A 288,358-nucleotide genomic window follows, 5' to 3' on the forward strand; every position below is an offset into this window, starting at 1 on the left:
ACTATTCAATGTTAGTGTGTTACGTTTTGAACGGATAGTTGTTGGCACTGGCGAAAGGTTTACCTTACATCGTTAATATGCTTGGGAGCTAAGATGTAATGTCCCTTGCGGCTGTAGTTATACTAACTCACTCCCCCTTCAAACCGGACACAGTAAGTACTGCTGCTTGAATATCATATATAATAAATGATGAGTGGGTGTCATCTACCCAGACGGGTACACACATCATATTGGTGACGTATTAGCATTATATTAATACAAAGGTGACCATTCTAATTTTAATTTTTCTGTTTAATAGTGTCATTATTTTTAAATGTATTACCTGACGTATAATTTTTCTTCCAGAACCTAAATTAGCCGTGTTCATATCACCCATGAACTCCAGTCCCACGATACTGTCGACTGTTTCATTTTTGCAGACAGCCATAGCGCTACTCGTGTAGGAGCTAGCTTGGAGTAGACATTGGTTTTGCTAAAGAGAATAACGTATTATCTTTTAGTAACATATGCACATGGGTATCACCAGGTGAAGATGATTACCACCAGTTCGATTTTGGGAGCCTAGCCATCTACTCAGAACGTATTATAGTTATATATGTGCATAAACACAATTTCACTCTCTATTTCGTCACTCTCATAATCCCATGGAACGGTAAATCTGAGGCAACCGGAATTGGGAGGACCATCGGCTTTCCGTGCTCTCCGAGGCACAGGACTGTACAAGCTTCCAACTTCTAGAGTCTGTACTGCTATTAACCATTTTAGGGCCTGACACGAAGTGTCAAGCTCGGCAAGTATTTGTCATGTCGGGATGTTGTTAATCTAAACTATGCAAAAAGTTCTGCTCACCTCATCACTAACGCAAGTGCTATTTCTCAGATTCCATTCTCTATCTCTCTCCGTTTGGGTTAAATGTTTCGATTCCATTTCTACCGTTTTAGTAGATTTATCGTCTAAGGCAACATCACTGGACCAAGTTGCTTCTTCCGATAAATCCCACAATTGAATTGACCTGCGTTCGAAAGTTTTAACATTAAACTTTCAATAGGTAACGTAAGTTACCTATTGAAAGTTCGTTCGTGGACGTTCGCTGCGACCTTAGTCCAAGGGATTACATCGAGGCTATTATAAAAACAGCTTCACGGAAACTCGGAGTTCTGAACAAGGTGCGGCGTTTTTTCACGCCACAACAACTGTGCCTGTTATACAAAACACAGGTACGGTCTTGCGTGGAATATTGCTCGCACCTTTGGGATGGCTCCGCTAAGTACCTACTGGAGGCCTTGGACCGATTGCAGCGACGTGCAGTACGCATTATTGGCGACGTAAAGGTCACAAACACCCTTGAACCTTTACAATTGCGTCGCGAGATAGCAGCACTGAGCGCTTTCTATCGACTGTATCACGACGAGTGCTCTGAGGAATTATTCTCTCTAATTCCTGCTTCCACCTTCCTTCTTAAGTCCACGCGAGCTGGTTCTCGATGTCACCGCCTATCTGTGACATCAATTCCATCGCGCACAAAGAAATTTGGCAACTCCTTTCTTTGTCGCACTACCAAAAAATGGAATTCCTTACCAGCTCACGTGTTCCCCTCCTCTTACAACCCGGGTTTCTTCAAACGAGGCGTGAAGAGGCATCTTGCGGGCCGGCAAGGCGAGGACGGCTAGTACAGAACATTCTTCCCGACTGTACTGGCCGTCGTCGCGTTTGGACTCTACTACCACTTACCATCAGGTGGAGTAGAGTCATTTGCCATCCCGGGGCATATAAAAAAAAAAATGTCAAGGGATTTATGGGAGCAGAGGAGATTAAGAGGGAAGACCGCGGTTCGGAAAACGGAGCATAAGGCGCTCTCCAGCCAACTAGGATGACAATGAACAAGATGACAGGTCCCGATGGGATGCGAATTTCGGAGAACCAGGACCTTTGGTACACTTTGTGAGGCCTATTTCTAGTAGTGGATTACGATGGACTGATAATGATAATGGGTTTTCTAATTAATGTAGGTGCATTCTAAGTGTACAGCTAGAATCATCTGTCGGGTGATATGTCATTGGTTATATAATAATTAGAAAAGTAAGTTGTTATATTCGTTTAGAATGTTATGTATAAAAAAATATGCCTATGTACTTCCTTGGGATTCAAGCGTGCTTCATGCCAAATTTTATCAAACTCGATTCAGTGGTTCAGCCGTATGTAACAGATACCCGAGATTTTTAAGATCTCTAAAGCTACATACAAATTAAATGAAATAAAAACGAATAATTCTCTGTTCAATTAGGATTATAGGAGCTCTTTTGAACCAATTCTACTATCAAATTGTCACTTTAGCGCAGTCGAATCGAAGCGTTATCGTTGCCGTTTATCCGTTTTTCTATTCTTTGATTTCATTATCGACTGTTGGTATAAATGTTAACAATTAAGTTTGGTTTTGACACAACGGTATATGTGAACATCATATCAGTTAGGTTCCGGCCTCAATAAATATAGAATAGTCAAAGTTGGATTGGAATTGAATCGGAAACGTATTGTTATTATTATACATTAGTAAAATTGGGCCGCTGAATGTAAATTCTACTACGAAGTACTGTAATTTGCAGTCAATATAATACAATTTTTGGCATATCCTGCTTGGAAATCAACAAAAATACAAACACCACGTTTTCTTATCATTTATATAATCTTGTGTTGAGTAATATCCCTTATTTATAAATGTCTTTTTGACATAAAATTTACATTTATTAATAGACAAAGTTTAAAAAAAACTTTGAAATCTTATTATTTATAGAAATGAACAATGTGTTGCAAGAATGATTTGTTGACTGCAAAGTCGGAAACTTGTTGTTATACTACACCTCGTGTTTAAACAATGATTGTCACTATTTCTATCTCAATTATCTATTTTATTGTGAACATACATAATTTAGTTGTAAACATACTGTGACGTCACTGTAAATAAACCCAAATAAATAGAAAAAAACTAACCCGTCTTCGAGTGCTCCCACGAAGATTCCATCAGTACTACCTCTAAACCGTCCAATCTTAACATTATCAGTCGAAATGAGTATTTTCAAAGGCTTTCGTATGGCAACACTTACGTCCCACAGACACATAACACATTTCCTTACAACAAATCCACTTGTAAATTTATTATGAATTGTTATAATAAAATTATTTTTCGTTTCGGACATAACTGTTGCGATAATTTGTGATTTGCTTAAGAACGTTTTGTCCAAATCCGTTTTTGATATCGACAAATAACCTGCACTGAACGGAAATTTTGACGTTTTGATCAAGTTTGATACATCAGTGTTGCCAGTGTTAATACTTAAAATATTAGTGACACGACATTCGAATTTCTTTAAAAACTTCCTCAATCTGTTTACATCGTATGAATTATTTTTTAATTTCTTTTTATATTTTTCGATTGGCATTATTGCGTCGGGACCGGCGCCATCTTTCTGTTCCAAATATATTCTTAAAGGATCACTTTTGTGATTATCATCAATATCACTTTCATTCTCATCTTCATTTAAGAATTTAAACTCATCTAAATCTTCATTTTTTAATGTATTATTTTTCTTATCATTCAAATATATATCTGTATTAGAGAACTCAACAGGACATTGCGTCCATTTAATTTGATGTTCAATTCTCTCAGTCTGTATTTCCTCTGTGACGCCATCGTCAAAGGTCTGAACAGCTGTTTGGGTGTAATTAAATCTACCAAACGTTGCCATATACAAGTCGTATCGTATCGGCGCCATTTCGAATAAATTATATGACATTTCGTGTAGTGTTACCATGCTGAGGATATCTTTTGCGCGTTGTTGCAACTTTTCGAATATGCGACGCTTTCGTTTGTTCTCTTTTGATCTCGTGAAATCAATGAATAAGGGTCTGAGAAGAAAAACATTGTATTATTTACTTCTATGTATTATCCAACAACTTCCTTAACTTACTTGGTGGTAGGGCTTTTGTACAAGTCCGCCTGGGTAATACCACCCACTCATAACACACTGGACAGCCAAATGGTAATATTTAGTACTGTTGTGTTCCAGCTTATAGGCCAGTACAGGCACATGGGACGTAACGTCTTAGTTCCCAAGGTTGTTGGCACTTAACAATATAACGGATGTATAATATTTCTTACATTTTCGATGTATATAAGCGATGATAAATACATTCCAACAGGTGGTCCAAAAGCCAGCCTGCCTATCTATTTAAATATTTATTAAAAATTCCTACCTGTCCAAAACGTCGACATGAATAGTCTTAATGCTAGACATTTCCTGGAAGCCCTCATCTGTGAGGGATACTTTCACACTATCCTCCGAATTTTGCTTCAGAATTTTTACCTCCCCATCTTCTGAGACTTCAGATATAAAATCCATGGGTTTGGATCTATTCGCTGAACGAGGATCACGAAGTTCGTAGTTACCTAAAATGATACAACAAAAATAATTACATAAAATGACAGCGGCGCTTACTGTTATACTCATTACCAGTTATATTATATCCTGTCCTAGTAGGAAGTCGGTTTGATTTGAACGCAATAAGCGTAGCATGTATCTTCGTACAGACAAACAGACAAACATTGAAACAATAACGCAATACCTAAACGTTACATAAAAGCAGCAGGTCCGTTACACTGGCTCACTCACCCTTCAAACTGGAATTACCTAGGCTTAAATATATTATTAAGCTTAATAATATTTGTTGTTTGTAAATTTTATTCTTAATTAGTAAATAATATTATAATACATAGTAAAATAATATTGAGTTATCTTCGCTCCATGTAACGTCAACTGTCATCAACGCCGTAAAGTCTGTAGTCCCTTCGTGAGTAAGTCCCTCAGTGTCGTTATATAGAGTTTACACTGTATTTCCTAACACGAGTACAACAACAAACGGAGTATAGACAAACAAACAACTTTGTCCTTGAATCGACGCGATATCATTGGTCGAGATCTTGAATAATCTATATTCACTATGGACTCGTTGGAAAATTGCGTTTTCAATGTCCGCGAAGTTGCAATCGGAACTTTGTACGTAAACGTGGTTATAAGTAGTTAAGTGGAATAGTGTCGTATTATAAATAAAGGTAAATTAATCAAGAACTGTTCGTAGTGCATAATATAGCAGAATTATTAGCAAATCGCATGTAATATGTAAATCTATGGTTTTTTAATGTTTACTCCTTCTTCGACTGGAAAATGAAAATGATATAGAAAATCTTTTATGTACGCCAGCCCTTTTAGACTTCGATACTGTTTGACCGATCACAATGAAAGTTGGCGAATACCTTTTCTTTTTTTTTTACGCTGGAAAAACGCTCGTGGTGGGGCTCGCCGGTGTCCAAGTCGCCGAGTGCGCCCCGAACATCGGAATACTCACTAATAAACCAGCGGTACCCTTTCCGTCTTAACGAAGAGCGCCACGAGATCGCCTGCGCATGCATACCGTGACGCTCTGACGGCCAAGTTGATAACATATCTTGGTAACATAAGTTGGTATATGCGTATTTTCGTGGGGAAGGTTTTTATATTATCAACTTATTGTGATTCACCAGGAGATGGTGCTGCAGCACTTCAACTATTATTGACTCCCAATGTAAAAAGAGGGGTGTTATATGTTTAAAGTTTGTATGTATGTAACTGTGCGTTTATCTGTGGCATCGTAGTCAAACAAATAGACCGATTTTGATGCGATTTTTTCTGTTCGTAACCTGATTTGATCGATTCATCTCGATCACAACAAGAACCATTCCTTAGGTATACATTATGAAGATCTGTTCAGGTCTTACCAGCTGTAAGAGATCCGATTGACTTAAAATTGCGGCCTCTCTATGCGACGACGCTTGTATCAAAATATAACTAGGTACTTAATTTATTATAAAGTCAAATGGCTATAAAGCACATTAGGTTTATGACTTTTAAGAGCTTTTATTTTTTTTGGGGTTATTTAAATTTTTAATTTAAGTTATCAACCGATCACTATGACTATTCTTAAAGAGTATATAGACAGCCCTGGATTTATATCTATGAATACAATACTATACATAGAGGGGCCCAAAAAAAGATAAAAGTTACATAATTTTATTTTAACCGCTTCGAAATCGGGGGGACTAAATATCAAAGTACCTGGGGGCCTTTTTTTTTCTTTTTTTTTTATAGAATAGGAAGGTGGACGAGCATATGGGCCACCTGATGGTAAGTGGTCACCAAACGCCCTTAGACATTGGCATTGTAAGAAATGTCAACCATCGCTTATAGCCAATGCGCCACCAACCTTGGGAACTAAGATTTTAAGTCCCTTGTGCCTGTAATTACACTGGCTCACTCACCCTTCAAACCGGAACTATAATATTTAATAATTGCTGTTTTGCGGTAGAATATCTGATGAGTGGGTGGTACCTACCCAGACGAGCTTGCACAAAGCCGTACCACCAGTATAAATAAATAAGCCTTGGATCGTATCGATCGATCGTATTGGATCGTAATATATACACAGTGTCTGCTAAATAGGATTAATATCCTTACCGGAGTCCAGCATCCTTTCTTCCTTTGAATTGACATCTTCATCCTCCAATTGAACATTAACATCACTTCCATTGTCATATTGCTCTTCATCATTAGCATCATTATTATCACCATCACCGTCAGTGCTCGTACCGTGCTCTTCACTGTGATAGGAATCGAAGTCTGACTCATAACTCTCGAAGTCGTCTTCGTAACTAACGTCCTCGTCACTAGAATTTTCCTTTTTTTTCTGAAAAAAAAAGATATATATATACATATATTTAATTTTTTTTCAGAAGAGATCGCTCTTTTAGCGATAAGACCGCCTTTTGGATAAAATAGTTTTCGTTTTTTTTGTGTTTGTGTTTAAAATGGTTCTGTAACTCTTTTGGTGTAAAATAAAGCATATTCTATTCTATTCTATATACACATACATTATACATACATATCAATCGCAGTCGATAGTTATATTTAAACACTAGCGATCTCCGCTTCTAATTCAAGCGGAACAATTGTCTTTTTTAACGTCACTTTTATAGGAGGAATATTGTTACCTCGGGTTACATTATAGCAAATTTCGTATGGATCTCTATTTTTTTTTAAATAAATTGCAATCTATGTTACTCGCTGATAATGTAGCTTGCTTAAGGTGAAAGAAATTTTAAAATCGGTTAAATAGATTTCGAGTTTATCCATTACAAACAAACATACAAACAAAAAAAATCTTCGCCCTTTATAATATTAGTATAGAAGTATGTATAATGTTAAAAATTACTAATTATTGATTGTATATATTTATATATGTATGTCATTTAATTATATTTATTTCTTTTATTTTATATTATAACTATGATATATTTTATATTGTTGTTATCATTTTACACCCAACATACATGTAGTGGCTTTATTATTATTGTTTTTAATTCCACTACCTTGAAGGTAAGCCTCATGTATCAGTCAAATGGATATCTATAATGACGTGCATTTGTTTTGTTTTCCTTTACTTTATAGAACAACATTAGCAATTCCTGCTTTAAGGAAATTACTTATTTTGGTAATAAGCTAACCTAACCTAACCACCTTTTTTTTTTTCTTTTTATAGAATAGGAAGGCGGACGAACATATGGGCCACCTGATGGTAAGTGGTCACCAAACGCCCTTAGACATTGGCATTGTAAGAAATGTTAACCATCGCTTACATCACCAATGCGTAACCAACCTTGGGAACTAAGATGTTATGTCCCTGGCTCACTCACCCTTCAAACCGGAACACAACAATACCAATTACTGCTGTTTTGCGGTAGAATATCTGATGAGTGGGTGGTACCTACCCAGACGAGCTTGATATAATATATATATATACCTATAATTAACGGTACAAATTTTGGAAGTGACTACAATACTACAAGGAATCATGACCATGCGTCTCTTACATCGCTAGGCTCGTAAACCAATGCTCTAGAGATGCTTTTTTTGGATCTAGCGGTTAGTGCATAAGTTAGGCTCAAGATCAACGAGGCAGTATATAGTGCTATCAAAACAATAGATAGTGTGTTCTCATTCTATCACGTCACAACCACCATCAGATATTCTACCGCTCAATAGCTATACTTAATATTGTTGCGTTCCAGTTTGAGCGCAATAACTACAGACGCAAGGGACGTAACATCTTCGTTCCAAAGGTTGGCGGCGCATTGGCGATGTAAGTAATGGTAAATACTTCTCACATCGCCAATGTCTATGTCAATGGTGGTGACCACTTAACGTAAAAAAGGCTGATTGCAGTTTGGGGAATTTGAAATTTGAAATTTATTTAAACTATCTTTTTATGAGACAGATCAAAATATTAATTCAGAAAATCTACAAATTTGAGCGATTCAATTTTAAAATTATATCTTAATACTTTTACATTGTTACCTTATTCTTTTCTTCATTCAAATCAACATAAAAGGCTTTGGGCTTAGCGCTTAATTTCCTCGTCAAATTAAGCAGTTCCGCGTTATTGTCCACTACATCTGGAGTTAACACTTTTATTTCCTCATCACCCAACGTCCTTGTTTTAGTACGTTGTCGCTCTGGCAATAAAGCCTTTTTCGATAAATTTGAATTAAGCGCTACCTCTTTCGTCGCGACCTCCTTTAATTTATCGTGACCTAAATCCAGTTTCCTTTTCACGATTGGTGAATTAACAACAATATTTGTTGATAATTTCTTATTAGTTTTAGTTGGAACTTTTTTGTTATGATCTTTAGCTGAATTCGGTGTTAATTTTCTTGCGTCCTCTTTATTTAATCTGTAGCTCTTGGAGCTGTTTTGACTTATGGAAGAAGGCGATGATTTTAAAAGATTTTTCATAGGAGATACGTTAGAGATTTTGCTGTTTGCCTTTTTTGGTGCGTTAACGTGTGAAGTGGTTTTAGCGTAAATGTCAGCTGTTGATTTTGATACGTAATTGCGTGGAGTCGAAAGTCTATGATCACTTTTTTTATTTTTTTCATCTTCATTCTTGAGAATTGTATTGTCTTTAGATATATCGAGTTTGTTCTTTTTGTCTACGGTTTTTCTTAAACTCTGCATTTTAACTTTATGTATCTGTAAATTTAATTAATATATTAATAATATTCTTGTATATTTTGTTAACAGACACTAATATTTAGGTTATAGATTTGTTTTTTTTTTGTTTCGTCAATTGAAAAATGTGTTTAGCCTGTAATTGGTATATACTTTGTAACACTATTTTTATATACGCATTAAGAAAATGTATTTCTTAGTAAATAACGTTATCTTCCTGATAAATAAATAAATCAATAATATAACACGAATTATGTTTACATGAAAGCCGAGATAGTCCAGTGGGGAGAAAACGTGAATCCTAATTTATGATTATGAGTTCAAACCCCGACAAGTACAACCGGATTATCATCTGCTCAATTTGTGTTTATAATATAAACCATCACTCGCTTAGCGGTGAAGGAGAACATCGTGAATCGAAAAAAACTGTCACATGTGTTTCCACCAAACTGCGTTTGATTAACTTGCTGGAAAAAGCTCTAAGCCTTTCCATCTCAAAAGGGAAATTTAGCAGCAGCATTATTACCTTAATGGGCTGTTTCTCTCAGTTAGGATGAACCCGCACTTACTATTAAGTAATAATTTAAAGGTATGTGGGAATTTCATAACAATTGATACAGTAATATTTGAGAGAATCAACAATAAGCAAATATACAACCTTGATATTAATAAAATAGATAAATGTATGTTAATTCATAATCATATTTTTCATATTTTTTTTATAAATATATTAATTATATTTTTTATAATAATGTAAATAAGGCCAAAAATGAAAGATATATATATATGATTTACATTACAATATTTTTTCCATAAATATATCGTGACATCATATTTCAATTTAAGTGTATTTATTTTATAAAATATAACAAATAAGAAATGAATAAAATGCTTTGTGAATTTAATATAATTTTTATCGAAATGATTATAAATCTTAATTTCTTACGTACATATTAGTTTATATACTTACAAAAATATTGATTCGAAACCTATTAATCCGTATAGAAAATTATTAATTCAGCTTACCTTGCATTGATTTTAGGTCATTTTTTCATTTCACTTAAATATAAATTTCATAACACTATACTAGAAAAAAAATGCAAAACGTACTAATTTCGTACTAAGTATTAACATAACTGAGCTTTAATATTGAAAATTCCTCAATTCCTCATTAGAAATCAACCATATATTTAATACAGCACGTCCTTATAATTGTGTACATTTTCGTTGCTATAGCAACCGGCGGAGCGTCCATCTTGCGATTTCTGACATCTGCCAAAATGATTAATAATTATGCAGTCTTAACAATCTTCGACCGAATGTATCAATTCCTTGTGCCGGAATATATTTAAAAAAAAAAAAAGTGCTTCATCGCCCGTCATAGAAGAAAAATATCACTTATGGCGCGAAGTTTGGGTGCTTCGAATATACAATTACTTGAATTGTCATTTTTAGTTGGTTTTGTTGACATTTAAAGTAGTTAATGATTGTTTTGTTTTTTTGTTAGTATAAAGTCAAATATTTATTTATGTATTAATTTTAAAACGTAATTTTCACTTCTGGTTTGTAAGAGCAGTTTATAAATCGGCTTATAATATCGGCAACTTGCTTTTAAAAAATATGTTATTAGTTACATTTAAATAAACTTCATTTATTTATAATTATTATATATTTATTTTTAAATTTTAATCGTTAAAGGAAACAATTGTATTGAGATATATTTAATCTGTTTTTTTTAGTTACTAAGGCGGTAAAATAGATTAAAAATAACAAGTTCTAGTGGCTAGTTAGTTAGGCAAATGATAGTACCAAGTTCTTGGATTATTAAATTATATAGGCTATTTATGTATGGAATATCTCAGTAGCAGTCCGGTGTTATAGTCCCTTATATTTTATATTATATTCGGAGGTTATAGCATATTACATACGATACGATATATAATTTTATTAATATTTGTAACCTATCATAACTCATTACAATTTTTTTTTTAGTTAAAAGTTAATAGTTAAATTAAAGTGTATGTCTGTGATTTCAAAATAACTTCCTCTTTAAATAATATGGCTATTTACGTGTAGACGTAACCGAAACATTATTTTTGGTCTGTCTATTTATCCGGGGTAATCTTAAAACTGCTAAAAATTAAAAACAGATAATAATTGAATTAATATAAGGGGTATTCCAAGGTACTGTTTAGTCTTTATTTCATGAAAATAGGTAAAGTCTATCAAAAGTTACTTTTGTTGTTATAATATATGTTGCGGCCACTAGCCCATAGATGGCGGTGTGCTGTATACGCCAATTTCTGAATCGCGATGTCAAGATTTTTCTAAGTTGGCTTCGACAACATAATACTTAGCATTCGCGTTCCATTCTAAGGTAACACACATTAGAATGTATGTGTTTATTTAATAGTTTTATAAAGCTATACCACAGCTAAAATAAGCTATAATTAACATATTTGGGCTCTTTTACCCCGTTAAACTGGATCGATAATGACGCGGGCAAAGCAGAAATAGTCTAACTACACAAACAAATAAAATTGAACACCTCTGCCTGTAATATCTGAATACACCTCTGCCTTTTTTTAAATAATATGCTAAAACAACGGGGTTTTTTATTTCAGAGTACCAAGTATCGCTGCTAACTAATAATTTAAATATTATATATCATTCAAATGTACATTAAAATGGCAAATTTAGAACGATTCATTGTTAATGAACGATTACCTGGTGGTGGCTTTGTACCACCCACTCGGTGGTACCCATCCAGACGGGCATCAGATAATCTGCCGCTAAGTAGCAATACTCAGTATCGTTGCGTTCCGTTGAAAGGTGAGTAAGCCAATGTACCTAACTAGCGATGTAAGAAACGGTTATTATTTCTTACATCGCCAGTCTATGGGCGGTGGTGACCACTTACCATCAGGTGTCCTATTTGTCCGTCCGTCTATAACGTAAAAAAAAGATTTTCGTCACAAACTGAATTTCACACGTTATAAATAATAATTTTTAGTGGAATAAATTTAGACCAGTACATGTATCGAGTGTTCATAAATAAATAATTAGCATCAGAATCCACGTATATTTTATATATTAATAGAATATTAAACGACATAAAGGAAGTATTTATATATAAAATTATCATTACTAACGGTTTAATTGATATCGATACATACAATATGACCGATAATCTCAAAAATTACTAAAATGTTAAGTCTCTTGTGAACGAGTGAACGCAGTAGAAATCGACTTATACTTACGAGAATGTAACTTCGTACGCGCGATTTAATTGCATGCTAACGCCATCTATTATTCGTTATCATGACTATTGTGGAATTATTAGTTAGAATATTTTTTTATCTTATTTAAAAAAAATAACTAAAAACAAATTAAGAGAGATTTTAAATTTCGATGTTTTTTATGAAACAGCAAAATTACATTCAATAAAAAAATATTAATTGCTATTTTGAAGTGTTCTACCGCCATCTATTGTGAATATGTTACAAATATATGTTTACATTGCTATCAACTAGATGGCGTAGGGTAGGTTTATTGCACGCAGTGCAAATTCAACTATTACATCATAACATTTTATCGGATTTTTTAATCTTTTTATAGTTATATGTTGTAAATATAGATGTATGAACTGTTGGTAGCTTTTACATTTATTTCATTTGAATAAATATTAGTTTCTATGTGCAAGCAGATACTTATTTGTAAGTAATCAATTCCTAACAGCACCCTTTCTTATTATTATTTTTTTTACCTAGTCGTGATTTTTAAAATTGAAATGCTTGTTCTTCTGGACTAAAATAATTTTAAACTAATATGACGAATAAAAAAAAATGGAACTTGAATGATAATAAAAGTATTATTTAAATGATAATAAGCGTAAATTTAGTATAAAAACTGTCTGAACGCGATAAATTCAAAAAATACCACCAATAGACGGAATGATTTATGAAGGCTTAGGTTAGGTTAGTGGGATTAGTTTACTCATTAATATTTTGTGTACAGTAACAGCCTGTAAATGTCCCACTGCTGGGCTAAGGCCTCCATTCAATTAAGTGAAATTAGACACGTGCAGGTTTCCTCACGATGTTTTCCTTCACCGTCAAGCACGAGATTAATTATAATCACAAACCAAGCACATGAAAATTGAGTGGTGCTTAACCAGGTTTGAACCCACGATCATCGGTTAAGATTCACGCGCTCTTACCACTGGGCCATCTAAATTGGCTGAAATATGACGATAATTGTAAATATATCCTGAAAAATCATGCCGTCTTAGAACTTTACAGATGTGTACCGCGTAAACCATTAGAGTTATATGTATTACTACATAATCATTCTATGTATATTCTATCCGTCCGAAGCTACTCCTTCTCTACCTTCCTTCTCTACTACTCCTTCTCCTGATACAATATGGCCTAAATAAAGCAATTCTTTTTGAAGAAAATTACATTTCACCGGATTTAATTTCAAGTTAACTTTACGTAATCTTTCAAATATGTCTATTAAATTTTTATTTTATTTTTTATTTTTTTTATAGAATAGGAAGGTGGACGAGCGTATGGGCCACCTGATGGTAAGTGGTCACCAAACGCCCTTAGACATTGGCATTGTAAGAAATGTCAACCATCGCTTATAGCCAATGCGCCACCAACCTTGGGAACTAAGATTTTATGTCCCTTGTGCCTGTAATTACTGGCTCACTCAAACCGGAACACAAGAATATCAAGTATTGCTGTTTTACGGTAGAATATCTGATGAGTGGGTGGTACCTACCCAGACGAGCTTGCACAAAGCCCTACCACCAGTAATATTATGCTCTGCCAGGTTTCGGCCTAAAACTATCAGATCACCTTGGTAACATAAACGTTTTTCGTAATAAAGACCAGCCATAGCCATAGTCATCATCCGCGAAAATGAACTAGGGCTTGTCTTAAGCCCCATCGGCACTGTTTTGGTTTATAAAGCTTTCCTCGTTGTTCACCTTAGATTGGCACATGATGATGATTGTCTTTGAATATAATAATATTCGTAACTTCACGACTTTTACACAGATTAACACAGGACTAAACGTAAACATGATTAACTTGATCTCCGCTCAAGTGGCAGGGTCACCGTATAAGGATGGGACTTATTAGTTATATTAGGTTATTTAGTCCATTACACGTTATTATAAGCGTGCACCCAAGCATAAATATCTACTACATCACAGTGCAAGCCTATCTGAGCATCACCCATTTATCACTTACAGTAACAGCCTGTTAATGTCCCACTGCTGGGCTAAGGCCTCCTCTCCCTTTTTGAGGAGAAGATTTTAGAGCTTATTCCACCACGCTGCTCCAATGCGGGTTGGTAGAATACACATGTGACATAATTTCAATGAAATTAGACACATGCAGGTTTCCTCACGATGTTTTCCTTCACCGTCAAGCACGAGATGAATTTTAATCACAAATTAAGCACATGAAAATTCAGTGGTGCTTACCCGGGTTTGAACCCACGATCATCGGTTAAGATTCACGCGTTCTAACCACTAGGCCATCTGGGCTTCTTTATTTATCACTTATTCACTAGCAAACCACATACTTAGCATTGTTGTTCCGGTTTCAATAGTGAGAAAGCCAAAATTATGTACAGACAAGGGATATAACATCTTCAATCATAAGGTTGGTTGCGCATTTATTTTGCAAAAGGTTTCTTTTTCTTATATTTCTTACAGTGCCTAATGTCTATGGGTAATGGTTACTTAGTATAAGGTGGTTTATTTACCATTCCATGATTGTATACATCACATACATATATATATATTATAATTTATAACAAATAAGCCTCCCAAATATTCTCGTGATTGCTTTGTAAGCTGTAATAGTTTAGGAACTATAAGTAAATATGTTCGGAAACAAAACTATTGAAACGACTGTATTTATTATATAAATGCTATGTTTTTGCTGAACTGTATCTTTATCGTATGAGATAAATTCATAAGTTAAAATACTATAATAGTAAGAATTTTTCTTTTACACTACTTTCTGTTTGGCAAATGTATTTCATCATACAGCCTAATAATTTGAAATTGAATTAAAATTATGGAATAAATGTGAAAATTGCACAACAGATTATTTTTAAAGGTTAATAAAACAACGAAACAATCGTAAGATATGTTTGAAAATTATTATTTATTACTTATAAATCGATAAATAATACAATACGAACAGATGGACGTATCAAATAAATACAAAGAAACACCAGACGTGACAAGCATTGATTGCATCGATGCTACTAAGAGTATATTGTACATAAAATCCTTCCCCAAGTCGGCCAACGATTCCGAAAGCAGTGTTGCCAGGCTTAAATTAATTGTATCTAAGGTTACAATTTTTAATTTGTCCGACTTAAGGGCACATTTGTTCTTTACAAACCAGCAATAATGGCGGCCGGGTCTTCTACTCCTTCCTTGATCTTCCTCAGGAACATTACGGCTTCACGTCCATCGATTAATCTGTGGTCGTATGTCAGCGCTATGTACATCATTGGCCTGATCACCACTTGGCCGTTCAACGCGATCGGCCTCTCGAATATACCGTGCATACCCAGGATACCAGATTGAGGGGGATTTACAATGGGGGTACCCATTAACGAGCCGAAAACACCTCCGTTACTTATCGTGAAGGTACCGCCGTCCATCTCCTCGATGGTCAGCTTTCCTTTCTTCGCTTTATCAGCTAATTCCGCGATCGTGAGTTCGATGTCTGCGTACGTCATGTTCTGCACGTTCCTCACGACCGGCACGACCAGACCCTTCGGTGTCGCGACTGCTACTGAAATGTCTACGTAATCGCGATACACTATTTCATTTCCATCGATGACGGCGTTGACGACGGGCTGGTCCATGAGAGCGTTGGCGGCAGCCTTCACGAATGGCGACATCAGGCCCAGTTTGACACCGAATTTCTTGGTGAACGCGTCCAGGTACTTCTTTCTGAACGCCATGATGTTAGACATGTCGATTTCGTTGAACGTTGTCAGCAGAGCGTTCGTGTTTTGAGCATCTTTTAGACGCTCAGCGATACGTTGCCGCATGCGGTTCATTTTGACGCGCTGTTCGCTGCGGGTGCCGACGATTTCTTTGCTGTAGTCCGCTGGTGGTACTTTCACGGAGGCGGTTTCGATTGCTTGCGCGTGGCGGATAGCTGCGACGGGGATTGAAGAGATTGGCGCAGCTGGTGGGGGTGTTGTCGGTTTTGGAGGTGCTTGTGGCGGTGGGGGTGGAGCGGCTGCTGGTGGAGGTGGTGGCGGAGGCGCCGCAGCTGCCGGTGGTGGTGGCGGGGGAGGAGCTTCTGCTTTAGGTGGCTCAGGAGCTGGCGCAGCGGCCGCTTTCTTAGGAGCTGCCCCAGTGATTTCCAGCCTGAACAATTTCTGACCAGCCTTGACGGTCTCGCCGTCTTTTACGTAGAACTCCTTGATGATACCGTTGTCTGGTGCCATGACGGGTATCGCCGTTTTGTCGGTCTCAATTTCGAGGACCACTTCATCAGCGGCCACGGCGTCGCCTACTTTCTTATCGAGTTTGACGTCACCTTCGGAGACGGAGTCAGGAAAACTCGGGGTAAGGACATCTTGTTCAGCGAAGAGTGGGTTCGTGAAGTGAATGGAGGCGACCTGATTGTGAGCGGCCAGGATCCTGGGTTTGAGAATGCGGGTCCCCTGCACTGTACCGCATATCTTGGGCACCTCTGACGACCGGAAACGGACCCCCTGGCCCTGTCTCCGGTATATAGTCTGCAGATGCTTCGAGCAGCGTCGCAACATTTTTAATTGATCACTTTTTTACCCTGGAAATGAGAAATTTAATATTTTAATTATAAATATTCCTTAATACACAACAAAATTAGTCTCTATAATTTTTGACGGTAGGACTTTTTTCAGAACGAATTAACACTAACATAAATTATTTTTAAGATGTAAGCGAGTTGATGATATTCATTAATAAAAAATATACATATAATATTTGTAGTATTAAAACCATAATAAATTTAAAAATATATAATTATTTATCTGCTGACGGTACACTACTACAAATGCAAAAACGTCACCTAGCTGATCAACCTGTACATGCATTGGTGCTGTTCCTAGAAGTAATATTTAATATACTTATATATTACATAATTATTATGTACACTTTAAAAATGATAATAATTTAACTTTGTTATCTAAACACAAATCGTCAAGATTGTTTATGACGTCAGAACTACGGTTTGATTTCGTGATCATGAACTCAGGCTATATTTTCAAATATTATCCTAATCATATTAATATATGTAATATCTTAAGTAGATTATCAGATATATTTATAACTAACGGAACCGGTGTTATGAAAATTAACTTTTTGTTAATAAGTAGCAAGAGTAGCCTGTGAATGTCCCACAGCTGAGCTAAGGTCTCCTCTCCTTTTTTGAGAAGATATGGAGCTTATTCCGCCACGCTGCTCCAATACGGGTTGGTGGAATACACATGTGGTATTCAGTGAAATTAGACACGCTGTCAAGCATGAGATGAATTATAAACGCAAATTCAGCACATGAAAATTCAGTGTTTGCCCGGGTTTGAACCCACGGTCATGGGCTATCTCGTTTTAGTTGACTTAAAAAGCTGAGATGACGCGTGAATCTTATCTGATGACCTCGTAATTGGCATCAGCCCATAAACTCCATACCTTCCCAATCGGAACACAATAAAGCGATTTGGGAGTAGAATATTTGATAAGAGGGTGCTGCCTACCCAGGTCTTTTACATAGCCTATAAACACAGAAGTAGAGTAGGATCTAAACAGTTCTTAAGCATATAAGTTTCTAAATTATTAAAAAAATAAATTTGACTTGAATGGTGGTAAGCTACTTATTATTGTACCCCATCGAAATATTTACGTTTAAACGATTTAAGTAAATAGTTAATTCATCTATATAACCCATAGATAGAATGGATTCGTGCGAAGTAAATATTCCTGTCTCAGACCAGACTATACTGAGCAATAAACGAAATGCATGGAGCAAATAAGTGCAGCCAAAAAAACTTTAGTTTTCCTAACTGTAGTTTTAAACTAAAGTTTTTTTGTTGTTGTGTTACAAATTTAAATGTTTTATTTTTTATTGGCTGTCAAATGGTGATCTACCAGTTTTGTTCAGTCATTCTACTTTTGACTAACAAGACTAACTTTTGCGAATACACATGTGTGCGCAAGAACAATTGCATTTCCATTCTCACATTTTCCACCGCCGAGCAAGAGATGAATAATAAATACGAATTAAGCATATAAAAATTCAGGATCGCCTAAGTTTGAACCCGCAATCTTCAGTTAAGATTCAAGCTAACCACTGCACCAACACAGCTCCTAGATCACACATTTAACAAATTTAAATCATACACAGTTTTACTCACATTGATTTCCTCTACCAATAGAACAACATGAATCAAAAGAAAATTAAAAAACGATTGCCTGGGTTCTAACTCAATACTCTACACTTAGGTCTAACCACTGAGCCGCAGAGGCACATCATTAACAATGTTCACGTTGGTTATCCAAAACTGTAATTTCATTGGACCGTAATACTTATCTGTGATACGATGATGTTGCCAAAATGTTTGATTTAATATATCATTTATCTTATAATTTTTTTTTTTTCATATTAAAATTGAAATTGAAAGTCACTCCGTATCCACATACACACTACAAGTCCATTAGTATGCAAAATTAAACTTAACTTGTATGATTTTATCATGAGTTGTTTGCAAAAGATTGTGTTATCAACGAATTATACATGACAAGCTAATTTTATAATCATAAATATTGATCAGCGTATGTGATCTGGCGCTACCACACTGCCCATATAACATGTTATAAAACATTATTATTTTTTTTTTACTCATTACACTATAAATCTATCAGTAAAGTACAGTAACAGCCTCCGAATGTCCCTTTTCCTCCTCTACTTTTTTTTTAGGAGAAGATTTTTATCTTATTCCACCTCACAGCTCCAATGCGGGTTGGTGGAATACCCATGTGGCAGAATTGCAGTGAAATTTGACACATGCAGGTTTCCTCACTATGTTTTCCTTCACCGTCAAGCATGAGATGAATTATAAACACAGATTAATCACATGAAAATTCAGTAGTGCTTGCCCGGGTTTGAACCCATGATCATTGGTTAGGATACACGCGTTCTAACCACTGGGCCATCTTGACTTTTTATAATATGTCTATGTGGTACCTTAATTATAGGAAACCACAGCATTCATTATATAACTAACTATTATTATAATTAATAAATTTATTAACCATTAACTGACACAATAACATTACATTACATTAACTTATGTTAGATTTTGTTAAGATTTGTATGATGTTCCAAGATTCCGATTAATAATAATGACTTTATAAGTTTTATTTGTCATATGTTTATTCAAATGGCTTTTTTATCTTATACATGACTTTTATATATTGAAATGACGATTTAATGAAAAAAAACTATAAAATATTTTGTTATGTTTGTTTCTATACATATATCACATAGATTAGTATATTATCTTTGTAATTATCAATATAATGAAGTAAACCACACATTAATTGGGGTAATTAACTAATGCAATTATTAATAATAATACAATTATTTATGTGTCAGTGTTATCAAATAGTTTTCTAACACTTAAAAATGTAAATATTCTAAATAATTCATGAAACTGCATATAAAATGTATACATAAATATAAAACAAGTTTTTTTTTTTATTTAAAGTGACAATTGCCTTTCGATATTCCGAGAACAATATTTTTTTTTTGCAGTGGGGGTTTGCTGAGGCATAATCGAAATTTTATTAATTTGGTTATTATAAATTTTGTAACAAATAACTTGCTAGTGGCCCAAACTGGTGAGACCACTAATGATAGCCAGGATGGGTTTTAAATTGCAAGACAAACTAATAAGCAAGATTAAATAAGTTTGTGGTAAATCAAAATTAGACTCGACTGTAATAAAATACTGATAACATAATCTTTTCTCTTAATTGGCATTTGCATAATTTAATTTTTCAGTCTGTTGTTAGTAAGTGTTCACTTATTTGCAATTTATTTTAAAAAGAGTTACGATTGAGATTTATTGCCAGATTTTCTCAGTATACTATTTTTCTATACAGCATTTCTCAGTAGACATACATTCTGAACCAGTGAAAAAATATATAACTTGTATAACTAAATATATAACTTAATTTCAATCGAAAAGAAAATGTCATTATTAAATCAAAATCTAATCTATTGGTTGGATTAATTACATTGAGATTTGTGGATTACTAATTGTGTACACAAGTTTTATTTCTTTTCATCTTTCTGTCTTCCCTGCTTCTTTTATTATGACATAAATAAAAGAAGTAATGGATAAAGATTAAAAAATATATGTATTATGTCAAATTATTAATTTTGTGAGTTAATAATTTTGTGTTACAGAGTAGTTTCTACTCTGTAACACAAAATACATATTATATAAGTAATATTCAGATATTATTATTATTCAAATAAATCTTTCAAGTACAGATGATAATAAATGGAACAAACTTTCAAGTGATAATTAAATAGTAATTGAGTGAAAACTGTTGATTCTAATTAAAATAGTTTTAGATTGTTGTGAAAAAAACTATAAACTATATTTAGGAAACTTTAATGTCTATCTAGTATGAAACTGGAATCGTTTTTTTTTTATTATCATTTTATTGCTGGCTGAATATTTTTTTTTAAATAGAACATGGCATAGCTTTGACATTCTTGACAAAAACTTTAGACACGAATTTTAATGTTTAAATATTAATGAAACGAAAAAAGTAATCAACACAGATTAACAAAAAATAAACATTATATATGATTAGTTAAGATGAAATGGGGGTCCGTGAAACATATGTGGGTGAAGTTTCAAGGTTAGTTGATGGAAGTTTAGTGTTAATGAAAGATGTAGTAAAGTCTTACCTTACTTCAGGTAAATAATCTCTTAGCACTGACCGATAAGTTATTTTCAGACAAAATGTTATGTAAGCTCAGGGTCTCATGACACGGGCACTATTTAATCGATTTTATGGTTATCGAAAGCATAGCCATTTAGGCTCGCACGTGTATAAAAGATATATACTTCACTTTGTTCGAGATGCAGCTTTCTCGTTAATAATGTCGGGGACCCGAGGTCTACATTAATTTCGATATGGCTTTTCGTCGCCTTCAAATCGAGTTGGTAGCGGCTGTCATGTGGCCAAATTTTTGCGTTTCGTTTTAGGTAGAAAAATGAATTTTGTTAATTTAGTTTTATAATGTTTTAATTAATTCTATTAAAACGATAATGTATTTACAATGCAATAAATAGTTATTTTAAAATGAATTGTCTTATTCCCACTTGTATATATAGTGCTAATATAATCTGTTATTAAGTTTTGACAAAGCACAGATAAAATAAAATAATTTTTTTATCGAGCAATTCATTATTTTGCTATATATTCAGTACAATTCATACAAATTGTTTAAAGATAAAACAGATAATAGCGCTTTTACAATAGTTATTTATTTTAAAGCTTGTACAATATTGCTACTAACCAATAGATGGCGCTACTAATCATTACATGACCTTTTTATTTAGTTATTAAAAGCTAAATAGACGAACAAATGTGCCACCTGCACTAAGCGGCCCCATCGACATTAGCGTTCCAAAATTACTAATATTCAACCATATAACCTAAAATGCCTGCCTGAATACATCTGCGCCGAATGTCTAGTGCCACGAGCCGAGATTGCCCGGCGGTTAGCACACCTGATTTTTTTTTAAAGAATGATAACAATGCTCGCTTTTATGGAACTACTAATATTCTTATTTACACCTTCAATTAAGTGTACAACTCGTGTAGCGAGTGAGATCGACAATAGCACAAGAGGTCAGAATCGAACCTGCTTTTAAATCGCCAGGAGGTCCGGAAACCATTACGCTATTGCCGCTATAAGATCTTTTAACCGAAAATTTTATTAGTTCATAATGTAAACCTTGGCTAGTAAAGTTCAATTTTCATGTGGATGTGTTAATTTGTTCCTTTGCGTAATTATATTATAATGAAAATTAAATATGTTCACTTAACAACGCACACCTTTACAAGATCATAAATAAATATATTCGAATTATATTCGAATAATGAATTCTTCTGCTTTTAAATAGTAAATTGTCTAATTATCTTTAAATCAAAAACGACTTAAAAATTCACCCTGAGTATGACTCCTTTGAGAACGCATCTCGGCTCAGGACTAAGGCCTCCTCTCTGTTGAAGAGCAGATATAATGCAAGTTGGGTTGATAAATAATATGTGACAGGCTTTCATACATACTTGCAGGTTTTCTCAGGATATTTTCCACCACCGAGCATGAGATGGATAATTATAAACACAAATACATACAAATAGATGAAGTTAATATTATGTGAAAATACAAAATAGTTTTTTTTTTAAGTTCTTATATTCGCAACCGTCCAAAAAAACTAGAAGCCAAACAAATTTACTGGTGATAGAGCTGTGTGCAAGCTCGTCTGGGTAGGTACTACCCACTCATCAGATATTCTACCGCAAAACAGCAATACTTGGTATTGTTGTGTTCCGGTTTGAAGGATGAGTGAGCCAGTGTAATTACAGGCACAAGGGACATAACATCTTAGTTCCCAAGGTTGGTGGTGCATTGGCGATGCAAGCGATGGTTAACATTTCTTACAATGCCAATGTATATTGGCGTTGGTGAACACTTATCATCAGGTGGCCCATATGCTCGTCCACCTTCCTATTCTATAAAAAAAAAACATAAAAAAAAAACTTTTTAAATTCTAGCTCAACTAACATTAAATTTGTAAATAGAATGTTTTATTATCGTTTATTCTATCTCTCATAGATTCACACCTCTTAGCCGGTAAACCTGTCAAGCGCACGGAGATGCACAAATGATGACGTCACGGGGAAGACGTCAGGGCTGTAACATGAAAAATATTTTTTTTTTTGTTGATACTATTGTTTAGGATATTAATAAAACAAAAAAGTGACATACAATGAGATGACACTATAGCATATACAATAAATACATTAGTAACTTTCCACTATTATTGTATATAATAAGCAAGCCTACGGTTTGAAACTTAGCCTACCACATAGCTATCCTGGTTTGGTGTATATAGAATCAAATGTTTTTCTTAACCAAGATCTAGACCGTAGATAAAATTGCCATTACCATAAATAAATTAAAATGAATTAATATTAAAAAAATTATAAGTTTTTAACCAACATCTAGAAGCTATTAAAAATATTAATAAAAAAAAACATTCAGTATTTTTGAAAAAATATTGAAAACTTATTGATTAAAATAATAATTACAATAATAATATCGAAATAATCGATTATTATTTTAATGTAGCAACCCTAGTAAGTGGTGATTTTTTTTTCGGTGATTTGGCAGACTGTCTGCACTCGTGGTGTGCTGTAAGTCATGAGAGATTCAATTTTTAAAAAAACCAAATTTTATCTTAATATTATATACAATTATTCTGTACTTGTAATATGTCCCTGAATTCCTAAACGGCTCGACCGACTTTGTTGATTTTTTGTGCGTGTTCGAGTCGGTCCGTGGATGGTTTAGATTGGACCCGGTAGTTGGCATTGCGATCGGTTTAGATAACTATCTAATTTCAATTTACAAAAAAAAAAAAAATTTACCGGCACAAACTTGGGACGGGCTCAAAAGAAGAAATTGGGATGAAGCTTAAACCTTAAGGATCCCTTCTTCTAAGACGCGTGCGAATATTTGATAATATCGTGAGATGGACTGAAAAGAGGAGTACTGCGATAAAAGAGAATTGAACGCCCGGAGAAGTTTCACATCAGTAATGTAATGACAGTTTTAAAATATCTCCCGCCAGCCGCTCATTGCTTGCGGCGCACGTATCGCTTGCAGTGACGTATAATATAGATTCCCGCCATAAGTGGCTAACGTATCATAAATTCTCAGGCCTATTGACGTTTATGCCGCCATTTTATATTTTTGACGGAACTTTTCTTCGATATTTGGAATCTTTTCTCATACATAGCTTAATCAATTTTTTAGTGGATGATTTAATAAATAATAAAACAGAAATAATATTTTCGGTATGGTTTTTGGCTTTCGGAATCGATTCGGAATTCAAAATCTTGTTAGTCTAAAAATTTAAATTTTTTTGAAGTATGGAAAAACTACGCTTATAATTTTACATAAGTACGTTTGAAGTGTTCGCACCATTAACAGTACATGAAACGAAACGCTTGCTTAGCGTGGTACCACCGGAAATACATTTCTGATATAGTTCAGCAAACAACCCAAATATTGTACCAAGTGTGTATTATTTTTATTTATATTTTACTGTAAATGAACTATTTTTTATTTCTTGATAATTAAATTCAGTCTCTTATTTTTTATAAAATTATTAAAACACCGTGTTAACAATATCAGTCATAAATTATAAGTTTTTTTTAATATTGGCTGTTTGGTGGATTTATAATTAGGGCAAAGATTTGAAACAAAAGGTTTAAAATGTATTTCAATAACATAAAATAAATAACTTACAAGTCTAAATATTTAAACAAAATAATTATTTAGCAATAGAAAAGTTCACTTATTATTTAACGTATTCTACATATAACTTATGAATTATTGTGTACTTATAAATAGTCTAATACATGTACTCATATACCGTTACTAAAATTGAATTGGAAAATTAAATTAAATAAAAAAAGGTTTTTAAATACGAAGCTGATTTGATTAGCTTGGAGAAGATTTTGCGTTTGTAGTAGTGCATCGACATATATATATATATATATATATATATATATATATATACACTTCTCCGTTTCTCCACAGGTATGGCATTTAATTATTCCTTAGCTATTGTAATTAAAGGTTTCATATTAATTGTAATTTTTTGTGACGTAATCTTTCACACGGCCGATGGAGCCGACACGTTTTAGAGCGGAGACCACGCTTAGGCAAACGTAGTGTAGGACCCCTTGTGGCAAGGTGAACCGACGATTTAAAAAAGGTGGCTGGTACTGGATGGATGCGTGCTGCCCTAGGGATGCTTGACGTCCTATAGGGGAGTCTTTCGTCCAGCAGTGGACGGTAAAAGACTAAAAAAATTCTTTCACACTATTATATAATGAACTGATTAGTAAGAAAAAAGTAATAAACAAAATGACACTCCTAAAACTACTTATGCGAGTAACACGTGGTATCTAGCGGACACTGGTTAATACCGGTTTTAGTCAGTGTGTATTACGTGGTATTTACACTAATACATGCGCAAAAACGTCTCCAAACTTATTTATCTGTACACTATAAATACTCTATGAACTGAACTGTCAGTTCTAGACTTGAAGTTCTATTCGAAATTTAAATTATCAAAGAGTTCAGTTCGTATTTCTATGTAACGTCAGTCCGTTGTAAACAATCAGTTATTTATAGTTAAAACAAACATTTATTTACTAAATGTTAACTTACATTGTAAAACGCAGTTCTTAATCGACATTGGCAACCAAATAAACTGTAAACAAAGGACTTACTATGCATTTGCTAAAAATGAACACGTAGATACTTAGACAAACGAAAAACAACCGTATTTCGTTATGTGTAAAGTTAATTTTCTTTTAATTGACTTGACAGCTGTTCACAAACTTTGATTTTATGCGAATTCCTTTAAGACAGTGTTCCACTATTACGCTATATATAGACAATATAAAGATTTTAATTCGAGATATTTTTTTAAATAATGATAGATTTATTATAATAATAATAATATCCTGGGACATTTTTCACACACGGCCATCTGATCCCAAATTAAGCTTGTATAAAGCTTGTGCTATGGAAACCAGACAACTGATATACTACATATACTACTTTTCTTTTGTAAATACATACTTATATAGAAAATTACACCCAGACTCAGGACAAACAGGCATGTTCATACACACAAATGTCTGTCCTGGGTGGAAATCGAACCCACAATCTTCGGCGTGAAAAGGCAAGTATCTACCAACCACGCCAACCGGCTCGTCAAACATTAGTCATGAATAACTCACTCCGTTTTAAAGAACCAGTTTCAGAGTATCTACTGAGTTTCTTGACGGTTCTTCTCGGTTTATTCCGAACAGTGGTAGTTATTTCATTTGAATTTCAAAGTCATGTCCACTCAATCACTTCGGCGGAAAGGAAGTCTCGACACATATGTATTCACCAACCAGCTTTGATGCGGCGTGGCGGAATAAACCTCATCCAGAGGCCTTCGCTGAGCAGCCGTGCTATTGTATGTTGTACTCGCTTTATTACTTACCGTGTAATGTTAACACCCGGCTTATGTTGATATACTATTTTGACGCGTGTATTCTTGTAATGTTAAGACTATTATGGTCAATATCGCATGTCACTTTCTGACATTTTGCAACCGTGTTCTCCGGTCTCGAGTTTGTGTTTATTGACTAGGCATACGGGAAAATATTCCACCTGACATTGGAGATGTAAGAAATATTAACCATTCCTCACATCGCCAATGCGCCACCAACCTTGGGAGCGAAGATGTCCCTTGTGTCTGAAGCTACACTGTCTCACCCATTAAACCGGAACACAACAATAATAAGTATTGCTTGGCGTCAGAATCAACAACAGGCAAACGGGCTTGCATATAGCCCTCCCATAATTTATATAATTTAATTTGGCAACTCCTTTCTTTGGCGCACTTCCTGGAACTTCTCTAGAATTCCTTACCAGCTCACATATTCCCCTCCGCTTACAACTCGGGTTGCTTCAAACGAGGCGTGAAGAGGCATCTTGCGGGGCGGCTAGTGCAGTAGAATCATTTGCCCGCCCGGAAATATATAAAAAAATGACATTTATTTATTTATTTGTAATAGCACACTTACAACATACATATAAAGCATTGAAAAAAATAATTTATAAAACAATAATAGTCTAATGTGCATGTCAATTACAAGTGTACACAGCACTTTCAGATTCAATCTAATCAAATTCAAATTAAAACTAACAAAAATGTATCAGTAATTTTTTTAAATGTCAAAATTTTGACATTAAGAGTGTTTGTTACCAGTGATACTATCGCTAAGCATAGCTTAAGTTACAGCTGCCTTTGCCGCAAATATCCATAATTCAAAAGGATCGCTGAAGTTTATTTTTCGTTTGTTTAAAATTTATGAGACGGAATAAAGAATCAAAATAAATCACAAATGTCAATAAAATTGATGATTTTTTTTATTTTTTAATATATGTTTAAAATAAATAACGATTACTGACCGTAAGCGAAACGAATCGTTTTTTTTTAATATGTTGAGGCATGAATTAAACTTAAATTAAAAAAAATATGAAGAATAACTAAATATTTATATTTATGCAGTTGGGTATCCTGTTGCTGCAGCACTAGACCAGGTTTACCATGTAATCCTAATATCAATGAATTCGTAGATCAGACCAGTAGAAGATCTTCATAGAAGACCTGATGACTTTCAAACAGCTCACATTTTCTTTAATTATATCTTTAGAAACTAAATCAAAAACGATTATTTTATAATATAGGACGAGCATACCTGGCTACCTTTTTGTACGTGGTCATAGACGTGGTCACCAACGCCCATAAACACTGGCATTGTAAGAAATGTTAACCATCGCTTACATCTCCAATGCGCCACCAACCTTGGGAACTAAAATGTTATGTCCCTTGTGCCTGTTATTACACTGGCTCACTTACCCTTCAAACCGGAACACAACAATACCAAGTACTGCAGTTTTGCGGTAGAATATCTGATGAGTGGGTGGTACCTACCCAGACGAGCTTGCACAAAGCCCTACCACCAGTAAGCTCTACCACCAGTAATCATTTAGGACCTATGATGCGATTTACTTGGTGGTAGGACTTTGTGAAAGCCCGTCTTTGTACCCACTGACATCTGTGTTTCCAAAGTTCGTACAGTAGCGATGTAAGTTATTGCTAATATTTCTAACAGTGCCAAAATCAATGGGTGATAGTAACTTAACATCAGGTCACAATTGCCAGTTAGCCTATTTATTTTATATAAAAACAAGCCACAGGAAATATTTTTCACATGCTGAGATTCCGTCATCTTTGTTTCGTTTTTTTTTATATTTACCAGGACGGCAAATGAATCCACTCCACGTGATGGTAAGTGGTAGTAGAGACCAAACACGACGACGAAAAGTACAGTCGCGAAGAATGAACTGTAGTAGCCCAACCCGCCTTAACGGCCCGCAAGATGCATCTTCACGCCTCGTCTCGTTTGAAGAAACACAAGTTATACGAGGTGGGAAATCCTGCAGAGCGGATGCTCGGAGCGGAAGACATCGGAGTACCTTATTGGCATGAAACAAAATATTGATGGTGAGTTTTCATCATATATGGATGGTGACCACTTAACATAAGCGTGCCCAGAGCGAGTTTTTTTATATTCAATAGCGTTGACATTAAAGCGATTTGTATGGAATGAAAATAGCACCATCTAGTGACAGTAATCGCAGTACAAAACGCGGGTAACTACTATCGAAAAAGTAAAAAAAAATCGCACTACGAACACGGTGGTCAATATTCAAGTCAGCTTACCTATATAAAATAAAAACGTCCGTACGTCTATTTAGTTAAACAATTACAAATGTAGGTTAGACAAGTTATTTTAAGTTCCACTGACAGATTGACAGACTGAGGGTATGAGTTATTTTTAAAATGATGAACGACGACGAAAAAAGAAATGGGTTTTGAAAATAATCTTATATATTGTATATATTTATTGTATACTAGTTTACGCCAGCAGCCTTTTCCGTGCGTTAGTTGGGTGTTTAGGTAACTAATATCCTTTTCTACGATGTGTGCCCCATTGGTCTAGTGCACCTGTATGCGACTTGCGTCCCGCCGGGCCTTTGTGGTTGGCCCGACTGGTGCTACTGCTTTTACTGTACTTTTTATAAACACCTACAAAGAATTAAACAAATGCTTGTGACCACTAATCTGCAGAGATTGAAACGTTAGAAATAGAATATATATATACGTGATAAATCCGTTCATAGTTCATTCAGTTTGTAACAATCCCGAAACCTGGGATGGCTGGTCTAGGTCGTGCCAATACCGTCACGGTAGCATGCGCAAGCGATCCCGTGGCGCTCGTCGTTAAGACGGAAAGGGTACCGCTGGTTTTTTAGTGGGTATTCCGGTGTTCGGAGCGCACTGGGCGTCTTGGACACCGGCGAGCCCTACATACCCTCCCACTGTTTCCGAGGAGGAAACGCGTGACGCGTTTTTCCAGCGATAGAAAAAAATAAAAAAAGGCCAATAAAAAGTTAGGTTTTTCAGTCGAAAATTCACAGTAGCAGCCCGGAGTCTGGCTGTTGTAAGTGTACACTGTGTGTGAGCCTGAACTATTTGGTACGCACACACTTGTGCATTTTATCTCCTGCGCAGTTCACTAATCTCTCCTGAGATTGGCGCGATCGCCAATCTCAGGAGAGTTACTGTTACTGTTATTTCTTTTTCACCTTTAAAATGAATAGTTAACTTCTTGATTTCACACTATGTCGCTAACTCGGTACATAATATTATTACAGCTTAATTTAAGTAAATATTAGTTAAACACATATATTATTTGTTTATACTGTTAGTATTTACATAAATTTCAATCGTTATTATCCTCGTTAATTTCCACAATACTTAAATTATTTGTACTTTCAACGATTTCATTATATAAACATTAGCATGTCGGTGACGCGAAGCCACAAGTCTATCCCCTTCGATAGACCAGCGCAACGCGCCCAAAGAAGTTTTCCCTTCTATAAATATAAAACCGTACCGTAACAGCCTGTGAATGTCCCACTGCTGGGCTAAAGGCCTCCTCTCCTCTTTTTTTGAGGAGAAGGTTTGGAGCTTATTCCACCACGCTGCTCCAATGCGGGTTGGTAGAATTCACATGTGGCAGAACTTCAGTGAAATTAGACACATGCAGGTTTCCTCACGATGTTTTCCTTCACCGTAAAGCACGAGATGAATTATAATCACAAATTAAGCACATGAAAATTCAGTGGTGCTTGCCCGGGTTTGAACCCACGATCATCGGTTAAGATTCACGCGTTCTTACCACAGGGCCATCTCGGCTTTTTATAAATATAAAAGGAAATGGGTAATTAACAAATATTTAATGTACATAACATTTTCAATATGGCTGATATAAATACGTCCATAAATTCTGGTTGACCTTACGTTGTATTTATTTGAGAGAACAAAACGGGCTTGTCTGTGAACGGTGTAATGAGGTCTAAAGACCATAATTTTGTTCACGACAGACCCACATACATTGTTTCTTCTAAACCTAGTGCTAGAAACGGTTAAGGGCAACCACACTATTGCGACTTGTAAACATTTATCGTTTTTTTTTTCAAATGGGTATACATTTGAGTCGATCCGAGCAACCAGTAAAAAATGTTGAGTTCGGTGAAGAAACAGTGCTAGAATACCTGAATGTGTCGGTTAAAAGTAATGAATCCTCAAACATTGGAGCAGCGTGCTGGAATTAGTTCCAAACCTTCTTCTCGGAAGAGGAGGCTCCAGTTGTGGGGGATTACTACAGTACAATTCTACAATGCTACTAATGTATAACGATTACGATACGTTCCCGATTCAATTCCAGTTAAACTTTGACTATTATATATTTATTCGGATCGGAACTGAACCGATATGATGTTAACATATACCGTTGTATCAAAACCAAACTTAATTGTTAACTTTTATACCAACAGTCGATAATTAAATTAAAGAATAGGAAAATTGATAAACGGCAACGATCACGCTTCGATTCGATCGCAATAAAGTGATAATTTGTTAGTAGAATTGTTCCTTGTTGAATCCTGTGTTAGCCCGCTGTGCACGGTTACTAAGAGTTTGAGCGTCAGATGACGTCAGTTTATTTGTCATTGTATGTACGTTTGTGGGCGTTATACGTTAATGTTTGCGTGAGATCGGTACATAAGCACGCATGCTTACATATAAATTCGCGTGGTCTTGGCACTTACATTTTTAATTATTTACCAGATTAGAATATGATTCTCTTTTGTATCGCTTGTATGGGCTTCCTTATATTAAATGTATTGATTCACTAAGATCAAAGGGTTTTGCGATGAATATTAAGTACGCCATTGTTGATCCGTAATAGACAATACCGAAATATAAATACCAAAGTATACATTTGTGCCATTTACAAATAAAATAGATCTTGGAGTAAGAAATTTACTGGTGGTAGAGCTTTGAGCAAGCTCGACTGGGTAGGTACTACTCATCAGATATTCTACCGCAAAAAAGCAGTACTTGGTATTGTTGTGTTCCGGTTTGAAGGGTGAGTGAGCCAGTGTAATTACAGGCACAAGGGACATAACATCTTAGTTCCCAAGATTAGTGGCGCATTAACGATGTAAGCGATGGTTAACATTTCTTACAATGCCAATGTCTATGGGCGTTGGTGACTACTTACCATTAGGTGGTCCATATGCTCGTCCGCCTACCTATACTATATAAAAAAAAGAAAAAGTAAAATAAATGTGCTTTTTTTGATAAAGTCAGTAAAAAATCTTTAACAATTATAGAAGCGTTACACTTGCTTATTGATTCTCATAAATCTACCACCGGTTCGGAAATACGCACCTCAGATCTGAGAGAAACCGACGAAAGAAACTCAGTGGATTTATTTATTTATTTTTCAATTATAGGTTAATGGTATGACTATTACGGTCAATGTCGCATATCACTGTCTGATATTACACGACTGTTTTCTGCGGTGGGTTTCGAGTTTTGACGTAATATCCCACAGAAGTCTATTTTGTAAGACATAAGAGCTCACATATTTACCCATCAATTCTCGTGACCTAGACACACACTTATTTATTTGTGTATATATTTTTTATTTAATTTTTGGTAAACAAACAGTACAGCTACACAGAAATAATAAATAACAATAAAATAACACCTGCCATGACATACGGTGCCGAAACGTGGACACTAACTGCGGGACTAGTCCACAAATTCAAAGTCGCTCAGCGTGCTATAGAGCGAGCTATGCTCGGAGTATCTTTGAAGGGTAAGGTCAGAAATGAGATTATCCGGAAAAGAACCGGAGTCACCGACATAGCTTGCAAAATTAGCAGGCTGAAGTGGCAGTGGGCTGGTCACGTATGTCGTAGGACCGATGACCGTTGGAGCAGACGAGTCCTAGAGTGCAGACCGCGGATCGGCAAACGCAGCGGAGGGCGCCTTCCTGCCAAGTGGACCGATGACCTTAAAAAGGTGGCAGGCACCAACTGGATGCGGAAGGCGGAGGGCAGGGAGCTTTGGCGCACCTTGGAAGAGGCCTATGGCCAGCAGAGGACAATGATCGGCTGTTGAAGAATAAAATAACACATAAACCAATCAAGTTTCCACTGATAATTAATACAAATAAGAAGCAGAGAGTAAATAGGGAAAGAAAAATGATTAAAATTATAACTTTAAACAATTATATACAAAATCAACCAAAAAAAAAAAGATTACGCAAGACAAATTGACATTCATTGATTCAACAATACAATAAGTTATTTGACATGAATATATACACTACAAATTGTTCTCCGGTGTTCGAGAATGTTCTAGAATAGCTCCATTGGTCTAAGTGTATTCCAACACCTACACCGTTACAGTCCTGGTTCACATCCAGACATACTTAAACCCACGCTGAACTGTATTGAAATTATATTCGAAACGAGTTATTTGTTTTGGAAGTAAATCTTCTGTAGATGGCGATATTTGAACGGCAAATGGTCCGCCTGCTGGAATGGTCACTACTATCTATCAAGCACTGTCAGTGATGATATTGATCATCCCTTGCATCAACAACAAACTTTGGGAACTAAGATGTTATGTTTTATCCTATTGCTACATTGGCTCGTTCGCTTTCAAACCGGAATACAACAATTAAGTTTTGCTGTTTGGTTTTAGACTATGTGGTCAGGGGTACCCATTTGGACTTGCACAAAGCCTTACAACCGTATAATGGTCTGTACAGGAGTTAAATTAGGTTTGCTTTCATTTAAGTTACATACATAACATATTGTATTAATTCTAATGCTTGTTTGTTCGTTTGCTCTTTGGTCGAAGTTTCTTAGAATGTTGGTACCACCATTAAGGTGTAGCTGGTTCGAATGGTGAGTGTAATAAAGATAAATAAACAACTTTAAATTTAAATCACATCCTTGAGACATAATTACTAGAAGATGTCCTTTCTTATTCATTACTAGCTACCCGCCCTTGTCTCGTCTCGGGTCTCGTCTTCGCAGACAGCAGGGTATATAAGGATCTATATACAATGTCATCGTAATACATATAACTCTATTGCCTTACGCGGTGGACGTCGGTAAAGCTCAGTCGACATGTTTTCTTCCGACACCTTCAACAATCATCGTCATATTTAACCGAATTAACAAAAAAACATTAATGTATTATACACTTAAACCTTTCTCATTAATCACTACGTCCATTAGTGAAAACCGCATGAAAATCGTTCGATCGTAATTGAGTTTATCGCGTTCGTACAGACAAACGCTTGTTTGTTTGTACGAAAGAAACTTTGTTTTATAATATGCAGTAATTCGTGAAAAGCAGCTTGTTAATAAGAAACGGACTAGCTTCAGCTCGCGTGTTTAGGAGGGGGAGGGGGGGGGGAGAATAAATACCGTATGTCTTTTACCGTACTGACAACTTGTATGCAAGAATTCATGATGATGATTCAGTAATTAAGACCTCAAAGCAACAAACAAACTCATGTGCGCATTTGTAATATCAGATGAGGTTTCTGATAACAAACCTATATACATACACTAATAAGATTAAACATTCGCAGGTCAAAGTCGCAATACTATTTAAGTATGAAGGATTCTTTGTTTCGGAGATAAGATGTAACAAATGATTCGTTTCATACACAATGACGGATTGTACGTTTTTTATTTCATTGAAATTAACATTTTGGACAAGTTCTTTTCATTTATAAATAATTATTTTATAAATAACTGATTTGAAATAATTATAGTATATAATTTATATAACGTTCCTTGTTCTTTAAATATTATATTATAAACAAAACAAAATGAATTTTATTACATTTATTGGAAGATTATTTATTTATTATATATCGTTGATTTTTAATTATTAACCATTATTTTTTAGTGCAACGAATTCCGTACTATTTATCAGACGGATGTTATTATTATTTTTACCCGTTTTGAAGATTACCAAGGACAAACAGACAGAGAAACAGAAAAAAATATTTAGGCGTTGGTACCTCTAAATTAGCAATATTCATTTAAAAAGAGGCAGTTATATTGATAGAATGTCACTTAAATTTTATTTATTTGTATAGATAATCTAAAAAGAGTCTTGTTTTTTTTTTGGGCTCGCTTTCTCTGGCCGCTGTGTCCAATTATATTATACTTGAGGCAAAATATTTTCTTCTAATTGTGCCGCTGATTAATAATATGAACGCTTTCAAAGATATGAATTCTCCACCTCAAATATATTAATAGTATGTAATTATAACATTAAGAAATAAGGCGCTGTTTGTAGACGGTGGTTCGATCTGTAATGCGACAACACTTCTGATTCATTGATTGCACTGGTGGTAGGGTTTTGTGCAAGCTCGTCTGGGTAGGTACCATCCACTCATCAGATATTCTACCGCAAAAAGTACTTGGTATTGTTGTGTTCCGGTTTGAAGGGTCAGTGAGCCAGTGTAATTACAGCCATAAGGGACATAACATCTTAGTTCCCAAGGTTGGTGGCGCATTGACGATGTTAGCGATGGTTAACATTTCTTACAATGCCAATGTCTATGGGCATTGGTGGCCACTTACCATTAGGTGGCCCATACGCTCGTCCGCCTACCTATACAATATAAAAAAAAATTATACAGAACACATTATATCATCGTCATTTTGTTTAACTACAAATCATTTACACAAAGATTGTCTGAAACAGACCGTATTTTGTATTACATAGTTTTATAGCATTTATTTTATCTCTGAGTGTAATTTTTGGTGTATTTTATTTTAATATAGGCGCACTGTGAAATTGATGTGATTGTAAGTGGTCACCACCGCTGTAGACATTGGCGCTGTAGACATAGCTCAACCTTCAAACCGGAACACAACAATGCTATGTATTGCATAAGTATTCATGTTTTAAGTTTTTACTGGCAGCACACCCCGAGGTCTTGGGTTTCAAACCCCAATCGGTGGGTCGGATCGGTCGGGTCAATAAAAAGTTATTGAGTTTTATGTCGAAGATTCTCAGTAGGAGCCCGAAGTCTGGAAGTTGGAAGTATATACACTCCCGCGCCTCAGAAAGCATGTAAGGCCGTTGGCTCTGCGTCTGAACTCTTTCCGGTCGTGTCGGATTGCCATCCCATCGGATTATGAGAGTTAGGGAATAGAGAGTGCACCTGTGTTTGCGCACACACTTGTGCACTATAATATCTCCTGCGTAGTTGGCTAATCTGTATTGAGATTGTCCGCCGTGAACGAAATCATCACGAATCTTCAAATCTAAGGCTTAAGAACAATTCTCATGACTTAGTTAAAATGAGTTCATCGAATTTTCAGAAAAAAAAACAAACACGCGGCATATATGACGTTCAATGAGAGGCGAATCGTAACACAAAGGTGACTGAATAAATAGTCATCCAAAATAAGTGATTCACAAGCTATGATGTCACAAACAGACCACACGATTTTCATTATACTTCCTTTTACGATTCCAAAAAAAAAACAATTGATTTCAAATAATTTAAGGTTCGTTACAAACATAGCGAGAGAAAACACACGATCTTTAATTTAAAAAAAAAAGGTAATCATGCCACGATTAACACGTTTGCCCCTTAACTACTAATAATAAAAAAAATAAAGATACTTCTTCAAGAACTTCATATTTTTAACACTTATATATTACGAAATACATTTCGCATGGAAAAAACTAAGAATTTAACACATATTTACGTAAATATAGATATATAAACGAATATTGTATACAATGACTTCCGTATGTGTAGGTACAATTTTATGATATATATATTCGGTGAATGTCGCGTTATTTCATCTCTCGAATAAATCTCTCGTGCATAGTTTTCTTGTGTCTGACACAGTATTGGCAGAGCGCTTAGGAAGCGCCCGGACCGACTATTTCCCTTCAGACGTTGACATAAGCTATATTTAAAACTAATATTATGAATGCGAAAGTAACTGTGTCTACTTGGCTGTTTGTTAAGCTTGCTAGACCACTGAACCGATTTTGATGAAATTTGATACAAGCTTGAACTCTAAGGAGCGATGTTTTACCTAAAACCTCCTTATAGGCAATGCCGCAAACGAACACTAGCTTAACGTATAGCCTGTTCCAACCACAAGAAGATTAAACCCAAATAAACAACTTTGACACGGATTTTTTTTTTTAATATATAGGCTAGCGCTCGACTGTTATCACACCTGATGGAAAGTGATGATACAGTCTAAGGTGGAGCGCGCTTGCCTAGAAGATGCCTATTTACTCTTGACTTGAAGGTACTCATATTGTAGGTGGTGGGGAAAATGGAATCGATGCGATAACATTGGTCGAGATTTTAAATAATATATGTTCCCCATGGATTCCCGAATAAAATTGCGTTTTCAATGTCCGCGAAGTTGTGATCGGAACTTTGGAGGTTAAATTAAAGTTATAACTAGTTAAGTGAAATAGTGTTGTATTATAAATAAAAGTAAATTTATCAAGAACTGTTTATAGTGTAATACAGCAGAGTTATTGGAAAATCGCATGCAATTTGTAAAACTACGTGTTTACCTTCACTCCTACTCCGATTGAAATAGGGTGTATATATAAAGACATGTGTATGAATATGATATTTAACATTTTTTTCGTGTTATAATTGAAGGTGTCATATTGTCATACGAATTTCATGAAAATTTTTGACTATTTTAACGCGTACATTAATTTTCTATATGTGAATTTACTGATCAAATGAAACGAATGAATGAAAGTGTTATTTTTTTTTAAACTTTTGTTAATAAATCTATTTATGTAAGCTTTCATAGATAATTGTTGCGTTCCGATTTGAAAGGTGAGTGAGCCAGTGTAACTACAGGCACAAGGGACATAACATCTCAGTTCCCAAGGTTGATAATACATTGATGTAAGGAACGGCTAATATTTCTTACAGCGCCAATAGACAGCATGGTGAAATCATAACCCTTTCGGCTTCGTCGTTGTCGGGTAAGAAACGTGCCGTGTGTAGCGGACTTAAGCGTCATATGCAATCTAAAACGTTTTTAAATTAAAATTGATTGTCAATTTGTCTGTCTGGTGATGTTGTCAAAGGAATCATTAACAGTGACATCGCGGGCGAGTGTTATGTTATATACCTATGTATATAATTGCTATATATAAGCATTTATTTACATAAGAATGATTTATGTCTTAAACAGATACAAATAAAAATAGCTATTGTACAAAATATGACCGCGTGTTATGGTGACATGTTATGGTGACTAGCTCCATGCTTTGAATCGCAATTCCGATCCTCTGGGCGAAATGAACCAGCCCTCCTGTAACCAGTGGAGATAATAAGAAGAAATTATAAAATAATAATATCCTGGGACATAATTCATATGTCGAGATGGCCTAGTGGTTAGAACGCGTGAATCTTAACCGATGATCGTGGGTTCAAACCCGGGCAAGCACCACTGAATTTTCATGTGCTTAATTTGTGTTTATAATTCATCTCGTGCTTGACGGTGAAGGAAAACATCGTGAAGAAACCTGCATGTGTCTAATTTCATTGAAATTCTGTCACATGTGTATTCTACCAACCCGCAATGGAGCAGCGTGGTAGAATAAGCTCCAAACCTTCTCCTCAAAAGGGATAGGAGGCCTTAGCCCAGCGGTGGGACATTAAAAGGCTGTTACTGTACTGTACTGTACTGTAATTCACACACGGCCATCTGATCCCAAACTAAGCAGAGCTCGTACTATGGAAACCAGACAACTGATATACTACATATACTACTTTTCTTTTCTAAATACATACTTATATAGATAATTACATCCAGACTCAGGACAAACAGACTTGTTCATGCACACAAATGTCTGTCCTGGGTGGGAATCGAACCCATAACCTTCGGCGTGAAAGGCAAGTACAAACCACGCCAACCGGCTCGTCTAAAAAAATTATTTTTAATGTAAGTTTTTGCACTATCACACCAAGGTACAAACGTTTCAACTGCAAACGTAACAAAGACATTTTGGAAAAGAAACGTTGTTATTGTTTGTACTAACTCAAACTTTATTTATTTTAATTTTGTTATTATTAATAATTAATATGGCCTAACGTACCCTCTCTTACGCCGTCTGTGCACACATTGTTAAATATTACAATTTAGTTCTTTTTTTTTAATAATAATACATTGCTATTATTGATTGAAGTTAGTTATGTGTGCCAAATAAATAAACATTCAGCTCAGTGGTTAGAACGCTTGAATCTTAACCGATAATCGCGGGTTCGAGCCCAGGTAAGCACTTTTTTTTTAAATACAGGCCGTTGTATATTTAAAAAGCGCTTAAATTAAGTGTGACTTAACTTATAATTAGCGAACGATAAAGCGCTTCTAACACCTCACTTATAATATTGACAGTTTAAAAGATATGGAAGCACAGATAAACATTTTTATGTACTTGATGGTAGGGTTAGGTGCCACTCATCATATATTTTAATGCTAAACAGCAATATATAGTATTATTGTAATCCGGTTTGTGGGGTGAGTGCGAGTCTAACAGTCACAAGGGAAATAACATCTTCGTTCCCAAGGTTGGTGGCGCATTGTCTAAGGTGGAGCGCGCTTGCCTAGAAGATGCCTATTCATTCTAGACTTTAAGGTACCCATATTGTAGGTGGTGGGGAAAACGGAGGGCATTCCAGATCTTAGCGGTGCGTATCAGAAACGAGGAAGCAAATCGTATGTAAACGATCACAATGGTATGTTCGTTTCTCAACGATCTCAATAACAAAAAAAAAACTGTCAATAGCTAATGGGTGGAGAATGCAGTGACAATACTTATACTATTTGGTTAGGGCAGTGCGCAGGAGTGCAGCGACAAACAGGCAGGCAGGCTACCTGGGCGGCCTGTATATACAGATGGTGTTTCATTATTTAAATATTATTAAAATGTTACATATATATCTAAAGATTTTAGCTTCCCTAATGCATACAGATAATAAAAATACACGTAAATACAAAAAGATTAAAATATATATATATATATATATAATTTATAATATGCAATCTTTTCTATTTCAATGTGTTTTTGTGAGCACGCTGTATAAACCACTAATCATTCCGGCCAGTCATTTCGCCACCCCACACAAAGGGCCAAGAAAGGTGTCAATTCTATAATAATGTGTGCCCTTTATGAGAGCGGATAAAAAATATACACGGCGAGTGCATTTTGAAGGGTTTGGTGTTCTGTATGCTTAACAAATTTAATAAATATATAGTTACGAGTTTAGGAGATTATTTGATCAGTACAAAAAAAACGCGCGCTTATTTCAATCCGCCATTTTGTTAGTGAACAGAAAGGTAAAGTAATTAATTAATTATTGGCGCGACGTGTGATCACATGTGTTATTTGGATTTTTAGAAGTAATTGAGCGATTAAGTCGTTACATAACATACATTAATTTGTATGATTTGGTGTTCTATTTTTAAAGAGACCAGTTCGAGGTTTTTATACAATGAGTTTTACTTCCGGATGCTTAATATATATACATGTCATCCTAATATTATAAATGCGTAAATAATTATGTCTGTGTGTCACGCTTTAATGGCTAAACCAATGAACTAATGTTGATAAAATTTGGTATGAAGCAAGCTTGAACTTCTAGGAAGGGCGTAGGCTACGATTTTACACCAAACAGTACCCATTGAATCAATTTATCAAAAACCGAGTGTGACGGCAAATAAAGAGCAACAAAAAACAATTTTTTTTAAATATATTGTAATAAAACTGACTTCATACGGACGATATGGGGACCAAATAGTAATTTTAAAAAATAGTATTAACCTCAACGATATATTGTGAGGGAGGTATTAGGTACCTTATGACCTTTTCTGTACATAACGTTTCATGATGATCGGTAGAGAAGTTAAGGCAAGCAAACGCACTTTCGCATTTATAATATCAAGGATTATGTCAATTCAATGTTAAATTGTCTGTCTTTAATGGTTTAAAAGTAATATATACAAATACATATTATCTGTGATATATTAAAAAAAAATCATGTCAAATATACTGATCAATATTGACGATAAAATAATATTAAATAAATTGAACATAATCTTTATAATTTTAATAATAAATAATATAATATTTATAAAAACGGACCCCTATTTCATAGACAGCCATTTTGAAGACGGCGGCGTGTTTAAAAGGAAAACAAAATGGAGGAAGCAGTCATGTGGAATGCCATTGATTCGATTTGAAAGAGATCTGAGATCTTTTGCCCGAGTGAATCGTTACTTATTGTTTATTCATTACAATTTTATTATTAACACTTAACGTGTAAGGTATCGGTTTTAACCGACTTCGAAATAGAACGGTTCTTTGTTTTACCAGAATGTATACGTGTGATATTTTGAAAACTTAAACGAGAGATTTTATTTGGATTTTTTCTTTAAACATCAGGATGGCAAATAGGCCGGCCACCTGGGGGCTACTAACCAATTGTCACCTTATCGCCATCAAATCCAACCGTTTTCTTATTGTACAAAAGACCCGGTTGCGGTTCGGTTGATGGATCGGAATAGAATCGGGAAGTATAGTAACTTTATAATTTAATATATATGCCCTTAGATGGTCAGTGATCAACACCGCCCATAGACATTTATACGTAGATTTTTATAAAGATCGATAAATACGCATACGTCATTTTACAGTTAGTTTTTCTGCCATTCTGAATATCTCGATATACTAAGCTACGAACAATCTTAAGATAATGTCGTCCTAAACGAATTTCGGTATCTAATCTGAAAGGCCAGCCCAGGAAAATAAATCACAGGTAATATTGTAATGCACAAGTGTGTGCATTCCCAATTCAAGTCAAGACAAGCTCACAGTTCGATCACCTGACACGACAAGAGAGATCATGCGAGCAAAGTATTTTCTTAAGACAGGCAAGTTCCTAACTCTCCGAGTTAGCAGAGCTGGTAGCTTTGACACATGTCTAAACTGAAAACATACAAAAAAGTTACAACGTATTCATACAATATTATAAATTCATATTGAAAAGGGATTGTGAGATGAAATTAAAAAAAAAATTATAAACGTCAAAGTATAAGATCATAAATACAGATAAAAAAGACATCAAATAAGATAAAACTATTCAGTTACCTCCTTGTCACTAATCACAAAGTAAGGCCAAACATCTGCGCTTTCTATAAGAAGAAATACAAAAATCACTTCAGAAAGCCATCGCTAAATGTCTGAAAGTGATATTCGAAAATGATAATAATTATAACATTTAATAGACACACGCATCAAAATAGCGTTTCACTGTAAAGTACACTCTACACACTCGTCCAAGACTCGCGATCTTTAGCCGCGATTTGTACGTGGTTAAACTTGTATTAATTTGTCGCTATGTTTTGCTGATTTAACTGTACACTATACACGTGTTTATTGATATTGTATGATATATATATGTCTGGACTTTTTTTATAGAATAAGAAGGCGGACGAGCATATGGGCCACCTGATGGTATGTGGTCACCAACGCCCATAGAAATTGGCATTGTAAGTAATGTTAACCATCGCTTATATCACCAATGCGCCACCAACCTTGGTAACTAAGATGCTATGCCCCTTGTGCCTGTTAATTACAGTAGCTCACTCATCTTTCAAACACAAAAATACCAAATACTGCTGTTTTGCGGTCGAATATCTGATGAGTAGGTGGTACCAACCCAGACGAGCTTGCAGAAAGCCTTACCATCAGTGAACTGCCACTGGACTGTCAATACTGAGATATTAAGATAACACCATAGACAAATTTGTAATTTTTAATTATTTCATATATTCATAACAAAACAGCTTAACCTAGCGATCGGGGAACTCCGCGAACACGTGTAACTACACTTGCGTTAACGGTTTTCGCGGGCGTTCGCGCCGAATGAAAACCGGACGTGTGTTTCCAACTTTTCACGAGTGGGCTACGAAGTGAACTACAGGATAGTACGTACTTTATCAATCGACAAAACATTTCAAATTGCTATTATTCGCACTGACAGATTGACTTTGAAATATTTCACTTAAAACGTTGCCCTGAATTATTCGTGTTTACAAATTCTTATTTGAACAGACCAACATAGGGTTGTCAACATTATTTCTAATGATTATAGGACCTGTTCAGAATAACAAAACACTTGGTGCAGGGTACGTGTAAGCCCGTCTGGGTAAGTTTACAGTACTTAGTATTGTTGTGTTCTTGTTTGAAGAGTGAATGAGCTAATGTAACTACAGCCACAATGGACTATCATCTTAGGTCCAAAGGTTGGTCCCGCATTGGATACCGCTTTCCATCAGGTGGATCGCTTGCCTGTTGACCTGCCTATTATACAAAAAGAATATAAGCTAAGTATATAATATGTATATAAATTAAAAGAACATGAAACTCTAAAAAGCGGGTGAAACTAAAATACTTATATAATAATATTTTATACTAATACCTCTGAAACGCGCTGCATTCTGGTATAAGTTTTATGTATATAAGCTTAGAAGTTTTTTCAGTTGGCCGTTAGATGAAGAGACTACTTCTTTATTAGCAAAGACATGACGCTGCAAATAAAATAGTATATTATGTGAAAACTCAAATAAGACAAATATTATCTTGGCAAGTTATTGATTTTTAGACGCCTTACTGGTGGTAGGGCGTTGCTCGCCTTAGTAGGTACCACCCATTCATCAGATATTCTACCGCAAAACAGCTACTTGGTATTATTGTGTTTCGGTTTGAAGGGTGAGAGAGCCAGTGTAATTACAGACACAAGGGACATAACATCTTAGTTCCCAAGGTTGGTGGCGCATTGGTGATGTAAGCGATCACGTCTTAACTACTGTATAATTTCGTGTCATTTAGTTCCTAAATCGATCAGTAGGTGGCGTTAATAAATTTGTTCGATTTTCTGAATCGCGCTGAATTTTTACAAAATAAATACTATTCGGTTTGTAAATGTCTTTGTTTGTGGAAGCGGTGTTTTTATTCAATCACCCAACTGATGAATGATCATCATGAAATTTTGCAGACATGCTGCCAGGAGTTCTATATGCTTACCCTTAACACGCAGAGGAAGCCGCCGAAACGATCGCATTTATAATATTATGTTGGGATGCTAAACTCGATACTGCACTTGTTGTTTTGCCCTTTTAAACTATTTCGCTTTTGCAATCAGTACTTAAGAGTTAAACTTTACAACTGAGTGTAAGTACTATGACTTCCCTCTGAGCGATTGGGTTCAAAAATTCGCACACATAGTAAGCCAATATTGTAATTATAACTGACTATAAATGTATAAAAGTCTATTTATGTTCAAATAGGCTACCACCACCGCTACCACCGGTACCGAATGTGGATTCTACCGGGTAGATCCGGCAAGAAACTCGGAGTTCAATGTTCAATTCTTATGTCTTCAACTTCATCTCCGCCGCTCTCCCTTGTGTATACATATGTATTCTATATATTTAGTTGCAATATACTTTTATAATAATAAGAAATACATATTTCTTTAATTAACGAAACTCCACTTTGTATTTTGTCAATATATTATTGTACACATCAAAGATTTTACAATTTATATAAAATAAGATTACAGCTTTTTCAAGGAAAATTCAAGGTGTTTGTTTGGGTTTCACAGTTAAGATTTACGCGTTCTAGCCACTTTTTTTTCTCGCAATGGAGACCATTTAAATAGCTACCTAGCTCCCATGGTGGCGAACGGGGTTATGTCGGATCCTTCCCACTAAAACCACTGCGATGGCCGTCCTCGGCACGGATAGGAGAGGCTGCAGGATCGTGTTGATATAACGTATCCGCTGCCCCTCCCGTGCTGTGCTGCGCTCGGCGGGGCTCTTCATAAGAGGCAAAGTTAATCTCGCCCCCCACACCTCGCTAATGCGTACGTCAGCACGAGGCCTCGGCTGCCGTCCGCCTCAGAGCAAGGGGTTCTAGCCACTGGGCCATCTTGGCTCTAATTTCTTCTAATAAGAATATATTATTAACTTTTATTACTAGATTATCTTAATCAAACAACTTACTCATCAATTAAAATTTTATCGCTACACATAATTACTTTCGATGTTGTGTTCCGGTTCATTAGGTGAGTGAGCCAGTCTAACTATAGCCTATTCGAAGAGTTAAGGTAAATAAACAACTTGGATTAAAATGGACATTGGTCGAAATCATTCATTCTGCATTTGAAAAAATGACGGTTTCAATATCAGCCAGTTCAAAGAGCCGAGATGACCCAGTGGTTAGAACGCGTGAATCTTAACCGGTGATCGTGGGTTCAAACCCGGGCAAGTACCACTGAATTTTCATGTTTTAAATTTGTTTTTATAATTAATTTCATGCTATACGGTGAAGGAAAACATCGTGAGGAAACCTGCATGTGTCAAATTTCAATGAAATTCTGCCACAGTGTATTCCACCAAACCGCATTGGAGCAGCGTGGTGGAATAAGCTCCAAACCTTCCTCGCACAAAAAGGAGAGGAGGTCTTAGGCCAGCAGTGGGACATTCGCAGGCTGTTACTGTAAGTTCAAAGTTGTTATCGGAAGCTTGGTAGTAAAATTGTGTGCAAAAGTAAAAGTGTGTGTGAGTAGTTAGAGGGAATAGTGTTGTATTATAAATAAAGGTATATTAATCAAGAACAGTTTGTAGTGTTAATATAGCAGAGATATTAGCAAATCGCATGGAATATGTAAATATGAGGGGTTTATTTTTAACTTTATTTGATTGGAATAGACTGTAGTACAAGCTAATCGTTCCGGCTTCGCTAAGAAAAGCTAATAAGAAAAGCAGAAGAAACGCTTAATAAGAAAAGTGTATTTTGGATAGGATTTGCGTAAAATCCGTTCTTAGTGAGCGTGATAAGTCAATCGGGCGGATGGTTTAGCAGATCTCGTGATGAGTTGTATTTTGTTTATATAGACTATACATATCTTATAAACTACTGTCTATGGTGGACCATAGTTACAAGTTGTCTTAAAAATCTATTTCAAAATGGCCGCCAAATGTCATTTATCTTTCTTAGATATCTTCTTCCAAGTGATTTTGAAAAAGGATGCGTTTAAGTTACGAGTCGTTAACTTGAGTTATTTTACACAATAAAATTATTTGCTTAATTATGAGCGATTTGTTAAATTAGTTTTTTAAAAGGCGTTGAAGTCATGTCCCTGATTAATCATTGTATATATATACTTACGCTTTATTTTTGATAATCTCAATAATTAATAAATCAAAGAAAAAACCAATAAAAAGGTATTAGATAGTCTATCTCCTTCTACAACAGGTATGCAAAATTTCATCATTATCAGTTGAACAGTTAAGTTTTGAAAGCGTAACAAACAAACACATCGCCTTTATAATATTAGCTAGAATTATGGAAGCAAGTTTTCAACATATGTCAAATATTTCCGCGTCAGCAGACACATGCAGATCTTCGAACATCTGTGATAATAATGAAATAAGATATTAATAACAAGAGGAAAGATGTCGAATAAAACAGTCATGAACTACAATAATATTTAAACTTTTTTTTTCTGCTTAAAAGGCCAGCATTTGACCGTTCAACATCAGGCCGTTAACCATAGACACGGTCTAGGATGTAGCTTGCCTAGAAGAAACCTATACTAACAATAATAGACTAATTCGTTATTTATTTTTTAATTAAAAATAGGTAGGTGACAAATGGCCGGTAAGCGATTATTGTAGTGAAAACATCAATGCGCCACCAACCTTGGGAACTAAGATGTTATGTCCCTTGTGCCTGTAGTTACTTACTCATATTTCAAAACGGAACAATACTAAGTTTGTCTGTTTGGCGGTAACAACATAGGAATTAAGACGTTTTTTTCTATAATTACTCTTAATTTACTGTTATATTGTTAATATTAGTATTTTATTGTATGTACCCAGCAATTCCATATATTTAACTGGATTTTGGAGTTAAGTTAATCAGATCAGTAATAAAATAACAAAACTTTAATGTTTTTTATGCTGGTAATCTTATTAATGAGGAAGGAGGTACATATAACTTTTTTTTAGTGCACATGTTAACAACAAATATGTTCAGCCACAAAAAACGATTACATATCGTATTTAATAATTAATAATTATTATAGCATTTTCCTTTCACAATAATTATCTCTTAGGTTGTTAAATTAATTGCTATCACAATTTCTCTTTGTAAACATTGCTATGAATTATCATATGAAAGATTGAACCACTTTTTTTAATCGCATTCTTAAAGCCGTGAACAGGTAACAAAAAAAAAAAGTATTGAACGTATTACGATATACATATTTTGAATTGGACAATTCTAGAACTTAAATTAAATATATATTTTTTTAATATTTAAATCAAATTTAATTACATTTTTACAAAATCAAAAAAAATTATAACATACGTAAATATTATTGGTTCCCATGTGTATAGCAATATATAATTTGTAAACCTTGCTTTAAACAGGTAAGAAAATACGCGGGCGAAAGTTACACTGTTTTTTTTTAATCTCGATCATACGAAACGTTGACCACGCTGGCATAAGCCATTCAGGTTAGGTAAGTTAGGTTAGTATCGGCCGAGCGCCTGTCGAGTGAGGGTGTGTGAATTTTCGCGCCGAAACATCGCGCCAAAATTACGACATTGTGTTCAAAACTTTTACGAATATAACATCTCATGTGTACTAACGTTTTAATTGTTTAATTCATTGAATCGTTTAAAGTGAAGTGTTTTTTTTTAATATATTTAAATGGGAAGTGATTAAATGTGATTTTCGTGTAAAATGCAAGTTGCATAAGTGAACTTTGAAAGCTGAATTCTTGAAAGGTGAGTTGTATTTTTTTTTTAATGTTGCGTTTAAGGACAGGTACTTAAATATCTTAACCTGCATTCGAAATTCGAATTAACGCCTCTTATGGTATAATTGTAATAGCTTTGAAAATGATCAAGCTAATTATTAAATTTTAATATTTATTTTATGTAAATAATATAACAGAAGTGTAGCCCTTTTTACTATTTAAGTACTAATTATGAGTAATTAATATTAATTACTTTGTGTGGATACTTAAATGCACATTTAAATTGTAATGAATGCACTTATTGAGTTAAAAAAAAAAACTGAAATCGGATTATAATTAGAAAATTTCATAAATTATTATTTAAAATATTGAAAATTCCGTTCTTGACCGGATAACGAAATTTCGTACTAAAGTTAGAAAACTTACATAATAACATACAATTGAATAAACCAGGAAAATCTATGATCGTAAGTATTACTGAATACTTTTCAAAACAATTATTATCTTAGAGCAAGTTTTTAAATTGATTAATTAATTTAAAAACAAATAAATTAAACGTAACATACTTAATGACATATAATTTATTAGTGCTTGTGAAATGAAACGAGGAAGGTAAAATTATTATAAATAATAATCTGTTTTTATTTCACACATTTGTATGTTTATCTGTGGTTATCTATATCGTTACAAAAATACAGGAAAGTATTTATTTTTTGTTTCAATTAAAAAACCGTTTATACAACGCTTAAGTTTTTTACGTTTAAATACGTATTTTGTCAAATTCACTTTTTATTACACATTAAATATTTATTTATATTCTGTATTGTTTTTGATTTGAATTTTGTAATTAGATAGATGAGAAGTAGTAGTTGACTTGTAGAACTTGTACTTTTTAAGCTTAGTATATATGTATGTCTTTCCAGAATAAAGCCGAAATTTCACATAAAAAATACAACAAATTGGAACCGTCGCGTTGTTTTTAAAAACAAAAAAAAAATGATTTCGTTGTTATTTAAATTAATTAAATTGTGATATAAGCATAACATCTTAGTTCCCAAGGTTGGTGGCGCATTGACGATGTTAGCGATGGTTAACATTTCTTACAATGCCAATGTCTATGGGCGACCACTTACAGGTGGCCCATATGCTCGTCCGCCTACCCATAATAAAAAAGCTGTTTTTTTTTCGCCGGTTCTTTTCAGTTCTCAGGTGTACATTTCCGAATCTACCATCAGGGTAGATCTATGACAATATTGATAATCAATAAGCAAATCAATTCAATTTTATGTTACACACAATATATTATATATCAACTATCATTTTCCCGTTGAATTGCAATTGCGATTCTCTTGGGGAAAAACCTAGTAGTTTTTTTTTTTTTAATTTAAGAATATTTCCCACACGAAGACCGAATTTCTTGATATATACATCATACAGCCAAATTATATGGTGTTTTTTTTGTGTATTATTGCTCCAAATTTTAAGTATCCGGACATTATTATTATACTTAGTACATAAGCTGTCTTACTGTCAGCCATTCGTTAGTCTGTATTTTGGTGTAAATTCTAATTAAAAATGGTTTAAGCGGCTGATTAATTAAACAATGCTGTCGCCTTCTTTCGAATATCAATACAATGATGCCAGAAAGAGAAAAATGTACTTAACACTCGCTTATACGTAGAGTTTTTTGTTGAGTTTTTCTATGTATGAACTACATTCTAAAAAAAACCCTATATATGAAGGAGTAAGAGAGGTATATAAACAAAATTTAGGTCATATTCTACTAAGTATATTTTTTTATTATCAACAGCCTGAGCATGTCCTACTGCTGGGCTAATGCCTCTATTTTTTTTGAAGAGACGGTTTGGACTTGCCCTATTTCTGTCTTTATATATCTATATATAAGCGAAATATCACTCATCACGAGATCTCCTAAACAATTACTTACTCCTTCCCCGATGTAGACGCTCACTGAGAACGGATTTTACACAAATCCTATCCGAAATAGTATACTTATAATCTTCAATTGTTTGTCCAATCACTATGAAACTTTAAAAATATTTTTACAAATATATTTACAAAGAAGCTTATCAACCACTTTATTGCAATTCGTTGCGGGATATTGCTGCAGATGAACTTATACACCGTTCATCATATACATGACAATTGGTATACACAGGAAAATATATAGGAAAATATATATGATAGGTCGTATATCATCTGTCGGGTTTTGCTTGTATAGTACAAGACAAGTATGGTTTTGCCGCCCTACTCGGCCAATAGGGAAATCCCCTGAATTTTGCAAGTTAAATAAAAGCCATCAATATAAACATACAATTTCAAAATCACCTTATTTGAAGTCGGTTAAAATGCGTAAAACCTGCAACTTCAATGTAATACTTATAAATAGTCAATATTAATCCTTATTACAATAAATAATCATATTAACTTTAACGGCCTTACTTAAACTTCGTGCATAGTGACTGTCAAACATTGATTTATATCTTTCTGCCATTATTGATTTGACATTTGAAAGAAGGAGACAGCAATAATTAACTAACCACTCGTTAAACGTGTACAAGTAACACTTATGTTTTCTGCATATAAAATTGCCGCTTAAATTTGCGTAAAAATACATTGGGCCTGCAGCTACTTGGTGGCAGGATAATGTCCAAACCCACATGGATAATACCCACTTATCGCATATTGATGTTCCGGTTTGAAGGGTGAGTAAGCCAGTGTAACTAGATTCACAAGGAACATATCATCTTAGATCCCAAAGTTGGTGGGGTATTAGCGATATTTTTTATTATAGAATAGGAAGGCGGACGAGCTGATGGTAAATGGTCACCAACGTCCATAGACATTAACATTCTAAGAAATGTTAACCATCGCTTACATCACCAATGCGCCACCAACCTTGGGAACTAAGATGTTTTAATATGTTTCTTACGTCTGTAATTACACTGGCTCATTCACCCTTCAAACCGGAACACAACAATACCAAGTACTGCTGTTTTGCGGTAGAATATCTGATGAGGGGATGGTACCTACCCAGACGAGCTTCCACAAAGCTCTACCACCAGTAAATGATGCGATGTGAGAAATGGTTAATATATCTTACAAATATAGCAAATGTCTATGGAGGTGACTTAATACCATTGGTGGCCCATTTGGCAGTCCGCCTACAAAAAAAAAAACGGAATCAACGTGTAAAATTTCAACCATAGGATGAGAGGAAGTTGTTCTATTTCAGTTTACAAGACCGAAACAAACAAACACACAAACATTGCCAGTTCAATAAAACCTTGAAAAGTATGCAGAGCCAATGATAAATATTCAAGTGATAACTTTGTATATACGTATATTTACAAAAGTAATTATAAAGAAATGGCATTTAAATTGTTTTTACAAAAAATACACAATTTGATATAAAATATCGAGATCATATTCATTGAAATTATACACTACCGTAATAGCCCGTGAATGTCCCACTGCTGGGCTAAAGGTCTCTTCTGCCTTTTTTGGAGGAGAAAGTTTGGAGCTTATTCCATTATACACTATTACTTTATAATTATTTATTTTTAAAAGCCAGTGCAGGCTGCAGTGAGGTTGCTCAAATACTCAAGCGCCGCAAATATTCACTTTTATCTAACGAATATGATTTTGCGGGGCTGAGTTTTGAAACATAAGGTCGTCTGTTACTAAAAAAATTTAATAGATCTTTCTAAGAAACTGGTCCACACTTCTGGTGACCCAAGAGCTGGCGCCTATTTAGACGCTTATTTTTCTTGGACCAGAGTCTTGGGTACAATGCCATAGGACAATCTTTTAGACGGCGTGTTTTTGCTATAAATTTGTAATGTGTATTTTGTTATGTGTATATTATAAAAATTGTAATGTGTATATTATAAAAATGACTGTACATAGTTTCCATAGTTACATATATAATTAAATAGTCACATCTTAAAATTCATTTTCATATCTGGCAATCACAATACTGGCTGGATTCATTGAAAAAAAAAACAAATGTCAAAATTAATTAGCGCGCGAAAGCGACGATTATTTTATTATCTATGCACTTGACCGCGTGTCCGTGTCACGCCTCTTCATGAGAGAGGTGTGTGAGGCGAGAGGTCACAGAACATGAAACAGATAGCATTGAGTTACATAATAAATATTTACTTCATTTTAGATTATTAATTCATATTAATGTATATTAAATAAAAAATTTAGATTTTTAAGTAACATATAAAATTCGATTCATTACTCAGTAAGCAGTAACAGCCTGTAATGTCCCACGGCTGCGCTAAGGCCTCCTCTTTTTTAGAGAAGGTTTGGAGCTTATTCCACCACGCTGCTTCAATGCATATTGATGGAACACACATGGCAGAATTTCAGAAAACTAGACACATACAGGTTTCGTCACGATGTTTTCCTTCACCGTCAAGTACGAGATAAATTATAAACACAAATCAAATACGTGAAAATTAAGTGGTGCTTCCCGGTTTTGAAACCACGATCATCGGTTAAGATGCTCGCGTTCAAACCACTAGGCTATCTCGTCTTTATTATTATTATATATTATTGATGCGTAATTTGCTGTAAAAATATATTAAATAAAAAATTTAGTTACGTCACAGAGTAATAACCAAAACATATATATGGATATATGTAATAAATACATCGCAAGTTCAATTACGGTAATTGTCATCGGTTTGTTGTGAGATATTCACTAGGAAAATGTATAAATACTTCTTGTTATCATATATTAGAGACGAGATATCAAGCGGATAGTATGCAGACCTTATAGTTAGGAAAACGTTGATAGGAATGTCGATAGCTTGGGCTTTGTGCAAGCCCGTCTGGGTAGGTAGCACAGTATAAACAAAGACTTAATATGTAAAAAATAAGTCGCGACTTCAATTGGACCGCATTGTGCAAATGTTCGTGACGTTAGCTCTGACGTCATCGTTTCGATATTTTGGAAGATAAAAAAAACAGTTGGTATTATCATTAGTACCGATGCATTTCTCAATTTGAAATATCTTAAACGTGTCGAGCAATGCCTAATGCTAATCAATCGACTATCAGCGATCCGCTCCGCTGTTTATTCCATCCGCTGAGCGCGTTTAATGTAATTTACTACTTTAGACTTGCAAGGTCATACGATTCGCTTTACACGAGAAATGGGTGACGAAGCACAATCGGATGAAGGCAAAACGAAATCGTAGTAACTTTTCTGTTCAGACAACAAGAAACAAACTCGGTCACAGCAACACATCGGTCACACGTCGGATAGTGATACAATTTTGACCAAAATAAATATAATATTTAAAGGATAACGCATCAAAATAGCGTACCACCATTTCATGTCTTAAAACATTTCAGGATTGGGTGAGTGATTCCTTCAACACGTCGATGTCAGGCATTCAACAGCGATCTTTTGGTGATTTCCAATATGCACAGGACCAACTGTAGCCGCGGTTAAGAAAAGAGCCATTCGGCAAAAGGCAACGCACCTGCAATTCCTCTGGGGGTTCAATTCTACTAACAAATTGTCATTATGTTATCGCAATCGGATAGAAGCGTTATCGTTGCCGTGTATCCGTTTTCATATTTTTTAATTTAATTATCGACTATTGGTATAAAAGTAAACAATTAAGTTTTAACATAACTGTATATGTCAACATCATATCGGTTCAGTTCCGATCCGAATAAATATAGAATAGTCAGAGTTGGATTGGAATTGATGAGCCGGTTGGCGCGGTTGGTAGATACTTGCCTTTCATGCCGAAGGTTGTCGTTTCGATTCCTACACAGGACAGAAATATGTGTGCATGAACATGTCTATTTGTCCGGAGTCTGGGTGTAATTATGTATATAAGTATGTATTTACAAAAGAAAAGTAGTATATGTAGTATATCAGTTGTTTGGTTTCCACAGTACGAGCTCTGCTTAATTTGGGATCAGATGGCCGTGTGTGAATAATGTCACAGGATATTATTATTATATTAATTGAATCAGGTAAGTTTCGTAACAGTTAAAGTAGAATTGGTCTGAAGATATTGTAGTTTTTCTTGGGCGGTGGTAGTCACTTTCCACTCCAGCTTGTTTGCACGTTAAAAGAAATCGCTTCTTACATAAATATAATCTTGTCCTTCTACTTTTTCAAGAAGATGAAACGCCAGTTTCAATTGTCATTCATTATATATTCTGAATTTATTTATATAATGCAAAATGTCGCACCCCTGATCGATATCCCAATTGGAAAAAGCTAAGATGTTTACCGTGAAATGCGATTGAGCAAAATTGGGTCGTTTGTTTTGAAATAGATAGGGACTATCTGTTATAAAGTACTGTGTATATATATATATTTATATTTATTTAAAAAATAAAAATTGAGATGATTCACACACCTCCTTACCGCTTTATTTATTTATTTATTTCATGTCCTTCACCCAAAGGTTGTCTGGAAGAGATCGCTCTTTTAGCGATAAGACCGCCTTTTGTACAAAATAGTTTTCGTTTCTTTTGTGTTTGTGTTTAAAATGGTTCTGTAACTCTTTTGGTGTACAATAAAGCATATTCTATTCTATTCTATTCTAGTTTTTGTAGTACTTCAGGCATAGGCTCTACGTGCTTTCATTTTACTAGCTAATACTGACAAAATGTCTACACAAAGAAAAAAATCCACCAGCTTCCGTTCGCAGCTACTGCGCGTGAGGAAAGGATGGGAAGATAGTCAGGCTATGTGTTAAGTCACCCTGACTTCATAACACTGTCTTTTCGTAAGATATAAAGTAGTTTTTGCGTACGTAACAAGGTTTCTTCCATGCTCACAACGAACGCTTATAATCCTGATAGTGTTATATCGACTGAAAACATGCAGGATCATTAAAAATAAATTAATAGAAAACATTGACACTGCAACACATCTGTTATAAAGAAAGAAATAATTTAATATATTTTTATAAATTTGCTCAATTTTTAATCTTAGGCTTGTACCGTTTAGTGTAGACGAGGCATTTCCAATCACATCCATGTTCTTTGATACGTGTAATTTGATTAAAAGTCATATTTCGTAATGGCGTCCGTATAAATAAATATTAACCGTACATTGCTTCATGTATTGTTTGGAATTAGGTAAAGGATAATTAAGTATTCTGTTTTTAAATACAAGCCACGTGATATTATTTTTATATTTTTTTTTTATTACGGTTTATTGGACGAAGGTATTAGGAATTTGGATACAGATAAGTAGCGTAACTTTCGTGCGATGATAAAATATAATTTCAAGGTTAACAGATTTCAACGTTTCTGTATATATATAATAATAATATTTTTAATTTACTTCAAAAAAGAAAGGTAATGTTTTTATATTTCATGTACCTATGTATGTAAGACGTTTTTTTTTAATTGGGTTGGTGGGTTATGATCCCCTAATGGTAAATAGTACAATGGTATACACATCAACGCTATAAGAAATATTTACCGTTCCTCACATTACCAATGAATTATTTCCAGTTTTATAAAGGAATAGAAAGTGCACTTGTGTTTGCGCACACACTTGTGCAGTACTCGGCTAATATATCCTGGGAAGGCAATCAATATATTACAGTATTTGAATGTCTATATACTGTCATTTATAATTTGGCTTCTATAGCGACTTCCGTTCAACCTGATAATAACCCAGTAGATATCAGAGGCAGTTGACAAACACACACACTTACACATCAACGCGTGCTCACGCACACTTCTAAAAGGAATTTAATTCATAGTAAAACCGCAAAAGAAAATCTCACTTGCATTTACGTCAATTGTAATCGAGTATTGAAATAGATTCATGAGGAATCGAGGAAAATTCGTCATTGGTGTTGTAAAACTCATTCCTGGTATTCGGTAATAGTAAACATTTTACCGGGAAATCAAGAAACTGTACGGCTATTCTGTAAGAACTAACTCGAAAAAACTCACCGCAAACGGTCGTGATGACAGAAAGGCATATGTGACATTGAACATAATGATTATAACAGTGGTTGGAACGCGTGAATGTGACGATCGTGGGTTCAAACTCGGGTAAGCACTGCTGAATTTTCATGTGTTTAATTTGCATCTCGTGTTTAGTGAAGGAAAACATCGTGAGTAAACCTACATGTGTCTAATGTTATTGAATTTCTGCCGCATATGTATTCCACCAATCCGCATTGGAGCAGCGTGGTGGAATAAGCTCCATACCTTCTCCTCGAAAAAGGAGGCCTTAGCCCAGTGGGACATTCACAGGCGGTTACTGTTACGCGTCAAAATAGTATATCACCATAAATCGTTTGTCAACATTTCACGGGCGAGTGATGAAGTACAGAACAGCACTGTGGTCTATTTCGTTTTGTTTGTGGAAATTATTTGAAGGTCGACTTAAACCGGACATTAACTTAGCCTATTCCAATGCCAGGAAAATACTAGCGTGTGTAAACATTTGTCCATTAACTGAGAAAGTGTGCAAAATGCAATGTCTAATGCTCTTGACACGAAAATATAGAGACAACGTGAAAACGCCTCGTTGGTCTAGTGGCTTGATATAAGGCAGCAGAACCGGAGGTCCTGGGTTCAATTCCCGGGTCTGGAGGACATTATTATTATAGTGAAAACGAACGGACAAACATTAAGATCCTTAAATGCTTGAACGTCTGACTGAAATATACTTTTTCGACGTTTCACCAGACACAGCATCAGACGCATTTCGACAGCGAACGTCATCACAACCATTGTTGATTACCACACGAGTTGTTTTTTTTTTTTAATTTTAAAATTTGACCAAGGCATCGATATTATTTATATTCTGGTTGTCTTTCAATAATAAACACTAGTTTTCGTCAGTGGCTTTTCCCGCAAGTTAGGAGCAAGTTAGGTACCCTATATACATTATGGAACTAAGAAATGTTTACAAAATTTCATAGTGATCAATTGAGTACTTTTTTTTGTAAAGGTAGGTGTGGACGAGCATATGTGCCACTTCATGGTAAGTGGTCACCAACACCCAAAGACATTGGCGTTGTAAGAAATGTTAACCATCGCTTACATAGCTAATGCGCCACCTTGGTAACTAAGATGCTATGTTAAGACGTGACACTTTCATTTGAATGGAATTTATTTATCTATTCATATACATTGCACTTGCATAGGAGCCGCGTGGTGGAATAAGCTCCAAACCTTCTCCTCAAAATAAGGAGAGGAGGCCTTTAGCCCAGCAGTGGGACATTCACAGGCTGTTTCGGTTTCGGATACATTGCACTGGTATTAAGACTTTAACAGGTTTTGTCAAGAATAGAAAAAGAAATAATAAATAAAAAAAAAAGTTATCGCAGGACAAATACAACCCTTTATAAATACTTCAATATCATCAGATTAGAATAATCCTTCCACTTTTATTATATCAGATATGTTATAATTAATATTATATAAGCGAAATTGATAACTTATATATGTATATGTACTAGCCAACGATTAGCTTCGCACGAATTGATAAGAAGGAAAATGTATTTCGGATAGGATTTCCGTAAAAACCGTTCTTTAAGCGTCTACGTTGGGGAAGGAGTAACTGTGACAAATTTCAAGTCAATCGGGCGGATAGCTTAGATCTCGTGATGAGTGATATTTCGCTTATATATATATTTTATAGAACAGGAAGGCGTACGAGCATATGGGCCACCTGATGCTAAGTGATCACCAACGCCCATAGACATTGGCATTGTAAGAAATGTTAACCATCGCTTACATCGCCAATGCGCCACCAACCTTGGGAACTAAGATGTTATGCCCCTTGTCCCTGTAACTGGCTCAATCACCCTTCAAACCGGAACACAACAATACTGTACTGCTGTTTTGCGGTAGAATATCTGATGAGTGGGTGGTACCTACCCAGACTAGCTTGCACAAAGCCCTACCACCAGAGTATATATATAGACAGGTTTATTTAAAAATTGGTCGATTACGTCATCACAAATACATATTAATTCAAGTTCAAATATAGCATTCCAACGCAGACGTGGGGCTCAGTGGTTATGGTAGCTTAAGCAATCGTGGATTCAAACGCAGGGATAGTTGAATTTAACATGTTGATGGAAGGTATCCTCAACGGGGTACTCCCCGTTGAGGATACCTTCCGACGGGAACGTCGATAGTATTTTAAGAAGAATTTTCGTCTTCATTGTATATAACTCATTTTTATATGTTTGTATTATATTTACATTAACAAAACATCCAAAAATATATAATATATATAAAATTTAATTATTTATATATATGTCGGTTAGGAAAAGTCGAAGTGGCCCAGTAGTTAGAACGCGTGAATCTTAACCGATGATCGTGGTTTCAAACCCGGGCAAGCACCACTGAATTTTTATGTCCTTAATTTGTGATTATAATTCATCTCGTCCTTGACGGTGAAGGAAAACATCGTGAGGAAACCTGCATGTGCCTAATAATACCAAAATTCTGCCTCAAGTGTATTCCAACTACTCGCATTGGAGCAGCGTGGTGGAATAAGCTCCAAAACCTCTACAAAAAGGGAGAGGCGGCCTTAGCCCAGCAGTGGGACATTCACAGGCGGTACAGTTATAAATATTGTAACTAAACATGTGTATTGTTTCAAGAAAATTAATTGATTTACTAACGGTGGTAGGAATTTTTGCAAACCCGTCTGGGTAGGTACCACCCACTCATCAGATATTCTACCGCAAAACAGCAGTACTGAGTATTGTTGTGTTCCCGTTAGAATGATGAGTGAGTCAATACAGCAGGCAGGAGATAGCATCTTAGTTCAAGGTTGATGGTAAGTAAATTGGTGATGTACGGAATATTTCTTACATCGCCAATGTCTATGGGCGCTGGTGACAACTAACCATCAGGCTCATGTACCCGTCCACCTACCTGTATTACAACACAACTGACCAAATTAAACTTAAGTTGTAACTTGAAAACGTCAAGCGGAGCCGGAACGAACTATATAATTAATAGATTCAGTATAACGCGTTAACTTACACGTCACGAGTCTTCGGATAACGGAACGTTAATAAAACCGGTTTACCATCGATTGTAAATGGTATGCAGCGCTATGAAACATATATCTTAGACTTATTGTACTAGTTTCCTACTTCGCCCGCGTGTGGGAAGAAGAGGTGTTACAACCGTAAGGTCCTTTAAGCCTATCACTGTATATTATAAAACAAACTTCTCTACCGCGTTTGTCTGTCTGTTTGACCGCGATAAACTCAAAAACTACTGAACTGATTTTCATACGGTTTTCGCCAATAGACGAAGTGATTCATAAGGAGTGTTTAAGTGTAAAATTCATTAATATTTTGTATAAACTGTCTGAAATATGGCGATGATTGTTGGAGATGGAAAAAATGATGCCGACTGTTTTACTGGCGCGTACACCAATAGATTTTTATGTTTTTAACTACCTTGTTGGTCTAGTGGCTTGATGTAAAGCCGCAGAACTGGATGTCCTGGGTTCAATTCCCAGGTCGGGGTCAATAAAAAGTTATTTGGTTTTTCTATCAGAAAATTCTCAGTAGCAGCCCGGAATCTGGAAGTTGGGAGTGTGTACACTCCCGCGTCTCGGAAAGCACTTAAAGCCGTTGGTCCTGCGCCTGAACTCTTTCCGGTCGTGTCGGATTGCCGTCCCATCGGATTTTGAGAGTTAAGGAATAAAGTACACCTGTTTGTTAGTTGGCACACACTTGTGCACTATAATATCTCCTGCGTAGTTGGCTAATCTCTCTTGAAATTGGCCGCCGTATTAAGATAAAAACATTCTATATAGACCGTTTTTCTTTCCGTGCGAAACCGGGGCGGCTAATAAGTCGGTTAACATTTCACGTGCGAGATACGACATTAGTTAGCTCGTATTATTTATCACAATATCTGGGGTAAAGTTTTGACACACTTATCTAATCGAGTGATTTATAAAATATTTGATATTTGATAAAACTTGCATTATATTATTTAAATATTTCTCGTATATATAACAGTAAGAGCCGAGATGGCCTAGTGGTTAGAACGCGTGAATCTTAACCGACGATCGTAGGTTCAAACCCGGGCAAGCACCACTGAATTTTCATGTGCTTAACTTGTGATTATAATTCATCTGGTGCTTAACTGTAAAGGAAAACTTCGTGAGGAAACCTGCATGTGTCTAATTTCATTGAAATTATGCCACATGTGTATTATACCAACCCGCATTGGAGCAGCGTGGTGAAATAAGCTCCCAACCTTCTCCTCAAAAAGGGAGAGGAGGCCTTTGCCCAGCAGTGGGACATTAACAGGCTGTTACTGTTATATAACAGTAAGGCGCACCAATGATAGTACGGCAAAAGAGCTACCTGATAGTAAGTGGTCACCATCACCCATAGACATTGGCATTGTAAGAAATATTAAACATTCCGTACATCGACAGTGCGCCATCAGTTGGGAACAAAAGTCAGTCAAACTCAGTAACAAAACAACACATCGCAGCTAGGTCGAAATAAGTCGTTGTCATGGAAGGCGGACGAGCATATGGGCCACCTGATGGTAAGTGGGCACCAACGCCCATACACATTGGCATTATAAGAAATGTTATCATCCTACATCGCCAATGCGCCACCAACCTTGGGAACTAAGATGTTATGTCCCTTGTGCCTGTAATTACTATATGTGTGCGTTAACAAGCATATATATACGAACAGGTATTTCTTATTTAAAATGATTAATTACAATTTTATCACCATTAATGGTTCACTTTTTTTTAATACAGAGCATTAAATGCTTATATACTAACGTTGTAAATACTTTTAAAGTAAAAGTCCATAAGGTTTTAATATATTATTGACACCGGGAACTATAAATAATATATATATAGGTTTTTTATTACTGCAATAAAGTCTAAAATCGATTCAGAGTCAAAAAAAAATTGCCAATTAAAAATATTTAACAACATTGATAAGAACACAATTATAATTACTTAAGTCTTTATGAAATTCCAAATTAAAATAAAAAGAACAAAATACACATTACTAATTTAAAGCAAAAACACGCCTAAAAGATTGTCCTGTGGCATTGTACCCAAGACGCTGGCACTATTGCCTCTCTACAACGCTAGACTCAGCTTTTGGGCTAAATAATTGCCAGCTCTTGGATTACCAGAAATGTGGCTTCTTAGAAAGATCTTTTATGATTTTTTTAGTATCACACAACCGTGGAACTAATTTTTCAAATCCAGCCCCACAAATTCATATTCATTGGATAAAAGTGAATATTTTCAATTATAATTAAGTACAATTTGTTAAATAATAATAATAATGATTGCTTATATTACGTGACGTTCTTTAAATATTAAACACACGTCGACAGAATCACTGTATTGTTATAATAATTTGCATTTAAATAGTTAATAACATATTAAAAAAAAACATGACGATGACGTCAGAAATCAAGAAAAACCAGTCATTTGTGGATATATAATAGTGTAAACATAAGTGCGTTATATATTCTCTCTCTCATAATCCAATGGGATGGCAATCCGACACGGAATGAACTCAGGCGCAGGAACAACGATTTCGGAACGAGGAATGTAAACAGTCAACTTCCACCTCCGAGTTTGTGCGAATTCCTCAACAGAAAAAATCACACCTGTAAATGTCCCACGGCTGGCTTAAGGTGAAACAATCTTTTCAATTAATATGTTACCTGTCAAGGTGTCCAGAACTGTCAATCTTATAAAATCCAGTAAAGTTATTGGGCTGACCCAGGATTTGAACCCAGGTTCTGAGAGTCCGCGACATTTTTAGCTACTAACTAGATCAACGAAAGTCACAAACGAGAACGTACAACCCACGCTGTTCTCAAAAACTCGTCGGCCTCGTGTGAGTAACTACTAACAAAGTATCGCAATCGAATCGAAACGTAATCGTTGCCGTGTAACGTTTGACGAGCCGGTTGGTAGCCGGTAGGTTGGCCGGCGTGGTTGGTAGACACTTGCCTTTCACGCCGAAGGTTTTTTTTTTGCTTGAACATGCCTGTTTATCCTGTGTCTGGGTGTAATTATCTACATAAGTATGTATTTACAAAAGAAAAGTAGTATATGTAGTATATCAGTTGTCTGGTTTCCATAGTACGAGCTCTGCTTAGTTTGGGATCAGATGGTCGTGTGTGAATAATGTCCCAGGATATTATTTATTTATTTATTAACAACGATACGATTGCGATTCGGTCGACGTATCGGAATAGAATCGGAAACGTATCGTAACTTTTTAAATAAGTAGTATATCTATATTCCCCCAGACTGGTCTACATAAATTGCACGTATTATATTAAACGTAGTCTCTTAATGTTATGATAAATATGGCAGATATATAATAATTTCTTTTTTCAGATCAGCAATGGAGTTGAAGTCTCCGAAAGCGAAAAAAAAGTCACCAATAGCGTGGAAGAAAATGCTCCGGTCGCCAGCTCTACTCCTCCTCCTGCTAGGTTCGATAAACTGTGACATTGACAGCGATTTGAATTTAGAACATTCGAACTCTAGCCAAAGTGATTTGAAATTTAGGCATAGACACGAAGTGAGTAACGACAGTTTCATAGACAAGAAAGTTTTGAGTGAAATAAAGTATTTGAGGCGGCATTTAAATAAGGAGATAATTAATTTCGTAATGACAGATGTTTTGATTGATGGTGAGATTGAAAATCGAGTGCATTTTAATGGTGTGACAGCTAAGGAGACCTTCGTTGGTGTTAATGGGTGAGTACTTGCCGCTATAGCTATTAAGTATTATACACCGATAGATGGCGCTGTACAATCAATTTGCGTTTCTGAATCGCGCTGACAAGATTTTGGGTTTGTTTTTTTTTTTTTTTTATAGAATAGGAAGGCGGACGAGCATATGGGCCACCTGATGGTAAGTGGTCACCAACGCTCTTAGACATTAACATTGTAAGAAATGTCAACCATCGCTTACATATCCAATGCGCCACCAACCTTGGGAACTAAGATTTTATGTCCCTTGTGCCTGTAATTACACTGGCTCACTCACCCTTCAAACCGGAACACAACAATATCAAGTATTGCTGTTTTGCGGTAGAATATCTGATGAGTGGGTGGTACCTACCCAGACGAGCTTGCACAAAGCCCCACCACCAGTATAAAGATCATAACAATAGGTCGTGTTGAGGTCAATAGGGGACAATTTTCGGTGTTGTTAATATTTACTAATCAGCGCACTTTTTCATTCTATGTAAATATTATTAGAACATCTAGAGCTAAAATTATTACCTACATAGAACGACAGCTCTTCAAGTTATTTCTCTGTTTCAAGTTAATAAGAAAATATACAAACGGTATCTAATGGACAGTAAGTATATAAAGACGTTTTGAATAAACCGACTTTCCTCTCTTTTCTTGTTGGTGATATGGAGCTTTGTTTAAACACTTAAATATAATGTATATAATAATAATAATAAGAATTAACCTAAAACATTGATAAATATATATTTAGTAGACCTTTACATAAGTTGTCAAGTAATTGAGTTTGTTTGTTACGCTTTTAGCTGTTAATTGCTGAATTGATCATCATGAAACTTTGATTGGGGAGGTATAGGGAATCTTATGTCATTTCCTGGACCCATGACTACGAGAATGCAATTTCTGCCGATAAGCCATTATCAAAAATAGTTTACTAGATATTTATATATGGCTATGTAGTATTTACATAAAGATTATATAAATCCGTAAAGATTACGGAGATAAAAATTGACTTGAGGCATTCGTGATGTAATAATGTATTTGAAACAATTTATTAACGTAATAAACGTGTGTGCCCGCATGGGCTCAATAACACCATAAATGTATATATCGGTAACAAAGAGTATAATAGCCCTATGAGGGAATAGAGATAGGTATTAAATATGAAAAAGTATGTATGTCTTTCCTTGGGGTTTGAACTCGCTTTATACCATATTCATCAAAATCGGTTCAGTGGTTTAGCCGTGAAAGCGTGACACACAGACAGAGTTAGTTTCATAATGATATTATTAGTATAGAAAATCATCATCATCATATCAGCAGAAAAACATCCACTGCTGGACAAAGACCTCCCCCGAGGATTTCCATGTTGGCGGCCCTTACGCTAGTAACTTTGGCTGTTCATATCGTCAAACACTGTCTCTTCTTCTTGGTGATAGGGCTTTTGTACAAGCACGTCTGAATAGATACCACCCAGTCATCAGATATTCTGTCGCCAAACAGCAGTACTTATTATTGTTATGCTGCGGTTTGAAGGGTGAGTGAGCCAGTATAACTACAGTCACGAGGGACATAAATTCTTAGTTCCCGATGTTGGCGCATACATATGTAAGGGATGGTTAATATTTCTTACAGTGCCAATGTCTATGGGCTTTGGTGACTACTCACCATCAGGTGGCCCATATGCCCATCCTCTGCCTATTGTATAAATGAAATCGTCGGTCACACATGGAGTGATCAATACTAAGAACTGGTACATATGTACATAACATATTACACATCGTAACCCTATAAATTTTAATTTTTATAAAAATATTGTATTTATTTTACCCTTTTTTTTAACGCTGGAAAAACGCCTTACGCTTTTCCCCCACGGGAACAGTGGGGTATGTCCGCCCCGAACATCGGAATACCCACTAAAAAACCAGCGGTACCCTTTCCGTCTTAACGAGAAGCGCCACAAAATCGCTTTCGCATGCTACCGTGGCGCTATATTTATTTTTCCTAATCTAACCCGTTTACAATAAATTACGGTTATCGAATCGACATTCATTGTTTCGACATTTATTATCTGTTTGGTTTGAGAGATGGCAGCACTACGTTGCTCGGTCGTCCTTTCGATCGTTCAGCAGACGCCGGTCGCTTACTGACGCCTGTCAGTTTTAAACGATTAAATATATTTATTTATTTATTTATTTATTAGGGAAACATACAGCATATCGTATATTACAACTTAATATAATAATCATATTTTAACACTTATGCCAGTTAAGTTTCCACTACTGTTTTAACAGGGAAGTGGACTAATTTTGATGTTACATAAAATATAACTATTTATGACAAAGTAAAATTTTAACGTAAATATGGTTATGGTTAATTACTAATAAGTATTTTTCACGAGATTATAAAATTTACTTAAACTATTTTTATTCCTGTTTATTATATATAAAATTATACTAACGGAGGGTTACCTACGTCATCTACTTTATAAAACTTATTTGAGAGGTTAGGGTTACCAAACCTCGTATCAAAACGGTGCACCTCGTGACCAATTTGAGAATATTATATACTATGTATATGTTATACATAGTATATAATATTGTCTAATTTAAATAACAAATTAATTAATGGCACGTAACAATTAATATTGTGAAATATTTATATATTCATATTTTAATTTAAATAAATTTCTGTTTGTCATTTCGTTGAATTTTTTTTTTATTGTATTTAAATGTTTACGTAAATAAGTTGTTATAACATTTAATAAGACTGTACCGATTTTGATGTAATGCCACCCGAATAGTACTTTTTTTTGTAGATTTTACGAATCAAACAGACATATAAATAATTGTAATTGAAATGGTCCAGTGGTTAGAACGCGTGAATCTTAATCAGTAACAGCCTGTGAATGTCCCACTACTGGACTAAGGCCTCCACTCCCTTTTTGAGGAGAAGGTATGGAGCTTATTCCACCACGCCACCCCAATACTGGTTGTTGGAATACACATGTGGCAGAATTTCGGTGTCTGGGTCGAGATGGCCCAGTGGTAAGAACGCGTGAATCTTAACCAATGAACGAGTGTTAAAACCCGGGCAAGCTCCTCTGAATTTTCATGTGCTCAATTTCTCTTTATAATTCATCTTGTGCTTTACTGTGAAGGAAAACATCGCGAGGAAACCTGCATGTGTCTAATTTCACCGAATCTTAACCGATGATCGTCAAACCCAAGCATTTACCCAATTAAGCACATGAAATGAATGGTGACATTTCATGTGCTTAATTCGTGTTTAAAATTCATCATCATTCTTATACGTAATTAATTAATCGTATAAGTTAAAATTACAGATTTTAAAGGAGTTTCGTCATAAACTGAATACCACGCGTTTGGCTAGTAAACAATAAATCTTAATTAAAAAAAAACTTATTTTAAAGACGTATTTATCGATAAGTATGATAAGGTAGCAAATGGTCACCATCGCCCATAGACATTGGATCTGTAAGAAATATTAATCACCGTTTGCATCAATGCGCCACCAACCTCTGTCTGGAATATTATGTTATGTCCATTCTACACTGGCTCATTAACCGTCATGCCGAGCCGGTTGGTAGATACTTGCCTGTCACGCCGAAGGTTCGGCCTGGTGGGCCCAGGACGGACATTTGTGTGCACGAACATGTCTATTTGTCCTGAGTCTGGGTGTAATTATCTATACGTAGTATATCAGTTGTCTGGTTTCCATAGTACGAGCTCTGCATAATTTGGGATCAGATGGCCGTGTGTGAATAACGTCACAGGATAATAATATAACTAAGTATTGCTTTTTAGCGGTAGACTATCTAAAGAGTGGGCGGTACCTACCCAGACGCTCACAAAGCCCTACCACCAAATAAAGGTCAGTAGAATTGGCTTTATAGATCAATCAACAGCCAATCGTTGTCCACTGCTGAACATAGGCCTCTCCCAAGGTGCGCCAAAGCTCCCTGTCCTCCGCCTTCCGCATCCAGCAGCCCGCCACCTTCTTAAGGTCGTCGGTCCACCTGGCTGTATAAATATCTACTTGTATTCATTATAATATTTTCATTTTGAACACTAAGATTTGATATTCGTAAGATTTGTGGGTTAGGTTGAAAAAACAGCTGCTCCCGATTCATTTGTATAAATGTTGAGTGTCTATCATCACATCTCATTCTCATAAACACGGACTTGTGTTATTTAACGCATTTAGATGGTGGGACTTAAAACTATGTGTATTTTTAAACGACTTCAAAAATTAGTTTCCCGTGCGACCAGTATGTGTGTTTGTATGTCCGCGATTTTCTCAAAAACTACTTATCCGATTTGGATGCGGTTTTCGTTATAAATTAAGTTTTTTCTTTTAATTTGTTACTCATACAAATCTTTTAAAGATAAAAAATCAATTTACAATTTAAAATTGTTCGTAAACGTTTGTTTATTTCGTTAAAATAATTACAATCCTTAACATGATTACGTTTGTGTGTTACGCTTACTACATAACTAGTATATATTTTTATCGAATACCTCATCTTTTTTAATAATTTAATATATATATATATATAAAGTGTGTAATTTGATAATTATATATTAATAGGTTTTACCGTAAATGAGGGGGTTGATGTTAGGTATCCTATGTTAGGTCCTTCAATATGCGCCTGGCATCATGTATGCAAAATTTCATGATGATCAGTTGAGTATATAAGACGAAAGAGTAACAAACAGACCAACACATCTGCCTCTCACACTCACACGCGGCAGCAACTGCGGGTCGGCACTAGCTTTGAATAAATATTTTTAATTTGACTCTTGTGGTTTTGCGTCTATTAATAATTATATTAATTGAAATTTATAACATCTTAATTCCCAAGCTTTCTATGAGTGTTTTGTCGGGATTTAAAATATATAAATCAATTAAAATAATATAGAAAACAATTAAAAAAAAAACAAATTACAATAGTCTGTATTTTTAATGTCATTTGTTTTCTTTTAATTGAAACCTGACAGAACACAAGGCTTTGATATACAGTTTAAAAACAAATGTATGTATTTTTTTTTAATTCTCTATTATATGCAAGGATGTACCGGCTTCGGGTTGAATAATTGTGTCATAAAAAGTTTATATATAACTCTATTGGTTTACGCAACGATCGTCAGTAAAACCCCCAGTCGGCATGATCTTTTCCACCTTCACAAATCATCGTAATATTTCAGCCAATTTACCCAAAACCTTGAATGTATTATAACTAAACCTTCCTTATGAAGGAACACTCCAGATGGAGTGACCATCTGTTTGTGAAAAACGTACGAAAATCTGTTCCGTAGTTTTTGAGTTTATCGCGGTCAAACAGACAGACGCGGTGAGGAACTTTGTTTTTTAATAGTTAGTGATTATATTAACCGATGGCCGTTGGAGCAGACGAGTCCTAGAGTGGAGACCGCGAATCGGCAAGCGCAGCGTAGGGCGCCCTCCAGCCAGGTGGACCGACGACCTTTAGAAGGTGGCGGGCACCAACTGGATGCGGAAGGCGGAGGACAGGGAGCTTTGGCGCACCTTGGGAGAGGCTTATGTTCAGCAGTGGACAACGATTGGCTGTTGATTGATTGATTGATTGATATTAATATATTAACTAAATTATACTTTAATAATAATTATAGTTTGTTCAGATGAATTGATCTTAATGTTTTTATATATAGATTTTGGCATCAAACTCTGTTGACAATAAATCTTATAGGTTTTGCGAGATAAATAAACTGTTATTTATATACTTACATGTAAATAATATTTTATCAATGGTTATTTCCTGAACTTAAATTGATCAGCAGCAGCCAAATCGTTTATAACCTATTAAAACTATTTTTTAAATATATTTTTCATATATTATCTGTGTACCGTTCGCATGTCAACGCTCAAATAATAAATTATAATTGGTTATATTTTCATAATTAACATCATAAAATTGTATCGAAGCAAATCAATGTACGTCATTCGGAAACGGAAATATGCTTCCGTTATCAGTGAAAGTAACATCAGAATCCGTTCAGCATGCCTTGATTTACTAAATAACAAATACGATTTTAAAATAAAAAAGTTTCTAAATTTAAAAAAAATGTAGACCTGACAATTTTTCAAATAAGAAGTATAAATATTTTAGTCATTCTCAACGCTTTGTAAAAATTATAACGAGGTTCTAAATTTAAAATTTAAAAATAAAATCAAAAGTGACAATATTTCAGTAAGCATAAGTTTATAGTTTAAGGATTAAATTCTCGCCAAAATTTATAATAACATTACAAAAGGTGCAATTTTAAAAACTTAAAATTTATTTCAAAAAATTGATAAATATAAATTATGCAATCGCAACCAGAATGTTAATGAGAAAACTTGAAATTTATTGTAATTTAAAACTTATGTCTTAACTTATAGAGTCCTCAAATTAAATCAACATTAGCGAATGAAAAAAAGCTTGTCACATCACGCCACTACGTCTCGAGTTGGCAACATGCATAGCAGAATATTTTTAAACAATAACAATTTCCAATATATATTAAATTAAACGAAAATCAACCTTACTCCAATAGACAAAACGTCCAAACAACACGCAACATTAATTATGCATATCAAATTCTAATATTACCAAATTCAAATTTTTAAGTACAAACAAATATAGACCTTATATCATACATTTAAGGTTATATAATCTGTATTCTTAATTTTGTGTATTGAACGCTAATAGATGTGATAGGCGACTAGAGAAGTTTCAGCGAAAGTTAAAGAGAACAAACGTTACTCGGAAGTTGTATTTAATCTGTGGCATAATTTTGACAGCGAACGTTCCAAATTTGAATTTTTATTTATAGCTGTTTTTTTTAATATTGTTCTTGATTACGCTTTGAACTAAATTTAGGTGTGATTACATTTTTAATGATAGTTTATGGAGACATCGCGGCTATTAAAAGTCAATGTGGGATTTACTAGATGCGGCATATTATTTTTATTCAATTATAATTACATACATTCTATTAATTAATTAATTTAGTGTAGACGCGAATTTTTTTTTTTGTAAAATATAACATGTTCTATAAATATTTTTATTCTATAATTACTTGGCTAATTATATAATAATATATGTATGCATAATGTTAATAGATAAAAACTTCTGATATGGAATTGTAATTTGCATTACATTGATTAAAAAAAAAAATTTTAATCTTTTTTTGTTAACATTAAATAAAATGACTTTATATAGAACAAAAAAAGTTAGGAGTTAACGACTGCCGTATGTTTTATAGTCGCGAATAAAAAAATCACGTGAACAGTTGGCGCTGCTTCCGTTCGTGGGTAGCGGAGTTCACACTTCCAGGATTAAATGTGGACCTGTTGGAAACTGGGCCACTTGTGTGGATGCACTTTTATACAATAAAAAATAGTGTATTTTTTAAAAAGCTGCTCCATTTTTTAACTTTTAATGATTCTACTTTTGAAATGGGCTAAAGATTGTTTTAGAAAGATGAAAATAGAGCATGTTAAAGCAAGACTCATATATACTGTTTTTTAATTCGAACACCTGTTCCATTTTTAAAAATATTTTTTTATAGAATATAAAATCAAATTTCTGCGCTTTGCGTTCGTAAATCGGGACTCGATTTATAAACGTCGATTAATATATTTGGAATCTTTCCGCCATTTTATTTGATTTATATTTTCCTATTTTGTAAAATGATTTTGAATTAATATAAAAGTAATAGAAGTGCTATTATTATTTTTTTCATTTTTCTTCTCATAATTAATATGCATATTATTTTAGATAGAATATATCTTTATTGTGAATTTGAACTTTTTTCCATCTTAAATAAATATTAAATTAACTTATAGCGCGAATGGACATCAAACCCGCGACAGCTGAAAGTTCATTGACCAGAGCGCATTTGCGCAACACTTCCAGTACAAAGTGTATTTCACATAAATTGCTTACGTGAAATGTAAATAATGAATACCTGGCCTAAATTTAAAAAAATAAAATAAAATAAAAATGGAATTACTTTTTAAAAAGAGAACATTTTCAAATTATGACCCGATAATAATAGCTCAAGCAAGATTTGCTCCAATTAAATTATTACGTACAATGAATTTCAATATCTAATATTATGTGAATTAGAGTCTAATTTCGTATAAATTTTCATTTCATTACACCTGTATTTGATGATGATGCATTGGTATTCTAAGAAATTTAAATATAAGCGAAATTGAATCTTATTTAGTAGAACTTAAGGTATAGAATTAATATTAATAGATTTACAACGTTCAAGAATTTCTTAGACCGTTAAAACACGTGATGATTTTATAATTGATGAAAGTATTGGTTATGTAGTTTTAAATTAAAAAAATGATTCGAATCGATCTCTTGACAAAAAATCGTCATAATTGTGGCAATGACGTTCTTAACTTAAATTTTATTTTTTTAAAGTGAAAGAACATATTTTGGGGCGAAAGTAATAACGTGGTCCATTTAGGGTTTGGGTAATGTAATTTAAATTTTTGTTATTTTTTAGTGAAACGTTTCTGATACGAACAATATTCATTTCTATCAAATTATAATTAAAGATGCCCAGTGGTAAGAGCGCGTGAATCTTAACCGATGATCGTGGGTTCAAACCCGGGCAAGCACCACTGAATTTTTATGTGCTTAATTTTTGATTATAATTCATCTCGTGTTTTACGGTGAAGGAAAACATCGTGAGGAAACCTGCATGTGTCTAATTTCACTGAAATTCAGCCACATGTGTATTCCAAGTACCAATTTGTCAGTCTGCCTGCCTGTTTTAAATAAACAAAAAAACAACATTGTAATTAATCCACACATAAATCCTCACAATAAATAAAATATTATAATCTTATCAATACATAACAAACAAATTAAATTTAACGATTATTACTTACTTCCTTATGTATGTATGTACCTATTTTATTATACATAGATATATCTCAAGTAGATTCCGCCCGGGGGATGTCAATAGATACTGTGTGTCCTTTTCTAAACGCCTGACAACGTGTATGAAACAAATAAACAAACTCACTTATGTATTTATAATATTAACTAGTATTCGCCGTGTTATGGCGAGAGGGGCGGATCTTAGGTAAAAAGATGTAGCCTACGTCCGTTCTTAGGGCTTAAACTAGCTACATACCAAATTTCATCAAAATCGGTTCAGTGGTTTAGCCGTGAAAGCGTGACACACAGACAGAGTTACTTTCCTATTATAATATTAAGTATAGATTAGGATCTTTTATATAATGTACGACCAATATCGTATAACCACTCGATTGTACTGCGATATTAACTAAAATATACCGTTTATACGTAACAGCTAACCAAGATAGAAAGAAACAGAACTTTTAAGAGACTTATTTGTCTATGGAATGTCCACAAATGTGTTTATCTACAACTGATATTTAAAAATAAAATGTCCTATGTAGTATATATATTTTTCTTTTTGTAAAATAGGAAGGCGGACGAGCATATGGGCCTCCTGATGGTAAGTGGTCACCAATGTTAGACATTGGCATTGTAAGAAATGTTAACTATCGCTTACATCACCAATGCGCCACCAATGGGAACTAGATGTATGTCCCTTTTGCCTGTAATTACACTGGCTCACTCACCCTTCAAACCGGAACACAACAATACCAAGTACTGCTGTTTTGCGGTAGAATATCTGATGAGGGGATGGTACCTACCCAGACGAGCTTGCACAAAGCCCTACCACCAGTAGTAATACGGAGCACATATTCCAGAGGCATAATATAATTTTTATAGTTCTTACGAAATGTCAAATCTAGGTGTCCTATTGTTTAGCGCAGGTCTGCGCTAAAATGAAACTAAAAAACTACGCAAGAAGTGGATGCATCTCAGTGTAACCCTTATAAAGGGGTGGGGTAAGGGGTGAGATTTATATGGATAAGTCAATAGGGTGAGAAATATTAATACTGTCGTATCTGTGTTGAAGTTTTGGTATTTTTTGGGAGTGCAACGTTTGTTTGTAACGTTTGCGTGAAACGTTTTGTCGCAAAAAAATTGATACGTTTTTTATTTATTCTTTCTGTTTCAAACTACTTATTATAATTAATATAAATTTTTGGATTATATATATAACCATCGGACTATTTTACAATTATTTTTTATTGTCTAATTTTATCTGTAATTACAAAACATAATTTCATTAATTACTGATTGGTTACAATATAGTCTGTGTACAAATTAAAAAGCATCCATTGTATGAATATAAATATTAATGTGTGTATGTTTGTCCTCTATGCGTTCCTGAACCATAGATCTGATTATGATGAAACTTTGGTCAATTGGTCTGCATTTATCTGCGAAGGTCTTGGCTAGAAAAAAATATTTGTATATATTAAAAAAAAAAAATTGTACAAATCGTAACCGTGTAATGGTGACAAGAACGCTAGCAGCATACTTTGAATCGCAATTCCGATCCTCTGGGCGAAATAAACTTGCCCACCACCAATAGAGGCAATAAGACTCGTAAATAGGTATTAAATAGATATATTAATAGTATTTTTTTTTATTTAAGGCGCGTCCACACATGTCTTGTAATACAAAGAGCTTAGCGCCCTGAAAATGTCGAAGTCAACAAACAGAACACTGAGTAACGAATAATCTTTAACTTTATATATATATATATATATATATAGACTATTACGTAGGACTTGTAGCTTTAAATAATTTTACTTTAGACTAGTTAACAGTGTTTATATATTACATTTTTTTTAAACAGTAATTACAATATGCCTTATATCAACCGACCATCGCTTTACAAAGTAAGAAAAAAAAATCATATAGATAGGCAGGTAGTATAATAAACAAAAGTCTATAATAGAAGTATTATTATAAATACAAATCTAACTCTGTTACGCTTTCACGGTTAGACTGAACCGATTTTGATGAAATTTTGTATGAAGCAAACCTGAACGAAGGAAGGGTATAGGCATTTTTTTATAACATCCCCCCCAAAACGCCAACATCCCTTACCTACCAGGCAAAGCCGTGGGTGAATACTGTATAAATATAACTCAATAGCCGAGATAATTTTATACAACCTTTAAAATATTCTTTATGATTATTTATAAATTGTTTAATTAAATAATTTAATGGGCTTAAAGGCTTTTATAATTATAAGTAATCTTAAATTATCAATTAACTTTATTTTATTTTCATCACAATAAAAAAAAAAATTAAATAACGTCAACATTTATTATCATAATATATAATTTTATTTCCTTGTAATTAATTTAATTTAAAAAAAAAAAAACGAATTTCGTTAAAGAAATACGTTCCAAATTTGAATTTTCCTGACAAGCGCCATCTGATTTCGTCTCACCTGCCAGTGCTCTTAATCTCGCATTGTATTTGCTCGTCGGCGCGTTCCAAGTTCGAACAAAACGTTTGACAGCCGAGTGAGCGTTTAGACGCGCATTTATTATCTGTAAAGGTGACAGTTGGCGGGAAAACGGAAATAGCTGTTTAGAATATTGTTTTTTTTTTCTTTGTACAGGTTATAAAAATAATTGTAACATAAACCATCATCTTATAATCGAAATGAGATATAATTTAATTGCTATTTTTCACCTTAAATATAATTGTTTGTGGTAAAAAAAAACAATGGAAAAATAAAAAAATACATATAACATATTGCAATTTTATTATTATTTATACATACAATATATTATTTATACAATAAATTATTATTAACTAGCAATCAGACTGTTTGGTAAATTTTTTTTAAACTCTTTCTTTCATGCTGTCGTCATCGATTTGTCATTCGAAAGAAGAAGACGGCACTTAAAACGTTTAGTGGGTGATTAGTTGAGGATTGTTGTCTTTTTCTTTCGAATGTCAAATCAATAATGACAGAAAGAGAGAAATGAGTTTTAACTAAAGTTTATAAATAAGACCGTAAATATTTAAAGCTATTTAATTATCCAAATAACGAGGTACGAATATATCTTTTGACATGCCCGTTGGTGCAGCTGGCAATAACCCCGCCTTCCGCTCCGGGTTGCGTTTTCAACTGCCGCCCCCTAGCAGTCTTGTCTACATAAGTATGTATTATATATATGTAATATATATAAGTCGACTGTCACCTATAAAACAATCAGCTGCCATTAGTAACAGACAACCGATTGTGTAAATAATAATAATAATGGCCGCCGTGACCGATTTCGGCCACGGCGACCAATCTCAAGAGAGATTAGCCAACTGCGCAGGAGATATTAAAGTGCACAAGTGTGTGCGCAAATACATGTGCACTCTCTATTCCCTAACCCTCCTAATCCGATGGGACGGCAATCCGATACGACCGGAAAAAGTTCAGGCACAGGCACAGACACAGGAGTGTACACACTTCGAACTTTCAGACTCCGGGCTGCTACTGAGAATTTTCAGACAGAAAAACCCAATAACTTTTTATTGGCCCGACCTGGGAATTGAACCCAGGACCTCCGGGTCTGCGGCCGTACATCAATCCACTAGAACGAGGCAGTCAAAAAAATATTGTATCCATCTATAATAATATTTTAAATACGAAAGGAACTCAGTCTGTCTCTCAAGTTAAGCCGACTACTAAACCACTAAACCGATTTTGATGAAATTTCATATGAAGAAAGTTTGAACCCTAAGAGCAAACATTTTTTTACCCAATACCCTCTCAAATCGCGAGCGAACACTAGACTTTTTAATGTTTACTTATAATATCCACTTAAATTTAAGAAGCAATGTTTTTTAACAGACTCCATTAAAGTTTATACCACGCCATTTATCATGATAAGGATTATTTTAACGTGACCATTAATTCAAACATTTAAACCGAACATTGATTAACGCTTTAAAAATTCAGTAAAATATTCCGTAAGAACAAACTCGGTCATCGCAGATTGCTATTCTGTACTTCACTTCATCACACGCCCGTGTAATGGTTGACATCCTAAATATGTTGATATACTATTTTGACGCGTGTGTTCTTGAAATGTTATGACTATTATGGTTAATGTCGCATGTCACTGTCCGATATTACACGACTGTTTTCTGCGGTGGGTTTCGAGTTTGTTCTTACAGGATAGTACTGAACACGATTTTCAAATGTCATAAAGTGATATTCATTGATTATACCTGACCCACCCCTTTATTTAGAACGCAATACAAAGTATTGTTGTTTTGGCGCTCGAATATCTACTAAGACGGGCTTTAGCTTTGCAGAAAGTCAACCAAGTGTATTTATCTAAATCCAGAAAACAAATCTAAACTACTATAAAAACTGCATCAAAATCAAACGAGTAATAACGAATACGACCTAACCGAGCCGGTTGGCGTGGTTGGTAGATACTTGCCTTTCACGCCGACGGTTGTGGATTCGATTCCCACCCAGGACAGACATTTGTGGGCATGAACATGTCAGTGTGCCCTGAGTCTGGGTGTCATTATCTACATAAGTATGTATTTACAAAAGAAAAGTAGTATATGTAGTATATCAATTGTCTGGATTCCATAGTATAAGCTCTGTTTAAGCTTAATTTGGGATCAGATGGCCGTGTGTGAATAATGTCCCAGTATTCATAATATATATCATTTTACAATTATATTAATTAAAAACTTCTTAAACTTGCTCCCATCGTGTGGGACGGCCTTAAAACAAGTACAACTTTTTAATTTCACCGCTGGCTGATATTGAATAAAAATAAAAGGCACGTATTAATTAAAAAAAAAACTTTGGTCTTATTCCCATTAGCTGGGTGTCAATTTATATGATCTAATGAAATTGTAAAGATGGACCGGCTTTTTGAACACGTAGGGTTGAACAGACAGATTTTTCATATAAATATTATTTTTTGTATCAAGATGGCTTATTTATTTATTTAAATATTTTTTGACCACCATACATTGTGTAGTAGTACAAAGATGGACTTAATGCCTAAAGGCATCCTCTACCGGTCAACCTTTAGGCTAAGCAGAAGTTGAAGGCGATAATTGATAATAAAAATATACATACAAATATAACAACAACAAAGGAAATAAAAAACAGAGGTATAATGTATGTACATATGAATAATAATCCATTATAGATGTCAGAGATGAAGAGTACTAGGAACTTTGTGACAAGGTTACTGGTCAGGCTTACTGGTTAGATTTTAGAATTATATACAAATAAATGAGATGGCCCAGTGGTAAGAACGCGTGAATCTTAACCGATGATCGTGGGTTCAAACCAGGGCAAGCACCACTGAATTTTCATGTGCTTAATTTGTGATTATAATTCATCTCGTGCTTTACGGTGAAGGAAAACATCGTGAGGAAACCTGCATGTGTCTAATTTCACTGAAATTCTGCCACATGTGAATTCTACCAACCCGCATTGGAGCAGCGTGGTGGAATAAGCACCAAACCTTCTCCTCAAAAAGAGGAGAAGAGGCCTTTAGCCCAGCAGTGGGACATTCACAGGCTGTTACGGTTCGACTGACGAGAAATTATAGTTCGTGTTTTTTTTTTCATCTCCCGATTGATAGTAAACAAAATATTGCCGGCTTATATATCGGGCTTAAAAAAGTTAAATAATAATAATTTTTTAATTAATTGTTCATTTAAACATTGAGAATATCATTGCCAGTGCAAAATAAAACAATAAAAAAACAATATTTTTAATATATTTTTTTTAACATGTAACCCTGACGATGAAACGAAATCATCGCTTTGTTTCAACAAAACCACCGACGAAAGTCGTGACGCAGCATTATTCCATAAAAATCTGCAATTGAGAAAATTTGTTACATTAAATCTTAAAACAATATAAAATATATCGTTTTTTATGTTATCGGTACAAGTAAACTTTGCTCATGCATCACACCATTCAGCCCATTGCTGAAAAATCGAATTATAATTTACAATTTTAAACACGCTTTGCAGACCATGTCAATTGTTACATATAGTTCTCGGCTAATCATTTATAATTGACCACAGACAATTTAACCAAAGGCACGAACTGGTAACACCGGATATGTCACTTCTGTTGCAACATTTTATCATAAGATTGACAGCCCTGGGGGCCTCGACAAGTAACGTGATAATTGACGAATTTGTTTCATCGTCTAGAGATCTTAGCCCAGCCATGGGACAGTTAGAGGGTGTTACTAAATTGCCAGCTTACACTTCCGAAGATCGGAAATCACGTAAAGCCGTTGGTCCTGCGTCTGAACTCTTTCCGGTCGTGTCGGATTGCCTTCCCATCGGATTACGAGAGTTAGGGAATAGTGTGCACCTGTGTTTGTGCACACACTCGTGCAATAAAATATGTCCTTCGTTTGGCCTGTTTGCTTTGAGAATGGTCACCGTGATTGTAATAACCGAATAATCATATTTGCAAAATACATGTAAAAATTCCAACGCGGGGCGTGTAATACCCGCTTCATATCCACGAAACAGCCCGCGAAAGTCGTAACACACAAGTGAAGATGGTTCCACATCTTTGCTGTCCCTGATCGGATAGGTAAACAAAAATATGTCCTCAGATAAAACGCGAATTACAAAAAAAAAAATAACCAAAATTAAGACATAAGATCAGACGCTTGCCCGGATGTGAACCAGCAATCTTTAATTGAGATACACGTTAGCTCTTTAAATATATATGTATACTATAATATATATGTTCGCCTGGATATTAGAGGGGGCGTTTGCCAGCTGTTAAAAGTACCCTATATCTTTCCTTGGAGTTCAATCTTACTTTATACTAAAATACATCACCATCGGTTCAACAGCTTAGCCTTGACAGACAGACAAATTTATTTTAGCACATATAATACTAGACTATAAAATAACCCATACAGTGTACAGTTATCCTAACCAGCTTCAAATTAAGGCGATCGTACAGAAATAAGAGACGGTAGAAGAAACAAAGACCTTACAAATTTCAAGATATCGGATATCTATTTACGTGGACTTTGTACGTAATAATATACGCATTAATATGATTAGTATGCGTTTAAATGAAAACCGGCTTACGTACACACATTCCGCAAAAAGCGTACAGAGATGCGCCATAATATAATCCTTGAAGCAATATTTATTATTGTCATGGCACAAGGGACATAACATCTTCGTTATCAATGGTTAATATTTCTTACAAATGTCTCAGGACAGTGGTGATCATTTAACATCAGGTGTCCCATTTGCCCGTCGTATAACAAAAATAATAATAAATTTTATTTACACTCAAAAACATGTACACAATTTCCCAAGGTTGGTGGCGCGATTTACGGGCGATGGTGACCACTTACAATACCTATGTATTCTTACTTATATTGTAATTGTGAAAGAGTGTTTTTTTTATTGTTGCAATTTTTGATCATTTTTTTACTGGTTTTTTAGACAACCTTTCAATAGCTACCAAACTAACCGTTTTTTTTTTCTTCATCATGATCCGGTTCTCGTCCACAGCTGGACATAAGATCATCTCCAGCTCTCAATTTCTAATAATTCAATCAATTTTTATATATATAGACTAGCCAGTCTCCGCGGATTCGCATGATTAGAACTTATTACGGATATATCCCATACATAGAAAGTTTACATTAAAGGATAAAAATACAAAAAATAATATTGTTTTCTTTCAATCTTTGCGGATTATTGTAGAACTCATTAAAATGTTATTACGACCGTATTATATATATTTATATTTATATCAAATCAAAGTTTGACTGCCTCGTTGGTCTAGTGGCTTGATGTAAGGCCGCTGACCCGTTTGTCCTGGGTTCAATTGCCAGGTCGGGCCCGTAAAAAGTAATTGGATTTTCTCTCAGAAAATTCTCAGTAGCAGCCCGGAGTCTGGAAGTTGGAAGTGTGTACACTCCCGTGCCTCGGAAAACACGTAAAAGCGTTAATCCTGCGCCTGAACTCTTTCCGGTCACGTCGGATTGTCGTCCCATCGGATTATGAGAGTTAGGGAATAGAGAGTGCACCTGTGTTTGCGCACACACTTGTGCACTATAATATTTCCTGCGTAGTTGGCTAATCTCTCTCGAGATGGGCTGTTGGGACCCAAAATCGGTCTGGAGGACATTATCTTACCATATTTATATATATAACGCTTTCTCCAAATTTTCTTCTAAATCAAAAAACGCAATCATTTCAAACGTTCTAGAAAGATCCACCATACGAGAAATTGAAGAGTTGCCATCAGAATCACGCGAGAACATTAATTAATCTAAATTTAACACAACACATCTTATTCCATTGCAATACGGTCTATTTTCAAGAAACGAACAATTTTTCTTGGTCAATATGGTTCTTATAGAAATTGTCTATAGTTAAGTACTATGTCTTTATGGCACTGGTCCTCAAACTTACAGTCGTATTCCCACTAATGGGTATGATATACATAAAATATATTTAATATTTAAATTACATACACAGTAGACTGAGTGGTAATATGTTTAAACTATTCTTAATACATAATTAGGACATTTTTTTTAAGTTATCACTTTGGTATTTCGTTTTTGTTTCGTTTTTATTTCATTTATAGTTTGTTAGGAGTTTTTGTTAATAGTATATGTTGTAATTATTTGCATATGCATATATTTTAATAAATAACAGGTAGATGAATGGGCGACCTTATGGTAATAAATCACCACCGCCCATAGGTATAGGTTGATATATACTACCTTGGGTACTAAAATGTTACGTCCCTGGTGCCTGCTCTTACGCTGCCCCCTAATCTTTCAAAGCCTGATCACTAAGTAATTATAACAGAGGAACGCACATACATAGTTTTTTTCCTAATGTTCGTTGTTGTAAGCGTGAAGTAAAAGAACAAGTACTCCGATATATATGAACTATATTTAATAGCGATCTTAATTGGGATTACACGTCCGTTATACGCGAAGTTCGGATAGTGACTCTTGAGTGCGTTAGCGTGCAAGGAACATTATACAAACAAATCAAAAATGTTAACGTGCAATAACAAATGAATGTATAGGTAGGCTCAGTTTAAATCATACCCATAGTGGTAATAAGTTTGAGAAGCATTGCTCTCTAACATTGAGATGTCTGCGCGTCATTAATAGCATCAATCAAAAGTCCCGCGATGTGTTTATAAACGCTGTGTCAATATTGCCACGACGTGTGTCGGGGAAATTTTTGTCCCGTTTCAACAGCATCTTTATGTTATATAAAAACAATTGGTCTTTTTAAAAATAGAACACTGAATTACACAAATTTATGTAAATTAATGAAGCCGAGATGGCCCAGTAAGAACGCGTGAATCTTAACCGATGATCGTGGATTCGAACCCGGGTAAGCACCACTGAATTTTCATGTGCTTAATTTGTGATTATAATTCATCTCGTGCTTGACGGTGAAGGAAAACATCGTGAGGAAACCTGCATGTGTCTAATTTCACTGAAATTCTGCCACATGTGTATTCCACCAACCCGCTTTGGAGCAGCGTGGTGGAATAAGCTCCATCCTTCTCCTCAAAAAGCGAGAGGAGGCCTTAGCCCAGCAGTGGGACATTCACAGGCTGTTACTGTAAATTAAAATGACTCGCTCAATTACTCTTAAAAATCCAAATAATACATTTGAACACATTCAACAGATCACAAGTCGCGCCAATAATTAATTAATTACTTTAACTTTCTGTTCACTAAAAAAATGGCGGCTTTAAAAAAGCGCGCGTTTTTTTTACAACGCTTCTGTATGGATCAAGTAATCTCCTATATAAATATCATGGAGACTGGAATTGAAAATTACTTTTAAAAAATGAATACACAAATAACAATTAAAAATATAATTACTTTAAATGAATAATAAGAATAATAACTAATAACAAGAATCAAATATAACCACAAATTTATGACACCGTAACTGCATGGCCGAAACAACAAAACTTCGCGCCAAAAAGTAATATACGACTTGATTGAGCGTTCGCGCGCTTTTCATTGTTTTAAAAAGAAATCACATAAATCGCCAAGGTATTGATACATTCGGTCACAGTATGATAATATATATATAATTTTACTTTTTATAAATTCTTCAAATTATATAAAATCAAAGGCGGATTTCCCTAGGGCGGCTATATTTGGGGGGAGACCTTTTTCTTTTTAATATTTGCGTTCCCTGTGAAACCACACGTTTAAAAACCAAAATATGTGTCCATAGCATGTCGCATATTAATAAAATTCAATTAGTAAAATCAACACCAGTTTGCAATGCTTATATTTTTCATTTAGTGATATTCTGTAAATCGCTTCACTCAACCGTGAAATGTTGACAACCGACTTATACTGATATACTATTTTGATTCGTTTAATCTTGAAATATTATAATTATTACAGTCAATGTCGCATATCACTTTCCGATATTTCACGACCGATATCAGCGGTGAGTTTCGAGTCTGTTGTTACAATAGCCCTTTTGACCTTTATTTTTTAATTTCATTAGTTTAGACTGCTAGGATTCTAATTTCTGAACTAAAACAACTCGACAACAAGATTAGCGCGCGCTTCCATTTGCGGCCGCCATTTTGGTTCGAAACGTCAAACTTATAAAATGGATTCCCATTGGATTTTAGAATTGCCCTGTCAACGGATACCACAACTTTAATTTTGAATTACTATTTCGACTAGTAAATATATTTATTTATTGGTATATAAAAATATTATAAAATTAATTAAAATATTTCTCTTTGTGGTAGGGCTTTGTGCAATCTTGTCTAGGTAGCTACCTCCCACTTATCAAATATCCTACCGCTAAACAACTGTGCTTAGTATTCTTGTGTTCCTACTACAGGCACGGACAAAACATCTTACTTAATACCAATATCTACGACGTTGACGAGCCGGTTGGCGTGGTTGGGGGATGCTTGCCTTTCACGCAGAAGGTTGTGGGTTCGATTCCCACCCAGGACAGACATTTGTGGGCATGATCATGTCTGTTTGTCCTGAGTCTGGGTGTAATTATCTATATATTTATGTATTTACAAAAGAAAAAATAGTATATGTCAATCAGTTGTCTGGTTTCCATAGTACGAGCTCTGTAGAAGCTTAATTTGGGATCAGATGGCCGTGTGTGAAAAATGTCCCTGCTTATTATTATTATTATGGGTGGTTGTGACCACTTAACATCAGGTGGTCTAATTGCCTGTCCGCCTAGCTATACTATAATACATAATCATTTGCTTAAATAGAACACGTGAATCTTAAGCGATAATCGCGGATTCAAACCCGGGCAAGCACCACTTTATTTCCACGTGCTAAATTTGTGTTTCTAATTCATCTCGTGCTTGACGGCGAAGAAGATCATCGTGAAGGAACTTCACAACCAACACATGCAGGCTTACTCACGATATTTGATTAAAAGTCAGATATTCCGTCCATCGTTCTCCATGACATTGCTAATTTTTTTTAAATATATAATACTTGTGTTCGCCCACATGTTAGATAAGAAAGAGAGATATTAGGGAGGTTTTGTTTAGTTTGCTTAATACAAAATTTCATCAAAATCGGTTCAGTAGTTTAGCCGTTAAAGCGAAACAAACAGACAGAGTTAGTTTCGCATTTATGACAATAGTGTATAATAATTGCCAGCGTTGATTAATAGTGTTTACGTCAAGATCTATTGAAACCGATTATAATCTGTGGTCATTTGGATGCCGCCACACATTCGTGCAAATCTTCATTAAGATCACATCGACCTTCGCTTCCATTTTAATGTCCGTAGCATATAATCAAGAATATTTTTAAATACATATTCAAGAAGCATCTGTAGAAAAATTACTCAGTGAGTTCCGCAGTTGTATGTTTAATTATTAATCGTGACGTATCTGTGTGTTTAGTGTACTTAATGGATATATTTTTCTTTTTTCTGTCCTTTTTTTTTATACATATAATAGGTAGGCGGACGAGCATATGGCCACCACAGTAAGTGGTCACCAAACTCTCATAGACATTGGCATTGTAAGAAATGTCAACCATCGCTTACATAGCCAATGCGCCACCAACCTTGGGAACTAAGATGTTATGTCCCTTGTCCCTGTAATTACACTGGCTCACTCACCCTTCAAACCGGAACACAACAATATCAAGTGGGCCTAATCTATTAAAAAATCGTTGGAATTCGGCCCTTGGAGCGCTTCCCTTGCATCTGATCTCTCGATCAACAGCTTCTTTATCTGATACAAATATGATCGCATTATATATCCAGAGAAGCTTTATTTACGTTCTCGGTATAGAGAGGTAAGTCGTATTTTGCTGTGGAGATCTTGTAAAGTCGTTCGTCCTCATGGCTGTTCATGGTATCTGTAACTTTATCTTCAGCTGACTTGATTATCCCCGACTTTTGACTTTCGTTTCAAAAGTGTTTGTAAGAAATAAAGAAAACTACATAACAATACCAGTTTTCGCTCGCGGCTTCACCCGCGTGTGGGTCCTGGGTATTAGGTATAAAAAGTAGATTTACATCCTATATGAATAATGTGTATTATGATTTTGAATATCAGATACTTTTTTTATTTTTTATAAATTTTATTTTACCTGCGCAATTCGTGGGCTTTCGATTGATGAGCTATTTCGTAACAATGAAGACATGCCGATTGTTTTCTTACGGTATACGGAATGACTCGGACAGACGATGAAAAAAAGCGTCGGGCGCGTAAAATGGCGCTTACACTATTTACATTGACAGGTGTCAAAGTGACAGCTAAATGAAAAACGTCAATATTAACAATCTTCAAAATAAATCTAATATTAACATTTTTAATTGTTAATTGTAAAGCCAACATTATTTAATTTTGTAAACTTTATTATTTGCGCTAGTACAATGCAAAAAAGGCAAATTTCATAAAACAAATTATTTATCTGTATAAAACAATACCATACAGTATATAATACGCTTTATTCAACACTAAGTAATATATTAGACATTGGTAGTTGCATTCATGATATTAAAAAAAAAAAGAATTAAGCAACATTTTAGTAGCGAGCATCAGGCGATGATTTTTTGCTCAACTTTTTTCTAAACAGTCAAACGATCTACAGTTACAAACAACTTAAGATGAATTTTAAATATTACGAAACGTCAGTAATCGAAACCCATTATTTCTCAACTTTTTTTTTAAATTTTATTTTTGACAAAGACCATATCTTGTTCAGTTTAGTTTTGCATTAAGATAATAGATGGCGTTGCATGTTATTATATATATATATATATATAAATGAATTTGTTGCATTATACTCATTGATTAAACACGATCACCGGTTCGGAAAAGAAAATACCCTGACCTGATATCCGGTAAAAAAAATTATTTTGGTTATTATTTTTGACATTATAAAGCAACAGCCAGGAGACGATCGTTTATATAAAGAATTGCTTATTAAATATTATAAGGAATAAAAAACTATATTTTTGGAATGTAGATTTTGCCGAGAGGAACCGGCACGAAACTCCAGTCCTGCAGTCACTCATTTTCATTAAAAAAAAATATACACGCAATGATCTTATGGCCAATATTCAAGCGGTGGTGACCACTTACCATTAGACCAAAAGCTATTTAAATTAAAAAAAACATTATCACATCGAGTTCAAAAAAGAAAACTCCATTTTTTAAATATTAGTACAGATAAAAAATAAATATAATTACAGGAACAAATAACAATGATCATAATGTAAAACCAAAGAATATTTAAATATGTATATACACATCCAAAAAAGGTAAAACCATTACCTTACTTGGTTGCGTACTCGAGTACCACACATAGTAATTAAATAATCGCGTATGGTCTTTGCAAATTACATGTTAAAACGAGCCTACTTACTCATTACCGTGTTGCGTGCGCACCACATTCCTTCGTTATACATATAAGGAGATACATACATACATACATACGTGTATTATATAGCACACATACAAGACTCAACAAGATAGTAACTGAGACTTCTTTCTGAGAGAGAGTAAGCGTAAGATTTCGAGCGTCAGTGCGTTAATGTGTGCGTGAGATCGGTACATGAGCTCATATCATCATGAACGCTTTTATTTAATTATATAGGCAGTCTGGCAAGTAGCTATTCTGATGATAAGTGGTCACAACTCCCATAAACATTAGCAATTTAAGAAATATTAACACATACAAATCCAATCCGCTACCAACGTTGGGAACTATGATATGTCCCTTGTGCCTGCAGTTATACTATCGCAATCACACTTCAAAATAAAAATAAAAAAGTTATACCATCAACTTGTCTCTAACCGCTTAAAATTAACAACTAACACAGATAATCTTACGAAGTGATACGTCTTTAATGTGTAAACAACATTAATTTGAATTTGAAAATGGAACAATAATATTAAGAATTGCTGTTTTGCGGTAGAATGTCTAATGAGTGGGAGGTGCCAACCCAGGCAATATATGAACTCTAATAGTCTCAAATAGAATTAAATACGAGCCTTAAAGAAAGCATTTCACATATCTTCCATACACCTATTACACAACAATTTTTTTTTTTCACAATTAGTTATTTTATAGTGTAATGATTTATGATCTGTTATTATTGGGTTCTTTATCGGGCCGCCGTACAGCTCATTACATATAAAATCAATTTGAAATAGGAACATCAGCGTTGCCATAAAGGAGGTTATCATTCAAAATAAAATAAAGATTCGAAATTTGAAATAAAAAGAAATGATACATCGATGGCTGATACAAATTGTTTTTTACGCTTATTGATATTTATATTGTACCTTATTGTCTTCGTGACAGAGTTAAAATTTGATTGTTTATTTATAAATTACATGTTAACTTATATTTGTCGTCGATTCTAAATGAATTTAGTAATAAATCTTATATTGTAATAAATGTACGTACAGACGAAATTGACGGAAGACAGATTTTTTTAATTGCATAACTTACAAGACGTGTGATGTTATAAGTTTTTATTTATTATAAGCTAATATGTCTTTGTGTGTGGCAGTTTTAAATACCATTAAAAAAAAAAACAAATTGACTTGAAATATTTTTGAATCGTCAATTGTTACCACCAAAAGTGAAGAACCAGCCAGAAACTAGTTTAGTAACACAAATTATCTATCCTAAGAAGCCGAGGCGGCTAGAACATGAGGATCTTAAAGGGAACTGAGTTGTTATGTCCCTTGTGCCAGAGTTACGCTGGCTCACTCACCCTAAAGGGTACAAGCCGGAACGCAACAATACTAAGAATTGCTGCTTAGCGGCAGAATATCTTATGAGTGGGTGGTACCCACCCAGACGGGCCTGCACAAAGCCCTGCCACCAGGTTTTAGTTACCTATGTACTTTTCTGTATGACAACGTATATGCAAAAATTCAACGATCGGTTGAGTTAAGACGTAACAAGCAAACTCACATTCCGTAACCGTAACAGCCTGTGAATGTCCCACTGCTGGGCTATAGGCCTCCTCTCCTCTTTTTGAGGAGAAGGTTTGGAGCTTATTCCACCACGCTGCTCCAATGCGGGTTGGTAGAATTCACATGTGGCAGAATTTCAGTGAAATTAGACACATGCAGGTTTCCTCACGATGTTTTCCTTCACCGTTAAGCACGAGATAAATTATAATCACAAATTAAGCACATGAAAATTCAGTGGTGCTTGCCCGGGTTTGGACCCACGATCATCGGTTAAGATTCACGCGTTCTTACCACAGGGCCATCTCGGCTTTATAACTCACATTCGCATTTATAATATTTGTAAAGATAAATAAGCGAACAGTTCAGCTCAAATATGGTAGTGGAGTTAAGTCTGTTAAACACAATCTCTAAACTACTCCAGCAGCTAACAGACACGTAAGAAAGAGATAAATGTACACAATTGTAATAGACTGGAAAGAGACCGCTCGCAGGACTTTATGTGTTGATTTTAAAACAGAACGAAAACGTTTTAAATTTAAAATGAAAGACAATTTTAAAAACACATTTGAAGTAATTCACGCATTACACACATACATACGTATAATACGTTATAAAAAACGCGCCAAATTTTCGTCTACTTATCTCCTTACCGTGAATTTGAAATTAGAACGTGTTCGACCACAATCTGTCTGCGAGCGTTCGCTGCGGTGAAGCGAGAGTGTGGAGTAGCAATAAAGATTAGCCGGACTGTGGTTTGAGTAGTCTACTTTGTATATGACATTACTTCTGTTAAACAAACTGTTTGCATTTAAACGGAAACTCACTCTCAACTGATTCTGTATTCCAATTAATTAATTCATTTCATTTTAATCTTCATTTTCAATAAGTTTTTTAAATTGAAATTGAACATGGACAAAATTACTGAGCCACAAAAATTAAAAAACAGAGTAATCCACCAGCATTGGAGCAGCGTGACCTTTGAACCTTAGAAGGCCTTAAGCTCAACAGTTACATTCTTTGTAAATGTCCCAAATCCCACTACTACACTATACTTCTATGAGCTAGCTGATATATACTCAATGTAAAATCCATATAATCTCTATTAGGCACTCATAATTTGTGATAGTTATCGTTTAGCTAAATTGAATAGATTTAAAATAAAAAGAAATAAACAAAATATTCAACATTTAAATAAATTTATGTAGAATTTTTTTTTTTTTTTATAGAATAGGAAGGTGGACTAGCATATGGGCCACCTGATGGTAAGTGGTCACCAAACGCCCTTAGACATTGGCATTGTAAGAAATGTCAACCATCGCTTATAGCCAATGCGCCACCAACCTTGGGAACTCAGATTTTATGTCCCCTGTGCCTGTAATTACACTGGCTCACTCACCCTTCAAACCGGAACACAACAATATCAAGTATTGCTGTTTTGCGGTAGAATATCTGATGAGTGGGTGGTACCTACCCAGACGAGCTTGCACAAAGCCCTACCACCAGTTTTACACTTATTTATTAATACTCCAAGTCATATGGCATCGTATTAAATAATAATTTAAAAAAAAGATAATTAGTTTACTATGTTCGTGCTATTCTATTAAAAAAAAAAACTAATTTATTTGCTTTGATAAAATTTTACGCGTATTAATCCATACTTATGTGATATATGTCTTTTTATATCTTTTTATATTTCAGCAAAAAGTATTAATTATTATATGTTTTTTTTTTCGGCTTTTTATCTATCGTTTATAAAAATACATGCTTTAACATATAATAGATAACAAATTATTTTGACATTTAAAATTCAGGTACGACTTTTTTTTGACCTAAATATGCAGACATTGTTTTGTTAATAATAAAAAAGTAAAAATATTTTTACTATATTAGATTGAAATTATTTTAAAACAGAAAAAAATACGAAATAATTAAAAATAATAAAATTTAAAACCAAAATCAAAATAAAACATATAAAAAATTTTAGACTGTATACTGAATACCTTTACATTTGCCATGAATAAAAATAGTACAAAAAAATATATAAAACTGACAAAAGTATAGTATTACAGTAAGTAAAAATTAGTGTTAGTTACGACTCAGAGAACTAGATGGCGCTGAACGTAGTTAGATCGCGCTAACGTTTACACCGGCGCATTATACTAATAGTATCGCGTCGCTGTACTGCATCAAATCGGTTCAGTAGTTTTTGAGAATTTTTGCTGCTGTATTTAGAGCTTTCATGCTCTAGAAATAGCATTGGTTACTGAGTATCATATAACATATGTGATACTATCATTAGTATGATATACCGTAATAACAACATAGGGTTTTATGTGTAAACCGTAGTATAATCTCGACTCTAAGATTATAGCATTTAGACTTACTTTTAATAGATAATCGATGCATTTCGATTTATCTGAATTTCACAATGTTCGAACGCGAAATGGCTTATTCTTTTTTGAATTTAATTGAATTATTTGAAATACATTAAAAAATACCCGCTTTAAGTTTGGCCTTGTGCCTTCAGCTCATTATATGAAATATAAAAAAAAAATTTAAAACATTTTACCCGCCATAATATTAGCCTTGTCTCTGTCACATGCTTTAATATGTTCGAAAATTGGAACGAACAACTCATATCAAGTAGTATCCAAAATAAGAATGTTTTTACTTTATAATAATATTTACGGATACTGCATATAATATCGATAAGGAATCATTTTTTACGATTTAATTGAGATATTGCTGATGCTCATTTATGTTTACAAGTTTTTATTTGACTTTGATGCAAATTATATAACAATAATTTATTGTTTGATGAGAAAAACCTTGCACTTAGTGTTCTTTAATCTTAATGCAGAATATACTTGAAATAATATTTGATTTTAAAACTTTATTTTTAGATGATGTTTTTTGTATTCTTTTTTTGTATTATTTAATTTTATTTTTTCTGTTTTATTTCAGTAGTATTATTTTATTGGTCTAATGTCGATGATATTAAAGAAGAAAACTTGTAATAATTAGAAATAATGTGAGAAGGGAATAATAATAATTTTGTTCGTGATTCAAACAAATAAATATTTAGATCAAAATTGGACAATTAGCGCGAACAAAATACAATGATACGTAGGACGAACGGCGTTACGTGTTTTCCGAGGCACGTGTGGTCCGCCAACTGATACTGTGATGACAAATAAAAACTTAAGAAATGATTGGCTTAGTTCGTGGTTTGAACACGGCTCCCCTTGAACCGCCCCGATATCTATATCCGTATGATATTAAAAGCCGAGATGGCCCTGTGGTAAGAACGCGTGAATCTTAACCGATGATCGTTGGTTCAAACCCGGGCAAGCACCACTGAATTTTCATGTGCTTAATTTGTGATTATAATTCATCTCGTGCTTTACGGTGAAGGAAAACATCGTGAGGAAACCTGCATGTGTCTAATTTCACTGAAGTTCTGCCACATGTGAATTCTACCAACCCGCATTGGAGCAGCGTGGTGGAATAAGCTCCAAACCTTCTCCTCAAAAAGAGGAGAGGAGGCCTTTAGCCCAGCAGTGGGACATTCACAGGCTGTTACGGTTTACGGTACGGTATGATATTTGCGCATAGTGATGTACGAATCGCTATGCCATTGAAAAAAAAAACTTTATCGCCCTCAGAGCCCTGTGTTGGTTAATACTATTAAATTACGATACCCTTCGAATGTCATCTAGTTACATTCCCCCAAATACACGCTTCATTAAACCATTACTTGTATGAAGTCATATTTTGATGTATAATTTTACTATCGACGAGTACAATCGCAAATAGTTCAATTGTAATTTTTATACTTTATAAAAAAATAAAAAAAAAATTTTTTAGACGCCTTCGCTAAGCGTCATTGTGTTTTCAAAGCTTTTTTTGGAAATTCCAACTTTGGAAGAGAAATGGGAGGGGTAACTTGATGAAATTTACTGTAACTTTGACACAGTAAGAAATATTAACCATCCCTTACATCGAGAATACGCCCCCAACCAATGACCAAACGGTACACAACAACACTGCTGTTTGACGGTCGAATATATATATTTATAAATTGGTGGTACCCAGATTTATACGCCCTACCACCAAGACTATATACAGCTTATTCAATGGATATTCGAACGCAACTGTCCCATGGCTCCATGGCTATTCTCCAGGGACGTGTTCACTTAATGCAGATATATTGGCGCGCTAATTTCTTTGATAGCGCCGACAGTTGATACGCTGTTAGGGACACATTTCGTTTTATTTAGGAGCTATTTGTGATATCTTTCGAGATCAAAGCACCGAGGACGGAAACTGCGAATACGTTTTTTTTTTAACATGGTTAAACTTTATCATTTGCAAAATTTATAGTATTAATTTCTATAACGAGGACAGGGGTTTAAGTACAATATGTCCATTTTTGTATATATGTATATTTGTGTATTTTGAGTTTATATATATATATAGGCATTTTCATGTGCTTAATTTGTGATTATAATTCATCTCGTGCTTGACGGTGAAGGAAAACATCGTGAGGGAACCTGCATGTGTCTGATTTCATTGAAATTATGCCACATGTGTATTCCACCAACCCGCATTGGAGCAGCGTGGTGGAATAAGCTCCAAACCTTCTCCTCAAAAGGGAGAGGAGGCCTTAGCCCAGCAGTGGCACATTCACAGGCTGTTACTGTATAGGCATTTTATGTTATAGATGTTAAGTGGTCACCACCGCCCATAGACATTGGCGATGTAGGAAATAATAACCAATCCTTACATCGCCAATGCGACACCAACCTTGGGAACTGAGATGTTATGTCCCTTGTGCCTGTAGCACTGGCTCTCACCCTTCAAACCAGAACGCAACAATAATAAAATCATAAGTACTGCTGTTTTTCGGCAGAATATCTGACAAGTGGGTGGTACCCAGCCAGACGGGCTGCACAAAGCCCGGATCACCAGATAAAATAACAAGCCACAAATATTGTTCTTTCTATAAATGTAATAAAAAAAATGTTCTGTGAAGTACTTAAGACGTATACGAACAAACAAACGAACTCACTTTCGCAATTTATAATAATAGGAATTCAATAACATAGGAAGAAATAAACAAAATACATATTCATTATTTTTTAGATAATAATAATAATATCCTGGGATATTCACACACGGCCATCTGATCCCAAACTAAGCAGAGCTCGTACTAAGGAAACCAGACAACTGATATACTACATATACTACTTTTCTTTTGTAAATACATACTTATGTAGATAATTACACCCAGACTCAGGACAAATGTTCATGCACACAAATGTCCTGTGTGGGAATTTGAATTCGGATCGGAACCGAACCGATATGATGTTCACATATACCGTTGTATCAAAACCAAACTTAATTTTATACCAACAGTCGATAATGAAATTAAAGAATAGAAAAACGGATAAACCGCAACGATAACGCTTCGATTCGACTGCGATAAAGTGACAATTTGTTAGTAGAATTGGTATTGGAATACCAAGTGAGTTTTTATACCATGTGGGGTCAGTGGTCACATCGGGGGTGAGACATGGGTAGTATATTGAGTGTACTGTAATAAATTACCGCCCTAAGTGTGTGGATTCATTGATTTTTATGGATATATCTAGTAACAAAATATAATCATATTATTGATTATTTGATTACAAAATGTAATCAGATTAATGGTTAACGATTATGTTTTTTTTTTATATTCGCCGGGATGGCGCACACTGATTCGGTATGAAGCAAGCTTGAACTTCTAGGAAGGGTATAGGCTACGATTTTACACCTAACAGTGCCCCCTTTCCCAAATTTTTTTAATGTTAATCTGTCTACATGTACACGCTGATCTCTGAAACAACTGAATAGGTTTCTTAATAAATATGTTTATATATGACGAGACGTTTGCATACCGCTGATGGCGGCAGCTTGGCCTGTGGCACTTTGGTAGATACAAGGCCGTGATCCGAAGAACCAAGTGGAGCTTGAACCACAACCTGATATTCCACCGGGTGAGAAGTCAGCAGAAGATCCAGTAGAGAAGGCGCTTGCCCATCAATGTCTGGGATCCTGGTGGGCTGATCAACCAGTTGGGTCAAGTCGTGTGTGAGAGCAAAAGCATGAGCAGTTCTTCTATTACTGTCTGATTACTGTACTGATGTACATTCATTACAGTTTGGGTGTTTCTTGCTCTAACCCCTTTATTGTGGAGGGGCTGCCCGATCCCGTAGATCCGGTATTGACTACAACTTTAATTTTCGCCTCTGTGCCGAGATGCCTCAGAGGGTAGAAAGCGTAAATCTTTATCTGATCTCGGGTTCAAACCCCTTTTTTTAACGCTGGAAAAATGCATTACACGTTGTGGGGCTCGTCGGTATCCAAGGTACCGAGTGCACCCCGAACATCGGAATACCCACTAAAAAACTAGCGGTACCCTTTCCGTCTTAACGAGGAGCGCCACGGGATCGCTTGCGCACGCTACCGTGATGCTCTGACTCGCGGGTTCAAACCCAGGTTAGTACTACTGAATTCATCTCGTGCTCGCTGATCTAAGCATTGTGAGGAAACCTGCATGTGTCTAATTTCATTGAAATTCTGCTACATGTGTATCCATCAACAAGCATTTTAGCAGCGTGGTGGAATAATCTCAGAGTCAGAATCGAAGTCTAATTTATCAAAATGATATAAGAGATACCTGTTTCCATTTTTATATATAAGACTATATATATAGCATCCATAAGTGAAGCTGATTTTAGAAAAACCTCGAATTAGTATTTTAAAAAATAGAACACCAAATCATACAAATAGATGTAAATGACTTACCCAATTACTCTTAATAATTAAAAAATTTGATTGTGGAGTCCGAATGCGTAATTAATGCTTAGCAAATACAAGTTCGATAGTCTAATAAAACACCAAAATAGAAGTCAATAGTCGATTCGGACACACATTTAACACTACACAACATTTAGAAGGAGTTAAAATAACACTAAAATACATACAAAGTCAATCACAGAAATCAGAACATCGCGGAAGAAATACTTGGAATCACATTAATATACAATTGCATGGAAGAGAAAAGTAATTATTTAATATCACAAGTTGAGGGTAGTTGTAAGTTTGGTATCAAGTAAATGGTCGCTGCGCGCTGCGACGATCGTGGATCGCGTACAGGCCATCGGTACTCCTTAATGGCCAGATGGCCGTGTGTGAATAATATCCTGTGACATTATTCACACACGGCCATCTGATCACAAATTAAGCAGAGCTTGTGCTATGGAAACCAGACAACTGATATACTACATATACTACTTTTGTTTTGTAAATACATACTTATATAGATAATCACACCCAGACTCAGGACAAACAGACATGTTTATACACACATGTTCACTCGGGTTTGTTCGGCGTTGTAATTAATATTATTATTTTTTCTTTTATTTTTTTAAATTATTTATTTAATATGTTGTTTAATTATTAGAAAGTATATTGTGTTCGTAATTAATATTAATATTGTGTGTGTATACAAATAACACATTTGAACACATTCAACAGATCACAAGTCGCGCCAATAATTAATTAATTTACCTTTCTGTCCTCTAACAAAATGGCGGTTTTATATCAGCGCGAGTGTTTTTTTTTTAAAACGCTTTTGTTTAGACTAAGGCGTCTCCTAACTATAAATATACCAAAGAAGCTTTCTTGTCGGTTCTCGTAGAATCAACATTACAGTAATATCATCGAATTAATTAATTATTTTTTAAACTTTTTAATTAACATCTTATATCGGTTATAATTACGATTCAATATAAACACGATAAGGGCGTTCTTAAATGAAACAAATTATTTCAATATGTCACTAGAGAATCGCTGAGATGATGGGAATACTCGAGGATTGTGGGACTCGGAGACCGCTGATTTTACATGTGCTTGTTGTTAAGGTAAAACACATGTAAGCTGTCCAGTGTTGCAGGTTTCCAGGTGGTAGTCGCTTTCCATCTGGAGCCTCCTGTTCGTTAGCGCCCCTCTAACATAAAAAAGTAAATTATTTTGTCTGAATGTAGGAAAACATATTAGACACCGTAGGGTAAATATATAACACGTGTATACAATAGAATATGTATATAAGCTTTGGAGCGGCTTGGTGATGTAGGCTCCAAACTGTTATCTCAAAAGGCGAAGAAGACTTATCCTTAGTCCAGCTATGGGACAGGGTGTGATGTCATCCTGACCGATTTCCACGGCAACTAATATTACGAGTGATTAGTGAACTGCGTAGGAGATATTCTAGTGCACAAGTGTGTGCGCAAACACAGGTGCACTCTCTATTCCCTGACTCTCATAATCCGATGGGACGGCAATCCGACACGATCGGAAAGAGTTTAGGCGCAAGATCAACGGCTTTACCTGCTTTCCGAGGCACATACTACGACTACCAGAATCCTAGAGTTTGAACACAGGACCTCGGGATCTGCGGCCTTACATCTAATCGTGACGAACGAAGGCGTCATATAATAATATGTAAAAAAACTATACAAATAAATAAAATTGAAATTGTCTGTGATTTATTAAATTTCTTACGAGTGTATACTGATAGAAATCAAAACAAATCAATAAAAAAATTATGGAAATTTTTACTTGGTGGTAAGTGGTAGGGCTTTGTGCGAGCTCGTCTGGGTAGGTACCACCCACTCATCAGATATTCTACCGCAAAACAGCAATACTTGATATTGTTGTGTTCCGGTTTGAAGGGTGAGTGAGCCAGTGTAATTACATGCACAAGGGACATAAAATCTTAGTTCCCAAGGTTGGTGGCGCATTGGATATGTAAGCGATGGTTGACATTTCTTACAATGCCAATGTCTAAGAGCGTTGGTGACAACTTACCATCAGGTGGCCCATATGCTCGTCCGCCTTCCTATTCTATAAAAAAAAAAAAAAATATATATATATATATATATATTATATATTACTAAAACATGCGAGCAACGCTACGACTACCGTCTTTATAAGAACTTTCATTACACGAACATGATCAAGGCGTTACTTAATATGAAAGTAATCATTGTTAAATAATATTTATTTAAATAATTAAAAAAAACAACAGTCATTGATAAATGAACGGTTTTTTATATGGATTTCCAATTTGATTAATGTTGCCAGACATGTTATTTTTTTATCGAATTATATCAGTTACGATGGCAATGAATTTTGTCAATCGTTTATTATTTTGTATCTTTTAATATAATTGAGAATCAAAGTATTTATGAACTCGAAGGTCAAAATTGTATTAAGAAATATATATAAAGAATGACGGAATGATAGACATATCAACCCACCGCCGATATAAAAAAAATTGTGTTCCTCAGAAAAATAATTTTCAAAGTGACAAACCTGTAGGCTATTCTGTAAGAACTAACTTCATTACACACCCGTTTAATGTTGACAACCGATTTATGTTAATATACTATTTTGACGCGTGTATTCTTGTAATGTTATAATCATAACGGTCAATGTTGCATATTACTTTCTGACATTTCACGACCGTTTTCTCCGGTGCAGTTTCAAGTTTCAAGTTAGCTCTATAAGAACCAAGCATAGCCCATCTGATTATAAAAAATATAGATTAATATAACGCTTGGAAAGGTGCTTTCCTATTCTACTAGTTAAGTATAAACAAATGTATTGATGTTGACGTGCAGCGCCATCTAGCGACGAGTTATAGCGAAATAGTAACAAAACCTTCTCCGTGAAATATATTTGCCTCTCATAGTTATCGTTTCAAATATTTTATTATTTAAGTAAAATTAATTAAAAAATTATTTAAGAAAAATTACTTTGTTAGCTATATGCAAGTCCTACGTGAAGTCCTACCTACCCAGTAGGTAGCATACTTATCATATATTCTATCGCAAAATAGCAATAAATAGTATTGTTGTGTTCCGGTTTAAAGGGTTAGTGGGCTAGCGTAATAACAGGCACAAGGGACAACATCTTAGTTCCCAAGGTGGCGCATGGACGATATAAGGGATGGTTAATATTCTTTACAACAATGCAATGTCAATGGGTAATGGTGACCATCTACAGTAGAAAAATATCGAAATGAGTTAATCTCATTTATTGCATATAAGGTTTTTATTCGAATTATCATTTAATCTAATTATAATTTCCTTTTTCATAGAAGCGGGTTGAAGCTCCGACAACTCACCGATGGCCGCCATCTTATACAAATTATATACACACCAAACGGCGCAATACAAGACTGCGAATACATAAGAGAACCGAAATCAGCTAGAAATTTTCTAAAAACATTAAGAAAAGAATTAAAACTGGCGTTAGATGAAGAAACTTACAGGATAACAGATAAACGATTGAACACATTCGAAAATGAAAAATTTTACCGCCATTTCGGCAACGTCACGTTTAGAATCCTAAAAGATGGCGAGAAGTTGCCGCCAGATGTCGCTGATTGGTTAAATTACGACAGATTAAAAAATGAATGTTTCGAAAGACACGAAGAATTGACATATATGATGGAGAATAGGAATAAATTAAGCGACGCTACTCTTTCGAGGTAAATTAAATTACTTTAATGGCTGTATATATTCACACTTATGCACATTATGCTTTAAAAAAATATGTCTATGATATAAGATTTTATCATCTATGTACGACAATGCAATGACCTCTTTCGCACTGCACGATATTCGAATTACCTTCACAATATATATCGTGACCTTACTCACTATAAATATACAAACGATTTCTACTTGTTTACTTTTTAAATTGACTTTTTTTTTACTAAAAGTCTTTGATCGAAATATATTCAGCCAACGTACGTTGATACGGAAGAAAAGAATCATTCAAATTCATCTATAACTTTTGAAGTCACAAAGCAGATTTAATTATTATTATTGAAATCAAACATTTTATTTTAATAAACACAAATATTGTACATGTCAGCCTGAAAACATTTTGAAATGATCACCTTAACAATCTTGGTTTTCATTCATTCATTTTTTATATACAGCGTTTTTATCGCTCATTCGCTTCATTCTCACGTTCATTCTCTATCAATACAAGCTTGGGGACGATACATACTTTAATTTATCTCATCTCATATGCCTTGAAAATATAATTTGCTTGTTTAATTTTATTTTTTCAGCAACTGCTTCCAAAGATCGATTTATAATTTCTTAATATATATAATTCTTAATTCATTTTGAATTATTAGTTTTTTTTATAATACATTTTTAAGCAGTTGCTTTGCTGGGGAAGAGTTAAAACTTGACACCTGTCAAATCTCGCGCCATTTTTTAATCATAGACACGGATGACAGGTCTCGGAGGTCGATCAGGGAGAATTTTATAATGCCCGGTACGAAATGGTGCGGAGCCGGACAATTAGCGGAGAGTTACAACGAGCTGGGGAGCGATAGAGATGAAGACAGATGCTGTAGGTCTCACGACAATTGCCGAATGAATATCGGGGCGTTTAAACGGAGGTTCGGCTTGTTCAACTTTAGGCCGTACACGATCTCTCACTGTAAATGCGATCGAAGGTTAGTTTTTTAAGAAATTTTTGTTTTATTGTTTTGTTACGCGGGTTTGGTTGTGCTTGGGATATATCTAGGGTTGGATTTGGTTAGGGATCATGGGCTCGTCGCGTTGGGACTGCTTCCGGGTAACAAATGTGGGCGGAACTCTACATTGTCTCTGCTTTTGTGACTAAACTCTTATATATTATTTAATGTAATTTGTAAATAACATTTCGACATACTCGTATATCGTTTAAGCAGCGTGATTATGTACATATTGTAAATATAAATATTACTGTAAATACTGAAAAAAAAATATTTATATTATATTTCCGCGTAAAAATTAAATTCAATATTTATCACTAAAGTAAAAAATAATAAATATCATCTAAAACACATAGGAGCTATAAAAAATAAAATGTTGATCTATGTATGCGTTGGCAATAGACTTTATGGCTCAATATATATGACGGATTCAGGTTACGATTATTACATAAAACGTACAATAAAAACTCGTCGGTGGTCCGAAAGAGGTCGTTCCGTTGCCTTAAGAAGGAACGAAATTAAAAAAAAACCCGTTGACAGAAAAAAACGCGACGCTATGGAATTGCTCCGCGTACCCGGAACTAAATGGTGCGGGAAAGGTTACTCAGCGACACGGTATTCCCAGCTCGGTGGTCACACGAGGACAGATAGATGCTGCAGAGTTCACGATCTAAGATGCCCCTTCTGGATAGGCGGCATGGAGAAGAAATTCGGGCTTTATAATTGGCGCGTAAACACGCTTATGCACTGCAGGTGTGATGAGAGGTTCGTATTATTTGAATATGGAATGTCATTTAGCGTCTTTCGTCCAGTTTGAAAATCTGTGTTGCGTAATATTTTTTTTCCAAAGATGTTTGTTGTCTATGATAATATTATATAGTATTTTTACGTGAAAATGTCTTTAAAACTATTGGGGAAATCTGAATAACATAATTTTCAAAGAAAACAGTGTTAATGTGAAATTAAAGGCTGAAGGTGATCGGCTTCAATATTAAACAATGCTCAATATATAGTAATATATAATCATCTGTGTGTGAGTGGCATTATACAGAAGAGTATAAAAGCATGATGTTTTGTCTTTGTCTTCGTTATTATAGTAACCATTAAAACTTAATTTTTACTAACGATGTTTTTACATCGACAATATCGATATTAAAAAGGATTTTTTTATTTTGATTTGTCCATAGATACCATAGACTGAAACCGAAACAAACTAGTTTAATCCAGAATAAACTAGAATTAAAGACGTTTCCCCGCAAAATTATAATTCAATGTCTATCGCATTTTTATAACACTAATCTCAAAATATTATATCAATCGTAAAACTTTTTTTTATTTTTACGCCTTCGATTATATAATTTAATATCAAATTAATTGATCGTGTTATTATTTTTTAAATAATACATTATTGTAGCTGCATCTTGCATGTTATCCGGTTGTTGTAAATGTATTTTGCTGTTTTTTATGTGTTGTGTTGATGTCTTAAAATGTTATTAATTTGTTATAAGTTTATGTCATTGTCGTATTAGCTGTGAAAAAATATTTAAAAAAAAAATACGTTTTTATCCATTTGTGAATTGACCGTTACTTCGTCGCCGGAGATTTATCTTTTTTTTTTAAATCTTTTCTATAGAAATGATTCATAAATCAGAGAATTCTATTAATTTTACACATTTGATTTTCAAAAATACTTTCCTCTAAATAATTGTAACAGTAAGCCGATTATTTATTATAGTTTACCAATTGATGTCCTTGCATTCAAATGTTCAAATTTAAAAAAAAAAACAACCAAGTCCCCTGATTATATTAATAGAGTCGTTATCGGTGTAACGCGTCCGTAAAATAAAAAAAAAACTGTTCAAATGTTCCTCACATTCGATTCGAAAAATGTCATAAATGCTGGTGGTAGGGCTTTGTGCAAGCTCGTCTGGGTAGGTACCACCCACTCATCAGATATTCTACGACATGTATATGATATGTAAGCGATGGTTGACATTACTTACAATGCCAATGTCTAAGAGCGTTGGTGACCACTTACCATCAGGTGGTCCATAAGCTCGTGCGCCTTCCTATACTATAAAAAAATTAAAAAAAAGAATTTTCGAACACATTCGATTTTCAAAAATAAAATTTCTCTAAATAATTGTAACAATCTGCACTTCATCGAATATACCCTGTATTCAAATGTTCCATATTTAAAAAAAGACATCCATGTCTCTTGATTACATTAATAGAGTCGTTATCGGAGAACGCGTCTGTAAAAAAAAATAAAAAAAAAAGTTTTATACGTGAAATAAAATAAGTAGAAATAATAAAAAGTATCACCACCGTGTCGCCGAACACGTATGGAACAGGAATACATGGAGTGGACAGCGCGGTTGTCCGCGTTGAATTGTATTATTTATGTATATTTTGTTTTAATTTTTGAGTATAATAATGAATATATAAATCCGTCGAGTTTCTTTCGTCGGCTGTAATAACTTTTTTTTACTCACTTACAAGTAAGAACATCTATTTTCAGAGTTAATCTAGTTCTAGACAAAAAACGTAAAATTAAAAATGAAATGTTTGAAAATATTAAATCTATATTTAAATTATTACTTAAGTTCAAAACATAAGTGTTTGTGTGCAATAATTATATTTATACAAGCATATGTATCTATTTTTAAATACTGGTCTTCTTTTAATTTATTAATTTTAATTTCATCGAAATTCTGCCACATGTGTATTCTATCAACCCGCATTGGAGCAGCGTGGTGGAATAAGCTCCAAACCTTCTCCTCAAGAAGGGAGAGGTGGCCTTAGCCCAGCAGTGGGACATTTACAGGCTGTTACTTACTTACTTACTTACTTATAATATTTTTTATATTTTTTATAATTTATACTGTAATCTGGTTCACAGCTCATCAAAACATATGTCCGTCTTGTTTTATAATTTGTTTATATTAATTGATTCACCAAAAAATTTAGCTTTCCAATCCACGTTCGATATTCAAAAATATAGTATAATTATAAATAATTTAATAAATAAAATGGAACGTTCACGTTCGATTTTTAAAAATTATTCGAGATAATTGTAGCAGTTGCTTTCTAGAAAATTCCACGCATTCTATTTTCAAAAATAGCTTAATGTCACACAACTCCTCGCCGTTTCTCTTCCATACCGTCACGAAGACTTCGATACCATCACCAACCATCTAATTGTTGGCCATAAATTAACCCCGAAAACGTCCGTGTGTTTGTTGTGCCCACTGATTGGGAGTTATGAAGGGTAATTAATATAAACTTAGATCAAAATTATATGTTTTTAAAACAATCATAAACAATTTATACTTAAATAGGCTCACTTATATATTTATTTAAATGTAAGCTATACAAATATTATATATATAAATGATAATACTAACTACCCAAACTTCGCACGGATATAATAAGGTTTTACATAAAACGTTTTTATCGTAAGACATACTCTATTGGTTTACGTGGCGCCATTACCTCTCAGTCGCCATGACATCTTCAAGAATCAGCGTAATATTTTAGCCAATGAACACAAAACCATTAATTATATACCTAAACTTTTCTTATGAATCGCTCTGTCCATTGGTGAAAACCGTATCAAATTCCGTTCAGTAACTTTCGAGTTAATCGTGGTCACACAGACAGACGCGGCGGGGAAATTTGTTTTATAATATTTAGTGATATTAATAAATATGCCTTTTCTATTAATGATAAACTTTAAATCGGATTGGTGGCAAATTGGATATTATGTATATTTTTTATTAAAAAACTTTGGCATCTAAATTTGTAGTTTTTACTAAACAAAGTGCGTAGTATTGTTTTTATTCGGTTGGGTAAAAACGACCCCATACGCAAATAAGGGTTAATCGTATCGTTAGTTATATATATATTTAGTTAATTACAGTTAACAATTTTAAAGTTAAATTCAAATTGAGCGGTCATCTTCTCAACCGAGAAATTACCCGTTCTCAAGCAGCTGTTGTGACATTCTTCATTTTCATTGGTGCATCTTTAGAGTTAATCGCATGCCACTTAATTAGCTTTGATAGCCTCGCTGGTCTTGTGGCTAGCTTACAAGGCTGTGGCTCCTGATGTTATAGGTTCAATTCTTATCTTGGGTCAATGAAAAAGTATCGTTATTTGCGTTCGAAAATTCACTGTAGCAGCGTTTGCAGTCCTGTCGTATCAGCAGCCCTGGAGTTATGCTTAGACCTACAAAGCACCTAAGGGCTCACTCAAAAATAAGTAAGGCAATAAGTCATATATAGTACACATACGCTTAAGCACACACATGCAACATGTATTTTATTTTGCGAAGCAGATTATTGTCGCGGTTTATTCGGTTATTACTTCCGGTTTGAAGGGTTAGTCAGTGTAACTACAGGCATAAAAGTCATAAGTTCCCACGGTTGGTGGCGCTTTGGCGATATAAGGAATATTTAATGTCTCAGTTCCGATATCTATAGGCAGTGGTGATCACTTACCATCAGGCGACCATTGGCCGTTCTGTCTATCTTTTGTAACAAACAAATTTTAATTTCATCATCATATAATTGATCAATCCGTTAATTCGAACCAGTCCTAAGTGTCATAAAAAACACAGATTAAAAACCACAGATAAAACTAAAAATTTCTTCACGGTTACTTTTTTTTTATGAAGATAAAAAAAACATACAACAGGACGATACGACTGCGTTCGTCTTTATTGCTCGAAAATATCCTTCTTATAACGGCTCGAACGTCCACAGACAAATTGTAATTCGAATGCAACTTTGACATTTGAAGCGCGGGAATAGAATCGATTTTGACGTGTTCCATTTTCAAATTTACCTCCACAGATTAAATCGTAGATCGGTTTTAATGATATACTAATAAATAGAAGTTTTTATAAGCGACTTGTTAAAAGCCGGCGCTTGTATTTTTTAAATGATATAATTTAGGAAAAAAGGAATTTTATTTTGTGGTATTTTGAAAATAGGGCTTTTTAGGGATATTAAATACAATCTAATTGCTATAATAAATACATAAAATCCATATATATGTATATATAAAGAAATCATTGTATTTGATTTCATTAATGTTTGATAAGTTTGCCTTAATACTAGCATTTAAGTTTTGTTAATAATTTACATATAATAATTTTTTTTAAGCCGAGATGGCCTAGTGGTTAGAACGCGTGAATCTTAACTGACGATCGTGGGTTCAAACCCGGGCAAGCACCACTGAATTTTCATGTGCTTAATTTGTGATTATAATTCATCTCGTGCTTGACGGTGAAGGAAAACATCGTGAGGAAACCTGCATGTGTCTAATTTCATTGAAATTATGCCACATGTGTATTCTACCAACCCGCATTGGAGCAGCGTGGTGAAATAAGCTCCAAACCTTCTCCTCAAAAGGGAGAGGAGGCCTTAGCCCAGCAGTGGGACATTAACAGGCTGTTACTTACTTACTTAATATTTTTTTTTTAGAAATGACATTTAACAAAAGATTTGATGTTTTAAAAGAATAATTATTTAGTAAGAAATGTAATAAGGAATTGAGAGGAAAAACGGTATAATAAAATTTAAATGCCGTTTCTTTGGATACAAAGCAACCTTAATATATTTATTTCTTATCCTTAAAATAATAAAGTAATATTAAAAATAATAATAAAATTTTTGCTTATATATATAAGCAAAATATCACACATCACGAGATCTCCTAAAATATGCGCCCGATTGGCTCGAAACTGGTGTCTACTCCTACCCGACTTAACGCTCACTAAGAAGGGTTTTTACGCAAATCCTGTCCGAAATACATTTTTCTTATTATCTACGTGCGAAACGGTACGATTGTCTAATTAATTATATTCACGTTTATCACGTCCATAGTCAAAAATGGATAACACTACAAAGCACATACTTCTTATATATAATTATTATATACTAAAACCTTCTCCAAAACGCACTTCAAGTATAAGTATTATGTATATATGTATATAAGAGCCGGTTGGCATGGTTGGTGGATGCTTGCTTTTCACGCCGAAGGTTGTGGGTTCGATTCCCATCCAGGACAGATATTTGTGTGCATGAACATGACTGTTTGTAATTATCTATATAAGTATGTATTTACAAAAGAAAAGTAGTATATGTAGTATATAAGTTGTCTGGTTTCCACAGTACGAATTCTGCTTAGTTTGGGATCAGATGGCCGTGTGTGAATAATGTCACAGGATATTATTATTATTATATATCGATCATGTACTTTTTCAATTAGTTACAAATACGTTTATTATTATATATTTAGCATCTAAAAGTGAAACCTATTTTACAAAAACCTCGAATTGGTCTTTTTAAAAATAGAACACCAAATCATACAAATTGATTTAAATGACTTTACATTTCTTTCCACCAACAAAATGGCGGTTTTAAAAAAGCGCGCGTCTTTTTTTTTAACAACGCCTTTTAGAGATCAAGAAATCTTATATAGATTATAATTTATATTTGTTTACATTAAATGATAGTTATATAATTATATAATAATAAACATAACCCTTACTGAACTATGTAAATATGTTTTTGGTGTATATAAAACAAATATTAATAATGAATTGAGTACGTATTAGTGTATTTATTGACTTGTTTATTATATAACATACATAAAGATATACAATACAGACAATAAATATTTTTTTATACTTATTTATAATTTATTAATATATAAAAAGACAAAAAAAAACTATTTAATTTCTTGCCGGTTCTTGTAGAATCCACATTCGGAACCGATGGTATCGCTTGACGATTCGAACATACTTATAAATTCTAATTGAATGGAAATTACAGACAGACGCATCAATTATTTATATATATGTGTGTTCGTCTGATCCATACGTCTCGTCGGTATCGCAATGTCCTCAGCAGGCGGTGTGTGGTTAAAAAAACTGCATTTGATCTTCGGAGAAACGCGTCGTTGTTACTAAGGTTACCGGGAACATATAATAATAATAATAATATCCTGGGACATTATTCACACACGGCCATTTGATCCCAAATTAAGCAGAGCTCGTTCTGTGGAAACCAGACAACTGATGTACTACGTATACTACTTTTCTTTTGTAAATACATACTTATATAGATAATTACAAACAGTCATGTTCATGCACACAAATGTCTGTCCTGGGTGGGAATCGAATCCACAAACTTCGGCGTGAAAGGCAAGTATCTACCAACCACGCCAACCGACTCGTCTTCTATATAAAGCTTTATATACTTGCAATATCAGACGTTGTTCTATCTGATATTGCCAAGTAGTTTTAACCACGATAGGTGGGAGGTGTTGGGTATAAAAGACGATTTCCTTGGTAGTAAGTATGGTACGGTTTTATCATCATTATATAAAATGTAGTAGTAACAGCCTGTGAATGTCTTACTGCTGGGCTAAGATCACGTTGTTTTCTAATCTTAACTTAACCGATGATCGTGGGTTCAAACGCGTTTTTGAACCTATTGTGAATTTGTTTGCTACGCTATCACGTCTAACCTACTACCGACACCCACACACGTGTGAGTAATGTACAATAAACAACTGCTATCCACATGGCAATTAAGAGTCCCTGTCCCCAACGGTCAAATTTTAATATTGACAACGTAAACGCCATTAATCTTATCGTTACAAATTTTCCCCGACAAAAGAAAACTTTCCGCGCGAATAAACCCGGATATAGTTACAGATAATACGACAAAGAATCCCACCCTTATTTGACGTTCATAATTTATGTATTGTCAGCCGTGTATTTAACCTCGGAGAGCATTATTCACACATTATAAATCCCTTGAAGCGTGGCGATAACGGAACGCGACCATAAGCTAAGATGGCGCCTATTGACAGTCGAGATATTTTGGCGGGAAATGTCATTTTGTTTTTTTTTTTTTTTGATGGCTTTAGTTTATTAAAAATATACGTCTTTTCTATTTAGATTCAGTAATCTTACATTTGAAAATATCAGTTTATTAAATTAAATGATTATATAAATTAAATATATAATATTATATAAACATATGACGTAGTAATAATTGTACTACATTATTATTGTTTATAAATAAATAAGATAAAATTTAATTACGAACGTAATAGTAACCTATAATTATTTTATCAAATCATAACATTCAGAGGTCACTTTCTATTTGTAAATATTATTTATCTATTAAAAGACTTTTCCGCAGATGAAATGAATCGAAAACAAAAAAAAAAAAATACAACACCTGTTTAGTCTATGGTTTCTGCGCCATTAGCTAACCATTGAAGCGCGCGCGATTTTCGAATTTCGAACGTCTCGACACAAAAGATTTTCGTGTCAACTTGTCTTTAAAACGGCCGGTCTTGTCTATGAAGGCTTGAAGAAAACATTAAGGGAATGAACAAGGACGTAAAGACGTCGAGTACGAAATTGTGTGAAAAGTTTCTATTAAACTTGAAGTGTCTGTTTTCATTATATATTAATATATGTAAATTAAAAAATAAAAATTATTCAATATATAAGCCGAGATGGCCTAGTGGTAGGAACGCGTGAATCTTAACCGATGATCGTGGGTTCAAACCCGGGCAAGCACCACTGAATTTTCATGTGCTTAATTTGTGTTTATTATTCATCTCGTGCTTAACGGTGAAGGAAAACATCGTGAGGAAACCTGCATGTGTCTAATTTCATTGAAATTCTGCCACATGTGTATTCTACCAACCCGCATTGGAGCAGCGTGGTGGAATATGCTCCAAACCGTCTCCTCAAAAGGGAGAGGAGGCCTTAGCCCAGCAGTGGGACATTAACAGGCTGTTACTGTACTGTAATACATAAGCGCTACTTAAGAAGTAAGACTTATAATAATAGCATTTATTATATTTATTTATTACTAAAAAGACAGAGTTACAAAGAACATTATCAAATTAAAAAAAAAAAAACAATCACGTCTTCACAGATAAGTAATTACAGGCACAAGGGACATATCATCTTAGTTCCTAAGGTTGGCTTATTGGCTATGTAAGCGATATCAAATTAAAAAAAAAAACAATCAAATCTTCACAGATAAGTAATTACAGGCACAAGGGACATATCATCTTAGTTCCTAAGGTTGGCTTATTGGCTATGTAAGCGATATCAAATTAAAAAAAAAAACAATCACGTCTTCACAGATAAGTAATTACAGGCACAAGGGACATATCATCTTAGTTCCTAAGGTTGGCTTATTGGCTATGTAAGCGATGGTTAACATTTCTTACAATACCAATATTTATGGGCTGTATATGGGCGCCATATGCTCGTCCGCCTTCCTATTCTATATAAAAAAAAATTAATTGCAAGGCAGATTGTTGCGATAACGACTAAAACAATATTATTAATAACAAATAACAATTTAGAATCATTATTATATAAAATTAAAGCCTTAAATATTTAAAAGGTTAATAAATAGCTACCCTACAAATCGTGACCGTGTAATGGTAACAAGAATGCTAGCAGTATACTTTGAATCGCAATTCCGATCCTCTGGGCGGAATGAACCAGCCCTCCTGTCACCAATGAAGGCAATAATAATATAACACCAATAATTAATACTTTATATTATCATTAGATCAAATTAGAAACTACCACCGGTTCGGAAAACATCCTGATTTCAGAAAAACCGGATTGAACCGGACTAAACCGCACTGAAAATTCATTAGCTTAATTTCTTCATCATCGTTATCGTGACGAAACCTGCATGTGGCGGATGGAAATCTGTCACGTGTATCCACCGACCGCATGAGCGAGGTGAAATAGGCTCCTAAATCCCCTCGAAAGAGTGGGGATAGCCCTTAGCCCACCGGTTAGACATTTATAAGCTGTTAGTATCCTTTAAAAGTCGAGATGGCCTAGTGGTTAGAACGCGTGAATCTTAACCGATGATCGTGGGTTCAAACCCGGGCAAGCACCACTGAATTTTCATCGGCTTAATTTGTGTTTATAATTCATCTCGTGATCGACGATGAAGGAAAACATCGTGAGGAAACCTGCATGTGTCTGATTTCATTGAAATTCTGCCACATGTGTATTCTACCAACCCGCATTGGAGCAGCGTGGTGGAATAAGCTCCAAAACCTTCTCCTCAAAAGGGAGAGGAGGCCTTAGCCCAGCAGTGGGACATTCACAGGCTGTTACTGTATCCTTTAAGTGTTGCAATGATTACTGTCAACAATGTACCCGCCCCGACTTCGCACGGGTTTACATATAGATTGTAATGTTGCATTGCTTGCACAAAGCTATGTAACCAGTAAAAAAAACTATAGGAACTACAAATTGGTTGATTATACCAATGGTTATTAAGATTATGTTTTGTAATTACATAATACAAAACAAAGCATTTTTTTATATAATTAAAAAAAACTTTCAAAAAAAAAAAACAATGTATTGAAAAACTTTTTGAGATATTTAATATGATTTCGTTTTGCCTTCATTTATTTGTGCTTTGTTACCCATTTCTCGTGTAAAGCGAATCGTATGAGCTTGGAAGTTCTAAAGTAGTAAATGACATTAAACGCGCTCAGCGGATGCAATAAACAGCGGAGCGGATCGCTGATAGTCGATTGATTAGCATTAGGCATTGCTCGACACGTTTAAGATATTTCAAATTGAGAAATGCATGGGTACTAATGATAATACCAACAGGTGGTAGGGCCTTATATTGCTGGTAGGGCTTTGTGCAAGCTCGTCTGGGTAGGCACCACCCACTCATCAGATATTCTACCGCAAAACAGCGGTACTTGGTATTGTTGGGTACCGGTTTGATTAAGCCAGTGCAACAGGCATAAAGGACGTAACATCTTAGTTCCTCAAATTGGTAGCGCATTGATGTAAGGAATGTTTAATACTTCATACAGCACCAATGTCACCAGTATTGTTACAGCAATATCTGATGAGTGGACGGTACTTACACGTCCTATCACCAAGTAAATCAATATACGAATGGAACACAGGAAATTTTCGCGCTGACTACTTCGCCATCGCACCGTTGAACGCCGTAATTAATTTTCTTGAGCGAGAATTTTACTTTTAAGATATTTTGATTTAGATATTCCCTTGAACGCGATAAACTCGAAAAGTACTGAACAGATTTTCATACGGTTTTCAATTGTAATAAATGCACCAGTAGAAGAAAAAATAATAAAAAGAAAATCTATTAAGTGAAGTATATAAATAAGTATTTCTAGCAAATGGCGGAGTGATTCATAAATGTTCGATGAATTTAAATATAGAATTAAAAAAAAAAATCATTAAATGAAAAAACGTTATAAAGTGTTAAACAATAAATAAGCCACTTGTAAATTAAACAATAATAAAAAAAAATCAAGAAACGAAATTCCTAGACATGCGGGACGTATACAACCTTTTTGCTGGCCTTTGCTAACGAGTGAAAAAAAAAAAAGAAACGAAGCGGGCATTTCGCTAATTCTTTTTCGGGCGGATTGGACGTAAGCCTCCTTTTGTTCTTAAACTTGTAACCCGCATTGATTCGCTGTTTGGCAGCTCTTATACCGTAACTAAGCCACTTATCGTGAAGGGTGGGGCTGTATCGATAACTAGCGGCGTTCCGGCGGTTTCGCCCGCACTTATAATATTATATATTACATATATTTTAATTTTCCTTGCTACATGTAAGGTAGATTTCGTCCAGGCCTCATAACCCAGGATGTCCCATATATATGTTGGGTTTTTGTTGTTTTTTTTTTTATTACTAAAGGCACAAGGGACATAATCTTAGTACCCAAGGTTGGTGACGCAATGATGTCAGGGATGGTCAATATTTCTTACAGCGCCAATGTCTGTGGGTGGTGATCACTTACCACACATTTGCCAGACTCCCTACATATTTAAAAAATAAAAACAATTTGTTACATTATCAATACTCTCCTGTTAAAGTCTCATTTCAACTGGACGCATTGTATTAATTTTCTTATACTTTTTAAAACTTTTAAGATTCTTATTTGTAAATCAGTTTGGCTTCTGTACGATACGTTATCTTTTTAAATACATATAAACATTAAATAAGGTTTATAAAATAAGCAAGTAAAGAGTTTTAAGTGATGCGAAATTCATCGATATATTAACAAGTACAACACTACAACTTGACCAGTACTCGACCAAATGTTGGAAGTGAAAACGACAAGGTCGCCGCGGTATTAATACAGAGTAGAGAGCGTACAGAGCAGTATTTAAAATATAATTTAATAGAAAATTCTTTCTTTTTTATTAATAATTAATTCTTGCGATAATATACAGTGGAAAAAAAACCTCCAGAAAACTAAATTTTTCAAGATTAGAATGTAATTAAAGTTTTATTAATACGACAATTGGAAGAATTTATATAAACTCGTATTCTATCGTCTTTTTTTATAGAATAGGAAGGTGGACGAGCATATGGGCCACCTGATGGTAAGTGGTCACCAAACGCCCTTAGACATTGGCATTGTAAGAAATGTCAATCATCGCTTGTAGTCAATGCGCCACCAACCTTGGGAACTCAGATTTTATGTCCCTTGTGCCTGTAATTACACTGGCTCACTCACCCTTCAAACCGGAACACAACAATATCAAGTACTGCTGTTTTGCGGTAGAATATCTGATGAGTGGCTGGTACCTACCCAGACGAGCTTGCACAAAGCCCTACCACCAGTAAAATATCTATACCTGTTTATATACTCGTTTAGTTATATAAACATATCTAATACAAAACGTGTAACAAATCTGACAATTCAACTTTGATTATAAACATATAAATAAATAAAATAAACGTAAATACACAATAAAGGTATGTGGAATGCTTAAAAAATGTTTTCTCTGTACACTACTCTGTGTACAAGTGCATACAAAGCCAAGACTAAGGGCTCGTTAAGCGCAAAAAGCAACGCTTTGTCAGCCGCCATTAATCCGCACTCTCCCACGCCTGACCGGAGAGTATTAAATGTTTTTGTAAGCCGAATTCTTACTGCACTGCGAACTGTTAAGATTACGCCTGACTCACTCACTCCACAATTGAAAAGTAGTGGAAAAAGTACTTACGTTCACTTTTTAATTCTAATACTAGAAATAAATCCTGATGCGGTTTCGCCCGTGTACCCCTTAACAGTAACAGTAACAGCCTGTTAATGTCCCACTGCTGGGCTAAGGCCTCCTCTCCCTTTTTGAGGAGAAGGTTTGGAGCTTATTCTACCACGCTGCTCCATTGCGGGTTGGTAGAATACACATGTGACAGAATTTCAATGAAATTAGACACATGCAGGTTTCCTCACGATGTTTTCCTTCACCGTAAAGCACAAGATGAATTATAAACACAAATTAAGCACATGAAAATTCAGTGGTGCTTGCCCGGGTGAAAAAAAAGTACCCCTTAAGTGTATGTCAAATTTCATGATTACCCAATTCTTCTAAGAAATTGTCACTTTATCGCAATCGAATCGAAGCGTTATCGTTGCGGCTTATCCGTTTTCCTATTCTTTGATTTAATTATCGACGGGCCGGTTGGCGTGATTGGTAGGTACTTGCCTTTCACGCCAAAGGTTGTGGGTTCGATTTCCACCCAGACCCAGGACAGACATTTGTGTGCATGAACATGTCTGTTTGTCCTGAATCTGGGTGTAATTATCTTTATAAGTATGTATTTAGAAAAGAAAAGTAGTATATGTAGTATATCAGTTGTCTGGTTTCCACAGTACAAGCTCTGCTTAGTTTGGGATCAGATGGTCGTGTGTGAATAATGTCCCAGGATATTATTATTATTATTCGCATAAAGTCAATAATTAAGTTCGGTTTTGACATTACATATATGTTAATATAACATCGGTTCGGTTCCGATCCGAATAAGTATATAATAGTCAAAGTTGGATTGGAATTGAATCGGGAACTTTTCGTAATCGTTATATACTAGAAGAATTGGACTCCAGTTGAATATATAAGTTAAATCGTAACAGACAAATAAAAACATACTTTCGCTTTTAAAATATTATGAAAATAGCAAAATTATTGTATAAAAACACGTATTGGTTAATGGACGTAGACAGTAGGGCTCTGTAAGAACGAACTCGAAACTCATCGCAAACAGTCGTATTGTCAGACAGTGACGTGCGATATTGACCATAATATTAATAACATTACACGAATACACGGATCAAAATAGTATATCAAGTTAAGTTGGTTGTCAACATTAAACGGGTGAGCGATGAAATAACAATTATAGATTATATAAATAAAATATATATTATTTCCCAAAGCTGGTGGCGCATTGACGATGTAAGGGATGGTTAACATTTCTTACAATACCAATGTATATAGATGTTGGTGACCACATACCATCCGGTGGCCCACATGCTGCCTACCTATAATATAAAAAAAATTTAATAACTAAAAAGCTGGCTTCGACAGTTTGTGATGAATATACTTCTTAAGCTGCCATTTTAACTTACATAATGCCTATTTGAATTATACATAATGTAACAGAGGTAATTTAAAACATAAACGTAACTGTTTTGGTTTGGTAGTTTTTTTAAAATCACAGACATACATTTAATTTTATTCATTTCTATATGCCTACAATAGTGAACAATGAAACGTACGTGAAATCTAAGTTGCTATAACTCTTGATATACTTAACTGATTTTGATGAAATAAAAACTAAATGATACCTCGGAATACTGCTCACATAAATAAATTTATTTGCATTCGTAATTTCTATCCGTTACGAAGATCATCCCGGACAAACAGACTGACTGACCAAAATTATTCCTTTGATTTTAGTAACAATCAAATAGCCATATTAATTTACAAAGGGGCAGTTATTTATATCATATGTTAACACTAATTTGGATGAATAATATATAAAGCAAAGAAGTATATATACGTGCCACACATACAAGGGAGTACAGAGCGGCAGCGGTGTAAAATAATTCAAATATTTTTGGTACAGATCATACCACTCACCATCTGCTGTTAAGACTTCGACTGTTACGCAAAAAGCCGCCTCGTACTCGGATGAGCCTAAAAAAACACATCAGCTTATTCAACTGGACGACCGTTGAGAAATTCGTAAAAACGATTTTTTAAGCCCTTTTAGTCGGCGTGACATTAGTTTGGTTTTAGACTGCCTCGCTGGTCTTGTAGCTTGTGTCCTTGGGTTCGAACCACAGGTCGGGCTGATAAAGATATTGGGTGTTTCTGTCGAAAATTTGTCATTAGCAACCCGTTTGGAAGGTAGATGTGTGTATACTCCGTGGATCGGAAAGCACGTAATACCGTTGGTCACACAAGAGAACGAACAAATTAACACACTACAAGTAACCTATTTATTCTATATTCACTTTTTTTTAATCTATTAATTTTAAGGTATATACAGTTATTCTTATAATATATAAAATTAAAATTAAAATAAAAAACAAAATACGCATTACATATTTATAGAAATAAACTGAAAAAACTGCAAGTTCAATTAAGCTTAAAAAAAATTAAGTAATATTATAAGTGAGTTAGTGATTTTGTTTGTTACGTTATCACTTCTTAATTTAGCAACCGATGATCATGAAATTGCACACACGTTATCAGGAGTACAGAAACGGACGTAGGGTACCTAACACCCCCCCCCCCCTCTGTAAGAGCTATGATGGATGTTAAGCCTGAAGCTATAATTGATTGAAAAAAAAAACCATTCTAAATTCAAATTCAAGTCACTTTAATATTACATCTTGGTGTTTAAGCTATCAAAGAATAATATAATTTTAAAAACTCGCATTTACAGTAAGAACGCTACTCTGGTAACGTTTTATTAAAATTAATATCGATTTTAACTAGATTCCAAGTACATTTTCACAAGTGACCATAAATACAAGACATACGAAAACCATAACACTTGTCCAAAGACAAGACATTTTTTTTTATTCCTCGAACAAGGCAAAACGCCAAAACCCGGTCGGAGGCGATATATCCGATGCAACGTTAAGCGCCCTCCAGCCGCTGCACTTGACGCGTGATATTGACGTAATGGCATATTTCCCGCCATTTACTGCACTTATATATAGTCTGTTTTCGAATGGATGTCATTTTTTAAAATTGGAATCACAGATCAATATATAAAACCTTTATGGTTAGTAATTGTACTTATGTAACAGCCTGTGAATGTCCCACTGCTGGGCTAAGGCCTCTCCTTTTTGAGGAGTAGTTTTGGAGCTTATTCCACCACGTGATCCAATGCGGGTTGGTGGAGTCCATGTTTCAGTGAAATTAGACACATGCAGGTTTCCTCACGATGTTTTCCTTCACCGTATAGCACGAGATGAATTATAATCACATGAAAATTCAGTGGTGCTTGTCCGGGTTTGAACCCACGACCATCGGTTAAGATTCACGCGTTCTAACCACTGGGCCATCTCGTCTCATAGATGGACTGCCATCTATACATAGTATATAGTAAATTTCTACTGCTTTTAAAGGGGGGTCTAGCCTAGCAGTAGTATATAAACGGGCTATTACTTGCTATTATTTTACAATTTAGTTAATTTATTAAGTATTATCAGTAAAAATAACAATTAATGGATTAATTAAAAATCTTAATTTGTGATGTAAGCATCTTAGCGCTCGGTACACGGTAACTAACTGAGACTTGGGCCTCAGACGAGTAAGCGTAAGATTTCGAGCGTCAGATGACGTCAGCGTATTGTTATTTACACATCAATTGCCACTGACATTATTATTTTATGTTTTAAAACTATTGTTTTTTTTAATGAAATAAATTAATCTATAAAATCTCAGATTATATTTCCTTAAATTTAATACATAAAGAAAGATGCACTCCTTAATGTCGTCGCTCGGGCACTTTCCCGCCAATTTATGACAAGTGCTATAAATTTGGCGCGAAACGATGACAGGCGGCGCCGGTAGTAAAATAGCGGTCATTTTGAATGTACAGATAATAAAAACTCGCGCATTTGAATTTTATTTAAAAAACGATCGCGGAGCGTGGATTATTTTCTATGACAAAGGACATTTAAATTTTTTTAAATATAGATTCAAGGAGATACAATCACAATATTTTTTTTTAAACTCCCTGACCTTAGAAGAACCGGTGAAAGAAACTCGGCGGGATTTTTTTTGTATATCGTGTTATTGATTACAAAATTTCCAATATAACAAAGAAATATACGTCGTCTCATTCCAAAGGTGTGCTATCCATGAACTTGTTAGTTGTGCACGAGCGTTACTTTGTTTTTTAATTTAGCAACAGAACCGTTTTGACCGTTTTGTGGGATCCTGTTGTAAAACCATATAGATTGCCCCAGAAAAGAGTTACCGACTCTATGCAGCCGATACCAGAATACTCAAATGCCGACTAGGGGCCCAATTCTACTAATCTATAACGATTACGATACGTTTCCGATTCAATTCCAATCCAACTTTGACTATTATATATTTATTCGGATCAGAACCGAACCGATGTTATATTAACATGTATGTAATGTCAAAACGAAACTTAATTGTTGAGTTTTTTTTTTTTTAATAGAATAGGAAAGCGGACGAGCATATGGACCACCTGATAGTAAGTTGTCACCAACGCCCTTAGACATTGGCATTGTAAGAAATGTCAACCATCGCTTACATCACCAATGCGCCACCAACCTTGGGAACTAAGATTTTATGTCCCTTGTGCCTGTAATTACACTGGCTCACTCACCCTTCAAACCGGAACACAACGATACCAAGTACTGCTGTTTTGCGGTAGAATATCTGATGAGTGGGTGGTACCTACCCAGACGAGCTTGCAGCCCTACCACCAGTATACCAATAGTAGATAATTAAATTAAAGAATAGGCAAACGGATAAGCAGCAACGATCACGCATCGATTCGTTTGCGATAAAGTGACAATTTGTTAGTAGAATTAGTCCCTGATCGAAAACGTCTACGGTTTTATAGTAAACTTTTATGGTGGTGTTATGGTGGTAATAGAAATGTTACTGTGATTTTTATTACAGATTTTATCGCACCTTTTTGTCAGCGTTTCATTTTAATTTCCTCTTATTTCGTTGTAGACACTTTTTATTAATCCACTCGAGTAGGTTTTGTTCAAGTTTACCGTTTATAGTGAATCTAAATTATAAATTTCAAATAATTGTACCAGCAATTTAATATATTTTTTTATGGAATAGGAAGGCGGACGAGCATATGGGCCACCTGATGATAAGTGGTCAACGCCCAAAGACATTGGCATTGTAAGAAATGTTAACCATCGCTTACATCACCAATGCGGCACCAACCTTGGGAACTAAGATGTTATGTCCCTTGTTATATATAATTACACTGGCTGGCTCACCCTTCAAACCGGAACACAACAATACCAAGTACTGCTGTTTTGCGGTAGAATATCTGATGAGTGGGTGGTACCTACCCAGACGAGCTTGCACAAAGGTCTATCACCAGTAAATAGTTAATCGTTTGCTCATTAAGTGGCTCATCTAATAAAAAAACTTATGTCTATCCTTATTACATACTCTAATTTGTTTTTTTTTAAGTTTGACAATCTTCAAGATATAATCGATCGAAAAACTAAGCATAACCAAAATCGATTAAAGCTGTCAAGAAATTACACGATAAGAAATAAAACTGAACTAAAAACCTTATTTTTAAAGTCGGTTTAAAAGAGCTGTACAGTTTGCTAATACACAAGTAAAGCGTTATATTTAATTAATGCTAATAATTCGTTGATTTAATAATTTCGATTCTAATTACAATTTTTAAATAAACATATTAAAAAAATATATTGCTGTACTTTAATTTTTCACAATTTAAATGATCACATTATATCAACTTCACTAAAGTATTAAAAAACTAATAAGGCATGAAAACTTTTAACCTTTGCCAATATGTATATTAAAAAAAAACGTTGCTTTTTTCAGATTTCGCGCGTGTCTTAAACTGGCGGATACGTCAGTGTCAAACATGGTTGGTAAGCTGTTCTTCAACATCGTCCAGACAAAATGTTTCATACTGAAACCGGTCAAGATGTGCACGCAGCGATCATGGTGGGGCAAATGTCTGCGGAGGGGTTACATGAAGCAAGCGTTCTTAAGAGATAATCTCCCTTATTAAAAAAAATAAAACATTTAAGTAACAAATAAACTGTCAAAGCAATATTGTTGAAACATAACTTGCAAAATTAATAAGAACATATTTATTTTACTCTGTCAACATTGCTGTCATAAATATTCAAACTGGCATCATTATTTTTCATTTAAATAGCATAACATTATTACAATCGATCCTAAGTGATAATTGGAATTAATTTGCAAAATAATTAGTTATAAAAAAGTTATAATAATTTTTAGTATTCTTTTATTAAATTTAAAAAGACCTTTTACAAAATGAAAAAGGTAGTCATTTATAAAAATATAATTATTTCATTTTTATTATTTATTATATAGGCATAGAATACTCGTTTCGTTCCTATTTGAACATAATTTATTCATAATAGTTAATAACGCCTCTGCAAAATAACAGATTAAAAATAAAATTGGAGTGGCTTTTTAGCTGATATATACAGCCTATAAGATTTAAAAATATTTTCTCGAAAATGATGAATCTAAATTCTCAATTTGAAATATCTGACAACCGTTTGAAGATATTTATAATTCACGCATAATATGTTAACGAATAGTTAAACTATATCGTTCGGATTATTTTATTACGAAAATAATAATCTTTGCCATTTTTTACAAAAAAAAAGTTGCCTAAACTCGGTCCTGTGTCCTGAGCGTTTAGTGGTTTTCTGACCATCTATTTAAACCAAGTCAATCCCATAATCATTTGGAACATTTTGAAATTAAAACGATTAGTTTCGATTAAACTTTAACACTGTAGATATTATTTTCTGACATAACTTTATCTGGTTCATTTCAACTTTATTTGGTCATTGATACGCATATTGCAATGCAGTGTTCTTCCAAACTTAATCTTTAATACATTTATTTTCTATGTATTTTCAATATGCAAATTTGCTCTAAAATCTGGCAACACTGCTTATGTATTTATAAACAAGGGAAAAACTACAATAAATAATTAATATCAATGGCTACTTTTGAGATTAAAAGTAAAAAAGTCACTTTAAAATTCAGAATATTTTTTTTAATAATTTAAATAATATTCATATTTCTAAACCCCACTGCCATTGAGTTCTAGATAAAAAATATATTCTAAATTATTATACATAGCACTGTACATAATGTAAGTAACAGATTATATAGAATGGATGATTTATTTATTATCTACAATTGTATTCGATTAAATTATACTAATCTAATTAAGTTTGTAAATTATCTTCAGTAAATAAATCAACGTTTGTTTTAAACGGCTGTTTTTAATTGATATAAAAATGGCGCTGAGTAATGAAATTAATAATTTTAACAACTTTTAAGAATATGTCGAATATTTAATATGATAGTCAATTTGATATTTAAATAGCAGTAGAAATGGATGTTGCTAACCTTTTAAAATTTCTCGTAAAAAATTCAGTAGTTTTGTATTAGTAATTCTGCTCTATACTAGATGGCGTTAGTAGTACTTAGATTTGCCAGTTTTTAATTAAGTTTAGTGGGTTACTGTAGAGCTTAGAATAAAATAAAACGTTTGGCAAATGTTTTTTAAAAATTTAAAGCATGAGTAATTTTTTTTTTCAAGTTGTCACATATTTGTATTAAATAGAATAAGTAGTATATTCCAGTTGAGTTCAATAGCGATCATGAACTTAAAACAAAAATGTCGTCCGATTTAATAAAAAATAATTAGTATAAGGTTAGTTGTTACTGCGCGAAGTTCCTGTATTTGACAATATTTGTGTAGTATATATGTGATTGTGTATTTTAAGAATAATTAAATATTTATTAATAAGTACATAATTATTTTATTTTTTTAATATATTTGAAATATCATTTATAATCTGTCGTTATTTTTTATTTGTATCTTCACGGTGGTTTAAAATAAGGTTGAGGTTTTATTTCGTAATGGAATCTGTGCTTAGTACTCTTTGTAGGTATTCGATTTTCCTCTAAAATTTCAACAATCTAAAGAAAGCAGAAATAAAATATTTAGAAATTGAGTTGATTGGTTTTTTTATTTACCTTATAATATTTTTCAGTGTTTTTACTATGAATATTATTTACATTTAATGTAATTACATACCTTAACTTTTTATGGATATAAATATATTTTTTTTGGTATAAAATAATTTTGTGATTTCCTTAGTGTACACATAAGAATTACATTATAAATAAAACAACAATATGTATCAGTATGTATATAATATATTAATATGTGTGTTCTACGTGTCAGTCTTGCACTTGTCGTGCTTGGCGCGCACGTGTCTGCGCAGGCCGCGCGGGTGCGAGTACGCGGCGCCGCACAGCTCGCACGCGTGCGTCTGCGCCGGCGCATGCGTCGACATATGCTCGTGCAGACTCACCTTGTAGCCGAACTTCTTGTTGCAAATATTACACTTGAAACAACATTTTTTTATTTATATTATTATTATATGATACTGTTGTTTAACAATTTAATGGTTACTAAAATTCTAAATTAAAATAAAAAGAACAAAATACACATTACAAATTTAAAGCAAAAACACGCCGTCTAAAAGATTGTCCTGCGGCATTGTACCCAAGACGCTGGCACTATTGCCTCTCTGAACCGATAGACTCAGCCTTTAGGCTACATAAGCGCCAGCTCTTCGGTCACCAGAAGTGTGGACCAGTTTCTTAGAAATATCTTTTATGATGATTCACTGATATCATAAATACGAAACGTCGTATGTATTGTGAACATAAGTTATTTCTTCAAGCTATCTAAAGTTATGCCATATAACATTTGCTCTTTTTATTCCGTTGAACTGGATTCTCGATTATGACGCGGGAAAAGCCGCGGTCCAAGCGCTAGTTTAAATATAAACATACTTTTTAATTTTCTCTTAAATCAGCTATTTAATAAAATGAACACTTAAAGTAAAATTATTATACAATTAAACATTACAACATTCCAATCCTATCCTATCAACGAGTTAATATTCTTTTTTAGAAAACAAATGTTTGTAATTTCATTGTGATTTCTTTAAATTGTGGTCAAACTATTTGGATTCTTTTAATAGAGCTTGTATGAACAGAAATCCTCGCAATAAACTATGTTGCTAGGTGGTATCGACCCTCAACGAGGAGGAGGATCAGAAATATATTAGACGGATAAATTTTGCTATTTAGCCTCCGGTGCCAGCCTTCGAAGGCATTTGTTGTTCTGTGTGTGTGGCGCGTAAAACTTATGAGAAAAGGTAAAGTTTGACAACAACTGCAGGAGCTTTTCCTAGAAGATAGCGAGCCGCGCGTTTCTTATCCAATATGGTGGAAGAAATGCTAGTAGGTTACACATACGTGAAAAAATACTTCCGCTTCGATTTAAGCGCAACTCTTTACTTTTCTTCCAGATGTTGAAAGCATCAAGTATTAGCTTTTGGGTAAACCTTTCTAACGGCATTTATAATTGCAGTCAGGGCCGTCGCCTATTGGAGACCCCGGGCACATTAGGATAATGGGGCCCTTATGACCGTTACATTGAAATTTTTTTTTCGGTAATATCGGCTATCGTTTGGTGTTCTGGCAGGGACTTGGGAGCCCCTATCGATGACGGGGCCTTGGGCACCTGCTCAGAGTGCCCAGTCAGGAGGGCATGATTGTAGTTTCATAGTCATATATATAGCAATGTATTTTTTATTTCATTAATTGAAAAAAACGCCCAAATATAAAAGGATAAATGTTTGTTATTTTAATTGTTGAATTTAATTCTAAATGGAGTGAAAATGGTTGAAAAAATGCTTTCACATTTAAACGTACCATCAGCAAAATAAAATATACTTTTCTTTAATATGATAAATTCTCTGGCAATCGTAGACGAGATCAGTATTTTTCTTCTGTACGACTTCAACGACTAAAAATTCTTTAGCAAATGATTTACTTCCTCTAGTTTTTTAAAATATAATTTGTCCACATCCAGAAATTCTTATCTGATCTGTACAATCTGCTTCTTTTTGACAGAAACGATGGTATGTCGATCATATACTTTTTTTCTTTCTTTCAAATCTAGAAAGCAATCCTCAAATATATATTGTATCGGAGTTAAATTGTGGCACACTGCTTGCTTACAGATCTGCATAGCTATATATATATATATTTTGTTTTTTATAATATCCGAACGGCGTCTGTGAATGTTTTCTCGTTTTACAGATTTTCTTTCTTGGTCCAAGGTAAGTGTAGCGAAGCATCGGTCTCTATTAACGCATCGCCTCAACGAAATACCGTTATTTAATTACCCTGAACGGAAATGGACAACACTAGCCTTTTGATTTTGAACATGTCAGCCTTATATAGATGTAATTTAAAAACCCAAATTTGAAGTTATGATAAAAAATTAAAGAAATTGAGTGTGAAAGAGAGAAAGATAAAGAAGTTTTATTAAATTTAGAAAATCAAGCAGAAAGTTGAGTGAGCCAGTGTAACTACAGACACAAGGGACATAACATCTTTGTTCCCAAGGTTGGTGGCGCATTGGTGATGTAAGGAATGGTTAATATTTCTTACATAACCAATGTCTGTGTGTGGTAATCAATTTGCCAGGTTCCATCACATGAAGAGTCACCAACAATAATAGAAGACTAAGTTTGTTTTTGCTGCCATACCTCGTGAACCTTAAGCCCCAAATGTCTCTTCTGGTGGGCTCTCAAGTTGGAGCTGGAGACACATCGCTGCGGACACACGTTGCATCTATAAGGACGCTCGCCGGTGTGTTTTCTGGAAGTTATTTAAAAAAAAATTATGTGAGTGCCAGGGACACATGGTATTGATGTTTATGCATGTGGGCTATCAGTCTTAGTTAGCCCCTACCCGCTACCGCGTACCGAGCGTTAAGATTGTTACACATCAAAATAACTTTTATTTATATGTTACTCTACATATATATAAACATGTATATATTTTTTATAGATTTATGATATTAGATATATACATACATATCCTGTGAGTAATTCCTTACGCCGTTGGTTGCCTGGAAGAAATCACTATGTAGCGATAAGGCCGCCAAAGTTGTATGCTACTCATAATAACTTTACGCACAAACAGTTTTATTCTCCCTCACAAATGACTTTGAGATTGAGTACCTTTGGAAGAAACAGTGCTGTGAAGTGTATTATACTCACCGAATATGCACCGTAAGAGAAGACCGCTGCCTAGCGCGGAACCCACAGTGTGGGCAAACATGAAGCTTCTCCCCCGTGTGGGTCAGTTTATGCTTGTTCAAATAGTCTTTCCTGTTGAAAACACGCCCACAGCTCTGAAATAATTCAAACATCATTGTGTTTGTTATTCATCTCGAGCTGATGATAATTGTATGTGTCGTAATAAAACCTGCTACCATCAATTACTAATGGAGCAACAGGAATATGCTTCTGAACGAAAAGAGGTGTTGCCGTAACATTGTTTTATTTTTTGGTTGATTTTGGCAAACATGAGTTTGGAAATACTGAATAATACTTAAAATTCAGCTTATGTGGTACTTGACGACCCCGTAATTGAACAAAACTTTTAAAGTTATGTTTAATTTAATTTCAAGCAAGCTACTGTTATATCTTATGTTGAACTATTTAAGGTGTACATTGTTGGCTCATAGCAATTGATATCTGTTTTAAAATTTGTCTTTATTTTGTTATTATATAGTTACTAGTAGTATTGGAATTAATACCACTTATATTTTATTTTATACTTCCAAACTGTGTTAAAAAAAAAACTTTAATTATTATTTTAGATGCTTAATGTCATTTTTCATGTTGTGGTTACCAATAAGTATGGCAACATTTACCTCTACACCTATTAATTTGTAATTACTGTGTCATGTTGTCTAAATAAATAAATAAATAAACATCACTACACTGGCTCACTGACGAATGAGACTTCAAAACAGGACACAACTTTACAATAAGTTTTGTAACAAATGACATAAAAAATACTTTTGCATTTAAAAGAAACATTAAAATAATTTTACATAAATGTTTGAAACATTGAGTATATTATTTTTAATTTAATTTTTTACTTTAAAAGTTATTAGAAAATTATGTTTAATTTTGTTAGGTAAATAATGGTATTAGGAGTTTGTTGTGTGAATCTTATTTAATGAATAAGAGTGAATTATGTCGACAAACTACTTTAATAAATTACCAGATTGATTTATTGTTTTGTTTAACAAGATATAACAAACTAGTTTTCGTCTGTTCTATTTGTTTCCCTTCCTTTGGGTTCAAGCTCGCTTTACCATCAAATTTCATCAATTCAATCAATCGGTTCAGTTTTTTAGCCGAGAAAGTGTAACTGATAGAGATATTTGCACATTTATAATATTATATGTATAATTTGATGGTAGATGTTGAAAAGGTACCACAAATTAATTCAAAATGTAGTTATAAGCAGGCTCTTACTAACACTTTTGAATTATAAGTTAATTATACAATATTATATTTAATTGTAAAAATTGTTTTATTACATTACAGCTTTGAAGCTGTGATCTTAAGTTAGGCTTTGCTTGTTGTAGCTACCGCTCCATCTCAGCATATAATACAATGTGTAGACTTCTACTCATAATACAAATTATATAAATATATATGTTTAATTTTTTATTAAACAAAATAATTTGTTTAATGTAGTCGTTGAATATTTCATTAATTTGTAAAACACAATGATTTTAAAATAAGAAATTTGTTAAGTCAAGATTCGAACATTCTACGAATTACATATTTAATTTTTATCAGCAGAAGCCTACAATATAAATGACATTCTAATCAAGTAGTATCAATATGATTTAAGCCTTTACTTACTTCACAGACATACTTTTTTTTATCTGTATCATGTTCAAGTTCAATGTGACCCTTTAAGTTCTCCATTGTCTTGAATAATTTATCGCATTTTTGACAGTAGAAAATTTCCTCCGGCAGCTGTATCGGGACATTCTCTCTGTGGTCTCTCAAATGAGCCTCAAACATGCCACGTTTTGGCAAATATCTATCACAAGCATTACATTTGTAGCCATGCTTAAGTCCCTTACAGAAGTGCATTTCGTGAGACGATCGCGACTTTCTATTTTTGAATTTCTTTTCGCAACCGAAACATTTGTAAGAACCATCAATGTCTATACCGTGGTATTGGAAATTATGACTTTTGAAATCGTCTGCGTTTTCACAGTCAATCATGCACATGTTACAGTATGTCGGGGTCCGCTTCGGTTTATATTTCCACACTTTAATTTTAGCTTTTTTCGGACGTTTAATTTCACAATCGTCCGTATTAAGATCATCAAATAAATCTTGTATTGAAGTATTTTCATCTTCTCCGTTCTCCTTTTCAAGTTTGATATCGCAGATATCGGATTTGTTGTTGTTTAAAATTTCACGTAACTTTCTATCAGTTTCCTGACAGAACTTTTTGAAATAATGAAATTTATTTATTTGTTTACAACATTCGTCGCAAGCTTTATTTGGATGGATGTAATGAGATAAATCTATGTTTAAACAGTCTAAAATCTTTTCGACTAAGTCTGTTTTTATCGTGTTGAAGTTATTTTCTGATGATATTTCTATAATTTCTGTGAAAGCATTACGACTGAAACAAAGTCTACACACGTCGTCTTGTTGAAAGTAATCATAACTATATATACCCGAATTGAGTAGCTCTATATCATAAGACATCGCAGAAAGAAGACTTTGCAATAATAACTAAATTTGAAAATAATTTAACACTTAAATACGTCACACCGAAAACAATTTTTGTTGATAGCAGAGCTCTTGAACTTGAAGCTCACGAACGTCAAATTGACTGTTGTCATAACTGGAATGTCAAAAAACTAAATTTAATTAATGGTATTATTAAAATAAATAAAAGACAACGTAAATTTACACATTTTCACATACACTTTCTATTATTTATATGCTTAAGAATCCAGTTTAAAAAGTTTTATAATTCCAGGTTGTAAGTCACCGGACTTACAACGCCATCTCTTATGGAGTAATAGAAGACTATATTTATTTTTATTTTTTTAATATGAACAGTATCTCTTTCACAATTTAATTTTGGATTATTATTGGCGTCAAATTTTAACTTGTAAGAGATAAGAACATCTCATACTGGTCTTCAATTGAAGTGTCTAATGTGTGTGATGGAGGGACGAGGGTTCTTCCTGACTGGCCCAAAATGCCAGTCTGGGTACGAGTCTCGGGGTTGCCCACTTTACCTGAGCAATTCCTCCCCGGCAAGTTATCTTGCCGTGTCATATAATTACGCCCGGCGGCCAGGACTACACTGACCCATCCTGGCTGGCTGTCTCCGTGTCTAGTAGTCTTGTTTGGTTTGTCTCTGTCATCGATGCCTGCAACGGGGCAGATGTCAGGCGATAGTAGTAGTTCCCGTGGTAGAGGACACCCTTCAGGTGGTCGACCGTCAAGCGTGCAACGGTGCTATACCGTGGGGGTGTATGCACACACTATTATCCGCTCTGACGAACATCGTGCGCGCGAGGTGGCGGACGTACCCCTTCACGCTGGGTTTCCTAGTGTATGACGTCGTATCTGGCGTACCTCGAGGCTCCTACTATCATTCGCAGGCATCGATTTTTCTGGATCTGCAATCGCCGCTTCTGGTACACTTAACAGCGTGCGTACCAAGCGAGGGTCGCATACGTCAGGCGGGAGCAGACATAGATCCTCAGTTTGGTCTTCAGTGCTAGACGGGATGGGAATGGCGCTACTGCAGCTAGGAATTACTAACTGAACCATTTAACCTTTATTATTGAAATTTATAAATGTGATAACAGAATAATTTAAAAAACAGCGCCTTTTACTTTACAGAGTATAAGAGCGTTCGGTGCATACTCTATACATTTCTATAATTGTAACAGCCATTTTGAAATGTGAACGAATGATAATTTAAAAACGTTTAGCGTAACTCATTCCTCATAATCAAAAAAAAAATGACGAGCCAGTTGGCGTGGTTGGTAGATACTTGCCTTTTTCGTCGAAGGTTGTAGGGTTGATTCCCACGCAGGACATACATTTGTGTGGATGAACATTTATGTTTGTCCTGAGTCTGGATGTAATTATCTACATAAGTATGTATTTACAAAAGAAAACTAGCATATGTAGTATATCAGTTGCCTGGTTTCCATAGTACAAGCTCTGCTTAGTTTGGAATCAGATGACCGTGTGTGAATTATGTCACAGGATATTATTATTATTAAAAAAAAGACAAATTTAACTTTACATTTTAATGTTGATATACAACATAGAATCAATAATAAAACCTAAACTATAGTTAAATTTAAATAAAATTTGTACAAAGAATAAACCAATCAAAATATTGATGCTATTAACAGCTAGCATAGAACACTAGCTTAGCACTAAAAATCGTTTCCAAAACTTGTCAATTTCAATTACGCAATAAAAAAAAAATTACTCAAAATATTTGACATTTGTTACAATCTTTGTACAAAATCTATTCAAACTAACTTTTTATAGCATAGTCTAACGCTTTTATTCTTAAAACTCTAAAAACTTTCGTACATCTTCACTGGTAATAGGATATTTTTCTGAATGTTCAATAATTAATATAACCTAAAAAAAATAATGCTTTATTCAATTTTTAATCAAGCAAATTTAGTAAAACAAATAGAAGATTGACATTTCTATGAATGTTATTCATAGTTTCAATATGGACTACTAAATGCAACCAAATATAACCCGTAACACATTTAAAAGTTTATTTTTATTAAAAATAAAGTTTTTATTTCATTGCTTAAACCTATATTTTACTTACAATTATTATTTTAATGAAACTATCGAGTTTTGTTGAATAATACAAAAATGTTATTACGATTTTGACAAAATCAAATTTAACTGATTCTAAATTGTTACTATTCATGTAATATTTATGTTAACATAGAACATTTTATATAACATGTTTTATAGTCTGGCAATTTTTTTCTAGGAGTTTTTGACCAAGATTAGAACTTATGCAGCCTTAAAATTATTTGCATGAATCTTATTTGTTTTACGACAAAATATTTTCCTTCTATTTAAAATATACAGCTGCAAATGTTAATTTATTCCTCTTCTCTCTCTTGATCTTTGTCCTTCTTCTTCTTTTTCTTTTTCTCTTTTCTTACTGATTCATCCGCTGCTTCTGTTGTTTGTTCAGGTTCAATTGTTGTGTCTGCTTCTGTTGCATCCATTGCTTCAGTATCACGCTTTTTCTTCTTCTTCTTTTTCTCTGACGTTATTTCAGTTGAATTATTAGGGTCTTCAGCATTTGACGCGCTTGCAGTTCTTTTCCTATTACCATCAGCATCTGCATCCCCATTTTCTGTGTCTTTCTTTGCTTTGTAATCTACGTAACTGTTTAACCATTCTGAGGGAGTGTTTTCATTTGGTTTGCCGTATTTGTCGAGTTTGCCTTGCTGTATTAGTATTTTCTTTTGCGATGCTTTAGGTCCTAAGCCCCATTTTCTGGGATATGTGTCTCGTTCCATGATGACTCTTTTTAACTTTGCTGCAACACCATGATCACATGACGCCATCGTTGATGTTGTCATGAGTGCTATGGCCAACGCAACAGCTTCACCTTTTGTAGTTACAATAACTATTTCCTGGTCAACTTCTATGCCGTCTTCATATCTCAAAATTCCAGGTAGAAGGACTTTAGCACCGTAACATACAGCGTTAACTGCACTGTCCTTAATGAAGATCCTTTTATGAGCAACTAATAGACCTTCCAGTGGTTTAATGACCCTTCTTAAGTATGTCTCGTCTTTATGGTTCTCATATGCCCATTGTGCATCTAATATATCATGCATGCTCACCATACCCTCCTTCTCACCCTGGATACCAGACCTTACTCTTCTGAGCTCAATCATTTGACCACCAACACCGAGCATGAGGCCCAAATGGACACACATTGTACGAATATATGAACCAGCCTCACAGCTGACCCAGAACACACCAATGTTACGTTCTTGGTCATAGTCAAGTAATTTACTATCGTACACTGTACGTACACGGAGTTGACGTTTCACAGCTGAAATTAAAGGAGGACGCTGGAACAATGCTCCTCTGAGCTTCTCCAGCCCTTGAGTGACTTTCTTCAAACTTTCTACAGCTGAATGTAAATTGAACACGGCTACATACTCCTTACCAGCGTTCTGCTGGGATTTCACTAATCTCGTGGCTCTATCTATACACACGATAAGACAACCTGTTACTTTGGGGTCGAGAGTACCCGAATGACCGGTTTTTTCCACTTTCAATATTCTTTTTATCCATGACACGACTTCGTGGGAACTTGGGTTGCTTGGTTTGTCAACATTTATGAAACCCGACTTCACATATTCAGATATCGAGCGCTTTAAAGGCGAACTACCGAAAGACAGCGGTGTGTAGTGGTTAGTTCGGACGTTGAGGCGATCGAAGTTCTTCAATAACAAAGGCCAGTACGCGGTATCAAGCTTAGTTACACTTTCAGATGGTTCGATTTTAAAGTCTCCTAGCTTTTGAAATGCACCCAGAGTCACTGCTTCCTTTCCTTCCTTATTTTTCTTCTTTTTCTTCTCCGAAAATACCTCGGTACCTGATTGCAATACATCAGTCATCTTTGATGATAAAAGATTTTAGACAACGAACTAATGAGATTAACTCATGAAAAGTGAACAAATTTTGTTGACCAGTCCCGCTTTGTGGATAGACTATATATTATTAATCAACACGTGCAGCGCATGAGGTTAGCTTCATGGGGCGCCGTGTGACAAGTGACAGATGCATTATGTTTATATTACAGAGTAAAAACATAATAAAGTTTATAAATTTCGTCTTAAAACCTTTAATTTTATTTTCGTGATTTGAATCATCAATTCACATCATCAATCAATACTTTAAGTAAAAGAATAATCAATTACGAAAGAGATCATTCTGATTTTTAAAAACTTATTTAAGATAAAGATAAGATAAGATAAAGATAATTTATTTAAGATACGTGAGAAATATCTATGTTGTTTAATATTCATCAAAACATTATTAAGTACTGAAAATGTAGACAAATGGAACGAAAGAGAACTATTTAAAAGTTTCAATAATTAATATTTCGCATGAGTGCCTACACAAAAACTATTGTTGTCAACTGTCACAACACTCACAAGTCAAAACTGTCAAGTGAGAACCGACGCTACAAGCGGCGTGCTTATTTTTTTAAAATACTTGCTTATTTTTAATTTTAATGTTATAACCCTTAAACATAATGGCGGGAGTTTTATTCGAAGATATATTTAACGTTAAAGACATGGACCCTGAAGGCAAAAAGTTCGATCGTGTTAGTCGATTACATTGTGAATCAGAGTCATTTAAAATGGACCTCATATTAGATATAAATTCTTGGATTTATCCCATGGAGTTAGGTGATAAGTTCAGGCTGGTGCTGGCGACGACGCTAAGGGAGAATGGTTATCCTGATGGAGGTGAATGGAATCCTCTAGAAACAGAGGGTAACAGAGCGGACAGTTTCGAATATGTTATGTATGGAAAGGTTTATAGGTTAGTTGCATTATTACAAATACCACATCGCTTATTCTTTACAGATTTAATACTACTATGTCAAATCAGAAGTATGTCTGCTATTTACTTTCATACAAAATTATCTAGTGTGCTTATATATATTGATACTTAAATCACTTATTAACTTTTTTTTTTCTATAGGATAGGAAGGCGGACGGCATATGGGCCACCTAATGGTAAGTGGCCACGAACGCCCATAGACATAGGCATTGTAAGAAATGTTAACCATCGCTTACATCACCAATGCGCCACCAACCTTGGGAACTAAGATGTTATGTCCCTTGTGCCTGTAATGACACTGGGTCACTCACCCTTTAAACTGGAACACAACAATACCAAGCACTGCTGTTTTGCAGTAGAATATCTGATGAGTGGGTGGTACCTCCCCAAATGAGCTTGCACAAAGCTCTACCACCAGTAAATTGATAAAATGTCACCAAAAGCTTAAAATAGTAATTGTATTATAAATTTTTTACTGTACATTACAATCTCAATTTCAGGATAGATGGTGATGAGGTAGCAATGGAGCCAGCATCACGCTTATCAGCGTATGTTTCCTTCGGCGGACTCCTGATGAGGTTGCAGGGGGACGCGAACAATTTGCACGGTTTCGAAGTGGATCAACACATGTATTTGTTAATGAAGAAACTTGCTTTTTAGTTTCTTTGCCTAATTAATAAGCATTTGTTATTCTTTTTGTTACATATGAATAGTTCTCAAATTCTGTATATAATTGAAGACTGCCTTGTTGGTCTCTACATAAGGCCATAAATCCTGTACATGGATTCAGACTCCAAATCGGGCTTGGGCTTTTCTGTCGAAGATTCTCAGTTTGGAGTCAGAAAGCGTGTAAAGCCATGGTCCTTCTAAACTCTTTCTGATCATGTCAGATACTTCAGGAAACACATTACCACCATAGAAGTGTCAGCATTCATTTTAAAATACCAACAATTTTATAATGCATCAATCTCTAAAGCAGAGATGACTTAGCGGTACATCTGTATCTAATTTAAATATCATAAATTTTATTTATTTATTTAATCAGCAAACTACAGTAACAGAAGGTTTTTAGCTTATTCCACCACGCTGCTCCAATGCGGGTTGGTAGAATACACATGTGGCATAATTTCAATGAAATTAGACACATGCAGGTTGCCTCACGATGTTTTCCTTCACCGTCAAGCACGAGATGAATTATAAACACAAATTAAGCACATGAAAATTCAGTGGTGCTTGCCCGGGTTTGAACCCACAATCATCGCTTAAGATACACGCGTTCTAACCACTAGGCCATCTCGGCAAACTAACAATATACATATTAAATGGTGGCATACATAACATCCATAGAAAAAAAACAACTTCTGAGGTGTATATCGATTACAAGTGTACACATTATTCAATTCCTTCAACATTTTAAATCAGCTTCAAAGAATTTTCATGTTTATTATAAATATAGAATATTCTGCATCCCCGACCTGCACTGTAGCTATGCCTGTGAAATAAGCAAACCTTGAGGGGGCCCAATAGGATGTAATAGTTATGTATAAAATAACTTTTAGACCAGTATAATATGTTGACAAAAAGCGGTACAAACCAAAAATAGCAAACAAATTCCAAAAGCATTACATTTTATGATCTATAAGAAGGATCATATATAGATTCTTCTTTAACTTTTAAAATATATTAACTAAACTTTTTCAATTAAATAAAATTGTGACTGTTCCATAAATTATCAATATACTACAGACAATCTGAATGAGAAAAAACGTATATAGTTGAAAGTATGACAAATGTTATTTTACTTTAGAATTAAGTTATCTTAAGAATAAAAATTAAATTTATCATTATTGTGTTTTGTTTCATTTCTGTCCATACTAAAATTACACATTTTCTTTCATCTGTAGTGCTATTCTGCAAGAACTCATTTTGTATGTCATTTTCGGATTGTTGATAACCAACATGATATACTATTGTTTTGCATGCATCCTCAGAATGCTATATTAATTACAGTCATCGGTACTTTCTGTCGTTTCACATTCGTTTTTTGCAACGAGTTTCAAGATTGTTGTACCGAATGGTAAATGGTCACCATCGTCCATAGATATTGGCGCTGCAAAAAATGGTCAATGCGCCCCTAACCTTGGTAAAACTAAGATGTAAAGTCCCTTTTATTTGTTACACTCACTCACCCTTCGAACTATACTAAGCTGCGATAATTTGTTTAAGTAACACACAAAATAATTAAATGTAAGTAGAAAAAAGCGTGTTAGTGACGTTTTTTAGAGTACTTGAAAAAATTGAAATGGAAATGTTATTTAGCTTTAAGTTTTTGTTCTTCGAGTTATTTTTTATTTAAGTATATCGATGCTTACCATCAGGCACGACAACGGTCAAACGCTGGCCCATTTAATGGTAAAAAAGGTCAAATAGTATTTTATTTAAGCAGTACTAACTTTTAAGAGATTATTCTTAATAAAACTCATTTATACATAATTATAATTGTCTTAACTAACACGTTAATAAATAAATCAAAGTATTAGACAATATGAAACGATACCGCCATCTAGCAATAACAATATGTACTAACAAAAAGCGTCATCTATTGATGAGTAGCTGTTTGTACTTAACATAACGTGCTCTCGCATTGTGGTAATAATTTTGTACTGAGATTCAAACCACATATTTCTTAGTTTTTATTAAGTACCGTATAATTCTTCTAAAATGCTTAACTAGTCATTTCGCTACTATTTTGCATCATAAAAATATATTAAAAAAAATTGCGTTTAATTACATTTTTTGAGAGTTAAAAAATGTTATTTATAAAGTTTATTTCTTTCCAGCACTATTATAAGAATATTTAAAAAAATATATAATTATAAAATTTAAGTCGAAGGACCGATGGGCAATGTCAACAAATCAGAGTGCAGAGTGCAGAGAGTGAACGGCAATTGCATGGAGTGCTCTTCATAAGCGAACGGTGACGAGATTCGATTGGATGCGGAAGGCGGAGAGCTGAGGCCTTTGGCGCAATTTAGGAGAGGCCTATGTCCAAGAATGGATAACAATTCGCAAGATGATGATGATGGCTATTAAATCTTCTATTAATATATTTTAAATTGACACGTAACATTATTATACATAATAAAAGCTGGTGTACGTGACTTTGTTTTGACTTAAAGTTCGTTTTATTACGATATGTTACAAAAAAAACCCTTTTCGTATTCTGTTGATCTTTTATTGCTCACACAAGGTATCTACTGCTTTATATGCGTATAGATTATAATGGATTATGTTAAGGATTAACATGTTTCTTATTGTGTGTCACAAGATGGCGTTGATTAATTGTTTGAAATTCCTAAATCGTGCTAAGTTTTTTGTAAATAGTACGAACATATTATGCATAGTTTCAACGTTACATGGTTTGATCAAACTGCTTAAATTTTGTGTACAGTGAAATATATTCTTATTTCGGGGAACTAAATGGGATCACCATTTGGTTCTCCGAAATAAGAATTATTACTTCGGGCGTAAGTTTGAAGTAAATACTAAATATTGGTTAATTATTATCAAACTGTAGACTATTGGTATACAATTAGGTAATATGTATATTATATAAATGTATATATAATTATATATTCTCTTCTTGAATTTGTCTTTGTCCCGTTTATGTATGTATATTCACAATAATATCGATATTTTTGAAAGAAACACAGACAACCATTGTGTAAACATAAGGAGTAAAGGATATACAGGACAATTAATAATAATTTGATGTTATAACTAAAAAGAAATATAACAATTGTCATATGAAAAACATATTTCAAGGCGTTATTCTCATTATAAAAACGTATGATCACACAACAGCGTCTCATCGCGGGGTTCATTTATAATTGGTGGCACGTGTTCGTGTAATGATCATCGACTCCCAGACGCTCCGCTGTGCTGCAACCGTTCAAACGTATGCCTGATTTAGGAATTTTTAATACCCTACTCCATCGTCTGAATATGTTCCAATGTTGGGCAATGGCCTCTTTATCCTTAAGTTCATCCGGAATTTGATAAGTAAATATGAATACGTTCATATGAATATTTGTCCTTTTAACCGATTTCGGCCTTGGGGGCCAATATCAAGAGAGATAAGCCAAAGTTTAGACGCAGGAACGTCTTTATGTGCTTTTCGAGGCACGGGAGTGAACACACTTCCAACTAACCGACTCTGGACAGCCACTGAGAATCTTCGACACGACGAAAAAATCCACGTACGTTTTCGACATTTCATTGGTTTTACTTTTTTAATTGCTATAAATTTTGTGGCAATAATTCAAAAAATTATGCATAGAAGAAAATTAAACAATTAAATATAGAATGTTAAAAGTCCTTTTTATTTGCAAAGAATTAAGGTCGATTTTCGAATACTGTGGGACCTCTAGTTAAAACTAATTCACCGTAAAATTTGTCGACTTTTTTTTTTATACACCAATCATTATACGTCTATTAAAAGAATGAAATCAAGCGGCCATTAAAGGCACGTGCGGGAAGTCAGATGAAAATTATTAAACGATTTAAAAAACAACGTTCCCTGTTTACCTCGTGTTCCTCATGGTTTGCTTGCCTGTGATTATATCATAAGCTACGAAATTGTTTTATATCTTATTATTATTAGGAGTAAAATATGTTTCTTATTGTATGTCACTAGATGGCGTTGATTAATTATTTAAAGTTTTTAAATCGCGCTGTCTATAAGTTTTTTTGTAAATAGTATTTACGTATACGGATTGTCAATGGTTTTCCTCCGCCTGGTGAACAGCAACAAGTAATTTCGAAAAAAAAACTTAACTTAATTTGATCAAATTATTTCGTGAAAAGCGACTTATATTTATATACGATTTGATTCAAATTTTGTATGATTTACACTAGGCAGGGATAATATAGTCTTCTAGCCGTATTGAATCGTATCTATATTTTGAATACCAGATATAAAAAATATCAGTCATATTGATTGAAGATACTCTGAAACCGAATAAAGGGGTACTAGATGGTATCAGGTTTTAATGTTTTTAAGCTTCAGTTTTATTCAATATAATTTTTTTTTTAATTTTTTATTGATTTATAAACATGGTTAAATGTTACCGATACAACTTTTATAATAAATTATACATTAGTTTCATAAATACGACTCGGGTTTAGGACTGATATTTTTAAAAATACCGGATTTTCTATGTATAGATTTTTTAAATACATCAATACAGGAGTTTTATATGACGAAAAACTATATTGATATTTCGGACATCGACCTAATGTCACAGTAGGATAGGACATTAGAAATTCGAATATAATAAGCCGCCATGTTGTATTTACTACTTCATAGAAAAAATATTTTCTTTTCGTTATCGTGCATAATTTTTGGCGCCAAAAAACAGAGCTCATTAGTAACGCCTTGTTCTCTAATGACTCGGTCTTTTGATGTTTTTAGAATTGTTTAAAACTTATTGTAGTAAGTGTTTCATGTTTACAAAGAATATTTAAAGAAATCATGATTAGTAAAAGAGAGAGAATGTCAGTTATAGAATAAAAGGATCGATGTTAAAAAGAGATAAATATATACATACTATAATTCAATGTAATATATTTAGCGTCCGTAAGTAAAACTGATTTTATAAAAACCTCGAATAGATTTTTACAACAAACATCAAATGATAGAAAATAATGTAAATTACTCACTCAATTACTTTTAAAAATCCAAATAACACAATTGGATACATTCAACAAATATTTTTTTTATAACGCTGTTCTAGGGATAAAGGAATCTTCAAACTATTCCTTCGACTAATCGTAAAATGTTATATTATTTGTGCCATCCACTAAAGGTTGCACTTTTATATTAAAACATGGTAAAGAAAAAAATATATATGTACAAATTTTAGTATCAATTGATAACATAATTTATTTATGTGTATTTTATATTTATATTGACATTTATTTATTTGTTTTTATTATTTATTTATTTTATTTTATTTATTATTACAGAACCACCAACCTGTGAGTTATTACACCGTTGGTTGCCTGGAAGAGATCGCTATGTAGCGATAAGGTCGCCAAAATTGTATGCTACTCATATTTAGATGTATTTGTTGTTTTTCGTTAAATATATAAATATAACTGTAAAATTCATTATAATTATCATATGCTCTTATCAGAAGCATTTTTTATCAGAAAATGACATACACTGACACTGTACGTGTGTTTGTCACCTTACTCCTCCTAAATGGCCGGATCTATTTGGATGAAATTTTGTGTGTATATATGTAGGTGGCGCTACTGTTTGTATGTCAAAAGATGAAGTAAATGTCTGTATGGCAGGACGACATCTGCCGGGTCCGCTTGTACAGTGATGTAATATATCCATTCTATACGTTACAAAGCAAAACCCGGTAAAGGGTGGACGGTGTCGAAGCATAATAATTTTAAGTAGACATACCTACATACATTTTTTATATTTATATAAAGATCAATAAGACAAATATACATAAATATAATAAAAATATGAATAGCAACCTTTTAAAAGTTGTTTTTAGAGTTCATTTTTATTTGTCTCTTTTGCGCCATCGTTGACGTCACTGTCCGTGACGTCAACGATACTGTCGTATTTCAATCGAAGGCATTCACTTGATAGATGGCTTTGTGCAAGTCCGTCAGGCCTACGAGGTAGGTTATCAACTCATCAGATATTCTACCGCCAATTAGTAATGTTGTGTTTTGGTTTCGTTTGAATAAACATGTGGTAAAATTTCAGTGGTGCTTGTCTGGGCCCAAACCCGCAGTTACTTTTTAAGATGCTCGCGTTCTAACCACTGAGTCATCTCGACTCAAGTGAACAAATAAAAAAAAACACGACTGCCATCCGTAAAATTGATTTTTTCTTTAAAAAAAACAATATCCAGTGTCACTTGGAATTGCGAATTCTAACTTCCGTACATTAAAATCTGTTCCGACAGTTAAAATGTATTGTGCAATAAAGAAACTCACATTTTAATTTGGCTTGCACAAAGCCCGTGTGGGTAGGAACCCACTTATCGTATTTCCACTCATGGTATTCTACCACCAAGCAGCTGCTTTGTATTGTTGTGTTCCGGTTTAAAAGTAAGACAGTGTAACTATAGGGACAAAACATAACATCTTAGTTCCCAAGGTTGGTGGCGATGTAAGGCATAGTTAATATTTCTTGCAGTGCCAATGTCTATTAGCGATGGTGCTTACTTGCCAGTCCACCTACCTAATACAAATTACAAAAGCATACTTCTTTTGATCGCATTATTCATTCCTGAAGGTATATCATTGGACGGAGGACTTTCAAGGAAGACCTCCGTCCAATGATATGTGAACTGTTTCCACTTTGTCCAGTTCGTAGCTTCATTTAGTAGCAGCAGTTACATACAGTAACAGCCTGTTAATATCCAACAGCTGAGCTAAGGCCTCCTCTCCCTATTGAGGAGAAGCTTTGGAGCTTATTCCACCACGCTACTCCAATGCGGGTTGATTAAATACACACGTGGCAGAATTTCAATAAAATTAGACATATGCTCACCACAGGTTTCCTCACGATGTTTTCCTTCACAGCCAAGCACGATATGAATTATAAACACAAATTAAGCACATGAAAATTCAGTGGTGCTTGCCCGGGCTTGAACCCATGATCATCGGTTAAGATTCCCGCGTTCTAAACACTAGACAGACTCGGACTCATACAATTATTAACACTGAAAATGTAACACTCTTTTTGGGCACTCACGTAAAAAAATAATAAGAATGTAACTATAAGAAGAGAAATTATATTTAAATAATGTCTTATTCCAGTCGTTTCGTTGTCGCATCGTATAAAAAGTTTTTTATAGGCGTGAAAGTTTATAGGGTTGCCAGTCGCAGACATTAATATAATTAATAAATGTAACAATTTTAATATATTTATACTAATATTATACAGTAACAGCCTGTTAATGTCCCACAGCTGGGCTAAGGCCTCCTCTCCCTTTTGGTTGGAAGGCTTGGAACTTATTCCACCACGCTGCTCCAATGCGGGTTGGTAGAATACACATGTGGCATAATTTCAATGAAATTAGACACATGCAGGTTTCCTCACGATGTTTTCCTTCACCGTCAAGCACGAGATGAATTATAATCACAAATTAAGCACATGAAAATTCAGTGGTGCTTGCCTGGGTTTGAACCCACGATCATCGGTTAAGATTCACGCGTTCTTACCACAGGGCCATCTCGGCTTCATAACATGCAATATTTATATTAATAGATAATAATTATGTAAACGACTCTTAAATAATGTAACCCAAGGTATATTTCTTTCTATAAAAGTAATTATTTGTGCCTATCTCTGTCTATCTGTTATAATTAAAAAAAATAAACTTCACCGAGATGCCTATCTCATAATGTGGAAAGGATGTACGATGAGCTCGACGGTGACACACATAAGTCGTTGACAAAACTAACTAAGAAACCTGAGCTCAGACAAAAAAAAAATGGGATTATGTCGGTGCCCTATGTTGAACTGTTCCTGTAATGAGTTGTATATTATCTCCTAAGATAATTGTTCAACCTGGACGAAGTTGGGCGTGCAGCTAGTATATAATGAAGAAGCTCATGCCTTGTAGATGTTGGCAAAAATACAGGGCTATTTTCGCGTAGACGAAGTCGCGGGCTTTGTGCAAGCTCGTCTGGGTAGGTACCACCCACTCATCAGATATTCTACCGCAAAACAGCAATACTTGATATTGTTGTGTTCCGGTTTGAAGGGTGAGTGAGCCAGTGTAATTACAGGCACAAGGGACATAAAATCTTAGTTCCCAAGGTTGGTGGCGCATTGGATATGTAAGCGATGGTTGACATTTCTTACAATGCTAATGTCTAAGAGCGTTGGTGACCACTTACCATCAGGTGGCCCATATGCTCGTCCGCCTTCCTATTCTATAAAAAAAAAAATGTATATATATATATATATATATTCTTATATAATTATTTGGAAAGCGTTGTAACTACATAATAGGTGTCGTATCTGAATACAGTAATGTACACAATATTAATAAATAGATGTACTTAAAGACAATTTATTTCGTAAAAATTGTCTGTATTTTTTTTTAAATATATTTTTCTACTGTCTAACTATATTTGAAATATTAATTATCTGTTGCTCGTTCATACTTGAGACATTTTACTAAATAATAGGTACACAGAAAGGCATTTTACGCTTATGTTATTATGTAGACAATTAAAAAAAACCTCCACATACCACACAAATTAATTTTACTCAAACGTTACATATAGAAACTAAAATAAGTTGCATTACAACATTGGAAGTAATCTTTTTAAACAAAAATAATTCAAATGGTATTTATAATTTAATAAAAGTCTAGCAACCCTAATAAGACAGCGCGCCAAATTGGTTCAATTTGTAACAAAATGGCGCGCGCCCTAACGAGGCGAGGTGCCAGTAATTATAATGTTGTCTTTTCGATTCTATTAACACTAGCTGCGTAACACGGTTTCACTTGGATTAATATCTTAATATCACTTGTCAAGTTTTCGATAGATAGCAAAAAATGGTGGTACAGCTTTGTGCAAGCTCATCTGGGTAGGTGTTGTGTTCCGGTTTGAAGGGTGATTGAGCCAGTGTAATTACAGGCACAAGGAAAATAACATCTTAGTTCTCAAGGTTGGTGGCGCATTTGTGATGTAAGCGATGGTTAACATTTCTTGTAATGCCAATATCTATGCCATATGCTCGACCGCCTTAATATTTTATAAAAACAAAATGGATAACTATTTCAAGCGACCACAGCGAAGCATAGATTTATGATTTTTGTCTATGATATGTAGACTAAATTATATTTATAATACAACAATATTAAACTCAACTATTTATATCTTATATATTTTTTTCAAAGTTATGTTAAAAACTTCGCCAAAATTCAAAACGCCATTAACACAAATACGATAAATTATTTTAGATCCAATTATGTTAATTAAATGTCAAAGCTGTTTATTTTTTTTAAATCTTTAATAATAATAATAATAATAATATCCTGGGACATTTTTCACACACGGCCATGTGATCCCAAATTAAGCTTGTATAAAGCTTGTGCTATGGAAACCAGTCAACTGATATACTACATTTACTACTTTTCTTTTGTAAATACATACTTATATAGATAATTACACCCAGACTCAGGACAAACAGACATGTTCATGTACACAAATGTCTGTCCTGGGTGGGAATCGAAACCACAACCTTCGGCGTTATTGAATCGTCAGTCGATTACTTTCCTTACTCCACTGGCATCCCTGTCTAGATCTCGAAACGCCTGTCAAATGCTAACGCCTGGGGTAGCCCAAGGTGGGACACACTTTTATGCAGATCATATCTAACACCTTCCATGACGCCGGCGAATTAATATGAAATATACACTTGGCAGACCTTAATTTTTCGATTAATATCATTGCGAAAAACATCTAAAAAACGGTCTGCCCAATGACGATATGCTGCCCCGCCCCTGCTTTGTCAATTGACAGCGTTATAACAATACCAAAAGAGATTGATTTACGAACCCGAACATTGGATACTTTTTTAAAACCAGGTAAAAAATACATTAAACAAAGTAGGTAAATAAAGATTTTCATACGTAATCTTGATGAAAGCGTTACAGTTCATGTAATATCATAGTAACGGCGCAGATCATATAATACTATACTTTTACTATACTGTAGTAGCAATAATAATTGGGATGTTTAATAATGACATTATTTCATAATTATACCAGATATTAATATATCCTAAATTAGTTAAGTATCTCATATTCAGGTCCTTTATGCGCTTCTGTCGTCTCGTAGAGAGATTTTATTATTTTTTATAATAACGAAGAAAATCAACGAGGTAGCCCTTACTGGTAGGGCTTTGTGCAAGCTCGTCTGGGTAGGTACCACCCACTCGTCAGATATTCTACCGCAAAACAGCAGTACTTGGTATTGTGTTCCGGTTTGAAGGGTGAGTGAGCCAGTGTACCATCCACTTACCATCATGTGGCCCATATTCTCGTCCGCCTACCTATTCAATAAAAAAAGCGTTTAAAATTATTCAATTGCTAAATTTAAAAAAAAATTGTAAAGGAACGCTTGTGCGCGTTGTTATACAATTAATCAATTTTTGGATAGCACACCTTGGGATGAAATGATCGCCTCCTGGTTATATATTTTTTTTTAATTTTTTTTTTCTCTTTTAAGCTGAAATTTTGAAAACGAACCATCAATTAAACGCTGTTTCTTTCGCCGGTTCTTCTCAGTGCTTGCTGTTTCTTTTTCGAACCGGTGGTAGTTTCTAGTTTGACAATGAATAGGTAAGTGTTATGCTTCTATGTAGAATAAAGTATTTTGATTTTGAATATTCACTGTTCAGTGGCAAAAATTAGGTATCTTTGAAGATGTCAATGACACGAAAAAAAACAAAGAATGTCTGTAAATATTATTTATTACAGTTACTATTTTTGGAAAGAAACTCATGGTTACAATTTTTATTTCGAATCCATAACCCCCAAACCTCATTGTCAACTATACATTTTTAAGTTTCCAACGTTGACGTGTGACATTTGAAAAAGGAATACTAAAAAAAACTTACTAAGTTTTCTAGCTTCAAGCTCTAGGCCAAGGCTTAAATGGCCTATAGGGAAATCTCCCTTGTAAATGATTAAGGGTTCAAGCCCAGGCAAAAATCTGATTATTCATTTCTATTTATAAAGAGAAAACTTATTAGGTGACGTGTAAAAAGCTTCAGATTTACTTCTCAAATAAATAATTTGCCCCGCAGAGGCACACTTACCTACAGCCTCTTATTTACTTTATTTTATAAATTATAATAAAACTGTTAGAAAATACATGGAATAGGTACAGTAACAGCCTGTGAATGTCCCACTGCTGGGCTAAGGCCTTCTCTCCCTTTTTGAGGAGAAGTTATGGAGCTTATTCCACCACGCTGCTCCAATGCGGGTTGGTGGAATACACATGTGGCTGAATTTCATTGAAATTAGACACATGCGGGTTTCCTCACGATGTTTTTCTTCACCGAAAACACGAGATGAATTATAATCACAAATTATAGTGTAGGAATAGGTATATCAAATTAAAATTTCTCATTAAACTAGAATGAACTATAAATATTAATTCATAGTAGAACAAAAATATTTCAATATATTTAAAATTTTACAAGTAAATTGTTGTATAATAAATAATCTAAATATTTACAAACCATTCCGAACATAATGTGAGCCCTTCGAATATTTTAAAAACATTATTATGAAGGTAACATTATTTCAAAACGAAAATACAATTTAAAAAAACTATATAAATTCATACCTTCAAATCTATTGGCTTACAAGCGGCCAATAAGCGCGCGGCGCGCGTGGAGGCGGGAAGAGGCAAACGTCAGATGCAAATGACGTTTTTATTTTTTTTAAACCGGTTCTTTGTTAGTCACTTTAGTCGATTCCGAAACGAATATATTATTCAAGAAAGGTTCTTTATGATGTCTGTTCAAAAAATACGACCTGGTTCTTAATATTGTATTGATGTTATTATAACATTTAACTTTTTTAATTAGATATTAACTAGACATAAGTAGTAATTAGTAAGTGCTTATCTACTTATGAATAGTTATAATCTGTCTTGTAATCATTTTTAATTACTATATTTTTTGCATATCGTGGTATAAAGAAAATTAGTCATTTATTTTGATATATGATTTGTTTGTCTTTGTATTTTCTTTATTGTAACAATATATTCTAACGGTTAATTGATAGATTGTTTGCAATTTTAATGCCATAGTATAACGTTACAGAGCGAAGAACATTTAAGTAAAAGTTCTTAAATACGTCACTATTATTATATTCTATTATTTTTATATTTTTTTGTTTTTTTTTTTTATATATTTCATAAGTGCAAAGGTGAAATATTTTAAGGCTATTACAAATCCGTTCCTAGATGAACAAATAACTACATTCAACTTACATATCTACAAACATTGTACATGTTTATTGATTACATCAAGCGTTTTAGTCAAATAAAGATTGATTAATAGATATGGCTCCATATGTCATGTACTAAAACGTTTAAATATCTAAATAACGTTAAAAATCACTACTTGCAAACACCTCGGGATTATCCCCCCTCCCGTTCCCTCCCTTATCCCTCTGGACGTGGGTTGAAGAGGGACGGGAAGCTTGCCGTGTCAGTCAACTAGCGACTTTTGTGAGGGCGCGACGTAAAGGTCAATAATTGACCTTTATTTTTTTTAATTGTAAATCTAGTGAAGTGATTTTAAATTGACTAATAGGTGTTTTATAGTGTAATTAAAATGAAATAATTTAAATTTTAAAATATCATTACATATTAAACAACCTTAATTAATTTTAGTGTTTTTTTTTTAATTATATCGTAACTTGTGATGGAATTATTGGTAAATTATGTTAAAAATAAATGAAATAATGAGTACGTTTATTAGGAATGAGTGTTTGTGATTTGAACTAAATAAACATGGAAGATATTTTAAACGTTAAAATGTTTCGTGTATATTGTTTTCGTGTAAATCTTACTGGAATCTTATAAGGTATATCTTTTTTATTTATTTTATAAAATAATTAATGTTAACATTATTGCATTGTCATGCGAAAGAATATTTTTTAATTTCTTTCAAATATTTACATGAAAATAAAATTAATAATGAATACTTTAAAATATAACAAAATGTCTTGAATTATATATTAAAACCTAAGTTGTAAGCTTATAAAGTTATTAACAAGATATTGAACATATTCTTTTTGTGTATTATAAAAAAATAGGTACTTACAAATTAAGCCATTGCTTTAAATTTGATTTAAAATAACACAATAAAAAAGAACATTCGCACACAATAAAACTGTCAAGTTACCGTCGGTTTTGCTAATGCATACTACATCTTTCATACTTAATATGATAATTAAGAATATATATACATATTTATATATGAAAAAACACCAAAAATCTTATTATTATTTTATTAATATTATATAAATGCTAAAACTCGTGTTGGTTTTTTTTTGACTCAATGTTGCTTGAACGACGATTATATCTGATAAAATTTGTCACAAATTATAAATATAAAAAAAAAATTTTCTTTTTTTTTTAAATAAAAAATCTTTAAACCTTTTATCTTATACATTAAATTACATCAATTGTAAAAATAATAATATTTTTTATTCACGTTTTTTGGTTGTTGGTAAATCTAGTTGTCACATACCTAAAAAAAAAAAACTTTTTTAAAAAGCGATTATTAAATATTATTGATTTTATAATTCAAAAAATTCCTATAGATATTTGATGGTAAAGATCTCGTCTGGGTACGAACCACCCACTCATCTCATTCAATGCTTAGCACCTTTTAAATTATATTATAAATTTAATTCCTCATTTTTTATTATATGTATATCATTATTGAACTGCCTCGTTGGCCTAGTGGCTTGATGTAAGGCCGCAGACCCGGAGGTCCTGGGTTCAATTCCCAGGTTGGGCTTATAAAAAATTATTAAGTTTTCCTGTTAGAAAATTCACAGTAGCAGCCCGGAGTCTGGAAGTGTGTTCACTCCCGTGCCTCGGAAAGCACGTAAAGCTGTTGATCCTGCGCCTGCTCTTTCCGGTTGTGTCGGATTGCCGTCCCATCGGATTGTGAAAGTTAGGGAATAGAGAGTACACCTGATATAATTCACACTTGTGTATTATAATATATCCTGCGCAGTTGGCTAATCTCTCTTGAGATTGGCCGCCGTGGCCGAAATCGGTCTGGAGGACATTATTGTTATTATAATTATTCAATGTCAATGTAAGCACTCGTAACATTTAGATACATTGGGAATGCAACGAACGCTTTATAAATACAAAAATAAAAAAAAATACAATATCGACAAAATTCACTCGGTGATAGGGCTTTGTGCAAGCCCGTCTGGCTATTGACGATAGTAATGACGAGCTTGTTATCAATAAGACGGCTTAATTGGTGGTACCACCCACTCATCATATATTCTACCGCCAAACAATAGTACTTAGTAATGTTCCCGTTCTAGTCGTGTTCCGGTTTGAAGGGCGAGTATGGCAGTGTAACTGGCTTGAGATACATAACATCTCAGTTGCGAAAGCTAGTGGCGCATTTGCTTACTCATAGTTAATATTTCTTACAGCGCCAATGGGTATTCGCGGAAGTGACCACTTACAATTACGTATTTACCTACATACCAGTTTCATAAATAAAACACTTTTAGTACAGGAAAAATGTCGCAATATATAAAAAAAACTGTACGTAAAGTCTCTTTAAAAATTGCGTATAGCAACGTCTGGTGTTCATGTATAAATAAACTAAACCCGTTTTATGATAATTATACTTTATATTAAAACTTTTTTTATAGTATAGGAAGGCGGACAAATATATGGGCCACCTGATGGTAAGTGGTCACCAACGCCCATACACATTGGCATTGTAAGAAATGTTAACCATCGCCTACATCGTCAATGCGCCACCAACCTTGGGAACTAAGATTTTATGTCTTTTGTGCCTGTAATTACACTGGCTCACTCACCCTTCAAACCGGAACACAACAATACCAAGTACTGCTGTTTTTCGGTACAATATCTGATGAGTGGGTGGTACCTAACCAGACGAGCTTGCACACAGCCCTACCACCAGTAAACACTCCGCCAGCGGCCGTTAAGGAAGGGGGGCAGGTATTAGGTAGCTTATGAGCTAATTCAGGAAAAGCTGTCTCTACTACAAATTTCATCCAAATCGGGTCAATAGTTTTTGCGTGAATGAGAAAAAACGATTGATCCATCCCCACAAACGTTCGCGCTTTAATATTATTAATGTTGTAAGAAATATTACCTCTATTGGTGTACGCTGCACTTCACTTTAACCCAGTCGACATGCTTTTTCCTGACAACCATCATCATACTTAAGAGTTTTACACCTAAACCTTCCTCATGAACCACTTCGGCCATTGGTGAAAACCGTATGAAAATACGTTCGGTAATTTTGAGTTTCCCGTTTTCAGACATACAGTTAGGCAGACGCGGCAGGGCCTTTGTTTTATAATATATAGTGATTGAATTAAAAAAAAAGTTATCAAAAGAATGTTTAGTCCGACTCTAGACTAGTAAAGGTATTTAAAAAACAGATATTCGATTATCGGATGTCTATCTATAAAAAAAATACAATTTTATTTACTTAAATCGGTACTTACATTTTTGTAAATATCTTTTGTATTAATTTCAGTATGTTTTTTATTACTAGCAACACATTTCCGTCGTGACTGAATAATACAACAAATTAGTGCGTTTTCACTGACATAAATGAGTTTTTTTACATAATAATTATTTACATTGAAGCCTTTAATATATACAAATAAAGAAATCTTCTGGACAAGTCGTGACCGCGTGGAATGATAATAAGAACGCTAGCAGCTTACTTTAAATTGCAAATCCGATCCCTCTGGGCGAAATGAACCAGCCCTCTTGTCACCAGTGGAGGTAATAATACGAGGTATTATATTTTTAATGAAAGTTTTTGTACTATTACTCCAACATCCAAAAGTTGCAACTGCAAACGGAACAAAGACAAAATTTCGAATATTTTTTTCATTATTACAATGTATTTTTTTAAATTTAAAAATCGAATTTTTTGTTTCGAAATTCAGTACATTTTTATACCTACGACCCACCCATGCACTAATTATATTGTTGAATAAAAATATAAGTGAGCCAAGGTAGTTGTCTGACAGTGTATTGACGACATAGATAAAAGTCAATATTTTTTACAGTATCAAGGGTTACGTTTACCTTCTTATAAAGTATTGCAAGTAATTATAAAAAATAATACATATATAAATATTTAAGAAAAGAATAATATCGTTCTGAAATCCCGTATATCGAAACGGGAGTCAAAATAATCGCCATAGTCTAAATAGTATCGTATTTCGAAATTTAAACAGAGCTTTGTTGGTTCGCCCTTCGTATTGACGTATCGCTTTTGTTCTTTGTTTAAAAATGTGACCGTTAATTTAATGTTGAGTTTTATCGCTCGTTTGACTGCCAGTATTGTTTTTTAAATAATAAATTTAGGATTTCAGTTATTTATGTCGATATTCCATTTTTGAAATCGATTTAATTAACACATGGTTCCTTTGAGTTCGTTTATTTTTTTTATTTTAAATGGTTCTGGGGTTTTATTCTACTAACAAATTGTCATTTTATAGCAATCTATTCGAAATGTAATCATTGGCGTGAAACAGTTTTCCTATTTTAGTAACACAACGATCCAGTTACCCTTCAGTAGAAATTTATTTATTTTTTGATATGAGAAACAGCCATATTCACAAAATTAACAACAAAAAAAAATTACTATAATAAGCTAGTACAGTTTGACATTACAGGCATTTACAACACTTTACGGTTAGCGTGGTTGGTAGATTCTTGCCTTTACGCCAAAGGATGTGGGTTCGATTCCCACCCAGGAGAGACATTTGTGTGCATGAACATGTCTGTTTGTCCTGAGTCTGGGTGTAATTATCTATATAAATATGTATATATTTACAAAAGAAAAGTAGTATATGTAGTATATCAGTTGTCTGGTTAATTTGGGATCAGATGGCCGTGTGTGAATAATGTCCCAGGAAAGTTTTTCTTTTATTTATTTATTGAGATAGTAACACCATCAACCTATCACGAATCACTTAAAATTAACGAAAATAGACACTCCTGCGAAGTGATACGTCTTTAAAGCCAAAAGCCTTAAAACAAAATTCACTATTATAACAAAAATAATATAAACCAAACGAATCTATATAAAAATGTAATAATCTTAACTAATAATGCAACAGAATTAATCAAATAAAAATAAAAATTATTATAATAATCTAGATCTAGAATAACACCTTATGAAAAGACGAGATGGCCCAGTGGTTAGAACGCGTGAATCTTAACCGATGATCGTGGGTTCAAACCCGGGCAAGCACCACTGAATTTTCATGTGCTTAATTTGTGTTTATAATTCATCTCGTGCTTGACGGTGAAGGAAAACATCGTGAGGAAACCTGCATGTGTCTAATTTCATTGAAATTGTCACATGTGTATTCTACCAACCCGCATTGGAGCAGCGTGGTGGAATAAGCTCTAAACCTTCTCCTCAAAAAGGGAGATGAGGCCTTAGCCCAGCAGTGGGCCATTAATAGACTGTTACTGTCACCTTATAATAAGCCATTATAATGGACAGTAAGGTATTGTCAAAATAAAAAGCGACGCGAGTGTCATTTAACCAATTTTAATATAAAGCCAACCACCGCTTCGGATTATAGATTCTACGGAAAAGAATCCGCAAGAAATATATCTTTTAAAATTAATACACTTAATAATCATGTAATAATTGTATATGATAATTACGTGAATTTTACATATCCTGTATGAACATCAACGAAACAACTCCAAGCTTCTGTCAATATATTCACCAGCGAAATACCAAATTTGCCAGAGTTACTCCTTCGTCGACGTAGATGCTCACTAAGAACGGATTTTACAGAAATCCTATCCGAAATTATTTTTTCTTATTATCTACCCAAGGTGCGACCCGGGACGATTAGCTGGTCATTTATATAAGCGTTTTTTTTATAAAAAAAGTCGACAAATTTTAAATTTAGAATGTAGTATAATAGTTTTATTTGGCCTACTTTTAAATAATATTATTTGTTTATTAAGAAAACTATGTAGTCATTTTTATAATATATAAAATTAAAAAATTAAAACAAAATACACTATGGGCACTGCACCGCTAGACTCAGCCTTTGGGCTAAATAAGCGCCAACTCTTCGGTCACCAGAAGTGTGGACCAGTTTCTTACAAAGATCTTTTATGATATATTTTTGTATCAGAAAATATTGTTAGTAAATATAATACAATAATAACCATCCCTTAAAATTTCTTAACGAACTTTATAACAAAGATTGTCCTTTACGCTCACCCTTCAAACCGGAACACGAAAATGTTAAGTATTGCTTTTTTGCAATAGAATTTGTGATGAATGGGTGGTATACAGTACCACCTCTTCGAAATTTAGATATTGCTCTAGGCTTCAAGTTAAAACGAAGGAAATTTGGATTTATTTTGATGGTAGACGTGAAAAATAAAATAAAATCTCATAAAAAACAGTAAAAGCAATCAATATTTTAATCCAGAAGTATCGATATTGATTCCGCTTGGATGTGTTTCCAGATGAAACATAGAATTTAATGTTTATTTTAAATAATATGGAGGAAAATAAAATTGAAATCGTTAATAATAAATAGCTACGAAGTAAATAGAATATGCGCCACATAACAAGGGGGCAGAGAGCGGTGATGGCGGATGTAACTCTGTTACGTTTTCACGTCTAAAATGCTGAACCGAATGTGGTGAAATTTAGTAATTTAGGATGTACTGCTTCAAACCTGCATAGTGAACTACAGTCTTTCACCGTGCGGTCCAGCAGTCGCCAGCCATACCCAAACTGCTCGAGGTGGCGACTGCTCTTGCGCAGTTACCTTTCAGTTTTCATTCCAAGTCAAGCGCCTGATTTGAATAAAATATAAATTGTGACTTGTTGAGCAGTTGATACTGCAGTTGGTATCAGCTGCTCCAGCAGTTATCAATGACAACTTCAAGCTGTTGACTATGACTGCAAGAGCGGTCGTGTGTGTTGATCACTGGCTAACTGCTCGAGCAGTCTATATCCGGCCATAGGTCAATTTCTTCTAACACTTGAACCCCCTTAAACCCCGCGGGCGAAGACGTAATTTAATAAATGAGCCGATGAAAGTTCTCTCCTTACTTGTAATTATAAAATAATATTAATAATAAAGCTTTTTAGTACCCTAAATGCAAAGTAGGGACGCCTATACACGTGTTATTAGGGAACCGAGTGGAGCTTTATAGGGATACTTATGCTGAAGCATCGGGCCCTAAGGGCCTACCAATTTTGTAGTTTTTTTTTTGGAGGTGTAATTGCATTTTTTTTAGTAACAACAATGAAATTATACGTCTGAAGGATTGGTTGCCTCACTGTACCGGATATCCTTTACTTTTTAGCGGATCGTTTGTATTGTAAAATTTCATGACGTATAAAGTAATGTAGTAACTGCCTGTGAATGTAGTAAGTCCCACTGCAGGACTAAGTGCTCTCTCTTTAAGGAGGTTTGGAGCTTATTCCACCACGCTACTCAATGCGGGTTGGACACACGTGCCAGAATATCAGTGAAATTAGATACATGTTTTCCTTCACAGTACATGACATGAATAACACAATTAAGTAAATTAATATTCTGTGGTGCTTATCTGGGTTTGAACTCACTATAGGTTGAGGTTCATGCGTTCTAACCACTGGGCTGTAGCAACAGTGAATAAGCTTACTATAATGGGCTTCACATCCTTGGATTAGAAACCCTTTGTCCCCACTATGAGCCACAATATGCTCCGTAAATGTCATATTGAAACTCCGTCTCTGTCAGTTTGTCTGTGCGCGATAAACTCAATTACTATTGCTTTGTGCAAGCTCGTCTGGGTAGGTACCACCCACTCATCAGATATTCTACCGCAAAACAGCAGTACTTGTTATTGTTGTGTTCCGGTTTGAAGGGTGAGTGAGCCAGAGTAATTACAGGCACAAGGGACATAAAATCTTAGTTCCCAAGATTGGTGGCGCATTGGCTATGTAAGCGATAGTTGACATTTCTTACAATGCCAATGTCTAAGGGCGTTTGGTGACCACTTACCATCAGGCCCATATGCTCGTCCGCCTTCCTATTCTATAAAATAATAATAATAATAATCATGCTGATTGGGAGTATAATCACGTGTACCGTAAAACCATTACAGTTATATATATTACTATATATATTGACCCTTATTCTACTCATGCAAAGCCATGACGGGTAACTTATATTATATATATAGCTCGCTTTCTCTGTCTCTTTCTTCCTACGTCATATCTTCCTTCTCATTTAACAAAATATGACTCGTCGTAAAAATTTTACTCACAATTCTAGTCCCGTTATCGATTTTATCGAGTCGCCGCCCAAGAAGTTTAACTTCAAAAACGTATAAAAATCATAAATTGGAGTCAATTCTACTAGTCTATAACAATTACGAAATGTTCCCGATTCAATTCCAATCCAACTTTGACTATTTTATACAATTGTATACCTAGAATAGTTGATACGATGTTAAAACACACCGTTATGTCAAAATCAAACTTAATTGTTAACTTTTATACCAATAGTCGATAAATTAAGGAATAGGAAAACGGATAAACCAGCGGTACCCTTTCCGTCTTAACGAGGAGCGCCACGGGATTGCTTGCGCATGCTACCGTGACGCTCTAACGGAATTGGCTTTCTGATTCAACCTTTAACTACAGTTACACTGGTGGTAGAGCTTTGTGCAAGCTCGTCTGGGTAGGTACCACCCACTCATCAGATATCCAAAAATTTTCATGTTGATGCTGTATGGAAATGTGAACATGCACACAATTTTTTTTTTTTTTTATAAAATAGGAAGGTGGACGAGCATATGGGCCACCTGATGGTAAGTGGTCACCAAACGCTCTTAGACATTGGCATTGTAAGAAATGTCAACCATCGCTTATAGCCAATGCGCCACCAACCTTGGGAACTAAGATTTTATGTCCCTTGTGCCTGTAATTACACTGGCTCACTCACCCTTCAAACCGGAACACAACAATATCAAGTATTGCTGTTTTGCGGTAGAATATCTGATGAGTGGGTGGTACCTACCCAGACGAGCTTGCACAAAGCCCTACCACCAGTAATCTGCCGCCGAGTGTAGAGCGTCGTGGACTGTGATGATGGTGTCTATGGTTCGCCTTTCTAAGGAATCCGGAATCACCTTTGTAGTTGACATGTGTCCTATTCAACACTTTCCTTGCCATCGTCACTGACTCGGTGTAGTATATGAAGTTCATCATCAACCATCTGTTGGACCACCAATATAAACCACCTACACAATTACAGTTAAGTTCAAACGACCTTTTAATGACATTGACGCCAAAACCTTGAAAATACGGTGCTTGTATTTGTTTGAAAGTAACAGCCTGTGAATGTCCCACTGCTGGGCTAAAGCTCTCCCTTTTTGATATATTGGTTTAGATGATATTTTGGCTGAATGCTAAATACATCATACCTTTGCATGATTTTTAATCCAGTTTATACCGGTTTGCGTTCATGCATGCATTAATTTGCATGGTGCAATTGTAGCTTCTTCGTCGCATATTATATGAAAATTGCCTCGTAATTTAGTCAAGAGTTATATTATGTATTTCGATATAAACTATTTATTTACACTCTTACTTAATCCGTGCGAAGCCGGGTATTTATAAATAAATAAATGAATTTATTTTACTGCCCATATTTATTAAAATGCCATGGCCCAATGGTTAGAACGCTTGAATCTTAACCGATGATCGTGAGTTCAAAGCCGGGCTCTACTGAATTTTTATGTGCCTAATGTGCTTATAATTCATCTGGTGTTCGGCGAAGGAAAACATCGTGAGGAAACCTGCTAGTGTTCAATTTCACTGAAATTCTGCTACACGTATTTTCCACCAACCCGCATTGGAACAGCGTGGTGGATAAGCCAAAAATCTTCTCTTAAAAAAAAGAAGAAGCCTTAGCCCAAAAGTGGGACATTCACATGCTCTTACATACTATTTTATTGCTACACATTACAGAACAATTGGTTGGCGTTCTATGGCGGAGGCTTTCGTCCAGCATTGGATGGCAAAAGGCTGATATTATTATTATTATATTACTACAGAACTAAACAATATGACAATTAATATGTCAAGTACCAGCTCAGTAGTCTTTTATATATGTATAGACCTTTATTTATATTTATGTTAATTACTATGCTATATAAATAATATATATAAATGTTGTGTAGCGTAATAATTAGCTATTGAAACTTTAAAACAATAGCCTGATTTGATAATAATAGGGCCATTGTAAGCTATTTAATGGTGACTAAAGACAGAATCGTTTGAAGCATTAAGGGCCCTTCAGACCGGGCGTATCGACGCACCCTTAAGGTTTAAAAAACGAACATCAATTAAATCGACAAACAACTAAAATGCAACGCAAACACAACCTTAGAGCCCTTAAATCCGTGGGGTGCGAAGTGTAGATAGGACACGTTCGCGGGACGCGCCCTGATTGGCTGATGACAATCGCCGCCACCCCACGTCGGACCAATCAGGTGCGAGCTTCGTTACACCCTACGTTTGTTTCGATTTTTAAAAAATATTTGTCATTTTAAAAGGTGTTTCGAAATGAACATCAATCTTTATTTGAATTTCGAACCTTTGTGACAATGTCGGTAATATCAAAGGGGCAAAGTCATTGAAGCTATTATAAGAATGAAAGAGACAGCATTTACTTCTATGGATACAGGATGACAGGACATAACATACATTCCTAGTAAGGGGTTAAATTGGAGAACATTTTCTGAATTTCTGAGTTATTGAATATTAAGGGATTAATGAAAAAAACAAATTTCATATTAAAATACTTTCTACAGGATGTTATATGACGAAATTGTCAGCAAATGATCTTTAAACCATTTCAAGGAATGTATGTTTTCCTGTCACAAGTTGTCCATATACTAACTCGTGCTAACATACATAGTTATTATTTATATTGTCAAATGTCAGTTTGTAATAAGGTTTTTTTTTTATTTTTTATTAAAAATACGAAGGCTGGAAAATGGGCTTCCCTGATGGTAGTCACCACCTATATACATTGGCAGTGCATGATATATTAAACTTGGGAACTAAGATGTTATGTCCCTTGTACCTGTTACACTGTCTCACTCACCCTTCAAATCGGAGCTTAGCGGTAGTTTATTTGATGAGTGGGTGGTGGTACCATCGATTAAAACATCTCATTGACAACACTCAAGCTCATCAATAGATACCAAACGGACTTCAAATAAAATTCGAGCCAAAAAAAAATCGTTCAATTTTTTTCATCATATGAAAACGGATAAACGGCAACGATCACGCATCGATTCGATTGCGATAAAATAACAATTTGTTAGGAGAATTATGCTCCTGTTGCGTTCTGGTTTAAAGGGTGAGTGAGCCAGTAACGATAGGGACTTCAGGTCACAAGGGACATGATATCTAAGTACCCAAGGTTGGCGGCGCATTTGCGATGTAAGTTTAAAATTTGCCCGTCAGCCTATTTATTACAGAAAAAAAACTGAAGTATATAGATAAAAAAGTAAAAACCACACACGAATAACAAATTGAAATTAAAAATACATTTGTGATTATTCAAATGAGAAAAAAAAACAATTCGAACCGCGTCCAGTAATCCATTAAGCGAGTTTGTATTTATTTAAAAATTATCACAAATCTCGGCACTCGAGTGAACGCGTGCGCAACACAAACAGCTATTATTGGCGTAAGTAACGCGGTTCGCTAATCCTACGGCCCTGACGATTAGCGTGCTCAACGGAGGTTTTATTGTTGAAATATTTAAACTGTTTAAGGTTGAAATTCTTCGAATTCCAAATGATTTTATTCATTTATAAAATTAACTTTATTTATTTATTTTGATACATAGCACTTCTAGATTCATAATTTAAAATAAAGAAAAAAATATATTAATACATTTTTGAAAATGTTAAAATGAGGTTATAAATTATTGTCATTGCTATAATAAAAATTACAACTGTGTTTTTTACAAATGTATTTTATAATAATTAAATAACTTATTTCTAAAGATTGAGGGAGAGTCATAAAAAATGTGAATGCCAGGAGTTGTTTTAACAATATTATTATATTTATTACACAATTGTACTAAGGGTGCCGTTACCGTTTACCGATATGAGACTTTACGCATGAAAAAAAAAATTAATTGAAAAAGTGGTTTTGAAAATTAAAAAATATAATACAATACAAAAAGAAATTGGACAAAACTTAGTTCCTTAAGTTGTAAAAATGGCGTCTACCTCGACTTTGATTTTACCTAAAACAAATAAAGAAGTAAACATTTATATGTAGTGCTTTGTACAGGCCAGTCTGGGTAGGTAACACTCATCAGATATTCTACCGCTAAACAGCAATATTTAGTATTGTTGTGTACCAGTTTGAAGGGTGAGTGAGCCAGTATAACTACAGGCACTAGGAATATCTTCGTTCCCAAGGTTGGTGGCGCATTGGTGATGTAAGGAATAATTAATATTTCTTGCATCGCCAACGTCTATGGGCCGATTATTTAAAATTCCTGCTTTTTGACTGCCTCGTTGGTCTTGTGGCTAGATGTAAGGCCGAAGTCCCGGAGGTCCTGGATTCAAATCCCACGTCGGGTGAATAAAAAGTTATTGGGTTTTTCTGTCGAAAATTCTCAGTAGCAGCCCGGAGTCTGGAAGTTGATACTGTGTACACTCCCGTGCCTCAAAAAACACGTAAAGTCGTTGATCCTGCGCCTGAACTCTCTCTGTTCGTGTCGGTTTGCCGTCCCATCGGATTATGTGAGTTAGGGAATAGAGAGTGCACCTATGTTACTTGAGTCACATTAGTGCCCTATAATATCTCCTATGCAGTTGGCTAATCTCTCTTGAGAATGGCCGCCGTGGCCGAAATCCGTCCTCCACTCCATTTCATTCCATTTTTTCAATTATTATAGCCATCAATATGATACCATATAGCCAAGATGGCTAGTGGTTAGAATGCAAGAATCTTAATCGATGATCGTAGGTTCAAACCCGGGCAAGCACCACTAAATTTTCGAGTGCTTAATTTGTGTTTATAATTCATCTCGTTCTTGACGGTCAAGGAAAACTTCATGAGGAAACCTGTATCTGTCTAATTTCACTGAAATTCTGCCACATGTGTATTCCACCAACCCACATGGGAGCAGCGTGGTGGAATAAACTTCAAACCTTTTCCTTAAAAAGGAGAGGACGCTTTAGCCCAGCTGTGGGACATTCAAAGGCTGTTACTTTATTTTCTTTCTATAGAAACTTAAATTATCAACATGTAACATAGTTTATATAATTTATTTTCTGACGAAGTTGGGGCGGGTCGATAGTTACTGATAAAACTTTAATTATAATAATGAATAAATTATTATATTAATGAATATCACAGGTAGGTAGCAATTAGTATCAAATTAATAAATATTCGGGCTCGGAAATACACAATCGCAATTTATTTTCCGTTGCGTATTTAGAAATCCGCCATTGCATGTAGAAATACCAACCGACGAACAATTATTGTATGTCAAAATCAATAACACATAGGTATGACATAACGGCATAAAAACCTACCGTTTAGTTACCGACGGCGATTTCTTCCTTTAAATGTGTTATATTAAAAAAAAAAAAAAAAATAGGCAAAGACAAAATAGCTTAAGGCCTTCTTTCAATCGTTTTTTTTTTGACTACATTTGACGTGCGTTAGCGTGTTAATAAAAAAAAATGGAAATAAGGGTGGAAATTAAAAATTAAACAGTCTTATTATGTATTGCACAATTTTTTCCTAAATTATGTTGGTCGAATTTCCACTATTTAGGCAAACACTACAAAGCTATTTGTCGTTTATATACTGTAAGTATATAGATTTAATTGTACATTACAATAAAAAAAGACAATGATATTTATACCTTTAATTTATTTTTAATTCGAATTTTAAATAATTATTTGCAAATAATAATATAATGTATGTTTATGAGAAGGGTAATAAATCTATTAAGAGAAAAATAACTAAAAAAAAAAACGATTAAAAGTAAATGTTGGTGTCTTCAAATCCAGAGTAAACAGGTTTCTTATAGGGAAGCGTGCTACATCTTAGACCGTGTCGAAGCTTAACATCAGGCAAGTCAACGGTCAAACGCTGGCCTATTAATTGTAAAAAAAAAGTAGGAGATGATTAATTCATAATTCACGAATAACATAATTCCATTTATAAAATTATTCCCTTCAAAATAATACATTTAAATTTCGAACGACGACTTTCGAATTATGAATGTATTCACTAGACTAGCTGTAACACACCGCAGGTGTGGCGGGGCGGAGACACCACGCCCCACTCACACAGCCACAACCTCGGTCACTTGCCAGCCAGTCTGCACGTTCAACTTGATTCCATTTTTAAAATTTGGCATCAACTATTTATTTTGAATTTACGATTGCCATAATGCAGATATTCAATGCCAACATTAAGTGTGGTCTTGACTTATTTTATCTGCAGCTATTCGTGTTTTTTTTTTTAAATTTAATTTATTTTTTGTTATATGAGCTGACATTATTAAAGCTTTTCATTAATGCATATTTTAAAATAGAAATAGTATCGTAACCGTTATAAATTAGTCAAAATTTCCCCCTAAAAATGTACCTATAATTCCAATTGTCCAGGGAGGCTGTAAGAGATGGTTCAGCGGTTATCCACAAAGCGGCTCCAACTCCAGCGGCTCCTTTATTGTCGAGCAAATAACATTATCTTAAATAGATGTGTAGGTTAATAAAAGCAGATTTATATATTTAAAAAACACGTAATTAATTACACACAAGTTTTTAAATAAACTGTCAATTTCGAGTCCATAGTTTTACAGCACAAGAAAATGTCATGTAATAAAATGTAAAAAAAAAAAATACAATTTAATTGCGTGATTACATAAATAGTCGATTTTCGTTTTTTCCTAACTTCAGGATGGTTATATTAAAGTGCGCGTTGTGTATTATAATTTCCAAGCAATAGGTATTCAGTTAAAAAATGGTATTTTTCTATGAATTACAAATAAATAAGTTTGGAGACGTTTTTGCGTATGTATTAGTGTAAATACCACGTAATACACACTGACTAAAACCGGTATTAACCAGTGTCCGCTAGATACCACGTGTTACTCGCATAAGTAGTTTTAGAAGTGTCATTTTATTTATTATTCTTATCTTACCAATCAGTTCATTATAATATGGCGGAAAGATTACGTCACAATTAATATGAATGCTATTTTAACATTCGCTAAGGGAAAATTAAATACCATAACTGTACGGTATAGAGGAAAGGAGAAATGTTTGTCTACATGCTAATGAGGAGTTACGGTAATTTCAAAGTGGAGACAACGCCAAACTTGTAATAGTATTATAAAAACAATGAAATATTTTTAAAACTATCATGCTAACAAACTTCGTTATCCATTGAGGTTTTTTTTATATATATCTAATCTAAACATATAATCTAAACACGATAAAAAAATGAATGACTCATACACAATCATCAAATTTTCGCATAACCAGACAGCGTGTCGGCTGAGGTGTCGGCCATATTGTTTGAACATTTGTATTTTGTATTCATTTGTTCTTACCTCCAAATACAACTATACAACATTCAAAATTTCACACTATAATTTTACAAAATTAAGAATACACTTATTTTTAATTATACATACTAATTTATAACGTATTCCAATGTGATAGAGTCGAATGTATTACAAACAGAATTAAACAAATAGCATTTTGAATTTCGCGCTGGTTATTTTACAAAATTAAAAATATTTTTTCTTTGAGTCTGTTATACAAATTTGATATTTAATACTTTGAAATTAGGTTTAAGGTTTCAAAATTGAAATGTATTTTGAGTTTGTCGATGCGTACGTGTCATCACAATGACAGCTCGGCAGTGGGTCTTTTACAGTGTCGCGATCTCTTCCCACGCAGTAGTAGGCAGTTTTTGGTGTTTTAATGAATGAGTTTTGTAAACTAATTGTTGTTTTCGTAGCGGGTGGGATGGGCGTATGCAAAAATGTGTGAGAAAATGTTTATTCCTCGATTTGTCTTGGGAATTACTTGTCTATAGTTTTTTTTAATCTATATTTATGAATTGAATGTATGACAATTTTTTTAATACTGTGTATAGGTTTATAAACATATGAATTGGTTCCTTCGGTTCTTACAAGGTTCTTTTAAATAAAAAAAAAAATTATAAGCAAAGAATGAAAATTTTATCTATTCAAATTTACGAAAATAATAAGATAACGATTTTAAGGTTTAAATATTCAACTTATATACAAAAAAATTACTTTCCATGATTTATTAATAAAAATAATAAAACATCTTTGCAAAAGCTCAAGCCAGACTTATCTTTAAAAATAAAAAATAAACTATTATAAAGACCTTATTATCTATATAAGAATGTAGTTTTTTTTTGTCAAAGTTCAAAAACAATTCACCCGTATAGACTCCGACTTCCCGCCAAAACAAATGCCCCATAGACAATACGTCTATCGTCATCGAACGTAATTCGGTTAGCGCTTTCCTCGTCACGTCTGACATTACAAACGACCTTTTTTATGCAATCCCATTTATTATTTGTAACATTTTAATACAACGTATGTGTAATTTATTATACTTAATCGTTTTGTATGAAACGGATTAGTAATGGCACCCACACACATATTTTTTTCTAGATTATCTTTAGGTACAGATAAAAGAAACTACTAAAAGATATTTTATATTGTTTTTGCTTAAATTACCTTTTATATACGACTTCCCGTGTAATTAGTATTTTTATTTTACCCTCTTAGAGTTCGAGCCCTTACTTCCCTATGTGACGTCATAATAAAAGAGAATGTCATACGAACAATAAGTTTTTGTCGCAGGTATCGTTTGTGACGTAACACGATTCAATTTTATTTTGAATTGTTTCATAATTTGATTCCACATAATAGATTTTTTTTAATATAAATTTATTTATATAACCCACGTTCGTTTACATACTGCCAAATTTAAAATTCCTCCCTCTCCTTATGAAAATTCACAAGTATCGTAGTCTACAACTAGACCAATCCGATTACGTTCAATTTCGATCATGATGTAACAAACACACAAACTACATTGTAATAAATATATGTCACAAACAATTTTGTTTTATCTTTTCCTTTACAAAATTTCATAATTCGAATTATAAATTACATTATGTTTTGCAAGTTTAAATTTACGCAAACTGATTACTTAAGTATAATTAATATTTAATATTGTATAGATGTTAATTTTTTAGTTGTACGCAATCTGTTAAGTGCGTATGTTGCTATCTAGTACTAATAGATGGCGCTGATTAGTTAATTAGCTTTCCTGAATCGCGCTGGCAAGATGTTCAGTGGTTTAGTACTGGGTACGCTCTTAATTTTACTAGGGCTAACATTAGGTTAAACCGAAAGAAGTATCGAAGTAATCACATACATGTAGATTGAGCCGAGGTGGACCAGTGGTCAGAACTCGTGTATCTCAACCGAGGATTGGGGGTTCAAATTCCAACACATTAAATTTCAGTGAAGTTTCGTTCCAACTTTCAAGTTTCTATGTCTATTTATATATTTAAATAAAAAATAAATTTATTAGGTCTTTAAATAATGATCACTGCAACTACAATTTGACGTTAAATTGTAAATTAATTAAATTGATTAATAATATTAAAAAATATACTAAAATATGATAAAGTAATATTGCCAATACATTCATAAATTGAAATAGTTCTAAGAGCTGATAACGAGTGTTGAAACCTATTGCTTATAATTTCTAAACAGTAATTTTATTATCACAATAAAATGGTTTACAAAAACAATAGACGATAGACAAAAGAATAAACATACGCCCCATAGAGAACGTGAGGTTGAATAATGAGTTTCCTTTGTCTATATTCTAAAGAAAGTTGTTATGTCAATTTTGACATTAATTTGAAATTAAGATGAAATTAATTAGATTAAACTTTTTATCGGCACTAGCAGTACTCGCTTTGCTGTCGCACACAGGAAAAATTAAAAATATATGAAGGGTCGAATGAGCCAGTGTGACTGTAGGTACAAGGGACATAAAATTTTAGTTCCTAAGATTGTTGAAATATTGGCATTGTAGAAGTGGTAAATATTTCTTAAAGCGCCAATGTCTAAGATAGGTGGTGACCTCATTATATCAGGTCCATTTGCGAGAACACCCACCTATTTCATAAAAAAAAAAATTATTTTATTTTTTTATTGTAAAACTACCTCATGTCCGCGACTTCGTCCGTGTGAAAGGTTTTTATTACTTTTAATGACAGTCATAGTGTACCTTTATTATGGCGCTGCCACACTGCTGCCATGAAATATTTTAAAACATTATTGAACATTAACACTATTTATAAACATTTTATAACTGCAGTGTGGCAGGACCGTTAATAAAATCACATGCTTAACCGATGAACAGTGTTGCTAGCTCTGCTTATTTAATCGGCACGAATTATTAAAACTAGGTCAGTCTTACTTTTGCCTTACAAATGTAATTAATTTATTATGCCTATAAATATATTTTATATAATGCCCTGTAGATGAATTATTCATAAAAAAATATAGGTACTTTATTAAAGCAAGCTCATGCAACTTTGTAAATTCTTTATCACCGGTTCGGAAAATATATTTTAACGTTTAGTAACGTCCAGAAACTCCAATCAAAGTCAGGCACTTTATTTTAATGTATTCTGAATGTAAATCGTAGAATATTAATTTCACGATAATGTCGAAACGATTTCAACTGAAGCTGTTTTTCTCACAAGTTAGAGAAACAAGAAATTGGATACAGGCAATAAATTTATGAGTTAAAAATATTTGTATGAATACATCATGAAAATTTAATTATTTATAAACACATCATCGCATTGTGTGTCTTGAGTTTTTTAGTGTATAAGATGACTTTATTTTTATAGAATAGGTAGGCGGACGAGCATATGGGCCACCTGATGTTAAGTGGTCACTAACGCCCATTGACATTTTAGACATTGGCATTGTAAGAAATGTTAACCATCGCTTACATCGCCAATGCGCCACCAACCTTGCGAACTAAGATGTTATGTCCCTTGTGCCCGTAATTACACTGGCTCACTCGCCCTTCATACCGGAACACAACAATACCAAGTACTGCTGTTTTGCGGTAGAATATCTGAAACATGCACACAATTCGAATTAAAACAGAAAAGGAGTTTAAATGTCATGTTTGAATAGAACGTTTCCAAAGCTTCAATTTTTTTTAAATTAACCCAAAAAAAAGTCTTTTATAATGCCTTATTTTTAATCTACATTGTTATTGTAAGGTGCGTATTGCCGCCACTGGCAAGTAATAAACAGTTTTTATTATATTGACATAAATTTAGAATGTGTCAGTTTTTTGGTAATAAATGATAATTGCGATGTGTATTATTTCTCTAAATACAAGAGTTGTCACACACACAAAAATTTACTGGTGTATTTAGCATTCAGCCAAAATATCATCTAAACCAATATATCAAAAAGGGAGAGGAGGCTTTAGCCCAGCAGTAGGACATTCACAGGCTGTTACTTTCAAACAAATACAAGCACCGTATTTTCAAGGTTTTGGCGTCAATGTCATTAAAAGGTCGTTTGAACTTAACTGTAATTGTGTATGTTGTTTATACTGGTGGTCCAGCAGATGGTTGATGATGAACTTCATATACTACACCGAGTCAGTGACGATGGCAAGGAAAGTGTTGAATAGAACACATGTCAACTACAAAGGTGATTCCGGATTCCTTAGAAAGGCGAACCATAGACACCATCATCACAGTCCACGACGCTCTACACTCGGCGGCAGATTACTGGTGGTAGGGCTTTGTGCAAGCTCGTCTGGGTAGGTACCACCCACTCATCAGATATTCTACCGCAAAACATCAATACTTGATATTGTTGTGTTCCGGTTTGAAGGGTGAGTGAGCCAGTGTAATTACAGGCACAAGGGACATAAAATCTTAGTTCCCAAGGTTGGTGGCGCATTGGCTATAAGCGATGGTTGACATTTCTTAGAATGCCAATGTCTTAGGGCGTTTGGTGACCACTTACCATCAGGTGGCCCATATGCTCGTCCATCTTCCTATTCTATAAAAAAAAAAAATAAAAAAAGAAAATAATAAAAAATAAATAAATAAAGAACGCATCGTTAGTATAAGTTTTAAATTGAATAAGGTACCGTGTCGACCTATTTAAGAACCTTCTACAAATAAAACAAAGGATTACAAAATTGTTAGGAATATTTTACCTAATAAACACTATCAGTAACGAGGGCATACAAAGTTCCTTAAGCCTTAGAACAAAAACGTGTCGTAAAGAAACGGAAGTGTTATCAACCATCTTGATTTAGATTTTAGTTATGTATATTTTGCTGGCACTGACATTTGAGGTTTCATTCCGAAGCGGTTGGATGGGGTTTTTTTGTGTGACCCTTAGGTCGGTGCCTTGTAGGCCCAGGCATAAATTCTGGGTTGAATATAACACAGAACTGTAACTGACTATGAATGTAAGGTAGGGTTGCTAACTATTATAAAGATCTATTTGTACCGCAGGTATTGTTGTATTTGTTTAGTTTTCAATAAAAATAATTAATATTGAAAACTAAAGTAGTAGTAAAAAAATATTAATTAAACATTAATAATACGAGTTTATTTTCATGCAGCCAGATGAATCTTATAATGCGTCAACAAACAACAAGACATACCGACAGATAAAATAATTCACAAAAATAAAAAATATAAAAAAAAAAAAACAATTTTTTATATATATTATGACTCGTGTCATCATCAAATAAAAAAAAAATTGCAGTGAGACTTCCATTACATTTTGTTCTGTGACCTTCAGTTCAGCTCTTGTTAGTTACACAATACAGAATGCCTGACTCCGCGAAACTTTGACATTGGCTTTAATAAAACACGGAAGACGAACAAATCTATATCGTGAACTCATTATTTTAATACCTAATTAAACATCAGTTGACGTTGACAGGTCGCTTGGCGCGCTTTTCCGCGCGCCATCTTAGTTATAAGTTTTTTTTTAAAACTTGGCTTAGGAAAATGTGGTAGTGTGTCAAAATATTTTGAGTGACAGTTTTAATTTTAATTGAATGTTAGTTAGTGTTTGTGTCACAATGAAGATTACCGGGAAAGTTGGTAGGTATTTAACACCTGCTTTTTTTTAAGAATTCTTTATTTTTTTTAACATCCACAGAAGCGTTTTTTTTTTGTACAAATAGGGATCTTTTAAAAAAAAAATTAAAACAGATTTTTTAAAATAAAAGCATTTTTAATTTTTAACATTACTTATCTGTCAAAAAATTAATTTTGCTAAAACTATTTTAGGGGGAAATTAATAATTAAAATTAAACAATAAAACATTATTTTTTGTACTCTTGAAATAAAATGAAGTCACCCCTAGAGAAATAAACTCTGCATGGTTTGTTTCATTTTCCTTAAATCTTCAATTAATTCAAATAAAAAAAAAAAAACAAAATGCAACTAAGTTTAAGCATTGTCATACGCTTACCATACAAATATACATATACAAATAGGAATGTTTTGTGTTGTCCGTTCATAAAATTTATATTTATAACGGAGTTTTAATAATTATTAAAAAAAGAAAACTTACACCTGCTTACTTACAATTAGTATTTTATATACAACAATTACATTTATATATTTTGCTTGTTTTTCAAACTATGAAACCCTTGATTTATATACCCAATACGAATTTTACATATTTATTGGATATATAAGAAGTCGGTATCCAGTTTGAACTAGTTTTACGATAACTAACCCCTTACGGGTCCTGCGTCCGATTTCGGTCGTTTTGCGTTCGCTTGGATTATGAGAGTGAGGGTTTTTTTTTTAAATATAGGTAGGCGTAGACGGACAAATGTGCGTTCTTATGGTAAGGTTACTATATAAATTGGCGCCGTAAAAATATTTCTTATCCCTAACTACACAACTATGAGTACTGCTATTTAGCGGTCGTATATATGATAAGTCGGTGGTTATATAATATTTTTATTAATTTAAATAAAATAGGCCTTAAACGAGTAGAAGAATATCAAAACCAATATTTTTCAACAAAGCTGTTTTTTGTATGCCTAGATTTACGCACTGTAAGAAATATTAACAGTTCCTTCCCCAATGCGCCACCAACGTTGGGAACTGAGATGTTATGTCCCTTGTGCCTGTAATTACACTGGCTCACTCACCGTTGAAATCAGAATACAACAATATTAAGTATTGCTGTTTGGCGGTAAAAAATGTGATGAGTGGGGTGGATAACGTCCCGTCTGGGTTTGCACACAGCCCTACCATCAAGTAAACAGAAAATAATATTAATATTAAAGCGAAAAAAGTCATAAAATTTTCTACAATGTTTCGTAAACTTTAGTTATCTGTAAATTACTTACAAATAATTGTTAGTTGATTATATAAAAGTTGAAATATATCTATGGTAATATTATGGCAACATTTCTCATATTAGTTTTACATAATAATCGATTAAATTAATAAATGCCTTTTATCGGTTTCTTGTATCAATATATTTGTAATAGTATAACATTAATTATAAATTTAAGTATTTATTTCTCTGTAAAAATAATTCCCTGCTAAGGTGAATGAAACCTGCAAGAGTAAGGAGAAATTCCAAACATACCAACCCACATATAAACAGCAAGTCAGCTTAAATTCCGAATCCATCTCCGTCTTAAACATATTTTCTTCGACTGTGTCAATCTTTACATTTGCCCAGAAACGAGTTTAAAAAAAAAGAGGTTATATTGACATATCAAATAGAAACGCGGACGGTAGCCATATTGTCCTTAAACAAACTGATAAAATGGCCGACTTGTCACTACGGTGAAATATTCTTTTTTATAAATAGGTATAATTTAGATTTCCTACAATTAATCTATATTAAAGTATATTATATATATGCGTTATACTGTATTGTTATCTATATATTTCACATGTTCTTATATTTTACATGAGTAATTCGAAAGCTTAGATCAATGGGGAATGACATTAAGATCACATATACATATATAAACACGCACACAACATGGTGTTTCGTTGTCATTTTAACGGAATAATAAGCCCGTGCAGTAAACTGTTTTAGTTAGGACGATTAGAGACTTCGACCCTGTCCCTTTTTCTAATATAAGTATATACTTACTTAACTGATGTTATAATCGTTGTACATGTCACAGTCTCACTCACCCTTCAAGTCAGAACACACCAAGAATTGCTATTTGGCGGTAGAATATCTGATGAGTGGATGGTACCTTTTTATACCAACATATAAATCTGACAGTTGCAAATACGACTTTGCTTAATAACTATAATGAAAGTTTAATTTAAAACTTGATAACTTTGTCGCATAGGTTTCAATCGGTGGTAAGTTCGGCCATCTTTGCACCCATTAATTATTTTATTTTAAAGCCAAATTTAATTTGTGTTGCTGTGTAGCATAAATAGCGCAATGGCGAACTGACGGCCTAGCAATGTAAAAATCGTAGGTTCTATCCCTTAGGCTATTGTCGTCCCCACTTTTAACACTAGTTGTTCGCTTAATTGGGGAGCATTGCTTATTTTTTTAAAGTTCTAGTACCAGTATAATAATTACAGGCACAAGGGACGTCGGCGCTTTGAAGATGTGGCTTATACATCTTAGAGCACCAGTGATTATGGACGAACTTATCAACAGGTGGCCAATTTGCTCGTCTGCGTTCTTAAAAAAAAAAGTCATTTTTTTCTTTACAGCTTTGGATACTACGGTTTTAGCACTCATTGTAAATATTGGTGAAAATATAATAACCCTATTAAAGTGTGTGGGCTGGTGCTAGGTATAAAAATGGATAGGATATACATATCATATCCTTAGAATTCAAGCTTGTTTCATACAAAATTTATATAATAGTTAGATAACGTTTGTCTGATCAAAATCCTTATAAATTTTGTATTACAAAGAAGGAATTGAACGTAAATGGGAAGAGAGATCTCCTAAGTAATGCCAGGTTTGTCATTCACTCACATCCAATCAAAATATTTTTATTCAAATAGACTTTTACAAGTACACAAAGCGTCATACGCTACCACACTACAATTTACCTTTGTTATAACATATGTAAAAAAAATCAATGTACAGATGCATAATGACAGGTTCAAATTTAAAATCAATTCGAATGAATTTGAAAAAACAACGAAATTCAAATTTGGAAAATGGCAAATGATTAATAATGATGTTTTTTTTATTTATTTCTTAATATAGAAAATAAATTTTGTAATTTATTATAATGCACGGTTAAAATTCATATTATAATTTACAACGTAAAATAAATTTAATAATTGATATAAATAACCATTTTATGCTGTGAAATAATTATTGATGGATAAAATCCTATTACACAAACCGAAAATTACAAAAAAAAAATTGCAAACTTTAAAATTCGAACCGTTTGTAAGAATTGGAACGGGACGATTTTTTTTAACAAAATTATATAGAATTCTTTCCCTCCCTACGTGATGATATAATGTGTATCCTGTGTAATTAAAAATTGTGGAATACGGTGTAAAATTCGGCACAATATATATTGTCATCTAATGGCCGATCCGTGACTGCCCGAAAGCTAGCGCTGCAATAAAAACAAATATGCATCTAAACGAAACAAATAAAACGGAAAAAATTTGAAAAAGCACCGCCATGTTGTTGCGCGCGCACGTCGCACCAAATCTTTATAGATCGTTTTCGTGCGTGACATTTCAGACATTTTTTCGTGTGCGGGTTTAAAATTTTACGAACGAATTACGATTATTGATCTCTTTATGGATTTTTTTTTAAATTTATTTTACGCATATGCTACGATGCACTTTATGATGCCATGAAAAAAAATACAAAAATGTTGTCTAATAATCAAAAATCCTTATGATTTAAAAATAGTTTCATTTTCCTAGTTTATTTACAAGATTAAAAAAATCTAGCTTTAATGAAAAGAGCAAAAAAAACGTAGTATGTTGTTGAATGGAGACTTTTACCCTGTAAGATCCTTAATTAAAAAAAAAATCCTAAGTGTTGCTATATACAAAAAAAAAACCTTCATTTTCAAATTCGTTCTATCAAACGTTGCTCTGATATTAGACGGTAGTGAAGTATCAGAAAGTGACTTTCAAATGAAAGAAGTCACTTTCTTACTCGCCTGTTAAATGTTGACAACCGACTTATATTGATATATTATTTTGATATATTTGATATTATATGATATATATTTAACAAGAATGTTATATTATAATTATAAGGGTCAATGTCGCATATCACTTTCTGATACTTTACGACCGTCTTCAGCGGGGAGCTTCGAGTTTGTTCTTTCAGAATAGACCTATTGGAAGCAATAGCGAGACCGCCTTTTTTATATATATAATAGGAAGGCGGACGAGCATATGGGCCACCTGATGGTAAGTGGTCACCAAACGCCCTTAGACATTGGCATTGTAAGAAATGTTAACCATCGCTTACATCACCAATGCGCCACCAACCTTGGGAACTAAGATGTCCCTTGTGCCTGTAATTACACTGGCTCACTCACCCTTCAAACCGGAACACAACAACACCAAGAACTGCTATTTTGCGGTAGAATATCTCATAAGTGGGTGGTACCTACCCAGATGAGCTTGCACAAAGCTCTACCACCAGTAAATTCTAAAATGCCTTCGCATCGCTGTAGCATATCTTTATTTTAAGCTAAAACATGTAATGTTAGTCTTAGTATATTTGGGTCCTACCTTGGCGTTCAAGCTTGCTTCATACCTATTTTATAAATAGAGATACAAACAGAGGTTATTTTTCATTTCTAGATGGATTAGTAGTTAAAACATATTATTAAAGGTTGCGCGTTCAACTCAAAGAAACACCACTGAACTTTCACGTGCTTAATTTGTTTTTATAATTCATATCATACTCGATAAACATCGTAAGGAAACCTGCATATGTGTATCCGCTAACTAGCATTGGAGCGGATTGGTGATATAAGCTCCTAGCCATCCTTAAAAGGGGGTAAGCCTTAAGGTCCTGGGAGGGGGTTTATTGAATAGATAGGTGAACAATTGCGCCACCTGATGATAAATGATCACCGCTTATAGACATTGGCGCTGTGAGAAGTATTAATCATTCCTTATTATTATTTATATACGTCAATCTTGGGAACTAAGATGTTTATCCCTTGTTTTGTTACACTGTCTCACTCACACTCCAAACCGGAACACGACAATACGAATTATTACTGTTTGGCGGTAAAGTATCTTAGTGGGTGATGCCTACCCAGACGGATTTGGGCAAAGTCCTACCAAGCTTGCCTCTGTTATATACTTATTATTAAACTTATTACCGAACCGGTTACAATTGCCAACGGAATAGTTAAATGAGCTATTAAGAAACATACATTTCTAACGTAGACGGGTTACACTACAAGTTACAATGAATTAATGGTAAACGCGTAAAGTTGCGGCAATACCGCTGTGTAAATATTAAATAATGTTAGGTTATTAGAACTTAGGGCTAGTTTATACTGTGAATGGAAATTTAATATGATTCAGAATATAAAAGCCGTGGTAACTCAGTGGTTAGAAGACTTTTTTTATATTATAGGTAGGCGGACAAAGTGGTGACCAACGCCCGTAGACAGGGGCGATGTAAGAAATGTTAACCATCGCTTACAACGCCAATGCGACACCATCCTTGGGAACTAAGATGTCCCTTGTGCCTGTAATTACATTGTCTCACTATAGATCTCAGTTTTGCGGTAGAACATCTGATGAGTGGGTGGTACCTACCCAGACGAGCCTGCAAAAAGCTCTACAACCAGTAAAACATACATACACAAAAGTACGACGTGAATTTTTACCGATGACTCGAAGTCCGTCCGGGCAAGTACCGCTGAATTTTTGTGTGGTTTATTTGTCTTGCTTATGGTGAAGAAAAATATCCACCCGCATCGAACCAACGTGGTGGATTAGACTCCATGTAAAAAAGGAAGTTTAAGTCCAGCAGCGGTATAATTACAATTTATATAAATGAATATTCCGTAACAGCCTGTGAATGTCCCACTGCTGGGCTAAAGGCCTCCTCTCCTCTTTTTGAGGAGAAGGTTTGGAGCTTATTCCACCACGCTGCTCCAATGCGGGTTGGTGGAATACACATGTGGCAGAATTTCAGTGAAATTAGACACATGCAGGTTTCCTCACGATGTTTTCCTTCACCGTAGAGCACGAGATGAATTATAATCGCAAATTAAGCACATGAAAATTCAGTGGTGCTTGCCCGGGTTTGAACCCACGATCATCGGTTAGGATTCCCGCGTTCTTACCACTGGGCCATCTCGGCTATTAAATGAATATTATTGTCGATAAATCTTTGTAGGATCATTTCGCGCCGGTATTTCAAATCAAATATTGTGAAACAAAGTCGCACCGCTTGTATCTAGTAAATAGTTTTTGAATTTATCGCAAATAGACGCGGATTGCACTATAGTATGTGGTGATCTATCTCTTTTTTTTAATATATTTTCATTCCAAATTTAAAGCAGATGTGATTGTGAACCAAGCCCAAGATTGCGGTTCGCCAGACGTGCCCGAACCGGCAAATTATTTACCTTGTAAGCACGTACTACGATTACTTTACATTGTTGCTTGATGACACACGATATACATTGTACGGACGTTACAATATACGCATTTGTTACAATGGTATTTGTACAGTGGTATATATAAACTAGTGTTCGCCCACATGGGTAAGGGAGATGTTGCCGTCAGAGCGTCACGGTAGCATGCGCAAGCGATCCCGTGGCGCTCCTCGTTAAGATGGAAAGGGTCATACCCACTAAAAAACCAGCGGTATGGTTTTTTAGTGGGTATGACGGGGTGCACTCAGCGTCTTGAACACCAGTGACCCACTGTTTCCGTGAGGGAAACGCGTAATGAGTTTTTCCAGCGATAAAAAGGGGGCGGAAATGTTGGTCGGAGGGGGGGGGGGTGTTATAAAGCCTATATCATTCCACAGGGTTCAAATTTACTTCATACCAAATATCATCAAACTCGGTTGGCTTAGACGTGATAGCGTAACAGACACACAAAGTTATTTTAACATTTATAATATAAAAAATAGTTAATATACTAAATTGTATGTTTATAATTCGTTTTAAAGGATTGACGCAAAAACTATAATGAGAGCCGAAATGGCTTAGTGGACAGAACGCGTGCATCTTAACCGATGATCGCGGGTTCAAACCTTACAACCTACCTACCTAGCAGCATGTTAGTGTCCCATTGAGCTAAGGTCTCCTCTCCTTTGAGGGGTTTGCTTACCAATGCTGGTCTAATCCACGTACCATGCCGTACACCATGTAATTAGACACATACCGAGCATGAGATGAATTGTAAACACTAATCATCATTATAACCCTGGTGTGAACCGATCATTGGTTAAGATGCACGCGTTCTAACTACGTCATCTCGATACATGCAAACAATTAAATTTCAAAGCATCATTGCCCAATACACCAGATGTTCAGCACATAGATTAACGGGACCCCAACGAACATAATTCTTATTTCCTAAACACGATAATCTCTTGAGAGCAGCGGAACACGATGCGTCACAAAAAGAGAGTGATGTATTATGCTTTCCTGTGTTTTTACACCTTTCGCGAAGTATTAGAACTCGTGAATGTTCAAATACGTATTCGTTCAATTTATATTTAAAAGTGTTTTTCTTGTTGTTAACTATGATGTTATGTAATGTTAAGTAAAATAAACTCATGAATATAACTGTACTAGTGGTAGGGCTTTGTGCAAGCTCGTCTGGGTAGGTACCACCCACTCATTAGGTATTCTACCGCAAAACAGCAGTACTTGTTGTGTTCCGGTTTGAAAAGTGAGCGAGCCAGTGTAATTACGGGCACAAGGGACATAATCTTAGTTCCCAAGGTTAGTAGCGCATTGGCGATGTAAGCGATGGTTAAAATTTCCTACAATGCCAATGTCTATGGGCGTTGGTGACCTACCATTAGGCCACCCATATGCTCGTCCGCCTACGTATACTATAAACATTAGAGAAAAAATGTTTTGTTGTGAACATCGTGAGGTAACATATAGTTTATTTTTTATGATATAATGTTTATTGTTTTAATTGAAGTATTGGTAATCATTTATAATCCACCAACCCCCTTAGTGGAGCATCGTGGTATTATATAATCGAAATCTTTACCCGGCTTACAGGCATTAAAGATTTAACATATGGAATAATTCTAACTGCCTCGTTGGTCTAGTGGCTAGATATCAGATCCCGAGGATTCTGCTTCTGCGCTGGTTAGTCTTTCTTGAGATTGGTCCTGATCAAACATCGTCATCATCATCATTCGGAAAAACAATAACGGCGGTGAACAGTTCAGAACGATTGTGGAGTGGAAAGTATATATAGTCCTTGCCCAGTTGATAATAAAAATCAATAAAAAAATTATAATATAAAATGATACACGATGATTTTGTGCGGTATAAATTATTCATTTCTTTTAAAAAATATTTTTTCATAATAATCTCATAAAGAAATAGTTTATTATGCAAAATAATTAATAAAAAAAACAAAGGCGTATCCCGCCGCCATTGTTAAAAATCTTTCCCGCGCTTGACAAAGACACCTGAGTTCCCGCCAATTTAAACCTGTCACTTGAAGTCATAAAGTGTAAAAAAACTTTTTAAGCATTTGAGTTTTATGGTCTTAGCGTCTAATATTTTTTTTAAATAATTATTGTTGACAGGGCATCTTTAATTGTCGAATTTGACACGGATATGAGAAAAGATGAGCCTGAGAATATGACTTTCAGATATCATTTTAGGTATTTTTTTTGCTTGTTTATAGTTTTAGTAAACCAAGGTAGAGCCCTCTCTGCATGCATTACTTACATTACATTACAATGCATTACAAACAAATTCGAACTAAGGTATAGTTCGAATTTGTTTTATTTACTATCTGGTAACTTAGTAGTTTTTTTTTTAAGTTAAAGGCACTGGTTCTTTTTTAAAATCCTTATAGATTTTTTTTTAAATTCTTGCTGTTTAATAAATATTTCTCAAATATTTTCAATTAATTAACAAAAAAATAACTTCATGTAAACATTTTTAAATCGTTATTTTATAATTTATTAAACATCAGCTATCTTCGGTTCAAAAATAGATTCTACCAAAAGAACCGGCAAGAAACTTATTAGTAACACTTTTATACTGATTATTAAAACTATAATACCAACACCAAATAAAAATGATCTCTCAAATCAAATATTTAAATAAGCCAATCAATCACTAACAAATTCCATTATTTACTATTTCATTCATAAAGACATAATGTATTCAAAAATATCCTTCCCACGTTCTCACGCCCAACGCAAATTACAGACTGATTACGCACTAACTTGTGAATGACGCTACAGGTGTCTACTACGTTTGCAGAAAAAAAAACAAACAAAACAGTAAAACCTCCTTTGGACACGTGCGTCCGTCTTTGCGGCCAGAGACAATAGTATTATGACAGAAAAAAAACGATACAATATTGACTTTGGCGCGAAAAATTGACACGTCAGTCATTCCCACGTAGACCTTTTTTTTGTTACTTAATTAGTGATTCCCAATTTATTTTTGCGACTTTAGTCTTTATTATATAAAAAATAATGATTAAATTTGCTTGAGTTATAGAATAAGATTAGGTTTTACAAATTCTAAAACGATAATCTCTTACAGGTGATAATTCGTTACCCAATTACTTAAGGAAAACGAATTACTATGAAATCTTTTTTTTTTTTTTAAAGAAAGCAAAAGTAGAAATATATTTGTGAAAAAGGATACAGACTAAATAATTATAGTGAATTTTTAAAAAATTTAAAAATCTGCCCTTAAGTGACCCGCAATTTTGACGTTAGTATATTCAAGTGTGTTTTATAATTATAGTAACAGTCTATAAATGTTTCCCTGCTGGGCTTAGGTCTCCTTTTGAAGATAAAGTTTGAAAGTAAGAGCTTATTTCACTTTGGCTCTCGATGTCACCGCCTGACTGTGACATCAATTTTATCGCGCACAAAGAGATTTGGCAACTCCTTTCTCAGTTGTTAACATTCTGTCCGACTCTACTGGCCGTTGTCGCATTTGGAATCTACTGCCACTTACCATCAGGTGGAGTGGAGTCATTTGCCATTAACGCCATCCATCAACGCAAATTAAGCACATGAAGATTTAGTGGTGCTTGCCTGGGTTTGAACATACAAACATCGAGTAAGTTTCATGTATTCTAACCACTAGGCCATTTCGACTCCAATCGAAATAAAATAAAAAAAATACACTATTCGGTAAAAAAAATAATATCAACATTATAAATAAATAAATTATATTGAAATACAAAATGCAACGACTCAATAAGTAAGTGTAACGCTTCTATATTGAATAAAGATTTTGATTTTAACATACAATTATAAAAAAAAAACGACCATAGAGTTGCCACGTAAATCCATAGACAGATGCCAGTTACAATATATGTATATATATCAGTAGCTTTCCTAATACCCCTTAAAATAATACGAGGATCAGACCACCGGGAGTTCAGCCCGGATCCGGGCTTAGCGCACGTGTGGACTTTTTGTTAAATAGCTTAACTAATAATTATAAACTTATTGAATTTGAAATATTGCCGCGTAAATCATTTTCAACTCCGCCATACTTTTACGCTTAAGAAGTTCTTTAATGTATATTCAATATTGGCACAATCTATATAAATAAAAACGAAATACACATCACGATATCTCCTAAGCTATCCGCCCTATTGACTCGAATTCCTACTGGTGGTAGGGCTTTGTGCAAGCTCGTCTGGGTAGGTACCACCCACTCCTCAGATATTCTACCGCAAAACAACAGTTCTCGATATTGTTGTGCTCCGGTTTGAAGGGTGAGTGAGCCAGTGTAATTACAGGCACATGGGTTCCAATGTTCAAAGTTCCCAAGGTTGGTGGCGTATTGGCTATGTAAGCGATGGTTGACATTTCTTACAATGCCAATGTCTATGGGCGTTGGTGGCCCATATGCTCGTTCGCCTTCCTATTCTATAAAAAAAAAGTGATCACCACAGCCCATAGACAAATGCACTAAAAATAAATATTAACCAAATCTAAAAACGTCACCACTTTAGAATCTAACGGTAAAAATAAACGCTAACAGGTGAGCAGTAAAACAATCCTGTCTTCTTCTCTCTAATGTGAAATCAATAATGACGAAAAGAGAGAAATTTGTGTCTAACTAAACATCTAAGTAAAAACACATATAAATATATACTAGCAGTTTCGTGTATTTCATACTAGCTACCCGTACGGATTCGCACATGAAGATAAATGGTCTACATATTAAAAGGTTTATATCGTAATACGTATAACTGTCTTGACGGCTTAGTGACTTGAATTGTTATTTTCCGACATCTTCAACAATCATCGTCATATTTCAGTCAATTTACACGAAACATTAATGTATTATACACTTTTTTTTAACGCTGGAAAAACGCCTTACGCGTTTCCCCCACGGAAACAGTGGGGGGTATGTGGGGCTCGCCGGTGTCCAAGGCGCCGAGTGCGCCCCGAACATCGGAATACCCACTAAAAAACCAGCGGTACCCTTTCCGTTTTAACGAGGAGCGCCACGGGATCGCTTTCGCATGCTACAAAATGTATTACACACCTAAACCATCCACTTGAATCACTCCATTAAAAAAACCGTATGAGACTCCGTTTGATAGTATTCTACTGTATCCCGTGCAAACACACAGACAGACGCGACGGGAAACTTTATTTTATAATATATAATTACACACTATAAAAAAATGGCCTAGTGATTAGAACGCGTTAATCGTAACCGATGATCGTGGGTTCAAACCCGGGCAAGCACCACTGAATTTTCATGTGCTTAATTTGTGTTTATAATCATCTTGTTCTTGACGGTGAAGGAAAACATCGTGAACACCGCATGTACCTGATTTCATTGAAATTCTGCCACATGTGTAATTCACCAACCCGCATTGGAGTAGCGTGGTGGAATAAGCTCCAAACATTCTCCTCAAAAGGGAGAGGAGGCCTTAGCCAATAAGTGGGACATTAACAGGCTGTTACTTTTTACTTTACACTATGAATGTTCAATTGCTTGGTTGAGGCAGATGAGACAGGTAGGCTTTTACTGATGGCTATAGGCTTTTTCATTCGACACATGCAGGCTTCGTCACGATGATGAATTCACTTAAAGCGAACCACCACGGCCAATTTAATTATATATTTACTATATATTTAAAATGTCTTCGTCAGTTACGCATTCACGGCTAAACAACTGAACCAATTTTGATGAAATTCGGTGCGCAGCAGCAAACCCCAAGGATTGACATAGGCTACGGGTACCTAACAGCTGACCACTCTCTACCTCATATGCAGGTTAATGCTATATACATATACTTTAGTACAAGTTTATTTATATACATTTATTAATAAAAACTTATATTTTCAAATAATATCCACGTGTCTTTTTCATTATACGTGACTATGTCATATTTATATCTGTATATTTGTAGGCAGAATATTTGACGCACAAGCGTTTAACTAGGGCGCTGTAATTAAAAAAAAATTGAAGAATGTTGCAATTAAAATAATAAAAACTAGATGGGCATCATTTGATGTTACGCATATCATAGTGCACAAATGTGTACACAAACTCAGGTGGTAGGGCTTTGTGTAAGCCCGTCGTGGTAGGTACCACCCACTCCTTTTTTTACAATTAATAGGCCAGCGTTTGACCGTTGACTTGCCTGATGTTAAGCATCGACACTGTCTAAGATGTAGCACGCTTACCTATAAGAAACCTGTTTACTCTGGATTTGAAGACACCAACATTGTATCTATCAGGAAATATGGACTCAGGCAAATCATTCCATAGTTTCGCAGTGCGAATGATCACTCATTAGATATTCTACCGCTAAAAAGTAATACTTAGAATATTTTCGTTTGCCATTGTAATTGTAAAAAAATATTTCAAAACAAACTGTTTCATACATAAATATATAAATTTTTATTTCGACAAAAACGCCAGATATACAGCCGTCAAACTTTTGAATACACTTGATAAACAAATCTTATTCATATCAAATAAATCTATACACATTGGCCATAAACAAAAAAAAAAAAACATCAATAGATTCAAATTTCGAATTGTTACTTTTTCTGCGTTTCAAATGGCACTGCCCTCTTCACATTCAGCCAAGATGGCTGATATGCAAATCAGTTTGTACTTCGTTTTATTGATTTCCCTTTGAACTGTTACAACTTATCGAACATGGCCGCGCATAATGTTGCCACATTATAACCAGCTGTTAATATCAGATAGACGTGTGTTGAGAGGTTAGGCGATTATAATCAACAATATTTATTTCTTAAACAAGGTTCAAATATTACATATTATCTATATAAATGACTGAATACTGACATATTAACACAGCCAAACTACTGGGGCTAGGACTATGAAAGTTTGCATACTGGTTTTTTTACACTGTATCTTAGCACTGCGGAAGAGTTTTTTTCAAAAATTAATGGTAAACGTTTCAAGAATGATGACGCGAACGAAGTTATAAAACTTAATGTGTGTGTATTCATAATGTATTCTTGATTCAAATATATATATAAATTGGCCACTTGATGTTCATTGGCGGTGGTGATCACCGTCCATATTGGCATTGCTAGAAATATTAACTAATATGAACTAAGATGTTATGTCTCGTGTCTGATATTATATTATACAATATTGCTGTTTGGTGGTCCTAGCACTATATTTATGAAACACTATAACTATAAAAATTAAACACCGTTATTGATAATGTTGGTTCCACAACGAATTGTTCAAAAACGAAGTTATCTTTTTACAATAATAATAGTAAGAATGCCTGTCTCGTTCGTCTTGTAGCTAGATATAAAGATTCCGAGGTCCTGGATTCGAACCACAGGTCGAGCCAATAAAAAGTTACTGGGTTTTTCTGTCGCATATTCTCAGTAGTAGAGTCTGAAAGTTTGAAGTGTCTCTCGTGCCACGTAGAGCCGTTGGTCCTGCGCCTGAACTCTCTGGTCGTAACGGATGACCGTCCCATCAGATTATGAGAGCGAGTCCAGTTGGCTAATCTCCCTTGAGATTCGATACTGTGGCCGAAGTCGGTCATTATGAATGATCAACGGCTATACGCAGTTTCAAAAGGTTGCACAAAAAAAACTTATTGACGATTGCAACTCAAGACCTCGAGATTTACAGGTCATTACTAAACCTATGGGATGCATTTCAACAATATCCTTACACAATCTCAGCCCTTATCTCTTCAATTCGTTATTATCAGCCGTCAATGCAAAGATGTCAAATCTATACGGGCCCTTCAAATTCAATGGACCCATTGTACCTGTCAAACATTTTTTTTTCGGAAACGGACATTAGGAGGGAAGGTGTTTCCAGCCAGTAACTATTTGAACCTGTTCGAGTAAGGTGCAATTTATTTTTTTATTTAACGTCTCCAAAAATTTCCTACTTTATTTATTTTTTTATAATGAAATATCCGTGTAAAAAAGTTTTGAATATATATAATTTGAATAATACAACAGAATTCGATATGGATATACGTAAGATTTTTTCTTTTTTAAATAATATTTTTATTTGATTTATAAATGTTGCAAATTTCAGATTGAAAAAATAAATATTAGAAATATTAAAAAAAATGCATAAAAGCAATCAATGATAAAATAGCTTAACTATAAATACAATCCGTCAATCCAAATGCCAAGAATCAAAGCCATTAAAATTCCATTCCAATTTCATTACCGAATTGAAATCAAAATTCCTTACTCCAACACTAAATTGTAATTGCCGCCATATGTTATGTTGGTACGTATGGTTTTAGCCGATAGGGGAATTGGTATTCCTGTAAGCCGACGAGGTAATTTATAAGTATTACCGCGCATTATTCATGATTCGCTGTTGTTTTCCCGCCATGTTTTTTTTCAGAGCACTTTTTCCGTATAAATATTTATGTGTCATCGTTAGCGCGGGAATGCATAATTTTTTTTTAATTTAATGACTGCGGCTATGTCTTGTTAATGCTAATATTAGAAAAATTAATACAAAAATTTCTTGGTATAATTTAATTTAATATATTTACATTTTTTATTATTAAAATGTTATTGATTTGAATTTTAAAATAATATTATAAATATAAATGTATGAAAGACATTATATTTCATTTTAAATAATTAAGTAAACTATAACATTTCACGAGTGAATGATGATGTGAGTTTTTACATAATCGCTCTGCAGATCAAAGTTACAAATGGCAAGACGTATAACAGCAATGTCATATTGCTTAATTTTTTTCTTTCTTTATATAAATTGTGTAAGAAGTTTAATGTGGACATAAGGTACCATCTTATACTTAACAAGGAAAGGTGACGGTAGCTTATTACCCTTGGGGCTTATGAAACATCATACCAAATTTCATCAAAATCGGTTCAGTGGCTTAGCCGTGAAAGCGTAACAAACAGACAGTGTTACTGTCGTAATTATAATATTTGTATAAAAAAGTATACAAGTAAAGTTAAAAAGTAACCTGTGATTGTCCCACTAGGCTAAGGCCTCCTCTCTCTTTGAGGAAGGAGGTTTGTAGCTTATGTATTCTTATTTTGAATAATATATATAATAATGAAATAAGAAACTTACCTAACAAGTCTAAATAAGTTAAAGAAACAAATAATTAAAAAATGCCTTAAATATATACAAATAAAAATTAAAAATACCTACTATACAAATCGTGACCGAAAGTAATGGTAACAAGAACGCTAGCAGCGTTTTCATTTAATTTCTTTTTTATAAATTTTAATTTTTTTTCTTTATATATATAATTCTTCTGCACGTGTGTTTGTCACCTAACTCCTCCTAAACGGCTGGACCTATTTGGATGAAATTGTGTGTGTATATTCAATGTGTTCCTGGATGGTTTGAAAACACAATTGGGCCCAGTAGATAAGCGCTGCTGTCGGTATGTCACCATATGAAAAAATGTCTGTATGGCAAGACGTCTGCCGGGTCCGCTAGTATGTATACATAATAGCTTTTTATCTTTATTGCTTAACATCTTTATGAATGACATTTGTTTACTAAATGCTATTTATTCGCTAACGATTTTAAGTTGTTTAGACCTGTATCCACTGTTTCAGATGCCATACTTCTGCAGAGAGATTTAAATAGATTGGTCTCATGGTGTCACATCAACGACATGAGCTTAAACACAGAAAAATGTTTCGTTATACGGTTCAGTAGGAAAAAAAACACTTTCGTTAGATCGTACACCAACGGACATTTGCTTGCAGAGGTGGACAATGTGGGTGATTTAGGCATCATTTTAGACTCTAAACTGCGATTTCATCTTCATGTGGACACTATAGTAACTAAGGCTTTGGGTTTTGTCTTGTTTTGACTTGAAAGTGTACAAAAAAGATTCTTGTGGCATTTATCTTATAGTCAAAATTTAGCTAAAAAAGCTACCAAGTTACGAAGATAGACTCTCACATTTTAAGCTTCTTTCTCTTTACGATCGTAGACGCGTCCTCGATAACATTTTCCTATATAAGTTATTGAACGGAACAATAAAAAAGCCACTAGACCATCTGTGTATATTCCCTTTGTTGAAAAACTTACTCCCGTCAACCGGGGCGCTGCTCATTAATATGATTAACAATAAGAAAGTGTCAAACGAAGCTCTTATAATTTATAATTTGAATCAGTTTCGTAAAAAAAAATATCTTTTTTTTTTTCTCAATAATGTATAAAATAATGTATAAATTTTTGTTTTTAACATCTTTTTCTTTATGTATAAATGTACCTTTTACTTTTGTTTGCTTTTAATCAATAATTAATATTTTAAAAATTTAAATGTTCTCAAATATTTATATTTTATTCATTTTATACCAATCAAGTGATAATTTTATAATAATTTAATTGTTAATGTCTTTCTTTTTGTTATAAATATCATGTTTTTTAAAATTTTTATTTTTTTGTTAACTTGAAATGTTGATATATTTTGCAGAACCTATAATTTAGGACATTGATTTGTATAACGTCATGTTTAAAGACTCAATTGTATTAATTCGTTTACTTCTTGTTGGTGTTGATATTATAATAAATAAATAAATAGCTGTAATGTAAATAATGCTCATTTAAAAAAAAAATGCCTTAAAATATTTTTATTTCAATAGCTTGCCGCAAAGAGAATCGGCCGCATTCTCTAAACGCGGCGATCATGAAGGAGAAAAGTAAGAACGCCGCCAGGTCGAGGAGAGAAAAGGAAAATGCTGAATTCCTGGAACTAGCCAAACTCCTCCCCTTACCATCCGCCATCACGTCACAACTGGACAAGGCGTCCGTCATCAGACTGACCACGAGCTATCTTAAAATGAGACAGGTCTTTCCAGATGGTTCGTATTTTTTTAATCACTGTAGAACCAAAACCAAAATCAAAATAACTTTATTCAAGGAGACTCTAACAATCAAAGCTTGAGATATATAAAGCCACAGATCCAGAGTTCCTGGATTCAAACCCCAAGTCAGGCCAATAAACTACTGAGTTTTTCTATCAAAGATTCTCAGTACCAGCCCGGAGACTGTGTCAGGTGGAATGTACACTCTCGTGCAAGACGTCGGTCCTGTGCCTGAACTCTTTTGGTCGTATCGAATTGCCGTCTCATCGGCCCATGTGCAGTATAGTATCCTGTGAAGTTGTCTACTCTCCTCATATTGAAATCTTCAGCCTTATTACTGTTAAGATTTAGAAGTTCGATTGTACAATACTTTAAACATTTTATCACTATATATCAAAATTGATTGAATATCGTCTCACAAGACTTATTACCGCCAGGCTTAGGAGACGCGTGGGGAGCCGCACCACCTCCACCACAGCCGCGTGAGCTCTCGATCCGAGAACTGGGCTCACATCTTCTGCAAACTCTTGATGGTTTCATATTCGTAGTGGCACCAGATGGCAAAATCATGTACATTAGCGAAACCGCATCAGTGCACCTTGGTTTAAGTCAGGTTTGTAGTTTAAAACCTTATATACACACATATGTATAAATTGAGGTTGTTATATTTGCTTGAGATCAATATACTTAGACTGTACACCATTCAAATTAGTATGTATTATATCATGGGTATTATTATTATTATTTATCAATATAACTATATCATATTGTATTATTATATGTATACGGTTATTTATTTCTTATATAAGTTTATATGTATGTATGTTTGTATATTACATATTTGTATTAAGTTTATAAGCTTTCGATAAATTTTAAGTATAAGTTGTTAGTACACTATGCCCGATTAATGATCCTGACAAAAAAAAAAAAACATAAATATTTCTCTTTACAGAGGTTGCCTGGAAGAGATCACTGTAAGTGATAAGGCCGCCTTTGCATATTATATGTACTACTTGTTATTATATAATTGTAAATTGTTTGCGATAAAGAATAAATAAATAAATGGAAAAGATTTTTAGGGGTTACACATCTAAATAAATATCCAACCATTCACTCGAATTTGCGTAAGAAATTAAAGAGCAATATACAATAGAATGAACTGAATTAAAAACAAATAATTATCAATTGTTTTGTATCTGTCGATCCGATTTAAAAATCCAAAAACTTTGACAACGTAATGAAAGCCATCTTGGAACACAGTTGGCGCATTAAATCAAAATTATTTATTAAATATAGAAGCATTACTTATGAATCGTCAAGTAAAAACTACCATCGGTTAGGAAATAGAAACACCCTAACCTGAGAATGATCCTTGAAATAAACTCAGCAGGTATTTTTGTCTATTTTTGGATTACTTACAATTTTCAACAGAAGACGATCGTTTCATTTCCAAGGTATGCCATCTTCTCACTAAATATATTATAACACACACAGGCGCTGCTTAAGATTTTTTATTTATCTAGTCAATTTAAAATAATTTTTCACCAAGAATGTATTCATCAGGTGGAGTTAACAGGTAACTCAATATACGAATATATCCACCAAGCTGATCACGAAGAGATGAACGCTGTCCTCAGCTTGCAGCATCCCCATTCATATCTTGGACATCCATCGATCGGGTAAGTTCTTAACAATATGTATACGATGATTCGGACATAACATGTAACAAAGTCAAAAATCTTTCTTCAATATAGAAGCGTTACACGTTACTTATTGATTGTCATAAATCTACCACCGATTCGGAAATAAACACCTCAGACCTGAGAAGAACCGGCGAAATATCTCATCTTTTACAATAATAGCCGACATTAACCATAAACAACAATCATAGACAACAGTTAATCTACTGTACAATAAAAGAGATAGTCATTACTCATGAAAGAAAAAATGGAAAGAACGAGTTTTTTTATCGTCACGCGACCTACTGGACTCAGCCTTCTTCCAAGGCTCGCGGCGGCTAGGGTCTCCTTCCGTATCCAATCCGAGTACCTCCTCTAAGTCCGTCAAGTTCTTCGTCAAGGTGGAGGGCACTGACTCTGCGTTTAGCGATATGCGATCCCCACTAACTTAATTCTTGACTCTTATAGCAAAAGTCGATAATTAAATTAAATAATAGGAAAACGGAAAAACGGCAACGATCACGCTTCGATTCGATTACGATAAAGTAACAATTTATTAGTAGAATTGGTCCCCAGTCCTTGATTCACTTGGTTTTATTTACGCAACACTATTCCACTTAACTACTTACCTTTAATTTAACTTCTTAAGTTCCGATAACTATTTCTCCGACGTACATGACGCCATTTTTTCACCACTAAACATTGTATAAATATAGTCTATTTCGTCCAATATTCTCATCCGCTATTGGAATCGATTTTACGCATTTTCCAAGGTCTGTTCTTCTAGTTTCTAAGTTTAAAAAAAACGCTTTTTTTAAATATTTAACAATTTCCTTAATAGTTACCCGGTAGGTGGGACGTGGAGTCCAAACGTGGACATCGAGTGCGAACGGGCCTTCTTCATCCGCATGAAATGCGTGCTGGCCAAGAGAAACGCTGGCCTTACCACTTCAGGATATAAGGTAAGTTTCATGATTAATTGTTTCAGGTAATATATATAACACTTATGTACGTGTCGTTGAACTCCTATTAAACGGATGGACTGATTTCGATGACTTTTTTGAGTAACTTGGATTAGTTTGGACCCAGTGGGACTGCGGTAGGTTTTCTTTAAAGTAATAAAATATCTATTTAGCAATAGAATATCTAGCATTCTGATTTCTTTCGTACAAAGTTAGAACACCAGCTTGTTAGTTAACTTATTTATATAAATGACGAGAATTAGATATATATTTACTAAGCACTCAGAGGAATTTGTGTTTATTATTCATCTTTTGCTCAGCGGTGAAACATCGTGAGGAAACTTGCATGTGTATAATTTCACTGAAATTCTGCCACATGTGTATTCCACCAATCCGCATTGGAACAGCGCGATGGAATAAGCTCCAAACCTTCACAAAAAAGAAAGGAGAAGAGGAGTTACTTACAGATGACTTTAATAAATATATACAAATCCTTTGCAAGCCCGTCTGGTTATATAACAACAATAGATATTCTACCGCTAAACAGCAATATTAATTAGTATTGTTGTGCTCCGGTTTGAACAGTGCCTCGGTTTAACTACAAAGGAGAAATAAATGTAAGAAATATTAACCGTTACTTACGGAATAAATGCGAGGCCAATCTTGGGAACAAAGATCTCGTCCTGTCACACTTTCTCACTCACCCTTCAAACCGTAATAATATAATATGTATTGCATTGGTGGTAGAATATCTGATGAGTGGTACTTACCACGAAAACATATTTTTAATATACAAAAATTAGAAGCATTATTTCAAAGCAAAATACATTCATTCGCAATACTCATTCGTTCATTGTTTTCATTTCATTCGATTTTAATAACAATAGCAGAGCCGCGTGCATATATTTGTATAATGGGGTTGTGTAATTCGTTTTAGGGCCATGAGTGGATGAATTAGCACTCGTATTTTGTGTCTGTAAATTATTTTTTAAAGAGAAAAAAACATAACAAGCAGTGCAATAAAAACAATATGGTTTTACTGTACACTGTAGATCCAAGTACAGTAGCAAAATATGTATTATGAAAAGATTATAGTAACAGCCTGTCAATGTCCCATTGCTAGGCTAAGGCAGGGTGCCTTAGCCTAGCAATGGGACACACTCCCTTTTTGAGGAGAAGGTACGGAGCTTATTCCACCTGAATGCTCCTGCGGGTTGGTGGAAGACACATGTGACAGAATTTTAGTGAAATTAAACACATGCAGGTTTCCTCACGATGTTTTCCATCACCGTCTACGGTGTTTCACAAATTAAGCACATGAAAACTCAGTGGTGCTTGCCCGGGTCTGAACCCACCATCATCGGTTAAGATTCACGCATTCTTACCACTGGGCCATCTACATAAAAATAAAAAGATTAGTTGATTGTAACTATAAACAAAAACCTTCTCCTCAAAAAGAGGAGAGAAGGCCTTTAGCCCAGCAGTGGGACATTCACAGGCTGTTACGGTATAAACAAAAGTTCTTTAGTATTCTTTTATTTGTCACCTAATTCCTCCTAAACGGCTGGACCGATTTGGATGAAATTTGTTGTGTATATTTTAACGGGTTCCTGGAGGGTTTGAAAACACAAATGAACCCGGTGGAGCAAAGCACGGGAAAGGCCGCGGATGCGTTATATCAACACGATCCCGCATCCTCTCCGATCTGTACTGAGGACGGCCATCGCAGTAGTTTTAGTGGGTAAGAATCGCACATAACCCGGTTCCACCCCCATAGGACCCGGGTACCTTTCTGAAGGTTTCCACTGAGAGAAAAAAAAGGGTTTGAAAACACAAATGGACCCGGTAGGCGCTGCTGTCGGTTTGTCACCAAATGAAAAATGTCTGTATGATAGGAAGACGTCTGCCGGGTTAGCATTTTGTTGTTAGCAAGTTGTTCACAGTAAATACAATTATTTTTCTCATGCATATCATGAGAAAAATAATTGTATTTACTGTGATTCTAGTTAAGTAAATAAGCAGCTGTACTTGTCCGGGTTTGAACTCAACATCGACCGTTAATTTTCACGTGTTCTATCCACTGGGCCAATTTAATATTATAAATGAGAAAGTAAGTTTGTGTCTTACGTTATCACGTCTTAACTATTCAACCGATCGTCATGAAATTTTGCATACACGTTGTTATGTACAGAAAATTACATAGGATAACATCTGCACCCCTACAAGGGGTTGGAACTAGTCTTACATATGTTATTTAATGATTTAAAACATCATAACATAATAGTATAATGTTTTATCTTTGTTTAAGGTCATCCACTGCTCCGGATACCTCCGAGCCAGGCGCTTCGGGGAGGGCACCGCACCGCTGGGGCTGGTGGCCGTAGGACACTCCCTGCCCCCGTCCGCCGTCACGGAGCTCAAGTTACACTCCAACATGTTCATGTTCCGAGCTTCTTTGGACATGAGACTCATCTTCTTAGATGCTAGGTAATTTTTTTTTATTATATAGTTTAAAACTGAGATGGCCTAGTGGTTAGAACGCGTGAATCTTAACCGATGATCGTGGGTTCAAACCCGGGCAAGTATCACTGAATTTTCATGTGCTTAATTTGTGTTTATAATTCATCTCGTGCTTCACGGTGAAGGAAAACATCGTGAGGAAACCTGCATGTGTCTAATTTTATTGAAATTATGCCACACGTGTATTCCACCAAGCCGCATTAGAGCAGCGTGGTGGGATAAGCTCCAAACCTTCTCCTTAAAATAGAGAGGAGGAGCCCAGCAGTGCAGTGCAGTGAACAGGCTGTTACTTTTTTGCTACTTACTTTTTTTATTATATAGGTAGGTCCCCATTCCTAAAGAAGGGAAATGGGGGGGCCACCACATGTGGGGGCAACGCGTAAATGCATTTTCCAGCGAGAAAACTAAAAAGATCAGCCTACCAAATGATTATTATCGCATAATTAGCTAAACTGTTTCTTTCGTGCCTTGATATAATGTACTTTGATTTGTAATTCATTGAATAGTTATTTCTTTTTATTTCATATTTTGCTTCTGTTTTAAAAATATGTATATAAAATAATGTTTACATTATTATTGTAGATGCATGAACACTGTTCTCGGCATTATTGAAGTTTCATATAAAATGGATTAGCATTTTTTTAGGTGAAATTAACCTTTTTTTATAGAATAGGAAGGCGGGCGAGCATATGGGCCACCTGATGGTAAGTGGTCACCAACGCCCATAGACATTGGCATTGTAAGAAATGTTAACCATCGCTTACATCACCAATGCGCCCCCAACCTTGGGAACTAAGATGTTATGTTCTTTGTGCCTGTAATTACACTGGTTGATTCACCCTTCAAACCGGAACACAATAATACCAAGTGCTGCTGTTTTGCGATAGAATATCTGATGAGTGGGCGGTACCTGCCCAGACGAGCTTGCACACAGCTCTACCACCAGTAATATATATATATATATATATTTATATATATAAAGAGGTATATATATATTATTTATAGGTAATAGGTAAGTGTGTATGTTTGGTACTCAATTACGCAAAAACAGCTAAACGGATTTGGATGAGATTTGGAATATAGATAGCTCATATCCTGATTTAACACAAAGGCTACCTACCTAATAAATACTAATACCTGCTACCCTGCCGTCGTTAGCGGTAGTTTTTTTCGTATATTATTTCATTATTTTCGTAATAATTTCAAAGAATATTTACAAGGAACTGCAGCTTTCATAACTTTATAGTAACCATATTTCTAAATGTGAACCCTGATGCATTTTACTTATTAAAATAAAATAATAAGAAATAATTTTTCAATTGTTAATTATAATTCACCGTGACCCTGCGACGTAAAGCGATTTTACGCTCGAGTGACGTCAAGATTCGATAGAAATTTATCGATATTATTTAAATAAATATAAAAAGATGTTTTTTTTAATGAAATAGATAGGACGCGCAAATGGTAAGTGGTACGCACCCACTGGTAAGTGGTCACCGCTACCCAAAAACATTGGCGCTGTAAAAAATGTGAACTATCTACTTTGACTTCCTAAAGCAGGCAAAAGGTACCTTGTGTAATTACACTGTCTCACTCACACAAGTGTGTGCGCAAACACAATTGCATTTTTATAATCCGATTGGCAATCCGACTGGAGAGAATTAAAAATCATTATTTATCGTGTTTACAAATCAACGAATGCTATTTAGAATAAAACAAATATACGAAACTTGTTACCGAGCGCCTGCGTGTGGGAGGGGGGGCTAGATTAAGTTAAGTTAACCTATGTCCTTTTATATACCCCTGGCAACATGTATGCAAAATTTCATGATGATCGCATGAGTAGTTAAGGCGTGACGGCGTGACGAACAGACAAACTCACTTTCACATTTATAAAAAGTATTATATACATTTGTTTCTTAGTTTTTAAAATATAAATGTGACCTTACATCACCTCACTAACCGAGACGATAACAGCTTATATAGCATTCCAAGAATTTTATCACTAAAGAACAATGCAGCGAGCCCTGCGGTTTGCCAATGTGTCATGTGTCGAAACCTAACAATATCTAAGCAAATTTCAAGCGTCGCGTAATATCGTTATAGTATTGCCAGTAAATAAAATCCATATACAGCATTATATGTATTTTTTTATGATGATAATGTCCGATTTCTATCTCAAAATATTAGTCAACTGCGCAGGACACATTATAGTGCACAAATGTGTGCGCAAACACAGGTGCACTTTATTCCCTCACTTTCATCATCCGATGGGACTTGGCCAATGTGCCACCAACCTTGAGAACTAAGACCTCTCTCGTGCCTGGTGATGTAAGAAATGGTTAATATCTTTCAGCACAATGTCTATACCATATATAACTTGCAACCACGTGGTTCACCTATGTTATATAATAAAGCGACATGGCTTAAAGTATGTACAAATCAGAGAGATTCCGATCTCGTGTCGACATCAGTGGTCAATCGCACCACAAGTTCAATATTTATTAGTTCACGGCAATCAGGGACGCGTTAACTGGCCACTCCAACAATGACCGCTTCGCCGAAACGTTACGTGCTATTAGGGTTGCCACAATCGAACGAAAATATATGATTTTTGTAAGCCTTTACTTCTAAACAATTGACGCGTTATTTATCGATCATATCTAAGTTAGAATCATCGTAATTCAATCTGCTTTCAAATAAAAAAAACCTCATTGAAATCGGTGCAATTGTTTTTATGCTACATACAGACAAATAGATAGACAAAGCCTTCAAAGTCGCCGTAATATTACTATGTTTAAGGCTGTATTCAAAGACAGTGTGAGCTGATCATGCCGCACCGGAACAAGCTGACAAGGATGGCCCAGAATAAATATAAATGTTAATACTTTTGTTTGTAAGAATAAAAACACGTTGACTCTCAAGTATGCTGTTTACTGGTGGTAGGGCTTTGTGCAAGCTCGTCTGGGTAAGTACCGCCCATTCATCAGATATTCAACCACAAAACAGCAGTCCTTGGTATTGTTGTGTTCCGGTTTGAAGGGTGAGTGAGCCAGTGTAATTATAGGCACAAGGGATAACATTTTAGTTCCCAAGGTTGGTGGCGCATTGGTGATGTAAGCGATGGTTAACATTTCTTACAATGCCAATGTCTACGGGCGTTGGTGACTACTTAGTATCAGGTGGCCCATATGTTTGTATTAATAACTGATTTCATTTAAAATACTACAGGTTCACATCCAGACTAACACAACTGATGTTCATATGTTTAATGTTATGTCGTTCATATGTTTAATTTGTGTTTATAACTCATCTCGTGAAGGAAACCTGCATGTGTCTAATATCAATGAAAGTCTGCGACATGGGTATCCTCAAATCCGTATTGGAGTAGCGTGATGGAGTAACTCTAACACCTCCTCAAACGAAAACGAGGCCACAGCCTAGCACCTATGTTTAGACATTACATCTTCAACATTATATTATTTATTTATTTTTACTTGTAATCAACAGCTTTACGGAAATTGTTGTACAGTTATTACTCATTACTAAAGTAAGGCCATATAGGATTACAATTTTATAACACGAAGCTTGAGAAAAAAATAAAAGTAAAGACTTAGTATAAGTATGAATGTTTACAGTAAAAACAAACATTCTTGATAACGTGAGATGTTAATGCGAAAATTTTTTATTAGAATATCTGTCAATTATTGATATATTTTTTTAAAGTTTATTAAAAATATTATCCATATAAATATTGTTATTGGCAACCCTGATATTTATAGCTCTTGAGTATCGACACACGTGTCAAATGGTCAATCGCCCTCACAAGTTTTAACTTCTCTAAATATATGAGAAACTTAGCTCTAAGCGAGTTTATCATATAACTAACTAAAATAGGCTGTTTTGTCTATATACGTTTAGCGGGTAATAAGTAAACAATGCTGTCTCCTTCTATCGAATGTCAAATCAATAATGATAGAAAGAGAGATCAGTGTTTAACTGAACATCTAAGTAAAATTTTTAAGATACGCTTAACGCGATAAGCTTTTAATATATATTTGAATATTTTGTTAAGAATACATTCATTAATAAGGAATATCACTTAGAAAAAAAAATAATAATAATATCCTGGGACATTATTCACACACGGCCATTTGATCCCAAATTAAGCAGAGCTCGTTCTGTGGAAACCAGACAACTGATGTACTACGTATACTACTTTTCTTTTGTAAATACATACTTATATAGATAATTACACCCAGACTCAGGACAATGAGTCATGTTCATGCACACAAATGACTGTCCTGGGTGGGAATCGAATCCACAACCTTCGGCGTTAAGGGCAATATCTACCAACCACGCCAACCGGCTCGTCAAAAATATTTAATAGATGATAAATAAGCGTCGATTTAGTTTTGAGCGGAAATATTGCCAACTTTGTTGACAACACGCGTTGTTAACAATCCGAAAAATTATATGTACGTCTACATGGTGGACTTCGTGTGTCTGTGTAGGTACCACACACTTAAAACATATTCTATCGGTAGATAGCAATATATAAAGTTGTGTTCCGGTTTGAAGGACCAAAAAGCCAGTGTAATAGGATCTTCTATGGCTGGTGGTGACAACTTCCGCCCACAGATTATAATAAAAAAAAAGTAAATTAACGCTTCTGTAATACTGATTAGTGGGTACGAAGTTAACCGCCTAGCATGAGATTGATGAGTGGTACGTTATTGTATTCGAACCCACGACATCCGTTCATAATCCACGTGATTTATCCACTGAGCTATTTCGTCTCATTTCTTTTGTATTTGCGATAATTTTGTTTAAACACGATAGCCATATTAATACAGTTTAATGTGAAATCAATGTTGAATCATCTTACAATACAGATTTAGCGGTGTCGTGTGTCGAACATCTGGGCCCCAGGTGTGGCTATTTTGACATTCAATATCTATTAAATTCTTAGTATTTTTTATCTATGGCTCGCTCTATTATCTATGGTAATGTTTTTTGTTTTTGTTATAATTTAGATAGCGTATTTTTTGTAATATTAATAATAATATCACATTGCAAATAAATGTTAAGAAATAAATTTATATACCAAAGTAGCTTTTATATACTCAGTATCGATATCTTTCGTCTAGTCTAGGAGCAAATCCTGGTTCAAGCTCATGGAAATCAGGTCATGCTCATGGTAAATGTGGATTAGCATCAGAACTGAACCTGAAAAAGATACAAGCTTGAAAGTGGTAATCGCTGATGTTCATACAGGATACATATATATAATTGTGTATGCAAAATAAAGCAATTTCTGAGTTTCTAGCCGAAACGGTGAGAAATTTATATTCAAAACTTTGTACAATAAGGATTTATATTAGGATTAAGAGTTGTTGTATATTATGATCTTTTATTGAATAGCTAGGCGAACGAGCATATGGGCCACGTGATGGTAAGTGGTCACCAACGCCCAAAGCCATTAGCATTGTAAGAGATATTACACATTCCTTACTTCGCCTTTTCGCCAACAATCTTGGGAACGAAGATGTTATGACCCTTGTGCCTGTATATATACTGGCTCACTTAACCTTCAAGTGGTGGTGGAATATGTGATGAGTGGGGTGGTACCTACCCGGGCTTCCACATAGCCTTACCTCCAGGCTCTAAATAAAGTTTAATTTAATTAATAATGTCGGCTGTATATTGTAGCACCTTTGTCTTTTAAAAAAAATCATATTAATTTTGAAAATAATCATGCTTTTTTTTTTGGTATTTTCATAAACTATTTAGTTGAAGTCATTGATTTATTGATATGAAACGTTATTTTATAGTAAACTCTATTTCTATACAAATAATGTACAATTTCGTAAAGTACAATTACGTCTTTACTTAAAACAATAATGTAAAGGTAAAATGAACTCAATTTATTGGTAATAAGGTAGTTTTTTGCTTGTTATTCCTTTTACGTGTTCGTTGTATTGCCGGATCTTCCGCTCTCGTCAGCAAGAAGCGATAGAACTGACTCACGATTTAAAATTGTTTTAATCATCATATTAATTGTTTAGAAATATTTCGATAGTTTGCAATTTAAATATTCAAGGTTTTCAAATAACGCACGTGTTCTTAAGTTTATTTTTAATTAAACGAATGCGTTATTGTTTTTTAATATAACCGCGAAAGTGAATTTGTTATGCTTTTACGTTCTAACTTGCGGACACGTAAGGGGTACAGAAAAGGACAGACAGGTGCCTCCATCCTCCTCTATCTCCAAGTAAATCATAATGTCCTCTTGACCGATTTCGGCCACGGCGACCAATCTCAAAGGAGACCAGCCAACTAAGCAGGAGACATAGTATACAAGTGTGTGCGCAAACACAGATGAATTTCTAGTTTTGTGCAAGCTCGTCTGGGTAGGTACCACCCACTCATCAGATATTCTACCGCAAAACAGCAATACTTGATATTGTTGTGTTCCGGTTTGAAGGGTGAGTGAGCCAGTGTAATTACAGGCACAAGGGATATAAAATCTTAGTTCCCAAGGTTGGTGGCGCATTGGCTATGTTAGCGATGGTTAACATTTCCTACAATGCCAATGTCTAAGGGCGTTGGTGACTTACCTTCAGGTGGCCCATATGCTCGTCCGCCTTCATATTGTCTGAGAAAAAAATCCCTAACTCTCATAATCCAATGGGACGGCCATCCGACACGACCGGAAAGAGTTCAGGAGCAGGACCTTTCGTACTTTCCGAGGCACGAGAGACACTTTCAACATCCAGACTACTACTGACATTTCATCGACAGAATCACCCAATAACTTTTTATTGTCTCGACCTGAGGTTTGATCGCAGGCCTTCGGGATCTGCGGCCTTATGTCTAGTCACTAGATATATACAGTCAAGTCCAAGTATATACACATATACATACGGGCTGACTTATGTAGCGTTGTAGTGTTAGCTGAACATTGTTTTTTTTTTCAATCATCATTGATTTAACATTCGAAGCAAGAAAATGTAAAAAAATCGGAATAAAGAGTTACTTGGTATCATTAGATATTTTAGTAAACAGCAAGTATCGTTGTGTCGTTAGAAGTGTGAGTAAGACAGCGTAACGGGCACAAGGGACGTAACATCTTAGTTCCCAAAGTTGATGGCGCATTTGTATAAGATGGTTAATATTACAGCGCCAATGTCTTTGAGTGACCATTTACTGTGAGTTGCCATCATTTACCGTTTTTTCTATTTTATAAAAAAATACGTAATAATCTGATATTTAATAAAGAATTCTTAGAGCGTATTCCACGACGTTGCTCTAACACGTGTCGTTGAATACACATGTGGGAGATTTTCTTCCGACACTCGCAGAAATTCCGTGGTGCTAGCCAAGCTTCGATCTCGCAATTATTTAAGGTTGACGAGTTCAAACCACTGAGCCATCTCGGATCGGTTGTTTTTTATATATTTAGTAAATCAGGATGTTATAAAAATAATATAAATCTCCACGGAACCTAGTGTACTATTACAAAGGGTGAAATGAAAAATTAACGCAAAAACTAATATGGCGTCCTGTCACGTGTGATTGCCACTTATTTGCGCGCGACTCGAATTACTAAAAAACATACACAGAAGTTTGACATAAAAAAAGTTTTTTTATTTTTAATTTGTACGAATACCCACCAAGTTAGTTAGGCAAAGATCGCGAAGAGTTAAATATAACACAAAATATCAGTCTTCGATTTTCGAAATCCTTTGAAGTCGGTTAAAACATTTTTAAATTTGTTTCTTTTTTTCTGTATAGGAATGACCAAAGTATTTCACGTACAGCCTTGTTTTGTTTGATCACGACTTTTTTAATAGTTAGACAGACTGGCAAATGAGCTATCACATGGCAAGTGGTCACCACCGCCCATAGATTGGCAGAGTAAGAAATATTAACAATCAATTACATCATCATTGAGCCACCAACCTTTGAAGCTAAATCATGTCCCTTGTTCCTGTAGTTACACTGGGTCAATAACTCTCCACACCGGCGGAAGAATATGTGATGAGCGAGTATTGGTGGTGGCACCAATCAATTCTAGTAACAGCCTGTTAATGTCCCACTGCTAGGCTAAGGCCTCCTCTCTCCCTTTTGAGGAAAAGGTTTGGAGCTTATTCCACCACGCTGCTCCAATGCGGGTTGGTAGAATACACATGTGACATAATTTCAATGAAATTAGACACATGCAAGTTTCCTCACGATGTTTTCCTTCACCGTCAAGCACGAGATGAATTATAATCACAAATTAAGCACATGAAAATTCAGTGGTGCTTGCCCGGGTTTGAACCCACGATCGTCGGTTAAGATTCACGTGTTCTAACCACTAGGCCATCTCGGCTATGGCTATGCTAATCAATTATGAATGCTAAAATAAAAACTACACAACAATGTACTTTAACAAATCCTAATCTCCATTATAAAATAATTTTATTACCTTTATTTTAATATAATCTATATAAAAATACACATAAAATAAGAGGGAAATAGAAAATAGTTGTTATCCTGTTTTTTCTTTTAAACAAAAATGCGATATTTAAGACAAGGGCCTCTAACAATGCGTGAGCGTTAATTGGCGGAAGCGATCAGGTTTTTTTTATGTCAACACTTTTTTCGGATGAGAAAACAATGAGAGGCGAGTGGCGAGGGTGCCGTGTCACGTGATATACCTATTAAAAACCCAATTCAAATATATATTGGGCTTACAATATGCTATTGATTTACTTTTAAAAATACTTTGCCGGGAGTCGGGACGCGTGTCTTTATTTAATGAATTAATTTCGTTTTTTTTTTATTTGACATTTGACATTAAAATAGGCTGAATAATGTAATACCTTTGCCCAATAATTTTAGAATTGTCATAAATAACGTTGCATTTTCTTTACAGAGTCGCATCACTAACTGGATACGAGCCCCAAGACCTGATAGAGAAAACCCTCTACCATTATATACACGGCACTGACGTACTGCACATGCGCTATTCACATTGTACATGTAAGTATATACAAAATTATCAATATTGGAATATAGTAACTGATGAGATTCTTGCCGGTTCTTCTCGGTATCTACATGTAACAAGAGCATACAAAAGTAATAATAATAATAAAATTTACCCAAAACATGTACGCAGTTTTAGATGGCAGTTTTATCTAAATCTAGGGGTTTTTTTAAATAGTGTATCTATGGATTAATTGAATAAATAATATTACGATTTTGAGTGATTAAGTATATTTATTTGTTACGCTTCAATCTCTAAACCATTCAACCGATCATCATCAATTTTTTCATACACATTATCAGGTAACATATGGTACCTAACACCTCTCCTTCCCACACGCCAGTGAAGCTGCGCGTCGAAAAGAATAGGCAATACATATCTATCTGACATTTCACAATATTTTGCAGTGGTGACACATTGACCTGCGTCCAGCTGTGGACTACGATTGGCTAAATTGCGAAAGTAACTCTGTCTGTGTGTTATGCTATTACTGCTAAACATTAATAAAATGGCCTAGTGGTTAGAACGCGTGAATCTCAACCGATGATTGTGGGTTCAAACCCGGGCAAGCACCATTGAATTTTCATGTGCTTAATTTATGTTTATAATTCATCTCGGTGAAGGAAAACATCGTGAGGAAACCTGCATGTGTCTTTGAAATGTCATTGAAATTCTGCCACATGTGTATTCTACCAACCCGCATTGAAGCATCGTGGTGGAATAAGCTCCAAACCTTCTCCTCAAAAGGGAGAGGAGGCCTTAGCCCAGCAGTGGGACATTAACAGGCTGTTACTGTTATTAATAAAATCCTTCCTAATTTTTATGGATTATAATAGTTTTTAATATTTAATTGTCCACAGTGTTAACAAAAGGGCAAGTGACCTCCCGTTACTACCGCTTCCTGACTAAGTCTGGAGGCTGGGTCTGGATGCAGAGTTACGCCACCATCGTTCACAACTCGCGTTCTTCCCGACCGCATTGCATAGTTTCAGTTAACTACGTTCTTAGGTATTTTTTAAAATATATAATACGTAGGCGGACTAGCAAATTGAGCCACTTGATAAGACAACAGCGCCTGAACTATTTTCGAAATAATTTTAACGCGGAGAACGTCAACGTTGCGTTTATCGCTAATAAATTTTCATAATTAATTAAAAAGTTAATTTCACAACAGTTTGCGAGCTGATTGATAGATGTCAGACCTGACAATAAACGTCAAACAAAAAAAAAAGTAACATCGCGGTCAAAACCAGGATATTTAAAATGAATATTCAGATATATATATATTTTTAAGTATATTTAATACTACACCTTGCTTCATCTCTTACAGTGATATAGAAGAGAAAAATCTCATACTCAACATAGACCAGGGCCCACCAAAACTGAACCACGTTGACGTACCACACGTCCCCTCCACATCCCCCCAGATGTCACACAGGCACACGGACAAAATAAACCACGTCATAAACGAGAACGACTTCAGCACAGACTCCAGTGGCTACAACTACCCCGATTACACTCTACCCGTCATCCCGCCCTACGAGAGCCACGAGGAATACCAAAACGGTACCTACCAAGAGTTATTTTATGAAAATTATACGGAACCGGAAGTTATACCTAACAATTACGCATACCCACAGAATCAGAGGCCATTTTCAGCGAGCTCATCATCCTGTAGCTCGATCGAGAGTTCCGAGATAAATCAATATAATTATACGAATTTAATTTCATTTTACGGCCATAATAACCAAGGACAAAATGGCCGACAGATTGACAGCAATTTTGGCGGTAACTTTGGTAAGTTGACACCGAGCCCGTCGGTGCAAGAAGGCTCGTATACAAGCGTCATAGTCGATAACACGCAACAATTTCACCATAGCGGAGCCGTTAACGAATTTGTGCATTGATTAATATACAATGGATACAAAATTAAAAATAAACTTTTTTTTTTAAATATATGTGCAGACAGTTAACCGTAACGATGCTACTCGTTATTTAAAAAAAAGCGCTTAGCAAATTAGCAAACGTGGCAGTGAAACCTTTTTGCGTAAATATTTCAATTTGCGTTACACATTGAACGTTGCATTAAAATTCGAAATATAAATTTACCCTCATCGCACCCAAAGCAGTTTCATTTCAATTAATATATTAGATAATAACGTTATGTATAAAACGATAATAAATAGGTTATTATTATTATAAAATAAATAATTGTAAATATTGTAAATAAATAATTATTGTTATTTTAATTTATAAATAAGCATTGAATTTTTTTATTTATTATATCTGTGGATTTGTTTAAGAATAATTTGTACTCTGTATTTATATTTTTTATCTATCGAAAATTTGTGATACAAAATATTTGTATCTATAGCATATTCCAATCACAAGAGGAGTGAATCCAAATAAACAACTTTGACAACTAATTGTCGCGATATCATTTAAATTATGAGAAAATGGCGTTTTTAATGTCCGCGAATTTGTAATCGGAACTTTGGAAATTAAATTAATGTAGTTATAACTATTTAAGTGGAATAGCGTTGAATAAATTCAATCAAGAACTGTTTGTAGTGCATAACACAGCAGAACTATTAGCAAATCGTATGGAATATTTAAATCTTAGAATTGTTAATCTTTACTCCTTCGTCGATTGGAATTGGGTATAGAACTGCTTTGTTCAAAAACGAAAATTATTTTTAGTCTGTATTTATTGTAATGTTATTTTAAAAATTTAGAAATAATGGCGTTGCCTCGCCGAAATATCAAATTAGAGACAATAATAGTGATATGTATGAAATGTAAATAATTATGTAGCACATAAGAAATAACTAAAAAGTTCTTTTTTTATTTCAATTTTATATATTTTTTAAATTAATTAATAACTCAAAGGAGCTTTTTTCGTCTGATAAATTTTAATTTTAATACGTAATGAAATTTAAAATACAAGCATAACCTACATTAATAATTTTAATAACCAAGTTTCCAACAAATAAATAGAACTTAAATTCATGTCGACAACACATTATTGAATGGTCGTATAAAATTATTTCCAAAAACGGATTTCTGAACACTAACGGTCTTATAAACGTTGCATGATTTATTGTCTGTGTCTTCTTTTTTCGAATGTCAAATCAATGATAACAGAAAGAGATAAATAAACGAACAGCCGCTGAGCAATGTTAACATGTACTTTAATAACTAAAATAGAGCGCGAAAAAACGAATTCCATTTTTAAATTGTTATTATGAACCTAAGCAATTATGTTTTTTTTATAATTTAATTATTTGAAATAAGTGCCATCGTATGGAGTCTACTAGTCGATAAATGTAAATAATGCTTAATCACTTTATATTATACATATATATATTATATACATAGCCAAAATAAGGCTGTTGTATATAAATTTACTAACATAATTTTTTTTGATATCGAAAATACAGGCCAATAATTTTTTATATAAAAGAAATGATTCAAAATTCTAATTATCCATGTTTATATACAAAACCCATTAAACTTCGTCCTCGTGTATATCTAGTTGTATACCATAGACAAGAATTAATTTTAATACTCTATAAGCGTTTTTTCGAACTTTTCGCACAGACCCAGGTGTTTGTACACATACCGAATGAATAAAAATACTTAAGAATTTCAGCTTTTCCGTAGTATAAACAAAGTTATATACTTTTTTTTTTTATAAACAAAGTTATATTTGACAAACCAATTATTTAAAAAAATTAGTATTCTTTAGTTATTACTTGCTTTGAATTCTGTATTAATATATTTTGATATTTGTTTAAATATGACAAAACAACTCAATCGCGTACTCACCACATACGACAGAATAAAAATATTTTTTCATCACACAAACGTTTCAAAAAAATGTTACAGAAACGTTGCTTTCGTCGTACCCAAATAATCTTAATTTAAATAAATATTTCTAAACCTAAACCAAAACAATATGTATATGAAAAAAAATAAATATTTTTATTCGAGCATGTAATAAGTACCCACAACACATGTGCACCGTTCTTCTAATTTCAATTTAATTTATTTAAATACACTTATCTAATTATTATTTAAGCAATATATATGGGTTAGTACATAATAAAATTAAAAATAATTTTAGTATATTGACTAAGTAGAATTAAAATTATTTTAATATTGATTTTGGATTTTAAAATGGACTTACTAAGACTATTCGCGTGTTATATAACTCAGAATAAAATTTCTTATTTAATCTATCAACCCTCCACAGACGTATAGTTTGGGCCTTTGCTTAAAGTCAAAAATCATAAATTAAAAAAAGAACCATGACACTTACTTATTGACAGAAGAACCGGCGAATGAAATTTGCTTTTATTGATTGAATCTTCTTATTCTATAAGAAGTCACTTAATTACCTACCAACGATGCGTGTAGTCTTATATTATTATGGTCAATGTCGCATATCACTTTCTGACATGTCACGACCGTTTTTTCTTACATAATAGCCATGCATGCTCGCCAGTGTAACAAACTGATGTAACAATTTGCGTGCGTAATATTCACCATCCTTTTCGTTACCACGCGAATGCTCTTAGTTCGTACCATTGCATATTGTGTACAATACACTATAATATTGATTTTAGATATATTTTTATGAACAAAAAAAAATTGAATGAATAACACGTTAATCTGGATTTTTACTATGGGATTAATTTATTAAAAATATTTTATTTAGATACACATTTTAATCACCATTTTACAATATTACATTTTAAAGTAAAGCAATAATTAGCTATAAAAAAAACTTTTTTTTTGAGCAGACGTACATCCTACCTTCGCTTATAATTACACTTATTCTCATATGTCAATCTGACATATCGCTAAGCATGAACTTATCGTTTGTTATATATTCCGTAGTGAAGCACCAGCTTTGACGTTAAAAATATTCCAACAAGAGGAGTGAAGACCAGATCTATGATATTTACTATGGATTCGTGAAAAATTGCGTTTTGCAAAAAATTAAAGTGGATATGAGTTAAGTGGAATAGTATTGTGTTATAAATACAGATAAATTAATCAAGAACTTAGCGATTCGCATGGAATATTTAAATATAATTTGTTTGTCTTTACTCCTTTGACTGGAATGCATTATATATGTATACATACTCGTAAGCTGATCAACTGCCTTTTGTGTTCGCATTATCTAGTTTAAATATAAAAGTACATTTTTTTATATAAGATTAGTTATTAACTTATTAATCATCTGTGAACGATTGAATCTAAATTTACAGTATTAAAAATTGTAATGCAATTGGCGAATATTGAACAAATTGTGATATGCCAAACATATTATTTATGATACGAATGAATGAATAAATAATTTAAAAGCATATATGAGTTTTTATTTTCTTTTTAAACATTTAACATAAAAAATTCTCTTTATAGAGGTTGCCTGGAAGAGATCACTGTAAGTGATAAGGCCGCCTTTGCATATTATATGTACTACTTGTTATTATATGTTATTAAATGTTTGTAAATTGTGTGCAAGAAAGGATTAATAAATAAAATAAAAAATAAATATATTTTTCCGAAAGAATTTTGACAACGTACAATTATTTTTATTAGAAAGCGGACAAATGTGTAATTGGTCGATATTGGCGATTGAAGAAACATTCACAATTCCTCATCTCACCAATGAAACACCAGCCTTTTTTACGCTTGAAAAACGCATTACGCATTTCTCCCACGGGAACAGTGGGCGGGTATGTGGGGCTCGCCGGTGTCCAAGGCGTCGAGTGCGCCCCGAACATCGGAATACCCACTAAAAAACCAGCGGTACCCTTTCCGTCTTAACGAAGAGCGCCACGGGATCGCTTGTGCATACTACCGTGACGCTCTGACGATACAATAACAACCTTGGGAACTAAGATTTTATGTCCCTTGTGCATGTAGTTAGACTGGCTTATTGCTGTTGGATGATAGAATATCTGATGAGTGGGTGGTACCCAGATGGGCTTGCATAAAGCCCTACCACAAAGTAAAGTATTTTAAGGTACTGTAGGTAAGGTAATGTAGTGCAGTCACGTTCACTGCTTGGAGAAAAATTCAGCGACTGTCTCATAAAACAGCTTTACTTCGGATTTTGTGGAATTGAAGATTTTTGGATAAAGTTGAAAGTGGGAATTGTACATTTTATTATATTATGTAACTGCCATCTATTGAACAATCTTTTAAATTATCGTACTGGCATCTAGTGTTCAATAGTCAAACTAATTTAACAAAAAATGTATGTATATTGTGTTAAATTAAAATAAATTGTTTTCATTTTATTTCCGCATAGCTTAAATTGAATTTTGACAAAATTGAGGTAATTTGTAATATTAATTTTACATATTGCCAACATATTACCTTTGTGCTTACAATATTGGTATGAAATCGTTTTCCTATCCAATAATAGATGTCGCTGCCATATTTTATTGAATTTCATCAAAATAAAAATTGTTCCTTCAAGGTTAATTAATACGATACTTATATAATTAGATACACTAATAAAATATTTTTGTATGTGTTATCTAATATTACGTCTTAAGATAATTATAAAATAGAACAAATAAAATTTGCTTCTCATGTTTTTAATAAAAAATACTAGGATTTGCAACTGCGTAGTGCCACTTGATAGTTTACCGTTAGCGTGCTAGATGGCGCAAATAAGATTAAATTTTACATATTTATTTTTTGCTAAATTTAAAAGTTAATCTGTATGTATAAAATATAAAAGTTGATAAAACAGTATAGAAAATTTGGTATTTATAAAATATTATAACTGCGTAGTTTTAGGTTTACACGTTAGATGGCGGAAATTACTAAGGAATGTATGCCATTTCTAAGGACTTCAATGAATCACATTTGGTAATGCCAAATGTTTAAACCTTATTTATTTTTATTAATATTTTATTAAAAACAATAGGGCCATTCATGTGTATTATTAAAGCTGAATAGAAAGAGTACATTAGTATTTCTTATAATAAGCTAATTATGAAAATATTATATGGTTTTTCGGTATTAAAAAATAACATTAGATGAAATATGCGGCAAAAGTAGTTGAGTTGATAGCAAAATAAAATTAACAGTTTATAAAAGATTTTATTAAGAAATTATTGCTGTTCATAGTAGAAAAAAAATACAGACAACAAATATTTACATATATTATACATTTTAATAAGCCATTGTAATTTTTTATCGAATTTTTGTTTAATGAGCTTTTATATAAAAACGTAAATGATTATTTAAGAGGTGGACGTTGTAGCAGTAAAATAAAGCTTCTTATTGTAGAACAGTAGAAACCTTGGAATATCGTGGAATGATTTATTAAAAAACGGAACGTGTATATATAAAAAAGTGAAGTAAAAATTAACCAATCAGGATACAAGAAAAAATATAAATTGTAAAAATGTAAAAATAATATCAAATGCGCGCGTCTACATTAAAAGTAAGGATTATGATTGTCGCGTAAAAACCCGTTTGCGTCTTACTCCCGCGCTTAATTCGATACTATCGACGATGCGCTGCTGATTCTACAACTACTCGTTTTATCGCGGCGTCGCGTTCAATCAGTTCGAGCAGTGTATATGTATTATCTATGCCCTGCGGGCTACAACCGAGTACGGAGTACGACCATACACCAGATTAGTTTTAGTTAGTATATTTGTGACTTTTGTGGCTTTGAAGTGCACGGTATAGTGTTTTAATTCCATTGAATATCTTAACAAACGATCTTCTATCATCTCATACTGATGTGTTTTATTGTACGTTCAGTTGAGCTTTTTAGTTCCTTCGAAGCTTAAATCGAAGCGAAGCAATTTTTCAAATCTAAGTATGAAGTAAATACAGGTATTTAATACCTATAAAGTGGTTTTCTGAGCCTATACTCAGTATATTACTATTAATATTATATATAACTAAATAATATATATAACTATTCGCTAATTTTAAATTTAAATTAAATTTTAATTTTATCATTATCTCGATCGTTTGCCGAGCTTGTTGGATAGCAGTTGCAGGACAGTCGTCAATACCTTGTTCCAAAAAAGCAGCATTTAATGACAGACTTAAGAAAAGACTTAAGTTCAGTTTATAATATAACATTTATTAATTTGAGGACTGGCCTGTAGATGTAGCTTTGGACTGTATATAATCCTCAAAATAGACTATATATTTGGCTAATGTAAAAACGATCCGATAATCTTAATAGATGATGATTTTATTATCTATTGAATAGAAGTATTGATGATTTAAAATTGTTTACATTTTTATGGATTAAATCAAACTAGGTATTATAGGCCAAATTATATTAATAGCAAGTGTAGCAGAATGTTCTTTATATTATTAAAATTAATAATGAAATTAATGATGTCTCACTTCTTTTACAGTTTAATTAGCTCTGTTTTCATTTTGGAGAAACAAAACAAAAGAATAATGTTTTGTTTTTTTTTAAGAATACCTTTAACCTTTAAAAAATAAAAAAGGTTTTATTCATCATGGGTTTTGTCCTTTTGCTTGCAAGCAAAATATGTCAAACTAGTTAAAAATTAGTAATTGTCTGTGAAAATATCTTTTATCAGACTTGATAGCAAGCCAGGAGGCTATATAGTCATATATAAGACTGTGCCGATTAACCTTACAGTAATTAATATGTATATTGAGTATAAAAATATAAACAACACTAATAATAATGATAATAATACAAATAGATAGTTTTTTTATTAATGCTTCACCTGAAATTCATATAAATTAAGATACTTAATCATCCTCTCTAATCTACTTCCTTAATCTTATTCTTTTTTATATTTACACAGGAACAAAAACAAACATCATTGGACATTCAGTATGAATATGTGCTTTAAGAGGGAGAATGAGAATGGAATGGGAGAAATATGGGAAGAAGCTCCGTCGAGGCCAAAGAACACAAGAAGTTAACGTGAAAAAATTCTAGCTTGTCTATGACAGAACAGATAAGTATACAAATTGATTTTCAGAAAAGCATGCAAGTCAAAGCACAACAAATAAGGATGAAATGCAAATGACAGTTGAACATTGAAATGTTTATTTATTTATATAAAATTATGAACTTTTTAAGCAAGCTTACATTTCTAAATGAGGTATACGGCATGCTCATTAAAATAATATCAATACAATCAGCTCTTCATATAATAATATTGAATCAAATTAAAATTACCAAATTATGGTAAATAATAAATTCAAATCATCTAACAATAATGATTAATAATAAATAATGATGGATAAATAATCTGTGCAAGGAATTAAAAATAGGCACCAATATTTTGACTCAGAATCTATTTGTTTATTGTGATACTTTTGGTTATTCGTTTGTTTTTAAGAAAGTATTGCTTTTCTTATCTTGGTGTATTTTTCAAGCAATTTATATCACATTTACATCATATTGCAACGATGCAATAATTTATTGATCAAGAAATATTGTTTCTTTCGTAATCAGAAAATCTGTTATAACATTCTTTAACTGTATGATACCATTTACTCAGCGAATTGAGATATTTCTTTCCTAAATGCACCTGCCGATGAGAATCTTTACTTTTTTTATGTTAGAACTCGGATCGTATTGGCAATTTCTTCTTCAATTTAAATGTTTTTAATAATAAAGCTCTTTTAATAATATAGAAGGTGTAATTCCACCTGGTTACGATGTCTATTATCTTTTTTTTTTGGGAAGGATGTACTATTATTTATATGGTATCTTAAAAGTTTTTCAACAGCAGTGTTACTCCATCTAAAACGACTTGCGATAGCTCTCAATTTACTCAGAAAACATTCCACATCCGGAACCATCAGTCTGTTTTTGGTTATCAGATTAATTGTGTGTGCAAAACATCCGCTTTTTTTTTAATTGAAGGTCTTTTATGCAGATTTGGACATTGGGAGGTTTTTATTCCAGGTTCCAGTCGTTTATGATTTCAACTGCTCAAATTAACTGCTGTATGTGGGCCGGACAAAATTTGACATTGCTGGAGAGCAGTATGTAAATTAAATTTATTATCAATATAATGTGCAGTTATTGCTAAATATAGGGCTTGTGCTCGAGATGTCCAACAGTCATGTCAACATTGTGAGACAAGCGGATTCGACATTACTAAGTTCTTCTCTGATTTGTTTTGCCGGGTGTGGTATTCAGCGTCAAACAAAATATTTAATACGTGCTTTCGACTAGGGAGTTGGTACGTGAAATTAAATTTCGTTACAAACTTTTGTGTTTATATACATTTTATTCTCAAAAAATTCATGTCACTTACATGAGATTACACATATATAGTAATATAACATTCATATTCGGCTTTAGTAGTTACCTATTTAACGGATAGGTTCTTCTTTTTTTTTTTTTTGTTTTTTTTGTTTTTTTTTTTAAATGAATGCTCTCTTATATGTTCAGCCAATTTGGTCTTAAATACATTAAATGAGTACATTTTTTATGTGTGCAGGTATTTTATTGTAAATGTGCTCCTTTATATGTAAGGGTTCTTAATGCAAAAACGTCCTAGTAGTATTACGTCCTAGTTTTCGGTAAGAGAAGAAAGCTAGCTCGTTGGGTGTTACGATTACATGGTTCTTTTGTTTTGGTAAAACTTATATTTATGTGGATGGTTTTGTTGAGAGTTTTTCTTATTAAGATACATTCGTCGTTGTGACCCAGTCGCTGTTTGTCCTGAATGGTTTTCCAATGTTTACGGGTGTTGTCGTCCTACCGTGTCTTCAGATCGTCGTCGTCCTCTTCACCGATGCCCGCATCGGAGCAGATGGTCGGCGACAGTAGGAGCTCACGAGGTAAAGGACGCCCCTCAGGTGGTCTGGCATGAAGCGGTGCTATACCGTGGAGGTGTACGCTCGCACTGCTATCCGCCTTTGCGAATAGCGAGCGAGCGAGCTTGCGGACGAATTCCTCCACGGTGGGCGTCCTGGTGTCTCGGTGGATGACATCATTCCTGACGTACCTCGGAGCTCCTACAACCATACGCAGGCATCGATTTTGTTGGATCTGAATCCTCCGCTTCTGGTACGCTGAGCAGAGTGCGTACCAGGCGGGGCCCGCATACGTCCGCTCGCATATATATATTTGTATATATTTTTTAAAATTTCATAGGCGATAGGTAATCCCCGGTAACTAGGACTAGTACATCGTAATAAATGTTGAAGAGCGCTTTTTGAACCCGTAAAATTACAGTATAATTTAAATTAATGCAACAAATATATGACAAAGCTTCTGTAATAGCAATCAGCTCAGCATGCATAATAGAAATATTACAATTTATTTTAAGTTTCAGAGAACTTTTATTCCCCAAACTTCAATGGGTATAGTATACTATACCCAACAACAAGTTTATACCTTCAGTGAGTATAGTATACTATATGAGGTGGGTTGACCATAGAAGGCGAATCTAACGAGTAAACACTTTTTATTCGTTTCTGGATAAATGAAGGAAACAAATTATCAAGTAATAATTTTTTTTTCGCGGGTGCTCCTCCGTCGTGTTGATAAAACAAGTTTCGGTGATTACTCAGTGGTACATCATCGAGCATGTCGTTTACCACACTATTTAAAATGTCTAAGTATGACACACCATTGCGTCTTCCTTCGATGAAATACGGCCCTAACAAACAGTTATTTGAAACACCAGCCTACACGTTAACACTAAACCTGTGATGATAAGCGTCCTGTCGCGTAACGTATGGATGGGAATGACTCCACCAATGTTCATTGTGTAAGTTAAAAACACCAAGCTTAATAAACGTAGCCTCGCCCGTAAACAATATGTTATTGTCATTGTTTTGCAAAAACCATCGACAAAAAATTATTCGTGGCTCGTAATCGTTGGCACTGAGTTCTTGAACATGTCGAAAATGATACGGGTGTAGCCCTTCTTTGTTAAGTAGATTCCACACAGTCCACTGAGATACACCAAATCTTCTAGCAGTATTTCGAGTACTCGCTTCTGGGTTGTTCTCGAAATACTCGAGAATGTCTTCTTGTAGGGAGACAGGGTATGCCGCTCCACCTCGTCCTTGGGCATGTGTTGGAATACGGAACTGTCCGAAGTCTCGTAGTCTTTGATTAGCGTTTATGATTACGGTGGCAGTAGGTACTCGGCGATTGGGGAACATCTCCCGGTACTAATTGATAGCACCCGGTAAGCTATCATTCGTACGCGCATAAGCACGACCAATGTCCAAGTACTCTGCATTTGTGTATTGATGAGCCATACCTAATTAATAATGACGGGTCACTCGCACACAACAGATTACCTATACGCGTAAGATCGATCGCTAGGCGCGCGCACGGGAAGACTAATTAGCCACGAGGCGGGGGTTGCGGGTGGCAAACGATTTTAAATTGTTCATTTATATATTTCCACATTTCCTTAAAGGTATGTTGTGTATACAATTTTGAACAGATGGCACACTTTTTTCATACTTAATTGTTTCTGTGCCTAAATGATTTTTTACCACCTTTTCAAATGAAATGGATTTTAAAATTGACATTATTTCATCCCAGAACTAGAAAGGCTTAGAATTATTTTTTAGACATCCCTTGGGAATTTTTGCTGTGTCATGGTATGAGTGACCATTAAAAGAGACATATAATTTGTTAAAGACGAGTAGTAGATCGGCAGTGTCTTCACAGTCCGCGGGTAAGATTTTGCGTTCTGTAACAAGGAAAGGTTATTTGAATTGCCAGCCAATCAAATTTTTTTTTAATCCTGCATTTCAATATTAAAAAAAGTACAGTTGGTAAAATTATCAGGTGGTAAAATTAATTTCTTTCACAGGTTGTGTGTAGCCAGTACGAGCAAATATACATAAGCATTAAACTTTTGACATTAAAAATGTCAAGAGAATTAAGTTATCAAATACAGCACTGTATCTCTTAAAACAAAAATAATGAGGTCTTAAAATTCAAAGTGTATCAAGTGAACTACCTCATATTAAGTGTGAGCAACAAGTTAACATATGTACACCTACATTAAAAAATAAAAAAGTAGAAATAACTAAAAATAAAAACTTTATATATATTTTTATAATTTTTTTGTTTATAATGGCGTTTCAAAGTTTAAAATAAATATATTTTGCATACAGAATTTATTATGACAGATAAATTCTCTTATCTAAAGCGCTATTCAACGAATTCCACATGAAACTCATTATGGACTTTCAACCGACACTTTCTTTAAAAGATGTTACGTGATACAATAAAATTATAACATTGTACCCTAAGGTCTGAGCAAAATGTTAAGATATTTCTTTCGAACTTACTTGCTAGATATCTCATAACCGCACACTCGCTGACTAAAACTTGGGCTGCATATTTTACTTTCATTTTTGGAACCTTTTCCGGATCCACATCGTATTCAGTCAATTTATTTACAACACTCACTTCATCTTCTCCTCTATCTTCATTTAACCCTTAGTAGCCTGATTTACGCGAGTCTTCTTTGTTAAATATTACTGTATTTGCTTGAGGGTCTAGATGAAGGGAAAAATAGCTAAATAAATCACAATATTTATTTTACATATTTATTTAAAAAAAAACAGGTATCAATTTTGATACTTCAGGCATTATGGCCATAAAGAAATCTTAAATGACCTATGCATGAAATAATGCGAAACATCGATTGTTTTTATTATCGCATAACGATACTTTGCATTTTTTACAGAACCAGGAGGTAAGTTTCCTACAATTACTAAATTTACATTTATTCCTAGACTCCATAAATATTTTTTCATGGCCAATACAATCGGAACGCACGTCAGTTGGGGGTAGTACTTGTGCACCTGTCCGGGGTTTTTTAGAGGGTACTGTATTGTCTTGTTGACTGTTGGTACTGGGTCTGCCCCTTTTATTTTTTGAGTGACTTTGATATCTACATAAAGTATCGGCAAGCTCAGTTCTAAAATCTGCTAACTTCATAATATTCTTCTGAAGTTTTCCTTTCCTTGTGTTTACCTTTTTGTACAGTACCCAAGCATTGATGACAGTCATGTCTAACAAGTGGTAGAAGAGCCTCGTTGTCCACTTTCTCGACTTTATGCGGATGCGATATCGACCAATGAAGCTATCCATCAAATCAACGCCGCCCATGTGTGCATTATATTCTTTTACAACCCGAGGACATGATATTTGAATATTGGCCTTTAGTTTTTTTTCGTAGCGGGTTATAGTATCCGCTGGTTCAGCGCCAACATACGTGGATAGTAATAATACCTGTTTGTTGTCTTTCCAACTTGTGGCCGACAATTCTAGGCCTTCGTGAGAGGCCACATTTTCGTGATATGTTCCTCTGGGTACGTTGGATTTCATAATCTCCCGTTTATCCGGCAACTTGCACGACTTTCCAAGCCTGTTTCTCTGTACTGTTCCAAGACAATAAATACCTTCGTTGGTCAAGTAATGTACCAGAGGAATATTCGTATAAAAATTGTCAAAATAAATTATATGATTGACATGCCTTGGTACTGGTCGTAGCAATCGAATAACTGTATTCGACACAGCTCCGAGGTCTGGTTCGCCAGGTAAACGGTCCATGTCCTTAGCTCCCGAGTAAATCTCAAAACTGTAGGCATAACCAGACAGAGAGCATAACACGTATAATTTGAATCCCCACTTATGGGGCTTGTTGGGTAAATATTGTTTCATAAAATGTTTCATTTTTGTGGAACACATCTGCTCGTCTAGTGATAGACGATGCTCAAATGGTAAAGTAATAAATTTCTTGTTCAAATAGTCTATCACTTGTCTTACTTTATGCAGTCGGTCGTGCTGGGGGTGATCAATGGGCAAATGTTTAGAGTCGTCATTCATGTGAAAAATTTCTCTAATTTTATCAAATCTGTTGCGATTCATTGTTTGTACTATGGGTTCAAACTTTGTAATGTTTGACCAGTATGACCGGACACTAGGATAATGATATACACTAGTAAAAATAAGAATTCCAATAAATTTACGTAATTCTAAGACAGTTACAGGTTCTGTAAAGTTGGGATTCTTTTGGAAGGCATATTTATTTGACTCGTCCACTAGAAATCTCAAAATGTCTTCACCGAAAAAATAAGAAAAAAACTGAAATGGAGTGTCTAAGTTCATAATTTCTTGTGAATACTCAGTATTTCCAGCAAACTGGAAAGCATTTTGGACTAAATCCATATTTTTTACTCTCCACACTAAGTTTCTAGAGTTGAAAGGTGCAGTTTGCAGGTTGTTCTGGCTGCTGGTTGTAGGAGTTGGGTTTCGTTCAACAGTCTCTAAATTATGTTGCATGTCGGTATCTACGTTTGCTGCAGGCGGATCTGCATACAAGTTTGGGTCAGTGGGAAAATTACCTACATCCTCTTCATCATCTAGCTCCATCAGACGATCTCTTTGGCTCGAATAATAGTCTATGTCATCTTCATTGTCGGTGGAATCGTCTTCCGAAATTTCACCATTTTCTAACCGCTTCAATATGTTCTCAATCTCTTCTGGCCGCATTTTGGATAAATTTCTATAATAAATAAAAACAAAAGTAATCCCCACACCAAGCTATGCAGAAAAAATATGAAACGAAAGTTCAAAAAGTTTTATAGCTAAAGAGTTAGTAGGTAGGTTTTATGTAGGGCGGAATGCCTGAAGTATCAATATTGATACCAAAAAAAAAGCACTAATTTCTTCAAGTAAAACATGCATTTGCTAAAAATAATTATATCATAGCGAAAATAATGTATTCACTTACCTCAAAAGTATTTATATTCTTCAGAAAAAGAAAATATATCAAATTTATATTCAACAAAACTTTTAGTAAAATGTGTTTACTTGTTCACTTTGCCGCGCAAGTAATATGTCACAGATAAAATAAAACAATAATGACATTTGTTTTTTTTTTAATTTCGTTGGATAGAATACTATACAACAGTAAAATACACTGGCCTCCAAAAAAATCGACCCACCTACATTTTTTGTAAAAAAGCTGTCGTATGGTTTTAAACTACCACATATTTATATTTTTAAGATTGATAATGAAAAAATGCAATTGTAGGATTGTACAAAAACAGAAATACTGCGCAAAAAATAGGTTTTTAGGTAAATATGTGACAAAACACGAAAACACAAAATTTTACGCAATTTTATTTTTTTGTGTACAAAACGATTATGCCGTTTGTTTTTAAATTTGGGTGCCTAAATCTTACTTTAATAGGGAGTGTTTCCTCCTCTTGACCTAATCACTGCCTGCATACGCCTATTAAGTGACCTGATTAGCTTTTTAATGTCTTCCTGTGGGGTCCGTTGCCATTCTTCAGTTAGGGCAGCTTCCAGTTGATTCAGGGTTTCTGGAATTGGATTTCGTGCTCGAACCGTACGTTTTAGCTGGTCCCAGAGGTGCTCTATCGGGTTTAAGTCCGGACTATTGGCTGGCCACTGCATAACTGGTATTTCGACTTCCCTGAGATAGTCTTTAACAATTCTAGCGACGTGAGGTCGTGCGTTGTCGTGCATAAGTTGGAAATTATCCCCAATATATCCAGCGTAAGGCATCACATGAGGCTCCAGAATGTCCGTTATGTAAGTTTCAGCATTAACAGCACGATTACGGAAAAAAACCAACTCTGTGCGTCCCGTCAAAGAAATACCTCCCCAAAACATTGTAGAGCCTCCACCAAATCGGACTGTTTCTCGAATGCAACACTGAGAGTAGCGTTCTCCTGGCCTTCGCATGACGTTACGTCGTCCATCAGAGCCTACTAGAGACATTCGGCTTTCATCACTGAACAATACTGTCTCCCATTGGTCCAGTGTCCAATCGACGTGCTGCCTAGCAAATTGTAGTCTTGCTTGTCGATGGGATGCTGTGAGTTTTGGTCCTGTTGCTGGCTTGTGAAGGATTAAGTTTTGCTCTCGAAGTCTTCTTCTTACAGTATTTTCACTCACAGACACTCCACGACTTTCTCAGAGTCTACCTTGAACGTCAACAGCCGAAAGATGTCGGTTTCTTAAAGACGTCAAACCAATAAAACGGTCATCGGTCGGGTTCGTGACACGCCCCCTGCCAGATCCTGGTCTCCGGTGATACTCCCCAGTCTCCAAGTAGCGTTTGTACACTCTTCGCACCGCTGAACGACTTAATTTTAGTGTTCTAGTCACATTTCGCTGACTTAACCCCTCATGAATAAGAGCTACGACTTGAGCAGCTTCTGCTTCAGTAGTATCCATTTTTTATGTTTAAACTTATTAAAATTATTGTTTCAACAAAGTTTCATACACTTAATCAATAATAAACATCGAACCGAAATGACTCCGCGTTAAGAACTGGAAATAAACTAACCATGCACTTTGTGCACAAAGTAACGTTTTCTTATCAATACTTTAAAAATATTCCAAATATCCTCAATAACACTTACAACTCCTCCAAATCAATATCAAGTGGGTAATAAAATGTTAAATGTATGTCCCATAAGTAAAACAATCCACCTAGGTCGTCGCATAGTTAAGATAACAACTTTGTAAGTAAAAAAATACGGGTGGGTCGATTTTTTTGGCGGCCAGTGTACATACAGCCAACATATAAAAAAAAACTAATAGTGATGTGAATATTCGGTTTAAAATATTAGTATCAAAATTGAAACTCTAGGTTATTAAGGGTTAACAACAATCTTAAATGTTCCCATTTCGCAATTTTATCTTTATTTTCTTGTGCAAATTTAATATTTTTTGCCATAAAATTATTTCGTACGGGCCCTTTAATAAATGAGGTGTGTCAAATAAAGGGAAGATTTTTAAATCATCGACTTCAAATGCCTTTATTTTATTTGATTTATGTTCTTTATTTAGTCGTAAATACTTCTCTCCGTCTCATTTTGCAGCATTTTTATTGTGCTAACATTCGAAGTAGCTTGATCACAAATGGTAGTCACTATAAAAATGCCAGCTTGTTTCATTTTTTGTACCAAACCAGTCAAAACGACTGGTGCATAAAAAACAGGCTTCTTGTGGTTTCTAATCTATATTTACTCTTAAAAATGACAAAAATAAAGTTGAACAATATTAATTATAATAGATAAATGGATTTATATACATTTCCAAACAACAAAACACTTAATTATTTACAGTTTGTTGCTCACAATTTCTACATGTGTAGATTTTGCTGCGTGTACACTTTCAGCATAGACTTTTTTTTCATTTATTGCAGATATATGTAGTTTTATTGTTATTGCAATATCCTATTTGACACCATTTTCGTACATAAACTGTGGCATTTGTGGTTGGTATATTGGTTTCGTGTGGTTTTTGCCTTGAAGTCTGATATTCTGAAGCAAGTTCTTCTGCTAATTGAAACGGAAAATCTTTTCGTGAAATATTTTCTCCTGTTGTGTTTTTGTACAATACCCATCTATTTATTGCGTCTAAATCTAAAATATTGAAAAATACTTGAAGAGGCCACCTTCTGGAACCTGATGTCATTGTATATTTTGGTGCCATTTGATCAGTAACGTCGACGACCATTTGGTATTATTATAAAACGATACGGTTTCAGGTAATTTCTTTGCAGCTTTATCAATTTTGATGTGTTTATGTTTGGTACTTAGTAGAAGTACTTTTTTATTAGGTTTGCTCTTATAAACAATGTGTGCATCCATTAGATTGGTACAACGACGTTGAGAACCGTGCCATGCTGTCTTTTTTAGTTTGCAAATTTTCGGCAGTTCCCTCTTGTTTGCGCGTAGTGTTCGTTCGTTTTTAGATCGTAATTTCAACGCCAATGGAATACTTGTAGAAAAATTATCAGTTGTTACAGTTCTACCCTTCATGGTATATGGTTCAAGAAGTTTCATCACGACAAATTCGCTTAGGGGGGTTGATGCATTTCGTGTCTCGTCTTTTCCTAAATACGGAAAGCCATTTACCACATATTTCGTCTCTACATCGGACGCCAACCAAAATTTTATGCCAAATTTTTGGGGTTTGTTTGGCATATATTGAGTAAATCTGCATCTGGCCTTTGTTGGAAAAAGTTGCTCATCCACGGTAATATAAGCTCCCGGTTTGAAGCAATTTTTACTGTTTTCAATAAATTTTCCCCAAACTGCTGAGACTAAAGCGAACTTGTCTGTCTGCAAACGTTGACTCCTCTGATTTTTTTTTGTCAAAACGAATGTATCGTATAATCTCAGTAAAATCACGTCTACTCATAGTGTTGGAGAAAAACGATGGTCCCCACTTGTTATTCCACAAATATTGAAGCCTCAAATTATTTGCTTCGTACGCTCCACGTGCATATAATATTGCTAGAAATGCCTTCAATTTTTCTTGCGTAATTGTCCAGTTTTTCCCCAAAACTCGAGAGGCTTCTAACTCAGTACAAATTCGAATATGTTCCAAGATGTGGTTGTCAATCAGTAATAGGAACGCACTACTTAGATTCCCGTTCATAATGTTTCTTTTAGCACGTGCTGTTGGCCCGTGTACATCTTTGAAGGCACTATTATGGGGTATCTACCAGCAACACCTCCTTCAATTCTCGTCCAAATAGTTCCGTCTGAAGCAATTTCAGTTTGCTGATTTGGTATGTTACTTCCACATTCATCTTCAGAACTGGAAGGGAATCGCATACATCGTCTTGTGCGTTTGTTTAGAATCTTTTCGCAATCACTGTCATTTGACTGATCTACATATATTGTCTTCGTCAGGAATTTCCTCATCACCACTTTCGATAATAGCACTACTATTCACTTTCTACATCTGAACATTCCAGAGGTATGTTGGTTGCATTTTCTAAATATGTAGAAAGTTTTGCTTTTTTTGACATTTTTAGGGGCTCACAATCATTATAAAAATCTTGTTTATAAGAAAAATGCTGCGCGTTGCACAAAGCTAGAAACAAGACTGAACATGTCTAGTGCATTTACAAAATAAATGCTCATCAAAATGACGTCATCAACTCAATGACGATAGTGAAAGAAAACAAAAGACGATAACAAAATACGCTTCAGTGCTATATGTACTGCATCGGTCTCATGATTCCCAAAATCATACATTTTTTTCATACAAACACAACCTGTCATTTTGACTGGTACTGGTATAAATGTCAACAACAAAAATTATATTTGTTACTAATGTATATAAAATAACATTAAGTTTAAAAAACGTACTCTCTAATTATAGCTACGAAAGTCATAACATCATTTCTGAAAAAAAAAAAATGTGTAATATAGTGGGAATTTTGAATTGAAATTGCACGACCAGTCTAAATGACTGGTCTGGTAAATCTAGTGTTAATAATATTATTGTGGATAATTAAGAAGGGGACAAGTACACCACTGAAAGTACTATTAGTTACCTTCATCCTGCTAAGATCAATAAAGAAGGAATTTTTAAAAAAGTTGTGTCATAAATTAATCATAAATTATTTTGTTTCTCTAAATATGTTGACAGTGAGTGTCTAAATAAAATGATATTTAAAAGTATGTCAACCAACTCTCACTTTTCTTAATATACAGGGTTACAGGGTAATATGTCACGATCCTTTTAAAGGGTTATAGTTCAGGACAATAGCTATCAAATGACCCCCAAAATGCTTATGCAAAAGTGTATCGTTTTCGAGTTATTAATTTTTTAATATTTTTTTTATTTAAAGGATGTTTAAGATTCTAAAATTCAATAAAAAAAAAATCAACGTATTTTCCCTATTTTTTTTGTATTTCTTGCTAGGGTACATCCTAGTTAATAATAACCAGTTATAAAACAAAAACAATCTTCAAGCATTTTTAAATTACAGATCCAAAACTGTACAACTTTTCGATTTTTAATTTTGATTCTTTAAGTTACTCGCAATTTTTTTGTAAAAATCACTATGGCTCTTATCGTGCGGATCATTTTAAAAACATCTGCGTTTCCTTAGCTATCCATCGGTACATAAAAAGTACAGTAACAATCATAACCTCAGGAGAAAATTAGATAACAAAGAGACCAGGTAGGAAATTCTAAGAAATGCTATTGTTAAGAAATTAAATCTGGATCAAAGACAAAAGGACCTCAATGCAAAGTAGTTAAAGATTATTTTTAATAGGGGTAATAGGTAAAAAAGGAGAGATAAACCAGAGCTGTCATTGCAATTTTGAATTTAAATCAAAAACAAAATACTTAATCTTTTTAGTTACTCCATACTTTCGAAATTACACTGTTTATTATTCATAATTCGTGTTCAAAATGAGATCCCCTATTTCGTATACAAATACGCATTCTTTTTCTTAATTCACTTTTTATTACAACACTACTCAAGCTATGTCGAATAGAATTTGCAGCATTCATTATTCTTGTTTTGAGTTCTTCAATTGTTTGTACTGGTGAAACATCATAAACCAGGCTTTTCATATGCCCCCAGACATAATAGTCCATCGGAGTCAAATCTGGACTTCTCGCTGGCCATGGGATTGGTCCTCCTCTGCCAATCCATCTATTACGATAATTGCTGTCTAGCCACTGTCTTACGGACATTCGAAAGTGTGCGGGGCAACCATCATGCTGGAATATCATTCTCTGCCTAAGTTTCAGCGAAACATTTTCGAGTAACTCATGCAGGATTTCTCTAAGCAAGCTTTCATAACTTTCACCATTTAAGTTATCAGGTAGGAAATGTGGCCCAATAAGATTATCATTGATAATCCCCATCCAGACGTTTACCGAGAAACGTCTTTGGGAACCGCTTAATCGCTTTTTGTGAGGGTTTCCCTGTTCTTTTTGAGACCAATATCGAATATTGTGGTAGTTAGTAATACCATCTTTGTCAAACTTTGACTCGTCTGTCCATAAAATTTTTCTCAAAAAATTGGGATTTTCTGCATCACAGTGTAGCATAAATCGGCAAAAATCTAAACGTCTTGCAGGATCTCCTTCTTCAATCACGTGTACGGGTGTGTAATGATAGGGATACAATCCAGCCGCGTGGACAGTAAACCAGACTCTCCATTGAGATACGCCCAGTCGGTTTGCCACGATATTGGTGGAAACTGCAGGGTTCTCTCGAAAATGACGAATAATTACATCTTCTTCATCTGGAGAACGGACACGAGGGCGTCCGGAATCAGATTGTCTCCTTTGCACGCGACCAGTTTCTCTAATTCGACGATACACACCAATAAAGACACTATTGTCAGGTGTCCGGCGATCCGGAAATCGACGATTATACTCACGACGAGCAGCTGCGGCGTCACCGTTACAATATCCATAGCAAAATAAGATGTCAGCGTATTCCTCATTAGAGTACGGACGACGAGAAGAATTTTGTTCTGCAGCCATAATAGTCCTTTTTACGCGCCAAGTTATCATAAACACAAATCACAAATTCCTTTTAGCTAGCCGAGTCACGAAGTTGTAAGAAACAGAGTCCAGTAAACGAAGCGGTTTTTTTCAAAAATTTAAGAGATCAATATTCACTAAAGCGCGTCCACACTATACGAGCAGTGCAAGTACAGTGAGTATTATGTACCCCGACAAGGTTTTATTACTCTTATTCCTAAAAGAAATGAGATAAAAGGAAATTAGAAAAAATGACGGTAAATTCAAAGGAATTGATAATAGTATTCCACAAACAGCTCTGGTTTATCTCTCCTTTTTTACCTATTACCCCTATTAAAAATAATCTTTAACTACTTTGCATTGAGGTCCTTTTGTCTTTGATCCAGATTTAATTTCTTAACAATAGCATTTCTTAGAATTTCCTACCTGGTCTCTTTGTTATCTAATTTTCTCCTGAGTTTATGATTGTTACTGTACTTTTTATGTACCGATGGATAGCTAAGGAAACGCAGATGTTTTTAAAATGATCCGCACGATAAGAGTCATAGTGATTTTTACAAAAAAATTGCGAGTAACTTAAAGAATCAAAATTAAAAATCGAAAAGTTGTACACTTTTGGATCTGTAATTTAAAAATGCTTGAAGATTGTTTTTGTTTTATAACTGGTTATTATTAACTAGGATGTACCCTAGCAAGAACTACAAAAAAAAATAGGGAAAATACGTTGATTTTTTTTTATTGAATTTTAGAATCTTAAACATCCTTTAAATAAAAAAAATATTAAAAAATTAATAACTCGAAAACGATACACTTTTGCATAAGCATTTTGGGGGTCATTTGATAGCTATTGTCCTGAACTATAACCCTTTAAAAGGATCGTGACATATTACCCTGTAACCCTGTACAGAGTTGGAAAAGCATTTCTTGTAAGCCTGTTGCTTGGTAATATGTAATAATTTTCAAGATGTTTATTGCATAACCTCAATTGGTTATAGATATACATATTTCCTTTTTCTGTAGTGTCATTCTCTAACACTGCTTTTCAGATTTCAAACATTTCTAAATCTTTTTCAGGCTTGGGGAAATAATGCAGAGGGCCTGAAATTTAATATTTTTTATTAAAGCCAGTTAAAGATGATAAAACTCATAATAATTACATGCCAAGTATACTGATATCAATTATAGGTAAAAAAAATAAAAAATTGTAAGGAGAAATTTCTATACTGATTTTTTTGTGAAGATAAAATATTTAATGAAAAAACTAGAGTATCCACAATATTCGGCCACTATTTAGTTATTAGTATTAGTCGATTATGCTGTATGCTGCAAATGTATCAGTCCAATTCGGAACAACGAGCACTGTTTTTTAACATTGCAATGCGTTGGGGTTTGTACCCAAAAGGAAAGAAGGAAGGGCGGAAAGGAAATGCACTGGTATACATACAAATTTATATACAAATTGACGGGACTACGACAGTCGTCCTATGCACACATTTATAAATTCAATTGTATTACTTCTGCATTACACCCGAAATGACACTGTGAGTGAACTGAAATTTATTAGATGTCTGTGGTTCCAAAAGTGTCCTAGCACTTACAGTTTCAGTTTGTGAAGATCCAGATGGAACGACGACATTTGAGTTCTGAATATCAGCGTTGGAGTTACTGTCGTATAAGTAGTTTGTAGTAAGTAAGTCCTGTTAAAATGGCGTCCTGTTCTTGTCCAGTATTTTTGGTCGGGGCGGTTAAATATTTAAATTTAATAAAATTAGTATAAGTACTTTAATAAAATTAGTCATGCGTGTGAAGAAAGATTAAAAGATTTTGCACTTTAATTTCCACCCAATCTATGATGCAACATTAGTGATGATATTTATTACTCCTAAAAGCCATGAGTAAATGTTTTTTACGATCTCTTGATTTTGATTCCCAAATTTGTGATTTGATTGGTTGTCGCTCTCACATCTCACTCTCAAATTTTAAAATGCTGTTACATTTTGCCCCTTCAAACGATTCCGATCACGTGACTCGCATTCACACACCACCGTTTCAACAATATCAATTGATGTACTATGGATTACGGATCTCATTTTTTCAAATCTATTTACCGTCATCGTCACTCGTATATGATCGAAGCCATATTTACCCCAATAGGTAATGGTACACAGACATAAATATGATGATACCTAGAAATTGTCTGATTTCAGTAGCAGTTATAGGTGGACAGTTTGAGATATTTTTTGAGTGATGTATAAATTTGTTTGATCCACAATAATAGTGAGTATATCCTCATTTATAAACTCGGAAAAAATTGGAATGGCGTTTAAAGCGCGGCTGCTGGAGGGGAAAGGTCTGTATTTCTTGTAAAACGTATGCGTTATATAATTAATATAATATTTTTTTATCATCGTCTTCGAAGAAATAAGGGCTACTGATAACGCCGAACCGATTTTTTTTTTTTTTTCGAAATGTGTAATACTGTTGGCCTTATTGGCCTCTACAGCGTCACCGGGCGGGATGGGCGAGTTGAACTCAGCCGGATGTTGGGAGCCACACAGGGCTCAAGAGAGACGGGAGTCCTAAGGGTGCCTCCTGTGAGGCCAGACCTCGGCTTAGGACTCCGTTGAAATCGGGAGGGGAGGACTCCTGCGTTATAATGCCGTCATACGCCTAAGCGTCGACGGGACGTAATGAAAGAGGGTCGTCGACCCCGCCGGCGGGGTCGGTGTGTGTTCATTGTGTTCCCTAACAAGTTAGCGTTGGCCGATGAGATTTTATCATCGGGGGCGACTAGGACGTCTTTAGGACGCCTATGAATCGATTTAGGATGCCACTGAGATATTCTGTATGAGAGGGTTCGAGTGCCTGGCGGCTTTCTCGAAATATTTTATTGAGAGATCCTTGATTACCTTAGAAATGGAATCAACTTTGAAATCTCTGTGTAAATCTATATTACGCATGTACCAAGAGCAGCCCGTGGCTATGCGTAAGAATCTATTTTGTATAGCCTGTAGGCGGGCTATATTGTGTTCGCTCGTGTGTGCGAATGCGACACTCGCGTATGTAAGAATGGGACGAATGCATATGAATGCATGCTTTGTATAATGTCACCTTATTTCTAAGGGACATTTTACTGCGCCTACATAGCATCGGATATAGTCTACTTAGAACAAAGAAAGCTTTGTTCCTTATATTTGTTATTTGAGATTTAAAATTCAGTACATGATCTAATATGACACCTAAGTATTTGACTTTATCAAGCCAAGGGACGGGCCTATCGTATAGGGTTATTGACCCCGGACGGGTTTCGGGGGAGTTACATTTACTGCCACCCCGTCGAAAGTATACTGCAGTGCTTTTGTCTGGATTAATTTCTATCCTCCAGGTTCGAAACCAAGCACTTAGAGCGTTGGCCGCGGCCTGAAGGCGGAGAGTAATAAGTCTAGCTGATCTAGACGAAGTATATATAGCGGTATCGTCCGCGAATAGGGCTAGCTCTGTACTTTTACACTTCGGGATGTCCGATGTGTATAAGGAGTAGAGTGTGGGTGATAGCACGGATCCTTGAGGGACTCCGGCTCGTAAGGGGTGAGCAGAGGACAGAGTGCCTTCTACGTTATACCGGAATGTACGATTCGATAGATAGTCGTGTACGATACGTACAAGACTAACGGGAATGCCTAGCATATGGAACTTATATATAAGTCCATTATGCCAGACTTTATCGAAGGCTTTCGCTACATCGAAGAAAAGGGCTCCTGTGTATCGCGGCCTCTTAGGTCGAGCTATGCCTGCTAAGATGTGCTCCGTGACGCGGTGCACTGCATGTGTGGCCGAGTGTCCGGCTCTAAAGCCAAATTGCTCGTTAACAAGAAGGTTATTAGCTTCTATAATTGTTTTTAGTCGGGCTAATATTAATCTTTCGTAAATCTTACCCAATGAGTTAATAAGACTAATAGGACGGTAACTAGTGGATAGATTTCTAGGCTTACCGGGCTTATATATACCGATAACGGTAGCCTCTTTCCACTGGTCTGGGAAGGAGCAGCCTGCCATAAGGGCGTTGAAAATTGCTACTAATAAGCAAAGAATCTGGGCGGGTAAGTATTTTATTACTTTGTTAGTAATACGATCGGGGCCGGGCGACTTTTTAGCATTTAGATCATGCACTATCTTTTCGACCTCCTCTATCGTGGTTGGGGTGAGTGGTTCGCTATCGGGGGGATGACAAATTAATTGTGTGACCGTCGAGTCAACTTTCGCAAAGTGCTCGGGGTCACACGGGTGTAGACTGGGGGAGCACTGGCACTCAATATTGTCCGCTAAGCACTCGGCCTTTTCGTTATCGTCAAATGCAACTGTTCGATCGGAACGAATCAATGGTGGTAGAGAAGAAATCGTGTCATTTTTTAATGTTCTAGCTAGGGGCCAGTAAGCTAGGTGAGACGGTGACAGCTCGCTTAGCTTTTCCCCCCAGCGCTCGTCACTGTGATCTGCAATTCGGGCTCTAACCTTTCTTTGCAGATTCCAGAGTCGTTTTTTATTTACGTTTGAAGGACACAAATCTTGAGCTCTATTAGCTGAGTTCCTGCGAGTAATAAGGTCCCTTATATCGCTAGGGAGTTCCCAGCGGCCGTCTGGTTGCACTGGAATCTCCCTAGAGCTATTATGTATCGCGTCGCGAATAAAGTCGGTGACCTGTGAAGTGGCCGCTTTCGCAAAAAGCAGGTGAATCGATTGATTGAAGTTGCTCTTCGAGCTTTTTCCAATTAATGATTGTTTTAGTTTGCTGGGTTAGCGTAGGCTCGGGTCCTAGCCGTATGACTACCGGTCTGTGGTCCGAGTCTAACTCGGATATGGCTTCTATTGAACGTAACTGTAGTGTTACGTCGTTTAAAATAGCAATATCTAATATATCGGCCCTATCGCGATCGTGACTATTATAGAAGGGAAAACGAAGCTAAAGCTCGATAGAGCTGTTAGACTATCAAGGATGGTACCGTTGCGGTTAGTCCAAATGGAGTTCCATCTAGTGTGTTTGCTGTTAAGGTCGCCAGAATGACCGAGCTACCCATCGAAAGTAACGATCTAATATCGCTTTCGAGTAATGTTTTTGTCGGGGATAAATAAACCGAAGCGAGAATGATCGGTCGATGACCGGTCATACTCACCCGACATACAGACGCCTCGATGTTTCTAAGCGGCGGTGGATCCATAGGAGTGCAATGAAGCGATCACCTATAGTATATTAATGTGCCCCCGAGAGCACTGACTCTATCGTTGCGTACGATGTTGTAATTAGCGATTTTCGGATCGCGTAAACTCGGTTTTAGGAAGGTTTCCTGAACAAGCAGGAAGTCAGTTTGATGCGCGGTAACGAAGTCGCGAACAAGTTGCATTTGCTTCTTAAGGCCGTTTGCATTAAACGAAGCAATAGTTATCGAGCGGGATTTGTACTTACCTACTGGGACTGCCATTTAATATACTAAATGAGAGGGAGCTGTGTAACGCCATATGGCGTCAATGAGGCCGGCGTGCTCGACGGTTGCTTGCAGTCGAGCCTGCGGGCTGTTGTTAGCAGCCCTTAACTTTCCTGCAAGCACACGTAATTCGTTCGGGTTGAATGCCCCGACGAAGTCACAAACGAGTTTAAGGTCGTCCGCAATGCTGTCCTTACGTACAGCGGAAGCGGGGGTAGGGACCCTAGGGGCCTGCGGCGGCTTAGGAGCCGGCGCAGTTGGGGGTGCAGGCTTCTGCACCATTGAGAGAGGCTTGTCCCAGGCATTACCCTTAGGGGGTTGTGCTGCAATAGAGACTGTCGAAGGAGCGACTGGTGTTTTCGCTGAGGGCGTACGGGCCCCTTTGGCTTGGGGCTTCCCTCGGCTTGTCTGACGCCGTGGTGCTTTCGAGCATCCACGGTAGTTAGCCGGGTGACCCTGAGTTTGGCAGAGAACGCACGCGGGCGGTACTTCTGCGACCCTCTCTTTGCGAGGGCAATCACTCGTGCCGTGGTCCCCGAGGCACTTAACGCACCTGGGGCGGGCGTGACAGTTACGAGCCGAGTGCCCGTATAACTGACAGCGGTGACACTGTCCCGGGGCGCCTCGGTTTCGAGGGACCTCCACGGACACTCCTGATAAGCGTCCAATGGATCGGAGGTTAAATATTTTTTTACCCTCTGGAGAGAGGTCGAGTATGACTAAGGCGAGGTCGTAGGCCTTCTTGGACTGCACGTTGTACATGCGATGTACTTCGCGTACAGGTAGGCCCTGCGATTTCAGGTCCTCATAAATGAACTCATTACTGAGTTCCTGAGGAAGACCTCGTACGACAACTCGGAGTTGTCTTTCCTCCTCAAGTGCGTACGTATGGTAGTCAATATTCTTGGCCCTTAACAATGTCGTCAGACGCCTATGGTCGTCCGATGTAGTCAATTGCACTTTAATACCTTGAGCGGTATTACGTGCGTTTGTGTAGTGAATCCTCATCTCGGTAATGATCCGAGAGAGGTTCTCCCAGGATTTTTTGTCCTGAATGAATATCGGAGGGGGACGCTTTGTGAGACTCTTTAGTCCGTCGCTAACCATTGAGTTGGCTGGCTTGCTAGCTGGCTGTCCAGCCGGACCCTGGGTCGGCTGGCTGAAAGCTACGCCCGTTGCGGGTGTCAGCTTAGCTGACGTAGAAGGCCGCAGAAGGGAGCGAGATTTGCTTCTAGCTTTCTGCGCCCTCTTGGGAGGAGGGGATGCCTTGCGAAGGGCTGCCTTACGCTTGGCAGATCTTTTAGGTTTTTTGACGGGTTCGAAACCGTCATCCTCTGAGTTAGATACTACCTCCATCTCTGAGGAGGTAGATGGAGTGGGAGACGTTGGTCGTGGGCAATCCGGAGAGGCGGGTTGGTCGAAATGGACCACTGGGACGCTTGCCTTGACGTATGTGGCAAGAATGTCCGGAAAGTTAGCTTCTAGGTATTTGAATAAACCCTCCAGTGGGTGAGGGGTAGTACTGGTGGCCATGGTGGCCATTGAAAAAGAAATTCCTCCCTGCCTTCATGGCAGGGAGGTGTGTGCCTACGGTGTAATCTCTAATGAGATCTGCCCGTGGGTGGCAGAGGTGAGTGCCTACTCCCAAAGGTGATTGATTGTGAGTGTTGATTTGGCAGGACTTTCGCGGAATTCGCGGAGTGCACTACACTTCACTTTTCCACTTAAGCACTGCACTGCACTGCACAATTAGTTTATCAGTTTGTAGATATATTGTTTATGCGGTCACGGCGGGCGAGGCGATCCTTTGAACAAAGGGTCGGCGATCACAAACGGTCGGCGCACACAAGGGCGCTCGGGTAGTTGCACCTGCTGTGCGGGTTATCTTTGTTGAGAATTCTTTTGTCCTGCTTCTGGAGAAATCCTTTGTCCAATTTCTAAGACAGACGGCGGCGAGGCGACCCTTCGAACAAAGGGTCGGCGTTTATAAAGTGTCGGCGCACACAAAGGGCGCTCGGGTAGCCGCACCTGTTGTGCTTGAGTCGGGCTTCGTCGGTAGAGACATCCGTGCGGGACGGAGGTTGGAACGAGAATGCGCCGAACCGAAATCCATATCAAACAGAAAAAAAAATCGGTGTGCAGAGGCGCCTGATGGAACTCCCGTGGATTTTCCTTGCTCCTAATCCGGCAATTTTGTTTACTAACAAAATTACTCAGCCAAAAATAAGCCTCATCACTAAAGATAATTTTCTTCCCTAAATCAGGGTGAGCCGCTAAATGCTCTGAAGCCCAACAGATAGCGCCGTGGATTCACGACAAAAGTCGTTGCGTTTCAGCTCTTGAATTGATAGATTTTTTATTGAATGTATGGTATGCAGGCGATGAATATGTGTAGGTTTCGTTATCATAGAAGCGTTTGAAGACAAAGTTGTGGTATTGTCTAATAGGCGTTGATTCCGGCAATCAACGCTTATTATTGGCTTAGTGACACTAAGCTTAATTTAAATTGATTTTCATAAAGGCTTATGTGTCGATGGTTTTATAAAATTCAGCTCCCTTTGCTGCGGTGAGCGGTGTGGTTGCGGCGCTTGAAGGGTCAGCGGTCGGTGCCGGCGGAGCAACTGGTGGTGCCCGGTTAGGTGCGGGTGCTAGTTTCGGCGGCTGCCTGCGCGTATGTCGGCACAGTCTGTTGCATCGACTCCCGCTTCTTATCCGCAGCTAACGGAGGGCGTAGAAATAACTAAAAATAAAAACTTTTTGAAAAGATATTTTTATAATTTTTTTGTTTATAATGGCGTTTCAAAGTTTAAAATAAATATACAGGGTGGTTTGGAGAAATGTTCTGAATTTCCTCGCGTATATTTTCTTTTAATTCTTCAATAGACTGAGGGTTGTTATTAAAAACTTTACTTTTGAGGTATCCCCAAAGGAAAAAGTCCATTGGTGACAAATCCGGGCTGCGGGGTGGCCAGTTAATGTCACCTCTTTTGGATATGACTTTTTGCCCAAAAATTTCACGAACCGCTGCTATTGAGTCGTTGGAGGTGTGACATGTGGCCCCATCTTGTTGAAACCATGTCCGTTGATTAAAACCAGAGTAGTCCTGTAATGCTGGAGCAAAAAAGTTCTGTAGCATGGCAATGTATCGCTGTGTGTTGACGGTAACGGGACGGCTTCTCTGATCCTCATAAAAATACGGACCGATAATTCCACTGGCTGATAAAGCTGCCCATACAGTAACTTTGGGCGAGTGTAAGGGTTTTTGGTGCTTCAATTGCGGGTTAGCATCACTCCAGTATCTGCAATTTTGCCTGTTCACATGCCCATTTATGTGAAAATGTGCCTCGTCTGAGAAAAAGATGTTATTGAAGCTCGTAAACCTCGCAAGCATTTCGTTGGCAAACTGCAGTCTCTGAGTGTAGTCATTTGGCCTTAATTGTTGTACAATTTGAATTTTATACGGGTGTAAATGTAAATCCTTGTGAAGAATACGATTTAAAGATGTCCTAGACACATTTAAATAACTAGACCGCTTTCGAGTAGACAGGCCAGGTTGTTCTTTAACAGATGCTCGTACGCGCTCTATGTTTGCGGGCTCTCTCGACGTCTTAGGTCGGCCGGATCGTGGTTGATTTAATGTTGAACCCGTCTTCTCAAACTTCTGTACCCAATTTTTAATTGCACGAGTTGATGGAGCTTGATTTTTATTTCGAATGTTGTACTGTGTACAAAATTTTCGTTGCGCTTCAGTCGCAGAATCGTTGTTGCGATAGTACTCGCGTACGCAAAACGCGCGTTGTGCTCCGCTGAACGACGCCATTGCACTGAATTCCAACTAGCCGCTCTCGCGCTTAGTAACGCCCCGCTCCCCCCTATCCCCCGCAATTGGAAGCAGCGCTCGATTCAAATGTTACCGGACTTTTGGTCCAGCCTGTATTTTGCATACAGAATTTATTATGACAGATAAATTCTCTTATCTAAAGCGCTATTCAACGAATTCCACATGAAACTCATTATGGACTTTCAACCGACACTTTCTTTAAAAGATGTTACGTGATACAATAAAATTATAACATTGTACCCTAAGGTCTGAGCAAAATGTTAAGATATTTCTTTCGAACTTACTTGCTAGATATCTCATAACCGCACACTCGCTGACTAAAACTTGGGCTGCATATTTTACTTTCATTTTTGGAACCTTTTCCGGATCCACATGGTATTCAGTCAATTTATTTACAACACTCACTTCATCTTCTCCTCTATCTTCATTTAACAACATTCTTAAATGTTCCCATTTCGCAATTTTATCTTTATTTTCTTGTGCAAATTTAATATTTTTTGCCATAAAATTATTTCGTAGGGGCCCTTCAATAAATGAGGTGTATCAAATTGTATGGGCTATTGCATCCCTAACTATTTCGGAGGTTTCTTGAGTATCGTAATAAACTTGTTGATGCTTCAGGTGGAATGATTTTATTTGAAATTTACACAGATATATATACAAAAATGACAATTATTAATAACCAATAAACAATATTTACAGAAATTCGTCTCCAATAAAAAGTTTCACATTATAACCAATGAAATTGGATTATAATGTGAGTTACAATTTAATTACCGGTTTACCAATCGGAAGGGCTATAAAAAGAATAAAATTCTTTAAGAAAATTATGTACAAATCAAAACATTGGCTTTTCTACCAATAGCGAGTGAGTATGTAAGAACAATAATTATTTCTTACGAATTGTACGAGAGGTGAGGGGCGCACCGTCGCCGCGGGGGGCACCATATAAATACGCGCCTATCTGTGTCCATACAAAACTCGGCGTATGTGCTCCAACGTTTTAGTAACCGCGCGCCTTCGGCTCGCGCGGGCATATGCTTGATGTTTTGTATGGACGCTGCGTGTGGTAGGTAATGTAGGTCCCACAAAATAAAGGGAAGATTTTTAAATCATCGACTTCAAATACCTTTGATTTATGTTCTTTATTTAGTCGTAAATACTTCTCTCTCGTCTCATTTTGCAGCATTTTTATTGTGCTAACATTCGAAGTAGCTTGATCACAAATGGTAGTCACTATAATGATGCCAGCTTGGTTCATTTCTTTTATGGTGGCTATTAACAATTTCTTTAGATCAAACTTTTTTGTTGTACTTTTGCAGAAAGTAAATAATATTCGTTGTTTCGTTTTAGATTGAACACCTTTAATCATTAGAACCAATGCATGAGCAGCAATGTTTTTAGTTTTTCTGTCTCCAAAATTTCCAAAGCCAATAATTTCATTTTTGTCAAAGTAAAGCCAGGTAAAACCAGGTGACAAAGCTACCTCATCAAATAAAAGATTATACAACCTTTTCTCAAGGGGATGTTTTCTGACAGTTGCTCTTAAATGATGAATAATTTCTTTATTAACTCCTGGTTTTATATTGAAAGCACTCAAGTGACATTGAAGTATTCGTTTACCACTAATTTCTTTAAAAAATTGTAACCCTTCTGGCTTTGTTTAAAAATGGATGCTGCCATAATTTTTTCTTCAAGCGTTAATTTCTTTACCTTTGCCTTTAGTTTAGATTTCAATCGCATAGTCATTGATGTCTTTAGTGAATCTGGCATTGTTTCCATAAGTTGGTATAGATAGAAGGTATAAATTGTGATAATTTCATATTTAGTAATGATCTTTTCATTTTTAAAAAACCAGTCAAGTGCGAATTGGCCTTGTACGCCGTGGATTCCGTATATTTCTTGGACTTATTAAAAGTTATTTAACTATTCATCAATCCCAAGTATTTCTCCCTTCACAAACTTCCGAGATAAGGAAAGGGGGATGGTAGTTTTTTTGATAGTTTAATCACATCATCAATCACAAACTACATGATAATAATCACATAATAAATAAAAATCTGTTTTGAAATGTGCAAATGTAGCCCTTTATATACCTCACATGCCCTAGTAGTATCAGTTTGAAATTTTGAAATCAATTTTTAAAATTATTCTAAATATTAAGCCTATAAGCATTTGCAGTTACTGAAATGTACCGCTGCGACATACAGATGAAGTAGCAACATAAGGATTTATTATGCACTTCATTACAGGCAAAATATGATAAACTATTAAACCAGCTGAAAACGGTAACAAGACAAACAAACACAAACAGCAAGAAATAAATTTCACCTAACACTAAACAACTACTGCAGGAACGTAACGTAACGTAACGAAACTTTTACAACAAAGAGAAAATAACGATAACCGTAAAAAAATAACAGAAATAAGCAAAACGATTAGTGAACAACTTCGGAAAGAAAGGAAAACCAAACGGTTAACTACTATACAAAACTATATACAAAAAACAGGAGGAATAAAAAAGGCATGGAAGAAATTAAATGTAAAAAAAAGATTGGATACTAAATATGAAAACGCACGATAGGAAAACTACAAGTAATAGATCCGAAATACTAAAAGTTGCTACTAAATTTTATCGGAAATTATATCAAAGTCAAACAGTGGAACAAGCAGTAATAGGATACGATACACAAACTGACGAAGAACGAATACCTGAAATATTAAAAGAAGAAACTGTCAAAGCAATTAGTTCACAAAAAGCTGATAGAATACCCGGACCAGACCTCATTACAAATGAACTATTAAAATATTATATTACTTTGTAATGCAATATAAAAAATATATATAAAATTATAGAAAAAAAAACACTCCCTGTGAAAAAAACAACTTATTACCTATCTTGCATAAACACTAAGAAGGTCCTAGACACAGGTACAAAGAAAAATAAGTTAATAAAACCAAGTAATAACCTAGACAATTGAGGTTATTATAGTTAACTTTTAAAGTGTCAACCTCATTGCGCTAATACCGATAATATCCCATTTTTATTTATTCTATTGCATTTTCTAGTTCTTGGAGTTTTTCACGCGGTGTCCTGCGTGAGCGACGAACGCGACGCAACGCGACGCAACACGGCGCGACGTAATGCGACGCGATGCTATACGCGACAAATGTCCTACGTGATTTTGGTCATTACTTCTCGAATCATGGAGAAATACAGTACAGTTTTGCTTGAAAGTTCATATTTAAAGTACAGACTTTTAAAAAAATATCGTAAAAAACACAGAAAGAAAACAAATATAATATTTTTACAAAGAAACACATTTGGCGAGTTCCATCATTTATATCCAAAATTAAGAAACGATTCTAAAATGTTTAAACAATATTGTGGAGTGTTACCGTCTACTTTCGATTACATTATTGCTTATATTAAGTCTGAATTTCAATTAAAAACAACAAATTTTCAAAAACCTATTTCTATTGAAGAAAGATTACTCTTGACATTGCGGTGAGTACATAGAAATGAAACTACATAATATTGTATTATTGAAAATATGTATTTTAATTATTATGAAATTATCACTGAGATGAATCACCAGAAGTGAAGTAACCCATCATTGAAGATTCTGTGTTTGATGGGGTATTCAATTTTGATATTTCGTTGATGAGCATCTCCTGAACCTGAGTCCGAAATAATAATTTATTCAGAGATGGTAGCTTTTTCATATACGGCATTATAGACTTGAACCAGTTCAAGTCGTCGTTGTCTTCATTTAAATTTTTCTTCATTAGGTCTATCTTTACTCGTTCGAGTGTTATTAAGATTTCTTCAATACTTTTTGCTGCACCTTCTTGTACCTTTTGGTTAGCCAACGTTCCAATAGCTCGCGATGGGGTATACGACGGTCCAGGTGTCGAGGTATCATGTAGTATCTGTGCCGAAATAGCATTTTGTAGAGTTGCAGCATCAGTCGTAGGGCCATCAATTGTTGCCAAATTGGTATCATCTGTATTGAACTGCGATTCATCGGTTTGCGTATTGTATGCCGATTGCTCAGAAAGAATAGACATCATTGTATCATCATCAATAATGTCGTTTTCATCTAATATTTTATTTTGAATATTACTCGTAGTTTTACGAGGTTTCAAAATTGTCTTTAAAAATTGCATTGATTCAAAATGTGGCCAATCGCCTTGATATTGACCATTTTGATCTGCGTCCGAACCCGATCTTGGCTTTTCTACTTTTTTAAGCTCTCTGTTATAGGAATCTCTTAAATTCTTCCACTACTTTTTTACATCATCAGCTGAAATTAAAACAATATTATTATTTACAGATATTTGGTTACTGGAACACCATATAGAAAGTTATCATTCAATTTCCGTATATCAAAACCTGCCATTTCAAACATAGTGAAAGAAGTGTGTACTGCAATTTGGAAGACTTTAGTAATAAAACATATGCCTATACCTACAACGGAACTGTGGAAAAGTATCGCAAAAGATTTCTGGGAGAAATGGCAATTTCCTAATTGCATTGGTAGCCTTGATGGCAAACACGTACGTATTAAGAAACCAAAAAAATCTGGTTCTATGTACTACAATTATAAGGGATTTTTCTCTATTGTATTACTAGCCTTAACTGATGCTAACTATAAATTTATAATGGTTGATATTGGGGCCTATGGAAAAGATAACGACGCTGGAGTTTTTGACGCATGTACTTTAAGACAAGCAATAGAACATCAAAAATTACAAATACCGGAACCCGACTTTTTACCTAATACCCTCATTAAAGCGCCTTTTGTATTTGTGGGTGATGCTGCATTCCCATTAAAAACATACCTTCTGAAGCCTTATGCACAAAAAAATGTCAGTGAGGGAGATATTAAAGAGCGGTTCAACTATAGATTGTCTCGAGCGAGGATGGTCGTTGAGTGTTCTTTTGGTTCAATAGCGTCAAGATTTGGATTACTTAATACGCCAATTGAGACAGATATTGAAAATACAATTAACACTATAAAAGCTATAACTCTACTTCACAATATAATACGTGATCTTGAGAGTAATTGCGAAAATTTGACGTCAACTTCATCCCCTGATCTTCGAAGATCAAGAAGATATAATGCCTCAAGTCAAGCAGCCATACATACAAGAGAGACATTCGCGAATTATTTTAATGAACATTGAAGGTTTCGTCACTTAGCGGAAGTGGCAGGCCAGAACAACAGCCAGCCACCTAACGATTAACAAAATGATTGCAAGAGTAAATTACTAAACTTAATAATAATGTAAATAAAACTTACCTATGCATTCTACTGCTTCGGCAACATTCTTCCAACATCTTTGTACTAATAAACGATTCCTATAATGTTTATGTTTTTTGTCCCACAACAATCTTTGCTCACGCACTGCGGCGATCAACACTTCTGAATCAACCATTACATATATTAATTTTCTTCTTAAAGCGAAAAATGTTATAGTTTGTGTTGTCGCATCTGGTCGCCCTCAAAACAAGTGCGCGTTACGTCGCGTCTCGCCGCAGACTGTCATATAGGCCGCATGTAGGGTATGGGCGAAGCCCCATTAATCCGTTGCGTTGCGTTGCATCGCGTTGTCGCAACGGAACAACGCATTGTATGTCATATCTGCGTTGCGTTGACGCTGCGCCCTCGCAACGCAAGAGGGTACGCACGCCTTCGCAGTTGCGTCTCAGTTCTGCCCATGGATAGATACAAACGTGTTCTTTTGTTGCTTTTATTACGCCACCGCCGAAATAAATGTAGAAATCATAGAAGATTCTGGATATCTCCTTTGATATCATTAAGAAATAGTGATGGTCAGTTTTTTATGCAAGAATATAGGGAGTTGTTGTTAGATGAAAAGATTTTTTTTAATTTTTTTAGAATGAGTGTTGCCAGCTTTAATAATTTGGTTAAGACCTTAAAACCACATTTAAAGAAGCAGTATACCAATTTCAGGAACCCTTTGGAACCGATCGAAATGATTGGTATTACATTGAGGTAAGTAATTCAAATATCATAATAATGTAAATCAGTTATTCATTTATTATATTTAAACACAGTTTAATTTAAGTATTACTATTAGGCAACAAAGCAAAGTTATAATCTTCTTCTTGACTATCATCAGTGAAATTATTAATCGTAGTGTTGGCTGAGTAGTTAGTTTCGAATTCATCTGTTTGATACGACGATGGCGATGGTGATTGGGCATGTTGTCCAGTTAGATATCCGCGTGACTGCAATGGTGTTGCTTGATACTGTTGTCCAGTTTGATATCCACGTGGCTGCAATGGTGTTGCTTGATACTGTTGTCCAGTCTGATACCCGCGTGATTGCCATGTTGTTGATTGAACTGCCTGTTCCCCGAATCGCATTTCGGTAATTATATTTATAACTTTGCTTTGGAATGTCAAAGTTTGTAATTCCGTAAATCCATCCAAAGAAGGCAAAATTCCTTTGAAAAATGATAAGTGGCGGTTTTCTTTCTCTTGCAACGCTTCTAAAGTTTGTGCCTCGAAATCATCTATAGATGGGTGTGATCTCTTACGGCTTGCAGGCACGTAGCGAGAAGGACCTGGAGGTAACGAGGTCATTTTTTTTGTAGGAAATGGAGATGTGTTTTCATTTCGTTCCGTTTCTTCATGCATAATTTCAAGGCTACTGTCAGTTTTATTTTGGGTAACTTTCATCAAAAACAGCAACTGGTTGTAATAATGATATTTTTTCAATTGTTTTGCCCCTGATCCAGACGAATTGTTTTCTTTTATTTTTTTTACATATCGAAAAAAGTTGTCCTTCACGCTTACATATAAATTTACCTGACTGGCACCGACTTCAAATTTTTGTAGAAAACTGATTATTTTAAGCTTTTTAGTGCATTTTGAAGTCAAAAAATTTTTGTGTTTCTATTTCAGGTACTTGGGCAGCGGAAATTCGATAAACGACTTGCATTTCAAATTTAAACGTGGAAGAGCAACAATTTCTAGAACTATTTCGTCAGTTTGTCAAGCTATATGGAAATATGTTCGACCACAGTACATAGAAGAGATCACAATAGAAAAACTTCAAAATATTGCATTAGATTTTGATCTCAAAACTAACTTTCCTCATTGCTTCGGGGCAATTGATGGGAAACATATACGTTTAATAAAACCAGACAAAAGTGGCTCTCTGTTTTATAATTATAAAAATTATTTTTCTATTGTTTTGCTAGCGGTTGTTGACTCAAACTATAAGTTTGTTTTTGTCGACGTGGGTGCATATGGAAAGGAAAGTGATTCTACTATTTTTAGAAATTCGACACTGTACAAGATTTTAATGAGAAATGAATTACCATTGCCTGATCCTCAACCACTTGGAAATGACCATAATAACGAGCCACTAATCCCTTATGTACTCGTCGGTGATGAAGCTTTTGGTTTAAGTAAGCATGTTATGCGCCCATACGGCGGAAACAATCTCAATGTGAAACAGAGAGTTTATAATTATCGCCTCAGCAGAGCTCGTAGATATGTGGAATGTGCATTTGGGATCATGGCAAATAAATGGCGCATTTTGCATAGGCCAATTGATACATCATATGATTTAACTATTAATATTGTAAAAGCATGTTGTGTTTTACATAATTTTGTTACACAACACGATGGTTTACGACAACAAGACGATATGGCAATAAATAGGTTCCCACAATTGAGACCTCATGCTAATGAAGAATCATTAGCCGAAAATTTTATCAGAGATCAATTTGCTAATTACTTTATGAGTCCAGAAGGGGCTTTACCATGGCAGTTGAAAAAAATATAAATTAACTTATGTATTGAATTTATAAATATCGAAATAAATAACAACTCACCAATTTTATTCTTTTTTTTGATCCTCAAACTCCTCGTAACCTTGAAATAATTTCTTAGAAACATCTGCCCATTCATTAGCCTTACGAAATTTATCACTGTAGTGTTCGTGTGATTTATCTCATATAATGGGTCTTTCTTGGACCAAGGATATGAGAAAATCAATATCAATATCAATATTCTGCTCACTCATCGTAATATAAAAAATGTAATTACGCTCGTCTAGCTTCGTCCTCTACCTGTGGATCACTGTCCGTCGTCGCAGCGGAGCTCCGACAACGCAGCGCATCACCTTCCCTCCCGCTTCGTCTCTTGTCCGTCAGTCCGTTAAAACGTCGCGCGCGACGACGCAATGGTCTAATGGGGCATGTTATAAAAAATATATGGAAAATAACGCAGCGACGACGCAACAAAATGCAACGCAGCGCAACGCACTAATGGGGCCTCGCTCTTAATCATCTTTGACATACTTCAGACCATAGCTTTTAGTTTTCTTTAAGTACTTTAGAATCCGTTTTACATGTTCCCAATGGTTTTTGCTGAAACAATTATTAAATTGGCTAAGGTAACAAACTGCGTAAGAAATATCTGGACGGGTGAGCAATGATAAATAAAGCAAACTTCCTATCAATTGCTGGTAAGGATATTTAGTGGAACAAATATCTTCCTTTTTAAGTTTCAAATTTACCTCCATTGGTGTATTTATTGGATTACAATTTTCCATGTTAAATCTCCTTAACAACTGTTCAACAAATTGTTCTTGGTCTACAATCAAAGCATTGTTTTCTTTTCTAACCCTCATGCCTAAACATTGTCGGATTTCTCCTAAATCTTTTAACTTAAATTTTGAATTTAATTCAGTTTTTAGACATTCAGTTTCAATTTTACAGTCAGAAGAAATAAAAAAGTCATCAACAAACAGAGCTATAAATGTTTTAGATTTCTCATTCTGCTTAAGAAACAAGCACGGCTCATACAAAGACTTTTTATAACCTAATCCTTGTAAACAATCATCTGCTCGTTTATACCATGCCCGAGCAGATTGCTTCAAGCCATAGATTGCCCTATTCAACTTTAGTACTTTATTTTCTCTATTCTGACAAACAAAATTTTCAGGTAATTTCATATAGACAGTTTCATCCAAATAGCCATTTAAAAATGCTGTGGTAACATCTAGGTGAGTTATATCTGGGTCATATTTGACACTCAATGCAAATAAGAGTCTTAGTGTAGAGTATCGAAGCACAGGGGAAAATGTCTCTTTGTAGTCTATACCTGCTTTTTGGGTGAAGCCCTTCGCCACCAAACGCGCACGATATCTCACTTTTTCACACTTGTCTAATTTCTTTTTAAACACCCACTTACACTGAACCACTGTAGTTTTATTTGGCTTATCCACCACTTCCCATGCCTTATTATCTTGGAATGACTTGAGCTCCTCCTTCATAGCCTGACACCATTCTTCTGCCTCTGGACCGCTTATAGCCTCTTCATATGTTATCTGGTCTCCATACAGATTAAAATCTGCTTCAACACACATATTACTGCAACCGTATCTTCTTTCTTTGTCTTAGTTCTGCCTTCGGTTTAGTCATCTGATTAAGGTCCTTCAATTCCCTCAATGGTACAGTATCGAAAAACTCTTCTGAGGAACTAGTAGATGGTTCTTCTTCTACATAAGTACTATCATCCTTTGATATTACTGTACTAGTAGATTCATCAGAGTCGGAGCTGGTTTGGTCTTCATGTTGCTCGGCAGGATTTGCTGGTGCGCTTGGATTCTCTTCAACTACTGCTTGTATTATTTCTGGGTTATCATTTGGTTCTATTATTGTAACATCTCGGCTTGTTATTACTTTGTTGGTCTTTGGGTTATATAGCCTATAGCCCTTCACCTTATCAGCGTATCCAACAAGATAATGTTTTTCTGCCTTTTTGTCCCACTTCAGGCGTTTCTCTTTAGGAACATGTGACATTACTATACTACCAAATACTTGTATGTGACTGATATTTGGTTTTCGACCATGCCAAAGTTCTTCCGGTGCAGTCCTGAAGCTATTGTTCGGTTTTTTAAACATACAGCTGTATGTACTGCTTCTGCCCAGAACTTTTTCTCTAATTTAGCATCATATAACAGACACCTTGCTTTTTCAACAATAGTTCGGTTAAAACGTTCACACATTCCATTCTGTTCTGGACTATAAGGATTAGTTCTCTGATGAATGATGCCGCTTTGTTTCAAAAAATCTCTCATTTCATTTGAACAAAATTCTGTGCCATTATCAGTCCTTAAGGTCTTAATACTGGAATTTGTCTGTTTTTCAACCATATTCTTGAACTCTCTGAAAATGGCAAAAACTTCACTTTTATTTTTCAAAAAATACACGAATGACATCCTGCTATAATCGTCAACAAATAGCAAGAAATATCTGGATGAACCAATTGATTTGTTCTCCATTGGGCCACACACATCTGCATGCACAATCTCGAGGACTCTTTCACTTCTGTGACTGCTCTGTGGAAAAGGTAACCTTGTCTGCTTGCCCTCACAGCACACTGTGCAGTTGAACTGGCCAATGTCAGCTTTGTTGTCATACATTAAACCTTCAACAGCACCATTTTTCATTGCATTCATGTCTGTACTATTAATATGACCGAGTCTTCTGTGCCATGTTACATCTGAGGTTGTTCTAGCTGAAGCTGCTAATGAATATGCTGGCCGAGTGTTAAGTCTGTATACTCCATTCACCAACTGTGCTATGCCAATCAACTCGTTCTGCCGATTTCTGATGTAACAATGTTCTTGTTGGAAACTTACTTTGTTGCCATGCTTTATCAACTGGCTGACCGACAAAAGGTTAGTAGTAAGATCTGGTATACATAACACATCCTTGACCAAAATATCATGTTCTGAATTCTCAACAACCGTCGTAATCTGTGTATCTCCTGAACACAACACTGGCATAGTTGTTTTATTAGCAACTATAATCTCCTTTGTTGTTAGGTTATGTGACGTATTTTTAATGTTTTCCTGACATATCATCATGTGATTGCTGGCTCCCGAATCGATATACCATTCTTGCTTACTGAAACTGCCATTGAGGAAAACTGCACTAAATGCATTTACTTGCTTTTCTTTATTTTGTGGGCACTGGTTTTTATAATGACCAATTTGTTTACATTTGTAACATTTAATAGGTTTGACAGGTCGATTTGACATTGACGTATCTCCAGTTTTGCCAATTTTTTTTCGTTGCCAGTTTTTAGCCGTTATAAATGCACTTTCTGTTTCAGTACTGCCAACATTATCACTCATGTCCATCAATTTTGTTTTTATCACGTCAGCGGAAATGGCGATACCTGAGTGCTCTATGGCCATTATCATTGGCGAAAATTTGTCGGGTAGTCCCGCCAATAACAATGAACCTACCCATTCTTCATTAATATCAAAGCCGGTTCCTTTCAATTTATGCGCCGTATCAATGAGCTGCGTTATGTACGCCGTCATTGAATCGCAATTTTCGAGCCGTATAGAGATGAGAGTTCGCAACAAACTGATTCTGCGTGTAAAACCCGAATCATCAAACAGCGATTTTAGCTTTGTCCAAACACCGTGCACTGTTTTTTCACACTTTATATGCACATACAGGGATGAATCGATGGTCATTACTAATTTCGCTTTTGCCTTTTGATCTTCGACGCTAGTTGCTGCTTCGCCATCTTTCTTGTTGATATCTACGCCTTCCAATATCATAAAATTCTCAACCGCGAACGCCCACTCGTCGTAGTTTTCGCGTCCCTTGAGTTTAGGAACATTTACGATGTAACTACCAGCCATTTCACTGCAGAAAACTAATACTTTTTACTGAATTTAGCGGGTCTGGGCCCATAACCTAATGAAACACTCGTTGAGTTTTTACAGACTAAACAGTTTTTATTTAAACGGAAGACACAATGACAGAACAAATAGGGTTGACATACCTAGAGACAGATGTTGCCAGTAGTAGTTAAATTATTATTTCGTTATATAAATCTAACAGAATAGGATAACGTTGCGGTTTCATCGAACCATTTCGAAGATGGACGCTGAAGAAGTCGCAGCTATTTATTACATTTGCTTGCGCTATATAAAGAAAAAGAAACAAAGAAAAAGGTACTGGGTTCATCCTTATTTGCAAACTCGAGATGAGACTAAACATTTTGAAATATTTTTCGGAGAGCTCAAAAAGTATGAAGACAATTTTTTTCGATACACTAGAATGAGCATTCTGAGAACCTGTATAACAAAGCAAGATACACAGTTTCGGAATAGCATTAAGCCGGAATTAAAGTTAACGATAGTTCTAAGGTAAGTGAAATAAAATAATTTATATTTAATTTGTTATTTATTTATTCATCAAAAGAAAGGCTATTGTCAAACATTTAAATCATCCTCAGTATCATTAATAGAATTAAAAAGTTCAATATAAGACGAGTGTTCACTGTTCTGAGACTGGTGACTGTGAGTTGATAATGGCGATTGTACCTCAAAATTTTGAGAAGGTGGTCGTCCAACGTCCAATGATTGCATAAGCTCAGTGTGAGGATTATTTCTTGAATAATGTGCCGTTTGATATCCACGATAGGTATTATCACAATCACAGAACTGCTGTGCATCCTTTATTACTTTTAAAATATCTAACTTTGTCTGCATTTGCATGTGCTCAGGTATTTTCTTAAATTCCTTTACCAATGACAAGAAAAAAAGGCGATCGTCGTCATCATCCATATTCTTTCTTTCTAAATTTTTACTCAACACTCCAACTAACTGTGCACCGACTTCATTATCATCGTTGTTTTTCTTACGTCTTTTTGGCGGCAATGAAGACATTGACGGAACATTGACTTCTGTCTGTATACTCGTGTTTTCATCGTCATTTCCTGTAGCATTACCATCTGTGCGGTTAACCGTTACTGTATCTTTTATAAATAAAAGATTATCATAGAATACATATGGGACCTTCTTTTTTGCTGCAGACCCACTCTTGCTTTCTTTTGCTTTATGGGCCTTTACAAAAGCGTCGCGAATGTTTCTCCACCTTTTTTGAAGATCCAGACCTGTAATAAAACATTTTTTTTCAGATATTTGGCAACAGGATGCTCATTCGCCGAATTGCATTATGTATTTAGACTTGGGGTGAGCACTGTCGCCGAAATAGTTCGAGAAGTATGTGCCGCTATATGGATTTGTTTGAAAGAGATGTGCCTACCAGAACCGACAAAAGAAAAGTGGCTTCAAATTGAAAATGGTTTTTCGAAGAGAGCTTATTTTCCCCACTGTATCGGTGCTTGCGATGGTAAACATATTAGAGTTGTAGCACCTAACAATAGTGGATCAATGTGTTTCAACTACAAGGGCTTTTTTTCCCTAGTTTTAATGGCAATTTGTGACAGCAGCTTCAAGTTCGTATTGATTGACGTTGGAGCCTACGGTAGATTCGGTGACTCGGCAGTATTTCAAAATTCTAACTTTTATAAAAAGATACAACAGAATCGCATGAACATTCCTGAACCAGCGCCAATTTCAGAATCCAACAGCACTGCTTTTCCCTATGTCTTTGTAGGAGATGAAGCTTTTGCCTTAAGTGCAACTATGATGCGCCCATATCCAAGACGTGATTTAAATGTGACCAGAAGAACGTTTAACTATAGACTTTGTGTGGCTAGACGTTACATTGAATGTACTTTTGGGATACTTGCGAATAAGTGGCGCATTTTCCATAGACCCATTAATGTTAACATCGAATTAATTAATGATATTATTAAGTCGGCGTGCATTTTACACAACTTCGTTAGAGATAGAGATGGGTATTCTTTTGAAGACTCGCTAAATAATCCACTGACTGAAACAATTGCACGAGATAGTGTACACAGTAACAATACAACTGCATTGAGATATCGAGAATTATTTGCTGATTATTTCATGAAGGAAGGGAGGGTAAGCTGGCAGGATAATTACATTTAAACAAGCTCATATGCTTAAAACATGAACATGAAACATCATTGTTAATATAATATATGTTTAAATAAATAAATAAATAAGTGGTAGGTACATACCGAGTTGTTTTTTTTTATCCTGTGGTAAATCAGTTCTATAGATTTCCACCAATTCTTCCCAAGCTTTTTGCCGTAAGTTTCTCAGGGTATGTACGCACTATGCGGATAGCCGGAGTGCGGTTAACCGTCCGGTTAACCGCAATCAAAAAAATGTATGAAAAATTAGTATAGTACTTAAAACCTCTGTATAGTTCGAAAAGCAAGCAAAAGGAACACCGTCAGAAGAAGCTTCTTTCGCCAAACAATCAACTATTTCATTGCCTTCTATACCAATATGAGAAGGTATCCATTGTAAAGACACTCTTGTTACACGATATATATTTGTATATATTTTTTAAAATTTCATAGGCGATAGGTAATCCCCGGTAACTAGGACTAGTACATCGTAATAAATGTTGAAGAGCGCTTTTTGAACCCGTAAAATTACAGTATAATTTAAATTAATGCAACAAATATATGACAAAGCTTCTGTAATAGCAATCAGCTCAGCATGCATAATAGAAATATTACAATTTATTTTAAATTTCAGAGAACTATTCTGTGGAACAAAAAACGCTACTCCAATTTCATTTTTATCTTTTGACCCATCAGTAAACAAATAATAATAATTAGGATATAATCTTTGAATTGCTGTATTACAAACTGCTTGAAGGTTATGCAGGTGATATGTTTTTTTGACTTGTTAATTATATCTAATTTAGGTTTTATAGCTTTTGAAAAATCCACGTTGCCAATCCATGTATCAAAATTAAACATATCTAATTCTTTACTACATTGATTGGGGCTAGAATTAAGAAGATTATGGACCTGAATTAATAACGGCTTTTTCTTTTCATTCCAGTATGGTTTGTGACTTAGCGTTTTAAGTTTATCAATTAATCGAATGATTTCATTATTTTTAAATTACTTGCACTTTAACCAAAATTTTCCTCCTAGATATTATCTTCGAAAGGTCAATGGTTCAAGATAGAGTTCCGATTCCATAACATGTATAGCTGTACTCTTTATAAAACCCCCAATAATTCGCATACAGTAATTTTGAACAATTTCTATTTTCCTTAAATGTGTGTTTGCGCCATTATCGTATAGAACGCATGCATAATCCAACTTGCTACGAATAAGTGAAAGATAAAGCCGTAGGTAGGGTGAATTCACCATCGCGACCCTGCTAATACTTTAAAGACATTAATATATTTTAAACATTTATCTTTAAGTTCGTTTAAGTGTTTTGACCATCTCAAAGATCGAACTAACCATAAACCTAAATATTTATATGTGTCCACTACAAGTAATGATATTCCATCAATCTTTAAGTCTATATTATCTTGTTTATAGCCAGATTTAAAAATTACTACTTTACTTTTATTAGATGAAATATTTAAACCTATGTTGATTAAAAGTCTGGATACCAAATTTAATGCAGCTTGTAATGTTTCACTACCTCGTTGTGCATTATCACATTGAGTATAAGACAAAGTCATCGGCGTACTACGAGATAAATATATTATTTACGAGCTTGCATATGTGTGAAATAACCACATTAAATAGCAATGGCGAAAGAGGATCGCCTTGAGCTAAGCCTCGGCCTGATATTTTACAAATGTTATAATTCTCGATTTGAATTTTAAAAATATCTTTCACTTAGAAAACTTTCTAAGTATGAGCAGATTTTAGAACCAACTCCTAGATTATCCATAGTTTGTAATAGACTGTTTACATCAACATTATTATAGGCGTTGACAATATCAATAAAGCAACATAATGTACTGCGTCTGTCCGAAAGACTTGATTGTATTTTAGAAACGAGAGTGGTAAGATTATGTAGTGTAGAATGACATTTTCGAAATCCCGTAACATTTTTGGATAACACATGATTTCTTTCAATAAACCATTCTAATCTATTGAGTAGAATGCTATGAAAAAGCTTACATAAACATGACATCGTGGAAATCGGTCTAAACGACGAAATGTCTTGTGGATCACGCCCCTGTTTTGGGATTGGTAATATAATAATGTCTCGCGATTGTCGTGGCACAAAGGAGCTTAAAAGAAATTTATTATACATAGCTGTAAATACCAGTTTACCATTCCGAGGTAAATATCTTATCATTGAGTAGAATATGTTATGTATGTTATTCTGGAGATGTATCCTTCGTTTTGATACACTTTTCAACTTCTACTAGTGTAATGAGTGTCTCTAAATTCGTATTTGTTGATATAAAAGTTTGTTTATTAGGAACTGTAAAATCAGGTGCTAAGTTTCGTAACAGTTCATTAGCTTTACCTTCATCAATATATTTCCTTTTAGTTTTGTAGCATTTTACCCATTGCATCTTTTGCCACACTTCGCTCAGTGTCAGAGACTCGTCAACAGATGAGCACATACTCTGCCTTGAATGTGAACGAGCATTACGCATCTTGCATTGTGATAAACGAATCTTTTCCTGTAGCTTAGTTAGATTATCAGGTATAGGATTACGCCGGAATTGTGCGAGCGCTGAACAGTCGTTCTGCGACAGACTGGGAAAGGTATTGATTCCAATAAGCCTTCGGTGTAAACTTACTACATGGATTATTGCATGTTTTGATGTATGGAATATAGACGTCGCCTGCCAGATACATGATATCTACAAAACTATCGTATACGCGCTGCAAATCGTTGGACACATTAAAATCTAAAAATAACCTTTCTAATAGTTCTGTGTAAGATTTGCAATCTGCTTTTTTGAAGTTTCTATGAGCTTTATTTTCTAAATTAGAATTAAAATAAGTAGAATTTTTTATAATGCAATGATTGTTGCCTCCCTAGGCAACGATCATTGCATTATCGGGTTTCGTTTAAGACCTTCCAGTCAAATTTCAGTGCTATATCCAAGGGTACCAATGATATATGAACATGCTGCACTGCACGGCGTAACGAATAGACGTGTGTTGTTATATCTCTCAAGTGTTTTTTCTAAATAGTTGGTGAAAAAATGTGCATTATTTAATAAAAGTTATACCAAATGAAGCGGAGAAGATAGTGTATTACAAAAATCAGTTAATAAAGTGCAATAATTCATAGTTACAACAATATCCTTAAAAAACACCAGTGAAATTCCATTGACTGGGGGCACTGACCTCAGTACACGTGCATAAATGAACTTATAACTATAAAACATCAGTGTAGCATGCTATTCTGCAAAGTTATAATAGATGTATTTCAAACGGAATCACATAAACTGTTTGGTCCAGTGGTTTGCACTTTTGCTTAAAATCCATCAACGTGCGTTCGAGTCCACCCAAGATACATCAACTTTTCTTTGTTTTTTTTTTTTTATCACGCTTGCTTCTGTACTTCAAGTAACACTCCTATTTGCTTGGTTAGACGAAAGGAAGTGAAAAGTGAAAGAATAAATAGAACATCACCATCTTCTGAATTTGGTCACCTTAAATTTTTTAATAGCAATCTCACAGATCTGCAAATTAGACCAATTAGTACAGTGATATTATTTTGTTTTCAATCATGACATCAACGTTGAAATGGGGTTGTTGCATGAATGAAGACAAGAGTAGCTATGTTCTATGCATAATCTGTAACTTGGCTTTTCATATGGACTGCTTACACCTTAAACCCAATAGAGTAACAGAAAAACAATGGAAATGTCTTAATTGCACAGGACGTAAAATCAATCGGGACAACACTCCTACTCGTGGTTCGTCCCAAAGCTGTCCAGTAGTGAATGAAGTAAACGTCACAAAGCGGGTGGCTAAGCGCCACGCAGTGTCTTCACCACCTGAAGAGAGATTTTCGCCTGTTACAAAAGAAGCAATTTTTGAAATTGTAAGGGAAGTTTTTAAAGTGGAGTTAACTGATCGCAATTTAAAAACAGCATTACCGGGGCAATTGGCATGGAAATAAAACCTTTAAAAAATGAAATTTCTGACTTAAAGGAATCTATGAACTTTATTAGTCAGCAATATGAAGACTTTAAAAATCAATATCAATTGGCAACTAATACCATCGAGGAATTACGTAAGGAAAATACTGAAATGCGCTCTACCTTAACTAACTTAAACAATAGGATTAATCAACTAGAACAGCACAGCAGGGCCTGTAATATTGAAATTCAATGCATTCCCGAAAAGAAAACCGAAAATCTTATATCCGTAGTGTCTACTTTAAGTCAAGTTATACAATCGCCAATCACAGCTGAAAATATAATTAATTGTACTCGAGTAGCCAAAATAGACCCAACAAGTTCTCGTCCACGCTCGATCGTAGTCCAACTAAGCTCTCCAAAACACCGAGATACCGTCCTTGCTGCAGCTAAAAAGTATAATAAGTCCAAGAAGACAGAAGATAAATTAAATACTTTAGATATCGGATATGTAGGAACTAAGAAACGAATATATGTTATGGAACATTTATCACCTTCCAATAAAGCCCTACACGCAGCTGCAAGAAAACGGGCTAACGATAAAAAATTCAGATTTGTTTGGGTAAAGAATGGCAGAATATTTGTTCGCAAAAACGAGGAATCAGACTATATTATAATAAAAAACACGGAATCCTTGGAAAAAATTACTTAAATATCTATTTATTACTGTTTACTTATTTTCTTTTTTTTACTTATGTAATCATTTTTTATAGTTTAATGCTGTTAAAATTCAATATTAAAATATACTACCAAATGTTAGAGGTTTACGTACTAAAACATTAGAATTTTACAGAAATGTATGTAGTTACAATTATGATCTCATAGTTCTGACTGAAACTTGGCTGAATGATGGTATATTTAGTACGGAATTATTTGACCATAGGTACACTGTTCACAGGAGAGACAGGTCTTCTAATAATAGACAGACTAAACTAGACGGAGGAGGAGTAATCATTGCGATCAAAAATTGTTACAATTCACGACGAGTCTCGCAATGGGAGAGTGATAATGAAGACTTATGGGTAATATTCGACGTAAAACACAAACAGTTGACACATAAATACGCTCTTTGTGCAATCTATATGCCTCCTCCTGTGACCAGAGTAACTATGGAAAATTTTTTTTTTTTTTTTTTATAGAATAGGAAGGTGGACGAGCATATGGGCCACCTGATGGTAAGTGGTCACCAAACGCCCTTAGACATTGGCATTCTAAGAAATGTCAACCATCGCTTATAGCCAATGCGCCACCAACCTTGGGAACTAAGATTTTATGTCCCTTGTGCCTGTAATTACACTGGCTCACTCACCCTTCAAACCGGAACACAACAATATCAAGTATTGCTGTTTTGCGGTAGAATATCTGATGAGTGGGTGGTACCTACCCAGACGAGCTTGCACAAAGCCCTACCACCAGTACCACACAATTAGTAATTGTATTCAAGTGTTTGAACAGTGTGATCTAACCAGATGTATTATAGGGGACTTTAACATGGGTAACATCAACTGGAACTTAGTAGGTGAGCCTTTGTATACATTACCTAATATAGCCCAACAACTAGTAGACTTTCACTACTCAAATAATTTTCAACAAGTAAATAGATTAGTTAACTCCAGTAATAAAACGTTGGATTTGGTACTTACCGACATTGTAAATTGTTCATCGCATGGTGCAACTGATATTTTAACCAAAATAGACAAATTTCATCCTCTAATAATTATTAATATACCAATTGATAAACACGAATACTTACCTGCAAATCCAAAAAAATAAAAAATACAATTTTTTTAAAGCTGATTATGACAGAATTAATAATCGATTAAACGAGAAATCAAAAATGTAAATCAAATGGTTGATCGTTTCCAACAAATTTTACAGGAAACAATAAAAGATTTAGTCCCACTTAAGTCGTATAGAAACGAAAATATTCCTCCTTGGTACTCACGCAACCTCACTAAAAGACTGAAAGAAAAAGAGAAGATAAGGACTAGATTTAAAAAGTATAAAAACCCACTAGACGAATTAGAATTTAAACTTCTGAGAAAACGATGCGACAAATTGAATTTAACGTGTTATAATTCATATTTAAATAGTATCGAGGCACAAATTACAAGAAATCCGAAATATGTATATACATTTATTAAAAATAAGAGGAAAGGAAACGGTTCTTATCCATCCACATTAATACTCGACCAAAAAAGCTCTAGTGATGGCACGGAGATTTGTGAGATGTTCGGTACCTACTTCTCTTCAGTATACTGCCAAAACAATCATCTAGATTCCAATTTCATTAATAAGAAGTACTCAGATATATTTTCCACATTGCAGTTGACTAAACCAGAACTTATTAAAAAACTTGAAAGGATAGATATGACTAAAGGTGCTGGTCCTGATGGTATACCACCTTTGTTTATTAAGGAATGCTCTCGCAGCTTAGTCACACCATTGCTTGCGATTTACAACGCGTCGTTACATTCAGGTATCTTTCCTGAACAATGGAAAGTGGCTAAGGTAATTCCAATATTCAAAGATGAAGACAACACTTTTGTAAACAACTATCGACCCATTTCTATTTTTAATTGTTTTGGAAAAATATTTGAATCATTCCTGTGTCCCTCTATTCAAAATTACTTTAAACAGTACTTAACTCAGTATCAACACGGGTTTGTAAAGTGTAGGTCAACTACTACAAATTTGACGACATTTACAGAGCAGGTGGGAGAAGCTTTAGATTACGGTAAGCAGACACTAGTTATTTACACCGACTTTAGCAAAGCTTTTGACAGAGTCCCACATAACTTGTTAATTCCAAAGGTGGCTGCTTACGGCATCTCTGGACCCCTTTTAAACTGGATTAAATCTTATCTTTATAATAGAACGTTTTTCGTAGTTATTAATGGATTTGTATCTTCAAATTACACCATTGCATCTGGTGTTCCTCAGGGATCCCATCTTGGCCCGATTCTTTTTAATACTTTCATTAACGATATTGTAGATTTCATTAAACATTCATCGCCATACTTATATGCAGACGATCTGAAGATTCTTAAAATTATCGAAACAAGAGCAGATATGGACAAGCTTCAAGAAGACCTAAATAACATAATAAAATGGTGCCAAATAAACGGAATGAATCTTAATGCTAAAAAATGTTTTCACGTGAATTTCACTCGCAAGACTAAAAACAACTTATCACATTCCTACTATATTAACAACTTTCCTTTAATGAATGTTGAAACCGTACGTGATCTTGGAGTCCTATTTGACAATAAACTAACCTTTCTACCACATATAGATAATACTGTAGCAAAGGCATCGAGAATGGTAGGATTTCTGCTGCGTAACACGAAAGAGTTCCGAAAGGCCAGTACTAAAATTACTCTATACAATAGTTTAGTTCGGAGTATCTTAGAATATTGTTCCATCATCTGGCGACCTCACTATGCATGTCATATCTTACGGTTAGAACGAATACAGAAAAGATTCTTGTGGCATCTCGTTTTTGCTCTAAGAGATAGTAGCAAGAATTTAAGTTACGAAGACAAATTGCGTAGATTTAACATGATGGATTTGGACAAACGCAGAGATTTCTTGGATCTGACTTTTTTCTATAAAATTCTCCGAGACAAGACAGACTGTCCACATCTTTTGAGCGAATTTAAGTTGAGAGTACCGTACAGATATCCACGTAAGAGAATAGAGAACGTTTTTTCTGTTCCAAGGCGTCATATGGTTTTAGCCCGATATTTGCCGGTTCCACGTTTGTCCGGCCTGTATAATAAATTTAGTAATGCGCTTGATGTATACAATGACTCATTAATTCAATTTCGCAAAAAAATTAAAAGGATACTTAAACTACCCTAAGCAAATATTAATAGTAGTTCAGTTTTCTGTATCTTTTTTTTTTTTTTTTTTCGAAGTGAGTAATACTGTTGGCCTTATTGGCCTCTACAGCGTCACCGGGCGGGTTGGGCGAGATTAACTCAGCCGGGTGTTGGGAGCCACACAGGGCTCAAGAGAGACGGGCGTCCTAAGGGTGCCTCCTGTGAGGCCGGACCTCGGCTTAGGACTCCGTTGAAATCGGGAGGGGAGGACTCCTGCGTTATAATGCCGTCATACGCCTAAGCGTCGACGGGACGTAATGAAAGAGAGTCGTCGACCCCGCCGGCGGGGTCATTCTGTATCGTGTAGTTTTTTCGTTTGTATAGTATATGTAGTTTTTTCGTTTTTTTTTAATTAAGTAAGGTCTCCGTTATTTAAGGTGATTGTTCTTTTTCCCCATATTTTTTTCTCTTTATTGTTTTTAATTATATTTAAATTTTACATGGTCTAACTGATTTTAAGTATTTTAAGCACATAGTCTATAAGTTTTTAAATAAGCATGCAGTGTTTATCTATAATTATTTGTACAATTGCGTTTGATATTTTGTTTATTTTAATTGTATCTATAGTAAGTTTTATATTGTAACAACTGTTGATAAACGTAAATAAAAAACAATAAAAAATAAAATATATCTGGAGAAGACTGCCGCAACGTGCTATTTACCAATTGAATTCGCGTACCGTAACCGTAACAGCCTGTGAATGTCCCACTGCTGGGCTAAAGGCCTCCGCACCTATTTTTGAGGAGAAGGTTTGGAGCTTATTCCACCACGCTGCTCCAATGCGGGTTGGTGGAATACACATGTTGCAGAATTTCAGTGAAATTAGACACATGCAGGTTTCCTCACGATGTTTTCCTTCACCGTCAAGCACGAGATGAATTATAATCACAAATTAAGCACATGAAAATTCAGTGGTGCTTGCCCGGGTTTTGAACCCACGATCATCGGTTAAGATTCACGCGTTCTTACCACTAGGCCATCTAGGCTAGGCTGAATTCGCATACAATCCTTTATTTAATGTTATAAATTTTTTGTCTAATAAAGTATTCATGATTTGGTTACCCTAGTATCGTTTCTATTTGACCAATTTGTGTGATGCCCGTTGAAATCACCCAGTAATAGCGTCTTTTTATAAAAACTAGAGAAAAAATATTCCCAATCATCTTGACTGGTGTCAGCAGACGGAGGACAATAAAGAGAGATTATATTTTCGATATCGCTGCAATTGTATAATTTAACTGCCAAACTTTCTATAGCTGAATTACGATGCTGAAATTCGAATATTTGGGTTTTTATTGACTTATGTGTTAATACAGCAACCCCTACATATGAATCTGTCCTGTCATTTCTGTAAATATTATAATGTTATTTTTATATCGCTATTAGGCTCTAGCCATGTTTCACATAGTACTGCAACGTGGATTTTTTCTTGATGCAAGATATTTTCTAACGCAATTAATTTAGACCTTAAACTATGACAATTCCATTGAATTAAATTAAGTTTTATACTTATCCATCATCAGTAACATTTAAATACTCGATAAAAGCTCTGAGGATTGGCCAATCTTTCAAATTATCCACTACTGACAATATAAACCACTCGATGCAACATTTAATGATACCAATAATTTTCGCTTTAATCGTAACTCTCATAAATATTATTTCCTAAACCCTCCTTAATAGTTGTACCACATCAAAGTCTCTTTTTTCTTCATTTAGTTTAGTTTCATTCTCTTCTTCTTCAGTACTACCTTGTATATAATCAGTATATTTGCGTGGTCTCGTTGTGTAATTAATATTTTTGGTCTGTTTCTCGTTACCTTTGCTTTTCTTTTTGGTGACATCAGAATAAGAAACAGTGTTTTGAGCTTCATATGATACCTCACATGTATTCATCGCCGTCGTATTCAAAGCGGGAAATTCCTCGTCAATAATTTTTTCCTCTTGTTGTCTGTCCTTTTCTTGGATTGGTACGTCCGGCTGTACTTACATCTCAAGAGCTTTACGATATGTATATTTAAACTCGGCCATTAAGTCCCTTAGTTTTTTTTCTTTTAAGAATACAGGACACATTTTTTTAGATAAAGCCATATGCTTTCCTGAACAATTAATGCATTTAAATTCTATAGACTCACAATTCGCGTGATTTTTACCGCATTTAGGACACACTATTTTCGAAGAAGGACATTTTTTGATTGTGTGACCATATTTCCAACAACGGGAACACTGTGAAACGGGGAATTTATAACTCTCAACTTTTATTCTCATGTCATCAACATTTACATAAGCCGGAAGAGAAGAGCCCTTGAAACACAAACGCACTGTTTCACTTGGTATCCAACCATATTCACTCAAATTTCGCCGATTGAGATTTGGTCACAGCAACTAATTGAGCACTGTGAGGGCATTTAAAATTTCATCGTCGGTTATATCTAAGTCAATATTCTTTATAATCCCGTATGAATAATTTTTTCCCATGCTTATTGAATTCGCCAATTCATATTTTTAAATTCTTGACATCTTTCCAATTTCTCCGCACTAACTACACTACTTAAATCTACTCTAACTTTATAAGGGTTTAAATATTTAACTCTGATTATGTTAATAATATTATGTTCTTTAAACTTTTATCTTAGCCAAGGAAAACTGTTTTGGCAATTTTTCGTTGCACGTTTATACATTTCCACTTTATCCCCTTCTTTTAGTCTTTTTTCTCTTTGCCCAACAGTGGTCCAATCTCCTTCACTATCCTCTCTCACTCTTTTACTCATCCGATCATTTCCCTGCAGTTGTTCCAATTCCGCCATATCGGTATCACTTAATGATTCGCTTGACATTGTTAATACGTAGAAGTTAACGCGCCACACAGGTAGGTAGGCGGCGATCGAGGAGCGTACCTCGACCGCCGGTGAACAAAAGGCCGATCGTAAACAAGTAATTAGACACGACGTTCTCGTACGAGTGCCGCAACGAGAGTTAGTTCTTGGGTTGATTTTTCTCCTTCATTCACTTCATAAATAGTTTTGTTTCTTTTCTCTTTTAAAAATTTCTATCTCTTTCTTAAGGTTTCCTAATTATGTTTTTAGGTTTTTGTTTTCTATTATGACAGGTTGTAATTTTTCATCTAATTTTTCCATTAATGTATTAGTTAAGGAGGTTTTCAGCTCGGTTGTTTGATTTTGCATTTCTATTTACATTTTTTCAAATAAAAGTTAAAATTGATCTTCCGTTTTTCTCTTCGAGTTAAATCTGCATATAATGGAACATAACCAGTAGTAGATTTATTTTTCTGGAGCTGGCAACACTGATATGAAGGCGTCACTGACACTAAGATTGCTTTTGTGTATGTCAATGTGTCTTATGCCAATTATGTGACACAATTCTTAACCTTTTGTATATATTTCTTTACGAAATGTATTATAGTGTCCACGATTTACGCGTAACTAATATTTCCACCGCACTCGCAACACTTCAATATGTGTTTATTAATTTCACAATGTGGTAAGGTGATCGTAAATAATTTTAAAACACTTTAAATCAGGAGCTGTACAGTTGTGATGTTTACGCTTTGACAACCGGAAACGGAAAAAAAGTTCCGGCGATAAACGACGTTTAAATAAATTATGCGAAGAAATAACCACGACACTACAATCGGGCTGTTTCCCTCTTCGCAAACGGACATTCAATTTTATGCGCAATGAGTCATCCGGACCCACGATAACAACACCTGCGACTGCATCGCCGCACACTTGTAAACAACTAACGCTTAGCGATAATCGTAGTTACAAAACGTTAGGAATCGGTTGGTCTAATGGCAGCGATGAATTTTGTTTTAATATAGACTTTGAATTTGATAGTAACCTACCTATACTACCTATACTAAGCGCATAATTTTGTAACACGCATCACAAATTTTCGACCCGTTAGGTATTTTAAGTCCATTTATTTTAACAGCAAAAATGTTAGTACAAAAGCTGTTACTGAAATTAGAGTGGGACGACACCGTACCTAGCGTTATCACACACACACACACACATCAATGGAACCGGTTTCTTACCTCTCTGCCTTTATTAAAAACAATTCGTATATTTCGCTATGTTTTGAGTAGTAATATTATATATACAGAGATCCACATATTTACCGATGCCTCGCAAACAGCGTACGGCGCGTACATTTACATTTGCACTAAAAACGCTAATGATAATAACGTTACAGTACGCTTACTATGTTCTAAAGGCAAGGTCGCATCTCTGAAAACCATCAGTATTCCACGCTTAAAACTTCTAGGGGCCCCGGTGGGTGCACGATCGTATAATAAACAACATCCAATGCTCCTTTCAGGCAAACGTCACTTTACTCTTCTTCTTTTCCGACATGCACACAATATGAATCTTGGTGGCCACTTGCGGGCAGAAATCTTCCTAGAAAAGTAGTTCACGATTGCGGGACATGTAAGCGCCTGAGAGGTACACTTACTTCACTCTTGGGGAATTTACCTAGAGAAAGAATCTAATCTACTTTTCCGTTTTATCGTTGTGGTGTTGACTATGCCAGCCCAATGCTCATTTAAATAAAAATAAATTAAAGGCGCTTACATTTGTATATTTATTTGTCTAGTCACGCGCGCTGTTCATTTGGAGCTGGTTAGTGACCTTACCTCTGAAGCTTACATGCTTACTTTAAATCGTTTCATTTCATGTAGATCTAAACCCGCTGAAATTATATCTAACAATGGTAAAAATTTCGTGGGACTAATGAATGATTTCGTTAAATTTCTAGAACGATGTAGCTCTGAAATTATTGAGTATGCTACTCAATAACAAATAAAATTAAAATTTATTGTACTATACGTTGCTCATTTTGGAGGATTGTGGGATTAGACAACATTTTTGGACTCGCTGGGCTAAAGAATACATCTCTGAGCTCCGGACGCGGACAAAGTAGAAAAAAAAAATACAAAGGATCTCAAGCCCAATACGATGGTCATCATAAAAGAAGACAAAATCTCTCCATTAAAATTGCACCTGAAACGAGTCGTTAAAAGCATTCCTGGGAAGGATAGAGTGTCGGCGCTTCACATATGCCGACGACGAGAGAGGCGCGGGGCGCGGGGCGCGGGCTAGCGGCCCGTTGCGCGTGCGCCGCGATTCACCGGACACTCAGCGAGCGACAGCCAACTAGGCGGACACTTTATCGTCCTTGCGTGCAATTTGAATACGCGAATAAATTATTATAATACAGTCCAAGTCTTATTACACCGAAGTCCTTCATTTTCTGGTCCTTCGAAGCGAAAAACCTGCATACTTCCGTCGCATTACAATTGCAACGCAACGGTCATTGACGTCGCGTGGTTTACATTGACCGCGCCCAAGGACAAAGGACAAGAAGTCGTCTCCGTCATCTACGTGGCAGCCTTTGTCGTCTGAAGAAGCTGATGTCAGGGAGTATAATTCTGTATTTGAGTGAGTCCATCCAATTACTTATTTCCAACTTTCCCTATTGAAAACTCTTTTTGCTGAAATTTTTATTTTTTAAATATTTCTCCATAATTAATCTTCTAGTTAATCAAGTAATATATTGCTTAATTACTTCATTGATGCATTATTTAATTATTTTATAACAAAAAGTACGCACGCACTTGACACGTGTTAACCTTGAAACCGGTCAAGTCTTATCGCTTTGAATAGAACCCGTTCGTCTACGCAAACAGGTGCTGCATTTTTTATATCCATTCATTACGATTCCTTTGTTTAATTTTATTTTTTATGACTCTTTTTTTTGTTTCACATTGCAACATAAAAACTTTAAGATGTCTGATAATTTAAAAACCCTTATTAAAAAACGTAGTTCAATAAAGTCTAAATTAACAATATTTAATAATTATTTAATGTTAATAAAAAGCAGTCCCGAATTATCAGAGTTACAACGTCTTGACCTCATGGAACGTTTTCGTAAATTTGAAAATTTATATAATGAATTTGATGACCTGCAGAATACGATTGAACTACTTTCCGAGGATGCCGAGTCTACGTTTACTGAGCGTGAGGACTTCGACCGTCAGTATTTCAATCTGGTGGCACTCACGCGCAGCCTGCTCGGTGCTTCGTCCAACGGTACTGGATCTGAGGCGGGCTTCAAAGATGCTGACTCAGGTGCACATATTTCCAATTCAAGGAATTTTATTCGTTTGCCTAAAATAGATTTACCGCATTTCGACGGGGCCTATCAATGCTGGCTAGAATTTCGCGATACTTTTACATCTTTAATTCACAACAATACTACCATTAATGATATCAATAAATTCCATTACCTTCGAGCTTCACTCCAGGGTAATGCAGCTTTAATTATTAAAAATATTGATTTTAAAGGGGATCATTACAATATTGCATGGGATCTTTTATGCGAACGATACAATAATAATCGCATTCTCGTCAATAACCACATACAGGCCCTTTTTGATGTCGAGTCAATAACAAATGAGTCTAGTGTTTCAATTAGAAATCTAGTTGATACGATCAATAAAAATGTTAGGGCATTAACAACATTAAATCAGCCCACTCAATATTGGGATACTTTACTCATTTATATAATGTCTAAAAAATTAGATTTAAAAACTAGTCGTGATTGGGAAGAACATAGAAACAATACTTTAAAAGATGATCCCACTCTAGCACAATTTTGTTCTTTTTTAAACAAAAAGGCAGATTGGTTGGAATCCGTCGAATCAAATATTAATCTTTCTCAAAATAATATTATTGTTGCTTTAAATAATAATCGTTCAAATAAATTTGTTCCAGATAAAACTACTCAAATACCAAAAAAATCTAATAATAATTTTAATAAATGTCCGCTTTGCTCCCAAGCACATGCTTTATACATATGTGATTCATTTCGAAGTTTATCTATTGAAAGTCGCATACAAAAGGCAAATGATTATAATGTTTGTCTTAATTGCTTACGGTTAGGCCATTCTGCTAAGCAATGCAAACTATCACATTGCAAATATTGTAAAATAAAACATAATACGCTTTTGCATTTAAATTCGAATGACTTCAAAACTGTCAATTCATTGCTTTCTTCTTTGCACCTTGCTACGTCAAATGTTACACTTCCGGCCAATTGCTTGCAGCTTGCTACTTCTGCGCATGTATTACTGTCCACAGTTCTGGTGAACGTGATCGGCGCGTCGGGTAAAAAGTACACTGCACGTCTACTGCTGGACAACGGTAGCACGGCCAACTTTGTTACGCAGACATTCTTCGAGAAACTGGGTTTGTTACGACGCGGTACTAGCACCAGGGTAACAGGTATTAATAATCGTATTTCTACTAGTACACAGTCTTGTCACCTCCTAATAGAGTCTTTATGCTGTGCCTATACTGTAGATATAGAGTGTCATATCTTGCCTGAAATTACAAAAGTGTTACCGTCGTCTTTCGTACACATCAACCACGTCTCTATTCCTTCAGGTCTTAAACTAGCGGACCCGAACTTCAACGTTCCGTCGGCCGTAGATATCCTGGTAGGGGCTGAAGTGTTCTGGAAGGTATTAAGTAAAAATTATATAGATTTAGGGAAAAACTTACCTAAATTACACGAAACTAGATTCGGATGGCTAGTATAAGGTAGTATTCCCCACCAATCTAAACAAAAATCTATTTTTAATCATTTTTGCCATCACACTAATGTCACTCCCGACCTTACTCAATTCTGGGAGCTTGACAACGTTTCTTCAAAACATTCATATTCTCTAGAAGAAAGAGCATGTGAGCAAATTTTTAAGCAAACCACTGTTCGTAACAATGATGGTGGATTTGTAGTCACCATGCCTTTAAAGGGTGACCCTAGTAATTTAGGTCAATCTTATTTACATGCTAAAAATAGGTTTTTATCCCTTGAAAGGCGATTTAGGCGTGACCCTATTTTTAAAAGGCATTATATTGAATTTATGCGAGAATATGAAAACTTAGGTCATATGACTTTAGACTCGCACTCTACAGTACCTGAAATCTCTAAATTTCAATATTTTATTCCCCATCATGGAGTTGTTCGAGATTCTAGTACCACGACAAAACTACGCGTAGTATTCGACGCATCAGCCTCTACCAGTTCGGGCGTGTCTCTTAACGACATACAGATGGTCGGACCAGTAGTTCAAGACGACCTGTTTTTAATTTTAACACGTTTTCGTCAGCATAGGTGCGTGGTTTCAGGTGTGATGATGTTGAGAATACTTATATAGTTTATAAAAGTCTTATGAAAACGACGCTTAACAAAATCTGTTCGACAAAGGGATCAGTATAAAATGAAAACACTTCAGGTATGTCGAAGCCAGTTACTCCTTTTGTTAAACTACCAAAGATCGCCATCCCTATATTTTCTGGTAAATACGGGGAATGGACAACATTTCACGATCTTTTTACATCTTTAGTGCACAAAAGTGATTCATTAGATAATGTACAAAAAATGCATTATTTGAAAAGTCACCTTTCTGGTGAAGCTGAACAGCTCATTCGCCACACTCCAATAACTTCCGCTAACTATAGTGAGTGCTGGGCTCAATTAGAAAAAAGATATAATAACAAGAAATATCTGACTAATTGTATTTTAAAAAGATTGTTTGGTCAAAAACGGATAAATGTCGAGTCAGCTTCATCGTTGAAAGAATTATTAGATACCACGTGTGATTGTTTACATGCACTTAGAAACTTAAATATTAACGTAAATACATGGGATATTATTATCATACACATTGTTACTCTCAAACTAGATAGTGAAACTCGTAAACAATGGGAGTTAAATGTTTACGCCAGCGATTCCAATAACGATTTGCCAACCTTTGAACAATTCAAACTATTTATCGAAAATCGTTTTCGTGCTTTAGAATTTTTAGAACCAAAGGTATCGATGGCTCAGCAGGTAAATAAAAATTATAACTATAACAATTCTCATGGTGCAAAGGTAATGTTAGCCACTAAGTCATCAAGTATGCGCTGTGAATACCTGAGCAGTATTCAACCGCACAAACTTTGTTTTTGCAAGAAGTTTACTAAACAGCCTGTTGAAAGTAGACGAGAGTTTGTGATGAAGAACCGAATATGCTTTAACTGTTTAGGTAGTAATCACACCGTATATGATTGCAAAAAGGTTACCACATGTAGAGTTTGTCGGAAGCGCCATCACTCTCTTCTTCATTTTAATCCTCAATCAGAGCAAACCACATCAGTGAAGCCTACGATAGAAAATGTTAATTCCTCAACTAGTTCTACTCCGATAGTTTCGTGCTTCTCGACAGGAAGGGTGTCAAAGCCAAGACAGGTTTTATTAGCCACTTCGCTAATCAAAGTCGAGTCGAAGAATGGCGAATATCATCCCGTCCGTGCCTTACTTGATCAGGGCTCCCAAGCTTGTTTTCTAACCGAAGCAGCAGTTCAATTTCTTAGTCTAAAAAAGACACCTATACAAGGAGTTATATCAGGACTTGGTGAAAATAGTTCAACCATTGCTAGGTCTATGGTACATTTAAATATAAGATCAAGAGTGAATTTCGACTTCGTGTATACGGTGAAAGCATACGTGTTAAACAAAATAACATCCTACTTACCTGAACGTAGCGTCAACACTAACTTAAATTGGCTAAGTGTCACAAACCTGTGTCTTGCAGATCCAGGATTCCACACCTCCAATAAAATTGATTTGATTGATTGATTGATTATTAGGTGCTGACGTTTACAGCCACATCATTACAGAGGGGATAATAAAAAATCCTGCCTGCAATTTAATCGCCCAAAATACTACCTTAGGATGGGTCATCTCGGGTGTTGTAGATAACGAAGATAAAGAGAGGTCAAAAGTTATCAATGTATTACATGCTCAGGTAGATAAAGAAGATGATATTTTAAAAAGATTTTGGGAAATAGAAGAACAAACTAGTACAAAGCAAATACTTTCACCGGAAGAGAAAGCATGTGAAGAGTTCTATAGTCTAACTACTAGAAGAGATGAAAGTGGGAGATATATTGTAAGGTTACCTTTTCGTGAAGAGAATACACTATGCATGTCTGGAAATTCACGAGATATAGCTGAAAAAAGATTTAGGTCATTAGAAAAAAGATTAGGAAATAATAAAGAACTAAAAGAAAAATACGTAGAGGTTATACAAGAATATTTATCATTAGGACACATGAGACCAGTAGCAAAAGATGATATGAAGAAAGATAAAGCTTTTTACTTACCTCATCATGCGGTTGTACGCGACGATAAAACTACTACAAAAGTTCGAGTAGTTTTTAATGCATCTCAGAAGAACAGTAACGGAGTTTCTTTAAATGATAATCTTATGGTAGGACCGAAATTGCAAGCTGACTTAAGGCACACCATATTAAGATGGCGATTGTATCCCATAGCACTGGTAGCAGATATAATTAAAATGTATCGTCAAGTCAGAATTGCTGAAGGAGATGCAATGTTCCAACGCATACTTTGGCGTGATTGTCCGGAAAAAGAAATTGTTGACTATGAACTAACGACAGTCACCTTTGGTACAGCTTCTGCACCTTATCAAGCCGTTCGGACGTTACACCAAGTTGCTTTTGATGAAGGAGACAACTATCCACTTGCAAAAGATAAAGTACTCAATTGTTTCTATATGGATGATCTTATGACAGGGTGTTACGAAGTGGATCAAGGATTAGAAATATATACACAAATAACAGAATTATTAGGTAAAGGTGGATTTAAATTGCAAAAATGGAATTCCAATAATCAGGAATTAATAGAAGAAATTAAGGAAATGGAGAATGAGAAAGATCAAGGACAATTATATATAAATAGAACAAACAAGGACATAATTTATATGGACAACATAGACAAGGTTAAAGAAATATCACACGAAGAAGTAAAAGAAGTAGAAAACAAGATAGATAGTACAATAAAAATATTAGGAACCGCAGCCAAGACACCTTCCAGTACTTAGTTAATCTTCCACCGCTGACGACTGCACCTGCAACTAAAAGATCAATAATTTCAAATATAGCACGGCTATTTGATCCTTTGGGTTGGATAGCCCCAAGTATAGTACTAGCAAAGGTATTCATACAAAAGTTATGGCTTACCGGCGTTAGTTGGGATGAAGAACTAAACGTGGAGCTAGTAAAGGAGTGGATTGACTATCGAGAGCAACTGTCACTACTTACCGACGTACGCATACCTCGTTGGATAGGCACAAGATTGAATCAGAAGCTGGAACTGCATGGATTTAGTGACGCTTCGAAGACAGCTTACTCAGCCGTGATTTATTTGAGGACCATTGACCTTGAAGGTAACATACACGTGACACTTATTGTTGCAAAAACCAGAGTAGCTCCTGTAAAACAAATTAGTATTCCACGGCTAGAGTTGTGTGGAGCAGTTCTTCTGTCACAACTTTTGATCGAAACATCTAATATCTTGAGTATTCCCAAAGATCAAATTAAAGCATGGACCGATTCCACAGTTGTACTAGCCTGGATAAACGACCACCCAAGTAGATGGAAGACGTTTGTAGCTAATCGAACATCTGAAATACTAACGAACATGAAAGCATCTCAATGGTTTCATGTTTCGACAAAGGACAACCCCGCAGACTGCATCTAGGGGAATATCGCCGAAATCACTTCTCACCTGTGATTTATGGTTTTCAGGACCATCATTCCTGAAAAAGGACAATATATCCTATAACAGACCAGATAATTTACACAAATTAAACTTGGATTTAGAAGAGTGCGTTAAATCTTATGTAACGGTTGTTCCAAATAATTCAATTTTCGAAAAATATTCTACATTAAAAAGGTTAATAAAAGTTGTTGCATATTGTCGAAGATTCCTGAAAAATAACAAAATATATCGTGGAATGTATTTACAAATAAATGTTGTATAAGACAAACACAAATAGAAATATTTACAGAGGAATATACACAATTACAGGATAAAGGCTATTTACAAATAAAATCAAGAGTATTGAAGTCACTTTGTCCTTACCTTGATAATAAAGGAATAATAAGAGTTAGAGGCAGATTGGAGAAAGCGTTGAGTGAACAGACCAAACATCCGATTGTACTACCACGCTGTAGTCCAGTTACTCGACTTATTTGATTAGATGCTCATGTCAAAACGCTGCACGGAGGTCTTCAGTTGATGATAAATTTTTCGAGGACAGCCTACTGGCAGCGATGAATTTTGTTTTAATATAGACTTTGAATTTGATAGTAACCTACCTATACTACCTATACTAAGCGCATAATTTTGTAACACGCATCACAAATTTTCGACCCGTTAGGTATTTTAAGTCCATTTATTTTAACAGCAAAAATGTTAGTACAAAAGCTGTTACTGAAATTAGAGTGGGACGACACCGTACCTAGCGTTATCACACACACACACACACATCAATGGAACCGGTTTCTTACCTCTCTGCCTTTATTAAAAACAATTCGTATATTTCGCTATGTTTTGAGTAGTAATATTATATATACAGAGATCCACATATTTACCGATGCCTCGCAAACAGCGTACGGCGCGTACATTTACATTTGCACTAAAAACGCTAATGATAATAACGTTACAGTACGCTTACTATGTTCTAAAGGCAAGGTCGCATCTCTGAAAACCATCAGTATTCCACGCTTAAAACTTCTAGGGGCCCCGGTGGGTGCACGATCGTATAATAAACAACATCCAATGCTCCTTTCAGGCAAACGTCACTTTACTCTTCTTCTTTTCCGACATGCACACAATATGAATCTTGGTGGCCACTTGCGGGCAGAAATCTTCCTAGAAAAGTAGTTCACGATTGCGGGACATGTAAGCGCCTGAGAGGTACACTTACTTCACTCTTGGGGAATTTACCTAGAGAAAGAATCTAATCTACTTTTCCGTTTTATCGTTGTGGTGTTGACTATGCCAGCCCAATGCTCATTTAAATAAAAATAAATTAAAGGCGCTTACATTTGTATATTTATTTGTCTAGTCACGCGCGCTGTTCATTTGGAGCTGGTTAGTGACCTTACCTCTGAAGCTTACATGCTTACTTTAAATCGTTTCATTTCATGTAGATCTAAACCCGCTGAAATTATATCTAACAATGGTAAAAATTTCGTGGGACTAATGAATGATTTCGTTAAATTTCTAGAACGATGTAGCTCTGAAATTATTGAGTATGCTACTCAATAACAAATAAAATTAAAATTTATTGTACTATACGTTGCTCATTTTGGAGGATTGTGGGATTAGACAACATTTTTGGACTCGCTGGGCTAAAGAATACATCTCTGAGCTCCGGACGCGGACAAAGTAGAAAAAAAAAATACAAAGGATCTCAAGCCCAATACGATGGTCATCATAAAAGAAGACAAAATCTCTCCATTAAAATTGCACCTGAAACGAGTCGTTAAAAGCATTCCTGGGAAGGATAGAGTGTCGGCGCTTCACATATGCCGACGACGAGAGAGGCGCGGGGCGCGGGGCGCGGGCTAGCGGCCCGTTGCGCGTGCGCCGCGATTCACCGGACACTCAGCGAGCGACAGCCAACTAGGCGGACACTTTATCGTCCTTGCGTGCAATTTGAATACGCGAATAAATTATTATAATACAGTCCAAGTCTTATTACACCGAAGTCCTTCATTTTCTGGTCCTTCGAAGCGAAAAACCTGCATACTTCCGTCGCATTACAATTGCAACGCAACGGTCATTGACGTCGCGTGGTTTACATTGACCGCGCCCAAGGACAAAGGACAAGAAGTCGTCTCCGTCATCTACGTGGCAGCCTTTGTCGTCTGAAGAAGCTGATGTCAGGGAGTATAATTCTGTATTTGAGTGAGTCCATCCAATTACTTATTTCCAACTTTCCCTATTGAAAACTCTTTTTGCTGAAATTTTTATTTTTTAAATATTTCTCCATAATTAATCTTCTAGTTAATCAAGTAATATATTGCTTAATTACTTCATTGATGCATTATTTAATTATTTTATAACAAAAAGTACGCACGCACTTGACACGTGTTAACCTTGAAACCGGTCAAGTCTTATCGCTTTGAATAGAACCCGTTCGTCTACGCAAACAGGTGCTGCATTTTTTATATCCATTCATTACGATTCCTTTGTTTAATTTTATTTTTTATGACTCTTTTTTTTGTTTCACATTGCAACATAAAAACTTTAAGATGTCTGATAATTTAAAAACCCTTATTAAAAAACGTAGTTCAATAAAGTCTAAATTAACAATATTTAATAATTATTTAATGTTAATAAAAAGCAGTCCCGAATTATCAGAGTTACAACGTCTTGACCTCATGGAACGTTTTCGTAAATTTGAAAATTTATATAATGAATTTGATGACCTGCAGAATACGATTGAACTACTTTCCGAGGATGCCGAGTCTACGTTTACTGAGCGTGAGGACTTCGACCGTCAGTATTTCAATCTGGTGGCACTCACGCGCAGCCTGCTCGGTGCTTCGTCCAACGGTACTGGATCTGAGGCGGGCTTCAAAGATGCTGACTCAGGTGCACATATTTCCAATTCAAGGAATTTTATTCGTTTGCCTAAAATAGATTTACCGCATTTCGACGGGACCTATCAATGCTGGCTAGAATTTCGCGATACTTTTACATCTTTAATTCACAACAATACTACCATTAATGATATCAATAAATTCCATTACCTTCGAGCTTCACTCCAGGGTAATGCAGCTTTAATTATTAAAAATATTGATTTTAAAGGGGATCATTACAATATTGCATGGGATCTTTTATGCGAACGATACAATAATAATCGCATTCTCGTCAATAACCACATACAGGCCCTTTTTGATGTCGAGTCAATAACAAATGAGTCTAGTGTTTCAATTAGAAATCTAGTTGATACGATCAATAAAAATGTTAGGGCATTAACAACATTAAATCAGCCCACTCAATATTGGGATACTTTACTCATTTATATAATGTCTAAAAAATTAGATTTAAAAACTAGTCGTGATTGGGAAGAACATAGAAACAATACTTTAAAAGATGATCCCACTCTAGCACAATTTTGTTCTTTTTTAAACAAAAAGGCAGATTGGTTGGAATCCGTCGAATCAAATATTAATCTTTCTCAAAATAATATTATTGTTGCTTTAAATAATAATCGTTCAAATAAATTTGTTCCAGATAAAACTACTCAAATACCAAAAAAATCTAATAATAATTTTAATAAATGTCCGCTTTGCTCCCAAGCACATGCTTTATACAAATGTGATTCATTTCGAAGTTTATCTATTGAAAGTCGCATACAAAAGGCAAATGATTATAATGTTTGTCTTAATTGCTTACGGTTAGGCCATTCTGCTAAGCAATGCAAACTATCACATTGCAAATATTGTAAAATAAAACATAATACGCTTTTGCATTTAAATTCGAATGACTTCAAAACTGTCAATTCATTGCTTTCTTCTTTGCACCTTGCTACGTCAAATGTTACACTTCCGGCCAATTGCTTGCAGCTTGCTACTTCTGCGCATGTATTACTGTCCACAGTTCTGGTGAACGTGATCGGCGCGTCGGGTAAAAAGTACACTGCACGTCTACTGCTGGACAACGGTAGCACGGCCAACTTTGTTACGCAGACATTCTTCGAGAAACTGGGTTTGTTACGACGCGGTACTAGCACCAGGGTAACAGGTATTAATAATCGTATTTCTACTAGTACACAGTCTTGTCACCTCCTAATAGAGTCTTTATGCTGTGCCTATACTGTAGATATAGAGTGTCATATCTTGCCTGAAATTACAAAAGTGTTACCGTCGTCTTTCGTACACATCAACCACGTCTCTATTCCTTCAGGTCTTAAACTAGCGGACCCGAACTTCAACGTTCCGTCGGCCGTAGATATCCTGGTAGGGGCTGAAGTGTTCTGGAAGGTATTAAGTAAAAATTATATAGATTTAGGGAAAAACTTACCTAAATTACACGAAACTAGATTCGGATGGCTAGTATAAGGTAGTATTCCCCACCAATCTAAACAAAAATCTATTTTTAATCATTTTTGCCATCACACTAATGTCACTCCCGACCTTACTCAATTCTGGGAGCTTGACAACGTTTCTTCAAAACATTCATATTCTCTAGAAGAAAGAGCATGTGAGCAAATTTTTAAGCAAACCACTGTTCGTAACAATGATGGTGGATTTGTAGTCACCATGCCTTTAAAGGGTGACCCTAGTAATTTAGGTCAATCTTATTTACATGCTAAAAATAGGTTTTTATCCCTTGAAAGGCGATTTAGGCGTGACCCTATTTTTAAAAGGCATTATATTGAATTTATGCGAGAATATGAAAACTTAGGTCATATGACTTTAGACTCGCACTCTACAGTACCTGAAATCTCTAAATTTCAATATTTTATTCCCCATCATGGAGTTGTTCGAGATTCTAGTACCACGACAAAACTACGCGTAGTATTCGACGCATCAGCCTCTACCAGTTCGGGCGTGTCTCTTAACGACATACAGATGGTCGGACCAGTAGTTCAAGACGACCTGTTTTTAATTTTAACACGTTTTCGTCAGCATAGGTGCGTGGTTTCAGGTGTGATGATGTTGAGAATACTTATATAGTTTATAAAAGTCTTATGAAAACGACGCTTAACAAAATCTGTTCGACAAAGGGATCAGTATAAAATGAAAACACTTCAGGTATGTCGAAGCCAGTTACTCCTTTTGTTAAACTACCAAAGATCGCCATCCCTATATTTTCTGGTAAATACGGGGAATGGACAACATTTCACGATCTTTTTACATCTTTAGTGCACAAAAGTGATTCATTAGATAATGTACAAAAAATGCATTATTTGAAAAGTCACCTTTCTGGTGAAGCTGAACAGCTCATTCGCCACACTCCAATAACTTCCGCTAACTATAGTGAGTGCTGGGCTCAATTAGAAAAAAGATATAATAACAAGAAATATCTGACTAATTGTATTTTAAAGATTGTTTGGTCAAAAACGGATAAATGTCGAGTCAGCTTCATCGTTGAAAGAATTATTAGATACCACGTGTGATTGTTTACATGCACTTAGAAACTTAAATATTAACGTAAATACATGGGATATTATTATCATACACATTGTTACTCTCAAACTAGATAGTGAAACTCGTAAACAATGGGAGTTAAATGTTTACGCCAGCGATTCCAATAACGATTTGCCAACCTTTGAACAATTCAAACTATTTATCGAAAATCGTTTTCGTGCTTTAGAATTTTTAGAACCAAAGGTATCGATGGCTCAGCAGGTAAATAAAAATTATAACTATAACAATTCTCATGGTGCAAAGGTAATGTTAGCCACTAAGTCATCAAGTATGCGCTGTGAATACTGCTCAGAACCGCACAAACTTTGTTTTTGCAAGAAGTTTACTAAACAGCCTGTTGAAAGTAGACGAGAGTTTGTGATGAAGAACCGAATATGCTTTAACTGTTTAGGTAGTAATCACACCGTATATGATTGCAAAAAGGTTACCACATGTAGAGTTTGTCGGAAGCGCCATCACTCTCTTCTTCATTTTAATCCTCAATCAGAGCAAACCACATCAGTGAAGCCTACGATAGAAAATGTTAATTCCTCAACTAGTTCTACTCCGATAGTTTCGTGCTTCTCGACAGGAAGGGTGTCAAAGCCAAGACAGGTTTTATTAGCCACTTCGCTAATCAAAGTCGAGTCGAAGAATGGCGAATATCATCCCGTCCGTGCCTTACTTGATCAGGGCTCCCAAGCTTGTTTTCTAACCGAAGCAGCAGTTCAATTTCTTAGTCTAAAAAAGACACCTATACAAGGAGTTATATCAGGACTTGGTGAAAATAGTTCAACCATTGCTAGGTCTATGGTACATTTAAATATAAGATCAAGAGTGAATTTCGACTTCGTGTATACGGTGAAAGCATACGTGTTAAACAAAATAACATCCTACTTACCTGAACGTAGCGTCAACACTAACTTAAATTGGCTAAGTGTCACAAACCTGTGTCTTGCAGATCCAGGATTCCACACCTCCAATAAAATTGATTTGATTGATTGATTGATTATTAGGTGCTGACGTTTACAGCCACATCATTACTGAGGGGATAATAAAAAATCCTGCCTGCAATTTAATCGCCCAAAATACTACCTTAGGATGGGTCATCTCGGGTGTTGTAGATAACGAAGATAAAGAGAGGTCAAAAGTTATCAATGTATTACATGCTCAGGTAGATAAAGAAGATGATATTTTAAAAAGATTTTGGGAAATAGAAGAACAAACTAGTACAAAGCAAATACTTTCACCGGAAGAGAAAGCATGTGAAGAGTTCTATAGTCTAACTACTAGAAGAGATGAAAGTGGGAGATATATTGTAAGGTTACCTTTTCGTGAAGAGAATACACTATGCATGTCTGGAAATTCACGAGATATAGCTGAAAAAAGATTTAGGTCATTAGAAAAAAGATTAGGAAATAATAAAGAACTAAAAGAAAAATACGTAGAGGTTATACAAGAATATTTATCATTAGGACACATGAGACCAGTAGCAAAAGATGATATGAAGAAAGATAAAGCTTTTTACTTACCTCATCATGCGGTTGTACGCGACGATAAAACTACTACAAAAGTTCGAGTAGTTTTTAATGCATCTCAGAAGAACAGTAACGGAGTTTCTTTAAATGATAATCTTATGGTAGGACCGAAATTGCAAGCTGACTTAAGGCACACCATATTAAGATGGCGATTGTATCCCATAGCACTGGTAGCAGATATAATTAAAATGTATCGTCAAGTCAGAATTGCTGAAGGAGATGCAATGTTCCAACGCATACTTTGGCGTGATTGTCCGGAAAAAGAAATTGTTGACTATGAACTAACGACAGTCACCTTTGGTACAGCTTCTGCACCTTATCAAGCCGTTCGGACGTTACACCAAGTTGCTTTTGATGAAGGAGACAACTATCCACTTGCAAAAGATAAAGTACTCAATTGTTTCTATATGGATGATCTTATGACAGGGTGTTACGAAGTGGATCAAGGATTAGAAATATATACACAAATAACAGAATTATTAGGTAAAGGTGGATTTAAATTGCAAAAATGGAATTCCAATAATCAGGAATTAATAGAAGAAATTAAGGAAATGGAGAATGAGAAAGATCAAGGACAATTATATATAAATAGAACAAACAAGGACATAATTTATATGGACAACATAGACAAGGTTAAAGAAATATCACACGAAGAAGTAAAAGAAGTAGAAAACAAGATAGATAGTACAATAAAAATATTAGGAACCGCAGCCAAGACACCTTCCAGTACTTAGTTAATCTTCCACCGCTGACGACTGCACCTGCAACTAAAAGATCAATAATTTCAAATATAGCACGGCTATTTGATCCTTTGGGTTGGATAGCCCCAAGTATAGTACTAGCAAAGGTATTCATACAAAAGTTATGGCTTACCGGCGTTAGTTGGGATGAAGAACTAAACGTGGAGCTAGTAAAGGAGTGGATTGACTATCGAGAGCAACTGTCACTACTTACCGACGTACGCATACCTCGTTGGATAGGCACAAGATTGAATCAGAAGCTGGAACTGCATGGATTTAGTGACGCTTCGAAGACAGCTTACTCAGCCGTGATTTATTTGAGGACCATTGACCTTGAAGGTAACATACACGTGACACTTATTGTTGCAAAAACCAGAGTAGCTCCTGTAAAACAAATTAGTATTCCACGGCTAGAGTTGTGTGGAGCAGTTCTTCTGTCACAACTTTTGATCGAAACATCTAATATCTTGAGTATTCCCAAAGATCAAATTAAAGCATGGACCGATTCCACAGTTGTACTAGCCTGGATAAACGACCACCCAAGTAGATGGAAGACGTTTGTAGCTAATCGAACATCTGAAATACTAACGAACATGAAAGCATCTCAATGGTTTCATGTTTCGACAAAGGACAACCCCGCAGACTGCATCTAGGGGAATATCGCCGAAATCACTTCTCACCTGTGATTTATGGTTTTCAGGACCATCATTCCTGAAAAAGGACAATATATCCTATAACAGACCAGATAATTTAGACAAATTAAACTTGGATTTAGAAGAGTGCGTTAAATCTTATGTAACGGTTGTTCCAAATAATTCAATTTTCGAAAGGTATTCTACATTAAAAAGGTTAATAAAAGTTGTTGCATATTGTCGAAGATTCCTGAAAAATAACAAAATATATCGTGGAATGTATTTACAAATAAATGTTGTATAAGACAAACACAAATAGAAATATTTACAGAGGAATATACACAATTACAGGATAAAGGCTATTTACAAATAAAATCAAGAGTATTGAAGTCACTTTGTCCTTACCTTGATAATAAAGGAATAATAAGAGTTAGAGGCAGATTGGAGAAAGCGTTGAGTGAACAGACCAAACATCCGATTGTACTACCACGCTGTAGTCCAGTTACTCGACTTATTTGATTAGATGCTCATGTCAAAACGCTGCACGGAGGTCTTCAGTTGATGATAAATTTTTCGAGGACAGCCTACTGGATAATTGGAATTAGAAACTTAGCCAAACACCACATATACAAGTGTGTTAAGTGTACTAAGCAAAGAGCAAAGATAAATAATCAATTTATGGGTTCATTACCGTCCGTTAGATGTACTCCAGCTCGTCTATTTTTACATAGCGGTGTAGATTACGCGGGACCCATAAATCTTAGAACAACGAAGGGTCGTGGGCACCGTTCGTACAAAGGCTATATATGTGTTTTTATATGCATGGTTACTCGTGCTTTACATTTAGAAGTAGTCAGTGACATGAACACGCAGGCATTTTTGGCAGCTTTCAGACGTTTCGTGTCTAGACGAGGTCACTGTGCTAAGTTGTATAGCGATAACGGTACCACTTTTGTCGGTGCCGCAAGAGAGTTACAGGAATTAGTATCAATTAAACCTTTTATAGCAGAGCATTTAGAATCGAATGGTACGGAGTGGCACTTCATTCCTCCGCACAGTCCCAATTTCGGCGGACTGTGGGAAGCAGGGGTGAAATCAACAAAATTTCACTTAAAAAGAGTCATAGGTGACTCGACCCTTACATTCGAGGAAATGACCACGCTTCTGACCCAAGTGGAAGCTTGTTTGAATTCGCGACCCATGAGTGTTATTCATGTCGGTGATCCTGGTGAAGCATTACCTTTAACACCTGGACATTTCCTAATTGGCGAACCGTTACTGAATGTACCGGATAATCAATTTGAAAGTTCAAGGTTGAATCACTTATCGCGTTGGCAATTTGTTCAGAGAATGGTTCAATCGTTTTGGAAACGTTGGTCAAACGAATACCTGTCTAATTTGATGAACCGGTATAAGTGGTCTTGTCAAGTTCCTGAACCATCAGTTGGTGACATAGTCCTGATAAAGGAAGATAATTTACCTCCAAGCCGTTGGTTGTTAGGTCGTATATTACATAAACATCCTGGTAGTGATAATATTACCCGTGTAGTCACAGTACGGACTAAGTCCAATACAATTAAAAGACCAACGTCTAAAATTTGCATTTTACCAATTACCGAAGAAAAGAATGTTTAATTTTTGTTTGTGTGATTAGATCATATTATATTCATGTGTTTTAGTTCAACTTTTGTATTATTATTGTTATGTTTTTCATTATTCTTAAGACAAATGCAATTGTATTAGATAGGGAGGCCAAATAATATTTACTGTTGCCAAATGTTATTACTTTAAATGTACCTAGCATAAGTATAGATTTATTTTATGTTTTAATGTTATTTAATTTAAGGTACTTAGTATTTTTAAGTTATTATTGTTCAGTTTTAAGTTTAGTTCAAACCACTATATTATTGTATTAAACAAAATATTTTACCTGGTTTCTTATTATATGTGTACAACTTTTAAGTAAACTCGGAAAGGATGTTCCTTCAGTAACGTCCTTGGTATGTTCAAGATCAAATGACATTATGCCAAATAATCATTTGGTTTATCATTTCGTCAATAGATGGCGTTATATGTATTTTACATCGCGCTATAGAAATGTTTTTTCTAAAGTACAATACAATTTTTGTAATTTCATAAAGTGAGAACAATTACACTATCTGACCAGCAGTACATACTCGGTGGTTTTATTTTGAAGTCTCATAGTACCAATACTACCGGGTAACAACCCTAACAAATACGACTTTTTATTTTAATCCCGAACCTTAACAATTTTACTTAGGGTTGGAGTACAATAAAGTACGTTTAAAATTATTTATATATTTTTGCGACTTGTACTTATGAACAGACAGTAATTACTTACTTAATTAAACATGAAATAGCTTACCTTATAATAATCTACTTCAGTAGTTACTAAAACACATTCGTCGCTATGTTGTGACTTGTGTATACATGTCACTTAAACAAAAAATTACGAGGAAAATATAAAAGGCCAATTAATTGCAGACGGCGATGTGGAAAAAGGAAAGTTTTAATTCATTTTTTCATTCTTTATCTTACTTTATAAACTAAATTTGAGGAGCCGGTTGGCGTGGTTGGTGGATGCTTGCCTTTCATGCCGTAGGTTGTGGGTTCGATTCACACCCAGGACAGATATTTGTGTGCATGAAAATGTCTGTTTGTCCCGAGTCTGGGTGTAATTATGTATGTATTTACAAAAGTATATCAGTTGTCTGGTTTCCATAGTACAAGCTCTGTAAAAACTTAATTTGGGATCAGATGGCCGTGTGTGAAAAAATGTCCCAGAATATTAAAAAATTCTAATACTTATAAATATTGTGATGTAAATAATATATGTAGAATTAGTTCAGTAAGCTTATCAATTACCGGCTTCACAAATTTCTGCTTAGTCTAAAGGTTGACTGGTAGAGAATGCCTTTAGGCATTAAGTCCGCCTTTTGTCCTACGTCACAATGTATGATGGTCAAAAAGTATTTAAATAAATAAATAAATGTATTTCTTCACGATTGGAGGATTAATATATAATTTTTGTGGTAAGTAATTTTAGTTCTTGTCTTCATTTGTTTGATCAATGAATAAAGATATTTCGCTAGAACCTCCAGACCCTTGAGAAAAGTTTTATCCTGAGGATTCTATTATTTCTCCTAATAAAATTAATAATATAAATATAAGAAAACGTCCCATTGAAAATGAATCAAAAACTTTTTCTGATAATTTTATTAAAAAAAAATTATAATTGGCCCTACCCTACTTCTGTTATTCCAGCAACTCAATCTGTTTTTGTTAATTCTGACTAATAATTTAACAAATAATTATATGTCTAATGATAAATGCCCTTATTTAATTCATGTTTCGCGTGAGGATCCATATTCTTCGGCAGGCACAATGATTCGAGCCATTAAATTTTGCTAATTTTTATTCAATAATAAAATTCCTTCAATTATAAATTATGGTAATAAAAACAATGGTAGTAATCGTATCAGTGTCGAATTTTCATCTGCTTCAGCTGCCAACAATTTTTTGCTCAATGCTTTCGTCAAACAAGTAGGGACAAGGCCGTAATCCCGACGTATAAATATTACTACAATGGGCTTCTGGGTAAAAGGAGTCCCAGTGGACTGAAACATGGAAGACTTTGTTAATTCAGTGGTTCTTTCTACTGCTTATGGAGAAATTCTAAAAGCTCGGCGTCTTAATAGAAAACAAATAGTAGACGGCCAAAGGACTTGGATTGCAACAAAATCTGTCCTTATAACACCCGTAACGTCGCCTTGCTGCGACGTCCGCAGCGAGCGATGGTCATGGGACCTCAAGACCGAGGCTAACTCGGGTGTCTTTTGGCGGATCAAGGCAGCGAGAGCGGAGGAGGACTGGCCCCACCCTCGTGAGATTCGGCATTGGCGGGCGGAGGGCCGAGAAAGACTCTTCGCCAAGTGGGCGGAGAGACTAGGTGTCCTGGGTGCTAGCCGCGACCTCGTTGCGGCCATTCGGACGGTGTTGAAGGAATGGATCGAGCGCAAGCACGGCCCACCCACGTATCACCTCACACAGCTTTTGACCGGCCACGGTTGCTTTGGCCGGTACCTGTTTGAGGTGGTTGGTAGGGAACCCTCGATGGCCCTCATCGAGAAAATGGCCGAAAGCGAAGAGTCTGGGCGGCTGTATGCGAGTACAGCAGTCACGTGATGTCGCGAAAAAAAGGCGGCAGAGCGAGAGCGGGAGGACGACGTCGACTCGCTCCCGCAACGAAGAAGGAGACCGGGTCGATGGCGACGTGCCTCCGCAGACCGAACGCTGCCGCAATAAGGTGTAGTTGGCGGCGGAGCCAGTGTCCTGATCAGCCGCGGGGTGTCTAGCCCTGACGCTCAGCCTCCAGTGACGGACTCGGGGGAGTCCATCCCGGTATGAGACGGAGGCAGAGAGGAGGAAGGCGCGCCCTATCATTCTGGCGCGCTTTCGAGATGGGTCGCCTGATAGCGACGACCGCTGGCGGGGTTGTGGTTGTAAGTCACAACGTTCCCGTAGCCCCGCCGCCTTGCGGGAGAGGCGGAATTCCGGGGAGGTTTTAGTGGGTAGGACGGGGCCTTCTGCCCCAGGAGTTCCACTTACCCGTCCCGGTCCCCCGACCGGGCTGCATGAGTAAATGCATTTCCTTCTCGAAAAAAAAAAAACGGAAAACGGACGAAGAATTTATTTAAATAATGAAAATCTCCAGGATCAGGTCAACAATCCTACGACAACGCTCAGTGTTTTTCGATATGTGCAGAAGAGATCAATTTGCAAAAACTCTTATATCGAGAACTGTCTCAATATTACACATGGAAAAGAAATACATTTTCCAGAAGGAAGCGTGGGTAAGAAGTTGATGAATTGAGGTGGGTAATAAATTACTGGAAAGATTACACTGGAAAATACTCTGTCACATGCTGTTATATCAGAACCAGCCACAAATTTATGAGTGTTATTTATGATAATCCTCATATTTTGTGACTTACAGATATTTATTAAATATGTTCATTTTCCTGGCTCTCGAGCATACCGGGAAGAAGAAAAAAGAGATATTAATATTGACAGTGACAAAAAAGGTAATTGAAACGGGGTTATTATTTAAAAATAATTATTTTAAATAGTGGTTTGAGAGTTCGTTTGTGTCTGAGCAGTAAGTTGTGCGTTGGAACAGGTTATGAGGAATGACATCCCAGTATGTAGATGTACGATACTATGCGCACGAGGTCGTGCGATTATCAGGATTGGCCGTGTCGGCGCATCCGCATCTCAATACGTCAGCTGTCACTTTATACAAATGTCAATGTTCATTACGAACACCGAGCACTGGTGAGGCGGCCATGTTGTAAAAACTGACTGACACAGAGTTTTGAGCCGTCGATAAGCAACCACCTCGTGGTCGGATGTTATGTTTAAGGGCGCTTTCAATTTAGACGGTTGGTGCCGGACTGCTGCCGAACGGTTATTACGACCATGAGCCGTACTGCTGCCGGACGACAGCAGTACGACGTAAATCGTCTTATTTGAAGAGATACGCGGCTGCAGTCCGATCGAATTTTAGTGATTTCCATCGAAACCCAACTTTAGTCGGTGCCATGGACTCTGACGAGGAAGTGTTATTGTTAGTTCTCTTGCTTCGGCAGAAACATAAACGACGCCGTACTAGGGCGTCGCCAATGTTTTCTTTAAAATATAAAACTGGTGATTTTTATACACTTTATCCTAGATTAAAAGAAAGCTCAGCTGAATTTTTGAACTATTTTAGAATGTCTAGAGAATGTTTCTATGAATTATATCACTTTGTTAAAAATGGAATACAACGTCAAGAAACTAAATTCAAAAATACTATATCCGCCGAAGAGAGACTTGTGATAACGATAAGGTAAGTAATATAAACACATTTAGTATTTTAATAAGTATTTATTGCTACTCTTAAACAGATCCGATAGAGATTTTGATGATTAATGTTTTCTTTTTTGTTGATACGCACGCATTTATACTGTGTCACCATCGCTAAAAAGATCTTCATATAAAGTAAAATCAGAATTCGTTGATGTATTAGACATAGGTGATTGTTGTTGTAACTCAGTAGACGAAGCATGAGCCTGACTACGATATTCGGAAGATTGACCTGTGTAGTAACCCTGTTGTTCATAATAATCAGAGGCATATGCACTTGACCCGACGTATTTTCTTATGATTACAATTATCTCGTATTTAGCATCTATTTTGCGATGTTCCGGAATTTTTTTAAAATCATTTAATAATGACAACAAGAAATATCTATCGCCGTCTTCAAAATTGTCTGCATTTGCATTGTTTTTGTTTTGCATTCTTTCAGCAAGAAGTTTTAAAATCTTATTAGTCTCATCGTTGCTCGAAGATGCTTTTTTAATTTTTGATGACGATGCTATTACAGAAGAATCGGTTTCAGGAGAATCAGATTGCTCGTTGGTACCAGAGTTGGAAGGTTTTGATTCATAAAGATTAGACAGAAACTGAAGCCGATCAAAATATACGTACTTCCGATGATTTTTTCCAACAGATCCACTTTGGTGTGTCGTCGCTTATTCAACTCTCGTGTTTAGGAATCCCTAATATTTCTCCATTTTTTTTGGAGTAACAAGGCTGAAATAAAATTTTCTGTTATTATTTTCAGATATTTATCAACTGGCTGTACTATGACTGATCTGCATCACTCTTACCAACATGGCGTCTCAACAATTAGTGGAGTTATTAAAGATACATGTCAAGAGATATACAAAGTTTTGAAAGATATCTGTATACCTGATCTTAAAAAGGAGAGGGTTTGAAACAAAAGCAAATTTTCCTAATTGCTTGGGAGCTATAGACGGCAAACATCTAAGAATAATAAAACCGACAAGAAGTGGATCGTTGTATTACAACTATAAGCATTTCTTTTCTATTGTGTTGTTGGCTATTTGCGATTCTAATTATAAATTTATTTATATTGATGTCGGTTTCTATGGGAAGGCTTCAGATTCACAAATATTTCGGAGCAGTAGTTTTTTTAACAAGCTTCAAAACAATAATTTAGATATACCAAGTCCTGCACCAATACAAGACAATGGGCCACCACTACCTTTTATTTTTGTTTGCGACGAAGCATTTGCCGTCAGCAATTTCATACAACGGCCATTTAGAGGAAACTTTTTGGAGGGGAAAAAAAAATTTTTTAACTACCGCCTGTCACGTGCACGCCGGTACATTGAGTGTACATTTGGTATTATGACAAATAAATGGCGAATCCATTATTACATCGGCCATTAAATGTGGAAATATCGTTTGCAACAGATATTGCTAAGGCTATTTGTGTTTTACATAACTTTGTTCAACGCGAAAATACCACTATGCATGGTCAACCAATTCGAGTTAGGCCAGTTCAGCCACAAAGTTATCAGAATTTGTCAGCCACAACAGTCCGCGATATATTTACGGACTATTTTGTTAGCCCAAGAGGACAAGTATCGTGGCAAAACAGTAAAATATAAATAATACTTATTGATTACATTATAATATAATAAACTGTTTATTGTTGTACCGGCAGTATTCTTTTCAGCTGCTTTTTTGGTTTTAAAATCGGTAATAAATTTTTCACATAAAACATCCCAAGCCTTTTTTTTCTCCAAGCGATTTGAGTAGTTGTCACATTTAGAATCCCAAACGGCGGGCTGCAACTCTATTTCATTTATAAAATCTTCTGTATTTAAATCATCCATAATTAGGTAGGTATGCACGAAAACGTCTAAGAAACATGATGCGTTCACAGCACTAGCGAACAACGACTGAGACAGGTTGTTGCCGTTCCGCCAACGGACGTGCGCCGCACTGCTGTCGCACGACTTTGCGTCGAGACATTTTGTATGAAAAATCATAACCGCCCGTGCGCAGTACGATACCCGGACTGCAGCAGTTCGGCACCAATCGTCTAAATTGAAAGCGCCCTAAATAAATTCACAGAGAATGGTGGAAAAACCTGGTGATATCGATGACAATTCACCTGCTTCGGGACAATAAGCCGAACAGCAATTTCAATATCCAAAATTTTGGTATTTCAAGGGCCCGATCAGAGAATTCGACAATGCAAGACAATACAACTAAAATACAATCCACAGTACACAAACCGAAAAAATACAGGGTTGGGTTTATAATAACATCCTAAGACATTTTTCACACACGGCCATCTGATCCCAAATTAAGCTTGTATAGAGCTTGTACTATGGAAATCAGACCACTGATATACTACATATACTATTTTTCCTTTTGTAAATACATACTTATATACAGGTGACTGGTGAATTACTATCAATATTTAAGGAGGATACTCGGTACATAATTCTCAATCGAATTATGTAAAAAAAAAATAGGTACTTAATTTTTAATCAACTTTACAAAAATTTAAATTTAAATAAATGAATTGTGGACACAAGCCGGCGGCGCGTGCGGAGCGGTGTTGTACTGTGCCGCTTGCCACCCGCAACACTTGCCCCGTGGCCAATTAGTCGGGCGAGCGCCGTCGTAAGGTTCGTACGTCTGTTTTCCCGCGTGCGCGCCTTGCGATCGATCTTAAGCGTATACCTAATCTGTCGTGTGTGAGTGTGTGATTCGTCATTAGTAATCAAGTATGGCTTATCAATACACAATTGCAGAATACCTGGACATGGTTCGTGCTTATGCGCGTGCAAATGATAGTTTGCCGGGTGCTATCAATTTGTACCGTGAGTTGTTCCCCAATCGCCGAGTACCTACTGCCAGCGTAATCATAAACGCTAATCAAAGACTACGAGACTTCGGACAGTTCCGTACTCCAACACATGCCCAAGGACGAGGAGGAGCGGCATACCCTGTCTCCCTACAAGAAGACATTCTCGAATATTTCGAGAACAATCCAGAAGCGAGTACTCGAAAGGCTGATAGAAGATTTAGTGTATCTCAGTGGACTGTGTGGAATCTACTTCACAAAGAAGGGCTACACCATATTATTTTCAACATGTAGAAGAAAGAGTGCCAACGATTACTAGCCACGAATAATTTTTTGTCGGTGGTTTTTGCAAAACACTGACAAAACCATATTGTTTACGGCCACGTTTACTAGGCTTGGTGTTTTTAAAGTACATAATGAACATTGGTGGAGTCATTCCAATCCATACGTTATGCGATAGGACGCTTATCAACACAGGTTTAGTGTTAACGTGTGGGCTGGTGTTTTAAATAACTGTATGCTAGGGCCGTATTTTATCGAAGGAAGACTCAATGGTGTGTCATACTTAGACGTATTAAATAGTGCGGTGAACGACATGCTCGATGATGTACCACTGAGTAATCACCAAAACTTGTTTTATCAACACGACGGAGCACCCGCGCACTATCAGACGCAAGTACGTGAGTACTTAGGGCTTGTACACAAAACTGCGATGCGACGTCGCATCGCAAAAATCTGCGAGCTCCCTCTACGCATCGCAAGAACTTGCGAATTGATTCGCATCGCGCATTCCTGCGATGTTGCGTCACACTTGTTGACGCCATTTTAGTTCGCTCAGGGACAGCGTGTGGGCAAGACGTGTACTTTAAAAATGAACCTGAGAATAGACACATATCTTTTTTTAAAGGTATTCTACCATCACTTGAAAGATTAGATGACAATAAAACACTAATCTTTCAGAGCAGAATTCTTCAAATTTTAACAGAATTACATCAACCTCATGGTTACTACTATCCGAATAGCAACTACCAGGGTGGCTATCAAACTCAACATTTTGCGACATCTCAACAAACGCCACTGATACGTCCACAGTCATCTAACATACCAGATCAAATTGACTCACCCAGTAAAGATTTTTCTAACTCAAGCATATTAAGCACACTTTCAACTGAAGAAGACTTTGATTTTTCGTAAATTTTATGGATTGTAATATTTTAAAAACTCTTTTCTCAATAAAAACTAATGTAAACAATTATTGTTTTACTTTACTTACCGGATAGTGAGGCCAATCATTTCCAGAGGCATAACAGGAATTCTCCCCTTGTACGATTGTTTCTGAAGATATGGTGAAAATAAACTTAAAAGCTCTTCGAATGAAGATATGCTCATTCTAAAATACTCCTTTCAAAGCTTTATATTTTTGAAGAAAATAGTTTCCATCGGGATTCATAATAGTAATAAATGGATGAACCCAAAATCTTCTTTGTTTCTTTTTCCTGTATCTCCTAAGCAATAATAAAAGTGCACACTTCTTTTTACGATCCATGTCACGACCTAGTTTTCAATTCAAAATACGTTTAGTACGGTTAACGGTCGTCGAAGGAATGGTCACCCTGGGAGACGCCTTGCCGCACGAAATCGCATCGCAGCAATTCGTGTCGTAATTTTCTGCGTTGCGAATTCGCATCGCGTCGCATCGCAGTTTTGTGTACAAACCCTTAAACAACCAAACCGTTCGGAGATCGCTGGATAGGGTGCGGAGGGCCTGTGCCATGGCCAGCTCGCTCTCCAGATCTCACGCCACTGGACTTTTATTTATGGGGGGAGGTAAAACGTCTCGTGTATGTTACAGAGTATGCAAACAGAGAGGAGTTAAAAATCACCGGTGTATTCGAAAGTGTTAAAAGTGACCCATTCGTGTTAAATCGCGTGAAAGACAATATGCGTAAACGTGCCGAACTGTGTATCACACGAGCAGGAGCTCACTTTGAACATTTGTTAAGGTTAGTGTAGTTGTGTAGGTAAATAGGTTGTTTAATGTTTGACAATCGTTGTAAATAAGTATGATTCCATTTTTAAATACGGAAATACCAAGATAGGTTAACAGTTCATATTAATTTTTGTCCAAAGTTCACATCATTTACCTAGTCAACAAATTTGTTGCTTAAACGAGTGAAATATCTTGGTATTTTTGCCTGTCCTAAGCCAAGATTAAATTATGAAGGGGGATTGGATTATGCTTGTTTATCAAAGGTAGCCTGATACCCTGTTAACACGTGGCGGAGTTTGGACGTAGGTATAACTCGATGTACCTCGCGATAACTAAATGTCCCTACCTGTTTTGTGTCAACAGCGCAGCTAGGGTGTCCACATGACGCGTTATTAATTACATAAATGTTGGTTAACTTTACTTAGAAGTTTATGAATATTTATGTTATATATTTTTTTAATCATATATGATACAGCGCAGGCTACAGTTGTAGCTTTTTTTTATAGAATAGGAAGGCGGACGAGCATATGGGCCACCTGATGGTAAGTGGTCACCAACGCCCATAGACTAGATTGGCATTGTAAGAAATGTTAAGCATCGCTTACACCACCAATGCTCCACCAACCTTGGGAACTGAGATGTTATGTTAATTGTGTCCATAATTACACTGGCTCATTCACCCTTCCAACCCTTCGAAGCCGAGATGGCCTAGTGGTAAGAACGCGTGAATCTTAACCGATGATCGTGGGTTCAAACCCGGACAAGCACCACTGAATTTTCACGTGCTTAATTTGTGTTTATAATTCATCTCGTGCTTAACGGTGAAGGAAAACATCGTGAGGAAACCTGCATGTTTCATTGAAATTCTGCCACATGTGTATTCTACCAACCCGCATTGGAGCAGCGTGGTGGAATAAGCTCCAAACCTTCTCCTCAAAAGGGAGAGGAGGCCTTAGCCCAGCAGTGGGACATTAACAGGCTGTTACTGTTATGTATTCACCCTTCAAACCGGAACCAACTATACCAAGTACTGCTGTTTTGCGGTAGAATATCTGATGATTTGGTGGTACCTACCCAGACGAGCTTGCACAAAGCTCTACCACCAGTAAACAACGGCTCTTGCACCAGAGAGCAAGGATGCACCAGCCGCCTCTCTAGGATCAGCGCCTGAGAGCGTCGAGGCCGTCCAATGGAAACGGACGAAGCGCCCAAGTATGGCTGCACAAGAAGCGGCAACTAGAAGAAATGCTTCTCTGCCATCCGCGGAGCCAGTTGCCCCATCGATCACGTGGAGCGCTGCTGTTCGTAGGACAGCGAAAAAAGCGGCCAACGAAACACTGCGAGCACTGCTACGATAACAAAAACGATAAAGCCCGGTGCTGGAGAAAGGGTAGAAATACGAGATGGTGTTGGCTCAATCCAAAAGGACAAACATAAATCTCGGGGAGGTCGACTTGACTGCGAGCGCTAACGAAGCCGAAAAGGCGGCGTATGCTCTAGCGGATAAGCTTCGCGAGGACAAAGATGGACAGAGTGACGGGGGTAGCAAACGAGTACCTCCAACAAGGCAAGAAGGCCTTAGAAGCCGGGACAACAATGAAGTGAAAGTACAAGGCAACTTGTCATGAGTGCCTGCAGGGGCTGTATGAAACCACCCTCTCCCTCTCGGGCTCACGAAACAGGCACAGGGTTAACTTGGAGAAAGCGCGCTCCTGTCACGGACAAAAATAGGTGCTTGTCGAGAGGGACGACATCACAGACCTTCAGGAGACCAAGAAAACAATGGTCGAGCAATTAAACCTGGCCCGAAACGAAAACAGCAGAACGCTAAAAGAGAATCAGGCAGTCACAGCTGGTTTGGCTACGAGACCGTGGAACCGTTCAGAGCCATATATGAAGGTTCGAGAGGATGGAGGTCAAAATAAAGACCGGAATCCACAACACGTCCGATCTAGAAGCGGACAGGCAAAAATGGGAGAGGCTGGAAGCCGGGATCACAGGGCTGCAGGCAAACATAACTGGCCTAGGCAACCAGCCAGACATCCCGCGACAAGAGATCGAAAAGACCTTTGTCGCTGAGACACCACATCCACTCCAAGCCACTGATCCCACGACCCCCCCTGTATGCGTCGACAACCTCAAGGAGAGACCAGATTTATTTTAGACCAGACGTCTATCTGATCTAAAATAAAAACGAAAAACTCAGGACACATACGCAGCCGAACCTAAAGGACCCGTCTCTATACATAAAGACAATGTCCCAAAAACTGGCATCATGTCCTCCGAAGTACGCGCACTAAGGGATGCTAAGCCCAAGAACACCTCACCCCCAAGATCGTCCTTAGAGACTGGCGGTTCAGGGGGTGAAAGAGACCCTAAAAATGATAAAAAAGGGCGTAACGGAGCTAAGTAAGGGTGAGAAGCCCTCAATGGGTCTACTCACATTTGCACAAACAGCGGCTAATCTAGAAGCTCATCAACCACCCAACCACACCCTTATCATCTCTTCTAAAGACCCAGGAGAGACGAGGAACTGCAAGTTAGCCGGATTTATCGATCAGGTTGAGCGAACCAACGAAACATTACGAGGTATTGACCCACGTCTGGACCGACGTTTACCTTTCTCAATGTTCCAACATTCCATGGCGACAATACTTAATTGCAACGTCCATGACGTCACGTTGGACAATGGTGAAAAGAAATTAGGAGCAGCACGTTGTCAGGACCTACTACCAGAAGACTGGTGTATCCTAGATAATCTATACAATTACATGACGAATATTGGGAACACGACTACCGTCGGAGGTGAGGAAGTAAAATTCAAGTAGGCAGTACCGGACACGCAGAGACTAAGGCCCGTATTACAGAACGACACTCAGTCGCGAATTTAGTTTTAAAACTAATTTTAAGTATAGCTTTTATTTTAGAATAACTTTTAAAACGAGATTCATTAATCAGCACTCAGCTGAGTAGTTTCTAATTTTTGAATCATCCTTGATATCAGATCATGACTCAAGCAACGATTTGATCTGAGTTTGCGTAAAAGCTGTCAAGAGCCCTCTTGAGAATAGATAACAGAAAGTGACTTCTTAATTAGATATGAATAAACTAGAAGAGACGATATCCCACTAAAATACTTACGAGATGCTCAAGATCCATACGCAGTAGACATAAGAAAGTTTTAAGTTAGATATAGATTTTCGCAAGAAACTGTTAAAAATATTATTTTACCGTTGATTCTTGCCGATCTGCTGATAAATTAAACAGACGCTGGATACCGTTAGCACCAGAATTGCAAATTTTGGTATGTCTTCGGTTTTATGCTACAGCATTTTACCAGGTAACTATCCAGGTAGTTCGTAGGTAGCTGTTCTATTGTTAATGTAGATCCGAAATTCAAGCCATGCAATCGGTGATGTTTATTTTTGTTGCGTTTTCGTCTAACAGATATTATCGATCGTATATTTTTACAGATCGTATGTGGTGACCTATTAAATGATAGCCAACCCGCAGTGTCAAATATTGTTACCAACATGTCAAAACTATTAGGCCTGAGACACCGCCAATTTATCAAATATCCTGATAACTTGACCTCGCATAGGCAACAATTTTCTCAGCTAGGTCAATATAATCAGTACCCAGGATTGCTGCATATTGGTGGTGCAATTGACTGCACTCATGTTAAAATAGTTAATACGCCGGGAGTACAGCAACACGAAGTATACAGAAACAGAAAATCCTATTTTTCTTTAAATGTTCAAGTGAGTAGAATAGTCTTGATAAGTTATAGACAGTAAAGTGTATAAGCCTATAACATGGCATGCAGTAGGAAACATTTTTATATTAATTGCTTTAAAATTAATTTTAGGCAGTGGTTGGACCATTGGGATTTTTTTTGGATGTGGTGGCACGGTGGGCTGGCAGCGCCCTTGATAGCCGCATATTTCAAATGAGTCGCCTTAATATTAAATATACTCAAGGGCTCTATAATGGGAAGCTTGTTGGTGATGGAGGCTTCCCTTCCCTTTTTGTTGACACCCGTGAATCCTACAGCCAGGCGTTCTGATAAAATTTATAATAAGGTGCATGCCAGGACCAGAAATGTTGTAGAGAGAACATTTGGGCAATGGAAGCGGAGGTTTCCTTGCTTACGCAGAGGTCTGGGAAATAAACTCACCACAGTCTCCAATATTATAGTGGCATGTGCCTTATTATTTAATATAGCACATCAAATTAATGACGAGACACAAACAGAAGACGAAGGTCTCACGGAAGAGACGTATGAGCCTAAAGGACTCCAAGAGAATTTACAAAACAGTATTGGTGGCTCAGCTGATGAATTAAAAAAATAAGTGTCGACTGCATAACTGGACTGAAATATCAGAGATTATTTTTTTCTCCTATTGAAAATACCAATATAAAAATTCACAGGTCTTTGTGTACGGACTCTGCCAAGGCTTTGGCCTCCTTTAGCTTTTCTTTTAAAATATCTTTCTCTAGTTCGTGGATTTCTTTCTTGTGTTTTAGTGAAATTGCATGGATCTCATCTGTTCTCCTTTCTCTGTTAATATGCTCTTGTGTTAAAATTTGGACTCTTCATTTTTTTTCATTGGATGAATATTCAAAGTATGTAGAAGACTGTGGTTGGGTGGGTAGGCTCCATTATTTGATTTTCGGCATCTTGAATTGTGGATTGTTGAAGCTGGACTATTATTGACGGTGATGCATTTGATTGTAAAATGATAGAAGGGCTGGCAGATTCAAAAGTGATTGGAGGTAAATTTGTAGACGCAGGGATATCTGTTAATAGATAATAAAGAAAAAAATCAATCAAACAAAGTAACACTAACGAATTATAAAATAAAACTATATTGAGCATCAAACTTATTAGGTACATGTCGAGTCAGAATCAATAGCATTTTGTATTTCCAATAGGAGAGTTGGTACGATTTCTGCAATATTTTGATCAATTTCGGCATCAGGACAAGGACCACCACCACCAGTGGCCAATGGGTGTTGTCTTTCCCTTGTAAAAGCATCTCTCTGACGAGTTTTGAGATTGGTCCGAAGGCGGCGGAATTGTTAGCCTGATGCCTGAAATACAGTAATTTCATATAATATTCAAATCGAAAACCTATTTATTCTATGTTGCATGCTTACATATTTTAAGAAATAACTTGTCATTTCTACAGATACTTTGTTGACGTTGCGGCGCAAGTGAAATGCTTCGAATTGAATCAACAAAATCTCTTCAAATGGAATTTGCTTCTGACAGCAGTATGAATATAGAAGATGATAAAAAACGAGAGGCTTTAAAATTTTAGAATGTACATTGAAGAAAATTACAAAGAATCGACGTTCTTATATTGGCCTTCCCAAAAGGTGTTATTATTTAATTAATTTATTTCAAGATCAGACAAATATCCCCTCTAACTATATTTTACTATGTCTAAAAAAAATTAGATTAAATAATTCATTCCGTGAACTTGTTGATGACTTTGCCATGGATACAACCTATGCAAGCAAAATATTTTTTAAATAAATACCTATATTAACAAGTTATATTCTCTCTAATTCCTGCTTCCCCCTTCCTTCTTAAGTCCACGCGAGCTGGTTCTCGATGTCACCGCCTAACTGTGACATCAATTCCATCGCGAACAAAGAAATTTGGCAACTCCTTTCTTTGTCGCACTTCCAAAAAATGGAATTCCTTACCAGCTCACGTATTCCCCTCCTCTTACAACCCGGGTTCCTTCAAACGAGGCGTGAAGAGGCATCTTGCGGGCCGGCAAGGCGAAGGCGGCTAGTGCAGAACGTTTTTCCCGTCTGTACTGGCCGTCGTCGCGTTTGGACTCTACTACCACTTACCATCAGGTGGAGTAGTCATTTGCCCTCCCGGCGATATAAAAAAAAAAAAAAAAAAGTGTTTACCACCTTTAATTGTAATATTAAACAACAAAATGATTAAAAGAAATTTACCCATAGCTTTTAGACATAAATATAACAAAATGAGCTGTATTATAGATTGTATGGATATTGAAGTAAAAGTAGTTATAGTTGAAAAGCTTTCAAAGGCATAGAATCGTTTTTATGGTCAGATAACAAAAAAGTCAACACTATTAAGTATCTTCAGTCATGCACACCAAATGGTTTATTCAATTATATTTCACCTTAATAACAGATACATGTATAGTAGAATCCTGTGACTTTATAAATTGTTTGCAACAGGATATGTGTGTGATGGCTGACAGGTTAAAACACGTGAAAGTGTATTTGCGTAAGAGTAGAGTGTTATTAGTACTGCCTCCAAGTGTCGCATCATGAGCTAAACTATCTAAAACTGAAGCCAAGGAAACCAAACAAATAGCCAGCTTAAGAATTCACATAGAGCGGGTGATTAGACGTTTACGGAAATTTCATATGATAAAACCACATGCTTGTCTTAATTTAAATTTGATCAAAGTTCTTAATGATAGTATGTAGTTTAATTAATTTACAAAATTCTCTTACTAAATAAACAGATAAAGAATTTTTTGTATTTTTATTTACTCCTCTATACTTTTATATAATTATAGATATACTTAAGATTTCCAGAATGTAATCACAATTTTAAGAAAATCTGACACATATTCTTTATCAAATGTTACAAAAAAAATTTCAACAATTTTATTTGTAATGTCGGCTACGCAAAAAAAAAACATTTTTAGTCCACTCAAATACATGAGCATTTGCATATTGCATACAGCATAAGTTGGTGCATTGATGCACTAAATAAATCATTACTAACATAGTCTGCTCAAGTCATTCTCGTTCCGACCTCCGACTGCTGACCCGCACAACAGGTGCGACTACCCGAGCGCCCTTTGAGTGCGCCGACACTTTGTGAGCGCCGACCCTTTGTTCGAAGAGTCACCTCGCCGCCGTTTCTCTTAGAAATTGGACAAAGGATTTCTCCGAAAAGCAAGACAAAAGTTTTCTCAACCAAGCCAACCCGCACAACAGGTGCGACTACCCGAGCGCCCTTTGTGTGCGCCGACCGTTTGTGAGCGCCGACACTTTGTTACGAAGGGTCGCCTCGCCCGCCGTGACCGCGTAAACCGTTTATCTACAAACTGTTAAACGAATTCTACTAAACTCTAAGTGGAAGTGCAGTGCAGTTCTTAAGTGGAAAAGTGAAGTGTAAGTAAGTCCTGCCAATCAACACTCGTGAGTACACCCGTAGAGTAAGTACACACTCCTTTGGGAGTAGGCACTCACCTCTGCCACCCACGGGCAGATCTCATTAGGGATTACACCGTAATTCCTCCCTGCCTTTATGGCAGGGAGGAATTTCTTTTTCAATGGCCACCATGGCCACCATTACTACCCCTCACCCACTGCAGTGCTTATTCAAATACCTAGAAGCTAACTTTCCGGACATTCTTGCCGGATACGTCAAGGCAAGCGTCCCAGTGGTCCATTTGGACCAACCCGCCTCTCCGGATTGCCCACTACCAACGTCTCCCATTCCATCTACCTCCTCAGAGATGGAGGTAGTATCTAACTCCGAGGATGACGGTTTCGAATCCGTCAAAAAACCTAAAAGATCTGCCAAGCGTAAGGCAGCCCTGCGCAAGGCATCCCCTCCTCCCAAGAGGGAGGAGGGGATAGGCGTATAGGGGATAGGGGATAGGCTTTAATAGGCGTAGCTTTGAGCCAGCCGACCCAGGGTCTGGCTGGGCAGCCAGCTAGCAAGCCAGCCAACTCAATGGTTAGCGACGGTCAAACGAGTCTCACCAAGCGTCCCTCTCCGATATTCATTCAGGACAAAAAATCCTGGGAGATCCTCTCTCGGATCATTACCGAGATGAGGATTCACTTCACGAACGCACGTAATACCGCTCAAGGTATTAAAGTGAAATTGACTACATCGGACGACCATAGGCGTCTGACGACATTGTTAAGGGCCAAGAATATTGGCTACCATACGTACGCACTTGAGGAGGAAAGACAACTCCGGGTTGTCGTACGAGGTCTTCCTAAGGAACTCAGTAATGAGTTCATTTATGAGGACCTGAAATCGCAGGGCCTACCTGTACGCGAAGTACATCGTATGTACAACGCGCAGTCCAAGAAGGCCTACGACCTCGCCTTAGTCATACTCGACCTCTCTCCAGAGGGTAAAAAAATATTTAACCTCCGATCCATTGGACGCTTATCAGGAGTGTCCGGGAGGTCCCTCGAAACCGAGGCGCCCCGGGACAGTGTCACCGCTGTCAGTTATACGGGCACTCTGCTCGTAACTGTCACGCCCGCCCAAGGTTTCATCCGTGCAGTGACGGAGAAAGAATACATTTCACTGCCCCTCTCTTTCCCATGGGTGTCGTAAGAGGCGACTAAGGGATATCTGAGCGACCATCTGCTCATCTGGTGGTAGGATGCTAACATCCGCCTGGCTTGTTACCACCGTACGCATGGTGAAAAACTCGTGAAGTGGCTTGCAGCCGCGTTTCGAGGTCAGCCAGCGTACAGCCAGAGCCCGAGCGAGTATTGCCGCGATGGG

At 35.3% G+C, this 288,358-nt stretch overlaps 10 protein-coding genes across 25 annotated transcripts; 6 read left to right on the forward strand and 4 right to left on the reverse strand.

Moving 5' to 3' along the window:
* Positions 1-15,264: 15,264 nt before the first annotated feature.
* LOC126779537 (dihydrolipoyllysine-residue succinyltransferase component of 2-oxoglutarate dehydrogenase complex, mitochondrial-like) lies at positions 15,265-21,415 on the reverse strand. Of its 3 annotated transcripts, none has more exons than XM_050503606.1 (2): positions 21,278-21,415; positions 15,265-16,939 (listed from the first exon to the last, which is right to left on the reverse strand). In XM_050503606.1, the coding sequence occupies exon 2, from the start codon at positions 16,914-16,916 to the stop codon at positions 15,519-15,521; it is 1,398 nt and encodes a 465-aa protein (XP_050359563.1). In that variant the 5' UTR covers positions 16,917-16,939; positions 21,278-21,415; the 3' UTR covers positions 15,265-15,518. The 3 variants fall into 3 exon arrangements, with proteins under 3 accessions (XP_050359563.1, XP_050359562.1, XP_050359561.1); XM_050503605.1 differs by having other exon boundaries at positions 21,273-21,401; XM_050503604.1 differs by having other exon boundaries at positions 21,113-21,391.
* A 25,743-nt stretch (positions 21,416-47,158) lies between these two features.
* LOC126779581 (uncharacterized) lies at positions 47,159-119,371 on the forward strand. 4 transcript variants are annotated; one of them, XM_050503698.1, is made up of 5 exons: positions 47,159-47,401; positions 61,790-62,155; positions 96,815-97,207; positions 97,973-98,194; positions 117,177-119,371. In XM_050503698.1, exons 2-5 carry the CDS (start codon positions 61,797-61,799, stop codon positions 117,367-117,369), a joined length of 1,167 nt encoding a protein of 388 aa, XP_050359655.1. In that variant the 5' UTR covers positions 47,159-47,401; positions 61,790-61,796; the 3' UTR covers positions 117,370-119,371. The 4 variants fall into 4 exon arrangements, with proteins under 4 accessions (XP_050359655.1, XP_050359654.1, XP_050359657.1 ...); XM_050503697.1 differs by lacking the exon at positions 97,973-98,194 and adding an exon at positions 98,756-98,980; XM_050503700.1 differs by lacking the exon at positions 97,973-98,194 and adding an exon at positions 98,756-98,980 and having other exon boundaries at positions 96,818-97,207.
* Positions 119,372-119,585: 214 nt separating this feature from the next.
* On the reverse strand, positions 119,586-125,155 carry LOC126779555 (zinc finger protein 33A-like). The gene is made up of 4 exons (XM_050503655.1): positions 124,175-125,155; positions 122,507-122,640; positions 121,991-122,102; positions 119,586-119,767 (listed from the first exon to the last, which is right to left on the reverse strand). Exons 1-4 carry the CDS (start codon positions 125,039-125,041, stop codon positions 119,594-119,596), a joined length of 1,287 nt encoding a protein of 428 aa, XP_050359612.1. The 5' UTR covers positions 125,042-125,155; the 3' UTR covers positions 119,586-119,593.
* Positions 125,156-126,597: 1,442 nt separating this feature from the next.
* LOC126779521 (H/ACA ribonucleoprotein complex subunit 4) lies at positions 126,598-129,132 on the reverse strand. The gene has a single exon (XM_050503578.1). The coding sequence runs from the start codon at positions 128,986-128,988 to the stop codon at positions 127,447-127,449; it is 1,542 nt and encodes a 513-aa protein (XP_050359535.1). The 5' UTR covers positions 128,989-129,132; the 3' UTR covers positions 126,598-127,446.
* Positions 129,133-129,544: 412 nt separating this feature from the next.
* Positions 129,545-138,066, forward strand: LOC126779670 (DNA-directed RNA polymerases I, II, and III subunit RPABC3). 2 transcript variants are annotated; one of them, XR_007670376.1, is made up of 3 exons: positions 129,545-129,922; positions 130,444-131,047; positions 138,028-138,066. XR_007670376.1 is itself a non-coding variant. In XM_050503829.1 (2 exons), the coding sequence occupies exons 1-2, from the start codon at positions 129,630-129,632 to the stop codon at positions 130,601-130,603; spliced, it is 453 nt and encodes a 150-aa protein (XP_050359786.1). In that variant the 5' UTR covers positions 129,545-129,629; the 3' UTR covers positions 130,604-131,790. The 2 variants fall into 2 exon arrangements, 1 of the variants encoding a protein (XP_050359786.1); XM_050503829.1 differs by lacking the exon at positions 138,028-138,066 and having other exon boundaries at positions 130,444-131,790.
* Positions 138,067-143,463: 5,397 nt separating this feature from the next.
* On the forward strand, positions 143,464-198,543 carry LOC126779505 (single-minded homolog 1). Of its 2 annotated transcripts, none has more exons than XM_050503553.1 (9): positions 143,464-143,603; positions 181,240-181,458; positions 181,899-182,074; positions 183,025-183,140; positions 183,982-184,102; positions 186,411-186,589; positions 195,546-195,652; positions 196,517-196,664; positions 196,987-198,543. In XM_050503553.1, the coding sequence occupies exons 2-9, from the start codon at positions 181,284-181,286 to the stop codon at positions 197,561-197,563; spliced, it is 1,599 nt and encodes a 532-aa protein (XP_050359510.1). In that variant the 5' UTR covers positions 143,464-143,603; positions 181,240-181,283; the 3' UTR covers positions 197,564-198,543. The 2 variants fall into 2 exon arrangements, with proteins under 2 accessions (XP_050359510.1, XP_050359509.1); XM_050503552.1 differs by lacking the exon at positions 143,464-143,603 and adding an exon at positions 163,882-164,045.
* A 10,586-nt stretch (positions 198,544-209,129) lies between these two features.
* LOC126779595 (uncharacterized) lies at positions 209,130-235,175 on the forward strand. The gene is made up of 3 exons (XM_050503731.1): positions 209,130-209,389; positions 233,217-233,333; positions 234,248-235,175. The coding sequence occupies exons 1-3, from the start codon at positions 209,313-209,315 to the stop codon at positions 235,134-235,136; spliced, it is 1,083 nt and encodes a 360-aa protein (XP_050359688.1). The 5' UTR covers positions 209,130-209,312; the 3' UTR covers positions 235,137-235,175.
* Positions 220,128-232,682, forward strand: LOC126779574 (uncharacterized). 5 transcript variants are annotated; one of them, XM_050503683.1, is made up of 5 exons: positions 220,128-220,339; positions 228,013-228,178; positions 229,492-230,241; positions 230,380-230,818; positions 231,648-232,682. In XM_050503683.1, the coding sequence occupies exons 4-5, from the start codon at positions 230,481-230,483 to the stop codon at positions 232,498-232,500; spliced, it is 1,191 nt and encodes a 396-aa protein (XP_050359640.1). In that variant the 5' UTR covers positions 220,128-220,339; positions 228,013-228,178; positions 229,492-230,241; positions 230,380-230,480; the 3' UTR covers positions 232,501-232,682. The 5 variants fall into 5 exon arrangements, with proteins under 5 accessions (XP_050359640.1, XP_050359639.1, XP_050359642.1 ...); XM_050503682.1 differs by lacking the exon at positions 220,128-220,339 and having other exon boundaries at positions 227,899-228,178; XM_050503685.1 differs by lacking the exon at positions 220,128-220,339 and having other exon boundaries at positions 227,899-228,178; positions 229,563-230,241.
* A 4,381-nt stretch (positions 235,176-239,556) lies between the features above and the next one.
* LOC126779396 (uncharacterized) lies at positions 239,557-243,696 on the reverse strand. The gene is made up of 3 exons (XM_050503319.1): positions 243,444-243,696; positions 241,280-241,342; positions 239,557-240,280 (listed from the first exon to the last, which is right to left on the reverse strand). The coding sequence occupies exons 1-3, from the start codon at positions 243,694-243,696 to the stop codon at positions 239,598-239,600; spliced, it is 999 nt and encodes a 332-aa protein (XP_050359276.1). The 3' UTR covers positions 239,557-239,597.
* Positions 243,697-254,583: 10,887 nt separating this feature from the next.
* Positions 254,584-265,616, forward strand: LOC126779579 (uncharacterized). Of its 5 annotated transcripts, none has more exons than XM_050503696.1 (3): positions 254,584-255,235; positions 255,881-256,390; positions 264,942-265,616. In XM_050503696.1, the coding sequence occupies exons 1-3, from the start codon at positions 254,893-254,895 to the stop codon at positions 265,094-265,096; spliced, it is 1,008 nt and encodes a 335-aa protein (XP_050359653.1). In that variant the 5' UTR covers positions 254,584-254,892; the 3' UTR covers positions 265,097-265,616. The 5 variants fall into 5 exon arrangements, with proteins under 5 accessions (XP_050359653.1, XP_050359651.1, XP_050359652.1 ...); XM_050503694.1 differs by lacking the exon at positions 255,881-256,390 and adding an exon at positions 264,270-264,779 and having other exon boundaries at positions 264,942-265,456; XM_050503695.1 differs by lacking the exon at positions 264,942-265,616 and adding an exon at positions 256,553-257,287.
* Positions 265,617-288,358: the final 22,742 nt, after the last annotated feature.

Source organism: Nymphalis io, chromosome 29, assembly GCF_905147045.1.
Source record: "Nymphalis io chromosome 29, ilAglIoxx1.1, whole genome shotgun sequence".
Taxonomy (NCBI): domain Eukaryota; kingdom Metazoa; phylum Arthropoda; class Insecta; order Lepidoptera; family Nymphalidae; genus Nymphalis; species Nymphalis io.

Excerpts from the sequence above, each read along its gene's own strand:
- LOC126779581 (XM_050503697.1), top strand. The coding sequence starts at position 61,797 with ATGGAGTTGAAGTCTCCGAAAGCGAAAAAAAAGTCACCAATAGCGTGG. Across the intron at positions 62,156-96,814 it reads ACCTTCGTTGGTGTTAATGG|AAGCGGGTTGAAGCTCCGAC; the intron begins GTGAGTACTTGC and ends CCTTTTTCATAG. Across the intron at positions 97,208-98,755 it reads AGCGACGCTACTCTTTCGAG|AAAAAAACGCGACGCTATGG; the intron begins GTAAATTAAATT and ends ACCCGTTGACAG.
- LOC126779521 (XM_050503578.1), bottom strand. The coding sequence starts at position 128,988 with ATGACTGATGTATTGCAATCAGGTACCGAGGTATTTTCGGAGAAGAAA.
- LOC126779595 (XM_050503731.1), top strand. The coding sequence starts at position 209,313 with ATGCATGAAATAATGCGAAACATCGATTGTTTTTATTATCGCATAACG. Across the intron at positions 209,390-233,216 it reads ATTTTTTACAGAACCAGGAG|AATGAGTGTTGCCAGCTTTA; the intron begins GTAAGTTTCCTA and ends TAATTTTTTTAG. Across the intron at positions 233,334-234,247 it reads ATGATTGGTATTACATTGAG|GTACTTGGGCAGCGGAAATT; the intron begins GTAAGTAATTCA and ends TTTCTATTTCAG.
- LOC126779396 (XM_050503319.1), bottom strand. The coding sequence starts at position 243,696 with ATGCGTAATGCTCGTTCACATTCAAGGCAGAGTATGTGCTCATCTGTT. Across the intron at positions 241,343-243,443 it reads ACTAGTAGAAGTTGAAAAGT|CTTGGGAAGAATTGGTGGAA; the intron begins GTATCAAAACGA and ends TACGGCAAAAAG. Across the intron at positions 240,281-241,279 it reads GGATAAAAAAAAACAACTCG|GTCTGGATCTTCAAAAAAGG; the intron begins GTATGTACCTAC and ends GTTTTATTACAG.
- LOC126779574 (XM_050503683.1), top strand. The coding sequence starts at position 230,481 with ATGTCCTACGTGATTTTGGTCATTACTTCTCGAATCATGGAGAAATAC. Across the intron at positions 230,819-231,647 it reads AGATTACTCTTGACATTGCG|ATATTTGGTTACTGGAACAC; the intron begins GTGAGTACATAG and ends TATTATTTACAG.
- LOC126779555 (XM_050503655.1), bottom strand. The coding sequence starts at position 125,041 with ATGTCTTATGATATAGAGCTACTCAATTCGGGTATATATAGTTATGAT. Across the intron at positions 122,641-124,174 it reads AAAAAAAGTATGTCTGTGAA|AGCTGTGGGCGTGTTTTCAA; the intron begins GTAAGTAAAGGC and ends GAATTATTTCAG. Across the intron at positions 119,768-121,990 it reads TGGGGCTTAAGGTTCACGAG|TGTAATATTTGCAACAAGAA; the intron begins GTATGGCAGCAA and ends TGTTGTTTCAAG.
- LOC126779537 (XM_050503606.1), bottom strand. The coding sequence starts at position 16,916 with ATGTTGCGACGCTGCTCGAAGCATCTGCAGACTATATACCGGAGACAG.
- LOC126779505 (XM_050503552.1), top strand. The coding sequence starts at position 164,000 with ATGTTAGTTAGTGTTTGTGTCACAATGAAGATTACCGGGAAAGTTG. Across the intron at positions 195,653-196,516 it reads GCGCTATTCACATTGTACAT|TGTTAACAAAAGGGCAAGTG; the intron begins GTAAGTATATAC and ends AATTGTCCACAG. Across the intron at positions 196,665-196,986 it reads TCAGTTAACTACGTTCTTAG|TGATATAGAAGAGAAAAATC; the intron begins GTATTTTTTAAA and ends CATCTCTTACAG.
- LOC126779579 (XM_050503693.1), top strand. The coding sequence starts at position 254,893 with ATGTCTGATAATTTAAAAACCCTTATTAAAAAACGTAGTTCAATAAAG. Across the intron at positions 255,236-255,880 it reads CTTCAAAGATGCTGACTCAG|ATAAAACTACTCAAATACCA; the intron begins GTGCACATATTT and ends AATTTGTTCCAG.
- LOC126779670 (XM_050503829.1), top strand. The coding sequence starts at position 129,630 with ATGGCGGGAGTTTTATTCGAAGATATATTTAACGTTAAAGACATGGAC. Across the intron at positions 129,923-130,443 it reads ATGTATGGAAAGGTTTATAG|GATAGATGGTGATGAGGTAG; the intron begins GTTAGTTGCATT and ends TCTCAATTTCAG.